This window comes from Prionailurus viverrinus, chromosome C1, assembly GCF_022837055.1.
Source record: "Prionailurus viverrinus isolate Anna chromosome C1, UM_Priviv_1.0, whole genome shotgun sequence".
In the NCBI taxonomy this organism is placed as follows: Eukaryota; Metazoa; Chordata; class Mammalia; order Carnivora; family Felidae; genus Prionailurus; species Prionailurus viverrinus.
Window position 1 is genome coordinate 62,184,013 of NC_062568.1, and position 288,358 is coordinate 62,472,370.

The 288,358-nt window shown below is 37.7% G+C and overlaps 1 protein-coding gene and 1 non-coding gene across 2 annotated transcripts; one reads left to right on the top strand and one right to left on the bottom strand.

Moving 5' to 3' along the window:
- Positions 1-37,979: 37,979 nt before the first annotated feature.
- CSRNP3 (cysteine and serine rich nuclear protein 3) lies at positions 37,980-223,628 on the bottom strand. The gene is made up of 6 exons (XM_047873097.1): positions 223,580-223,628; positions 194,402-194,490; positions 113,950-114,120; positions 55,980-56,239; positions 41,424-41,720; positions 37,980-39,041 (listed from the first exon to the last, which is right to left on the bottom strand). Exons 2-6 carry the CDS (start codon positions 194,412-194,414, stop codon positions 37,980-37,982), a joined length of 1,803 nt encoding a protein of 600 aa, XP_047729053.1. The 5' UTR covers positions 194,415-194,490; positions 223,580-223,628.
- Positions 198,405-198,489, top strand: TRNAQ-UUG (transfer RNA glutamine (anticodon UUG)). Its single transcript has one exon. It is a non-coding gene; the product is annotated as a tRNA-Gln (tRNA).
- Positions 223,629-288,358: the final 64,730 nt, after the last annotated feature.

Genomic DNA, 288,358 nt, shown 5'->3' on the forward strand with positions numbered 1-288,358 from the left:
AGACCTGATGTCTGCCCCCAACCCACCGCTGGGGCCACAGTCAGACTGGTGTGTGCCTTCTCTTCCCCTCTCCTAGGGGCGGGATTCACTGTGGGGTGGTGTGGCCCGTCTGGGCTACTTGCACCCTGCCAGGCTTGTGATGCTGGGGATCTGGCGTATTAGCTGGGGTGGGTAGGCAAGGTGCACAGGGGCAGGAGGGGCAGGCTTAGCTCGCTTCTCCTTAGGTGATCCACTTCAGGAGGGGCCCTGTGGCAGCGGGAGGGCGTCAGATCTGCTGCCAGAAGTTTGGCTCTGCAGAAGCACAGAGTTGGGTGTTTGCGTGGAGGGAGCAAGTTCCCTGGCAGGAACTGGTTCCCTTTGGGATTTTGGCTGGGGGATGGGCGGGGGAGATGGCGCTGGCGAGCGCCTTTGTTCCCTGCCAAATTGACCTCTGTTCTCTGGGGGCTCAGCAGCTCTCCCTCCCTTTGTCCTCCAGCCTTCCCGCTTTCCGAGCAGAGCTGCTAACTTATGTCCTCCCAGACGCTAAGTAGTGCTTGCTGTCGGAACACAGTCCGCCCAGCCCCTCCGCTTTTGCAAGCCAGACTCGGGGGCTCTGCTTGGCCGGTGAGCCGCCCCTCCGCCCCAGCTCCCTCCCGCCAGTCTGTGGAGTGTGCACCGCCTCGCCGCCCTTCCTACCCTCTTCCGTGGGCCTCTCGTCTGCGCTTGGCTCCGGCGACTCTGTTCTGCTAATCCTCTGGTGTTTTTCTGGGTTATTTAGGCAGGTGTAGGTGGAATCTAAGTGATCAGCAGGATGCGCGGTGAGCCCAGCGTCCTCCTACGCCGCCATCTTGCCTAATCTCCCTTGACTCTTGATCTCAGGGTTGTGAGTTCCAGCCCCACCTTCGGAGCAGGGGTTACTTAAAAGTAAAATCTTGGGCACCTGGGTGGCTCAGTCGGTTGAGCATCTTTGGCTCGGGTCATAATCTCGTGGTTCGTGAGTTTGAGCCCCATGTCGGGCTCTGTGCTGACAGCTCAGAGCCTGGAGCCTGCTTCGGATTCTTTGTCTCCCTCTCTCACTCTGCACCGCCCCCCCCCCATGCTCTGTCTCTCTCTCAAGAGTAAATAAACATTTTTTTAAAATGGCTATGTGTATGATAAATATGAACATACTTCCACTAAAACCATCATATTGTGAACATTCTCATTGGTTTTTGCCTCTTAGGTCAAACTATTATATTTTTAATTCCTGTACTGTACAGAGTTGGATATCATATTCATGTTTTCTTACAGCAACAAGTTTTAGCTTGTTTTAGAAAATTAACTTTTTATCAAGATATAATTTATATACGGTAAAATACATAAATCTTAAGGATTTGGTTTGACGAGTTTTGACTTCTAGATATCTTCGCAACCACGCCCCCAAACTATAGAATATTTCCATCCCACGAGAAAGTGCCACTGTGCCTCCTCCCACTTAAACTTTCAGTGCAGGAAACAACCACTTTCTGATTGCTCTCAGCATGAATGAATTTTGATTTTCCTTCACTTAATATAAATGAGATTGTAAATTATATGTCCTTTTGTGTCCATTTTTTGTTGTTCATTATAATGTTTTTAAGATTCATCCATGAAGTTTTGTGTCTTTTAGTTGCTGAGTAATATACCATGTATGCCCACACTACAATTTGTTTATTCATCTTCCACTGATGGACAATTGTCTTCCAAGTTTTAGGCTACTTTGAGCAAGAGTGCTATAAACATTCAAGTATGAGTCTTTCTGTAAAGGTATGGTTTTACTTCTTAGGTAGACACCTAAGAACAGATTCATAGAATTGTTGAATGTTTGAAAGATACTGCCCAATGTTTGCTTTTTTAATGTTTGTGATATTTTACATTTCCACCAGCACATGAGAGTTCTACATCCTCACCAATTTGGTATTTTCAGTCTCTGCTTTTCAGCATTCTAATGAGTATAGAATGGAATCTTTTATATATATATATATATATATATATATATATATATATGAAATTTATTGACCAATTGGTTTCCATACAACACCCAGTGCTCATCCCAAAAAGTGCCCTCCTCAATACCCATCACCCACCCTCCCCTCCCTCCCACCCCCCATCAACCCTCAGTTTGTTCTCAGTTTTTAACAGTCTCTTATGCTTTGGCTGTCTCCCACTCTAACCTCTTTTTTTTTTTTTTTCCTTTCCCTCCCCCATGGATTCCTGTTAAGTTTCTCAGGATCCACATAAGAGTGAAACCATATGGTATCTGTCTTTCTCTGTATGGCTTATTTCACTTAGCATCACACTCTCCAGTTCCATCCATGTTGCTACAAAAGGCCATATTTCATTTTTTCTCATTGCCACGTAGTACTCCATTGTGTATATAAACCACAATTTCTTTATCCATTCTTCAGTTGATGGACATTTAGGCTCTTTCCATAATTTGGCTATTGTTGAGAGTGCTGCTATGAACATTGGGGTACAAGTGGCCCTATGCATCAGTACTCCTGTATCCCTTGGATAAATTCCTAGCAGTGCTATTGCTGGGTCATAGGGTAGGTCTATTTTTAATTTTCTGAGGAACCTCCACACTGCTTTCCAGAGTGGCTGCACCAGTTTGCATTCCCACCAACAGTGCAAGAGGGTTTCCGTTTCTCCACATCCTCTCCAGCATCTATAGTCTCCTGATTTGTTCATTTTGGCCACTCTGACTGGCGTGAGGTGATACCTGAGTGTGGTTTTGATTTGTATTTCCCTGATAAGGAGCAACGCTGAACATCTTTTCATGTGCCTGTTGGCCATCCGGATGTCTTCTTTAGGAAGTGTCTATTCATGTTTTCTGCCCATTTCTTCACTGGATTATTTGTTTTTCGGGTGTGGAGTTTGGTGAGCTCTTTATAGATTTTAGATACTAGCCCTTTGTCCGATATGTCATTTGCAAATATCTTTTCCCATTCCGTTGGTTGCCTTTTAGTTTTGTTGGTTGTTTCCTTTGCTGTGCAGAAGCTTTTTATCTTCATAAGGTCCCAGTAATTCACTTTTGCTTTTAATTCCCTTGCCTTTGGGGATGTGTCGAGTAAGAGATTGCTACGGCTGAGGTCAGAGAGGTCTGTTCCTGCTTTCTCCTCTAAGGTTTTGATGGTTTCCTGTCTCACATTTAGGTCCTTTATCCATTTTGAGTTTATTTTTGTGAATGGTGTGAGAAAGTGGTCTAGTTTCAACCTTCTGCATGTTGCTGTCCAGTTCTCCCAGCACCATTTGTTAAAGAGGCTGTCTTTTTTCCATTGGATGTTCTTTCCTGCTTTGTCAAAGATGAGTTGGCCATACATTTGTGGGTCTAGTTCTGGGGTTTCTATTCTATTCCATTGGTCTATGTGTCTGTTTTTGTGCCATAGAATGGAATCTTAAGGTGGTTTTTATTGTTATTTCTCTGATGAGTAATGAACATCTTTTCAAGTCCATATTGAATGATCACATATCTTTTTCGTAAAGTGTTTTCGGTTTCTGTGCATTTTATTGAATAGATTTCTTTATTATTGATTTGTAGAAGATCCTTATATATTATGAATACAAGTCCTTTGTTAGACATATGTAGTGTATTTTCTTCCAGTCTGAAGTTTGACTAGTTTCTTAATGATATGTTTTAATGTACAGAACTTATTTTTTTAAATTTTTTTAAGTGTTTGTTTATTTTTGAGAGACAAAGTGCGAGCAGAGGAGGGGCAGAGAGGGAGACACAGAATCTGAAGCAGGCTATGAGTTCTAAGCTGTCAGCACAGAGTCTGATGGGGGCTCGAACTCTGGGACTATGAGATCATGACCTGAGCTGAAGTCGGATGCTTAACCAACTGAGCCACTCAGGTGTCCCTAGAACTTATTTTTGATGAAGTGTAATTTATCACATTTTGTGTTCAGTACTTTTTACATTCTAAGAAATCTTTGTCTGCTTCAAGGATGTGAAGCTATAGTTCTGTATTTCTTCTAGATACTTTACTGTTCTAGATTTTATTTTGGGTGAATCTTGAAATAATTTTATATACGGAGTGACATGGAGGTCAAGATTTATTTAATTTTCCATAAAGATATCTAGTTGTTCCACTACCATTTGTGAACTTTCTTTCTCAAAAGAATTGCTCTGGTGCCCTCATTGAAAATGAATGTGCTCTGTGTATGTGTCTATTTCTAGACTCTGTTTTATTGGTCTACATGTCTTTCCTGGCAATACAACACTATCTTGATTATTGTAGTTCTATAGTAGGTTTTGAAATCCTGTGGAATAAATTGCTCAACTTTATTATTCCTTTTCAAGATTGTTTTTACTATTCCAGATTCTTTGTATTTATTTTGTTCCCTGGACTTGTTTTAGTTCTGTTTTGAAATATTTAATTTGCCAGTATTTTGTTAGAGATTTTATGTCTGGGTTCAGGAAAGATATTGTTTTGGAAATTTCTTGTAATGGCTTTGTCGTTTGTTATCTGGTTTTCACTAGTCTCATGAAACCGGGAAGTTGTTTTCTCCTCCTTTGTTTTCTGAAAGATATATTATGGACCCAAGCTAGGATCACCCACTGCATTTAGTTCTCATATTTCTTTAGTCTCCTTTAGTCTGAAGCAGTTCCACAGTCTTTCCCTGACTTTCACGTAGTTCACAGTTTTAGAGTATAAAGAATGTCCATCAGTCTAAGGCATTGTGATATTTCCCAACAGGGCAAGACTCAGGCCATTCATTCTTATCAGGAATAGCAGAGAGATGATACTGTCCTTACGGTATTACATCAGCAGCCCTTCCGTGTTGGTCTTTCCTACCACTGGAGATGTTAACCTTGGTAACCCATTCAAGTTGGTATCCGCCAGATTCCTAAACAATGAGGTCATTATTTTCCCCTTTGTGGGTGGGCTTTAAGAGATACTCCAAGACTATGCAAATGCATAATTCTTTATCTTTAACATCCACTGATGACTCCACTCTGACCCATGTCATCATTCCTTCTACAATACTTGGTTGTTATTATACTGAAAGAAAAGCTTTCCCTTCTTATTCAGTCCTTCATTCTGGCCTGATGGATTTTTTGCCTCATTCAGTGGGTTATAATCTGATTACTATCATTATTTATCCTGATGCTCTGATTGTCCCAGATTTGGCCATTGAAGTCTCTTCAAGCAACTTCCTATGATGTTGTTAGCATGTCCCCATCATTCTTTAAGCACTTCTGTGTTTTCTGACTCATTTTGTACTTTCTGTGCCCTGCCTTGGAATCAACCATTTCTCCATGGAACTTGAAGGTTCCTTTGTGTGGAGGCATATAGAAACCAATATCTGGGTGCTCGGTGGGCTCATTACTGCTAGGGTATTATTACTTCTTGGCCCTCTTGGAAGACAGAGATAGGTTTATATTTCTGTATTATTTAATTATATATCTGCCCACACATCTTTATCTATTATTGTATATCTATCTCTCAGTTTCAGTCCAATACCTTAGCCTTCTCCATTTCCATTTCTATTAACCCATTCTGTGACCAGGAGAAGCGTGGCTCCCATTAACTTCAATGTATTTCCTGATTAGCTCAATCTCCCTACAGGTGAGCAGTATCCTGACTATGCCATCACCCTTCTCTGCCTCTGGTCCCATCATCATCTGTTTCTGATCAAATTTTATCTTTTCACTGTAATTGAGAATAGAAGAAATATAGTGAATACATTTTAAAAAGCACAAGTCATTAAGGACAGTTTGATAGTTTTGTAAACATTCTGTGTATAAAAAAATTGGGAAAACATTTGCAACATGTGTATCCGTTTCCTATTGCAGCTGTAACAAATTACTATAAACTTGGTGATTTAGAACAACACAAATTTATTGCCTTACAGTTCAAGAAATTTGAAATGGGTCTCACTGAGCAAAAGTCAAGCTGTTGGCCGGGCTCTGTTCCTTCTGGAAGCTCTAGGAAAGAATCTATTTCCTTGCCTTTTCCAGCCTCTAGAGGCTCTCCACATTCTTTGGTTTGTGAATCCATTCCTTCATCATCAAAGGAAGCAGTGTAGCATTTTCAAATCTCTCTTTGACTCTGATCCCTCCTTTGTCTCTCTCTTCCACTTTTAAGACTCCTTATGATTACATTGAGTCCACTGGATAATCCAGGATTATCTCCGTGTTTTAAGGTCAGTTGATTAGGAAAATTAGTTCCACCTGCAACCTTAATTCCTTTTTGACATATAATATATTCAGAGGTTGTAGGATACTAGGAGGTGAACATTTTTGGGAGACCATTTTCCTGCCTACCACAATAGAAGATGGACATAAGGTTGACATATTTATATAAGTAACTCTTAGAAATCAGTAAAAATAATAATGCTCTATCAGAAAACTTAACAAAGAATATTCATAAGTAGTTAATAAAAGAAAAAGTAGAAATAGTTCAAAACTTTTCAAAAGTTTAATTACACCAGTAATTAAAGAAATGGAAATTACAGAAAATATAGAAGACAAGTTTTCACTAATCAAATTGGCAGAATTTTTTTTTTTTTTAAATTATGGTTAGTGTCTGGGAACAAAGAGAGAAGGACACTCAAGACATTGCTGATGGAAATTCAAAGTGGCATAACCTTTCTGGATGGCAGTTCAGCAATATATATTAATGGCCTTAAAATTTTGCAAACCATTTGACTAAACAATTTTATTTGTCCTAGAATAAAAAGAAAGGTATTTGTAACATATTTTATTATAAGAATATTCATCAGTTTTGTTTAACGAAAGATTGGAAAAATATAAATGCTTACTGGAAGGAAGTTGCTTGAATAAATTTTGATGTATCTATATCACAAAATAGTCTATTTGTGTTTAAGTTTTATAAATAACATTCCTGGTATAAAAATAATGAAAAATATTTTATGTCTTTAAAATCATGGCTAGGCCCTTCTCAAATCCAATACCCTCTCAATAAAAACACCTGCTTTTCTGAATTTTGTGTTTATTTTTCCTTGGGTTTTATTGTGATTTTACTACACGTGTATAAATTAATATATGCACATTAAATATTACTGTTTTAGAAGTGCATTTATTGAGATGAGAAGAGACCCAGGATATACTGAATGAAAAAAGTCTGTATAAAAAAACAGCGTATTCAGGGGCACCTGGGTGGCTCAGTCAGGTGTCCGATTTCAGCTCAGGTCATGATCTCACAGTTCATGGGTTCAAGCCCCTCATCGGGCTCTGTGCTGACAGCTCAGAGCCTGGAACTGCTTCGGATTCTGTGTCTCCCTCTCTCTCTTCCCTTCCCCCACTCACACTCTGTCTCTGTCTCTCTCTCTCTCAAAAATAAAGACTAAAAAAAAATAAAAATAAAAAAAACCAGCATATTCAGGATGATCTAAGTTTTTTTGTGAGAAAAAGATATATTAAATCTGGAAGGATATATAGCAATGTAACATGGTTAATTCTGGGGGATAGGTAATATCTGATAATCTGGATGTATCATTTTTACTGATATTTTGTAGCTTAGTTAAAACAGTAAAGGTACTTATCATCATCATATAGTTTGAAAAGATTCTTTAAAGATTTTTTTTTTTTAATGTTTAGCTATCATTGAGACAGAGAGAGAGAGAGACAAAGGATGCAAAGCAGGCCCGCACCAACAGTAGAGAGCCTGATGTGGGGCTCAGACTCACGAACTGCGAGATCATGACCTGAGCTGAAGTCAGACACTTAATTGACCAAGCCACCCAGGCGCCCTTAGAAAACATTATTTAAAAGGTGGTAACATTCTTAATACTTTGTTCGCCAACTGTTCACCTCTTAACTATGAAAGGGAAACAGTCTCTAGCTGTGCTATAAAAATAAATTACAAGCAGATGGGTAAATCAGATTTTAATTTGTTTAGTGCTTAATACACATGTGTTTGGTTTTAGGGATAAATGGAGAAAAACATTTCCCAGCACTTTTATTTCACGTGCATCACTGTGGCAAAGTCTCCTTACCTGTGCCAATGGCACACTAACTGAAGTATCTGCCTGAGATGTGACATGCCTGAAGCCAGGAGAAGGCAAGGAGAATTCACAGTGCGGGCGTCAGGGAAGATTCACTGGAAGACAGGACTGTGAGCCACACTTGGAAAAACAACTTAGACATAGCCAGGCTGACTGCCCTTCAGCTTCCCACCTGCAATCTGCAATTCTTTGGATGGGGTGAAAGAGGGTGACCTTTCACCGACTCTTGGGAGCAGGGAGTGGGCCATGGTGAACTCAGAAGCAGAGAAAGCAGAGCTGACCACGATCCTGGCCTATCAACGGCAGACCTCCAACTCCAGACTCACACCCAAGTGCCCGAACTTTGGCCGTCCCACCTTCCTGACCTTTCCTCCGCTTCCCTCTTAAGGACTTTTGTAAACTCCCAGGGAAACGGTTACCTCAGAATGTGGGAGGACAGGGACGTGGTTGGGGAGGGACACACGAGGGGTGTTGAAGGCACATTTCTGTTTCTGAAGGGGGGGTGCACAGGTGTTCATTTTACTATTGGTCTTGAAAATGAAGATTTCTATTTTTATATGGTTTTGCGTGTACATGAATCTTCTCATAGTTAAAAAGAACTAAGGTTCGGTGAAACAAGGAGTATGAGGTTGCCGAGGAGGTAAAGGGGGCCGTGAAGGGGGACATACACGTCGCAGAGATAATTTGCTTTGCTGACCATTATTTCATTCGTATTTTCTCTAAAGTGGCCTTGTCTCTAGTTTATCATTGAGCATGAATGATAAATATTTGTTTTTCTGTGTTATAGATTTTGCTAAGGGGGCGCCTGGGTGACTCAGTTGGTTACAGGTCTCATTCTCGATTCCAACTCAGGTCGTGATCTCGTGGTTTTTGAGTTCGAGCCTTGCACTGGGCCCTGCCCTGGTAGTATGAAGCCTGCTTGGGATTCTCTCCCTCTCTCTCTCTTAAAATAAATAAAAACTTAAAAAAAAAAGAGGTTTTGCTAAATATAATGCTTTATGAATTGGATGTGGCACTCACAATACTTTAGAAGAGCCTGCCGAATATGAAGGCTGAAGAGCCAAAGCATCGAGCATTGACCAAATGCAGCATAAAAGGATCTGCCTTATGCACCAGCCAGAGAGCAAGTGCATTTAATGGAGTTACAAGAGAACCATGGGAATTGTGTATTTATATAAAGTAGAGTTCAAAGGGAGTTGTCACTGCTTCAGCGAAGAAAGGTTTTGTGGAGGGGGCAGGATGGCTGGAGCCATGTGATAGAAGCAAGAGAGTTTGAACTGGAGGGAAGAAAATGTTTCAGGCTTTGAATTCTTTCTGGTCCTGTTGCTATTTTGACTCTGATGGCTCAGGAGCTGCCCGCATGGTGATCACCTCAGGCCTGCTGTGGATTGTCCAGGAATGCGCCACTGTGGCTTCCACCTCCTCTCTGGCAGTCCTTTTCCCAAACCACAAAACCCAAATGAATGTGTTTTTCTTCTAAATGGGCATGGCTTTGAATACGAAACCAAAATTTCTGGTTCGAGAAGAGTCAACATTTTGATGGCATTTATATTTCTGGTCTTTATTTTTCAAGCGGAGCGGCAAAGATACGCTCTCCTCCTCCATCTGTGCTGACATCTTTTTATAGTTAACTCAAAAGTGGACACCACAGTGCTCATCATGCTTGTCACCCATTCGTGTCTGCTTGTTATTTTAGATCGGATTCTCTCAGCGATGGAAGCGTGCCTGCCCCTTGGCATTTAACTTCACTTTGTGATAGGAGAAGAGAAAGAGTTAGCAAAGGCCTTCTGAGTCAAGGCTTGGGAAAAATGATTTCAGTATCGTCTCCCCATCTCTATCTTCTGTTTCCTCTTTTATGCTCTTGTCCCTCCCTTTCCATTGTCCTTCCTCCTCCCGCATGTCCTAGGCTCGTCTTGTTCTTCCACTCTAGCAAAAGGTTTGACATTTGGAAAGACTCTGATAAGTTCTTCACTCCCACCCTGTTATTTATGACAGGACAATTTTGCCCACAGGATGAAGGACATAATTATAAGGAGAAGTTTAAACCGTTGTTTAAAATTGGCCCCAATGAAGGAGGAAACTTATTTTATTTTGATAGAAATTTTATCCAATCATGGTAGAGGTGAGATGGAATTGTTTTTATATTCCCCATGTAGAACATGACATTATAAAATTACATGGGGGCACCTGGGTGACTCAGTCGGTTAAGCCTGTGACTTCAGCTCAGGTCATGGTGTCGCGGACTTCAGCTCAGGTCATGGTGTCGCGGTTCACAATTTTGAGCCCCGCATTGAGCTCTGTGCTGACAGCTCAAAGCCTGGAGCCTGCTTCGGATTCTGTCCCCGTCTCTCTCTGCCCCTCCCCTGCTCATGCTCTCTCCAATCTCTCTCTCAAGAATAAACAAACATTAAAAAGAATTAAGAAAAAATAAAATCATATGAAGAGAGTACAAAGCCAAATAATGCAGGAAAATTATTATAACGTCATGTTAGTTAATTAGCAAAACTAGTATGCTATTTTACTGATTTTGTGATGTTTATGATATTTGTCAGCCCCTCAAAGTTTGCTTATTTGTTGAGGTTGAAATTCCGTTTGTAGATATTTACCTTTGGACTCTATGCTCATAATTTTATGTTTGTTTTCATAACAAGAAACCCTTAAATTTTAAAATCTTCAGCCTCCACAACACTTAGATCTGTTCTTGGCCCTCAAGAAAATGTGCAATTGCAAATGTGAAAGATGGGCAATAAATGAAGGAAGTTTGTTTCTGTATCAGCACAGGAAGAGAATATGCAGCTTCTCTTAGGCTGTGTTTCTGATGCCTCTGGTTCCGCTTTTTAACCTTCCATTTTCTATTTCCTGCTCTTGTGTGGATCCATTTTTCCAAACAGGCAAGTGTATGTTACACTTATTCTTCTTAGAGCATCAGCCACTCTCCTAATTCAGAACTGTGCTTTTTGATTTCCTGGAAACCCGCCCAGTGGGCATTGCCCCTGTGTACACATTTGATATAGTGCTTCCACGAACTGATGTTTAGTAAATATTTAATAGGGTGTGCTCAACTGAATTAGGTCAGCAGCTACGGTGGGAGGGGAATGGCATCTTTTTAAAATACTGGAACAGCTTTTGTTGTCGAAAAGTGTTAGACAGTCTTCCCCTGACAGGGAAGACAGTAGTTACTGCCCTCTTTCTTTTGAGGGACTCTGGAAGCTGCTCCAAATATCCTGAGATATTCCAGTCAAAAGAAGCTTGAGTCTAATGCTGATCTGAAAGCCTAGGGAGAGAGGTATTATAACCCTCCAGCCCATGTACCTCAGAGGGTTTGGAGACTCACCCAGCACGCAGATTGGGTCCAAATCACTGTGAAACATTGAGAGATTTGGTGGTGAAGGGGCATCATTTCTGCAACTTACACTCAAACTTTTCTGGGGCATGGAATGGGGAATGTTTGAAAGATACAGCCAAGACAGTAAAATTTAACATGTGGGAGATCTGGGTGAAAGGAACATGGGAATTTTTAGTAACACTCTTGAAACTTTTCTATATATGTGAAATTATGTGAAAATTAAAAGTTAAAAGAAAACCACTACAACGTACTAAAAACAGAACAAAATAAGAAAATAACAGTGAATCTCCATTTCGACTCTACTTCTTAGCATGATGAAAACGCTGTGGCACAAACAATTTGAATAAAAGATCGTCTCCATCTCTCTTTGCCTGGTATATTATGAAAAGCTGGGTGTTACTAAGATTTTCTTAACTTAAATTATTTTAAGTGCCACCTATTTAAGGGAATTGGGACTATGTGTGAATGAAAGAGACTCGAGTGTTTTAAGACTCCATGGACAACTTCACATTTCCAACAGCATAGATACCACAAGCAGTAGCACCCCTCAAGTGTTTTTGAAAAGTGAGTTAAAATTAGGGGCCCTTGGGGGCACCTGGGTGGTTCAATCAGTTGCTCATCCGGCTTTGGCTCAGGTCATGATCTCACGGTTGGTGAGCCTCACGTCGGGCTCCGTGCTGACAGCTCAGAGCCTGGAGCCTGCTTTGGATTCTGTGTCTCCCTCTCCCTCTGCCCTCCCTCCCCCCACTCGCACTCTGTCTCTCAAAAAGAAATAAAACAATAAAAAAATTTTTAAAACTTGAGTCTCTTGCATTCCTGCCTATAGCTTAATTCCTTTGTTGTTACTGTTTCTGCTCTTCCCTGTTTGTATTGCCTAATATTCCATAAATTATATATATTGTATGTATCTTGGATGACAACCTCCATAAAACAAGCTACGTTCCATTGAGGTGGTAAAAGAGATGGTATGAAATCAAGATTTTTCTGCTGAACTGAGCTGGGATTTTGGCACTGGGCTGGAGGTGCAAGGTGTGTGTTTGCTAAGCAGGGGAGAACCTTGACTGGGTTAGGGCTGACCTTCCTGTGGTACAACTCTGAGGACACTGCAGACCAGTGAAGGTGGGCGCAGAAAAGGCAATGAAAGACGTAGAAACATTTTCGTCATGGTAATCCCCACATTCAGACAAGAGGAGGAAACACATTTTCCCTTTGTTTCCCCTTTTCGTGCCTCTTTGTATTTTCTTCATTCTCTCCATGACCTTCTATTTCCAGAACTTAAGATAAGTCTATTTGAACTGTAATTCTGCTATGTTATTTCAAAGAGGTATTTAATTTGCTGCAAAAGTCTAAGAGTACATTAACTATTTGCACCATTTACTACATCTCTTAAAAGATACTTATGTGACAGGCAGTGCCTGGGTGGCTCAGTCTGTTAAGCATCCAACTTCGGCTCAGGTTATGATCTCAAGGTTAGTGAGTTTGAGCCCCGGATCCTCTCTCTCTCTCTCTGCCCTTCCCCTGTTTGTGTGCTCACTCTCTCTCCCTCTCTCTCTCTCAAAAATAAATAAACATTAAAAAAATACTTATGGGGGCGCCTGGGTGGCGCAGTCGGTTAAGCGTCCGACTTCAGCCAGGTCACGATCTCGCGGTCCGGGAGTTCCAGCCCCGCGTCCGGCTCTGGGCTGATGGCTCAGAGCCTGGAGCCTGTTTCCGATTCTGTGTCTCCCTCTCTCTCTGCCCCTCCCCCGCTCATGCTCTGTCTCTCTCTGTCCCCAAAATAAATAAACGTTGAAAAAAAAAATTAAAAAAAAAATACTTCTGTAGTTCTAAGCAACTAATTTAGGGGTAACGTTGGGAACAAAGATTGTAAACTAAGAAATGTAAAAAGTAAACTTTTGAATTAAAACAACTTACAGTTTTGCACATACTCTGTGAGCTATGGAAGAGAAACCTTATCTTGGCTGGGAATTGGGAGTCTTGAGTTTCATGTCCCATTGCCAACAGCCTTTGACTGAGGGTGTCCCCAGCAAATCTTTGCTTTCACTGTGCTTGATACAATAGGTCTTTAGGAGCCCATTTTTAGTCTTGTCCAGTGTTTAGTCTGGATAAAAGTTTCTATTCAATTATTTAGGAGCATTTCCATCCCAGTAAAGACACCTGCATTCTGGCTATCTTTAATTTTCAACTTTGAGCTTTATTAGTTTTTCTGGGAAAGAAATAAGAGACAGAGAATCAATTTTATTTTATTTTATTTTATTTTATTTTATTTTATTTTTTTAGATTTTTAAAAATATTTGTTTTTGAGAGACAGAGTGCTAGTGGAGGAGGGGGCAGAGAGAGAGGAAGACACAGAATCTGAAGCAGGCTCCAGGCTCTGAGTTGTCAGCACAGAGCCCAGTGAGGGACCTGAACTCACAAACTGGAAGATCATGACCTGAGCTGAAGTTGGATGTTTAACCAACTAAGCCACGCAGGCATCCCTAGAATCAATTTTGTTTCTTTTTTTTTTTTTTACATTTATTTATTTTGGAGAGAGAGAGAGAGGCAGAGTGTGAGCAGGGGAGGGGCAGAGAGAGAGGGAGACACAGAATCCAAAGTAGCTTCCAGGCTCTGAGCTGTCAGCACAGAGCCCGACATGGGGCTTGAACTCATGAACCATGAGATCATGACCTGAATCAAAGTCAGATGCTTAACTGACTGAGCCACACTCAGGTGCCCCGCTAGAATCACTTTTCTATCTCAGCCAATCACCAGGATCCTTGAGGAGCTTGTTAAGGCATAGATCATCAGGTCCCTACCTGAAGGTCTGGAGTAGACCTTCACTGGCTGCTATCCAAATACATGATGAACCATATTTTGTTTTCCTAATGTCCTTTCTTTCAATAACCCTTTACCTAATTTCTCTCCCTCCAACCTACCATAACAAAGTTGTAGATGAAACAAACATTTAAAGAGAGGAAAGCAGGTAACATTTACTATTGTAAGAAATGCAGTGCTAGATGAAATATTGTTTTCAATCCTCAAAACTCTTCTATAAGATTGTATTATTATCCCCATTTTGCCAACAATGGGAAAGGGCTCAGATAAGTTCAGATCTCAGATAAGCTCAGATCATCTTGCCCAAAGTTCTTCTGATGGTGAGCTAGGATTTGAATTTAGATGAATGTGACTGCTGGAAATGCTGCTACACTTCTGTTTTCTAGGGAGCGTTATACATCCACACCCTATCTTCTCTCTCTGTGGTAGCAATGAAACAAAAGCATATGATAAGCTTGAAATTATGTAAGAACTAAACATGAAATATTCACTATGCTTTATATACCAGAGCGGGAAGAATGAAAACATCTAACTTTTTTTTGTCCTGGTTAACTTTAAAGTGTAGTTCACTACATTCATTGAGTTAAATTAGTTTCTAGAATGTGGAATTAGTTCTGATAATTACTATTGAGCATGCTTGTAGTTTGCTAGATTTTCTCAAAAACAGAAAACAGAATAAAATAAGGAAGCCATCCAGGTAAAACAGAGAGGGAGGCAAACCATAAGAGACTCTTTAGAGAACAAACTGAGGGTTGCTAGAGGGGTGATGGGTGGCAGGATGGGCTAAATGGATGATGGACATTAAGGAGGGCACTTGTTGGGATGAGCACTGGGTGTTGTATGTAAGTGATGAATCTAAATTCTACTCCTAAAATCATTATTACCCTATATGTTAACTAATTTGGATTTAAATAAAAAATAATTATAAGAAAAGCCATCTAAATACTGATATTGGGGGACCTAACAATCCCTCTGGAAAGTTCCTGAAAAATATGAAACGAAGGTACAGAGTAATGCAATTAGAAAGTGCGTGCCATGGATCAAATGGTCAAACAAGGACTCTCAAAGATCCGAATGGCAAGAAGGAGGTAGCCATTCAACCATCCCTCCAAACTTCTTTTGAGCTAGGAGGATGTTTTCTCCACTTATTTCTTGGTGCTAATTTAGATTGCTGTGAGGGAGGGGACGGCTGTAGTGGGACTGGTGACCTGAAACACACAGATGAATCTATGAAAAGTAGAAGGATGCTGGCTAGTGCCTGGGAGGTGGAGTCCAAATTCTAGACTCTTATATTACTCTAAGAGACTCTGTTCTCCACAATGAAAAAGACAAAGGGATGCCTGGGTGGCTCAGTGGGTTAAGTGTCCAACTTCAGCTCAGGTCATGATCTCACAGTTCTTGAGTTCAAGCCCTGCATCATCAGGCTCTCTGCTGTCAGCGTAGAGCCTGCTTCTGATCATCTGTCCCTCTCTCTCTCTCTCTGCCTCTCCCTTGCTCACACTGTCTCAAAAATAAGCTTAAAAAAAATTAAAAAGATAACCCAACTAAAAATAGGCAAAAAAATTCAACAGACATTTCTGTAAAGATATACAAATGGGCAATAAAACACAAGTAAAAAGTTTCAGCATCATTATCTATTAGGGAAATGCCAATCAGAACCACAATGAGTGGCTCCTGGGTGGCTCAGTCGGTTAAGCGTCTGACTTTGGCTCAGGTCATGATGTCGCGGTCTGTGAGTTCGAGCCCTGGGTCGGACCCTGTGCTGATAGCTCAGAGCCTGGAGCCTGCTTCGGATTCTGTGTTTCCCTCTCTCTGCCCCTCCCCTGTTCATGCTTTGTCTCTTTCTCTCTGTCAAAAATAAGTAAACATTAAAAAAAAACCCCACAATAAGATACCACTGCCTACCCACCAGAAAGGCTGCAATTAAAATAAAAAAGGAAAATAACAAGGGTTGGAAAAGATGTGGAGAAATTGGAATCTGTATATATTGCTGGTGAGAATGTAAAATGGTGTGGTCACCAAAGCAGTATGAAACGGTTTGACCATACCTCAAAAAGTTATACATATATTTTCATATGATCCAACAATTCTACTCCTAGGCATATACCCAATAGAATTGAAAACATATTTTCACACACTAAAAGTAGTAACATTATAGTAACATTATTCATATTACCTAATAAGTGGAGGCAACCCAAATATCCATCAGCTGATGAATGGATTGAAAGAATGTGGTATATCCATATAGGAGAATATTATTCAGTCATAACAAGAAATGATATTCTGATATATTTATGGATGGACCTTAAAAACAGTAAGCTTAGTAAAGCAAGCCAGCTGCAAAGACCTCTTATTGGCTGATTTAATTTACATGAACTAGGCAAATCCATAGAGAGATAAAATCGATTAGTGGTTGTCAGGGGCTGGGGAAGGGCTGGGAAGCAAGGAGAATGGGGAATGTCTTTTCATGGTTAAAGTGTCTATTCATCTTTTGGGGGTAATGAAAATGTCCCAGAAGGAGTGGTGATGGTTGTACAAGTCTGTAAATATATTAGAAATGACTTTGAAATGGTGAAGTTTATGGTATGTGAATTATGTCTCAATAAGATGTATATTTAGAAAGGCTGTGTTACTCCCCTGGTAGGTAAAAGTTGAGGTTGCCATCTATAAATTCAAGTTACTGGGAAGACTGTAATTGTTGAACCAGGAAGATGTCTATTTCCACTAACAAAACAAGTAATTCAAGTTTGTTATTTATTATTATTTGTTATTATTTATTATTTATTAAAAAGCCATTGAGTCAGTTAAATATAATTCATAAAAAAGTGGAACTTGAAAATCGAGGTGCTCGACTTGGATTAAAGGTCTTTAGTCAACCATTCCTGCCGCACTGTTACTTAAGGGAGTATCTGCAAGCCCAGAGTCAATCAGATCATCACGCTGCAGAATAAATAGATTAACTGGGGATTCTTCATCCTGTTCTCTAAAGAGCAGCTGCAACTACACCAAAGAGGTTAAAGGTCAGTGCTCATCTGATGCTCGGGGATAGCTCGGGAGACGCAGGACTGATGCTGAATGAACCTTAATGTTTAAGAATGCAAGGACTTAAGGAAGAGGGAAGTCTAAACATACAGGGAGTAAAACTCAAATTATGCTGCTTATTCAGGGGGAAAAATGTGTCTACTAGTTTGCTTGTCCATAGGGGTAAGGATAGAGGAATAATAGGAATATGTGGGCTAGATTGAGGACACCCTGAATGCTAGGACAAAGTAGAACCAAACTAAGAGAATTCCACTTTTATCCTGGACTTTCCCTAAATGCCTGAGTGAAGTTGAGTAATTTACTGCACTCTTTGTGTTCTAGGTTCCTTTTCATTATAGGAAAAGAGGCATTGAAGTTGATTTATCTAGAAAGTGTTTTATTTGGGTTAATGTTGCATTTCATGTATTAGTTTCCTATTACTGCTGTATCAAATTACCATAGACTTAGTGGCTTACAGCAACAAAAATTTATTATTTTACAGTTCTAGAGATCAGAAGTCTAAAATCAAGATGCTGGCAGAGCAGCATTTCTCCTGGAGTCTTCAAGAGATGATCTGAGATCTGTTCCCTTGCCTTTCCAGCTTCTAGAGACTGTCTATATTCTAAGGCTTGCGGCTCCTTCTTCCATCGTCAAAGGACATCACTGCAACCACTGGTCTCACTGTCACACCTCCTTTTTTGGCTTTGATTCTCCTGCATCCCTCTGATTAGGGCCTTTGGATGACATTGGTGCCACGTGGATAACCAGGATTATCTTCCCACCTAAAGATCCTTAACCTCATTACATACATCTGCAAAGATCCTTTTGTCATTTAAGCTAATTTATTTGCAGGTTCTGAGGATTACAATAGGGACATCTCTGGAGGACCATTATTGAGACTATCATGATCACCTGTAACAGTTTACCAGAATCTCTAAAATACACAGATTTCAAATGGGCTCCTTTCTACACCTCCAGGAGTGGGGCCCAGGAATATGCATTTTGAACAAGACTCTCCAAGTTTATGAATCACTGCTGTGAGAAATCCATGTCACTGAGGAGTTTTGAGGACAGTAGGAGAGTGAAATCAGTAAAACAGCATTTTAATATAAACTTTGAGCTCTTTAAATCATGTGAGAGTTGTGTGTAGGGCTACTGAATGTTTGTGTACAGTTGCTTTGTGTGTGTGTGTGTGTGTGTGTGTGTGTGTGAATTGCACAGAACTTGGGTCAAAGAAAAACAAAAGGCAGTTGGTTTAGGTGTGATAGTATGGGCAAGCCTGCTTTTCTAGTCTATGAGCTACCCTAGTTATTAAACTCCTTGACTCCTTGAGAGAATCCTGCTTCAGAATACCTGCATTCCTATGGCATTACCTGCCAGCTGGGAAGCCTTTCAAACCCTGCAGCAAACTGAAAATAGACATGCACTGCTACAGCACCAGGCACACAGAAAGGAATTCAGAACGAAGCTGGTATGTCCTTCCTTCTTCCACCAGGTAATTACTCTCTTTCCACTACTTTCCTTCCCGTTTTGCATGTGACAGAGGCTTCTGAGCCTCAAGGCTGAGAATGAAAAAGTCCTCGCTTCATGGGTAGTCAGTGGTCAGAAGAAGCTTGTTTGCGTGAGATGTGTTTCCCATCTTAACTCGATCGTTTCCTCCAGCGTTGAGTCCACAAAACGAAACATATCGACCAAGATACCAAGGGGCTTTCTCCTGGAGGCAGGTGCATGATCTAGCAGGTGGCTCAAAGAGAGCCAGGTTTCTGCCGAGTCCACATCTGACACATCAGTTCTCAGCCCCACCTGCACATTGGAACCATTTGAGCTTCTTGAAACAAATTACCCTTGGGACCTATTCCTCCTGGAGATTCTGATTTAATTGGTTTGAGAAGGATCCCTGGCATCAGTATCTTTTAAAACTCTCCAAATAGTTTTTTTTTTTTTTACATTTTTTATTTATTTTTGGGACAGAGAGAGACAGAGCATGAACGGGGGAGGGGCAGAGAGAGAGGGAGACACAGAATCGGAAACAGGCTCCAGGCTCTGAGCCATCAGCCCAGAGCCCGACGCGGGGCTCGAACCCACGGACCGTGAGATCGTGACCTGGCTGAAGTCGGACACTTAACCGACTGCGCCACCCAGGCGCCCCGACTCTCCAAATAGTTCTAATGTGAGGCCAGGTTTGAAAGCCACTGGATAAGGGCATCATAGATGAGTCCAGGTTAGGAAGTGTCTGAAAAATTAGTCATTATCATGTTTTTAAAAAAGGAGTACAGACAAGAATTCTACATTTCGTTATATTCAAAGTTCACTCAATATGTTAAATACATGGCACTTGCCTCAATGATAAGAATTAAAAGGGATGTTAGACCTATTCTAATGAGATTTTGTAGGAAGATGTTGGGCTTTGGAGACAGACAGACTCGGGTTTGAATGACTTTTGGTTCTTTCAATTACTAACAAGGAAATGTAAATCACTTAACCCTCCTAAGCTTCAATTTCCTCCGCTGTATAATGTACATAATTCCTAATTTATGAATTTGTTTAAAGGAATAAAGGAGACTTAAAGCCTCTGTCATATTATTAAACACACAGTAAATATTATTGTCTTCTTTTTCATACAGAGAAGGACTTTTTAGGCCCAAAACCCTTTGCTGTGTGTCTTTTCTTTAATGATTAATTGTTTTTAACATTTATTCATTTTTTGAGAGACACAGGGGAGGGGGGAGGGGCAGAGAGAGAGAGGGAGTCACAGAATCTGAGGCAGGCTCCAGGCTTGGAGCCGTCAGCACAGAGCCCGACAGTGAGTTCGGGGCTCGAACTCACAAACCACGAGATCGTGACCTGAGAGGAAGTCGGATGCTTAACCAACTGAGCCACCCAGGCGCCCCTGCTGTGTGTATTTTCTAAGTAATACAGTCAACTAGCATAAAATCTGGGGCTAGAACCGATGACTTCTAGTTAGAATCTGGTTCTTTTGCAGAATCACAGTAATGTGGCCAATATGTTATTTAGAAACAGTAACATCTTTCCCCTTAAGGGTTGCTTCTAGATGATGATTACCTGTAATGGCCCAAATCATCATGTCTCCTTTCGCTCCTCTTTCTTTAGCCGTATAATTAAATTTATAAGAGGTGGTTAGTGCAGGCCAAGGCATACCTTATGTGGCAATAACAATAATATGCTTTAGAGCAGATAATAAACATGCTAGTTCAAACAAGGGGAACCTGCTGAGGATGATTCCTCCCTGGCCAGACGACTCACCGGGCTTAAATATGATTCTAGAACTGTATTGTTCAATAAAACAGTCCTAGCCGCATGTAGCTATTTAAATTAAAACAAAAAGGAATTAGATTAAGTAAATCTAAAAATGTACTCAGTTGAACTGTCCACGCTTACAATGCTGACTAGCTGTATGTGACCAGTGGCTACCGCACTGAACAGCATGGATGCGGAACATTTCCATCATCACAGAAAGTTCTATTGGTCAGTGCTGTGTCAGAGGCCTGATTTGTTTCTTTGGATTTTCCACTGTATCTGAATTTATGAGTTTCCCTATTAATAACTGTTACTTTCAGAGCAATAAAGTGAGAAAAAAATAAGCTGAGAGGAAGAGCACAGGAAGAAGGGGAAAATAGTTTGTCTTTCTAAACTGACATCTGGCAAGTGACAGTTCGAGCAAGAATAAAGTGTCCCCTAGGTTAGTGAGCAGAAACACCCTGGCCAAAGAGTTCATTATACTGATTCTGAAAGGCTGGGGATAGTGCACTGTCTGACACAAAGGTCTGGCAGCCAGCGTGCCTACTGGGCTCCCAGTGGGTTCCCGCGGCAGCTGTCACCATGGTAACGCTCAAGATTGAGGTGGGAGCCCTCAAACGGCTGCTCTCACGCAGTAGCCCCACTCCCCACATCCATCCTGAGTGGCCCTAACCACAGTCTAATTAATCACTGCGAAATCCCGAGAGAGCTCTATGTAAGCACAATTTATTGCAGTAAAAAGTAAGACTCAGAAAGAAATTCAGATGTTAAACCTAATCAGCAAATACAACGTTAGGCCTCTTGCTGTTAACCAAAAAAAGAGAAAAAAAAATCAAAATATAAAGTTCCTTGTTTAGTGATGTTATTGCTAGTTATTGGTTATCGGTGCTGTTCACCAATTTCTGTTCTTCCCAGCACGTAGTAGGAGGCATTATCCAACCCCCTCCCCGCCTCCTTTTTTTTTTTTTTTATAATTAACGCATCTTTGTTGGGAATCAGGTGAGACAATAGGAAGTAAAATGCAATTCTAGGTTCTGTCCGTTAGATTTATTTTGACCAGTGCAATGGTAATGGAAGTGACGTGTGTGACTTCTAGCTAGAAACCTTCAAGAAGCAGAGTGTGGTCAGCTACAGTTCCTCCCCGTACAGGCAATGTTTCAGATGGTGAAATTTTCACCAGTCTCCATGCCAGAGTGAGGACAACTTGGAGCGGAGCACCTCGCCCGTTTAAGATGGACCTGAAGTGAGACCAGGTTTTAAACCGTTGAGATTTAGAGGTTTATTTGCTCTCAACACAGCATCACGTCGAATCCTTTAACTAATACAATGGATGTACTAAAGTCAAAATAAAGAAAAATAAAACTGAAAGAGTGGATAATCTGATGAGAATGAACAATTCAATGTAAACTTAATTTTAGGATATCTTCATCTATTGTAGGATCAGTTTATTTTTTTTTTTTTTTTTTTTTTTTTAATTTTTTTTTCAAAGTTTATTTATTTTTGGGACAGAGAGAGACAGAGGATGAACAGGGGAAGGGCAGAGAGAGAGGGAGACACAGAATCAGAAACAGGCTCCAGGCTCCGAGCCATCAGCCCAGAGCCCGACGCGGGGCTCGAACTCACGGACCGCAAGATCGTGACCTGGCTGAAGTCGGACGCTTAACCGACTGCGCCACCCAGGCGCCCCAATCAGTTTAAATAAAATAATCAGTTTAATGGTGTTTTTTTTTTTCTTTCCTTCATACCAGTATCTTTTGTCTTGCAAGCAAGATTTATTCGTCTTGTCTTAGATCAATGCAAAAAATTAGCCCTGGACTAGTGACTGAATTGGTTTTCTCAAACTTCTTAATGCCAAATGCACATAAAAACATTTGGTGATACCTATATATAGGTTGTTTTTAAAAATTTTAATTAAATATTTGTTCTTTTATTTAACCTAATAGCCACATGCATAAACTATGGGAAAGGTAGGGGATATATATTTAGTATATTATCTGACATTTTAAATATTACTCCGGGGAGGGGGGGAATCCTGGGGAACAATTTGGAAGACATATATTTTATTTTCGTTATGTTACAGACACTGGTGTTTAACTTTACTAGTTAGCTCATCAGCGTTTCATCATAATTGATTCTGAATGACATGGATGTTAAAAAAAAAAAGCCCAATAGATTTTTAAAGATTTAAAATTTGTCACAATTAAAGCTCTATGCCAAACAAGTTTTTTAACAATGAAATTCAAGACAGCTTTGAACAATGCCAGCCTCCTTATTGTGTCTCCCCAGGAAAGCAGCTCACTTAGACACATCAATTCTGATGTGTGTGTGTGTGTGTGTGTGTGTGTGTGTATGAGTGTGCTTGTGTGTATATCTCATCTATCACCTCAAAATAGTTTTAAAACTTAGATGTGGTACAGAAGTTTAACAAATTAAAAGGTTTAAAGCAGTCATATTATTTTATAATCATAAATCCTAACACTGAACTTTTTAAACACCCACTGAAGATAAATAAATGTAAATTCCGTGGCTGAGATTTCCTTTCGTTTACCTTGATACTCAGAAAATAAAATCTACTTTAGCAGCATTTAAAAAATGTTTTTTTATTATTATTATTTTTAATGCAGGCAACTTAGAAGTTAAGCAGGAGGCGTCCGTGCGGTATGTCCTTCCACTCACCTTCCGAATCTAAGACGTTCTGCTAGTTGGCCAGTAAGGGGAGCCATCACAAAGTAATTACAGACACATGCCAACCATTTCTCCTAGAATTCAAGTTTGTGAGGGTTTTTTTCGAATGCGTATCTTGCTCTTCAGTGAATTTTCTAGGTCATCGCTGACCATGCTGGCGAAGCGGCAGGCCACCAACGCCGCAGAAAAGCTCAGATGCTGTGCTGTTTCTTTGGAATCTCTCTTTCCCCAGGTCCCATGCTGTTAGAAAAAGCTTCTATTACATAGGATCCAGGCCAAAGGCTGTGATCTGAGTCCTGCTGATGCTCTAATGTCTGCCCCTGCTCAGGTCTCTTTATTAACTCCTCTCACCCCTCCAATAATAAATGGAAATTACATGTTTCTTTCAAGTCCACCTACCCACTCCTTTCAGGAAAAGCCATTTGTTCCCATGCACCTGGAGCTAATTCTCACTTCCTGCATCTTATCCACTGAACCAACCCTCTGCCCAGCCGCCTCCTCCCAGACTCCCCTAGATGTCATTTTACCCCTTCTGGAGGTCTGAGCTGGTGAGTTTGGGGGCTTGCCCAAAATGAAAGAATTCGAGCATTGAGTTCCCCATGGTATGGTATTGCTGAGTATTGTTTCAGACACCTAAAGACATGAGGGCAAGCGTTTGAGTGTGGCACCTAGCCAAGCATAGTTGTTTCAAGAAAAGTCAATAATGCGTATTACAAACATGTTTTGGTGACCAAACACAGCCTCCCAGCTATAGGTCTCCTCTAGAAAAGTGAGGCAATTATCTCAATCAGTCAAGTGAAAAGGTCTATTTATGCTTCAATTCTCTGGCTAATTCAGGCAAAAGTAAAATTTTCATCTGAATGATCTCAGTAATTGGCTTGCTGCTTTGCTTTACCAGTGAGAACTTGACAAAGAAGCAGGGTACTGACAGGGTGGTGGTAATCATAGGGAACTTGGGCATAGAAAACATCTATGAGAAAGTACATTACTGGAGATTTTGTTGGGAAATTCCAACAAAGATAGCTCCTAACCGTAGGGATGGTAAATATATGTATTCATTTTTTTTAAGTTTATTTATTTTAAGAGAGATAGAGACAGCACAAGTGGGGGAGAGGCAGAGAGAAATGGAGAGAGAGAATCCCAAGCAGCTGGAAGCGAGGCTCAAACTCAGGAAACTGAGATCACACCCTGAGCTGAAACCAAGAGTTGGATGCTTAACACACTGAGCTACCCAGGCTCCCTTATGTGTTCGTTTTTTAAATCTAAGTTCAGATTTTACATTGATCTCTTAACTGCTACATGTCTTCTTTTCCTTCTTCTTCTTCTTCTTCTTCTTCTATGTGATGGGCATGGAGATTTACCACACAAAGTCATATCAGGGCTGACTTATCTCTCTTTTGGGGATGACCTTAGCTGCAGAGAGATGCCTTGCTCAAAAGCACGCTCTACCTGAGGTACTCACATCCAATGACTGATCATGGCAGGGACATAAAGATCTAACATTTTGGGCTCATTACAGAACAACTCCAGTGAGTGATATAGGTTCCGGAGCTCCCTGTGAGTTGGGCTGAGGCTTTGTCAGACCTGCGTCACCGTTCAACATATCCCTCTGTTCAACTGCTTTTCATCCTTGCTCCCACAGGTGTTCATACCTAATAAATATCCTGCATGTCAATCTCCATTTTAGAGTCAGCTTCTAGAAAACTCAATCTGACATTTGGTACCAGGAATGGTCCAAAAAATCAGTTAATAAGATGGAGTTTTGGAGTTGCACTTACCCCTTGGCTGGTAATGTAGATTCCTTAACTGACGCTATATGGAGCATAGACATTTCCTGACCTAAAGTAGTAGGCCAATGGGGATGACAGAATGTAAAACAATAGAGGATAGGTGGTGACAGATAAGTGCTAAAAGCAAGGAGGATGCAATTATCATAATGAGCAACAGAGTTAGACTAGCAGCCGAGGGATCCTGACCCACAGAGAGTTATGGAAACAGTTAATAGAAATTGGTATACCTACAAAGTCGATGGGCAACCAACAGGGGATCTTTTCAGTTTATATCAAGGTATAGCTTCCTTTCACAGGGTGAAAGCGGAAGTGGACCCATTTAACATGACCCGTTGGGGAAAACTGCGCTTTCTACCCTACCATTCTATAGGGTCTGACAGATTGAAGATCCTGTTCTCAGGGCACACTTCTATTAGGGGGCTAAAGATTCCCATAGTACTTAAGCTCCTGTTGCTGCCTGGGCATTTTGGACAGGGAGAAGAATCACCATCTTGGTAGAGGTAACTGACCTTGATCATCAGGAGGAGGTAGGGAAGATGTTCTACAATGGGAACCAGAAGGAATAACCATTTAGATGCCTCTTGGGTCTGGGTCATACCACTAGGTAAGCCACCGAGACCAGAAGAAGTGGTTGCTGAAGCTGAAGAGAATGTAGAATTTATAGTGAAAGATGGAGATGATGAGTATCAGTTCTGGTTCTAAGACCGGCTAGAGTGGCAGGGCCTGTAGTTTATTCCACTAACCAAACTCTTCTAAGTTTTCCAGAATCCTGGAAGACCTGCTTACTGAAGTTTAAATGAAGCAGTGGATCTGAGAGATGGAATGTGGAAGACATAGAGCTATGCCAGCTTCAAGGGTTTCTCTTCAAAGAAGGACTTTCCCAGCTTCTGAGAGTGCTCCTCTACTATAGAGTTCCAAGTCACCCCACAGCACACCTTTTCTGGGGTGGACTATACCCAGTGACTGATTGCAACTCTCTGTAATGGTCCAGTCATTTTCAGCCCACCAGGCTCATAAGAACCACTTATGCTCTGTAGCAACCCAGTGAGGGTAGCTGGGCTGGGGCTTTGTCGGGTCTGCATCATAGCTTGATTTCTCCCTCTTCCTGATCTGCTTCCTGCCCCTAGCTCCCACAAGTATTGCTCCCTAATAAACACATGGCTTGCTAACCTCCATCTCAGCATCCATTTCTGGAGAACACAACCTGCAACACCTCTGAAATGTTCCGTCCTCTCCATCATCCTCTTTTTTCTCTATATATACAGGTTTCCCCCACTCTCTGAAAGTTCTACGTCATTTCTGTGAAAGACCTATACTAGTATGTTTTTGATAACCAAGAGAACTCTGAAGAGGTATTTGATTTTATGAAATGGCAATTACTTCTTCATGTCCTGCCATTCCAGCTTATGAAAGGTTTCATGGGAATGCTCTACTTTCAGATAGCAGGGGAAACCTGTATTCTCCTCTAAACAAACACTCATTCACCAATCTTATATCTTTATTTAAGCTCTGGACTCCTATTTCCTTCTGTCATTTGTTATGTTCATTAAGTATTCCAGGATCAATGCAACATCCAAGATGAACACGTCTTCCTTCTTGCTAACTTCTGTAAATGATATATCTATGCTCTTAGATCTTTTCCGTTACTTCACCTACAGTATTTAAACTCATAATCTTGTTGTTACTCTTACTCTCTCACACCTAAATAGGCTTTGAAATAACTGACCTTTTCTTCGCCATAATCACCAAACTTCTATACTCGTTTGTCTAGAGGGACCCTGTCTGTCTTGTGCACCATTGCTCCCTCATTCTCTAGTACTGGGTTCTAGACAGAGTAGGTCCTCAACAACTATTTTTTAAAGAATAGTAACTGCAATCACTACAGAGATTTTTACTCTGGCATTCCCATCTTCCCAAACCAACTATGTACTGCAACCACTCTGATTCCATGATGTTTTTAGATTTTCTTATTTCCCTAAGGATACAAGTCAGATTCTTTGGACTGGTCCTTAGAGCTTTGCAGTATCTGAATTGATTCTCATCTGATTGCTCATTTGTTCCAAAGGTAAATCGTCTGTTCTTAGCAATGTCCCTCTGCTCAGCACAGAAGGGGGTGACTTGGTCCTGACTCAGACTGAACCATAAAGTAGAATCTGGAATGTCTCTTACAGGCTTAAATCTTCCCTCCCCTTGAATCTAACTCCTTCTCCTCTCTTTCAGCCAGCCATCTTCCCCTCATCGGAACTCTTATAAATGCACCCTTCATTATTGTACTGCAAATATATCAGGAAACATTTTAAGTATCTATTATGTTCCAGGCACTAAACTGAAAGCCAAAGATACGGCGAGTAGAGACAAATTTTCTGTTCTCAAGGAGTCCTGTAGAGGGAGTAGGTACATAAATGAGTGCAGTGGGACTTGAAAGGAAATGTCTGCATTGGGTATAAAATAGCAGGTAATCCAGTCTCAGAATCAACAGAAAGGAAGACACATTTGAGTTTTCTCTTGAAAAACAAGCAGACGGTCATTAGAATTATGCTGTCAGGATAGGGCTGTGGGGTGTATGTTCTGGACAAAAAGGGCGTGCTGAACAGAGGCAGTGGTGAAAAATAGAGTAGCAGACAAGGTCTAAGCAGTCTGTCTTGTGGGCAGAGGAAGGGTTGAGAAGCAAAGAGAGTTTGATGGGGGTACCTGGTGGCTCAGTCAGTGCGGAGACTGCTCAGGATCCTCTCTCTCCTCTCTCTGCCCCTCCCCTGCTCACATTTTCTTTTTTGTTCTCTCTCTCTCAAAATAAATGAACAGGCAATAAAGAGAGAGAGAATTTGATGAGCAAAAAGGGTGGAAATGTTTGTTGTACCCAGATCTCAAGCGACCTTGTGTTCACAGAGAGTTTGGATTTTATCTGGTGGCAGTGAGGAAGGACGATCACAGGAGATTAAAGGAGCAACACGATCAAATTTGAGCTTGTATGATGTTCATACAATCACGTATTATTATTTCACTTCCAAAAATATAAATCTAGTGTCCAGAAGTAAGAAAACAAGTTGTTTGAGGACTGTGACTTGCATACAATAGACAAGGAAGGTCCCATTTTCTCTTCGTTCTATTGCCAATAGAAGGTTACCTTAATTCAGCATTACCAAACAGGTAGCATTTATATGCACCTATGTGTACACAAATAGCCTAAACACCAAATCAGACAGATTCTGCTTTAAGCAAAGTGAAACAAAACTACTACAAACAGGTATATTACAGGATGCTACTTACAGGAGACTGGATTTGTCTTTGTCAAAACGTCCTCCCAAATTTCATTTGTTTACACATCATTACTTGATGAAGAAGCTGAATAGTTGAGGAGGAAAAATGTTGTTTGTGTGTCTCCACTTAGGGATCAATCAAATAAAAAGTTAACACATCTTTGAGATGATAATAATGTAATAGGCCATTCACAGGAACTGGTTTCACACAACCTTCGAGACTGTATCTGTTACACAGAGGGAGGTATTATGTGTTTTGTGACAGCTCAGTATGAAAGAACAAAGGGCTTACATGACATGTAAAAGAATGCAACAGTAGATACAACTTAGAAACCGGTTTTACTCTGCTGCAAACAAATGGACAAGATATTGTACAATATATAATAAAAAGTACAGCATAATACAAGTGCCACTAATAAAAGAAACTTAAGGATAAGACTTAAAAATGCTTATTTGTGATATATATATATATATACACACTGCAATAAAAAGCCACAATAAATACACGAATTTCCATGTCATTCATAATAAATACTGAAAATATAAATACAGAAGACTACATCTAATATGAATAAATTATTACAACATAAGGTCCAGGTTAAGTTCTGTTGAATATTATTGTAGCTTATTTAATATACCCTTTGGCATCTTTGATGTTATAACTTATACACAAGAGAAATCAATCTAGAAACTGTGTGACACACAATATGACGTTTTAGTGTAAAGTGATTGTATGTATGAACTGTTGTTTGATTTTTTTCCCTTTCAACCTTTCTAAGTGATTAAATTGGACATAACAGTAATAAAATGTCTATTGAAATACTGTTGAAGTTGAGTAAAAGTCGTAACAGAAATCAACTAAAAGATAAAACCAGTCACAATGTCAAAAAATATGTTACAGTGAGTTTACCTCACTGAGTTTTTAAATTGTTTTTTTGTCAGCAAAAAAAAAAAAAAAAAAAAAACAAACCAAAAAACACTCTCAAAAGACTTCCCTTGTGTAAAGACCATTCCCAATGTCCGAATGGTTCAACACAGACTGAAGGATAACACTCAAGTCCTTTGGATTATTTGATCTACCATTACATTCAGCTCACTCGATTTCACCAGAATTTGCAAATGTTCCAAATTTCTATGGCAGCTGGAAAGTGGAGACACAGTTGACATCTACGACTATGATCAAGATCAAGATACTGCAAAAGGTGCCATTTGTCTACGCAACCAATCATACATATATATTTTAAATGGGGAAAATGCATTTTTGACCAATGTCAAATGACCTTTTCCTATCAAATTGATATACCCTGTGACACTGAGGGAAACACATTGAAATAACAAAGTGCCATTTTCTGCATTAACAGGCATTAACCAGTACATATGTATTAATAGTTCTATCTTAAGAGGCTATTACACCAGAAATGCAATAAACTAAAATGAAAGCAGATCAACTTTACTAAGACACAATAAAGGCTGAGGTTCTTAGGAACAGAGTTGTAATCTACAGGTTTTTAATTTTTTAAACTATGTCTGTACTGTAAATGTCTAGCATTTATTTTACATCAAACACTTTTGAAACATGTTTCACAAACTACGCCTCAGACTTATTTCCATAGAGGTGTCTAGAGTCAATTAAAACATGGGCCAAATTATTCAACATTCTTTACATAAACATTCTATAGCTTTTTTTTTTAAAGCAAAAAGGGTTATTTCCCCTAGTAGTATTTGTGGGGAACAACCACACTGATGTGGCTGTCATTTCACAAGAGCATCCGAGTTGGGGAGATAAGCAGCTGTATCTGGATTGAAAAAAATCCCATGGAGAAAAGAAACATTGGTTTCAGGAGTGCTCCTCATCTTCCAGTTAGTTCGGACTCTGAGTTGGAAACAACTCTGAGCAAACAGAAGATGCTCTGAAAGCTGCAGTGCTTGGGTGCTTGGGTCAAGTGATGTAATCAGGAAAAAAAAAAAACAAAACACCCTCCTCCCAGACTCCTCCCTTCGATTTCAGGCCTTGTCAAGGTGACAAATTTTTAATTCAGAATTCTGCTGATCCCTGAGAAGGCAGGCAACTATTGTTTAAATAGCACGGGGACAAAGGCTGGGATCAAATGGTGGCTGAGTAATTCTCTGGAGGCATTTTATTCCACAGCAGACTCTCCAAAACTAGTCACATCTTCCCCAGAAGGAGTGGAAAAGCTTGAGATTCTCATTTGTCATTTTAGGGTAAAGAAAGATCAACAAGAAGGTACTTATTTAGAAGCAAAAAGGTAGAAAATGCTCACTTATGTAATTGTAACTTCTCAGAAAATTAAGCAGGTCAAGTCATTTGGTCCTAACTCTGATGTCTGTCACTGGGGATCTGAAATAGTCATTTTCTTGACATTATGTCCTGACATTACAGCAATGGTGAACACAGATAAGATAAAAATAAAATAAAAATGAAAAACAATGACTGTCATATTTGTTGGAGGCAGGTTAGATTATTGAGCATTGTCTCAATACTCATATGTGTAGTTTTTAAAAATCTGATTTCTTAGGAGACTTATGGAGTCATCAAATACAATAATCATCAAAGTAAGGGGAAACCCAATGTCCTTTGAGTCTGCCAGTACAATGGCCCAAATCACCACAACTGTTGCCAGGTGCCTAGCCCACAAAGACTGGCCAAGATATTTTCTTATTGTGAGAAAAACCTAAGAGAACTGGATTGTGTTGCCAAGGAAACCGCTTTCCCTAGAGATGTTAAGAATAGATGGGTATCTATCCTGTTGGGCATGCCTGAATGACAGTCCTCCCTGGAGAGAGATGGATGAGCCAGATGACCTCAGGAGATCTCTTCTAGTCTCAGGACTATAAAATTTGAAGAATACACAAGAATCTCAAACTTTTCATTATTCAGACGCAGTTGGCCATTGTGAGTATCCTTGAAAAGATTAAACTAGTTTAAGATACCCATTTAACATGACTAGTCCCTAATGAATCAAGATTCAGACCATAACCTTTGGCAGTGGAGGCTATTTGATTATGGTACAAAAGAATTCACTGTGCCAACTACTAAAATGTAAAATCTATCAAGTTCAGATATTATTTGGGTATCATTACATCATCCGAGGATCAACACTTAATTAAAAAAATAATAACCTCAGGCAATTCATTTCTTAGGTTTTGATATTTAGGTTTTCCCTCTTTAGGGGAATTCAGATTTTGATTTTATTTTATTCCTTCTTTTTCTTTTATATTTAAATAAAATTTCAAAGTGGCATATAGATCTTTGAATTTGTTTTAAAGATGGGTGGCTTTCTTTGCAGCTAAGAAGAAAAGCTTGGTGACCGACATAAAAAGGAGAAGCAAAACAAAATTGGATAAATTATGTTAAAGTTGAAAAATTCTACCTAGTTTTTAATAGGTTTCCCATGTAGAGACAACAGCAAAACCATTTTTGGTGGCCACATCCCTGACAAGGGTGTTTGTGGTCTTACCTAGCATGGCTAGGTAAGACTTGATAAAGATCTCTGGTGACAGAAGCTCCTGGATAATTTTTAAAGAGATATTTTCTAAATCAGTTTCCTTCCAAATACTCATTGATAAATAACTTTTAAGATCCTCCCAAGTCAGATAAAAAGATTAGGAGAAAGCCAAAAGCAGAAGGAAAGGGATAGCTAACAAAAAAGTTATTCCAAAATTACAACTAGAGGCATTCAAACAGGTCACATGAATTAACTTAGACACAGGCAAGGCAAATTTCTACCATAAATTTGTCTTTTCCTAAATCCTTTGAATCAATATACATTATCTTAGAATATTTAAATGGCCTCATACATGTCACTAAAATGAGAGTTATTGAACTGATTTGATGATCACTATGGTAGTGAGTAATCCAAAGAAAGGAATGACATCATTAGCACATTCAACGCAAATATTGCCCAAAATAAATTCTGTCATATTCTCTTGAAACTTTAGTTCTGCCAGAAACTTATGAGATAAAATAAAATGACACACTAGAGTTGGCTTTTCTTGAATTACAAGCAAGTATAAAGTATCAAAGAAGAAACAATTTTACCCTGTATATATTTATCACGAGTGAAAGAAAGTAGTCAACGATATGACTTAAATTTTTGAAATTACTTCATTTTCCATGAAAGCTACATGTACCTGTATTTACTAAAACTCCAGGCTATATGTTAATTAGATTACAGTAATTGCATATAAAGAATGAACTGTCTTAGGCTTTGAATCTGATCGTATTCACCTTCCTGCCTCCAATTATTCTGTCTCAATTACCACCGTCAGGCAGCGCCAAGTTAGATAGACTGACCCCAAGACCACTCCACCAGGCAAAACCCAGGTCATACCAACTTTTGAATTTGAATTTCTGATAAGAAAGAAAACAAACGAACCCCCTCCCCCACTTTCACTGGTTGGTTGGAAGGGGGTCTCATGGTCTAGTATGAAAGCTGAGAGCAGTTGAAGTGAAACTTAGAAGTGACTATTTTAAAAAGTCACATTAAATATGCAGATTTGACAGGTAAAATATGAAAGAGCTCTTTTATTTCCATATTCATCACTTTTGACAATAGTCTGTCAGTCATTTTAATATAAAATGTGTCTAAATCTTAAAAATAGTTTCTTTAGCATATTACAGCTCAGTGCTTTTATTTTTTAAAGCAAGCATCAAATGATTTTTAGATAGGAAGACGTAATCGATGAGGTTGGTGGACAGCCCACATGAACACCAACTGGCCTCTGAGTTTCCACATTGTCACTGTCCCTTCTAGGTTTCAGGTTGCCATCTGCCATCTAGTTTTCTGGTTAAAATTCTAGCTGTTCAGCTTTGCTGAAACTTTATGGTTCCTGGGAGACACTACCACTTATTTATTATGCTTATATTCCATTCTCATCCCGCCCTGACACTTTCATAATTTTAGTGGGCTTTTAAATTCCTGATATTCAGTTAAATTAAGTCAATTAAATTCTTTAATGGTACAGAAAACATCTGTTGAGCAGTGGTATTTGTGCAAAGCTGTGGTATTTGGCTTAGGCATATGAGTTACTTGAGCACAAGTTAGCAGATCTCAGAAAGAATAATGTAATCAGAAGTTGCAAATTTGTGTTAGAACTAAGAGTGATTAAGGCTTTAAACTTTCCATGTTGGTTGTGGTAAGAATACATAGTTCTGGTTTCAAATTACAGTCAAGTCTTGCCTTTGAAAGCAAGAAGGTACTTCCCACTCAAGGTTGGTATTTTATACACTGACTACAGTAATGACTCTTCTGTGAGAGAATAAGGAACAGATGTCGTTTTTAGTCATATTTGGAGAAATGGACGGCTTCATGGTACCTTTTTGAAAAGTAGTCTCTGACTTCTGAGAATGTCCACTTTCCACCTGCTGGCGATGGTTTTGTAACCCCAGCTACAAGTGAGGTGGGTTGAATGACCTCTCTTTTCTACAGGCTATATAAGGCAATGCCTTTGGAATTTGGAACTATGGTTTTGCTAATTTTTTAAGCTGTATATAAATAGAAGTAAAAGTGATTGTGTTCCACATCATTGTCTCAAAGTTTTCCTGAAATATTTCCTGGTTTATGTATGAGTCAACCAGCTCTTGAAACTATCTGGTAGGAGTTTGCTAGTATAAATTTAGCCTCACTTATACAGACCTAACACTGAAGAAGCAATTAGTTGAAAATCTCTTTTTCATTCGATTCAGTTCTTCTAGCTGAGTCTAATTCAGAAATTTCGGATAGGGGAAGAGGAAAAAAGATCATCCAGTGAGTTGCATTAATTTAGGAAAAAGAAGTATCCTTTTAGTTACAGTTTGCACACAATGAGACAAGAATTGATTTCACTTTTTCTAAGATCACATTATAAAAGCACACGTTAAAAGAATTACAGTGAGGCTTGATTATTTCATGCCACTCCTCTTTGTCATCATGATCTCTTAGAATGTGGAGTGTTTTACCTCCTCTTTTTACCACTTAGAACACTTCTTCTAACAGTCAGCATTCTATAAATATTTGTTGAAAGACAGAGTTGATACTTAGTAAATTCTAAGTATTAAGACCAAAGGATTATAAATTTGTGCAATATCAGAAGTTTAATCAAAGAGCCAATGATGTATCAAACTTATAGGGAATAAATCATGATGTACTTTCCTGTTTAATGATAACCCAACCAGAATTTTGCCTACAAGTCACCTGTTAGAGTGCAAAAATATAAAGAACCACTTATCATCTCTTTGCTTCTTGATTGTTTTGTGGCCAATGTTTCTATAACTCCTAGTTTTTTTTGGGGGGGGGAAGGGTTATTGCTGGGCCATATATGTTTGTGAAGATCTTATGACTCTAATAAATATTAATTTCACATTTCATATGTGGCTGGAGCACTGGGAAAATATAGTTTTATCACAAAGAAAAGACTAATTTTTGAAAAGTATCTATATTACCCAACTAACAAAAGACACGAACAAATTTTAGTTATGTCTTAATAATCAAGGACTAAGGGATGGGGGGTGGGGAATTTAGGTTAATCTCTTTCAGTGATTCTTTCTCCCAAAGGAAACCTAGGATGACAAAGGAAATGCAAGCTGCTCCAGCCACTTGATTTGCACATCAATCTGGCCAGGATTATAACTGGGATTTAAGCCCTAATAAAAAGTATAGGGCTGATGCTAAAACAACAGGACCAAAGCACGAAGCTTTGCCATTGGCAGGGAACAACTAAAAAGCTGTGTGTCAAAAAAAAAGACAATAATTTGGTTAGATATACTACGGGGGAAATACAACAGCTGAAGGTCAGGTGTCATTGTGTCTTAGTATAAAGATCTTAAGTATCCCAACTGGCTGCATCTAGCTTGATCCCCATTTTAAAAAGCTTAGAAAAAACGGCAGCGCTCTCCTGGCATGTGGGCAGTTTTTGTTGAATAGAAGGGCTATTAATGGAAAAAAAAAGTCAGATGGAACACTGTGCTCTCTCAGCTTTTCTGGGAAAGGAAGTAACAATGAAACGATTCCATCATTAGTATTATATGCAACTTTGACCCAACATTTTCAAACTATAGCTTTACAAATCATCCTCTTTTCTAGACCTTATTTTTAGATCATAAAACCCAATCAGATTCTAGGGTGGGAAAAACATACAGTATTCATTACTGGCCATTGCCTAAAATCTCTCATTCTCCAGTGTGTGATATACATCTAGTGTGTGTTTGTGTAAGTGTGTGTATGTGCGTGTGTGCGTGTGCATTTGTGTTATAAGGGAGTGTTTTAATAGGTAATTTGTGTATGTAGTTTGTGGGAGATGTTTAGGGGTTAGGTTATACATATATGTGAATCTGGAATGGAATTCATGCTTGGAAGGTTAATCCTTCTGTGCACAGTTACTTTCAACCCCAAATGGAAAAAATAGGGAGAGAGCTCTGATTTTTTTATTTGTCCGTTTCAAGGTTAAGCATCCTTTTGGAAATGAAGCTACAAAACAGAGACCTAGCCAAACATAAGCAAGTAGGCGTCGACCTTCCAGTGAATATAAAGCTGGACTAAATTAAATATCTATCCTTTCAGAAACTGGATTGACATTCTACCCTTCACCTTTGCCCCACCCAGAGTCACTTTTTCCCCATTCTGCCACAGTCTGTGTTCCAAGAAGCTGACTGCTTCACGGGTAAATCCTTCGAGGGCTTGTAGGGTCCAGCAAATACAGCACGTGTGATTTTTTTTTCACATGCCTACATGAAGAACAATAGCCTTTTGTCATTTTTCTTTGGGCCGGTGCTCTTTAGATTGTATTGGTAAAGGAAACAATTTTGGAAATCAAGCACTAAAAAGTGTAACTTTGTAGACAACATGAGATACACTACCGAGATCGGAGCTAAACTCAAACTGATTAGCCCAAAGGCTTATCATTCAAAAGGAACATCCCTGCCCTCATTACTGCTACTTCCGTAGGGACAAACCCAAAGTTCCTTTAATGTTAGTATGAACGGTTATAAATTTGGCCCTGTGGTGGGGGAGAGAAAGGGCAGGAGCCAACTGCACATTGGAAGAGCTACCAAGTAAACATGTTTTCCCCAAATCAAGTTTTAGTAGAAACTTTTCCATTGGAGGACTTTCTCTAGATCAAACATTTTTAAGTTCAATTAAATAAAATAGTAATTTTTAAGGAATCGAGATCTACAATATATTTATATCCCTATTTCTAAACATCTAAATCTAAAAGACATAAGAATTAGCGATGCAGTCACTGAATAGCAAGGCATGTCCACATTTCAAAGAGGCAGAAAATGTGAAACGGTGTAACAACAGAAGGTCAAAAATATGAAACGGATTTAGCATAGTCATATTGCATTGGGAAAAAAAAAAAGGTAGAACACACTAGTTAGTTACCTAAATTAATGTACAGGAAAACGGGATCTTAGAAGTCCTCCGACGAACCAAGTGCAGATAACCTAAAGGTGGGGAGTGCATGTTTTATTTCTATCTGTCCCCTTTAATAAGAGAACGTGAGGTAATTAGGAAGTATTCAATGCATTCTGGACTGTTCTGCTAATTGTCCCAGGCAAGAGAAATCAAAATGCTTCAGAAAAGTAAGGCCTAGTTGAGTATTTGGGTCGAGGCCCCCCCTTCAATCGGCTAGTCACTAAAAGGAAATCTCCTTACATACTCATTTTGTAGAGATGGATTGATCACGCTGTAGAAAAGGCTGGTTGCTGAGGATGTGTCTCTTCCATGTTTCCTCTGCCTCCTCTGCTTTTACCGAGTTAGGTCTTCAGAGTGGCGAAGGAAAATAGGTCATTTTCCCTTCATAAAGTTATCATTGGATGATTCCTCTATATTAATTCTATGAACCTTATAATAGTTTACAGATTTAAAAAAATTTTTTCTAAATTTTTCATCTCAAAGAGTTCTCAGTCCCCACCCCTCACAAGGTACCATGAAGGGGCACTAAAGTGCATTTTGATGTAGGGGAGTAGAGTTTAAAGGTGCTGTGTCCAAGCTAAGAACCAAGATGATGCTGTTTTAAAAAGAAAGGCAATTCCTTCTACCTCCATCTCTGGAGTCAACTGAGGGAGGGCAGTGAACTAGACCCTCACCAGAGGATTGTCCTAACTCTTAACTTTAGAGAAAACTGTGTAAGGACCTGCACATATAGACTCATTTATTTGTCCAAAATAGCAAAAATAGGCCTATTTCACCCTTAAGAAAGTATTTGCAAATCTGATCAGTCATGATCATAAAAACGTGAATGGATTCCAGATGCAATCCATGTGGGCATGCTCAGTGGTGCTAACTATGCATCTTCAGCTTAAAAGAACATGCTGCTGTTCAGTTTCATCAAAACATGACTCCTAACTACCATAAATAAAATACACATGGAACGATTAACTCTTTTTCTTACAGTAATTACTTTTACATTAAAAAGTCACCGTCATCTTCAGATTTATCGAAAATTAGGACTCTAAATCTTATTATTTCCCAGTCTTAGTCAACAATCTTGCACAGGCCCGATAATCCAGAACTTGAAGCTCTGATCTACACAGCTTGGCAGGTTTCACACAGTTTGACAGGTAGGCAACTGTGAGATATGCTTTTTTTTTTTTTTTTTAATTAGCATTTTCTATCAAAACAGTCTGAAATCTTTTAAAATCCTCATAGAGACTGTATTTGTGCAAAGCCACAGGCGTGTGGCCGGAAAGGAGAAAACAAAATACAGTCTGGAAGATTCACCACAGTCCAGGTTTTCTTGGTCCTCAGTTTAAACAACCATGGGCCCAGGAAATCCAATTAAATACAGTGCTTTTAAATAAGAGAAGAGTTGGTCCTAGAATAATTTACGCTACTAAACAGGGACGGTCTCCACCACGGGTGATTTGATGCACTCTTCGTGCAATCTGCTTTTCTCCGCCAGGCTCAAAGAACTTTCAGCGGGGTGCTCGGCAATGTGACTGTCACCATTCAGTGTAGAGACAAACCCTTCCTGGGAGGGGCCTTTCAAGTACGAGTGAAATTCCACCTGGGGATGACTGGACCTGTGCTCGGGATACAAGCTACTGCAGGGCACGCCGCCGTCACTCTCCGCAGACGAGCAGCACACGATGACCGAGGGGTTGGTGGCGGGGTAGTGGGAGGGGCCGTAGGCCTCTTCCGCTTGCCGGGCATAGTCCACAAATTGCTCCGGGGTCATGGTGTAAGGCACCAGCGACAGGGTACCGTTCTTAACAGGATCTCTTTCGGCATAGCTGTCGGAGATCTGGTTAGGAGTTCCTGGAATGTGGCTGTCTATTTGGTAATACAGGGTCGACGAGTTGGCATAAAAAGAAGCGTTTTTCGCGTGGCTCTCGTGAACCGCCGTGCCGTCGGAATAGCAGAGGACGGAAGGAAGAGGCACGACTTCCGCATGGGTCCCCAAACCTTCCACGAAGCTGTCCCCTTTCTCGTCGTCATCATCGTCGTCGTCGTCGTCCTCCTCCTCTTCCTCCTCCTCCTCCTCCTCCTCGTCTGACTCGCTGGGGGCCAAGCTCTGTGTGCTGGAGTCGGTGACGCCGCTGCAGAAGCTGCTGCCGTCCTCCTCCTCCTCCTCCTCCTCTCCCTGGCAGTCTAGCTCCTCGGCCGACTGCAGGTGCAGCACTGCGGCCTGGGGCTCGGTTTCAATCTCAAAGTTGTCCGCGATGGAATACTCCACGGAGTGCGCGACGGGGCCCATGGAGCTACTGGGAGCGCTTATCTCACCGTGGCAGCCGTTCAGCGCGGGGATTTGCTGCTCTCGGTTTTTCTCCAGTTCAAGTTTCATTATTGTGTGCAAAAAGTGAGTCCGGACACGGATAGGATTAAATTCAATTCTACCTGCTGTGTTACTACATCCTTCTTTAGTGCAGCCACATGGGAAAGACATTCGATCCACCTTGGAAGGAAGAACACAGATTAGCCCCACGGAACTCTTACAAGCCAAATAAAAATCCGGTACCTCCGGGCAACCCCTTCGAATCTGGGATTGCTTAATCCCACTTGTGCCGGAACCAATGACAATGAGAACCAATGACAATGAGACTGCAAAGAGACTTTGCAAAGGGGAAGTGAAGACTTCAAACGTAACAGTTAACCTATAGCTTTAAAACCTATATTCAAGATACAAATGTGCTATGGCTGTTTAAATGTGGAGTTTTAGTTCATTGACCCAGCCCGTGCTTCCTTCTTTCTCCATTCTTCCCTCCCCTCCTCCCCTCCCTTCTCTCCATCCTATTATTTTTGCTCCCATTTTTTCCAAGTCCATTCTTTCCCCCAAGCTCCCTTCACTTCTACTGCAGGCCGGCTCACATGCCCAGTTTAAACTACACAAACTTACCCCCCTGCATCCCCACCTGCTATTTTTAATCATCTAAATTATATGACATTTTCCATACTAGCCTCCTCCCCCCCTTTTGCTTATTATAAAATGAACTCTTTTGCCTGCGGTGTCCAGATTGACACCACTTAGTATCATGCAGCCTGATAATTCGTTCTCATTGGTTTTTCTTCTCATTTGTTTGGATCCTTGGTACATGGTGCACGAATGTGTACTGCAGGGGTGTGACAGTCACGCACATTTATGACTGTGACTAGTGGACCCATGCATTTAGGTCCTGTATTTCCCCCACTCCTCCCCACTCCAGTAGACTATAAGCTTCTTGAGGGAAAGGGATATTCACGTAATCAATATCCCAGAATGAGAGACACTGGACTCTGCCGCCTAAGTGTTTGCGTTCAGCGAGCGTCACTGGACCGAACTCCTCAGTCACGTGATAGGCGGAGTTATCAGCAATCCAAGGGCACTCCCAAGATATTACCAATTAACCTATATGCAGATCAGAGCACAGGCACCCAGAAGAATTTGCCCTGCTTTCCCCTTCTCCACGTGCAGGGAATCTCCTTTACTACAGAGGAGAAGGCAGGCTCCAGCAGTCATCCTGGATTCAGTAAAAACTAGAGGCAGAGGTCAGAGCCAGATTCTATAGCTTTTTCTTACTCATGAATTTCTTCTCTATTAATCCACCTTAAGCAACTGTTTAGCTGATGACAACTATCCTCTCTTTTTGCCTGCCAGAGTGGCTGTTCTTATCAAAAAAGCCAAGTTTCCTCGTAAAATAAAGACAACTAACTAATCATGGGGCATCGATGGTATAGATGTATGGGAACTTGAGAATCTAGTCCAGGGGTTGGTAAAGTCTTCTTTTGCATCTTTTCTTTTCTCTTCTTTTCTTTTCTTTTTTCTTTCCTTTCCGTTCCCTTTTCCTTTCCTTTCCTCTCCTCTCCTTTTCTTTCCTTCCTTCCCTCCCTTCCCTTCCTCTTTCCCTCCTTTCTTCCTTTCCTTTTTTCCTTTCTTGTCTCCTTCCTTCCTTCTTTCCTCCCTCCCTCTTTCCTTCTTTCCTTCCTTCCTTCCTCTCTCCCATTCTTTCCCCCTTCCTTCCATTCTTTTCTTTCTCTTTCTTTCTTTCCTTTCCTTCCTTCCTTTCTTTCTTCTTTCTTTCTTTCTTTCTTCTCTTTCTTTCTCTCTCTCTCCCTCTTTCTTTCTCTTCCCCCTTTTTAATAAAGGGCGAGAATAAATTATCTTAGGCTTTGTGGGCCATAAAGTGTCTCTGGCAACTATTCACTGTTGCTGTAAACACATGAAAACAGTCATGGACAACACCAAAACAAACAAAGAAACACAAAGTGACCAGGCTTCACTAAAATGTTACTTATACAAACAGGTGTGGCAGGCCCGATTTGGCCTGTGAACTATAGTTTGCCAAACTCTGATCTAGTCCAGTCCTTTCACTAGAGACGAGGAAACCGAGCCCAGAAAGTTTACCTGACTTGGCAATTTCACAAAGCTGGCAAAAAGCAGAGCCAGGAGTAGAACTCCGTTTTCTTAAGTCCCAGTCTTGTAATTTTTCCACCAATATATGCCACCTCTCACCTACCACCATTTGATACCCCATAGTTGGATCAGAAAATACAAACTCAAATGTCAGACATGTCACGATCTGAGTGCTTGTGAAAACCCACAATAAGCTTAGTGCAATAAATGAATCCAGGAGGAAATAATTCTGATCGACTTAGCTACGGTCGATCTCACATTGTATTTTACACGTGTCAGCATCTTATGTATACCCATAAATGTCCCTGAATTAGTTTTTCTCCCTTGAACCATATGTCTTGCCTTGTGGCAAAGTTTTTTTCTATATGTGAGAAACTTCATTGTCTGTCATATGGGGGGTGGTGTATAATGTCCCATCTTTGGAGTCCTTGAAATCCAAGTCCTTACCTGGCACTTAATGCCTGCCAGGCTGCAGGTACACGTTTCTGGATCACAGAACACTCGGCAGTCACAGCCACAGTCCTCCCTCGATAGACGGATGGCGCGCAGCTCATGCTTTTCTTCCACATCAATCTTTTTCACCCCAGAGGCCCGCAGCAGTGCTCTCCGTTTTTTTGTTGGCAGGGGTTGTAGAAAGAAGTACTCATCTACCTCCGTGTTGTCTAAATCAATATCATCATCAGAAATGTCATCCACTGTAAGAGTGCTAGCTTCTTCAGATTCCACTGTGCCATTCTTGGTCATCTAGAAATACAAAGCAGCAAATAGACTTAGCATCGGCAGGGGCTCAACTCCCTACTTTTACACTTGATAAGAATAAAACTATTATAATTCTTTTAATGTTTACTTATTTTTGAGAGACAAAGAGTGCGAGCAGCAGAAGGGGCAGAGAGAGAGGGAGACACAGAATAAGAAGAAGGCTCCAGGCTCTGAGCTGTCAGCACAGAGCCCGAGGCAGGGTTCAAGCCCACGCACCATGAGATCATGACCTGAGCCGAAGTCGGACGCTTAACCGACCGAGCCACCCAGGTGCCCCAAGAATAAAACTAGTATAAAACATCATGTCTCCATAATCCATAAATGTTTGTGGGTCATATTATTTCCTTTTATTTTTCTCTTTAGAGAAGTCACAGGAAAGAAAAAGGAAGACATCCAAATGATAGGCTTTTAAATGTACTGGTAACAAAAGACTTAATTGGAACTCTTAACCTCCTAATGTAAGGAGCTATAGTTGTTAGAGTTTTTAGCCAGTGTGATGTGAAAAAGACCAAAGGTTACAGAGGCTCATCAGTGAAAGCTATCTTTAGACTCGGTTCGTGATGGACAGCTCTGATGGTGGAATAAATGTGTCCTGTTCAGAGGTGATAGCATCTTAGTGGAAGCCACTGCCACCTAAATCAGCAAACATGTCCTTGAAATAACGACTCTGTCTTTTGGGCGCCAGCAAAACCATGAACTAGGAAATAACACTGTGCTGCACTGTGCTATTGGGATTCCAAACATGGTCACTCTACAGAACATTCCAAGAATGAGGGCTTGATATGAAGTCATCAGTCAGGTTAGCATGCTATCCAAAAGACAAGGAGCAGAGGGCAGTGCCGGCAGGCTCTCGCCAACGGGCAACTGAAACAATAAACTTGGCCCTCAAAGGAGTTCATGTGAACCCATGCCCAAAGCAATACCTTCTGCATCATAGCTCATGTGGACAGCTATGTCCCCTATACCCATAACTATTCTGCTTCTATTAGTATGTCCGTTCTAAATGAATTTCATCCATCAGTAAACCCTGAATCAGTATTTCACTTCTCACTGTTATATCAGCACACTGAGATTCCTTCATAAAGAAGCACTTAGAGACGTTTTTCTCTGAATAGGAGCAAGAAACATATCCTGAGAAGCAGCACAGGAATAAACGTAGAAGTTCTGTAAGGGCTTATTCTAAATATAGAGGCTATTTTGATTCTTTAATTTTTAAATTTGTTACTTCATAAACTTCATTAATTGTAATCATCACCATGCTATTCTTTATCTTAACAACAGTTCATTTATTACACAGTTAAAATACTCTGGTGACATCAGACATCATTCTCTTGTCTTCATAGGAAAAAGTCCAACGTTTAGATAAAAATATTTATTATTGACCCAAAATCACAAACCAGAAAACTCTGAATACAATAAAACATTGGTTGGTGAGCATAATTCATTCTGGAAACATGCTTATAATACAAAGCACTTGATAACAAAGCGAACTTCAAGAACCATTGGCTCAGGTGTGGTCATGTGATGTTCAGCGTCACGTACTATTCGTATTGCAAGACATGCCTCATTCATCAAGTTAAGATTTATTAAAAATGTCTGCTCGTCTTGCACAACATTTGTAGAACAAGTTACTCTAAAACAGGTAGAAGACTGGTCTTTGCCCTCAAGAAGAGGAAACACCCCAGTAGCAAGTATGTATTAAAGTCTATTACAGTGGGTCTCTAAACTGTGTTTTCAAAAGCCACTAATTATATTTTTCTGAATAATTCAGAGCTTAAATCTGTGTTCTTGCAAAGATGGGCCTCCCCCTTTATTGGGTTTTGTTTCTCAGTGTGATCTGCAATGCATTTCCTTTGTTGGCATTTCTTTATGTATGTCTTGGTTAAGCTGTTTCCATGTTTCTGTAATGTCCTGTACTAGGATGCTACTCTGATTGATTGCTATTATCATTTTTGTTAATTCTTATTTGCTAACAGAAACAGCTTTCTTCTGTGAAGATCTGATTTTCTGGGAGATTCAAATGCGTAATTACCTAGCACATACTCAATCTTCTGTGTTAGGCAAAGCTGTATTAACAAACAGGAGGCATTACTTTTCCCATCTTGTCACCTTTGTGTCATTTAGATTTGTTTTCACTAATTCTTGGCCTATGTGAAACTTATCAAGATTTGACTCCACAGCCCATGGAGAACACCCAGGACTTGGTTAATGTGACTCATTTAATATTTCCTTCCTATTTAATCTCTGTGTTCTTAAATTATGCTCCCTTGTGTAAGTGGTTAACATCAAAAAATAATGAAAACACTTTCATTTTATATCAACAGAGTTTGATTTTTTAAAAATATAAATGGCTGCTAACATATCAATGAAAACTGTTCAGGGAACATGAATTACCAGTTGGAATCTAAAAATTTTTAAAAATCAAACTATAGATGATGATTACTCCAAATAGAAGTGCTCTTAGAAATATGATCTGTGTCTCTTATTCCTATATATTTAAACTACAATGAAGAATTTCATTTCAAGATAAAAATTCAATTAAGAATCTAAAACCTCTTCACATAGAGCTACATACTGTTTTCACTTTTGTTGAGGAACCCACAGGGGCCCTAATCCAGATTTCAAAATACCATTTTTTTTATTAAAAATTTTTTTCTTAATGTTTATTTACTTTTAAGAGAGAGAAAGACAAAGTATGAGCGGGGGAGGGGCAGAGAGAGAGGGAGACACAGAATCCGAAGCAGGGTCCAGGCTCCGAGCTGTCAGCACAGAGCTGGACGCCGGGCTCGAACTCAAGGACCGTGAGATCATGACCTGAGTCAAAGCCGGACGTTTAACTGACTGAGCCACCCAGGCGTCCCTCAAAATATCATTTTAATGTTGAAGTGATCTGGCAAGGTTTTCTCCTCACCTCCCCACTATCATCTCTGCCATTTCTTTTCAAAATTTTTAATGTTTATTTATTTTTGAGAGAGAGAGGAAGAGAGACAGAGTGTGAGTGGGGGACGGGCAGAGAGAGAGGGAGACACAGAATCTGAAGCAGGCTCCAGGTTCTGAGCTGTCAGCACAGAGCCCAACGTGGGGCTCGAACTCACAAACTGTAAGATCATGACCTGGGCCAAACTTGGATGCTTAACCAACTGAGCCAGCCAGGTGCCCATCTCTGCCATTTCTAATGAAGATTGGAAATACTCAAGTTCATCCTAGTCAGTTGCCTTCTCTCCCCTTCCTCACAGTTTCTGGTGTGGTATGTAGTCATTGAGAGATACTCTGCTTCCCCAGCCCCTCTTGCACTCTTATTCATTTGCTCCTTTAAAACCCAGGCCAAACCTACTGAGTTTAAATGCTCTTTAAAATTCATATATTACAGTGGCACTAGGGTGGCTCAACAGTTAAGTGACTGACTCTTGATTTCAGCTCAGGGCATGATGTCATGGTTAGTGAGGTTGGGCCCCATGTTGGGCGCATGTGAACAGCACAGAGCCTGCTTGGGATTCTCTCTCTTCCTCTCTCTCTGTCCCTCCCCCACTCGTGCTTGCTCACTCACTCTCTCTCTCAAAATGAATAAATAAACTTAAAAAAACCCGAATAAGTTCTGGAGATATAATGTACAGCATGATGACTGTGGCTCACAAAACTGTGCTACACACTTGAAAGTTGCTGAGAGTACATTTGAAATGTTCCCATCATGAAAAAGAAATGGTAATTATGGGATATGATGGAAATATCAGTTAATGCTGGTTGAACAGCATTGTTCATTGAAACTATTGAACAACAATAGCTTCAAAGGTGTGAGATGGGACAGAGCATGGTCCTTTTATTGGCCTGCAAATTATCCAGATGAGCGAATTTGTACAGGATCACTTCCTGTCTTGGTCCATAAGCAAAGAAAAAAAGTAAATAAACTGTAGGCATCTAGAGAATAGCTCCTGTATTCTCCTGGCTTTGTCACTTTAGAGGTGATAAGTAAGACTTAACTCATGATTTGATTAAATGATCTTTACCTTATTTTAGATTTATCCTACATTTGTGTGCATTTCTTTGTATGATATTAGAAGAATCTCAAGGCCAAGGGCTTGGGTGTGTGAGTGTGTGTTTGCTTGCTTTGTTCCAAGAAGGATAATTAAAATGAGACTTAAATCTTGAGTCACCATGTAACTTGTCCAGACTCATTCTACAGTTGTAAGGACTATAACTTTCTTTAAAGAGACAGAATTTAAACATATCAATTTTACAAAGCTGTCTGATTTGTACTGATAAATATGAACAAATAGTTCCCAAAGCCCAGTAGAGTAAAACCCTTGACCATCTAAATACACATACAGGATGGGATACATAACTGTCAGAATCAGTAGAATGAATCTCAGACTGCTTTAGGTCAAGTACAGGAAAAGGGGGGCTCAAGTGAAAGCCAGCATTCAATTCCCTACCTTTTTTTTTTTTGTCATGTCATGTAGTGAATGAATTCCACCATAAATTCCAGTGAGATGAAATTTTGGGTGGATTAAGTTCCTGAAAAAACTAATTCAACGCAAAGTGAATATGGAGAGGGAAATAGTACTGAAAATGTGGATTGACCAAAATGCTAAAAACAAAACAAAACCCCACAAAAATGAAAACACTTCCTTTTAGCAGTTAAAAGGTGCTTTTAGTAAGAAAGAATTATTACAAAGTTATTAACACATGTAAAAATGACAGTGGAAAGAAATAAGGTGAAAAAAAAATTCAATTCCGTAAACACTGATTACTGCCTATTATAGTGATGATAATGATGTTGAGTATGACCAACACAACCATATAATGAAAACCAGTCATTGGGCTCCATACTTTATATAGATTATCTCACCTAATTTTTACAACAATTTTATGAAGTATTTTTTTTTAATAGTTGAGAAAGCTGAAGCCTTGAGAAGATAATTTGACAGAGTCTAGCTTATTAGTGATTGTATTGAGAATCAAACTCAGGTCTATTTGACCTCAAAGGAAAAGCCAGGCTTTCAAGACAGTTTAGAGTAAACATTCTTCGAGGAATAGTGAAATCTTATACAGAAGGGAAAAAAAGATATGGTTGCAGCCACGTTCCAAGAGCCGACCTCAGTGCTGTGGCATAGCAGACGAAAGAGCAGTACAAGCTTCCTTAGATTTAGCTCATTCAGCAATGAAAAATATGATTCAGACACAGAGAATAAGAGCTCAGAAAAGAAGAAAACAGGAAACAAGCTGAAACTATGGCATTTCTTTTGGGTACCTATTTTGTGAGCATGTGGTGGTGAACTTTCTTTTCTTTTTTCAAGTTTATTTATTCATTTCGAGAGAGACAGAGCAAGCAGGAGAGGGAAAGAGAGAGGGGGAGAGGGAGAATCCCAAGCAGGCTCCACACTGCCAGCACAGAGCCTGACACAGGGCTTGAACTCATGAAATGTGAGATCATGACCTGAGCCCAAACCGAGTCAGATGCTTAACCAACTGAGCTAACCAGCCCCTGCTCCTTAGTGGCAGACTTTCTAATGGAAATGCCAGCAGAAGCAACTAACATATCAGTCTTGATTATCTCAGCTGACTTTTAATTCATTAACTCTGGCCTGAATTTAATCAGCATAGTATGCTGCCCAATTTTGTATTAATATATTATTTTTGGTGATTAGTTTCATGTGTATCTCCCCCATCACAATGTGCACACAATGAGAAGAGAGACCAAGTCTGTCTTGTTCACCACTGTACCCCAAGCACTTTGTTAACTGCAGTTCCACGGTAATTGATAAAGAAATATTTTTGAATGAATGAATGAATGAATGCTTAATCATTATGCTACACTGCCAGCCATTGTACTAGGTGTCAGGATTTACAGATGTATGAGAGTTCTGCCATCTAGAGCTTCCAGCCTGGTGGAGAGATGATCATGCAATAAATAAGATAGTGTGGGAAGGGCAACAAAATACATGTGCAAGTTACAGAAGTAGCAGGGAGGAGGAAATGATAGACAAATGAAAAGGAAGGGTAGATACAAAGGCACAAAGAAGAATTATTTAGCTCCTATTCTGATTCCATAGTCTCTATCAAGGAGAAAACCTTCAAACCAGAAGGGAGATCAGATATGCTAGCAAGGATTTAACATATAAAAAAGAGATGGGGGGCTCCTGGGTGGCTCAGTTGGTTGAGTGTCTGAATCTTGGTTTTCAGCTCAGGTCATGATCCCAGGGTTGTGGGATCGAGCCCCACATAGGGCTCTCTGCTGAGAATGGAACCTGCTTAAGATTCTCTCTCTTCCTCTGCCCTTCTCCTCTGCTCATGCTTTCTCCCTCTCTCTAAAATAAAATAAAATAAAATAAAATAAAATAAAATAAAAGAAGGGGAGACAGTGAGATAGTTCTCAGCTGTTTTATGTAAGCATGCCCAGGTCCAGGCCATTCATGCTATGGAGAAATGAAAAAGCTTAAAGCTATGGTTGCTCAGTCTAATATGTGTGAAGAGCTATGGGGAAAGGAAACAAAAGATGATCAAAATGGGAGTGAATTGTTAAAAAAAAAGCTAATTCTAGATAATATTCTAGAAAGGATTATTTAAACAGATGGTTTCTGTACATCTGAAGAAAGAGAGCAGTGCAGTGACTACCAGGGTCATCGCTTGGGTTCACTAACGAGAGAATGTCCATTTGTCAAATTAAACTCCATTCAAAATCTGAAGCTATAAAATAGATGAAAGCTGGAGTGAGATACAGAGTCCTGACCCCATAGAACCCAGCTGGAAAACCACTGATCTCGTTTTGGGTTTCTTGGACAAAGTTTTTTATGTTTTATACATGGAAGGACAAAATGTGAACTCATTAATAAGAGGTGAACTCATTAATAATGGTTAGATACATGAATTTTTAGTTATCTGAGAAGTTGGAAATGTCTCTAATAACAGTGATGCTTAGCTCTTTTGGACACCAGTGAGGCTGGGAATGAGGGATGTGCCACATATACCAACAAGTTTCAGGTGGAGGTCATTGTGGCATGAAGGGGAAACTCCCTCCTTTCCTCTTGAGGATCACTACTCTGAGAGAATACCCTGAACTGGACTTTGTCTTGTTAAATATAATTTTTAAGTCATATCTTTTTTTAAATTTTATTATTTTATTTTTTAAAATTTACATCCAAATTAGTTAGCATATAGTGAAACAATGATTTCAGGAGTAGATTCCTTAATGCCCTTTACCCATTTAGCCTACGCTGCCTCCCACAACTCCTCCCGTAACCCTCAGTTTGTTCTCCATATTTATGAGTCTCTTACGCTTTGTCCCCCTCCCTGTTTTTATATTATTTTTGTTTCCCTTCCCTTATGTTCATCAAGTGAAGTCATATGATATTCGTCTTTCTCTGGGTAATTTCACTTAGCACGATACCCTCCAGTTCCACCCACCTAGTTGCAAATGGCAAGATTTCATTCTTTTTGATTGCCGAGTAATACTCCATTGTATATATATACCACATCTTCTTTATCCACTCATCCATCGATGGGCATTTGGGCTCTTTCCATACTTTGGCTATTGTTGATAGTGCTGCTATAAACAGGGGGGTGCATATGTCCCTTTGAAACAGCACACCTTTGGATGCCTAGTAGTGCAATTGCTGGGTTGTAGGGTAGTTCTATTTTTAGTTTTTTGAGGAACCTCCATACTGTTTTCCAGAGTGGCTGCACCAGCTTGCATTCCCATTAAGTCATATCTTGAATGAAGACTATGGGGTAGGCTTATCACATTTGAGTGTGACAAGATGAAGTTTATTCACATTAAAGAACAAACTTCATTGATCACAGGTCATGTTCAGCACTAAAGAGAATTCTTGCCCTGGAGATGTATAAAGTTTTGATTTACAGGATGAAGCTGAATTGATTTACCTGGGCTTTGTTTGTCTGCTTGCTTTTTGTTGCTCTTTTATTTACTATCAGTTTAATATGAACAAACAAATTGATCAAGGTCTAAAAAGCTACTGTATCTTTTAGTGTATTCTCAGGGATAGGGCATCCCTAACTTGGGAGAGGATATTATAACATATTCCTATGCACCAGATAGATCCTGTCTGGAGTACAATGTCCAGATCAAGTACCATATTTTGAGGTAGACATTAACAAACAGCATTATATCCAGGAGAACTTAACCGAGCTGATAAAAGGTCTGAAATCCATGCCCTAGGAGGATTAGTAGAAAGAACTAAGGATGTTTAATCCTATAGAACTGAAACACAAGGAGCCCACATAGCCTACTGTCAGACATTTGCATATTCATCACTACTGCTTTCAAACACTTGGAGTTTAGAGAACAGGGACAGGATTTATTCTGTGTGCCTGGAGGGCAGAATTAGGGTCAAAAGATAGAATTAGATGGGAGCATACTGGTCAATGTAAAGAAGAACTTTCTAACAATTATAGCTGGATAAATAGAATTGGTTATCTCAAAAAGCAGTGTGCTCTGGGCACCAAAGATGTGGAGTAAGTGGCTTTGTACTGGACATATATTTGATAGAAAGAATTTTTGGTTTTGCGGTATGAGTTGGGTAGACAACCTAGTCACTAATTCTCTGGCAAACTAAAGAGAAATATTCATGTTATTTTGATATTCAGTCAAATCCTATAGTATAATTCTTCTGCTCATTAGTTGCTAACAGCAGGTGGCAAATTGGAACCAATTTAATTATGCCCTCAAAGAACCAAGAAGATTTGATTATTGTCTCAGCCTATAAGAAATTCAACAACCTGGATTCACAATGTGTCTGTGGTTTATGTACCACCACAAAAATCACCAGAAAGGAGGATAATATCAACATACAAGACACATAAACTTTCATATGTTCCATTATCCCCCTTTCTGGTTTAGATCAACATTGCTTCTTCTAGTGGTGGCTATTAACCCAAATGAATCCAGCAGTGTGCTGGTAGATATTTAACAATGATGTCTCTGGGAAAAAAAAAAGTTCTAATATGTTGTGATTGTCAAGTCCCATGGTGTAAATAGTCTCATCATGGCTGATTTTAAACTACTATTGGGAAGATATATGCACAATACACCTCAGTGAGCAACTTTTGTGGCTCTAGCGCACCACTGGATGCATTCCATAGTTTGATAAGGAGAATCTGTTAAATCGATTACTCCTGAACCAGAGGATCAATGTGTATTGCACAAGAAGAATATAAAGATTTGATTACATATGCTTAATTGTTCCATTAAAGTTAAAATATCAGCAGTATTTTAAAAGAACATACTCTTTAATGTATTGCATTTGCCCAGAGCTGAAGCCCAGTCTGTCAGTCTCCATCACTTTGATTAGGTATATTTTTTCTGTACTTGTTAAAATAGGTTGTGCACATGACACAACAGGTGTTTGGCAGGTATCAAAGTTTTTCATTTGGTGTTGGAGCAGGGCTCCATTTAAGGATACATTCTGGAAGCACTGGCACTAAGTATGCTCTTGAGCAAGTTCTACGGAGTCTAACAGTGAAGTTCCATAAGGATAAATGGAGTTAAAATATACCATGGCCAGCAGACCCTGACTCATCTAATAGAGAACTATAGAACCAGGATGTGGTTAAAGACATATCCAAAAATTTAGAAACTATAGACTTGAGATAATAGCCTATGTCAACCATTTCTTACAACCCCCCAATCCTTTACATCTTCTAGAGCATGTAGGATATTTACCTAGAGGTTAGTAAATCATGAGATTGTTGAAGGGATATGAGGAACAAGGCTGGAGGTGAAGGGGGGAGAATTATGTTGCATGGGTAAGTCACTAAGTGAATAAAGCACAGCCTTAAATATGAGATCTGGGATGAAGAAAATTTAAATAGTTTTAAAAGGTTGATTATTAAAGGAAGTTATCAACTGGCAACTTTTTTTTTTTCTTTTTTAAGAAAGAGAGCATACAACCAAGCATTACTCAAGGAACACATGACTGAAAAATTGAGAAAAGTATATAACCCTTGGAAGTAACTGGAAATGGTACCAGAGTGGCGATAGGCCTTTGATCTTAGAAAGGAGAAAAAGAACAAGGTTGGAAAAACATTGAGAAAGAGAAGCCAGTCAAAGCTGTGAAAGCTAAATTAAATTTCCTAGAACAAGGTAGTAGAATCCAGTAAGATATAACCCAGAGGCAATTGGAATGCCAAGGCTCTTTGAAACATAAATGGCTGCCTAATGCATTTTACAGATACATGTGAAATGGGAATAAAGGCTAATGTAATTGTTCAACAATGTGGTGCAGATGATGAAATATAAGCACTTAATTTGGAAGAGTACAGTATTAACGTGACTGCCTTGATTACTGTGAAGAGTATGACATGTTTGAATGGGCTTGACAGGGAAGACGGACTATTCTCTGCAATGCAGAAATCTCAAACTAGTTATTTCTTCTAGGAACAACCATTTTATTCAATCAGCTTTGTGTATTGATGGTTTTTTGACAATGTTTTGAGCACCACCACCACCACCAAAAAAGACGCTTGAATCCCCAAACAGAACTGGATGTGTTCTACAAATCTAATTGCATATATTATTTCCCAACGTGTCTAATTTATAATTTGATTAAGAGATGGATTACTAAATAAGAATCAGTTTTACAAGGAAAAACTAAATTCCTATTCTTATTCTGCTTCCAAAATATTTATTATAAGAGAACATCAAGAAGTATGTAGTGAGTGTTTCTGTTTACTGATCTTTCACTATTAAGGCCCCATTGGAAGAGGTGTCATTGCATTAGTGGGTTCTCTGTTTGGAACCTAGAGAAACACCCTGTAAAGACATGAGGCACAGTGGAGGGAGAACTTCTCATTACTGTTCTAGGCTGTTGGTTCTCAAATAAGGAAAAGGGATACTACCCAGTTCCAGGTCCAATGAGTTTCCTGTGGTGTTTTATCTGGTCTCCATGGAGAGAACCTTGGGAAATGTTTATCTTGTCAGATGGGCCTTTTCTGTCCTCACTCAATAGCTAGCTTGCTGCTCCTCACAGAGAACCACCTCCAGTCAAAGCCAGAGTTGAAGTTTGTCTTTAACAATCCTTACTTTCCTTTTTCAGTCCTTCTCTGTGCCAGGGACCTTCCTGCTACCCCAAAATAATGGAATCAACTTAGCTACACTTATTTTGTTACTTACCTTAGAGGTATTAATATTTCAAGACAAAATGTTACATTAGAAGTGAAATTCCAAGTACCAAAGTGAAATTTTTGGATAGTTAATGTTTTTGGATAGCTAATTTTAGATTTGGGATAGCGAAACCTTAGGTAAATATAGTTGATGATATTTTAAAAATCATAAAACTTAATATACTAGAGGAATTATAATTAAAGTATACAACTGTTTCTCCATTCAGTCTTCTCAGATTTTTTTTTAGCAAACTAGTCCACATTACTATAGTCTTTTATTAGGTTCATGTGATATGGTTCTGAGTTTCTAAATATTTTCAGTACAATGAAGCTACGATGAGATCGCCTTAGAATCCCATTATCTTTTTGCTTGGTATTCATCTGAAAGGAGCAATGACATCCAAATATCTTCTTTTTATATCTTCACCAAAAGGGAAATCTGCATGTTTTCACTTACCAGTGACAAACCTTGGCTTGCCATAACACCCACTCGAATGACTGCCTCTCCAACTTCCAACACTAAGAACAATAAAAAAGAAATATGGGGGTGCCTGGGTGCTCAGTCAGTTAAGTGCCTGACTCTTGATTTTGGGTCAGGTCATGATCTCATGGTTTGTGGGTTCAAGCCCTGCACTGGGCTCCACACTGGCAGTGTGGAGCCTGTTTAGGATTCTTTCTTTCTCACTCTCTCTCTTGGTCCCACCCTTGCTCTGTCTCTCTCTCAAAATAAATAAATAAACTTAAAAAAAAATTAAAAAATGAATAAATAGTGGGATGCTTTTTCTTCTTCTTCTTCTTCTTCTTTTCTTCTTCAGCTTAGTAAAGAAAACAGCATAAAAGCAGCTGAATATAAATTATAATATCTGAATAAATTACTGCCTTATATGGAAGGTTCCTGTGGGTGTGTGGCTCTTCCTAACATTCATCACAGGTATAATGTGCCTCAAAGTTCACCATAATAAATCTTTTGGTTCTCAGAATTATAGTCGCCCAGCTGTTAAAAACCACTTCACACAGTACCAAACTCTAGAAAGGTATGACTCCCTATAGGTACAGAGATTGTCTTTCCCAATGCCTAGAGGGGGTGATCAATTAATTTTAGAATAGGAAGTAACAGGATAATATAACTGATTTTCTATTGAGTGAGTCATTGTTTAACATCATTGTGCTTCTTTTTCTTCAGTACACATGGCCTCATAATTTACCTATCCCGCTGGGTCTTTGTTAAGATTAAATTAAATAATGTTTATAGAATGCCTGGGAAATAAAAATCACTTAATGAATGGCAGCCATTAGTATTGTTTGAGTTTAGAGAATGACTTTGTTCTTTGAGGAGGGTGTAGAGTTGGTTTGCAGTAGGTTAGAAAGGCAGAGGGTGGATTTCAGAGGAAAATTTAGAATTATTATTAAATTAAGCTATATGCAAAGCAATCATGAAAAACAACAATAATAGCAGATTGCTACCAAAAAAGATCCTAAGGGACTTTCAGTGAAACTTGTCAAAAATACCATCAAAGGAAATAGAGACATACTCTAGGCTAGGGTTGTGTCTAGGTTAATTTGAACAACTGCCTTCTTATACAATTGGGAACAAGGCAGATATACACACTGCAGAATACATAAAAACAAGGTATTTTAAAACACACAGCACACCTCTGCGCCTGGAAGCTAAAGGTACAGGTAACGCAGGTGTGCTTATGGTCTTCAGCTATTTAACAAGAGGCTCTTTATGTTAAGTATCCTGGATTACCTAAAAAAGATTTCCTTTGTCATTAGATAATGATGAGAGAGCATTTCCTATATATTGATAGGCTGATGGATCAGCACATATTTAAAGATTGTCTTGGTTGATGAAAGACAGTTTCTGAACTATGTTTCTCTCCACTTCATCTCTAATGTGGCCTGGACACCTCTTTGACATCTCTTTAATGACCCAAAAGCCTCTCAAAAATCAGTATGTCCCAAAATAATCTCATTATTTACCTCTTCCCTTCTGATCCCAGCCCCAACCTGCTCCTCTTCCCGGATTCCTTGCCATACCCTCGTCATAGAGAAAGGTACTATTACCCACAACCTGTTCAGTTTTGTAAGCCAGAAATTTAGGAATCATTCTTGACTGTACCCCTCTTTTCCTTTCAAATCCAGTCTGTCATCAGGAACTGTTGATTTTACTTCCCAAATTTCTCCCTCTATCCATTTCTCTTCATCTTTCCCACCATCAGTCTAGCTAATCTATCAACATCTCTCCTGAACTACTGTGATAGCCTCTTAAATGGTCTCTGTATGTTCCCCTACCAACATGGCAACCCTTAACCCCAAACTATACTCGCATCACAGCACGAACCAGATCTTATTATTCTACCACTCTGTACACTGACCCACGCTTAAAACTCTTGGATGACTTTTGATGTTCTTAGTATGAAGAGAAAAAAAAAATGCCTTAGCATGATCTACAAAGCCCTGTCCTGCCTTCTTCATGTATAATCTACTTCATGAATAATCTATTGTTTTTGTCTCTGCTCCAGCCACACTAGCCTTTGTGTGCTCACTGTGCTTCCTCTGGCACAAGGCAGTTCTGGCTCTTCCTGCTGCCTGGACCACTCTTGCCAACCCTTTGGCCTAGTTATCTGTTCAGATTTCAGTTCAGTTGTCACTTCCTTGAAGAAACCTTCCTTGACCTCTGGACCATATCAGTTCCCTGTTACTACTTTCAGGACCCCTTGCAACTCTCCTTTATAGCTTTTAGTGAAGCTGTGAGTTTATTTTGTTTACATGATTGATGTTTTTCTTTCCTATTAATATGGAAGTTCCAGGAGATAAGGGACCACATCTATTTTTGAGACCATTTGGCCCCAACCCCAGTAGAGGGTGCATGACCTAGTAGCACACAATAACAAATATTTATTGAATGAATAAATAAATGATGTCAGGTAAGTTTTCCACATTGTTTGCAGTGAAGACACTTTACTGTTTTTTGCATAAAAGGAAAAAAAAAGCCTTAGCAGGCAGTCTGTTGTGTAAAATGTCCAGTTTGGTCAATGAATATAAATATGAAAATGGTTAATTCAACAAAATCAAGGTAAGGTTATAAGGTTTTGCAAAAAGTGAGTTCCTAATGATTTTTTTTACCTTTAGTTTCAAAGAGTTCAGTTTTTCCTCCCTGAGGTGTTCTCTCAACATCTCCCGGTGGAGCCTCTCCTGTTCTCTTGCAAATTCACCAAGAGTGTACTGGCGCACACTGTTATGGCGGCTGGACATGCCCAGGGTGCTACCCCCTTGACTGGGCACGCTCGTGAAGCCTTGCCTCCTGGTGAAGTAGTACACGGTGACACAGCTAAAATGCACATTCTTTGTCCTTAGCCGCTTCTCCCTTTTGAGGATGGAGGAAGCTGAAAGAGAAAGAAACAGTTCAGTGAACACCTAGGGCAGCAGTCTTCAGATGAGGTGAAGAATTAAAAAATGCCATTTGATGCTATTGAATCTATTGTCAACCCTTTCTGGCTGGGAGACACTAAAAATGTTCTATCTGAGAGCTGGCACAGATTTCTATTTCCTTTCTTAAATTTTCCTCCAGCTATAGTGGAGTAGACTTTTAAGTCCTCTATAATGGTAGTCTAAGCAAACTTTCAGGAAAGTTGCCAATAGTCTGTGAGTCAGTGGCAGAATTTAATTTATTTCCCCTAGCATCTTAAGTTTGGATTTTGTGGTTCTTCACATGAGTTGCATCATACTATAATCAGAAAAGACATACTACAAACTCCTATATTTTGGATATTGTTTTGATATTGAGGGCACTTGGCAAAAAAATGTCTGTGAATTTTAGAAAATTTTAAAAAGCAATAAAAACCTTACAAAAAAGGTTTACTGGCACTATTAAGACATTTTCACAACCTAAATTTAACAAAGTTTTCATCTGATAAGAACCCTACTAACTAGCATTACAGACAGTAGGATTTTAATATAAGTGTACATTGAGACAATTGAAAATGGCTATGAAATACATTAGAATCTTTATTATTAGTTGGGGACATCAAGATGCATTAAGCATCATGGAAGTTTGAGATATATACCATAGTTGAGAAAAAGAGAGGCACATATTATAAACATGAACTTTTTAGAGTTAGAAGACATGCTAGACATCATCTCACCCCGTCTTTCTATTTTATAAAGTAACCCAGACTTGCAGAATTTGAGTTTTTTTCAATGTACGTAGTTAGTGGAAAAGGTAAACTTAAACCAGCAATTCCCCAATCTGGTGCCATATTATATGATATTTCTCCATTGCAGAAAGAAAAGTACACTGAATTGAGGAGAAAAATATAGAATCATGCTCTTATGGATCATTTCAGCTACTCCCCTACCAATATGTTGAAGTTCTAACGCTCAACACCCCAGGTTACACAGGTGATTTTTACACAGGTGATCGAGTTGAGGTAAGGTCATTAGGGTGGGTGTCAATGCAGTACAACTGGTGTCCATATAAAAAGGGAGAATTTAAACACACATACATGGAGGGATGATGTAAAGAGACAAAGGGAGAAGTCCATGTGAAGGTGGATACAAAGATTAGGAGTATACTGCAAAAAGCCGAGATGCCTTGGGCTACTAGAAGCTGGAAATGCAAGGAAAGCTACGGTTTTCAGAGAGAGCATGGTTCTGCTAACACGCTGATTTCAATCTAGTCTCCAGAATGGTGAGACAAGAAATTTCTGTTGTCCTAAGCCACTGAGTTAGCGGAACTTTGTTTCAGCAGCCTTAGGAAACTAATATGCATGCTCAGGTAGACAAACAGACAGAAACAATGCACTGAGCAAAAATCCTTGGATAGCCACCAGTAATATAAGCTAACATTTATGGAGTGCTTCCCATGAATTATCTCATTTTATCCTTACAACTCCTTGGGTTGATATTACCTGTGTCTCCATTTGAGGAAACCAAGTCACCAAGGGTTAATAACATTGCCAAAGTCATATAAGGAGAAGTGAAGCTGGAATTTATTATTCCAAGGTCCAGGGAGTTGAACAAGGCTGAGTCTTGGTGTCATACTACTTCTGGTAGATGTCAACTGCTGCTGCTTTCAAAGATGATTTTGACTTGGAAGGTTGCATAAGCAATGAAAGAAAAGGGACTACAATATCACTTTGCATTTAAGAATCTTCTTCCAAAAGGGTTCAAGTTCCTTTGCCTCATACCCTCCAACCCCCTTAAAACATTCAAACCAAATGCAGAGAGGCTGTTATGATTAATCACATTTCACGAATTGACTTATTCAATAAATATAAACAAAGGGCCTACTACGTGCCAGGCACTTTCCAGATGATTGGATATATTGGTGAAAAAAACCCACATGGTGATTCCTGCCCACACGGAACTTCCATTTCCAGTGATGAGAAACTCAGACAGAATAACAGACTGAGAAGTTTATAGAGTAAGAGAAATAATGACATTTGGGCAAGAATTTCATCTTCCCAACTTCCCCCTCTTCTCTACTGTTCTACTTCTCCACCGGAGACTGCCAGAAAGCAAATACTTTCAAACATGTACACAATTTTCCCATTTATTTATGTACATGTTCACTGCACATATTTGTACTCCTGCCAGCAGAGACAATTTTCAACTTTGATTTAGAAGCTCTGATCTGCTTCATAACGGTATGTTTAAATCATCTCAAAACAGGGAAGAATTTGTCAAAATGTAAAAGATTACCCTAGAAAGAAAAATTCAGCAACCTGCCTAGTAATCTGCCACCCTATCTGACAGGCTCATCTGTCACCACCTTACAGCAGGCAAGAGCCTCTGGTTTTGGGTGATAGCCTTTAACCTTTTTCACTTTTGTTATTATTAAATGATGCCCTGAGACATTATCTTTCAAGGCCATGAATTTACAGATTAAAAAAAAAAGGTTTTAATGAACTCTTTAAAATAATTATTATAAACATCTCTGGTGATTTTATTACTAATCTTTAAAATATAATTCATGGTAGTCTAGACAAATTTCATTTTTAACATTTATTTAGACTTTTAGATTATAAGGATTCTCCAGTCTTCTGGATGGATCTATTGTGATATGAATCTACCATTTCCTAAAAAGCCAGATTACTTTTTTCCAAAAAGACAATTTTCTAAGGCTTCCAGGATAACAATAGTGGCAGGTTGTAGAGTCCCTTCACCTGGGCTCTTGGCTTTGCTAACATTGTCAAAGTGTGTTAGGATTGGATTGGTGTCAGTTCCTATCCATGGGGGTTTATAATTCAAACCTGTGCTTATCCTTTTTCTAGAATTTGCATATTATAAATAGCACCGTAAAAATAATGATCGAAACACCTATGGATATATTTAAAAGAAAGGCTTTGAAATACTATAAGATCAGCCTCCTGGGAGATATTTTAAATGTAGCTTTCCTGGATATAGGAGCCACCCACGTCTCTCTTCTGATGATTGAATTGGAGCACTAGAATGGGCCTTTATGGGCTATCTCCTGCCTCCAGGCTCCAATTTGACTAACATCACAAAATGAAGTCATAAAAAAAGAGTGTGTGTTCTTCAAGCCTGGGACAAACAGGCCAAATTCACTCAGCACATCTGCCTTAGGGAATCTGAAACCTCCCTCATATGCCTACCTAGTAATTTGTGCCCTTTGCAGAATGACTGAACTCTACTTTGTGTCTCTACAGAGTCCAGAATTCACTTTACCACTGTGAGGTCAAGAGTGAATAAAAAAGGGAGAAGGTGTCTTTCATTACTGCTTTGAAAAATAATTAGTCTATTTTCATACACACTAATTTTTTTGGTGTCTTTAAACTTGTTTCCTTTTATCCTATTCACAGTTACCACCCTGAAGCTCAGCGTCTAAATGCAACAGTACTCTGTGTGCTGCACAAGACCCAGCTCCTGAGAACACCACTACGGTTCCCACCAGGGTATGCTGGTTACTGTACAACGATCACATATAATGGAGATGATATTGATCTTGGTAAGCTAAAGGAATAAACAGCACAGAGTGACTGATGTTAGCTATCTGCAGAAGCTATCTTTCCTAAAGTAATGTTTTGGAAATGAATGGAGAAGAGAATTGGAGAATTGCCTAATTCACAATTCCAGGATGAGAATGTAAGTAGATAAAATAAAATAATCTGTACCATAAATCATATAAAGAGTCCATGAACAGAGTGGATTAAAAATGGAAGCCAAAACTAATAAGTTTTGATCAATATATCAAGGTATCACAACTGAATCAAATTAAGCTCTAAGAAAATTCAACTGAATTTGCTTCATTTCCACACTTATAAATGAACCTGTTCATACAAATTGGAATACACCTTCAGATCAACAAGAGTATCTAGTTGACTCATTAATTTTATTTCTTGCTGAAAATAATCAAATTTGTTTCAGATTTATAAGTCAGTCATTTCTGAATGTGGTTAGATGTGTTATTCCATCTGAGATTGCCTTCTATGCATGTAAGAAATCATCACGTGTCTGGGCCTGAAAAATTGAAGACCAGATCTTAGACTACTGATTCCACTATTGGGCAGCCACTCTGGAACTAATGTTTGTTTGTTTTTTGTTAATTTTTTAAAATGTTTATTTATTTTTGAGAGAGAGACAGAGAGACAGAGAGACAGAGAGAGACACAGAGAGAGACAGTATGAGCAGGGAAGGGGCAGAGAAAGAGGGAGACAACAAAATCTGATGAAGGCTCCAGGCTCTCAGCTGTCAGTGCAGAGCCCGACACAGGGCTGAACTCACCAACTGCGAGATCATGACCTGGGCTGAAGCTGGATGCTTAAATGACTGAGCCACCCAGGCACCCATGGAACTAATGTTTGAACAGCAAACTAGTTACCCTCACAAGGCACTTGTTCTTTGTAGTGTCAACAACTATCAGCAAAGCCCTGGTATAGCCAGAAATGCAGAGAGCAATAAACAGAATTATATTTTCTGGCACTAAATTTAGTACACAGAAGTTGAGAGTTTGTGGTCCAGTCTGTGGAAAATATTAATTCTACCATTTGGGTCTAAATTCAATAATATACTTCTCTCTCCTATGCACTATTCCCAGAAGGAAAATACCAGATGATCTGTAAGTCTATATATTGTGTTTATTTTTCATTTATTTGGGGAGAATTTAGCCTAAGCAAAATGAGATTACTGAAATTAACTTGTTTAGCTGGTAAGTCCTGGGCAAGAAAAACTCCCATTTTTAGAAACATACACAGCAAACTAATCAGGGATTCTGAAAGTATGCATATTGCTTCTTACCTCTTGAGGAACAAATCAAGATCAAATCAGTTATGAAGTCATGAAACCTAGCTTACAAACAGAAAAATCGGTCTCATCAGAAATATTTTATATAAAAAATTATCCTAATGGCTTAGATATTAAATCAATTTCCAATGGTTAAAGTTATTAAGATTACAAAAAATATGTCCTTAACCTTTACAAGTGACTTCTGTAAATGTTCTGTGATCATATTCTCCTGTACTTTACAGCTTGACATGATTGTCCAGGTTGGCCTTTCTTGATCAGGTGTCAACCACATGGTCTCAGACCCTAAACCACAAGAGTGAAAATGAATCCAACAGCCAAGGAATATAGGAGTAGTTTCTTTGAAAGTGAAGCCTGTTTTGCTATTAAAAGCAATCCTTCCTTCTTCTAATTCTACCCTTTTATTCTTTTAAGTTACATCCTCAAGTTTTCCGAATATACTTGCCTTAGTCATATCTTTCATCATTAAAAAAAACTTTTTAAAATGTTTATTTATTTTAGAGAGAGACAGAGAGTGGGCAGGGGAGGGGCAGAGAGAGGGGGAGACACAGAATCTGAAGCAGCATCCAGGTTCTGAGCTGTCAGCACAGAGCCTGAAAGGGGCTCGAACCCACGAACCATGAGATCATGACCTGAGCTGAAGTCAGACGTTAACTGACTGAGCCACCCAGGTGCCCCATATCTTTCAATTTTTTGCTCAAGTAATGTACTTAGGGCAGTAGTAAATCATTCAAGTGGGAGAAACTCCAAAAGATTGATAATAAGGAAATACCGTGTGGCATGAGTGAATGAGAGGCAAAATGAAAGTAAAGACTAATTGGGGATATTTTCTTTCCAACCATGAACAGAATCCAAATTACCTCGAGTATGGGATGTAAAGTGATCTATTATCTACGGCCAAATGAGTGTTACATTATTGTATATTCAGTACGTTATTTTATACTCAGTTTTGAAGGGTATAACACACACACACACACACACACACACACACACAGAGTTATAAACAAAATAGAGAGACTCTCCCAAACACTGGACAGGCAATACTGGGATACACCCAATATTTTGGAACTGAAGTGCTTTGCATTTCCAAAGAAGTAATCAGAACTGAGACAGAGTCAGGAAATGTAAGAAAATATCAGAATTCTCCAAAGAGACAGCAAATCATGGTTTTTTTCCTCCCCATTTTATTACTGCCCTTTTACTATGAAATAGCATTCAAAGACAAAAATCAAGGAAAAATAGCTGCCACTTACAGTGATGCTTGTGATGTCAAATCCAAGTTTGTATCTGGCTCCCTACAGAGTGGATGATAGCTCTAAATGCTTTTCAAATTATAGCACATCTCTCTCCTTAGGCTCTAAATGTCACTCTTCCCCATCGCAAACCAACCAAACAATCCATGTGCTAATAAAGGGACAAGGAGACCACACCATATAAAATATGATAGACATACATAAAAATCAGTCATCATTCTGATTTCAGTCCTTCTGTAGAGAAGGAAAAGCTTTAAAATTCTTAGGCAAGATTAGGTAGTTTAATCATTTAGCTGCACAAATTTTCATTCTAATATTAAGTTGGAAATATTTGCAGTGCATTGCCCTCGAGACTAATAATGTCTTTTGTGAATTGCAGCTTCTAAGTTAAAAAATTCAAGATGACACCCTTTTGTTTAAGTCACCAGTTTGCAAAAACAAAACAAAACCAAAAACCCTCTCATATAAGACTGTAAGAAGTTAAGTATTCTGTCAAGATTTATCCAAATACTGCATATGCATTTAAACAAATAAAAAAATCAGCAAAAATAGAAATAATATAAAAAGATGACCCTTGGGGCTGGATGACTAAAGCTTTGTTTTGGATCATGAACATGCATGTCACGTCGTCGTCCATTCAGTCTGTCAGCTACGTCCACACAAGCAAACGAGAGAGCTGCACAGAGGGGACAAGCTTTCTCCTGAACCTCTCCAGACAGCTACAACCCAGGCTGCTGAGACGCTGCAAGCTGGCTTTGACATTACAGAGGTGCTTTAACAGCATAATCATCCATTTGCAATTCTCAGCATAGAAAAAATGTAAGATTTACCACCCAAGATTCTGATGTGAATTTAGGATGCCACATATGAAAACTGTGTCTGGGTATAAACTTTGACCTCCCAGCTTTGATGTCATTGATAATTAAAATGATTAACTAACAAAGAGTGATCATTTTTCAGAACTAGCTATTTTTTATGCACACATTTCCATTTTATTAAAGATATCCCCTATGCTTTCCCCCTAATTCTTCTGAATAAAAAAAAGGAAGAAATCATTTGTTCTAATATATGTTGGATATAAGGAATAAATACTATATTTTAAAGTTATAAAATTGAAATTGAAAAATTGAAGGGTCAAAAATTTTAAAAAGAAATCATGTTCTCTTTTATACATAATCTTTTTTTATGTTCTATTTATTTTTGAGAGAGAGAGAGAGAAAGAGAGAGAACAAGCAGAGGAGGGTAGAGAGAGAGACACACACAAAAGCTGAAGCAGGCTCCAACCTGTCAGCACAGAGCCCAATGTGGGGCTTGAACCCACAAACTGGGAGACCATGACCTAGCTGAAGTCAGAGGCTTAACCGACTGAGCCACCCAGGTGCCCCTCTTTTACATATAGTCTTAATATATAGTTGACTTAACGCCCCCCTTGCATTAATTTGACATTGTACTGCAAATGTGTTATGACTGCAGAGTGCCCCAGCCATCAACAGAAAGCGCGACTGATATGGGGGATGGTGAGTTGCCAAATTAGAACATATTTAGATTAAACTAGAGATTAAATAATACCACTTACTTGGGAATGCAAGCTGGTGCAGCCACTCTGGAAAACAGTATGGAGGTTCCTCAAAAAACGAAAAATAGAACTACCCTATGACCCAGGAATTGCACTACTTGGCATTTATCCATGGGATATCCACAGGTGTGCTGTTTCGAAGGGACATATGCACCCCCCTGTTTATAGCAGCACTATCAACAATAGCCAAAGTATGGAAAGAGCCCAAATGTCCGTCAATGGATCAGTGGATAAAGAAGATGTGGTATGTATATATACCACATACATACATGTGGTATGTATGTGTGTATATACACACACACACACACACACAATCAAAAAGAATGAAATCTTGCCATTTGCAACTACGTCGGTGGAACTGGAGGGTATTGTGCTAAGTGAAATTAGTCGGTCAGAGAAAGACGAATATCATATGACTTTACTCATATGAGGACTTTAAGAGACAAAACAGATGAACATAAGGGAAGGGAAACGAAAATAATATAAAAACAGGGAGGGGGACAAAGCATACGAGACTCATAAATATGGAGAACAAACAGGGTTAATGGAGGGGTTGTGGGAGGGGGATGGGCTAAATGGGTAAGGGGCACTAAGGAATCTACTCCTGAAATCATTGCTGCACTATATGCTAATTTGGATGTAAATTAAAAGAAATAAAATTAAATTACAAAAAATACCACTGAGTGATAGACTGATTTTCATTCTAATTTTCCTTTTTCATCAAGTTAATCCCTCAAATTTACAGTAACTCATATCATGAATTTTGTTGCTTCAATTCTCTGTTGGACAAACAGTTTTTCTTCTGGTTCAACTTTGTTGTTATGGAGTACATCACTTAAATAAAATTTATAAATTCAAATCCATGCGTAACATATGTGAAACACAATGGGATATGAAAGTGTTTGCTAAATCTAGGCCCTGTATTCTGCTCAGTTTTGCCCAAAGCAGATTGGAAATTGGGAATATTTTTCCCCCTGGTCCAGAAACTCATTTAGTCATCTGACATTACTGGTAAGAACAATTTTTTATAGAATTTTCATCAAATTAATTCTTTTCTCTTTTCATCCTATGTACTTTTCTTTAGATAATATTAAAATTTTCCAAGGAATCTTGAAGATTTCTACAGAGTCAATGTTAACATTCACACATGGAGAATGTGGAACATATATTGTTACTCAGGTATTTATTTGTCTTCTTTTTAAAGAGTATTTCTTTATTGTAAGCATATTATGTTACTAATGAATTACAGAAAACATTATTATCCTGTCCCTGGACCTGGAAAATAATATTTAAGAAAAAAAAAATTTGCAGCCGCTCTGGAAAGCAGTGTGGAGGTTCCTCAGAAAATTAAAAATAGACCTACCCTATGACCCAGCAATAGCACTGCTAGGAATTTATCCAAGGGATACAGGAGTACTGATGCATAGGGCCACTTGTACCCCAATGTTCATAGCAGCACTCTCAACAATAGCCAAATTATGGAAAGAGCCTAAATGTCCATCAACTGATGAATGGATAAAGAAATTGTGGTTTATATACACAATGGAATATTACATGGCAATGAGAAAAAATGAAATATGGCCTTTTGTAGCAACGTGGATGGAACTGGAGAGTGTGATGCTAAGTGAAATAAGCCATACAGAGAAAGACAGATACCATATGGTTTCACTCTTATGTGGATCCTGAGAAACTTAACAGGAACCCATGGGGGAGGGGAAGGAAAAAAAAAAAAAGAGGTTAGAATGGGAGAGAGCCAAAGCATAAGAGACTGTTAAAAACTGAGAACAAACTGAGGGTTGATGGGGGGTGGGAGGGAGGAGAGGGTGGGTGATGGGTATTGAGGAGGGCACCTTTTGGGATGAGCACTGGGTGTTGTATGGAAACCAATTTGTCAATAAATTTCATAAACAACAACAACAACAAAAAAGGAAAGTTCAGAGATATACTTAAATGTAAAAAAAAAAAAAGAAAAAAAAATTTAAATAAAGTAATCAATTAAAAATATGTATTCTAATAATTGCTAAAATCCATTGTACATATTACATCCATGAGTGTCTCAGTTCCATTAATATTTTCAGAATTATGTTATCTCCCTCATAGGAATATTACCAGGAATAATTACCTTTGTAAAAAGCCTTAAGAATCACAGATGGAAAACATTACATATGCAGGGTACTATCTTGGTGATGCTGTTAAACCAAATAAAAAGCATGTTCCTTTATTATCAGTGAGAAAATAAGGACTGCCTACTTCCCAGCTTGTTTCCTTAATTTCTCATACGTGCAATTAAACCCTAAAACTTCATGCTTAAGAAACACATTTCACTACTACTAAAGTAACAGTCATTTCCAAAATATATAAATTTACACTCCCATTTCATTAAAATCTCAACATGGATACCATCTTAAGACCAAACTGTTTCTTATTGGGAAAAAAAGGTACTCGTTACTACACATAAATAATCGTAGTTCTGGCTGCAGTCCAAGATGTAAGCACTTTCCTCTGCTGTCTCAGCAATTCTCCTGATGTCAAAGACACATTAAAATAAATGGGAACCATATGGCTCTGCAGAATACCCGTACTTTTACAACGGAGAGGGCAATGCAATTCATTACCACCATCGGAGAAATATTTTGGGGACATGGAATATCTCAATGCAAAATAAAGCTGCATGAGGCAGGCCATTTGATTAAAATTCTCACACAATGACAGAGGAGACATTTGCTGTTCTTTAGCTCTGCTAACCTGTTTCTCTGCTCTTTACGTTTTTTCAAAACGACCATGAGCCTCTCCTGTTGGAAGAATTAAACGGCACTTTCCACCTGCTCAGGGACTTTCCCACACAGTATTTCATCTGGTCAAATAATATAGTCCTATAAAGCCTAATATATGATGGTAATCCAGGTCAGAACATCACTTAACAATAACAAAAAACAAAACAAAGCCGTCAAAAATAAGAGCAACAAAACTTTTCTAAGATCCAGTCATTCTGGAGAGCAACACTGGATCAAAGATTATACACTGAACTTTGACCTCTGCCAGGAAGGATAAAATCTGGAAGCATTAAAAAAAAAATATGTTACTCTAAAAAGCCTTTACTATATTTATCTCAAATAGAAATCCAAATCATTGAGAAACATAAAAGGAAGAAATTCATCAGTGCTGTATTACTGGCTCCATATGTCAGAAATCTAAGTTTAAAAAAGAGATGTAGGACTTTAGAATTGGGATGAAAGATGAGGTTGGGAAGGCAGTGGGAGGAGGCAGCTGGGGTTACTGAGGTGCCTTCTGTTTCTTGGAAGTCAGTGAGTGATTTGAGATGGTAAATATCAAAAAACAAAGCAAAACAAAACAAAAAAACCCAAAAAACTTTTAACTATGATTTTTTTTCCATAAATGTACCTTTAAAAATAATTTTAAAGTTCATTTATTTTTTTTTGAGACAGAGACAGCATGAGTTGGGGAGGGGCAGAGAGAGAGGGAGACCGAGAATCCCAAGCAGGCTCTATACCGTCAGTGCAGAGTCTGACGTGGGGCTTGAAACCACAAAACCAGGAGATCACAACCTGAGCCAAAACCAAAAGTCGGACACTTAATCAACTGAGCCACCCAGGCACCCCTATAAATGTACATATTTTTTGATTGAGAATATGCTTTTTTAAATATTGCCCTTATTGTTTTAACATTTTTTTTAAAACTATGAATTCTGCACAATGTCTGACATAGAATTACTACCCAATATCTAATAGAAAAATAAAAATGTCTACTCCAGATAGCCTTTCATAGACCCTCTAGAATGAGGTTGAGGAGGTGAGTGCTCTGTCTACACATCTCCAGGTCATCCCTGCCTTGGTGATACCATGAGTGTGGGTTTCTACTTCATTACCAGCTTAGCATCTAGGATACAAGGATCATATCTTACTCCCTGGGGAACTCTCAGTACACAACACACAGCTGGGCACCTAGACCTAGGACTTAGTTGATAAGTGTTTGTTTAACAAATTAGATGGATGAATAACTGAACTCTGGGCTAAGTAAATATTTACATTTCTTAAATATATTTTCCTTAATTTTAAATGGTAAGATGACATTTAACAGCTTTCCCCTGAAGCTTCAGGGTCAATACATATTCCTCCCTCTCTTCCTCCCTTCCTCCCTCCCTCCCTCCCTCCCTCCCTCCCTTCCTGCTAGTCACTTTATTTTCTCAGGGTACTTTTCAGTGAACAAATTTATGTATTGCAAAGAGGACACATTGCCCTTATAACTTGAGGGTACACATAACTTTTGTATTAGAAACCATTTGAAATATGCTATATTTTACATATCAGAAGATCTAACCTAACAAACCAACCCTGGCATCATAATAAACTTCTAAACAATCCATCAAGAATGAGCTTGTAAGTCCAATTCTAAAAAGCAAGTAGCTGGTAGGGGGAAGAGTTACCTGAATATTATAAAATGATTTTGAAAGAGAAATCCTGCTGATAAAATACTAATTAGTATTGACCTCCAGCAAAAATGTGACTGAAATTCCTGCCTTTAGCAGTCCATCAGTGACAGATCTACAAAATGATTCTATCTCTTAGTATTTAAATTGTCATCTTTGCCTTAGAGCAGTGACTGTCCTATAAAAATAAAGTCATGTTGCTCAAGATTTATTAAATTCCTATGAAATTTTATAATATATTGGCATGTTGTAAGACAGATAATTTTTCTCTTTTTGGTGGTAGTGGTGATGAGACAAAAGCTAAAAAAGGCCCAGTTGATGGCTTCCTGAGACAAGGAGCAGAAATAAGCAAGAAGAATTCTAAAATTTTATTAAAATGTAAGAGCAAGACAGAACTGAAGCCAGGCACGCTAGAACAGAAGTGGAATGAGGGTATAGATTTTTCACGTGTGGGACTGATTTTACCCGAAAGCTAAAGAGTTATCCTGTTGATGTTTCACAGATGGGGGACAAAAGACACGAGACTATTGGGTCTGAAATACACTTTACTGTTCACAGCACAACAAACAACATAAGCATCATGTTTCTGTTGGTGTTCTGTGTCCCCCAAATTGTCCCCAGGAGCAATACACAAGGATCACAGAAATGCCACACATAGTAGGTCTGCATTGTACCAAAGGCCTACTGAGCTTGGGAACCCACTGGTTTTTAGCATTCAGTAAGCAATCTTGTTCTTTGTCCCAGGAGGAGACATAACCCCACCCCTCAAGGTTGCTTCCTACAAACATTGAGAAATAGCCCATGTAAAGAGCAGTGCATTCTTGGCATCCTCAGAAAGGCAAGTAGGAATGCAAAATCCTATGGAGGAGTGTCTCTGAACAGAATTTGCATTTATTTTGCTTATTCATATATCTCAAACACCTGGAACAGGGTCTGGCATACAGTAGATATTCAACACCAAGCTGTTTAATGAATGAGTGGGACTTATTGATAGGCTTCTACTCTTATTAAACACTGTAATTCTTGTGAGATGATCATTTCACAGGCATGTATATTGTAACTATCACTTAGTATGGGAAAGCATATGGATAACACATCAAGAAACAATCTTCCCTGCAAAGTGTCTATGAACTAAAGAGTTTCCTAAAGAATGGTAAATGAGGTATTTCGATTCTTATGAAGTATAGCATTTTCCCTCTAGATCTCTTCATAGCTCACAGATACTTCCCTTTGCAAACCTCTTGCCAAAGGAGAGAATCAGTCCAAAGATCTTTAGAAGGATTCTGGCAGCTTCCAGGAGTGGTATCAGCTACAACGTTACTATCACACCTATGTGGCTTGTAGGGAAATATATACATTCTTAGCTATCTCCTGGATGCATAGCAGTCCCAAAGGATTTATGTTGTCCTTTTCTTTGCTACTTTTGTGACACATGGGCTATTTGTTACAAGAAGTATTTTTTTTTTCCAAAGTCAAATGTAATCTTGGGTTTGGACTATATAAAGAAGGAAAAAATAAAGAGGTTTCTTCTCCCTCTACATTTTAGGAGTTTGTATTTCTTGGGATGGAAGAAAAATAAATGAACAGAATCATGAGCATACTGCATTTTATAAAGGCAGGATTCAACCTCTTCTACCTTTACAGGGCATTACTTCTCAATGATTTATTTGTTTTTTCATCTGGAGCAAACTCAAATTCCAAAACTTGGTCCTTAGCATTCTCCACTAACCAGTTCCTCGGACCTTGTTCTCACGTACATACGGTCTTCATTGCCTCTGAGTCCAATATTTAAGTGACTAACACCAGCAAAATAGTCATCACTGACCCCGTCAGAGACCAGTGCACTCACCAAAGGGGCACCTGGAGTTTCGAGTTGGAAAAAGTGAGAAGTAGAATCAATTGAAGTCAGACCCTGCCTTGGCCCCCAGACTTCGGCCTTTGATGAAGGATTCAGTAAGGATAACACAGGATGTTTTTTGAGTGTGTGAATAATCTTGGGAGAGTTAAGGAACTACTATTATTCCCAGATGGTAATGGATATAATTAATTTCCTCAACAGCTACCCTTTTTTCTTTAGTAAGTCACTGGAATTGAGAATGACCGGAGGAGGCCGTAGGTGGCTTTGAACAAAGAATTCTTTGGGGAGGGGAGGTGCAGCAATCCAGGGGTGCCCCAGGGCAGCTCAGGGGTACTGGGAAAAGATAAAAGAGGACTTGGGGAATCTGCGGTCTAGTTTAAAACTGCATGAAATTCATTACTATAGCAATGTAATTTTCATAATGTATACATAAAATAAGGATGTTGGTATACACGCCAATTGAACTGATAGAACTGTGTGACCACAAAAGTTTGGAAAACTACTAATGCACAAGAGGTGAAACTAAGAGACAAACGTGGATACTTTTAAAGTATTGCATCTATCTGTGAAATTTTATTTGTATGTTTGTCATGTGCCAAACATTTTTCTCATTCCTTTGTAAGTAATAATTCACTGAATCCTCAAATGAATGCAATCACAGTTTGAATGGGTAGAACTGTACCAACTTTATAAATGAAACTGAGGTCCAGAGAGGTGAAGTCAGCTCCCAAAACTCCACAGCTGGTAGCAGAGCAGCCTGATTTGAATGCAGACGGTGTCAGTCCATACATAGCTCAAGTTGTTAATCTTGACGATATACTGCCTCCCTTTCTTAGTTCTAGAATGGACTAATAATACTCTTATTTCTTGTATCTCATGAACACCTGCTCCCAGAACCCAGACAAAAATCTAGAATTATAGCAATGAAAATCTAGCTGCATTATTAAGAGAACAGGAAAAGAGAAAGCAAGTCGCCCATGCCTTAGAAGCAGTTGGAAGCAGCATAAGCAGTAAACCATTGTGAGCGTCTGTCGTTTTATTACCAGAGTGCTAGTGACCTGGAGCCATAAATCCTAAAGACACAGGCTTTGGAATCAGACACACCAGTAGGTTCACTGCCACTTTAGGTCAGTTGCTTAACCCCTGTCTCCTTGTCTGGAATCTCCTAGGACTATTGTGAAGAAGTTGAGTTTATAAACATGAACTTTGCTGCCAAAGCATTTAGTTCAAACCTGGGTCTGCCATTTACTTGTTGTGTGACCTTGGACAAGTTATTTACTCTTTCTATGCCTCATGTTATAAAATGGTTTTAGGGGGCGCCTGGGTGGCTCAGTCGGTTAAGCGTCCGACTTCAGCTCAGGCCATGATCTCACGGACCGTGAGTTCGAGCCCCGCGTCGGGCTCTGGGCTGATGGCTCAGAGCCTGGAGCCTGCTTCCGGTTCTGTGTCTCCTTCTCTCTCTGCCCCTCCCCCGTTCATGCTCTGTCTCTCTCTGTCTCAAAAATAAATAAACGTTAAAAAAAGTTTTTAAATGGTTTTAGTAATAATACCTACTACACAGTGTTGTTACAAGAATTATAAATTAATATTTATAAAGTGTTAAACAATGCTTGGTGCATAGTACTCTATAAGTGTTAATTAAAAATAAAGAAATCAATAAATCATTCACATAATTTGAATTCACATAAATCATTTATATAAAGCAGTAGAGTGTCTGAAACAGAACGATCAATATGTGTAAACTATTTATTGGCAGAGACTAGTCCCACATGAAAGGCTTTACAATAAGAGGCTTTACAATAAAAATGTTTTATTCTGTACTTTAAATGTACAACATTCTGGGGTGCCTGGGTGGCTCAGTTGGTTAAGCATCCAACTTTGGCTCAGGTCATGATCTCACACTCCGTGAGTTCGAGCCCCGTGTCAGACTCTGTGCTGACAGCTCAGAGCTTTGGATTCTGTGTCTCCCTCTCTCTCTGTCCCTCCCCTGCTCATGCTCTGTCTCTGTCTCAAAAATAAATAAAAACATTAAAAAAAATTTTTAATAAATAAATAAATGTACAACATTCTGGACTTTAACAACTTTTTTGGGGGGTGTCCTTGCATTCATTTTTGGTGCATTTTGGGTATTGAGTATCCAACATATATATCTGATAGATAATTGACATACACATATAGGGACTTTTTGAAAATCCTAGGGTTATAACTGTGAATAAGGGATAACATGTACCCCTAAGAGACAGTTAGCCTGAGGAGGATATGTTAATATTGATTTTGTGGAGAAGAAAATGGAGGCTGGGAGTGGTTCTCACCAAGGTCACAACCTGGTGAGACTCACATTCGTCTCAGTCTGCCTTCACCTGCTTTCATGTTCCTGCCCTTTCCATTTCCCCGTGGGCTATTTCTCCTCAGTTGTCAGCATGTTGACTTTCCCAGTCTCCGTTTTGCACTTTCCTTGCTGTGGGTATAGCAATTCCTGCCTTATTTCAAAATTATAGGATTTAAAGGACACTTCCTTTTACTTGTTCCCTTTACAGTGAATTGATTTATATTTATCAGTCCATTCATTCATTTCTTTACTCACCCATGTTTGTCACCATTTACTTGTGGCCAGACTACTAAGATCTAAAGATAACAGGCAATCCTCACTGTTCATGGACTCCATATTTGTACATTTGCCTACCTGCTAAAACTGATTTGTTAAATAACCCCCAGATCAATATTCGCAGCACTTTCCTGGTCATTCACGGACATGCCCAGAACAGTGAAAAATTTAGCCTCACATTCCCAGCTGAGGCCAAACAAAGTGACTACCTGCCTTCTTGTTTTAGCTCTCCTGGCATAAAAAGCATCCTTTATGCAGTATGTTTACTGTCACATTATTTGCACTTTTGGGCTTTTATTGGTCATTTTGCTGTTTTAAAATGGACCCAAAGTGTAGTGCTTGCTGCCTAGTGTTCTCAAGTGTGGGAAGGCTGTGATGTGTCTTACTGAGAAAACAGATGTGTTATGTTAGATAAGTTTGTTCAAGCATGAGTCACAGCGCTTTTGGCATGAGTAAAAAACGCTAATCAATCAGCAATATATATTAAATAAGGTGCCTTCAAGAAAGAAATACACTAAACAAGGTATGTATTGATCAGTGGGTGAAAACATTATGACCAGAAGCTCCCAGAAACCTGACCCTATATTCCTCCTAGGAGCAGTGGTTCAGTATTTAGTAATTTTGGGTTCACTGCAAACTTACAGAACATAAGTACCATGAATAGTTAAGAATCAGCTGTATGTGCTTTTTCTCTCCTCGTAAGCCATTTTTCTAACGATTGATTGATGAGTCAAGTCAATAAACAGAAAGGTGACATAAAATGATATCCAAGTGCTTAAAAAATGTAAAGTGCTCAGCTGCACTAATAATCAAAAAATAAAAATAAAAACAATAACAACATTAAAGTTTCTCCCATCTAATTAGTAAATAATACAAAATTATAATCATGTTAAATTGTGGTAATAGTACAAAGAGATGAGTACTTTTTTATACCACTATACAACATTTTCAGAAAGCAATTTCTCAATGTATGCTAAGAACCTTAGAAAATCTTCATCTTTTTTGAATACAAATAATTCTGAATCTAGGAACAAGCCTTAAGGATATAATCAGTACTGGAGTGCCTGGGTGGCTCAGTCAGTTAAGCGTCTGACATCAGCTCAGGTCATGATCTCAGGGTTTGTGGGTTCAAGCCCCACATCAGGCTCACTGCTATCAGTGCAGAGCCTGCTTGGGATCCTCTGTCCTCCTCTTTCTCTGTCCCTCCTCCGCTCACTCATGCTCTCTCTCAAAAATAAATACACATTAAAAAAAAGAAGATTGGGGAAAAATACCGGAACCTTTAAAAAAGAGGATATAATTAGTGCTGGGGCGCCTGGGTGGCTCAGTTGGTTAAGCGGCAGACTTCGGCTCAGGTCATGATCTCACCATTTGTGGGTTCAAGCCCCATGTCGGGCTCTGTGCTGATAGCTCGGAGCCTGGAGCCTGTTTCAGATTCTGTGTCTCCCTCTCTCTCTCTCTCTCTGCCCTTCCCCTGCTCATGCTCTTTCTCTCTCAAAAATAAATAAAATATTAAAAAAAAGGATATAATCAGTGCTTTAGAAAATTATATATATCCAAGCATGTCCATCATTAATTTATAATAATAATGACAACCTGAAAACCATCTAAATGCCTGACATTGTAGAAATGGTTGAGTAAGATGAGGCTCTATCTATATGAAGACATATTTTTATAGCCAATAAAAGTAATAAGATTTTGCAGATATTTTTTAACAATACTAGACGATGCTTGCTATCATGTCTAGTAAAAAAATAGATTAGAAAAAAATGCTGAACAATATGTAGCCACTATATAATACACAAAGGAAATATTAGGGCAGTATACCAAAATGCAATACTGGTTGTTTCAGAGTGATAGGATTATACATTATTTTTATTTTTATTTTCTTAATATGAAATTTACTGTCAAATTGGTTTCCATACAACACCCAGTGCTCATCCCAACAGGTGCCCTCCTCAATGCCCATCACCCACCCTCCTCTCCCTCCCACCCCCCATCAACCCTCAGTTTGCTCTCAGTTTTTAACAGTCTCTTACGCTTTGGCTCCCTCCCTCTCTTTTTTGTTTTTCCTTCCCCTCCCCCATGGTCTTCTGTTAAGTTTCTCAAGATCCACATAAGAGTGAAAACATATGGTATCTGTCTTTCTCTGTACGACTTATTTCACTTAGCATACACTCTCCAGTTCCATCCATGTTGCTACAAAGGGCCATATTGCATTCTTTCTCATTGTCAAGTAGTATTCCATTGTGTATATAAACCACAATTTCTTTATCCATTCATCAGTTGATGGACATTTAGGCTCTTTCCATAATTTGGCTATTGTTGAAACTGCTGCTATAAACATTGGGGTACAAGTGTCCCTATGCATCAGCACTCCTGTATCCCTTGGGTAAATTCTTAGCAGTGCTATTGCTGGGTCATAGGGTAGATCTATTTTTAATTTTTTGAGGGACCTCCACACTGGTTTCCGGAGTGGCTGCACCAGTTTGCATTCCCACCAACAGTGCAAGAGGGTTCCCGTTTCTCCACATCCTCTCCAGCATCTATAGTCTCCTGATTTGTTCATTTTGGCCACTCTGACCAGCGTGAGGTGATATCTGAGTGTGGTTTTGATTTGTATTTCCCTGATGATGAGTGACATTGAGCATCTTTTCATGTGCCTGTTGGCCATCTGGATGTCTTCTTTAGAGAAGTGTCTATTCATATTTTCTGCCCATTTCTTCACTGGATTATTTGTTTTTTGGGTGTGGAGTTTGGTGAGTTCTTTATAGATTTTGGATACTAGCCCTTTGTCCAATATACCATTTGCAAATATCTTTTCCCATTCCATCAGTTGCCTTTTAGTTTTGTTGATTGTTTCCTTTGCAGTGCTATACATGTATTTTTAAATCTTCTTTATATCGTTTTTAATTTTCCAACTTTTATAAAATTAACATGACAAAGAGCAGATAATTTTTTTCCATTTTGTATTTTGAGAAACACTTCTATAGCTTTCTGAACATAAGACAATGAAATTGTTTAATACATCCATGAAGTGGTAATAGTAAAAATGACTCATCTTATACCCTAGCACTTATGACCATATGTTTTCCATTTTCAAACTTTCATTAAACATAGGTACAAGTCCTGATATACAGAATTCCATAAATGTGTTCAGGAGCCTAAATCACTCTATAATGGTTATGAACCATTGTGTGTCATTCCTTGCCTGTCGCATCATGACCAACTGTAAGTAGTAATTCTGAGCCAATGAGAATGAGCCTGGAAATACATTAATAGCTCCATCTCCATTACCATTACCATACCAGGTATACTAATTAGTCTATTCTTTTTCTCAAGGCACACTCACATTGATCGGATAGTGGCATTTCTGCCAAATGTGTATATAAAGACCCAGACAGTTTGAAGAGGGCAAGAGCCAAGAGCCCTAGTGTCTTTTACCTCCTTCCTCCTACTCAACACTTGGTCTTGTTCTTTAATTCCAAGCTATCTTATGAGTTCCTGCTATAGCTTTATCAAATCATCCTAAAATCATAGCTTTGTGACCTGCCTAGTTCTTTGATCCAGCAATACTCTCTGTCATACTTTTTTCCACCATATCAGTCAGACATTTTCTCTAACAATTAAAAAACAAACAAACAGAAAATTTGCCTAGATCAGAACTGAATATGCCATAATACCTGTGGTACTGTGAATAGGATTGCCAGTTGTCTTACATGGGGGTCAACCCTACTGCCAGTGACTGCTCTCAGTCCCTATCCACCGATATCTCTGTGTGCTCTGCTCCAGCACTGATAAAAGCCAAAAGCATTTTAGGCTAATGAGTTAGCTAATGCTTAATGTCCTACTTTTTAAGAAACTAGTAAAAGTGTAGCAGTATTAGCATGATGGAATTTGAGAATGGGTGGGAAAATAGTCACAGAGTCTAAGTTTCCTAGAATTTAAATATGCATGTGATTTACATATACAGATATCACATATTTATGTCTTACAGGGATATATCCATTTATGATAAGTATATCTGGTTGATTTGCTAACTTGGTTCTAGTGAAGCCAAGGTTATACATGATGATAGCGGTCACCTGCCTGTCTTGCACATCAGTGCTATTAGTTATGAAAACTTAATGGGAGAGACGTATTTGAATAACACAAAAACATCAACATTACTGGGAAAGCATCTTAAGACATGTGTCTTATCAAATGAATTAGAATAATTTTCCTCATACACAGATCTCTAAAAACACACAGATTACCTTCCTATGTTATTTACTTTTTCAAAGAGTTCCTCACCTTTACACTTCAAATTTATGCATCCAATTATGCATGTATGCATTCATATTTAGCCATTCACTGAATAAATATCTATTAAGTGCCTATAACCCAAGCAATTCCTAGGTGGCTTCTGCATAAATTGTCAATAAGCTTACATATGAGCTTGTCACTGGCCACAGCTGATAAGAACAAGTAAGTTCACCTGACCCAACAGAAGACATTGTTTCTCTCCATGTTAACAGCAATTCTATTAAAACAATATCATATGTTTACATAGATTCAGAGAACAGAATAAAACAAAACACAAGTTTTTTTTTTTAATTTTACCCTTAAGTCTGCTATTTGCCATGTTGTGTTTGGCTATGTGAGTTTGGGAGCAGAAGCTGCAGGGGGAGAAACTGCTTTGCCTAATGGAAATAGATGCCTTGTAGCTCTCAGGGTAGCAATTTGGGAGGGAAAACAGAATGGATATGGAGTGAGGAAGAGCAGTGTCAGGGAGGTGGAGGAAGGATTCTACAGAAGCACATTAATTCTGGTCTGCGATCCTGGTTAGCTGCACTGGGCCATGACCACAACACCTAGATGATTACATCATCTAACATAAAATCTAGACCCGTGCAGAGTAGTCTTACAGTTAGGTAAGATACTGTGTGTAAACAAGACAATAGTGTCTCATGTGTAAATTACATACAAATAAGATTAGGTATTTAAAATAGGTATTTGTCCTGTGTGTACGAACAGTCTATGATGCCATGTTCTTACCTGAGCACAAATTACTAACTTGCCCTTTCTCACTTGCTCTCTTTCTTTTTGCCTCACCAAACACCAACTCCCTTATTAAAGCAGCCGATTATCCCAGAGAGCAAAGTCTCGAATGTGCCTCTGAGAGCGAGTTTCTGAACACTCCGGAATTTAAAGTTTCCACTTAAAAATTCCTTCTTTTCCTGGGAGGAAAACGGAGGCAAGCTTTTGTCAACCAAGATGTCCCGTGTGGCGTTGGGGTATGTTTTTGATATTCATGGAAAGAAAAGAATGAGTCTCTCCAGTTCTGCCCACTCCTCTCCACTCTGATCACAGTAAGACTTTTAAACAGAAAAGAAGAGGATGACTTCACAGGCGCCCCAGTGGCCCCGCCTGGCCGCACTGCTCTGGCAGCTCTCACTGATCCCATGTGCTGCCACACGGCTTCTGGGTTGTACAGTAATTCACAGGGGGAGAGCAGTCAGCTCGCTCTGCTGAGAACCCGGAGACAGTACCTCCAGGCGGCTCCTCCCACAGCTCCAGCTTAAGTGCCTGGACAGCTCTCTTCAGGATGCAGGGGCTGAATTCAAAAGCCTGCTGGGCCTAGAACACATGGGGACTGTAAGCACTCGGGGCAAACCAAGATGAACAAGACACAGCTCTGGATGAGATTACCATAAGGAACACAGAAGCACAGCAAGGCAACCATAAAAGGTGTTAGAATGGCTTTTGTCCACAGGTTGTGTTACCTTTCCACACCCTAGAATGCAATCATTGTCACCTAACAGGTAGCATGCTCCTGTTGTGAGCTAGGAGTATGCTCCACTAGCCTTTATGTTCTCAGCACCTAGCACAAGACCTAGCATACTTCCTCATGAAATCTATGTTTTTACTCACAGAGGCCTTCTTTAACTTCCCTGGGGAGGAGAGCCGTCTACCCAACCTTTCCTCCATTCCTTCCACTCATTCATTTCCTTTCCTTCTTTTTATTTTTTTGTCAGTCCATATCCCTGTTTGATGTTATGTATCTGTCAACTATCCATCTTGACCATCAATATATATGCTTTGCTGGGATGAGGTCTTTGTCAGTCTTACCACTGTTATCTTTGGTGGGTGGTTTGCTGAAGAGGGTCTGTTTATACTTCGGTTACTAGTTAAATGAACAGATATTTACTGAGTACCTACTATGTGTCAGGCATTATTCTCAGCACTGAGGAAATGAACAAAGGAGTAAAACACAAGACCGGGTATTCAAGAGAAAATAGGTGAACAGGCCAGTCTGGTTTTAAATTTAAGTCTTGTTACCAGGAGACTGGTATTTTATTCTGTACTCAGTGGGGAGGCTTGGAAAGCTTGTGAGCTAGGGGATTGAAGTGATTATGTGGAAAACAAAGGCATGTGAATGTTGAATAAAGCAAGACTGAGAGAGCTACAAATCTCAGAAGGGATTGCTTTCTTTCTATCTTTTTTTTTTTTAATTAAAAATACTGAATATTTCCCATGCAGATTCATAAGAAATCCTAGAAAAATAGTAAGATCAAAATATTATTGATGGCAGAAATTGAGGCTTTATGATAGGCCATTGCATTCTCTCTTAAAGACAGAGTCTCAGAATCTGCTGGCTCCAGGATGTTAGTACTCCTATTCCAACAGTTACAGGTGATTTAAATGACAGAAGGAAACAATAAAGGACAGTCCTGGCTGCCTTCCATTGAAGGATACTATTGCATTATCGGTCCTCTGGAGTAGGGCATCCCTAGGTTTAAGTCACTTGATGGTTAACTGACTGGGATGAATGCTTTAAGAGACATTAAACAAGCTGAACCACAGTAATCAGCATCTGGCTCACTCAGGTGGCCCTTTTCCTAAGTTTAAGGTGATAGGAACATTAACATTAAATATGACAGAAAAATGTTCAAATATTACAAAATATATCAAAAAAGGGAAGGACACTAACATTTTTCACATGCCTACCACAGTGCAAAGCATTTTTCAAGTTTTATCTCATTTATTCTTGGTGCAGCCCTACAAATGAGATAAAGGATTTTGCAGATAGGAAGTGGAAATTGACAGCTGGTAAGTCACTTAGCTTAGTTGTTGTTCAATCAATCCTGAGAATGCAAAGTTCTGATAAAAACAGTAGCAAAATAAAGGTGTGGGTGAATCATGGGGTGTGTCCTAATTATATGTGTTGGAAATATTCCATGAAAAAATATTCATTTAATCCAAGGCTTTTCTTTATGAATCAAAATGAGATATTCTGATGAAGAATTTATTAAACTATAAATGATTTAGGGGTGCCTGGGAGGCTCAGTTAAGTGTCCAGCTCTTGATTTTGGCTCAGGTCATGATCTCATGGTTTGTGAATTCAAGCCCTGCTTCAGTCTCTGCACTGTGGAACCTGCATGGGATTCTCTCTTTCCTTCTCTTTCTGCCGTTCCTTCGTTCTCTTTCTCTCTCACACAAAATAAATAAATAAACTTAAAAAAAATGATTTAGATTTCTTGAGTTTTATTATTTTTATTTTTAAATGTTTTATTTATTTTTGAGAGAGAGAGAGAGAAAGAGAGAGAGAGAGGGAGAGAGGGGTGGGGGGATAGAGAATCCCAAGCGGGCTCTGCACTGACAACAGCCCAATGCAGGGCTCAAACTCACGAACTATGAGATCATGACCTGAGGAGCCAAAGTCAGATGCTCAACCAACCAAGACACTCAGGTGCCTCTGATATAGATTTTTAAAATGTAGATGTAAGGCTCTAAAGTCCTAATGCAGGGATAGACTGTTCATGAAGGGAGAGAGAACACTTGATTTCTTTTACTTTTTTTTTCTTAAAAGGGTGACAGATTTGTGACATTGATAAGAAAATAAAAAAAGAACATTTCTTCACTAAATTCAGAATACCTACGCTGTATTCTAAGCACTCATTAAATGTTTTATGGTTTTCTATTACCATGAGTGCAATGATGGTCATATTTCATTTTGTTTCTGGGCCTGGCTACTTAGCACAGAAATTGTGAAAATACTACAAACAAGTCTTGAGTGAATGCTTTAAATTAAAAAAAAAAATTAATATTTATTTATTTTTGAGAGAGAGAGCGTGAATTGGGGAGAGGCAGAGAGAGAGAGGGAGACACAGAATCCAAAGCAGGCTCCAGGCTCTGAGCTGTCAGCTGAGAGCCCAATGTGGGGCTTGAACTCATGAACCAAGAGATCATGACCTGAACTGAAGTCAAACACTTAACCGACTGAGCCACCCAGGTGCCCCTTGGGTCAACACTTTAAATGCCAATAGTAGTTGAACTCATCCTTTTGAAACAGGTTCATACACATTTTATTGCAGGTGTCAACAAACTTATTCTGTAAAGAGCCAGATAGTAAACATTTTGGTTTTGTGGGCCCTTCAGTCTCTTGTAACTATTCAACTCTGCCATTATAGTGCAAGACCAGCCAGAGACAATATGCAATATGTACATGAATGAGCATAGTTGTATTCTAATACAACTTTACTTATAAAGCATGATGACAGGATGGGTTTGGCTTGCAAGGATTGTAGTCTTACTGAACTCTAATTTATGAAACAGTTCATTTCTCTAAAAATATCACTTAAACACAATGATATACTCTGGTTGTCTAATAACTGATTTGTGTACTTTATCTGTTTCCTCTTCTGCTAGACTGAGGTCTTTTGGGGCATGGAGTCCCTCTTGCTTTTCTTTCATATCCCTAATACATTAAGGGCAGGATAGCTGGGCAGTGGCAAAGGGCTTCTAGAGGGGCCATCCATCATGGGTTACAGAAATATCACTGGAATAAATAAAAGGTATGTGCCAGTAAAAGTGGATTTCCGCAGAATGCTAGCAACTTATAAATTGGTCTTGTTCCCACCAAAGTTAACAGCTCCCTCGAGTGAGAACATAAAAAGACTTCACTGGCATCACTAATCTCTGTTGAGGATACACATGGCACGGGCACCAGCCGCTCCTTGCACAGCAGGCAGAATCACGTTCCTGCACAGATACTGCCCCCAGCCTGAGTCAGGTGCCTCAAGTCGCAGTCACTGGAAACTGAAATTCTGAAAGTGCAAGATGCATGGCATAACTGCTGTTTACCAGGAACGTGTGATTTATTTTATCATTTAAATTTAAAACCCTCTTATGTGCCTCCTCAGAAGTTATCTGGTTCAGAAAATTGCAATAGCAAGGCAATTACAATTAAGTTATAATGTTACATAATGTTTAGTGCAGGTAATAAATCTTTCATTTTGAACATAATGAAAAAGGTACACAAATAATTGAAAACCCTGGCCCTAATAAGAAAATGTTGAACAAATAATTAGCCTCCCTGGGGCATTCATATATCTCTGTATATCCCTGGGTAGGCTTTTAATAAATGTTTGTTGAGTGAATGCATGCAATAAGGTCTTTGCTCCACCAGCTCTGAAGAACTGAAGGGCTGACTTTGAACATGTTGAATATAAGCAATTTTATGATATGAGAAATAAAAAGAAATAAAAAAGATTTCTGATAAAATCCCCATGAGGGATAGCTATACAAGGTCAGTATTTCCTCAAATGGTGTTAAGGATCACGATGAGTGAGAGATATATTCACGTACAGAGTAAATATTAAATGTCTATTTTGTCTGTCATCTGTTATCTGGGAAAGAAGGAGATGCAATGAGAGACCCTGGAGATCCAGGCTGGAGAGTTATTGGTGTCCAGCTGGGAGGAGTAAAGTTCCAGGATAGGCTCTCATGGGTACCTAAAATGTATCCACCACTCACTAGAGTTAATGCCCTGTGGAGGTTGGGGGGTTGGGATGGGGTAACAGACAGGAAAAAATATGGTGGATTTCAAAATGATGAAGGAGAAGGTGGGAAAGGCAATAAAGGAGGGTGAATAAACAGTTGGAGGAAGGAAGTCAGATTTAGGTGTAGAAGAAATAAGAATCACAATTATAAATGCTGTCTTAGAAAATGAAAAGACCAATTCAAAATATATATGCATGCTTTTAGGATTAATGCATTGTTCACTAAGAATAGTAGAATTTAATTTTTCAGGCAGAAAAGGAGACAAAAAGGAGCTTTTTTTATTTCTTCAAATATCAAAGAATAGGCACCCTTGGGTGGTTTGCCCTAGGTCTTATTTTAGTCTACATACAGAAACGATGATTAAGCTTTTGTAGAGTCTGTTGAGATTCTTTGAAAGCGAGCTTGTTTTAAACAATCAAATTCACCTGACTACAAAAGCAAACGCTGCAACCTTTCTTTTAAGTGGTTGAGAACTGAACCACAGGAAATCAGCTTGGGGTCCTCTAGATCTGAGAGAAGGAATGGTTTGCTGAATGCTGCAGGCAGGGCATCCAGGGATAAAAGAGGAAATCAATGAAAGGTAGAATGCAAAATGAAGATAAATAAAGATGAAAACTTTTAAAGGGGGATAAAAGAGGGTGGTAGAATACAACTAATGCTGGGGTGCTGCTTTAGGTTTTCACAAACCGTAATTTGATGGTTCTGGAGTTTACTGTTCACTAATCTGAAACAAACACATCCAGAGATATCTTCATTTGTCACTTGGTTGAATATTTCATGAGGAATGCCAAAGGGAGAACATGACACTCTGCATCTGATTCTAGCCTCTCTCCTGACTTGACAGGCCACCCAACGACCTTGGACAAGTCACATATCTGCGGTGCTTTGGCTGCTTCACAGAGATGGGGAGATCACATGTGCACTCCGGAATTCATAGCTTTTAGAAGGGAAAATCATGGGAGCTTTCTTAATGTGTGTGAATGAGATGCATGAACCAGGAGATAGTAAGTACAGAAAGACATTGGAAAGTGGTGGCACACTGCTAAGCCAAGAGGACAAGAGAAGTAGAGTAGGGGGTGAAGGGCATATAATGGTGTCTCAAGAATAAAGGAGGTCTGAAAGAAGAGTACGTTTGTGGTTGGGAGTGGGGACATATCTAGAGCATAGCCCCCTGGACTGATTGGTAATGCGAGTCTACGACCCAAGAATGGGAGTAACCGCCAGGAGATCCAGGGTAGGGCTCACTAATAAATGATACCAGAATAGAGTTGCGGGAAATTTTGAAGCAATTCCATTGAATAGGCTGAGGTTAAAAACTACCCATTCTCTTTAGGAGAATTATTTAGGAATTCAACAATGGCTCCAAGAGGATCTGTAACTCAGTTAGTTGGCTTTAGCAAGCATTGTAAGACATCAGGTTCTAGTGCAATTTGCTGGGGCATGTGTAATAGGGCAGTGGAGACAGGTCTACAGAAGATGGGGTCCAAGTAGCAGCTGTTTATTGGCTGTGTACTTGATGGGGAGGGGGTGGAATTTCATAGCCTCTCAGATCGTAGTTTTGTATCCAAGGAGGAACAAGTATCATTCCCTGACCATGTCCCTGGGTGGTGAGGATCAAATAAAGATACTGTATTCAATCGCATTTACTCGTGGGAGGGTCAATATTTGTGAAAACTAAGTAAGGTCATGTGACAAGAGGAAGAAAGTGTTACTTACTGGAAAAATTTTTTTAATGTTTATTTTTGACAGAGAGAGAGAGAGAGAGAGAGAGAGAGAGCATGAGTGGGGGAAGGGCAGAGAGAGAGAAAGAATCTGAAACAGGCTCTAGGCTCCGAGCTGTCAGCACAGAGCCCGATGTGGGGTTTGAACTCGCAGACAGTGGGATCATGATCTGAGCCGAAGTTGGACGCTCAACCGACTGAGCCACCCAGGCACCCCTGGAAAGTTTCCTTTTAAGTGGAAAGTAGTTATAACTAATAAAGGAGGGCACCAAAAACAAAGTTTGTGTGTGGTTCCAATAATCACTGCAATGTGAAGGGAGAAGAGGGGTTCCAAAGAGAATATCAGTGCATTCATTTTTAAAGGAGGCAGAGAGGGGCACCTGGGTTGTTCAATCAGTTAAGCGGCCAACTTTGGCTCAGGTCATGATCTCATGGCTCGTAAGTTTGAGCCCCGTGTCGGGTTCTGTGCTGACAGCTCAGAGCCTGGAGCCTGCAGCCTGCGTAGGATTCTGTGTCTACCCCTCTCTCTGCCCCTCCCCCACTATCACTCTCTCTCTCTCTCTCTCTCTCTCTCTCTCTCTCTCTCAAAAATAAACATTAGAAAAATATTTTTTAAAAAAAGGAGGCAGAGAAAGCTATTTCAAAGAGATTGCCACAAATCACTTCTCAATAAGGCTAGGCTATGCCTACTTCAAGGGGCCAGAATGAAAGAGAACAGAACTCAAGAACACTACTTGTGGCTATACTGGGAAAAGCAGCTAGTGCAAAAGGGTTTGCAGGAGAAATGGCAAGGGACTTCAGGTAATGGGAAGAAAAACAAACTAGCTCAATATACACAATGGGGAAATCAAGAAAATGCAAGGAAAATTATTGCAGCTGCTGAAGAGAGGAGATTGGTGGGCTTGCATCAGAGGTGAAGGTCTTCTCAGGCCTGGTGTAGAGGGAGAATATCAAGCGGGAACATCAAACCCAGTTAAATGGTTCCCACAAGATCTCAGTGCCATCGAATATTGGGCCCGAAGAAGACTGATTAACAGAAGAGCTGGGGTAACCAGCAGGAGCTAAAAGAGAACAGTGAGATAGGAGGTGAAGGAGTTCAAAGGAAGCCCTAAAGAAATAACCTCCTCTAAAGTGCATGAAAGCATAAAGCCACACACAAAAAAAAACACATGTATCTCACAAGGACGAAGGAGGCCAGTGACAAGGCTGCATGATGGTGAAGGAAGTGCAACTACAGAAGGGAAAAAGAATCTGTTCATTGCATTGGTGGGAAACGGGATGGAATTGAGGGTGTGGAGTGGGGATTTTCTTTGGTTGGAGACTATTATAAGTAAATTTACCTGTGGGAGAGAATGGTGCACACTCTGGTGAAGCCACTTGGCCACTGGGTATAAAGAAGAGACAGCAGCAGGATGGAAGTTGCCAGAACATAAGTGGCAGCAGCAGGCACCTTGGGCTAACTTGTTTGAAGGGTGGTAAAAGACCCTGCATGTCATAGCAATGAGGCAAAACAGTAGGGTTTTTTAAAATGTTTTATTTATTTGTTTTGAGAGAGAGAGAAAGAGAGAGAGAGAACAAGCAGGTAGGGGCACAGAAAGAGGGAGAGAGAATCTCAAGCAGGCTAGGAGATATCAGCATAGAGCCCAATGTGGGGCTGGATCTCACAAACTGTGAGATCTGAGCCAAGTCAAGAGATGTTTAACCAAATGAGCCACCCAAGAGCCCCAAAACAATAGGTTTTTAAATGTGTTCAGCTCTCAAATGTGCTTTGGACAAGGAAATATTAAGGGTTAGTAATACATTGAAACTTTGAAGGGAGAAAGAAGATATTCATGTGCCTGAAATATACCAATCTATGTACTGTGAGGAGTCACTTAATTGTTACAAGCTTTTGAGTCAGTTACTATTAAATTCAGCCTTTAGGATTTTGCACTTTTCCTTTTGCCTAGAATATTCTTATCCCAGATGTCCATGTGGCTACCCCCTTACTTTGCATTTCTGCTCAAGTTTCACCTTCTTGGAGAAGCCTTTACTTATCCTTTCTTTCCTTGTCTTATTTTTCTTTAGAGAACTTACAACTACGTGATACATATACTTATTATGCCTCTCCACTAACACCTTGGTTCTTTGAGAACAGAGTAGCATTGGTCTTATTCACTGCCATACTCTAAATGCCTAGAACAGTAGCTGGCACGAAAGAGGTGCTCAGTAAATATTTATTGAACGAAAGAATGGATCACTGATCCCATTTTACAGGTGAGAAGACGAACTCAGAAGTTTCACGATTTGCCTAGGATACAACCAAAATGATGGGGTCAGGATTTGAAATCGGATCTTTTGGACTGTCACATTGTTTTAATTATTCTGCATGATCTCTCTAAAAGCAGACAAATGTGGGACGCCTGGGTGGCTCAGCCCGTGGAACGTCCAGCTTTGGCTCAGGTCATGATCTCACAGTTCGTGACTTCGAGCCCCGCGTCGGGCTCTGTGCTGACAGCTCAGAGCCTGGAGCCTGCTTCAGATTCTGTCTCCCTCTCTCACTGCTCCTCCCCGCTCATGCTCTCTCTCTCTCTCTCTCCTTGAAAAATAATTAAAAACATTTAAAAGAAAACTAAAAAAAACAACAGACAAATGTGTCTGAAGGGCAGTGTAACATAGTGTTGGCTTCACAGTCACAATGGGATTTCGATCCTGGCTTAGCCACTATTTGTTTTCCCACCTTCTTGAGACTTCATAACTGCTCTCTGTTTCCTCTTTGTAAAATGGAGAATATTTCCCCCATCGGGTTGTGGAGATTAACAAGTATAACATCTGGCACCTAAGAGAATCCTAGTGAATGGTAGGTGAGACCACTGGAGTGGACAGAATAAATAAAGGAATGAGGTGTTAGGGAAAAGGAGGAAATATGGAGAGGCAGGGGAAGGAAAGGTGAGAACTTTGGCTTTCTAAAGTATATTTGGCTTTCCTCGGGGCTGTAGGATGAACAGAAGGCTTCTTAGTTAAGAGAAGAAAACCTAGGCAGCTTTTGTGAAGAGAAAGGACATCTAGGCAGAAATTTATAAGGTGCCAGTTTAACAATGGATGAGAGTAGTTGGCCAGCAAGAGACTCTGTAGATACCATGGTACCTCTAAATGGAGAAACACTTACAAAGTTGTACTTAGGTAGGATGAGTAAGTCCAGAGAGCTAATGGACAGCATGATGATTCTAGTCAATAACACTGTATCATAAACTGGAAATTTACTAAGAGAGTAGATTTCAGGCGCTCTCACCCAACCCCACACAAACGATAACAACGTGGAGATGAATGTTAATTAGCTTGACTTAGTCATCGTTATATACTTCAAATGTATACATTTTTTATTAAAAAAAATAGTCATCAAACACATTTCGTGATCCTTCATGGTAAATGAAGAAAATCAAGCCTAAACTAGGCTTTTTAATTTTTTAAATTAAAAAAAATATTCTTTGAAATATATATATTGAATTGTACACTGTCAAAATGTTGATTTTGTGTGTTTCACCTCAAAGGAAAAAATTCAAGGAGAAAAAAGTGGATGAACCCACAGAACATTTGTAGTAATTTAAATCCCCGAAAGTGAGGAAATTGTAAGCTCACATCAAAGGAAAAAAAAAAAAGACTGACTTTGGAGAAGGTTTTAGTAAGAAAAAAGGACCAGCCTAATGGAAGCCCTCTGTGGTGATTCTATACAGCAGGCACTGAGGCCTTTGTTCCTTCCCCCAGGAGGCCCCATGGCACCAGGGTAGGGCGTACATATTCAGAATCCAAACCTGGGCCTGTGTTTTGATAGAGATTATTTTACCCTTTAGCTTCCGAATATACATGAAAAAGTTGAAATAAAATTAAGATTCCTCTATTAAAAAGTCTTTTATTAAAAATTATGTAAATTAAGAACTACAGTCCTTCTTTCCCCCACAAAAATTACAGGATGGTTTTCCTGAATCTTCATTAGGATCCACGATGAAAGAAGACACAAAGTAAGTGAGCAGGACTAACAGGACAGGGTAGCTGGGACTCTGTTGTTACTGTATGTACAGGCTGGGGCAGCAAGAGGAAAGTCCAGAGAAAAATGAAGCTGACAGACTTCCTGAGCCACTGGGGCAAGATGAGCCAGAAGAAGCCAGGCAAGGAGACAGCTGCTTTTGTGGAGAGAAGGAGACACACAAGAGTCACCCCACTTGAGAGTGCTCTAAAAGGGAAGAGGAGGGCATCAGAAAAAGTAATGGCAGGGGACAAAAAACTTAAGACAACAGCCATCGAGAAGTGGAATCCAAGCGTCAGAAGTGGGAATTCAGGAGGGAGGGAAAGAGTCCATGAGTGACTTCACACCCTCAAAATATCTGAGGGCTGAAGTCTCTGCAGTAGAAACACATCAAAGCACCAATAAGTGTAAAGGTAGTAAAGGGCCTGATTATATCAAAAGGCATGGGGATCTTCAGGGAGGTGGAACACCAATGGATTTAAAGACAGGAGGTCTGAGCTGGAGAAGAAAGTAGAATGTCCGAGTATACCCTGGCACTGGTAGGTCTTTCTCTAATATCTTGACTTCTTCTTTAGTCACACCATTTTAAGCTAGTCACCCAGCTTCCCTGGCACATAAGTGGGGTCATGAAGTGACTAGATTGTGACCCATATCCATGAGTAACTTCTGGGTCTTGTTCTAAAGGAAGTGTTTTTTCCCCCAGCTTTTTCCTTACCCTCTCCTCACCGGCAGGAAAATGAACATGGTAGCAGGTGACCAAATAGCAACCTTAAACACAAGATGGAAACTGTGCATTAAGTATGGTAAATCAATAGGATAGAAGTAACCTGAGTGCCCAAAAACAGGGAGCTGCCATATGGCAGTAGGCTGTCTATGATTAGACCCTTATGTTTTGAGAGAAATAAACTTCCATTTTGTTTAAGGGACATAATAAGCTTGAGCACAAGCTATATTCTACAATGTAGCTAAAATGACTATAATTTTGTTACAGCAGCCAAACAAATAATACATAGATACCAAAGAAAAAGCTATTTAAATATATGTCTCTCTTTAATATATTATTTTTTTAAGTACATATTTTGACTCTTACAAAAAAAAGTACAGACCCAGAACTAATCCCTCTAGAGATCTTTAAAGCCAAATAAGAATTAAGGAGGATTTGCTGGACAATAACATGGTGGAAGAAATACACACGTAAAAGGAGGGAAATGGGCTGCTAGAATTTAAAGTATTCATTTGCAAGGAAGAACTTTTAAAATTCAATTACAGACATTCTCTTTTCTGAGTGCCTCAGTAACTTCGTAAGTCATTTTTTTAAGGTGGAAAATACAGCAGAAATGTAGTAGGATGTTTATTAGAAAGGAAAGAAAGAAACAAAAACAGATGAACATAGGGGAAAGGAAGGAAAAATAAAATAAGATAAAAACAGAAAGAGGGGTAAACCATAAGAGCCTCTTAAAGACAGAGGACAAACTGAGGGTTGCTAGAGGGAAAGTGGATGGGGGGATGGGCTAAATGGGTGATGGGCATTAAGGAGGGCACTTTTGGGATGAGCACTGGGTGTGTTACATGTGAGTGATGAATCACTAAATTCTACTCCTGAAACTAATACTATACTATATGTTAAACAACTTGAATTTAAATTAAAAAAAAAGGGGGGGGCACATTTCAAAAGAGAATAAAACACCAGCACAAGGAGGGAAGTTCTGCCTTCCTTTTAGGATTTGTAAGAGTAGGGGAACATGTTCAATGATCTGAAGAAAATTCTCTAAGTAGTAAAGCCAAAGGTTCTGATGGGCAAAATAAACATTCTCATCTGTAGACACATTCAATATCACACATAAATAGAAATACCAAGTGGGAAGTCAGAATATCAAGTGGGAAAGCAAGGGATAGATGGGGCCAAAATAGGGGAAGCAAGACAATGTGTGTGAGGTGTGTGTGTATGTACACACACAGGTAAGTAGAGCAAATATAGAGAGACTGTTTAAGATACATTGATTTTTTTTTCTTTTTTTTAAAATATAATTTATTGTCAGATTGGCTAACATACAGTTTGTACAGTAGCTAAAAGTAGCGCTCTTGGTTTTGAGGGTAGAATCCCTATGGTTCATCGCTACCCCACACCCCATGATTTGTTTTCAACAAGAAAAGACAGAGAGGGACAATGATGAGAACTTGTACTGAATTCACATTCACACAGAAATAATATGATTTGTAACTAAATGAGACAAAAAGGTCAAACATCCCCTCATCTGTAACACCTTCTTGGTCCATATCCCTTTTAAACAGTAACACTCTGCTTCAGTGCTGCTTCACAGACTTGCCCTTATTTCCACAGACTCATTTTACGCTCTACTGAAAACTGTCTGCACTTCCTTTCCCATCAGTGAAACTAGGAGTTCCTTAAGGGCCAGGCCATGTTTTGTCCCTTTGTGTCTTCCATTCTCATAAAATGGAAGGATACCGGCAGAAGATTGTGGCTGCTGGGAGGACAGTGAGATGAAAAGCCAGACAAGAAAGCCGGAGTTGGCGTCAAGGGTATTTCAAAAACAGGACTGAGGGAGGCAAGCAGGACACAAAAAAATAATATTTTGGTAGGACGCCTGCAGTAGAAGCTGCCAAGAACACCTGTGGTCGGACAAGACTCGGCCTAACACCCAGGAGGGCTATAGTGACCCAAGACCGCTTACCAAGAACTAGGATTTCTTTACTTTGGCTTCTGATTTCCAGCCTAAGATGTATCATAATGTGACCCTACCTTTATGTTCTTTTACAATGAGGAAAGAAATTAAAATAAGGTTAAGAAAAGCGAGGTGACTATGCAGTGGCCATTTCTCTTATAAGTGTAAATTTGAAGAAGAGCATATATATATATATATATATACATATATATATATACACACACACAATATTTTATTATATTAAGTATATTAATCATAATAAATAATACGTGTTTATTATCATATATAATCCTATCTCACATACACAAACATGGGGTATGGTAAACAAAATTTGAGGCACTTCAATCCATAGGCAGTATTGACATTTCAGTTGTAGAAAGGAATTAAAATGTAATATCCTTCATTTTAAAAAAATGTTTATTTATTTATTTTGAGAGAGAGAGAATGTGAGGGGGGTGGTTAGAGAGGGAAGGAGAGAGAGAATCCCAAGCAGGCTCCGTGCTGTCAGTGCAGAGCCTGACATGGGGCTCAACCTAATGAACCGTGAGATCATGACCTGAGCCAAAATCAAGAGCCGGATACTTAACCGACTGAGCCCCCAGGAGCCCCTGCAATATCCTTCAGGTAGGTTCCTTCCATGAAAATATGGAAGCATCCGCTGAGTGAGGATGCACCTTATAAAAACCAAATGTGAGATTTCAGCCACTGCAATTATGGGATTTCAATACTCACACTACTCACGATGGGCTTATATTACAGAATACGAAGGAAAATCAGTCGCAATTTATCAAGGGCATGCTTACAATTTTTCACAAATTCTATGGTAATATTTAAAAGCTTTTCTGCTTTATTAACCTAGATGATTCTTAAAATAAACATCTATGTAATGTTAATCTGAACAAAGTAATTTTATAGGAAGTGACAGAGACATCTATGAGATACTAGTAAGTGTTGAATGGTCTACTTTATGAACTCCATTGGACATATCCTTACTTCTGAATAAATCATACTTTAACATCTAGAGCAGTGGTTTTTCAATTTTTTCAAGACTGAGGCTCCCTTTTACTATCAAAATCACAACTGCCCCATTATCTTTTAATAGAGAAATACATGAAAAGAAAAGCCACTTTGGACTTGTAATTATGGTAACTGAATGTTTTATTTAACTGTATGTAATAGCATCTGCATAGATTTCCAAAAAAAATTAGAAAATTAAAAATATTTATTCACTTCACAGATGTTTCATTTTTTTCTTTTTTTTTAAAAAAGATCAGATACCTTAGATAAGTTTTAGAAGGTTTATATAGGCATAAACTCTGTCTGGATCAAATTGATCAAAAAGAAAAACTGTACAAATATAAATTGTTTAAATGCTTTATCCTGTAACATTTATAGAAAACCATATTATTAGTAATTTTTAACCATAAAGGTGCCTTTGACTTTTAAAAATTTTTTGCAGTAAAATATTTTTGCTTATGTGATTTACAGTTGACCCTTAAACAACAGTGAAACTGCACAGGTCCACTTACACATTGATTTTTTAAAAATAAATACAGTACTTTAAATATATTTTCTTTTATGGTTTTAATAACTTATTTTCTCTATTTTATTGTAATAATACCGAATATAATATATATAACAGAAAATACATGTTAATCAACTATATGTTATCAGTAAAGCTTTCAGTCAACAGAAGGCTATCAGTAATTAAGTTTTGGGGGAGTCAACAGTTACATGTGAGGACTGACAAGGGGTCAACACCCTTAACCTTCATATTGTTCAAGGGTCAACTGTATAAAATTTCTAGAAATAGGAGAGGAAAAAAAGTTTGGATTTCCTTTGGGTGCCCCCTTCAGATATATGCCTTTCATTTGAGAATTTTCTTTGAATTTCAATCCTTACTCTTATAGGTTCTTCATCCAACCAGAGTAGTAAGTTTAGCCTAATTAATAATTAAATGAGTGATTTCCCTATTAAGTTTAAAAGAACTCTTTAAACTCTTTATCTTTGGAATCTGAATCCTCCTAACTTAGGTGGTTGTATAACAATTCAGTGTCTTTATCAGATTGAGCTAGTGGGGAAATACCCTAGGTCAAAATTACCTATAGTAGGACAAGCCGACAAATAAAATCTAGGCTATAAGGCAAGAATTTCTGAGCCTCCAACTCTTTTCTTTTTGATAATGCTTTGCGCATTGCAAGTGCAGAACTTTATAACTGATTTAAAAAGATAACGTGTCCTCTCTCTCTCTAGTATGTTCTCTTGATATTTCTGATGCTTTCTCGATTTTCCTAGCGGCTCTGAGGTACCATATGGGTGGGGGGATCACATGCGGCCACCAACAACCCAACTCACCAAGAAGCACTGTTAGCTCGCTAGGGTCACTACTAATGTAATGAAATTACTGTGTTAGTAAAAAAGAGTGAATGTGATCCCATACTGGTAATCTTCAGATTACAATTTGAGTCAAAAGAAGTTTAGATAAGAAGAAAAAGATATCATGGGATTTTTAATTTCACAACTCAATAAATAGAAAATTAGGAGATCAAAGAGGGGATTTTCCTAATAAATCTCTCACCTACTCTGTATTCTGCTAGGAACAATCTCAGGTAAAATGATAAATTAGGGGGGTGCCTGGGTGGCTCAGTCGGTTAAGCATCCGACTTCGGCTCAGGTCATGATCTCACGGTCTGTGAGTTCGAGCTCCGCATCGGGCTCTGTGCTGACAGCTCAGAGCCTGGAGCCTGTTTCGGATTCTGTGTCTCCCTCTCTCTGACCCTCCCCCATTCATGCTCTGTCTCTCTCTGTCTCAAAAATAAATAAACGTTAAAAAAAAATTTAAAAAAAATGATAAATTAGAAGAGATTTGGCTTTAGTTTTTTTTATTGTTATTTTTCTTGACTTTATTGTAGTTCTATAATTCAGATACACAGAATACTACCGGGACCCCATACACCTTCTATTAAAAACAAAGTCACTCTTGCTACCTTGGGTGTGATTGATAGCTTTGTGACTGTAACGCCCTAATGTTAACGATCCCAAAAGAAAGAAAGGGAAAAGTGGGTCTAAATGACAAGAGATGCATTCCTAACATGTAATAGCACTTTTGAATAGCCTCCCAACCTCACACCATATAAATAACAATATTCATAAGGATAATCTTGCTATACACTTCTTTTTCCAATTTGTAATACATTACCACATCATTCTTTAGGCCCAACTCAAAATTTGTTTCCCCTTTATAATTAACCTCAGAGGGTTTCACATCCCTGTGATGGCTGTTATTTCTGGCACTCCATAATCCTTCCACATATATAATTTGCTCTGTATGGACAGGGGAAAGATGTGAATGGATATCAAATATTTCAGGTACACCATTATAAAAATGGTATACTCGGTGTAAATGGCAATTTATTTGGTTTTGGTTCATACTGTCTTCCTGCTGCTATTGTTTCTCAATAGCAAAGGTGCCTAACTTTGTGAATTTCATAGAGTTCAATTAATGACAGAACCATTTGGGTGTTAGTTAATGTTAGCTAATGGTCATGACAATGAAAGCTATGTTAATAAAATAAGACACTACAACCTGTTGGGATGAGCACTGGGTATTGTATGGAAACCAATTTGACAATAAACTTAATATTAAAAAAAATACACTTCAATTTCCAAGAAAGAATAAAAGACCCTCATAGTTTTTCAAGCAACTGCTGGAAGACAGCACAGCGAAAAGACCGGTCACATCTGTGTTGAAAAGTCATAGATGGAATATATTTGTTGGTATATCCTTTGTGACTGTGGTCTGTATACAAAGATCATGGAGCACCACACATTTTGTACTGTTTTTTTTTCTGTTACTGTGATACATTTTCATCTACTTATTTATCCTCTAGCCAGTTTCTATAGTATTGAAGAGTAGACATTGTAGCTATCTGATCTTAATTAGGGTTTAACCTCCACAGTGGAAGAGAATGAAGCTGATCCAGTGGTCAGTCTGGGATTAAGCTTGATATTAACATTCAAATTCTAACTAACTGAGCTAACTGACCACAAATCAGACAAATGCTTATAGCAAAAGAGGACTGGAAACAGAAACATAAAAGAGAAGTTGGAATTAAAAAAAAGTACTTAAATGCAAAATATCTATGAACTATCACCCAAATTCTTTTTTTCATTTCACTGTAATGAATAGCATCTAATTATTTTTTCTCCCAAATTCTTATAGTTTTAAGAATTTTTAATGAGTTAATATTTATAAAAGTTGACAAAATATCATTTTATCAGTTAAAAAACACCAAAATTATATACCCAGGGTATTCAAAAGAATAAAAGTGCAGAAAAATTTAAAAACACAAAAATTCTCGTGAGTTCACATATGATCAAAGTGAACCCAGTGGTATTCCGGTAAATCAACTGGCTCCCCACAAAATGCACATATTTATTATAAATTTTACTTACATAAAGAATGCATAGCTCATGATTTACAAATAATAATAAAATGTAAACATTCTTTATTATAATTCTATTTAATATTTTGGTTCTCATGGAATCAAATGTCAATTGATTTTTGCTTAATTTATGTGTCCATCACCAACCTCTTGTGGCAATTGACAGATATGTGTAGTTTAGATATAAATATTGGTTGACATTTTCATTTAAGTAAATGAGTGAAAGGAAAACAAAGCATTGAAGGCATATTAAAATAATTCATTCATTAATAACATGAATGACTTCTTTGCTAGGTGAGATCATTTTTGACTATTAGAAGAATATTTTTGGGACACCTGGGTGGCTCGGTCAGTTAAACGTCCAACTTCAGCTCAGGTCATGATCTCACAGTTCAGGAGTTCAAGCCCTGTGTCAGGCTCTGTACTGACAGCTCAGAGCCTGGAGCCTGCTTTAGAGTCTGTGTCTCCCTTCTCTCTGCCCCTCCCCTGCTTGCACTCTTTTTTTCTCTCAAAAATAAATAAACATTAAAAAAAATTTTTTAAAGAATATGTTTTCATCTCTTTATGCTATGTACAGTGCAAAAGCTATAAAAATGACATAATTTTAATTTGTACTAACATTTTTTCTCATTGCTTTCTTAATTCTACACAATCTACAAAACAATAAATTGATCATTCTGATGTGTGGTGTTCACCAATTTCCATGGTGCAAATACCCGTACCATGGCTGAAAAATTAAATTAATATAATTTTATGTTAATATAATTTTTATGGAAATGACTCAAAGTACAAAATACGTACCGACAAAAGCAAAAAAAGCTATTTGATTATGTAAAATAACCTTTTTGGAATTAAAAAAAAATTGTTTTGATGGTTATAACTGATATTTTCACGTATATATCCTTAAACCTTTGAAGAAAAGAATGCAGGTCATATAGTACTCTTATTCTTCCTTACATATGCATAATTCTTTCATTCAGAAATTCTAAGATAATTAATTTTGCTACTCTATACAAAACACAACTTTGAAAAATTGGAGAACTAATTGATTACCAAGAATAACAGCAAAAATAATGTTTTTAAGAAATGCAAATAGCATTTAATAATTTGGAAAGCATCTTGTGGTTTTACAAATATTTCCTAGACAATATAGAGGTGATTGTTATCTAAAAGAGTTAAAGGCAAGAACAAATAAAGAGTTAAAGGCAAGAGCAAACACGTTAAATTATGGAAGTTTTTACTTTTAGGCAATACATAAAAGCTGTACCACAAAGACTTTTTAATTAAATAATTTGAATGATTTTATTTTATACTTAGAAAATTAAACCACACCCACATAGGTTTCTACAAGCGTTAAACTGCAAATTTCTAAAAGCAATTAAGAACTTCATACCAGAGATTAAAAGTTTTCATTGACTAGGTCCTTTGAGACTTCCATAAGGAGGTGTTTTTAAGAGTTCCAACACCAGAGTGAAGCTGGCCATGGTCTGAATCTGGTTCCACCCCTTACTAACAGTAAGATCTTAGAAAAGTCACTAACCTTCTCTGAACTCCCATTTTATCATCTGTAAAATTAGGATTAAAAGTAATACCTATTTCAGGGGCACCTGGGTGGCAAAGTTGTCCGACTTTGGCTCACGTCATAATCTCGAGGTTCTGAGTTCGACCCCATATGGGGCTCTGTGCTGACAGCTTGGAGCCTGGAGCCTGCTTTGGATTCAGTGTCTCTCTCTCTCTCTGCCCCTCCCCCACTCACGCTGTGTCTCTCTCCCTCTCTCAAAAATAAACATTAAAAAATTAAAAAATAATAATACCCATTTCCTAGGATTGCTGTGGCAATTACATGTGTTAATGCAGGTAAAGTGTAGTAATAAATATTTTTTAAACCTCACATTTCTTTTACCATTTGAAAAGAAACCCACCCTTCTTAGGAGTTTGCAACAGATTTGGTGTCTTAACTGAAAACTTTGAGAGATGCTAACTGGAACGAAACAATTGGTATTATAATGCATATGTTTATTTACCAGCCATGTACTTGCTATCTATGCTGTGTGCTTCAGCAAGCACAGCCCTCGTCCCCCACAATCTTTCTGTTGAGTACCCTTTCCCCTCCCTAATCCTGTTTTCTGAGTATATAAGTACACATCTTCAATCCAATTGACCACATTATCTTCTCTCCCTCTCCCTTCCTCCCTCCCTCCTTTCTTCCCTCTACTTGACTTTTAAGTCTCAAGTTACTACCCATTTCTTCTAGTAAGTTCTCCTGGATAACTGTTATAGAAAATTTTCCAGAGATACCTGTGCCAACACTTATTTCTCTGTCCTGATATTTACGCAAAACTCATGCTTTATTGATGTTTCGACGGTGCCCAGAGTTTAGGAGGGTAAGTCCAAAAGACATCGAACACTTGCTGTGACTATTTCCCATAAATCTTACCCCGGAGTACAGTCATAAAAGCTCTCACATGTTTCCATTAGGATGGTCTACAGAAGAGCTCTGCAAATGGCTGATGCTAATGAGCCCATAGATGTTTTTAAAACCTGATGTGGTCAATCAAAGGGGAGGCGGCTGCCAAGACATCCCCTCCTCTGCAGCTGCAAAGCACTTCCCGCAGGAAAGTGGCCTGGCTGGGAGGTGCCACAAGGCCTGTCTTACCCCCTCAGTCATAACAATGTCAGCGCCTCTTCATCCATGCTCCTTCACTCAGAAAAGAAAATACCATTCAGAAAGAGACTAAGTGGTTCAACTTCAGAAAATTCTAAGAGGACAAAGCTCTATCAACCAAGGCATTTGAATACAAAGATTTATGATACCAGTGCAAAAAGCCGTATGCAGGAAAAGAGTTAGTAAGCAAATACAGCGTATTATCTTTGAGCTCAACCCATGCACTATTTATTGAGATTCTCTCATTTAAAAATGGAATCTATGTGCTATTTGATTAATTAGCAGAGGACTTTACTGTATTTTCTGAATTAGATGTAAACTGATAGGAGATGTTTTCAGAAGTCTGAAAAGTGATGCAAGAATGAGAAAGACTGATAATGCTGTTTTCAACATTAATTATAGGAAACAATAGTATAAATTACAGGATTCAAAGTCAAAATGATGCAAAGATGAAAAGCTTATTAGCTTTGTGATTCTGGGTACCTACTTAAAATCAGTGACGGATGCTTCATAGGTTGTGCTAATTAAGAGAAACACATAAAATGTAAGTGCAATTCCTAGCACGGAATGTGTAAAGAAAGTTCAATAAATGCCAGTTATTACTGCTATGATTATTATTCTGAATTCTTACAATTTTTTAAGACTCATGCTGCCAAGAATGGTGAGTATACTCTGAAAATTCTACCTTCTGCAGCAGCTATGATAAAATCTCATGTCACTTGAATAATGTTCCACTACCTGGACGAGGGGTAGCAAACAGGTAGTAAACTGAATGTAACTTTAAGAAGAATTTCACTGGATTAGATAGGTTTATTATTATTATTATTATTATTATTACTATTATTAAATATAAAACCTTTTAGGAAGGAATACTCTAGGTCCACCATGCCCTATTGTCATACACTTGGCTGCTTTCTCAGAGTTCTAGGGCTTGACTGGATCTGAAGATATTTGGATTTGCATCTGTAATCTGGATCTTTCCAGTCTTCTCTCCCACTCTATCAGAAACATAACTGTAATATGTCTCTTTCCTCTGGAGACCTACTCTCTCTACAGGTAGTCTTCCAGAATAATTATTTTTTTTTATGATTTTTTTAAAATTTTTAAGTAATCTCTATACCCAACGGGGGCTTGAACTCACAACCCCAAGATCAAGAGTCACATGCTCTACCAACTGAACCAGCCAGGCGGCCCTACCAGAATAATTATTAATAAAATTTGTGTTGTCCCTCACTGGAAACATCATCACCATAGCTAATACTTTTGGGCATTTACTAAATATCAAGTACAGTATAAAGCAATTTGCCTATATTCACTCATTTCAGTCACCATCAAGTTTACAATAGGGTAGTATTTTTTTCTATTGCTATTTATAGATGAGGAAGTCAAATATCAGAGATAATACATTACCTGCCTCTGAGTAGAGAATCTTTGATGAGAATCTAGGCAGTTTCAGTCCAGACATTACATTTTAAACTACTAGATAGACCACATATATGTAGATTTAATAGTCATCCCAATGGGATTACATTAATGACAACATTTTCAGTCATATGGTAGAAGATATTTTAGGACAGAAATTCCTCTCAAAATATACTGCCTTATGCTTGACAAGTAAGGTTGACCTCACCAATTTTTAAAACACAATTAGCACAACAATGAGACAAATGTGGATATTCAGTTATAAATAACATTTCATGATATCAAATGACTATGCATTTAAAAAATATTCCAGATAAATCATTGCTGCTAATGCTTCATCCTTTTGTGAATTTCTTCAGAAATTTTCAGTTACATTATTCTTTTATATTAATGAGACGTTCCAAAGTGTCCACTTATACATTTCAGCTAAGTACAGCTTTGAAAATAAGTTTTAAAAATCATTAGGTACGTGAATATTCTATTTATTTCTCCAATATTTCTCTGTCAATAGACCAACATTTACAACATCTTACTCTAAATATCATCATTTATTTTCACTCAGTCTTATATTGTTGTTTTTTAAGTTTTATTTATTTATTTTGAGAGAGAGAGAGAGAGAGAGCACATGAGCACGTGCTTATGCAAGTGGGGGAGGAGGGGGGAGAGAGAGAGAGAGAGAGAGAGAGAGAGAGAGAGAGAGAGAATCCCAAGCAGGCTCTGCACTGTCAGCACAGAGCCCAACACAGGGCTCAAACTCACAAACTGTGAAATCATGACCTAAGCTGAAATCAAGAGTTGGACGTTTAACCAACAGTCCTATTATTATTAATCAAAAATCTGCCTGTTCAACAAGTAGTTTTAATGCACTATACTTTAAGTATATTATCTACTTAATCAAGACACCCCCAAACAAAACCAATTAAAATAACTCACGACTTTCATTTCCTTATGTGGAAACTACAAGCTAAAATCACCAAATGGAACATTCTATTGTGTATATGTGTGTGCATGTATGTGTGTGTATATATATATATATATATACATATATATATATATATTCTAATGGACACAAGCATAAACACTGAAAACACACAGATATCCTCAAATATAATATAAATAACTCAAGCAAGGAGGACTACCAGTAGCATGTTATATTTGGATGGAATTTATGCAAATTACCATACTTTGAATATCAATCTATTCTCACATTTTCCAAATGAAGAAACAGGTTAAATGGTTAAACCACAGTCAGAGTTACTTGTAATAGAACTAAAACTACACTGAAGATCTTATAGCTCCTTGGTTGTGGCTTTTCCACTTAAAACACACTGGAGAAATTTGCAATGCAGTCCCATTTTCACAAATTCAACTGAAGTACTAGGGAAAAGAAATCATAGCAAACTTAAATATTTCTCTTTCACAATGGCTCCCAAACACAAGCAACTACTTCACTGATGATCAACTAAAGAGACAATATTCTACCTTAACACCATAGTGGGGAGAAAGGTCTTGTGGGATGTACTATATATCCTGCAACAGTTTACAGTGAATTTTAAAAGCACAAGAAGCAGTTTCCAATGGTGATTTTTGTAAACATCACTGTGCATCCTAGAGCCCAACATCTGGGGAAGATGCTGCTCCCTACATTTTAGGACTTGGGCACTGAATGTGTATGAAAGGATTTCAGAAGAATATTTGGCAATATCACTTGGCAATCATTGTGGACAAGATGAAGAATCTCCATGAACAGATTAAATTTAGTTCTAGTTAATGAACAAATTTGGCCTGGAAGTTTTTAATGTGCTAGGGGATCTTCTGCCTTTTTTTTTTTAATGTTTATTTATTTTTAAGAGAGACACAGAACATGAATGGGGGAGGGGCAGAGAGAGAGGGAGACACAAAATCCGAAGCAGGCTCTAGGTTCCGGGCACAAAGCCTGATGTGGGGTTCAAACTCACAAACCCTGAGATCATGACCTGAGCTGAAGTTGGACATTTAACCAATTGAGCCACTCAGGTGCCCCCATTCTGCCTTTTTCTATCAGGAATACAATGTTAAACAAAACAGATTCCCAAATATAAACAAATACAAAAACATACAAGTATATACAAATCCACTATAAAATAGATCCAAATTGTGATACATACTGAGGAAAAAAAAAAGGGTACTGAGAAAGAAAATAAAGGGGAAGAGAATAGTGGGGTAATCCAGGGACTTTTATCTCAAGTGAAAAATATGTAAAACTTGCTAAAAATTATAAAATACTTCAACCTTCCAAAAATAATATGTATTTACTATCCATATTTAATGGATGTTAATATTTTACCATATTGACTTCAGCTTGTTACTTTTACAATATAAGCAAAGTGAGAAAGTACAGTAAGCCCCCACCACCCATTCTTCTACTCTTCATCTCTACAGGTATCTTCACAATGTCATGTATCATCCTTTCCTATGTATATTTTTACTTCAATAAAATACAGTGTCGTTCGATGTGTTTTGATTACATACGTGTATCATATAGAGCTTTGCAATTTGTGTATTTCACTCAACAGTGCATACATGTAAACTTGACTATTCAGTTCAATCTGTTATCCATTTTATCATCATATGAGCAAACTACAGTTATCCAATCCTATACTGGCCCACAGTTAATCTTTCTTTTAACTTTCAATACTGGGTTTTCTAGGTAATTGAGTCATCTGACACTCACAGTGGCATTATGAGGGTTCCTGCTTCAGCACAGGTTTGTCAATACATGATGTTGCCAAACTTTAAAATTTTGCCAATCTGGGGCTCCTGGGTGTTTCAGTCGGTTAAGCATCTGATTTCGGCTCAGGTCATGATCTTACGGTTCGTGAGTTTGAGCCCTGCATCGGGCTCCGTGCTGACAGCTCAGAGCCTGGAGCCTGTTTCAGATTCTGTGTCTCCCTCTCTCTCTGTCCCTCCCCTGTTCACACTGTCTCTGTCTCAAAAATAAATAAATATTTTTTAAAATTTAAAATTTTGCCAGTCTGATGATATGATACATGTGAAATGGTGTCTTTTTGCAATTTTAATTTCCCTACTTACTAACAGAGTTGAACATCTGTTCATATTTGTATCAGCCTTTTCTCTGTGTATTATCTGTTCATATTCTATAACTTTTTTATTACATTGGCTCTTTATTTTTGTAAGAGTTCTTTTTATATTCAAATACTATTTTCTTGTCAGTTAATTAATTGCAAATATTTTTTCTAGTATGCAGCTCATCTTTTCACTTTCTTGATGCTGTATTTGATCATATAAACAAGTTTAATGTACCCAAATGTATTTTCTTATGCTTTGTCTTTTTTGCATCATATCTGACATAAAGATATTTTCCTATATTTTTTTCTTCAAGTTTTATAGTTCTGATTTGTTTTTTTTTTTTTACATTTACATACTTAGTTCACTGGGAATTAATTTTCATGTATGGTATGAGGTAGGGACCTAATTTTATCTTTTTTAATGTGGCTGGCCAGTTGTTAAAAGGTCATTATTAGAACAGTCCCTCCTTTTCCAACTCAGTCTCCTCTGTCACATACCAAGTTGCCATTAAATATGAGTCTGTTTCTAAGCTCTCTTTTATTCCATGTGTCATCTGTCTGAGCTAATTTTATGTGTTTTAACTATTTTAGCATTTGAAGTATTGAAATCTGTAATGGTAAGCATGCCTTCCCTTTTCCTTATTCTTTTTCAAAATTTTTTTAGCCCTGACCCTTCCACAGAAGTTTTAGGATAAGCTGAATAGTTTTAAAATGCATTATGTAAATTTTTAATTTTATAAAATACAGAATAATATATATATTTTTCAGCCTCATTTTCTGTCTCTCTTTCTCTTTTTGCTGCGTTATTTGAAAGTAACTCCAAGATATCTATTATTTTTCCTGTAAAATGTCCACATACATCTCTAAGAGATGAGGACTTTGGGCCTGCATATGTTGGATGGGTGATCAGGGACAGTTCCAGAAAAGCGCTGGCATTTAAGCTGAACCTGAAATCTAAAGAGTCAATCAATCATGCACAGACTGTTCCAGACATGATCTTAGGGCAAGAAAGGTTTGTTATGTTACACCTGACACTAATATTACACTGCATGTTAACTAACAGGAATTTAAATAAAAACTTAAAAAAAGAAAACTGAGTCAAGATCGATGTGGCTGAATTTTTTGAGATGGAGGGAAGAAGGAGAGGGGAGGTTGGGGAGGAGGGCAAAGGCTCAATCATGGAGCTGTACAGGGTTTTGGAGGCCATAGTAATGAGTACATCTGAAAGCAACTTAAGGATTTAAGGAAAGTGGAGATCCAATATACTCCTGCACAGAGATAAGACTGAGACTCCAACAAGAGAGGAGGCAGAAAACAGCTGGAGGGCTCCTGCAGGGGTCCAGGAGAGAGATGAAAGATGGATGTCCTTGGCTGGCAACACAAATGGAGGTAAGTGGACAGATTTGAGACACGTTTATAGAACACATGACTGTGCTAGGAAAAGCAAATAAGGAAACAAAACCAGAATTCTCAATACGTTGGAATAAAGAGCTACGCTTAATGGTACCATTTATTATGGCTAAACCTGAGGTCCTGATGCTGAATTTAAAGCAAACCAAACCAAACTAAATGAACTGTATTTATATAATGTTAGTGGTCTGACTTGGTAATCCCTTTTTTGCTTAGTTGATTCAAAGGATGGTGAAGGTGAAAGCAACTTGGATTCCCTCAAGTGTGCTGTACAGCTACTGCATAAATAGCTGCACAGCATCCAATTAAACAGCGATGTTTCTGCCTAGGAAAGCTATATATAAGCAAATGAAACCAGAAAGGTACATGCTGGGAATACAGAATTACAGTGGGGCCCTATTTAAAACACAGCTCGCCATTAGATGTATTTGGACATAATAACTGTTATATCAGAATCCTGATATATCACAATGATACCCATCAAAATCATAAATTACACAGTTAGCTTGTAAATCTGTCTGTATTTCCACTGATGTCCATGCCCTTATAAAGTCCTACAATAAATGCATTCTTTTTTTGTTTGTATGGTTTAGTTGTACTAAAACAAGACAACGCTTTGCAAAGCTAACTGTCATTTATCAAGTATGTAACAGTAATTGTACCTGCACCAGTATAAGTCCTAAGAAGAACACACGTTTCAGCTCTGTAAATCTCCAGAAAAGATAAGGTGTGTGTACAAATAACTACAATGTAAGACAGAATACAGTCAGTGTTGGAGACATGCTTTAGTGTTATTAGACTATGAGTTTCTACAGAAGCTGAATCATGTCTCATTTACTTTTATATTTCTGGCTCCTAGGACTAGTGCAATGAATAGCAAAGAGTACATGCTTAATAAGTGTCTATTCATTCATCCATTTATCTAAATATTTATTAAGTGCTTACTGGAAGTTAGGCGTACAGAGACCTGTTCCTGACTTTGATGAGCTTACACTCATTCCTTCCAAACCCATTTTGAGTGCCCCGCTTGAAGGGAGAAGGATATATATGGAGGCAGGGTCCTCAATGACAAGAAGGAGCTGCTGTGTATGAGGGAGAAGGTGGCATGACTTTAGTCTGACACACTCAGTGCTGTGAAATGGGAGAGAAGACCAGGGGCACTGAGCAGGATGGTAGTAGGGCAATAATGAGCAGCTGAATCGGAAAACACAGTGTTTGTCATTTTCTTCAAAACTTCTTTAAAGTTTTTACATATTTGGGGGCACCTGGGTGGCTCAGTCAGTTAACCTTCCGGCTTCAGCTCAGTTCATGATCTTGAAGTTTCTGGGTTTGAACCCCGTGTCGGGTTCTGTAATGACAGCTCAGAGCCTGGAGCCTGCTTCAGGTTCTGTGTTTACCTCTCTCTCTCTCTCTCTCTCTCTCTCTGCCTCTCCCCTGCTCTCACTCTGTCTCTCTCTCTCATAAATAAACACTTAAAATTTTTAAAAATAAATAAATAAATAAGTTTTCACGTATTTGAATAAAAAGGAAATATGGAGTGAAGAATATGGGAGGAAAATGGTTAAAAGTCCTGGCCTCCAAATTAAAAAAACAAAACAAAACAAAACAAAACAAAAAACAACCAAATAATGAAGTAAATGGTAAAGGGTAGAAAGATATGTAAAAACAAGAGGTGGGTGCTTTATTGGGGAAAACAAGAGGATGAGGTAAAAAAAAAAAAAAGGAGTTGGGGAGGAAGGACATGGAAGGAAAAGGGGTTGTGGTCTGAGTGTGGAACACTGAAATTTGATTGGTGGTAGAGCTGTTCTAATTTGTAACAATATTCTGGATGAGGCTGTGGACGTAAACAGCTGACTGAAATGGAGGTAAAGGACATAAATAGAATAGAAATAAAGACTTCAGAATAGAGGTGGTCAAGGAAATATGAGGCTAATGGTTGGATAGAAAACCACTGCCAAAGTTTTGAATGTTGGTGAAGCACCAAAAGACTTAGTAAAGAGCAGGGTAAAATGAGAGACGTGGTAACGTTTTCACAGAGAAAGAAGTATTTGATGTGAACATTAAAGCAGGTACAGAACTTCATAGAGATTGGGAGGCAGAGAAGACATTTCAGCCTGAAGGACTATCTAAATGCCAGAGGAGGCAGCAATGGTTAACTATCTCTGATTCATCATACTGGATCTCTCAGATCTCTCAGATGAAATGATCTGAAAACAACTCCACTGTATTGGAATTGAACTTTACAGTGCATTCCTATGAGTATTTTCTAAATGGACCACTAACTCATATCTATCTTCCTACACTCCAAATTCTCCCAACTACTTAACTTTCATATCCCCAACCAACTAAATACCTACAGATTCAACTGCTCTATGTCTGGTGTTTGGATGGGGACACTGACCTCGTATAAGCACATCTGCAACTGGTTCCAGGTCTGATCTTCCAAGGCCATGCTAAAAGGTTCTTCTTCAACATAAGGGGATGCAGAGGGTCTGGAGATCTCTTATTTTAACAGTAGCTTTGCAGAGGTGTCTTGACCTATGCTGCTTATTTTTTCTTACTTGGTCTCAGCTCTAACTTAAGATGCTATTTTGACCCTTGTTCTTCGAATCATATTATCACAGAGTAGACAGGAGATTTTGAGGGTCACGTGACCCTACCTCCTGCTTAATCAAAGACTTCCCTTGATACACCTGTGTTAGGTTTCTGCCTGAACACTCCTCTATTGTTTGAAAAATCAAAGATTCAGGGATAGATTGCTACATTTATCTATGGGATAGTAAGTTCTCAAAGTAAACCACAGTGCTGGATAGACATGATCTGCTCCTGTATCGTAAGTTGTACTTAGTACTTGTAGTCTATTATTTTGTCACGTCTGAAAGCACTTAACTCAGAGCCTGTAACATAAGATATACTCTATTTGTTGAAACTGAGACTAAATTTTCAATGCATTTTAACTGCTAGGTTAAGAGAATAGGTTACTTCTAGTACAAAGTTTCATGTCAAAATCTGTTGTCTGTGGATTCTTCATCTCAAACCTCTTTAAGAAATGTGCAGTCAGTGGGAGGGAAGAGACACTGGAGAAACAGGCTGACTTGGGTGCACATGGTAGCATATGTATGTCCTGTGTATTCAGAGAGAAAAGGGAGAAAAGTAAGAAAAGAAAGAGGGAGGGAGGGAGGGAAACAGATTATAATCTCAGCCCTTGGGTAAATTAGGAATACATCTCTGAATGGTGATTTCTACTTTTAGAATATAGTTACAATAATAGCTTCTAATCAGACAACAATTCTTGGATAGAAATGAACTCAAGAATGTGAAAGTGTTTTTTAAATGAGAAAATCGCAACCCTATGTAAAACGTCTACTACCTGCTTTCATAAGTAGCTTAGAAGATCTATCCTTTTACCTCTTGATATTTTCACTTCCTAAATACTGTACATGTATTTGTAGAAACACTGTTTCGGGAAAAATAATGTGTTCCTTTCGGGAGGATGTTTCATCACATAGCTTCTCATTACCCGTGTGAAGTGCCAAGAACCTTGAAAGGGCAGGAAAAAAATCATTCCTCTCTAGCTTCTCTGCAGCTTTCCTTTCGACAGTGCTCAAGTACAGGCTGATTGGCTATGGAGCCACAGGGATTTGATGAAACAAAGTGTTCCACAGCAATACAGAATCCAGATGCTTCTATCTCAAGGGAAGTACACGATGTGACCTTGGTTGATCGCTGGTAAGCATGCTAGTTGCCTAGCAAAACTCAGAAGTCCATGAAAAGAGGCCTAATTTCCTTATTGATTTATATTTTGAAGCTTTTATTGGTATAATGTGATGTGCTACAAATTGAATATCTAAGAAAGCTTAGAATAGCATGGAATTTTTTACTACTACAGCTGCTGACACATACCAATCTTATCAATGCCTGTATTTGTAATGATAACAAAATGTTGTTACACAATATGTTAATCCCTGCAAAGTACTGAGTACATGGGATATTTTTAATTTGAAAGATGAGCTCATGATGGTGAGATTTAAATAACCACATTACAAAAAATCTCAATGTGAAACTAAATTTGGTTTCCTAATGCCACACAAATTTGATAGTCATCAAAAATCATTCTTTACTCTAAGACAGGTTTTTTCTGAAAGTAGAGACGTATATTAAAGAAACAGGATTCACCACTAATAATATTCCTAAAAGTTTAGATCCACAGATTTACATGCAGATAAGACCACTGCTGATAAGTACATATTTTAATCTAGATGAAAAAAGAAATAAAACATATTTTAAAAATTTGCATATCAATTTTAGGACTAGTGAATAATCTGAAATACATTTCTAGAAACAAGAAACCCTTTTAACTACCCCTTTCACATTAGTTAATATGCCCAAGTCTTTCATACAGTAAATATTCTAGGCAGAATTTTTATCTCTTGATTCTTTGCTTTTCCTCCTATTCTTCTCCCTCTCCATAATAAAAATATGGTAAACTAAGCAGACTACTAAATGACAAGGGCATTTTTTAATTAAATCAATTAAATTTCTAAAAATTGTGAAAAATCTCTGCCAGGTTTCATTTAATACAGTTAAATCAGCAATTTAGTAAACAAACACATTGCCAGCCACCACAGATAATAAACAATGAGCTGAAACATTTTGATAAGTTTTTGGACATCATAAAACATGTCTATTTTCTTCAATAGAAAAATCACTTTGATTACACATAACTTATTAAAGCCTTTACAAGTTAGCGAAGAAACTGGATGATTTAGCGGATCACGCCATTTCAATCAATCTGCTGTCCACATACATAAATACAATTTGAATGACAGTCATCATTTTAGGTTAAGTTTAAGATTTATTGGTTGAGGGAGACATAAAATATCAACAGAAATGAAAATTAATAAATACGAAAATTCATTCATCTTTTTAATACCTCAAAAAATCAAATCATTTTCAGTGCTAAGGTGCCATACCATTTCTTGCCTTTATGACAACAGAAGTAAAATTTTGTGTTCTGGTTTCTTTCTTTCTCTCTTTCTTTCTTGAGAGAGGGTTCAAGTGAGCTAGGAGCAGAGAGAGAGAGAGAGAGAGAGAGAGGGAGAGAGAGAGAGAGAATCCCACGAGAGGCAGAGAGAGACAGAGAGAAATGGGGCTCACCCGAAGCAAGGCTCGAGCTCACCCGATGTGGGGCTTACTCACGAACTGTGAGATCATGACCTGAGCTGAAGTCAGATGCTTAACAGACTGAGCCACTCAGGCACCCATGTTTTTCTTAATTTTATCTCATGAGCATTTTATATACTGTCAGAAGATCTTCACAACTATTATGAAAATAATTGTGTAAGTCATCATAATTTAATGGATCATTTCCCTGCTCTTAGACATGTTACTTTTCTCTTCCCCACCTCCTACTCCCATTTTTCGATACTACCACTAACCACCAACATTTTCATTGATGTAGTTTTCCCCTCATTTTTGATGTTTCTCCCTTCAGGTAAATTATCTGAAGTACAGACTCATAGATATGAATATTATTATGGCTCTTATATTTCCCAAGTGCTTTCTAAATTTCACTACCATCAAGATAAAAAGCTTCTGCACAGCAAAGGAAACAATCAACAAAACTAAAAGGCAACCAACGGAATGGGAAAAGATATTTGCAAATGATATATCGGACAAAGGGCTGGTATCCAAAATCTATAAAGAGCTCACCAAACTCCACACCCAAAAAACAAATAACCCAGTGAAGAAAATGGGCAGAAAACATGAATAGACACTTCTCTAAGGCAGACAACCAGATGGCCAACAGGCACATGAAAAGATGCTCAACATCACTCCTCATCAAGGAAATACAAATCAAAACCACACTCAGATATCACCTCACGCCAGTCAGAGAGGCCAAAATGAACAAATCAGGAGACTATAGATGCTGGAGAGGATGTGGAGAAACGGGAACCCTCTTGCACTGTTGGTGGGAATGCAAACTGGTGCAGCCACTCTGGAAAACAGTGTGGAGGTTCCTCAAAAAATTAAAAATAGACCTACCCTATGACCCAGGAACAGCACTGCTAGGAATTTACCCAAGGGATACAGGAGCACAGATGCATAGGGGCACTTGTATCCCAATGTTTATAGCAGCACTTTCAACAATAGCCAAATTATGGAAAGAGCCTAAATGTCCATCAACTGATGAATGGATAAAGAAATTGTGGTTTATATACACAATGGAGTACTACATGGCAATGAGAAAGAACGAAATATGGCCCTTTGTAGCAACGTGGATGGAACTGGAGAGTGTGATGCTAAGTGAAATAAGCCATACAGAGAAAGACAGATACCATATGCTTTCACTCTTATGTGGATCCTGAGAAACTTAACAGAAACCCATCGGGGAGGGGAAGGGAAAAAAACCCCAAAAAACAAAGAGGTTAGAGTGGGAGAGAGCCAAAGCATAAGAGACTCTTAAAAACTTAGAACAAACTGAGGGTTGATGGGGGGTGGGCGGGAGGGAAGGGGAGGTGATGGGTATTGAAGAGGGCATCTTTTGGGATGAGCACTGGGTATTGTATGGAAACCAATTTGACAATAAATTTCATATATTAAAATAAATAAATAAATAAATAAATAAATAAATAAATTTATTTCACTACCATCAGTAGCAATGTATGTACCTATGATTTATACAGTGACTTTCACCAGCACTTAGGTATCAGCAGTTTTTACTGGAGAGGAGTGCTAATCTCATGGAGATAAAATTTCTGTGATTTCATACTAACAGAATCTCATTAGTATTATTTTAATCTGCATTATTATTACTATTGTTACATGCTTTAAAATTTTGCTAATCATATTTCCTATTGTGTGGATTGCCTCTGGAGGTTATCTAAAAGATTCATATGTGTTTTTTTAATTAAATATAATAAATAATATATTTAATATCAGTATTTTGCAATGTGACTTTTTTTGTTACTTCAAAACTTGGGTAATGATCCCATGTCTGACAAATAAACAATATCCCCAAAATTTGATTTTTTTTTTATCTATTTAATCCACCTGGAATGTATTTTGGCATGTGTTGTGAGATGTGTATCTAAATTACTTCTATTTCAAACTCTAACACCATCACCATTTATTACATACTTCTTCCCTTTCCCATTGCTCTATAAGGCTCTATTCTTTTTTTTTTTTAATGTTTTTACTTATTTTGAGAGAGACAGAGCATATACTTTTGAGATGTGGGGGAGGGAGAGAGAGAGAGGGAGAGGGAGAATCCCAAGCAGGCTCTGTGTTGTCTGCATAGAACCTGACGTGGGTCTCAATCTCACAGTGAGAGATCATGACCTGAGCCAAAATCAAGAGTTGGACACTCAATTGACTGAGTCACCCAGGCACCCCTGTAAAACTGTATTCTTACACATTAAACTCTTATATATAACATGCTGAGACTTTCTATACTTTCCTAGATCTAGCACACTATCAAAAAAGTTAAATTAATAATTTTCTACTATGATTTGATATCTGGAATGGCTTTTCAACATTTATACTGTCTTTTTAAAAATATACCTTTATTCTCATTAGCTTATTTTCCCAAATAGATTTTTATCATTCTATCACCTTCTAAGAAAATCCAATTGAGGCTTTTGAGACTATACTAATATTTATAAATTAATATGGAAAGCTTTAATAACTTTATTTATCTTTATATCTGGAAACATAACCTACCTCTTTACTAACTCAAAATAAACAACATTTATTTTTTATTCTTTATTTTATAGAAAGACAGTGCATGCAAGCAGGGGAGCAGGGCAAAGGGAAAAAGAGAGAGAGAGAATCTCAAGCAGTCTTCATGCTCAGCGTGGAGCTTGACTTAGGGTTCGATCCCACAACCCTGGGATCATGACCTGAGCCAATGTCCCGATGTCAAGAGTCAGATGCTCAAACAACTGAGCCACCCAAGCGCCCCACAATAAACAATATTTTAAAGATATGTCCAATACTATATAATTAAAGGGCAGTATGAGATAATGGAAAAAATGAAGACTATGGAGTGAGGTACACACATACACACATATATATCTAAGATCAAATCCTGTGTGACCTTGGGCAAGATGTTTAGCCTCTCTGAGCCTTACATATTTCCTCTATAAACTGAAGGTAGTGGTACTTCTAGAATGGATGGAAAGAGTAGGGATAATGTATATCCCTACATTGGAGCTGTATAGCTCCAAAGCTATTAAAGCATTTATATACCCTATAAATATTAGCTATGATCATAATTTTCAATATAAAATGTGTTTAGTAATAAGATTTTACAAAGTTCTTTCATGTGTATTATCTCACTTGTTCTGTTGATCTTCACAAAACTCTACTGGATGATGATAATGATGTTATTACCACTGTTAATACTAAGACCTAATACGTACACATGTATCTTCTTTTAAATCAAAAACACAAGCTCATTTCATATCATCATGACATATATAAATGTATTTGTAGATTATTTATATTACACAATTACCTTGTCCCTGAATACTTTATGATTTTTTTGTTGTGATAATTATAATTGCCCTTTCTTTATATTTTCTATTAGCTTTGCTTGTTTAAAGGAATGCTTTTGATTTTAGTTTGTTTCATGCTCAACAGTTTTATTGAGATCTTTATTCCCTTTAAAATTATTGTTTATTCTTTTGGTTTTCTGGGTTTTCACATTTCCAAATTATATTCCATGTTATAGGATTGCATATTAATAAAATCAGCCACTTAACTGAAAAATGGAAAAACTAAGACTAGTTATCTCTCATGGTATCATGATATAGTAAAATCTTCCTGTTGGAAAATAACTTTAAGAAGATCATTTAGGTATTACTAGCCAGTTTTTTTTAGCTTGCAGATTGTATTAAGAATTTTCTGGGGGCTCTGAGCCTGAGTGTCTCTGTCGGTTAAGTGTCTAATTTCGGCTCAGGTCGTGATCTCATAGCTCGTGAGTTCAAGCCCCGCATGGGGGGGCTCTGTGCTGACAGCTCAGAACCTGAAGCCTGCTTTGGCTAACACACAGTGTGACAGAAAGAGGAATCAATGAGAAGGCATACATCTCTATTTTTTCTTTGTGGGCTTTAAATATTATTCTTGGGGATAAAGAATAAAGGAATGAGTAGAAAGAAGTATAAACCGCATGCACTTACATACTTGGGAGAGTTTTGTACCCTTCTTGTCTCTTATTGCAGGGTGGCACGTTCTTTCTCATTATAACTTAGATTTCCCACTCCCAAATACATCTATTTTTTCCCGCCCCAGAATATCATTTCAGCTTTGGGAGGATAAATTTCTGTGTCTGGACTTGTCTTTCCCCAAATCTTCTCAGTAGGGTGCTCCCTTTTAAAATTAATAATAATGAAATACAATTTTGCGGGCGCCTGGGTGGCTCTGTTAGGCGGCTGTCCTCGGCTCAGGTCACGATCTCAGGGTTCGTGGGTTTGAGTCCCACATTGGGCTCTGCACTGTCAGCGCAGATCCTCTGCCTCCCTCTCTCTGCCCCACCCCTGCTCTCTCCCTCTCTCATTCTCTCTCAAAAATAAACAAACATTTAAAAAATTGAAAAAAATACCATTTTTTCATTGAATCAGTTGGTTAACACTATCAAAATAATCCACTCCCAAAAGCAATCCAAATAAAAGAATCTACTGATACTTCAAAAATGCTTCTTTTTTTACTCAATCATGTTTTGCTTTTAAATCAATTACAAGGACAAAACAAAACTAGTAATAAAGGTTCAAAACAATGACCAAGATGATACAATTATTTTCACTGCAGAGCCAGACAATTAGCTTCAGGTATGGTTTCCGTACTCACGGGGAAAATGATTAGAAGTGGATGGATTGACACTGTCCCCACTGTCAGCACTCTCGCTGCTGGAAACTTCATCATCTGATTCCCGCACAGAGGAGCAGGGTGAAGAGCCGTCAACTTCTTCAAACTTCCTCTTTAAAATTCCACTCATAGCTGCAGCGCTGTCACATGTACCTGTAACAGGAACAGGAGCAATGAAGCATTGAAATATTTGACCGCTAGATGTGTAGCCAAGGTCTCCAGAGTCATTTTTATGTGTTTTTTTTTTTTTATACATGAGCTGAGTCTTTCCTTGAAAGGATCACTAAGCAGTTTTTTTTTTAATATTTTCAAATTAACAAAAATTAAAATTAAAATTAACAAAATTGAATCAACAAATTCAAATTAACAAAAATTAAAATTAAAATTAAATACGAGCAATTGACCATTTGGTTACCAACATGTATCATTTTTTAAAGACACAGCTTATTTTAATATAATTTCTCTATTCCTTTTTGTTGGCAAATTGAGAAAATCTACCTGAGTCCATGAAATCCTGTAATGAAAAAAGTGTCAATATCCCCCAAAGTCTTAAATGATTATTGCCTTACATAAAATTCATCCAGAAGAAACACAGATAAGTATGTAAAAACCTCATACTCAAGTTTTAAAATGCAAGAGCCTAATTAGCTGAACACAACAAAGCATATGAAATCGGTTCTAAATTTTAGGTAGTTTCCATTTCAATACTGCAATTAGATGAAATGTGTTCCCATGATACCTGGTTACCAAAGCTGTTTCCACTGTTTCAGAAACTTCCTAAGGCTATTTACCTGGGAAACAGCCTTTAGTGGGCAGGGGGAAAGGTGGGGGTAGTTTCTCCTAAATGCTTTCTCTAGGATGAATGGGCTTTCCTCTCTCCTTGGGCTGCCCTTTCTCCACCTTCCCCATTTACCTTGACATATGCACAGTCAGCTAAAGAGCATAAACTTTCCTTGCAGTGTAAGGATATTTCGGGGAATAACCTATATATAAATTAGCTTAGATATGTATGTACATGGTCTTCCATTGCTAAATTAGGTTAACTTAGCTAAAAGTATTACTAAGTTGATTTCATGCATTCCAACTTCTATCTCATTTACGTCAGCTAATTTTAAGTCTCATTTGAGTTCGTGAAACCGTTATCTCCTTTTCCTGCCAGAGTGAAGCCATCAGTCCTGTTGATCAAGAGAAAGCAAGACCCTTGAAACTATTCTAGATACTGCCCTCAGACATCTCTGAAGTCACCCCTTCTCTGTGAAGATCACACAGCAAGGCAGCAGGCCCAGGTCCCCTCAGCTGAGCCAGCTCTCTCGAAAAGTCTAATTCTGTAGTTTTTAAAGTGGGTTACTTGGATTAGCAGAATCAGCATCACTGGGGAGGGCCACTGGCCCCACTTCAGATCTACTGAATCAGACACTTCCAGGAGGTAGTGCCTGGCACTCTGTGTACTCATATCGGAGGACCACTTGTCTAATTTCTAGTCTGCTCTCCAGCAGCTCCCTTCCTTGGGGGTGTCCACTTCCTAGTCCTAGAGAGTGACAAAACCCAGTACTTAAAACCTAGTCAAAATCTCTTCTTTGGCCATCTTTGTGTGTTTTCTAGTAAAATTAAATATAGTATTAAATGTCTCATAAGGATTTATCATTAATTTCAATATTTTCCATTCATCTGAGTACATGTTGAGTTACTGGTATGTATATGCTTGACTCCTTGGGTGGAGTGGGTGACACAAAAGGGAGGAGAACATGTTCCCTGCCCTCAAGGAGCAAACACCCACTATGCGGCTCCATCAAACTGAGAGTACTCCCAAATTCATGTTCTACTGCCTTGTTTTACTAAACCACGTCTTTTACATGACTTATATTAACAATGGAGAGAACAGACGCCATAAGAAGATATTGCACTGTCCACTCTTCTGAGAATAAAATCTCTATCCTGACTCTGATTTTACCACTATTCAAATTAGCATATTATTTTCTCTATCTTAAAGAGTGTGAAATGCATAAAATGTGCATGCATATTGCAGATCTGAGCAGGGCAAGAGAACAAAAGATATTTTAAGTAAAGTTCTTGAAATAAAAGTAGGACAGGATATAAATTTTAAAATGGTTCACTTCAAACAAGATGCAAAGTAATTCATGAGGGAGAGCCTCCAAGACACAAAGTAATATAAGATGGAAACCCATGTTTAAAAAGTACGTTCTTATAATAAGATAGTGCAATGGGAACAGTTACAAACCATATCCGTAAGTTCCCTCTGTTCCCAACTTCCTTAGGAAAGGCAGATTTCTCAAGAACCGAAGACATTCAATTGCACCACAGACAACAATGTTTCAATATGGTAAAGTGGTACTTGGTACTCTTCCTTGTTTGCTTCCTCAAGAATAAGAGGGGAACTTTTTGGAGGGATGACAAGGAAATTGAAAAGTCTCTTTTTCTTTTTGTTATTGTATTTTGGGACTGGCAAGCAATGGAGTTGAAGGTTAGATACAATTTCTGTCTACATCTTTAAGGCTGAAAGAACCTGAGCTAGACCCAGCTCAAAGGAAAGAAGGAACTGACGCTTTAGGTTGGGGTTAGTATATAAGCTAGAAATTAAAAATTCAAATAATTACAGGGGCACCTGGATGGCTCAGTCAGTTAAGTGTCCGGCTCTTGATTTTAGCTGAGGTCACAATCCCTAGGTCATGAGTTCGAGGCCAACTTCAGGCTCTGTGCTGGCATTGCGGAGCCTGCTTGAGATTCTCTCTCTCTCTCTGCCTCTCACCCACCTGTCTCTCACAAAATAAAGAAATAAACTTAAAAAAATTCAAATTATTACAGAAGTGCTTAACCTTAGCATATACATATGATACTGGTTAAGTGCTGATTGCTTGTGCAGCAAACAAGCATAATACTTGTCTAGTTGCACTGCCTTTAAAAAATATTATGTGAGTGTAATAAGAGGTCATGACAAATCATGAGGCCAAATGACCCATCGCTTAAAGGAATGTAACCCTTCATTTAAACCCAACAGTGGAGTGGTAAAAAGATCATGTGGTTTTCTTCTACATCGTCTACACTATCTCACTGGGGAAGAGAAGAATATGAGAATTTAGAGGGAAGGCCCTGTTAATAGAGAAGTTGTATATACCTGGTTTGCTTGTGTCCTGTATTGATTCAGAATTTGAGGACAATATGTGGCTAGTTAGGTACAGATGCTATAGGGAGTACAACGAATGCCTGTCTTACGGCTGCCACAGTTCCTTAAATATCCACTTATCATATTTTTGTTTCTAAAGATGAGGCATAATTAAACTTCATGGATGTGAAGCCAATGAAAAAGTGGTCAACATTTCAAATTGGCTTTATATAGCATCAAAGCCCAGGGAACAGAAGATAAATCTGGACAGGCATTAATCTGTTCTAAATGTGAGAAGCTGAAAATCTAAGCCTCAATAACAGCCATTTTAACACAGCTACTGTTTTCCAATTCATGAAACATATGCTAGTCAAGAGCATCACCATTTCTCATTTGGACTAGGACAAGAGCCTCCTAATTACTCTCTCTCATCCACTACTGTTTGCTTTAGATGTGTTTTCCAGGTTGCAGGCAGAATGATAAATCTAAAATGCAAATCTGATCATGTGAGTCTATAGCTTAAAACTCTTAAGTGGCTTTGGATTGCCTTAGGATGAGTTCAAAATCCTCAAAATGGCTTATAAAGTCCTTAACAATCTACTTTACCTAACCTCTTCATCTTCATTTTGAGCCATTGCCTTGTTGCCAGTATTTTAGCTCTAATAATCTTTCAGTTTCTCCAACCTGCCATTTCTCTCTGGCTTCCAGGCCTTTTGATATATTGTTCCTTCTGATCCCCTTTTTAATTCTTTTCCCATAGCAATTACCATCTTCTAAATCCATGTTATTTATTTATATATTTCGATGTTTATTATCTATCGCTTTCATCCCCTGCTACAAGATACAAGGGCAAGGATCTTTGTTTTCTTTACTGAGTGCCAATGGTTTAGAACAGTGTCTTATATATTATAGATGCTCAATAAATATTTGTTGATGAATGCATAGAACCCTTCCATTTCTATACTTTAATTACTTATCAGTGTCTGTTTTCTCTGCGAGACTGAAAGCTCCATGAAGCAGAAATCAAGTTCATCTCATTCACCACTCTCTCTTTCCTCACTAACAAAATATCTGGCATTTTTGATTGGATGAGAATCAAAATGAAAGATGAAATTGACCTCAAAACGTCATACATTTTTTTTTGCTTGCAAGCAGCCCAAAAGCAAATTCTAGCTAACTTAAGCACAAAGACATCTGTTGGAAAAATACTGAACTAGTTCATGCAATCTAAGATAGAGCTGAAATCCAAAATTAAAGGAATGCAGGAGTAAGGACAGCTTCTAAGGTTATGACTGTAGAAATTCCTTATCTTTTTTCTAGAGCACCACTGTTACCAGGTTTAAGTCCAGCAACTTCTCTCTATGTCTCACAGTTCAAGTTTAGTGTTCCAAGGAGTGAGTAATGTTTTCGCCCATCCTGGGTGAGGGGTCAGCCCTTTGATCACTCAACTACATGGCCGGAAGGCAAAGAGCCACCCAATTAGGTACTACTCCAGAGAATCTTACTCAGAGGCCTCAATAAGTTCAACTGTACTTCAAAGCCAATATTTTCTTCTTGTCTAACACTGATTTATCCTAATTTTTTCATTCATTAATAGAGTCCATGAATTCACCACTTGGACAGCTTCCCCTTTCTCTGTACCCTCGTGCCTTTTCTATTGCCAAATTAATAACCACTTCATTATAAAACTCCAATAAGCATCTTGTGATCTTGGATCTCTGCTATTCTTCACTAACATATACTATTGCTCTCAACTTTTTATTAGATATAACCATTGTTCAGAAGTGTTAGAGCACATTTAATGAAAAAGTAGTAGAGAGCTACAAATGTTTTCAAATCTCTACACACACACACACACACGCACACACACACACACACAAATACTGATGAACTACACTAGATGTTCTATGGTTACAAGTGCAATTCTTTTGTTTAATGTATTTCTGGAAAAATATCAGAAGACAGAAGGATGTAGACTGAAGTAAGTGGGAGAGCTTCACTAAGAATGCCAAATCAAGACGCTGGACGAAAATGTACATTTTAATGCATTTGGAAGAATGACTGAAGCTAACTTGGGTATTTGCTGGAATTATGTTCATATCACTCTCTTCTGACAACGTAAAAATTTCGTAGCTTTCATAGGTAACTCGTTTAGTTCTTACTATCCCACTTCTATTCACCTAATGTTTAACCCTGTTTTCATTTTTCATTCTGTCCTTATTTCATAATGCTTTGTTATGTGCTGTAAGGAAATTACCACAGAAAATATGCCTTAAGAATATCATCAATCCCAAATTCTGATGAGCAAGTTATCTGATTTGCAGAACCACTTTGGGGTTGCCAGATTTAGCAAATAAAAATATAGGACACCCAGTTAAATTTGAATTTTAGATAAAAGATGAAATCACCTTCAAGATATATTTGTATTTATTATTTGTAGTTTATCTGAAATGTAAATTTAATTGAGTATCCACAATTTCTTCTGACAACCCTAAGGGGTGTGTTCTCAGCTCTGGAGGAGAAAGAAGAATGACTAGAATGTAACAAAAACATCTACATACGAAATGCCACCTACTGGGGCACCTGGATGGCTCTGTAGGTAGAGCATGCAGCTCTTTTTTTTTCTTTAAAGTTTATTTATTTATTTTGAGAGAGACAGAGAGAGAGAGAGAGAGAGAGAAAGAGAGAGAGAGAGAAAGCAGGAGAGGGGCAGAACGAGGGAGACAAAGAATCCCAAACAGGCCACAGAGCCCAATATGGGGCTCGCTTCCATGAAGCGTGAGATCATGACCTGAGCAGAGGTCAAGAGTTAAAGAGCATGCAACTCTTGATCTCAGGGTCATGAGTTCATGTCCCACGTTGGGTGTAAGCCTTAAAAAAAAAAAAAAGAAGAAAGAAAGAAATACCACCTACCACCTGGAGCTACATTATCTGAATATTCCTGTCCTTTACCAAACAGATGAAACTGAATAAATAAAACCTGAAAGGTAATTAGGGTGAATCATGAGTTTAACAAATAATTAAAGAAAGGTGAGGGGGTGAGTACTGGTTAATAGATTAAGGGCAGGCCAGACCTATCACTGGTGCGGGAAGAAGTGAATTTAAAAGGAAGTAATTCTGGCATGGCAAGAATTTCCTTCTATGAGAATGAGGAGATCTTTTTAGTGAAATGCTATCTCCTCCCTGGCTTGGTGGAAAAAAAAAAAAGATGAGCTGTGAGTTTGTGGTTCATCTGACCTGGTAATTCTTTATTCCATGGAGACTGCCGAGACCAGAAGCCTTCCATGGTACTCCCTTAGGAAAAAAGGGATACATCTAGAACCCTTCTGTTCACTTTCTTGTGGGGGCCTGGGTTTGTCCTTTGCATTGCTGCCTTGCTAGTTTTGTAGTTAAGCAAAGTGAGAGTCCTCTTTAACTGCAAGGGTCATTAACAAAGACACTTTCACCTTGGTGACGTGACATACATCAAATGGCACATTCCCCTGCATTACATGCCATGGAGGACATCTCTCCATGACTTCTCAAAAAACAAAATAATTTATTTTATGACCTCATCAAATTCTTCCAACAAGCACAAAAAGCTAAGAAACTATGATAAAATTCTACTCCAAGGACTTTGCTAAGACGAGGCTGCTTGCTTCCATCAGCAGTGGGCCTCAGGCCCAGGAAACACCAGTGTCAGGATTAAGTTGCATGGAAAGAAAAGCTTACTTTTCTTTACTTTCACTCAGAATGGAAAGCAATTTTGATGCTTCTTCTGGTTGCTTCACCAAATTCAAATGAAGAGCTGAGCAGCACTGCAAACAGGTTGACGAAAATACTGGTGTGTGGCTCATCTGTGATAGCAGGTGGGAAAAGCCTAACTGGCAAAAGCAAAATTATTCACAATGTCACACTTTATCAGCCAGATTGTTACTGGGCCAGATAGAGGATGAAGAGGACAGTTGCTCAATTGATGGCGTATAGGTCTTATTCCAATACCTAAGAAAGCAAAGCTTAGCTAAAAAAAAAAAAATCATACTGTGTTATTTTGAATCCTTGGGTGCAATATCTTTAATTATCCAGATGTGTTCCTAACTATTGGGATACAATTTTAATCAACTTAGTTTGTATTAAATCCTTTTCATCCCCAATTATTTTTTTATTTTTTTTTCAACGTTTATTTTTATTTTTGGGATAGAGACAGAGCATGAACGGGGGAGGGGCAGAGAGACAGGGAGACACAGAATCGGAAACAGGCTCCAGGCTCTGAGCCATCAGCCCAGAGCCTGACGCGGGGCTCGAACTCACGAAGCACGAGATCGTGACCTGGCTGAAGTCGGACGCTTAACCGACTGCGCCACCCAGGCGCCCCATCCCAATTATTTTTTTAAACCATGATGTTGAGTAATTTGTTATGTTTGGCCCTAACACTGACATTACTACTGCCCTGACACTATTCTGTTAATCAAGCACAGACTATAGACTAAAGTCTTTGCTAAATGAGATAATCATTATTTGAAGAAGTTGGCATCAGATGCTACGCCTTTAAACACTCATCGCTCCACACGTTCTCAGAATGCTTATGCATTTCTCTTATTAAAAAAGAAAAGAGGGGATATCTTTTTCCACAATACTAGGGCCATTTCTGCTTTAACCCATTTGGCAAGAAACTGACATATCCGCCTCCAAGAGGATAGGGATTTGGCAAGGATTTCGCAAGGTAAAATCCTGCAAGGTGTTTCCACGGGGCACCACCAATGTGAAAAATGCTGCTGGTGGCTTGCCAATGTGACAAGCGCAAGTTGGCCAAATACACCTCTTGCCCAGGTGCCTGTTTAAGCCAAGAACCCTGGGGGCACTCCTGTCTAATGAATATTTTTGTTGGAGAAATGATTGCAGGGTTCCCCAATTATGTATGAGTTCCTTGTGCCAGAGTTGCCTGTGACCTTGAGTTAAAGGTCTGAGTTACTTTATGTGCTTTGGATCTCAAAATTTTTGCAGCTTGCTGATCTGCAGCTTGAGAATCTTATGAAAGAAATGAATGCTTTCCACAGAAAAAAGGGCAAATAAGTACAAATGCATGCCATCTATCCACGGACTCCCTGGTCAAGAGCCTCCACTCTGGTGATTTATCCCACTTCCTCAGCTTGGGTGGATATTCAGAACCTGGAGAAATGATTTCTTATGGACACATTAGTTCAAAGTATCAAAGAAGCTTAAGAATCTGTTGTCTCTTGTTCCTTTTACCACCAGGGTCATCCACTTCCTAGAGAAGGGGTCTTTCCAACTTCTTTGGTGTCTTCTACTCTCAGGGAGACATTCCATAACAATTTTAGGGGTTCCTTCACTGTTTTCTTGGCTACCACCTACTACTCTAAAACAACTACCCCAAACTGACCTCCTCTATAACTCTGTATCTTGGTGGATGATTCTGGGTTGCAGTACACTCTCCCCAAAACAGTGTCTGTCTTTCCTAAAAGGTAGCTGGAGTGCCTTGATCCATTTATAATACTGGTCAGCTTTTAGTGAGCACCGACCATGGGCTAGGCTCTTTGTACCTATACTCTGTAATCTGTTTCCCAATCCTCCAAGGTTATTTTAACAAAAGAAAGCAAGCTTTCAGAAATCTAGATCATTTTCCCAAAAGACCTCACCCAAACTTTCCCTTAAAAATATTCCCTGACCAGCACCCCACTGGGTTAAGTGATCTCTCTGTATTTCACAGCTCCCAGTGCTTATCACTCTTTATCATAATTGCTGGCTTGCCTGCCATTTTCTCACACTTGACTGTAAGGTTCCTCATGGATTGAAGATGTACTCCAGTGCTTGCTCAGTAAATGAATGGCCATCAATTTGGAGTCTAATCCTGGATGAGCTACTAACGAGTGGCCTAATTTTAAGTAAGAGGATTACCTCCTTGGGTCTCAATTTCCACTTCTGTCAAAATAAGGGGCAGACATAACTAGTGAGAATGGCTCTAATGCAATGCATTCCCCACTACCTGGTCATAAAAGCCATAAAAGCTTGGTCATATGACTCTATCTGGCAGGGGGGCCCCAAGAAGTTTTCCAGGTTACCTGCCATTGAGATTAGTTACCATCCATATAAGAAAGACAGAACTTGGTTTTTAACCCCTCTTAACCCTAAGCATTGTTCATTAGTTGGTATTTGGCAACATGGCATACTAGAATACATGTGAACTAGAAGCCAAAAGTCCTTTCCTCCAGGATGTTCTTTTAGTTAGCAAGAGCAGACACAACTAACCAAGAACATGATAAGGCTTTTAAAACTGTTGAAAACTGATCAAGTGCTCATTGTAAGCCTATTTTTCTTACTCTAACAAAAGTGCCAATGAAAAATTTATTTTATGTGCTTGCTATTAAGGCTAAAGAACAGTGCTTAGCCTAATTCCTTTGGCGAATAGCAATACTTACGCATTCAGGGAAAAAAAGACCTCACATACTTAGAAGAATTTAGAATTATTACTGCAACACTGAGAGATAACATTTTTTTTCCTCCTTAGCACTTAAGAAGTTTCTCTTCAGTCTTTTAGAAAGCTTCTGATTAAATAATAAAGTAGACTAGCGAGTGTAGATCAAAGGGTATTTAAGGGATATGATATCCTTTTCTTCCAGAAGAATCATAAGAATAGTCCAAAGGGAAAGGAACTTTGAAAACATTTTCCCCATAAAGTACTCTAAAGTGGACATCAGAGTAAAATATGGCCAAGCTTTGAGACCATACCCATCTAAGCACTGGGATCCTGCCAAAGACACTGTGCAAAAAATAGAGGAGATTTTTAAAATTAGAATAAGTGGAAAAAAGTACTTTGGACATGCTTTAAAATGAATCACCACCTTAAGGCAAGATATAGATTTTACTACCTGAGGTAGAGAACGAGTTATTCAGCCTCCAGAGCACACTGCATTATAGAGCAATTAGTAAAAATAATATAGACTGTAAGATTAAATACCTGGGTTTTCAAGTCTCAGCGAAGGTTCTACTGGCACAGATGAAAACTGGTTCAAAATGGAAATAAGTCACATCAAATTCATACAATGTTCTAAAATTTGGAAACTCACTATTTAGAGAAGTTTCACCATTCAAACAAGTTTGACAAAAGCAGAGTCATGATACTCTTTCCCATCAATTATCCAACATTTGTTATCAATGTATATTTATCAAAAAGCACTTCTGGGTGTGCTACTATTAAAATAACTTTTTTTAATTAAATTTTTTTTAATTTAAATTTTATTTTTTAAAGAGAGAATGCACATGTGCAAGAGAGAAAGAGAGGGAGGAGGAGATGGAGAGACAGAGGGAATCCCAACGAGACTCCACGTTCAGTGTGGAGCCCGACTTGGGACTCGATATCACGACCCTGTGATCATGACCTGAGCCGAAATCAAGAGTTGGACACTCAATCAACTGAGCCACCAGGTTGCCCCAACTATTAAAATAATTTTAAGTAAAAAGTGTCGATATATTTTTTAAGTTTCTTTTGAAAAATTCTTGTGACTATATCAGTTGACACAGTATTTCTTCTTTTTAAGATTTATTTTTGTGAGAAAGAGAGGAGAAAAAGTGCACATGCATGCACGTGATTGGGGAGGGGCTGAGAGAGAGTGAGACAGAAAATCCCAAGCAGGCTCCACAATGTCAGCACAGAGCCCAATGTGGAGCTTGATCTCACAAACCATGAGATAATGACCTGAGCCAAAATCAAGAGTCAGAATACAGTATTTCTAAACATCATTATGATACAGAGGAACTTTAAAACAGCAAATCTGTGACACGGAGATTGTTTCATGATTCAGAGAAATAGCATCTTTACCACATGAGTTGGAATCAGACTATGCTGCAAAACAGCATTGGATCTGCAAACATTTCTTGGGCATCTACTGTGTGCCAGGCTCCCTCTATAATTGAAAAGTTCATAGTCTATGGATGAGACAGGAACTCTGGATGGAGCAGAGATGAATAACTATACCTTGGTCATATAAAGTCAACATGGGAATGGGAAAAAGTAGAGCAAAGGCACATTGATGAAAATTTTTAAAGCAATAAAGGATATAAAATGAGAGCTTATAAAAGTACATACTGTCACAACATATGTGAGGATCTTTGTGGAGACTGTGCTTCCAGTTGGAAAAATTCAAGGTATCTATGAAGCCACATATAGTTTGAACTTTGATGGCTATGGTGACTGCCTTCTCTACTTGCCACATCTCAATAGAAGATGGTACGAGGGAGGTATGACTTTCAATAAATTCCTCATGGGTTTCTATTTTTGGAAAACACGTCTTTCCCTCATCTGCCGAAATCTAAGATGTTTCATCAAGAGTCTCTGTAACTACAGGTTTGAGCTGAACGTGTCTTATCGGCACCAGGGAATCAACTCCTATGGGTTGAAAAATCATAATATTAGCTAACATTTATAATGTTATTATGTGCTGGGCATGCATTGTGCAATTTCATTCCCATAAAAACCACAGAGATGATCATCCCACGTTGCAGATGAAGATGAGGCTTACAGATTTCAAGTGTCATATCCAAGGGCACATGGATTGTAATTGACAGACCATGTCCTGGAAGTGACACAGGGTTGGAATTTAAACCTTACTTCCCAACCACTAACCTGTTCAGCTTCTTCACATTCCACGACATACTTTGAACTCACATACCCAAGAAACTACATAATAAAGGCATTTACCTATCAAGAAAACAACAGAATATTTTCCTGGCTGTTTAGTTGTTCCTAAATTGCCCTAAATTTATAAGGCATTATTATATTAAACAAAATTACCCAGGTTTGTTGAAGTACTTCTCAGGTTCTTTGAAATACTAATGGTATTCTTCAAAAGAAGACCAGAATATGAAGCTTTCCCCCAATACTTTGTACTAGTTCTTATTCTTACAGAGTATCTTTTGACACTAAGTTTATGGAACCAACATTCCTTCACATCATCAAAGCTCTTCAGAGTGTATGAGAACACCTATTGATCTAATGGAAATAAGTAACTCCAAAGTGTCTGAGAATAGTTAACATTCAAAAAAACTTGTTTCACATGGACTGAAAGATATACTATATAAAAATACAAAGCTTCTTGTCATCAACAGCTGTGGCCACTTTAGAATGAATGAATGTCTTGCGTGCCAACATTGTTGGTCAAGAAACCAGTTTCTGGCATAGTGCTATTTGTAGTTATTTTGCTTTCTCTGAGAGACTGCAGATAATAAGATGTAAATACTAATACCTTGTGAATCCACTTGAACTTCCATTTAGCTATAGCTTTACTCAGCATGACTACAGATAAAGATAGCGGCAATTATTGGAGCTTAATGAACATTTTTAAATATAAGTACCAAGGTCTCCCTTCTACTTGTTCATTTTGAAATCATTGTTTATTTTCAGGGATATCATTTAATTGTAAGATTTCTCCTCAAATCTCAGCCGCAGTTGTTCTTTGTTACAGTCAGAACCTGATGAGTTGTCTTGAATAGAACTGTTTTTCCTTCTCCTGTAAAAGGATGTCACAGCACAAGAGCACTGCAGTGTTTTTTTTTTTATAATAAACTTGTAAACTAAGAACCTGGCCTGGGAGCATGGTACTAGCTTCCTTGTTATCTTAACATATACATTGTATTAGTGAATTTTCAAAAACATGAAGATTGATGGCTCAGTTGTGTTAACTTTTTTCGTATGTTACTGGGGAAAATGTAAAGTATGTGTGTCACGCACGCACACACAACACATTTCTGCACCAATACATGGATTCATAAGCTTGCATTGAGATAAAAGATTGTTCAAGTAGCAACTCTTCCTAGCTAGCATGGTGGTGGGAGGTGGTGAATCTCAGAGCCCCAGGATTTGAGAATGAAATAGACCATAACCTCCAAAATTGGCAAGAATAGGTATAGGACAACAATTTTTATTCAAATGCCACACAAAAAAATTGGTCTGTGTGTTTCCTTTGGTATATCTGTTGGAGATTCCTCATTTCCCTATTAGGCAAAGTATTTCAAATTCTTGCTAATGGTATAACATGCCAGATTCTCATGGTAGCAACAAGAACTGGAGTTCAAACATGATTTTCAATATCCTGAAGATAAGAAAAATTAAGATAAATGTTATTTATTTTTTATGTTCCTATACTTACTATACTGTGTATGTGCAGGTATCAGAAGTTCAATACATAGGAAAAGTACGGAGTGATGTTTACCTCCCTCTCTTTGCCCACCAAAGTCCAAAAGATTTAGGATTTAATGTAAAACCAAGTTCATAAACTTGATTTTTAAATTGTTCTCAGATAAAGAGCAATTATTAACTATATTAGAAAATAATAAGTAGTAACATGGGAAAAGAGTAAAATTATAAAAAGCATATAAAATTTATAAAAAGGATATACAATTGTATACCAAAAGCATATGATGGCAATGCCATTTGGTGTTGGGGGACAGTTGGGGAGCAGTTTTAAAGTCCAATATAATGAGGGAATAATGATTCTTATACCATGAAGAAAATAATGATATGTACTATATGTTGCTTCCATGAAAGCAATGACTATTTTTAAGATAACTGGCTATTAAAGTTATAAACTTCACTTATTTGGAAAATTGGTTTATTTAGGACAGATTATTTCTCAACTGTTCTAGACAAAGTATTACTATAGCATTGCTATGTTTCTAGTAATATAGAATAAAAATAAGTCTTTAAAATCACTTCACAACCTTATTATACTTTTCAGTAAAATTAATACAATTCTATTTAAATTCCAGAATAGGTCGCTAAAAGTGCAATCATTTTGATTGTGTCCTAAGAAATGCCAGGTTAGGGGCGCCTGGGTGGCTCAGTCGGTTAAGCGGCCGACTTCGGCTCAGGTCATGATCTTGCAGTCCGTGAGTTCGAGCCCCGCGTCGGGCTCTGTGCTGACCGCTCAGAGCCTGGAGCCTGTTTCAGATTCTGTGTCTCCCTCTTTCTGACCCTCCCCCGTTCATGCTCTGTCTCTCTCTGTCTCAAAAATAAAATAAACGTTAAAAAAAAAATTAAAAAAAAAAAAAAGAAGAAATGCCAGGTTAAAATATAGAAAGAAATGTCATTGTTTTGAATACGCATTTATTTTGAGCATTCTTCTTCTATATGTTATAAGTCATTTTGTTCTTGTTTCTATTTTACAGGCACCGGAAGTTCAGGAGAAGGACATATACGGTGATAATACAACTTAAAACCTAGACATGTGATTTTGAGATCACAACAGTTATTTGTAGATTTTAGACTATGTTCCATACTGCTAGACTGAGTAAAGCATATTTGCCCTAAAATCTTTTCCAAGCTTACAATATGGTCTCTAGTTTTGAGTGATGACAAAGACAGACTGGTAATCAGAATGCAGGAAATTAATTTTTGAAAAATCATTAAAGATTCCTTTGAAATTTGATATAACACCGCTTCTTCAAGTACACCAACTGCATATCCTCCAATGATTGGGTTTTACATCGCTCTATTTACTCTTTTACTTTACAAATTCAATTTGAGCTGTATTTACATGAATACATTTTTTCCATATATATTTAAATATCCAGTCCATGAACTTACTGTGTACATGCTGCTGAGATTTGTATGGAAGTAGTGTGGTTCCAGCTAATGCAAAAAAGACTTCAAAGTTTTGACTGAATTTGCATAGAGACATAAATTATCCAGGATATTCAAAGCCATAAATTTGCTGCAGGACATATATAGCTCTCTGGTGGCTTACGGAAGCACAATTCTCTTTATTTCACATTTATCTATTACCAGGTTTTCTCCAACCTTCATAGGGTCTCCTTTTTGGCCCACAGCATTTTTATTTCTATATTCAGAATGTGCTAACTGGCAATGGTTGCATTGAAAAGTTACCAGTATTAGACTGCCTAAATGAATCTTCAGCTGGGTTCTTTCCTCCTCACTGTGTGCTGTCTAAACACACATAGGTTAGTAGATAACAAATTATGGACATGACCTGAGTGAGGTAAAAGGAAAATAAAAAATTTTTGTTTCAAAACTATTGGATTAAATATGATTGACCACAAGAAAAATTTTATTTGGCTGTATAACTAGGTAATACATATCATAGATGTGATATGTGACATATGTAAAATGTATCTATACATATCTACTTCATAATATGTAATTTTATATATATGTGTGTGTGTGTGTGTGTGTGTGCGCGCGCACGTGTGTGTGTGTGTAAAATAAAAGTCTACAAATGTGCTGTTTGTACCAGAGGACAGCATATTCCATTTGACATAAGAAGGTGATTATTTAAAAGATATCCCCTTTAGCTGCAGTCATTACTGAAAGTTTCAAAACAGAAAGAGTTTAGAAGCAAATGGCAGTTTTTGCATTTTTAAAAAACTCACACAAGACATGAATTCCATCTCCTAAATTAATGTCAGGATCCAGGATAAATGTCATAATGTCCCCACAAAGTGATAAAGGGTGGGAATCTGGCCCTAAATGACTAACACAAGGTGATTTCATAAATATTTGAAGTGTCCTCTACTGTTTTAAATGGCTATCCTCCTGTTCTGGTCCACCCTCTACCCACCCCACTCTCTGTTTTAAAATAAAAGATATTGTTGCCAAACTACTAAGCCTTAATCATTATAATAAAATGAACGCCCTCTTTTCAGTGCAAAGAAAGTAATTAAGTTTATCTAAATATGTATTAGCTCTTTGTATGTAAGCTTCATAGAATTCATTTAAAAATCTTATGCAAATAAAAAAGCATAAAGCAGTAATTTCATGACTAAACATTATTTTGTCTCTTCATCTTTCCAACATAAATTTTCATACACATACAACCTGTAATATAGACAGATGCACACTTGATGCAAATTAGAATAACATTTTTCCCTATCAACATTTTAACTGCCGAATTGATACATTTAAAATTTTTAATGATGTGGATAAACATAGTCTGATCATGCTGCTTTAATTAAGTTTATTTAAAAATACATTTTGGGAATAAAAAAGCAATATGAGCAATATAAGTGAGTACACATTTGTTTGGTACAGGTCAGACTTTACTATGATGTAATCACACATTCTACAAGAGTGTGATCTTTAGTGCATGGAAAAAGGAGACTTTTGTCCTGCCTATGACATTTATAAGAATCACTTTACAACCCAGACTTAACTGAAAGACAAAGTCATAGGAAGTTGAACATGCTGAGTTCAAAATAGCGTTGTCTAAAAAGTCCCAAAGAAAATGAGTAATAACTAGAAAAATGAAAGAAGCATTTCCAAACTATAACCCCTAAATAAGAAATGCTTTCTTTGATACAGTTCTTAGCAATAAAATATAGAATGAAGATGATTAACACTGAAACCCTCTGTATAATGAGATGAAATACAACTTATTAAAACTGTCCTTATGACGTTTTGTGGGATATGAACAAAGAATTCCATCATTTAATTACAGATACCTCACAAGAATCTTAGGCTATGAACCCAGTTCTAATTTAAAATACAATTTTTTGAAAAATGTGAAAATGCTGCAAAAGTTTTAAGTCCTGATATTTATTTACCTAGATGTTTCAGCCCAGATATCTCTCTGCTATCAAAAACTTTCCAAAACAAAACAATTATTTAGAATCCCCAATTCAATTTTTTCCTTATGTGAAATTATTCCATTGGAACAAAACACCCATGTTTCAAATTGGAAAAAAAAAAAACACTAGAAGATTTAATAAACTAGTTAAGAGAAGCTGAAAACCAAGAACATCCTGCCAATTTCCACAATGACTAAAATAGCCAGTCCTCCTCAGTGTCTTTTATAGAAATAAAATTAGGCGCATCACGAAATCCGTCACCGTACCTGCGTGCACTTTAAAGGACTACGGCACACACGCTGTAACATCTTCACTCTGAGAAATAAAGCACACTTCATTTAACTGCTGCAAAACACTGCTGCAGAGAAGCCCAGTGCATTTTTTTTTTCCGGCCAACTGATCCAGCTTTCCACCAGCCCCGTGACCTTTGAACTCCCTTCTGCACCCCCCACCCCCTCGCTTCTGCAGTCAAAGCCTCAGAGCTGGTCTCATTTGCATAAGGCTCAGGCAGCCCTCCAGCAACTGGAACGGAATGCTGGGTAAGGAAGTGTGGAACTGCAGCTCCGCCAGAATACCTGAATCACCGGAGGGATGGAACAGGCGATGGGGAGTGGGCACGGACTTCTCTGGGCTGCCAGCATCACCGACCCCGTGTCTATTAATGGATAAGTGTTTTTAACTCTTTGTTTTAGAGTCCTGCTTTCTCCCCCACCCCACCAAAGGGAGCTGTCAGCAGCAACTATGGTAACCAAGGAAACCCAAATAGTCAAATACTTCATTTAAATACATGTGGAAAACCAATTTAAAAATTTCATTAACTTCTCTTGTTTTTGAAACATAGCTATTTTTCCCCCCATCGGCATACATATCGCATGCATAATCAGGGACATAGGGTATTTTGTGTTGTTGTGGTGGTGGTTTAAACAGCATTTTACAAGCATAAATATATTTTAGTTACTATACAGATACATGAAGTCACTGTAGTAATTCTATAAAATGTTAACATGAGCCCTAGTGTCTTAAAGACCATCATCCTAAGCGGTGTCCAAGAAATTAATTGTTAAGAATTTAGGTCCCAAGATGCTTTTAAAACAATACAGCAGTAAAAATGTAGAGCAAAGTTAAACTATGTGTTTAAATTCAAGGATTCATGTAGCAGTAATGCTTGTCTGTCTTTGGCAAAGATGTTCAGTGTTGTGCTATTATTTGCTAGAGTTATTTCTTCCCTTGTCTGCCTACACACAGCAATCTCTCTCTTTAAAACATAAACTTCTCTATTGCTCATAAGCCTAAGAAGTGGTTATTTTCTAGATACAGAAGGTCATGTGTGTACATATTTTTATAAATATACATGAGGGTACATGTTCTTTCCTAAATGGTGAATAAATGGAAATATGCATCATCACAAAATTAATCCATTCTTCTTTTGAAAATTAAGCTAATTTGTTTTTGTCCATTAGGGAGTGAATAATATCTAGAAAATAAAAGGTTTTATGAAGTATTTTCCACCTACCAAAAGAAATATAAAATGAAAAATAAAAGGCACACAACAGATTAATATAAATATATATTACTATAGTTAAATATAAAATGCATTGTTCTAGTAGTAGCATTCTTAACACTTCAAAATTTCCTTATTTAGAAAATTTTCATTTAAATAATTAAATATGCCAAACCTTCCTCTTTCAGTGTACAGAAAGACATCCATAAAATCTTAATGATATATCATCAATTTATAAGACATGTAAACTGTTGCAGTGCAGGATTTTTTTAACACTGGACAAATAAATTTGAAGCTTTTTATTTGAGCTATTTATTAGTAGAACTCTGGTTTATATTATTTCTGCATATATAGAAGATTAGAAATTATTGGATGCATTTTTTCTTACCCATAAATTTTTAAATAGGATAAATAACTTTTCAGTTTACTATAATCATAGGAACATTTCTCTACCACATCTGACTACAGCAACGATTTAATCACATTGGGTCAATTCAAGTGCATCCTTCATATTACACACTGCAAATATCTTGCAAAGTTTTTGTTTAAGGGAAAACACGCATTAGCCCATCCTAATTTAAATCCAATCAAACACAAGGAAGTGTTGGGAGTAATTTATAAAATCACTGACCTGTTCAAATAGCTGTATGTAGTCTTAGTCCTTGCATTCTCTATTCATTAGCATCCAAAATAAATTGATTATCATTTTATAATATGTGTCAGCATCACCGAAGGCACTGTTCTTCCTGGTTCAGTGGAATCTTCTTAAATTTGCCAGCCCTGTGTTTTATTGCTGGTACCGTATGCTTTATTGTTCAGCGACAAGAGCTTCACTCTGCACAAAGACTCATTACCTACTGCTTGCTGCACGGCATCAGCCTCACTGAGGCTGCCTATATGTGATCACATGGGAGTTTTGTCTGAGAAAGCCAGGCATGCCACTGACTTCACTGTGTCTATGGATATTTTTATCAGCTGAGGTCTGCTAGGAGGAAGGAATAACAGATTATGAAGCTGCTCTAAGTCATTAATGCAGCCCGACTTATGGAAATCCTTTCACAAGATTTTTTTTTTTATTATTATTATGGAAAACGTTTGAGCAGGCATTCAAAAGAAGTTAACTAGATTTTATTTTAATAAGAGGCTGAATAATAATTTAAGGAAAAGGAACTAGAAAAAAGCAGTTTTCTACCTTCTGCTTTCTGAAAGTACTTTTGTACAAATGTTATTAAAGAGCCTTGCTCAACTGAATGATTTGACAGTCTGTTTTAACCTTTCAGTTGCTGGTGTTTCTTTTCTTGGAGGTGGTTATTTTCGAAAAGGATGAGTGGCTGTTTCCCTCAAAATCTCCTCAATGAAAATCTCAATCACTAATAGATACTATATATGAATAAAAATAGAGTATTCTAATTACTTTTGATAAAGTAGATAAGAGGGTTGAGTCTGTTATTGATGTATATAAATGAAGTAGGTGATTAATTTATCTTCTCAAAAGATGACACATTCTTAGAACAGCTGACTTAAAAGAACAATGAAGATTTCAATTTAAAGATCTAAAGGACATGTGGTTCATATTAATTCTTAAAATCGCAGTAACTTATTTTAGACAGCTAACCTCAATAAAGCATATGGTTTACCTTATCTGATTTCAGTGTTAACAAGTAGTTTCAGAGCTGACTACTCAACATTTACAGGAATTTTCTGCTGTGTAGATATTCGATTAATATATATTAACATAAATATGTGTATGTATATACACACACATGTACATACACATATATAGAACACCTTTCTAAAAATGTTTTTTAAATAATGAAATAATTACCTAAAATTATTTCTTAACATTTGAAAATGGATTGTGGATTTCCAAATGAAAGAGCTATTTAATTATTGGAACTTGATGAAAAAAATTGATTTCTTATCTCTTTAATAATCTGTCTAAATTGAATTGATAATTGAAAGCTTGTCACTTGTTAATCTCAGTTGAAATTTTATGACAAATACATGCAAAGTGCAACAAAGAGCACAGAAGGAAAAGTCAGAAGCGCCATAAATGAAGACCAGAAAATAAATTTTCTGTATAGTTAGACATACGGTACATTTTAAAAGTGTTTGTAAGTAAAACAGTAATCTTAAAAATTACAAACGTATGTATCTGCTCAAGCCTTCCACCAATAAGAAATTGTTTTCTGGAAACAATTATAACTTACAATTTTTTGTGTCAACTGAATTCTTTAAAACTAATTTTAAGCCAGAATAGTAAGTATAGCTAAATAGTCCAGTCCTTAAATACAATGACCTAACATCATTCTTTACAATATTTTTTTGTTGGGTTAGCACTGATTTAGAATGTTTTAGGTCTTAAATAAATGCCTTTTGGTGGGCTTTTCTTAACATTGAAAAATATTCAGATATGTTTTAAATGCCACCATTTTAGTGCATTTGTTCCAAAATGCTCATGTTCATTTTTTCCTCTGCACACAAGATCTATGCTAAAGCTACAAAACCTTGGGGCATTAAAACAAAAAGGGAAACAGAGTGTTCTTGTATTACAGTGTACCTCTAGGTATTTAAATATATATCCATTGTAGCTAATATCTTTGATGATGTCATCATGTTAATGTACAAGGAAATAAACAAAAGGCAGCCATTTTTCTTTTACTGCATCACTTCAAAAACAGTGAAATAAAATGGTTGCCAAATGGAAGGAAAGAATCAGCAGAAAACTAAATTACTTCCAAATCTTGGGAGAGGGAGGGCAAGGGATGTGAAATTGGAAATAAAAACTACATGTATGTGAAGTTTATCTGAGTGTATGTAAAGAAATAATTTACAATAAGCAAAATAAATAAATAAATAAATAAGTAAATACATACAAGGAATATAGAAATAGCTAGTAATTAAAACAAATACCAGTAAAATAATGAGTCTCCCATGGAAAGACTATAGTCTATAAATGTAATACATTAAATGTAAAAGCCTATTAAATCTATTAATATTAAAAATGATCTTTAAAGGTAGACAACAGAGCTAGAAAAATCTAGAAAAGGACAGAATGATCATGAAATAGTAATTATCTTTCCAAGTCTGCTACTGCCTTAAATGACGTTGGTCATTTGGTGAAATATTCTAACATCTTATGCTTTAGTTTTTAAGTCTGCAAAAGAGGAACAGAAGAGTCTTTGGAAAGCATGTCATGGAGATATATAGCAATATTTTTATAGTTCAATTCTCTAAATTGGTTTTAACCAAGCAGTGTCAACTAGTATTAGTAAAATGAAAAAAGATGATGTAAAATCTTAATGACTGTTTAAAAGAATTTTAAACACATCCTAAAAGCAGAGACAAACAGGACTGTTGGAAGCACGAGGTGATTTTTTTTTCTAATACATGCAGAAAAAAAATAGAAATAAATTTAGTAGCTGATATGAAACAATACTTATAAAATTGTCTCAGGATGAGAACAAATTACAAAATATACCCATCTTTCCAATCAAAATTCTGGAAGTCTCTTGTCTGTAACATAACAAGAGAATTGCAGCAGAGCATTTGAATTCTCACATTACACAATGAACAATGGTGCCTCTGCTTATAGAACAGTTTCACCAGCCAAGAATTCTTAAAATTTGAAATTAGCAGAGAAACACAAGATCACGACTTAAAGAAGAAAATTCCATCCAAGATTAAAAAGATGTTTTAACTTGCTTTGTTATGCTAAAAACTGAATTAAAAAAGATGTTTTGATTCTTACTACTGACTCTTAAAAGCTTGGTTTTTCTATAATGAGAAAGAAGCATCATAGAATTATTTTGTTTGCCCTCCCCGCTTTTCTACAAAATAACCAAAGCTTATCAAAGTAAGTCAAAATATGTGCTATCCAGCTCATGCTAAATGGATGATCGTTTGAACATTCTACTGTACGGAGGAAGATAGAGGAGAGTTACTTATACCATCACCTGTTTCTCCTGGAACTGTATTAATTGGCATATATACCAGCACCTTCTGTTGGATTTATCCTTGATCAGGCTGGATTTTCTTGCTACATTTCATCCTCTTTTACAACACATTCAGAGAAGTCAGAGAAGTCAATAAGTTATCCATGTCAGCCTCAAAATCCAGGACTAATTCAATTCAATTCAACAAACATTTATTGAGAGGTTACCATGTACCAAGCTTTGAAACAGTTGTTAAGGATATAAAAAATGAAATATACACTGTTCCCCAGAAGATTGTAGTCTCTCTAGCTAATAAATAAATAAGTAAATAAATAAAAAATAAAAATAAATTACTGACCAAGTTATGGGAGGGTAGTAGAGACATGTTTTTTAAGGTTTGAATATTTTATTCACTTAGCATGCATTTTATGTACAATCAGCACAATTTCTGTATTTTCAGTATTGTTTCCTAAAATCAGAAAATCATTACTGTAATTAAAAGCCATTTATCAAATACACGCACACACACACACACACACACACAGGCTACAAAGTCTATGCTATAATTCTCATCAAGAGGTTGAATCTAATTTCCCTCATCTTTATTCTAAGCTAGTCTCAATCATTTGCTTAAACAATAGAGGCTACAAAATTGGTGTTTTGGAATGTCCAAGGTTAGGTGCCTAAGAATTGTTGTCATTTATACTTGAGCCTCTTGGAACACTCTCTCTAGGAGCCTTGACTGCCACATAAGAGGATTGACTACCATAAGACCACCATGGTGAAGCCACATATAGGTCAACAATCCCAACTGAGCCCAGCATTTAGCCATTCCTGATACCTGACACATGTATAACGTGCAGTCTTAGACCAACAAAACCTATCCATCCACCAACTGGACACCAAAAAGTGATCCTAGCTGCCAGTATATGGAAAAGAATCACTTAGCTGAGCTTTTCACAAATTCTTGCCCTGTGGAATGCATATGATACAATAAATGCGGGTAAAAAAAGTCTTGTCCTGTGGAATGCATATGATACAATAAAATTGCTGCTGTTTTACACCACTAAGTGTTGTGGTAGTTATTTGCCAATTACTAAGTGGAACATATTGACGTGGATGACAGAGACAACACAATAAACCTAAAAGTACACGAAACTATAATCTGATACACATATTCAGTGAAATCAATGAATTTCACTCAATAAAATGAATGCAGTTAATGGGTATATTAAAAGGAAATACAACTTGGGAGGGTGGAAAAAGAGAAGCAAAAACATTCAAGCAGTGTTCAAAGCAAAGAAAGACGGAGATATCTGAGAAGATTGTACTGCAGGAAGGGGGTTTCTGAACTGATAGGAAAGAAAGTGCTTAACTGGCCAAGAGAAAAGGAATTCCCATTTGCAAAAGGGTACTTTGGGAAAAGCCCAGAAACAAGAGCTAAAGCTTTACTAACTATGAGAGGAACTCTGAAGAAGTTTGGATGACAGGCAAGTGACGGGAAGTTGCAAGAGAAAAAGGAAATCTAATGATCTTTCTTGGAGTGCTCTGAAGCTTGAAATGAGGAGATTTTTGGAACATTGATGCTGAGAAGTCACCAAGGCATAAAAAGGGAGGTATGGTCAAAGTGATAAAGAAGGCAACTCTGACAGTTCGGGAGTGGCTAGACCATGGGGCCCTGAGGCCACAACAGGGAGCTTGATGAAGAGGAGATAGAAGAAATGATGAGCATCTGAACTAAAGGGATTGGGTGAGATGAGCAGAAAGGAATTCATCAAAAAGAAAGAAGGACTTTAAAATTGATTGGATGAACCAGTCTGATCTTTTCTAGCTTTAAAAGTCAATGTTTCTATGAATCAGTTACCAATTATATATGACAAGTAGAGAGCATTAAACTAGTTTTGTCAGGCAGATTTAGTAATTTCATAGGTATTTTAACTTGTTGGCCTCAGTTTGTCAACTTTCAGATGTTGAAAAGAAATTGTTCATATCAAATATTATTAATGTTGTGTTTGAGGGGCTGCAAAAGACTGAAAAAACAGGACCTTCCCTAAATAAAGTACGTAGAGGATAGCACTTATATTTCTTCCTGTTGTCTGATTCCTAAGTTAGGAAAACAATGTCAGGAAAAGATAAAGATGTCCTAGTTCTTTAAAGATTAAAAAAAAAGGTAATTTTGGATGACGTAAACTAAAACACCACACGCACACGCGCACGCGCGCACACATGCACGGACACACACACACACACACACACACACACACACACACACCCCATATTACCTATCAAAGTAGACAAGCCTGTTGGGAGTTCTATATTTTTGAATCTTCATTCTATCTGGCTATTAGGCTACCAGAGTAGCAGATGTTAAGTGGCCAGTGAATGGCCACTCAGAATGATGCAGGTTAAATGGTAGGAATAGTTCTATAATTGCTGCTCCTGCACATACAATATGCACATAAATCATTGGAACACAGCTGCAAAGAAGTCTTTATGCAAAGTGACCCAGAGAAGAAAGTATCCAGATTTCCCCCTAACCTTCAGTCTTTTTATCACCACAAAGGCATTAAAAAAGAGCATCTATCAAGAGAAAAGGGTAAATGAAGCAAACCTCCTCCCTGAGAACACAAAGAATACATTTATTTCTTAGTAACCATCAAAGTTAATTACAATGATTTCTTCTTATGCTGAATTAGATGTCTAACCTGGGACAAAAAATATGGAGTCAAACAGCATATGCAAAAATCAGACATGAGCTGAGCGGGTAAAAAAAGAAAAAAAGAATAATTTAATAGGATCAGTGCCTTTTCCAAGTCAATGAAAAGGTTGCATCATAGCTAAAAGGGCTATTTGGGGGTCAAGGCCCCCCAAAAAGTTTCTTATATTTTATGTCATCAATGCAAGTCTATAAATACTTGGTTAATAGACTGAATCTACTTTGACTTGTCTAAGAAACAGCTTTGGCATATTTTTTACCCGTGTTCGTTTGTTCATTTGTTCATTCACTCATTCACTCACTCATACATTTTTTCATTTCACATTCACTGAGTACTATTTGCTCAGAACTTGGTTCACTGCTTTGATAGGTTAAAGAGATGAATAAGTCACAGTATACAAAGTGGCTCTCCATCTAGAGGTAGAAACAGATATAACGAGTTATAGCATAATGGGATATGTTCTATAAATGAAGAATATATAAGAACATCAAGACGAGAGTGAATAATACTATATAAAAATAACGAATAGTTATCAAGACTTACTAAGACTGAAGTGCTTTACTATATACGTATTAATTAACTCATATAACCATTGCAAAAGCCTATGAAATTTCCACTTTTACCATCTCTATTGAGACATCTCAATTTCATAGATGAGACAACTGAGATGAGACTGGCTAAGTGACTTGCCAATGTGGTGATCAGTATGCAAACCCAGGCAGTATGGCTTTAATGCTGTGGGGCTCCACTGAGAACATGTTACCTAAGGTAGTAGTCATGTGGTCTGCACAGAAGGGGTGACGTGGGAAATAAATCTTAAGGGACGAGTAGGAGTCCTTTTGTGGAAAAGGAGAAGTATATTCTAGGCAGAAGAGCTAGAATATGTAGATTCTGAGGCATAACTAATACATTTATGAAAGAAACTAAAAATTTCATTGTGAGAATGGTAAGGTTATTTGATCTTCATGGGATTGTGCATTTGGGATGCTGGGATATTTGGAACTCATCTTGGAGTCAGTTTGTACTCACAGGAGAGGTTTAAGTGGCTTGATTGTGATTTATTAGGTAACACTGGAGAATGAATTAGACAGAGGGCCTAGAAGAGGGGAGACCCAATGAGACTGCTGAAATATCCCAGAAAAAAGTTACAAAGCTCTGAGTTACATCCCTGGGAACTGAGAGGAAAGATATTGAGGAAGTAAATCAGCAGATATTTAGCCTGGAAGTGAGGGAGAACCCTGAATCTGGGAATTTTAATTTAGGAGACAGCATGGATGAGGACACCAGTAGCCACAGTTAGAAATATCAGAAAAAGCTTAGATGTGGAGCCATTTAATAGTGAACATGGAAGGCCTACCACACACCAGGCCAAGAGTATAAGGTTTTAAGGATACAAAGATGCCAATTTGGCCCTTCTGTGCTCAATGCCTGGTAGAGTTGCTCACAGACAAAATCTGTTACCCGGATACACATTTCCCTCCATCACAGATAACTTGTAAGACTATAGAATTTCTCTCAGTGGCCCGATTAAAGGTTAAAAAAAGAACAAAGAGGGGCGCCTGGGTGGCGCAGTCGGTTAAGCGTCCGACTTCAGCCAGGTCACGATCTCGCGGTCCGTGAGTTCGAGGCCCGCGTCGGGCTCTGGGCTGATGGCTCAGAGCCTGGAGCCTGTTTCCGATTCTGTGTCTCCCTCTCTCTCTGCCCCTCCCCCGTTCATGCTCTGTCTCTCCCTGTCCCAAAAATAAATAAACGTTGAAAAAAAAAAAAAATTAAAAAAAAAAAAAAAAAAGAACAAAGAGTGACTTTTCCACAATAAAATTTCAAATCTGAAATACCACCGATTGAACTTAATTGTGGTGCTCACGTAATATAAAAAAGCTATAAAAAAGTGTTCTGCACAGATTAAAATCATGATCCAGATCACAAAGTCCACCTCCATGCTTTCTATTAATCATACAACATGAAGAAATACAAGAAACAAATTAGATTTCTCCTTTAGGCAAATGTTTTAATGAGCTTAATCCCGTGGCTTGCTATTAATGCTAGTGACTGGCTTCTTTGAAATGAGGCATGCATTTTCTTTCTTGTTCATACAGTCAGCTTCTTATTTAGTATTCATTATTCATGTCTATTTTTATCAAAGAGCACGAGTACATGAAACCATGATCCAAGCATGTTTGGCTCTAATTTTTATCTGTGGAGGGAAGAAAATTATACACTCTTATTATACTGGTATATATGATCGGTGTGTACATACGGGGTCTTAGTACATACATGTTCCTTCGTATTAGAAAGTGGTGCTGTTTAATTTGGGTGGTCAGGCTAAAGGACAGACATTTTTTTTCACACCTATCTTAGTGTCGAATATCAACACATTGCAGGAAAAAAAAAAGCCACTGGCCTTGTAAATAAACGAGTAAAAACAAGTTTTGATCCCAGTCTCAATAAACTCCATCTAGATATTCTAAGAGTTTCTCATGTGAATAGCAAACCATGTGGGATTAAGAATAGAGAAAAGTGTAAACACACTTTATTTGAATATTAGAATCCCTGATAACTTTAGCTGACAACCATGGATACTGCAGCAATTGCCACTCTTCAGAGGCCATAGCATGACTGGGATCTTTGCCTCTTTAATTACTGATGGTTATCTATGGAACATGCAATTATGATGGCTGAGAAAAAAAACTGAGCATCATATTGCTACTGTTTTCCTGCTGCTCACAGTGAGGTGACTTTAACCTTGTCTGTATATGTTTGATACATTGTATTTATACAGTGTTTCTTTGACCTAGGAAGCTGATGGCTACGTTACTCCATTTCTCCATTACTCTAATTTACTATGTTCTGTGGCCACTATGGAAACAGGTAGCAGCCATAAATTTATGGTTTAATGCACTACAAAGAGAACAAGGCTTTTAAATACAAAGATATTTCAAGAGACCACACTTAGAATGATTAAAACTTGAAATCATTTAAATATGCTTAATATATGATTATTAATAGAGTGTTATATGAGACAGCCATTAAAATCAGAATCATTATGACTGTATAAAAACAACAAAAAGGGGCGCCTGGGTGGCTCAGTTGGTTAAGCGGCCGACTTCGGCTCAGGTCATGATCTCACAGCCCATGGGTTCGAGCCCCGCGTCGGGCTCTGTGCTGACAGCTCAGAGCCTGGAGGCTGTTTCAGATTCTGTGTCTCCCTCTTTCTGACCCTCCCCCGTTCATGCTCTGTCTCTCTCTGTCTCAAAAATAAATAAATGTTAAAAAAAAATTAAAACAACAACAAAAATGTTTACAAAATAGTAGTTTACGAAAAAATTTACCAGAAATACTAACAAACATTATTATGACTAATATGTATGAAAGACTAGAGAGGAATTAATCGTCTTTTTTTTTTTTTTAAGTTTCTTTCTTTTGAGAAAGCGAGAGAGAGCACGAGCAGGAGAGGAGCGGAGAGAGAGGGAGAGACAGAGAATCCCAAGCAGGCTCTGCACGGTCAGTGTGAAGAGCCCGAGGAGGGGCTAGAACTCACAAACCGTGAGATTATGACTTGAGCTGAAATCAAGAGTCAAACACTCAACTGACTGAGCCACTCAGGTACCTCAGGAATTAAAGGTCTTAAGAGTATGCATGACTGCAAAGCAATACATACACGTTGATCTCAAGATTTTAAATATACAAGCATAAAGTAATTAGAAAAATAGAATCAAAATCATAAAAATAGTTCTTTCTTGGGCTTTAGGTAATAGGTGATTCTGATTTTCAATTCTGACTTTCTAAATATTTCACAATTATTCTTCTCCCTGTTGCTAATAATACAATGTAAAATTCAATACTATTACAATTGTTATTATACTGAAATTAATTGTGCTAGAATTCATTTAATAATAAGAAAAACATTTAAAAATAAGAAGACTGTTCAAATGATTTCACCTGCTGTAAGTGTAAGCTTTTAGATATCAGGGAAATTGAACTCTGTCTCCGTATCCTAACCTTAGGCTGAATTTGGCACATGATGGCATCCTGACTACAAGGTTCCCTTAAAGACATGATTGCTTTTGAATGAAGAACAAATATCTTCTCAACACTTTCTTTAAGCAACCACACAATATGTTGTTTTTCTGAATTCACTGCCGAGGCACTACCAGCAAGTTCACCTGTCTACTCCCACTCTCTTTCTAAGTGGCAATGGACCCAAGGGGTGACTGCAGGTGGTGCAATAAAGTGTCAGTGAGTAACCCTACTTCTGACTCAACTGCTGAGCCCCACATTATGGTGAATTATTTTACTTGCCCAGAGGAGAGAGATTATATTTAAAAAAAATTTTTTAATGTTTGTTTATTTCTGAGACAGAGAGAGACAGAGTTTGAGTGGGGGAGGGACAGAGAGAGAGGGAAACACAGAATCAGAAGCAGGCTCCAGGCTCTGAGCTGTCAGCACAGAGCCCGACGCGGGGCTCGAACTCACGAGCTGCGAGATCATGACCTGAGCTGAAGTCGGACGCCTAACTGACTGAGCCACCCAGGCACCCCGAGAGAGATTATATTTTAACAAAAATAGTAAGGGCGCTAGAGGGATGTGATACATATTTAAAATAGAGAAAGATTTTGAGAGTTAAAAAAAAAATCTATAGCTGGGCACTATGTAGTTCCAGTAGAAATTTAGCAATAGAAAAAGCTGAAGGCCTGCAGTGAAACACTGAATTGGGAAAATATTAGTGTCTTCCTACTAAGCCTGTTTGTTTGGAGAGTGCCTGCAATGCGAAAGTCAAGCAACTGAACTCCTGCTTTGTTGCTCTCCCGGAGACAAGTGATACTGAGACATCTGAACCTAAAACACATTGTCAGTGAATTTTGGTAGAGTTATTAATTGTACATTGGAAGGAACCAGCCATAATACAGACTGAGAGTGTTTCCCAGGCAACCATGTGAGGGACTACTTTCATTCTGTATTGATCAATAAATCTTTGGCTATAAATGGGAGAGTCTGGATTTTACACTTTCCTCTTCCCTTCATCAGGTGAACTCTGAGTCCCTCTTAGAGACTCAGCTCAAAAGTGCCATCCTTTTAAGCCTACCTCCATATTCTTTGCACATGGTGGAGAAAGAGGCCATTCCTTTCTGTCTCTCTTCCATGTTTATTACTCTCCTATACATTTTATAACACCATACTATATTAATGTTGTTTGCATTCTAGAAAGATACCAATAAGCTGGGATCTAAAAGTTAAAGGCTCTGTCATACTCCTATTTATATCCGTAGAGCCTACTGCAAGCCTTTCACGTTAGAGATGTTCAGTGTTGTTGAACAAGTCTTTGTGAAATTGTTTTTAGAATATAAAGTGTATGCAGGCCTTTAGAAAGCTGTCTTTAGAATGTCTGATAGTGCTGGTAACATGAAGGCTGTTATTCAGAGGACAGAATTATTGTTTAACATCAGTTTGCAGTTTGTGTTTTTGGAGCTTATCTTAAAAAAAAAAAAAGATGACAAGCTGAAGGTCTTGCACACCTTTCCTCCCCCACCCCGTACAACAGAGTTAGGAAAATTGGATCAGACAGGATACCCTGCATTTTATCTCCTCTTGTAGCCCATTCCACAACTGGTAACACATTTTCAACTTTGTTAAAAATTTCTCCCACTGATAAAACTTCTTGAGCCTTTTTCTCAAAGGCCAATCATCATTACTATTCCTTTTGCCAATAATTTTTCTCCCTTCCCCTTTTTTCCTTAAAACATGAAAAGATGTGCTTCACACTTACTTTGCACACACTTAATTACCTAACATAGTCTCTTTGAAGTCAGGTAGATTTCTTTTGGAGTACAGATATGTGGACATCAAGAGATATTACGGCTTTGTTAATGGGCCTTCACAAATATTTTCATATTTTGGATCAACACATCTGCCAAACGTAAGCCATTTTAAGAATACTATTTCTGTCCAGAGTCTTTCTGTCAATTGATGGCATGTGTTAAATACAACTATATAAGACAGACTAAAATGTCCATATGTGAATATTACTTATAGAAGAGCTTTTAATTTATATTCATTCAGCATTAATTTCACTGGACTTCAACAGTCATTAACATAAGAAATACTTCTTCAGACATTGATTGATAATGAGAATTCCCTATCCCCCATCGAACCTACAACAGATGGACCAGAAAGAAAAAGGGCTTACAAAGTAGAAATTCCTTACTAAGTTTTTGTCTATCACAGCTGTCTATTCTTTCCTCTTCAGGCAAGGGACATACTGTGCTGTAGAAAATGGTAAGATTTCAATTTAGTTACGGAGAATTTCACGGGACAAAAGAGATTTTAATGTGGCCTATATTGCACCAATTTTATAAACATTGGCATTAAATTTGTAGAAGAGAGAGCAAATGTAATTTTATAATATTTGCAGAGAAAATAAAATCCCAATGAACAGTCCATTTTTGGATTCAGTGACTATATTGCCAAAATTGAAATGGCTTTTTGTAGAATATCAAGAACACAGAACAAACAGAAAAATTATTATTGAATTGGAAAAGTAAGAAATTATTCTTGGAGAGGAAGAAGAAAGATCTCAACCATTCTCTCTTTATAAGTCCAATTTCATATGCCTTTTTAGGGGTTTTTGCTGCCTAACTTGAATTTATTCAGCCTTTTTATGGACTTGAATCTTCTCCTGAGATGTTTTAAACAGTTTTTTTCGTCCTTAAATAGCCCCGCAGAATAGAAAGATCACTTGTAACTTTGTAACTTTATCCCCTTTTACTGACAGGAAAAGTAAGGCATAAATATTTCAAGTGGCCATTTTCTTAGCTTAGAGTAATGCTTTTTTTCACTCAAGTACTCTGGCTTTTTATTATTTAACTGCAGAAATGTATTCGACAAGTGATAGTCCTTAGTACTAATATAAGGAATTAAAGTATTTCCTTATATATATTAGATGAACGGATTGTGTTTAAAGGGATCTTTTTGGTCTCTTGAATGTTTAAGCCACAGTGAACCAAACCACATCATGAACACTAGTGAAACAGTTTAGCGATTAAAGACAGATCACTAAGGGACTAGATCTGCAAGCCAAGTACATAAGGGACAACATGTGGTTTACCATACAGACCTGCATTTCATATCTGATTGAGTAGTCAAATTATACATAATATTTTGAATTTTGCTTTTAGACAGTACTTTACCACCTGATTACTGTATTGCTTTCTTTCCTGTGAAAAACAGAATGACTTGAGTAACTCAAGCTCCGTTTTGTAGTAAATGCGGCAATATTGCAGTCAGGCTTCCACTGGTTTGGTGGACAGTCAGCGGAGATGGGAAGGCAGTGGAGCACAGTCACAATCACTCAGTGAGAACCACAAGGCTTAAGGGTAGAGGGAAAAGATAGCATAAATCTCGGCTTGGCTACAGAGTAACATGACAGAAGAGGACACAGGAAAAGGGAGAGATAAGCATCGTTCACCAGTGTTTATGAAAAGTATGGTCCAGGAGGTGCTAACAAGGGACTGTAACTATCTAGTACTCTTACTACATGGTTCAAGACCATGGGTTATTTTCAAAATGGCTTTACAGCAGTCACTGAGCAATTTCCTCTGTCTCTGGAAATAGTATATCTATACTATTTAAATTTGGTATTACTATTCAAAAAATATTTTCAGAAAAAAATTCCATTCCTTCCACCACTTAACAAGGGGGGAATTTCCAGGTAAAATAATAAAAGGGTTTGTGAGCTTCCTAAATAATTGGACCTGTCACCTTTAGTCCTTAGATTAAGGATAAATAAAAACTGGTCTGTTCATTTTTTACATACAGAGTAGTCCCATAACACAGGACAAATAGGACAGTAGAAAGATGACTTAAAAACACAAATTTAATATTATTCCTATTAATTCTTACATAAATCTTAATTTAGTTATATCCCCTTAAATTCTATTGTGTCAAAGCTAAATGGTGGCAATAGGACCTGATTTTCCTCACTAGTACAACTATCAGTTCTATTTTACATCCCTTTTATTTACTCGTGGATGACTCTGGGATACTTTCCAAAGAATAGTCTACTAATAAATTATGTTTAGTTCCTTTTTTTTAAAAAAGTCAGCTTTCCAACACTTATCTGGGTCTAATGCATTTAAATGTTGTTCAGTTAAAAAGCCTAAAATAAGATACTTAGAAAAAAGCATGTTCAACTGACGACCATTTCCTGTTTTTCCTGGCCTTTATCTATGAGGAGTTTAATATTATTTAGAACAAGTGATCTTAACGGTACACCTCTATCAGTAGAAACTAACAGTTGACAGACCGTGTTTTTATTGCTGTTTCTCTCCCCTTCACAGACCAAGCACTGCTTTTTTTCTGGTACCAGAGTGATTTATTGAAGAAAGTGGCAGAGAAGCAAAAGTTCACATATCTTAAAAAATAATGCAATTAGAAAGAAGAAACTAACACTCCTGTATTCCAATTCCCATATAAATTAACAGGCAAAATGTTTTGCTTTCTTTTTCTTTACACATTTTCTTCATTCTCTCTCCTAACAGCTTCTGACCCATCACATGCCTGTAAGTTGGTGTTATACTATAGATGAGTTAGTTTGTAGATCACAGGCTGTGGTATGGGAGTATGAAAATGCGCTCATTACTCTTAGGTTGCATGCATAGATACATTTTCTGTCTTTGAGCACTACAATGCTGTCATCAGTCACTTCAGAGTATTCCTTTCAGCAGTTTCTGCCTTCCTAGAAGATTAATGATAAGGACGATCATGGCAGGATGAATAGCATTATAGGTCACCACATGTATAACTCCCTTTGGAGATGCAAAGATTTATTGAAGGGACTGAAGAACATTAGATAACTGAGTGCTTGAAAAATTAATTTCTGCATTCACAATAGATTAATAGGTAAAATCAGAGACTTTCACATACATGCTGCTATTTTTTTAATGTGGTGTTATTAATCCATTAAGTTGTAATTGACATATAACATCGTGTAAGTTTAAGGTGTACAAGAGTGTTGGTTTGATATATTTATATATGGCAATGATTACCACTGTCATGCTGTTATTTTTTAAGTGAACAAGAGAGACCTGGTGGTTTGGGTGATTGGAGTGAATATATGTATATTCATGTGAACGCGTGTGCGTGTGTGTGTGTGTGCGCGCACGCACGCACATGTATATTTAGGTCATAATAAAACTTAAGCTCAAGCTGGTCATCTGGACTGCTTTCGTGCTTTCAGATAACTCTTCATTAGCAACTACAAATTTAAGTACTTTTCAGGTTCAGGCTGGCAATATATTTGTATGAGCAGGTGTGAGACTGTGAATGAGTAGTGTATAGCCAAGGGTGTTAAAATTCAAACTCTTAAAACTCAGCGTGCTGGCTAAATAAAATAAGGGTTGCCACATATTCTACTCTGTAATAATTTTTCTCCCTTAACTTTTCAACTCTCCTGTAGTTCTTTTTTTTTTTAAGACCATTAGTAGCTTAATAAATACTATTTGTATAGTTTTATTCTCAAAACCCCTTAGTGATACATGGAACTCTTCAGGTTGAAAAAAAGGGGGAAAACAGGACAATTTTAATAAGAATATTAACTCTCTGACTATATTGCCTCCATTTAGCGAACTGGAAATTAACTAAATAAGAAGCCAGCTTCCATTCTCTTCGCACCTCTAAACATAACATCAAACTTTAATAAATGTGGGCCCAGATAGTAAGAGAATTAAATGCAAGGCCCTAAGGGCAGAGGTTTCTAGGAATGTGCTTATAATAGAGTTTCACCTGGGATTCAATTAAATATTTAGTGAGAGTGGCTGAAAGGAAGGCTCTGTGCTGAAAGCCGTGGGGGAGACGGATGAACACGACACAGTTTTTGTCCTCCAGAATGTCATGGTCGACGGCAGCCAAAACATTTAACTTAGAGTGTGTGGGTGGATGTGGTGGGGGGCGCCCTCCTCTTTCTCCTCTAGCTACAAACCTGTTTATATTTGCACAATTCTATCACACCTTCCCTCTTTCCTAGGATCAAGTTATCTTTTCTCCTGTTTGAGGCCAATACCTCTATGTGTGCCTTGATCCCTACTTCCTCTCTTTTCTCGGAAATTGTACTATAAATCAGTAGTCAACAAGTCTTCTCTGTAATAGACTAGATAGTAAATATTTTAGGCTTTTGCCAGACATATGGTTGCTGTCACAATGACTCAACTCTGTTGTTGTGATGGGAAAGCAGCTGTAGACAATATGCAAACAAATGGATGCGTCCATGTTCCAATAAAACTTTATATATGGACATCAAAATCTGAATTTCATAAAATTGTTATGTGCTGTGAAATGTTCTTCTTCTTATTTTTTTTAATCACTAAAAAGCCCTTCTTTGTTTGAGGGCCATATATAAAGAGCTAGTGGCCAAATTTGGCCCTCAGCCTTAATTTGCTGACCTCTGCTATAAGAGATCGCCATTCTTTTTTTCTACTCTCTTCTCTTTAGCCTATAACTGAGAGAATATTAAAAATATTTAAAAAGAGAATATTAAAAACATTTAGCAGGGACTCTGGGCACTGACTAACTACTCTGGATTCTGACCACTCAGAATAGACAAACCAGCAATCCAGATCTGGGACCAGCCATAAAAAACTAGTGGGTAATCTTGGTGTAAATATCAGCCCAGATCATAGGCTTCTCATCTCATTCAAAGAAAAACCCAAAACTCTTCTTGCCTTGCTGTCTTGATATTGCCCCACTTCTCTCTTCTCTATACCCAGTATTTTTGAAAATTATTCTAATTTAAAATCTCTCATCTAGTGGTTAATAAGGCATCTGCTCCCACCATTCCTTTAAAACTGACTTTTCCAGAAGAACTTTCCCCTTATCTTTTCCCCTTTTAAAAATACTCTATTTCCGGGGCGCCTGGGTGGCGCAGTCGGTTAAGCCTCCGACTTCAGCCAGGTCATGGTCTCGCGGTCCGTGAGTTCGAGCCCCGCGTCAGGCTCTGGGCTGATGGCTTGGAGCCTGGAGCCTGTTTCCGATTCTGTGTCTCCCTCTCTCTCTGCCCCTCCCCCATTCATGCTCTGTCTCTCTCTGTCCCAAAAATTAAAAAAAAAAATACTCTATTTCCAGGGCACCTGGGTGGCTCAGTCAGTTAAGCCTCTGACCTCCGCTCATGTCATGATCTCACGTTTGTGAGTTCAAGCCCCGCATCAGGCTCTGTGCTGACAGCTCAGAGCCTGGAGCCTGCTTCAGATTCTGTGTCTCCCTCTCTCTCTGCCCCTCCCCCACTCACATTCTGTCTCTCTCTCTCTCCTTCTCAAAATAAAAATAAACATTAAAAAATACTCTTTCCATCACTTGCATTAAATTCCTCTAGTTATCTGCCACCTCTCTGACTTGAGGTGGTTTTTTTTTATGTTTATTTATTTTTGAGAGAGAGAGAGAGAGTATGAGCAGGGGAGGGAGAGAGAGAGAGGGAGACACAGAATCTGAAGCAGGCTCTGGGCTCCAAGCTGCCGCCACAGAGCCCTACGTGGGACTCAAACTCACGGACTGCGAGATCATGACCTGAGCCAAAGTCAGATGACCAACCGACTGAGCCACCCAGGTGCCCCTAAAAAAATATTTTTATGTTTATTTTATTTTTGAGAGAGAGAGAGAGGGTGAAAGACAGAGAGAGAGAGAGAGAGAGAGAGAGAGACGTGTGTGTGTGTGTGTGTGTGTGTGTGTGTGAGAGAGAGAGAGAGAGAGATCAGGGCAGGGGCAGAGAGAAGGAGACAGAGGATCCAAAGCAGGTTCTTCACTGACAGCAGAAAACCTGATGCAGGGCTCCAACTCATGAACGATGAGATCATGATTTGAGCCGAAGTCAGATGCTTAACTGACTGAGCCACCCAGGTGCCCCCCACCAATCTGACTTTTGATTCTTGACTGCCATGGTAGGTTCCCCTCCATCCAGCCCTCTCTCCTGCAATCCTTCCCACGCAGTATTCCCCAGCATTTCTGACTCACTGCTTCCTGTACCCTGTTCTTGGCTTGACAGTCAGACCCATTCTCACGGTTTGATTTCTACTTTTATGTAGGTGACCTTCCTGTCTACATTTCTGATTTTGACATCTCGTTGGATAGTTAGACTCATTTCACCACTTGGATTTTCCTGAGGTGTCTTAAAGGCAGTGTGTCCAACAATGAACCTGTACCATTACCACCAGACATCTTTCTCTTACATCCTGTGTCTTAGCCCAGTAACACCACCCCTGCCGCTAAAGTCAAGAAACTTGGAATCATCCTCAATGCTTTCCTGCTCTCACTCCTAGTTCTACTTATTTAGATACTAAGAATAACTGACTTTCCCTCCAAATGTATCATCCTTCTGCCTCTTCAGCAGCATCCCTATTGCTGCTGTCCTACGTCAGGACTTTTTTGCTGAACAGGACTATTTCACTAGTTTAGTTACTGGTCCCCCCCTTCACACTGCCACCAGGGGGGCAATCTAAACCAAATGTAATCAAAGAACTCCCCTGATGAACTCCTAAGTGACTCACTGTCAGGATTCTTAGCATGGCACCAAGACTCCATTACCTGGACTCTGCTTCCTGCCTCAGTCTTATCTTCTATCAAAATTTGTGCGTGCATGTGTATGGGTGTGTTAATTATTATCCCTTAGGAATAGGTAACTGAACATAAAAATGCAACTATATACCTCGTGTCTTTGTACGTGCTATTCTTATCACCTGAAATATCTCTTCTTTCCTTCATCTACCTAATAATGCCCACTCATCTATTAAGATTCAGCTTCTGAATTTGTGAAACTAGTCTAAGACCTTTCCTCATTGTTTCCATTTCATTTACCAAATTGTATTGGAACTACAACCTCTCTCTTCTGTAACCGTCACCATTATTGAGTAAACAAGGTATGGTTTGTCATCACCACCCCAGCTTCTCCTCCAGTATCTGGTAATCAGGCCTAGGTGAAGAACACTTGGCAAGCCCTGGGAGTTAGACTGCCTGGGTTCCAATCCCAGGAGCAAGCGCACTTGCTCTTTGGTTTCGAGCTTATACTGTGAGGCCTCATATTTAAACTGGAAACTGAATTCACTCTTGAAAAAAATACTTATTAAACATATACTATGGGGGTCCCTGGGTGGCTCAGTCAGTTATGTGTCTGACTCTTGACTTAGGCTCAGGTCATGATCTCATGGTCGTAGGACTGAGCCCCACATTGGGCTCCCTGCTGGGAGTAGAGCCTGCTTAGGGTTCTCTGTCTCCCTCTATCTCTCAAAACAAAACAAAATAAAACAAACAAACCAACAACATATGGAATGCCTGGGTGACTCAGTTGGTTAAGCATCCGACTCCTGATTGTGGCTCAGGTCATGATCTCATGGTTTGTGAATTCAAGCCCCACTTGTATTAGTGCAGGTAACAAAAGAGACAAAAAAAATAAGTAGTAAAAAGAAAATGACTAAATAAAATATACAGTATATTATATAGCGGTAAGTGTACAAGGGATGGGGAATAAAGTGAAATGTAGAAAGTGGTTGGCAAATTTTAAATGGAACAATTAGAGAAAGCCTCACTCAGAAGTGATATTTGAGGTAAGACCTGAAGGAAGTGAGGAAGTGAGTCATGAGAATAGTTGGGGTGAAGAGAATACCAGAAAGAAATAGTAACTGCAAAGGCTCTGGCATGCTCCAGGAGTAACATGGAAGCAAAATGTTGGAGAACAGTAAGCAAGGGAGGGAGGAGATGGAGGGGATAAGACCAGAGATTTGAGCAAGGTGATCAGGGAATAAGAACAGCAGGAGACAGTACTATCATTTGTAGCCCATTCTAAGACTTTGATTTTCACTCTGTGTGAAATAGAGAGTCACTGGAGGGTCTTCAACAGAGGAGTGAAAGATCTGATTAAGGTTAAAGATGACTCTGGTTGCTGTGTTGAAAATATACTGCAGCAGAGTAAAGGTTGAAAGATGGACTAGTTAGGAGACCACTGCTGTTATCCGGATGAAGGATGGTGGTGGCTTGGATCAGGTGAAGATGGTTTATTCTGAATATATTTTAGTGTAGAGTCAAAAGGATTTGCTGGATGTTGAATGAGGGAAAAGAGAGGAGACACCTTGACTCTAAGGATTCTTGCTTGTATTGTTTCAAGGAGGGTGTTAGCACTTTGTGCTGGGAAAGCCTGCAATAGTTTTCCAAAGGATGGGGCAGAACAGGAGTTCAGTTCAGCCAAATTAACTTTGAGATGTCCATTATATATTCAGGTGGAGTTGTCAAATGTGTAGGTCTATCTATCTATCTATCTATCGGAGATAAAGGTCATGGAAGGATTTTAAGCTAAAGATAAAAATTTTCCATTCAACAAATATTTAAAGCCTCTAGACTATAAACAGAGAAGAGACATACTCTGAGGACTGAGTCCCACACACTTCAATGTCTAGTGATCAGGGAATGAGGAAGAGGAAGAACCAGCAGAGGAAACTGACAAGAGCCAGCAAAGCTGGTAAGAGGAAACCAGGAAAGTATGGTTTCTTGGCAGCAAAATAAAGAAGATTTTTAAAAAATAGGGCAAGGTGCAGGAGAGAGTGATCACTTCTCTCAAAAGCTACTGATGAGCAAAATAAATGAAAGACTTAGAATTTACAATTAGATTTAGAAACATGGAGGGCAATGTGACCTTGACAAGCAGTTTTGATAAAGTGGTAGGGGCAATGCCTGACCAAAAAGTGTAAATAAGAGTTTTGCTAAGTGGGTGGATAGAAATGAGGCAGTAGGTAGAAGGAAATGTAGAAAAAAAAGAGACTTTTCACTTTATTTATATGCTCATAGAGATGATATTGTAGAAGAAGATACTGATAATATATATATTAAATCAGACAGGGGTATCTACGGAGAAATATCTTTCGGTAAGCAATAAGGAATGAGATCTAGTGGCTAAGTTAAGAATAGAATTCTGTTCTTGAAGAGAAACATAAATACGTCATCCATAATTGACAAATAGAAAGTAGAGATAACCATGGTAGGGGGGGACCTATGAAAGTTCTCTTCTGCTTCAATTTTTTCTGTGAAACAGGAAACAAGATCATAAGCTGATCTTTAAGATCATGGGGGAGGTATTAAAGTTTTGTCATAGGAAGAGAGAATCCGTAGGGTGGCTGAGTTGGTTAAGCATCCGACTCTTGATTTTGGCTCAGGTCATGATCTCACGGTTCGTGCGATGGAGCCCTACATTGCTCTGTGTTGACAGCAGAGTGCCTGCTTGGGATTCTTCTCCTCTCTCTGCCCCTCTCCTGCTCCTGCTGTCTTTCTCTTTCTGTCAAAAATAAATAAACCTTAAAAAAAGAAGAAGAAGAGAGAATCTGGATAGGGAGGGACTAGACAGACCTGGAAAATAAGAGGATTAGTGGCTACAAACAAGGCTCAGGTGAAATTAGTAGTTATGAATTTAAATAGGAATAAATCATAATAGTTGCACTTTTTTTTTCTAGTCATGCTCATTTTTTTCTCTAGTCATGTTCAGCTGGAAATAAATATGAAACCGGCAGAATGTTAGATTGAACTTGGACTGGGGTCATGCCAGCAAGAGAGGTGGGCGAAGGGACTTGAGGGTAATGAGTTGAGTTACAATGATGGACCATGGAATCTACTGTAGTTCAGGAGGAAAGGAAGACATGAGTGGAAAGGTGGTGGGATCAATGCATGGTAGGTCTTAGTAGGGCTGAAGAATTACAAGAATCAGATCACTAGAAGTAAGGAGCTTCTCTAAAGATAGGAATTAGTGGTTGAAGAATGGGCTACTTGAGATTGAGATCATGGAAGGAATGGGATTATTGGTTATAAAAAGTTGTATGGTTTGTACACAGAAGGAAAGTAAAAGATGACACTACTGGAAAAGGTAGTCATAAAGCTACTACTGGAAAGATCATCTAGGTGGATATTCACATAACCAAGAATTATGAAGGTGTGATGGGAGAGACAAGTGCTACAATCTCAGGGAAGGCAGGAGTGACACAGGGCCTGTGGATGACTGTGTAGGAAGATAATGATAGTATGTACCTTTCAGGTTGTTGCAGATTAAAGGAGATATGAATATAGAATGACTTAACAGGGGGGCACCTGGGTGGCTCAGCTGGGTAAGCGTTCAACTCTTGATTTCAGCTCAGGTCATAATCTCATGGTTCATGAGATCGAGCCCCACATTGTTGGGCTCTGCACTGACAGTGTGGGGCCTGCTTGGGATTCTCTCTCTCCCTCTCTATTTGCCCCTCCCCCATTTGTGTGTGCTCTCTTTCTCTCTCTCTCTCAAATAAATAAACATTAAAAAATAAATAAAGTGACCAACAGAGTACCCAGTCCATAGTACCCAGTCCATAGTGAAAAGTACCAACTTTTACTCTCCTCCCGTGTCCATAGCTGACAATTACGCTGCCAATACCAGAACATGACTCATCTTAACACTGAATGACAGGATGAGCTTTGTGTTGCAATGGATGTTTGGTGTTCTCTCCAGATTACTGATCAAGACAGCTGTAGGGGTCTGGAGTAGGGGGTGGGCTTGAGAGCACCACAAAGTGAAATTCCTGTGATGAGACAATTTTAGTATATAATATACTTGAATTAACAAGGAAGTCCATGTAATTATGATTTACCCACTTACAGCAAACTAATAGCCCTTTTCTCTTTTAATTAAATTTTCCTTGAGTGACCCTGCCCAACATGCTTATAAATGAAAGATGTGGGCAAGCCCAATGATCAGAAATTTTATGTGAGAACACTGGCCTTCCCAGCAAAGTGATTTTTCCATACTTCAGAGGACAGTATTTTTCATAAAGTCTTCATAAACCAAGGATGTGGGCTCTCTTATTGCTTTGTCATCATGCCATGAGAATTAATAGGCTAGACTCTTCATTAGAAATAAACATGATTGCTTTTTCACATTTTTTTGTATTTATTGAATGTCCATATTTTTTAGTGACTCTTAATGTGCTCTTGAAGATTTCCCTCTGTGTATCTGGCTCACTTGAAGACAGGTTGGCATTGTAGCCTAAACTCGTAGGGAGTTCTGAGCTGTTCTTTTTGGAATTCTCTGAATATTCCTGTTTTCCTACCAGATCCAGAGTGGTAGCCCAGCACTTTATGACATAGCCATAGTTTATAAATCAGCACTTTAGTAAGCATACTTTTTACTTTGTTATGAAGTGCTACAAGTTAGATTCCACTGGAAATACAATTTTGTTCTGCTCCCAGCTTTCTATTTTAGCAATGAACAGCTAGAATTAGAAAGAAATAGTTATTATCAAGATCTGCAGGGGCTTTTGAAACTGACTTCTGCCATTGCTGGATACACAGGAGAATTTTTAATGTGTAATTTCTCCATTTCCTCTTGTGATTTAGTATTTAGGGACCACAGAGAAAGAAAAAGATGAGGGGCAGACAGACAAACAGCAGGAGTTTCCACGATTCTGGAGGAGACTAAAAGATGTTTGGGGAAATCGTTAAAGCACTACATTAAAATGTTAAGGCACTATGAAAATAAGGTGTGAAGGATACTTCATTTTCTCTTGGTAGGATCTTTGAAGATGTCTGTTTCAATATTCTTTTACAGAGTTTATACTGGGTGGGGACAACACATAGCAGTATGTCTATCCTAAGGCTCTGAGTGGAGATGGACTGATGAGGGGTATTAGCTTGATCTAGCAAGTGTGAAACAATAGCTTTAACACTCCGTGTGGGAATGTCCTTGGGATTCTGTTTAAAGCTCAGGCAGATGTGGAATCAAAGAATGGCAGCCCAGGAAGGTCCTGTAAAAGCTCTCTAGCTCTGAAAACAAATGACAGAAAATGGTAAGGAAAAGTAGACCTGGAAGAGTGACTTGAGAGGTAAAGGAAAATAAGTTGTTTTCAGGAGATGAGGTGGAAATAGCAAGATTATGTGATAACAGCAAAAATGCAAAGAACCTGTGTTTGAGGAAAAGCTGACCACTGCCCATTTTATCAAACAGCTGTTCTTGGCAGAGCCCCGAATCTAGTGCAGAACAACTGACGAGAAAACCTTTTTTTACCTATAGAGTGATGGTGGCGTCCTAAGACAGTCAGTGAACGAGTGCTGGGGACAGGGAGAGAGTAGAACAGGTAGGAATGGCGACGATTCAGAATGGGTTGGACCAGGTTTCTTCAGTGAAAGTGTATCTACCTTAATGTATATAGAGAAACTTAAAAGAATGTGTGCCTTGACAGTGATCTAGAAAATGAGGATGGATGAATCTTCATTTGTACTCAGCAAATGAAGCTATTTTTGGTTTGTTCTGTTGTCAACAGGAACAATGTAAGCACATTTTAGTTCACATTTATGTGAAACATAAAGCAAGTTAGAATGGCTAGAATTTATCTGTCCCAGGAAGACAATGGCTCTTAGCTAATTCTAAACTGTTGGCACTTAATTGAGCTGTTAATACCATCCCCACTCAATTCAAAATAAATTGTCCACTCTGTTCCCCTTGATTTTCTTTGTCCCACAGGACCACATCATAATTCATCCACAAGCTCACTGATATATTAAATTGTTGTTCAAGATAGGCTCTTATTTACAATAACATTCTACAATATCAAAGTAACATTTTGCCTTCTTTCAGTTGGCATGCATTTCTTTCTTTCTCTTTTCTGTTTTTGTTCATGCGTTGCCAGTGACATTTGAATGATTGGTGGGTTTTTTATTAATGTCTTTGTTTTTGCCCTCAAATCATGAACAATGATCAGCATAGTCTGGGAAGAATGTTTATCATTTTACTACATGTTGAATTCCTTGCCAAGGCTAAGGTCATTGAGCCAGATCTTAAGAATGCTCACGGTTCTACATGTAATAACAGTTTAATTGCTAAAGACTTGATATGTTTCCCATTCTAAAATGTTAGGATTCTTCAGTGAGGAGCCACAGACTACAGGAAAACCATGGGCTGGGCTGATCATTTTTTTACTCCACACATTTCCAAGGTCATTTTGATGATTATCTCAAGACATCAATACAAATGTGAAAAGATACATCATCTGTACCATATGGACTACAGAAAAACTGGCCTCCTTCAGGCGGCCATAATGATGAATCTTCATTGTACTCTAGAGCCTGTGTGGCCTTGTAGGGGGTTTTAATGTGTAGCCTCTATCTCGTTGTCAGGCTAGATTGTGTCACACTCCCCACCCCTTTGATTCTTCCCAATTTGAGTGCTAGTGAAGAGATGTGTCTTTCAGCAATTTTGTGAAGATTTAAATGGAATAACATAGAAGAAAAATGTAACAGCTCATTCAGAATAATAATGTTATGTGTAACTGAGAACTACCACATTAAGCTTTAATTAAGGTTGAGTAAGTAAGTAGGGTGTATTTCTTAAGGAAATCAAATAATTGACTAAAACCCTAGCACTATCTATGTTAGAGAGGTCAAGTTCTCTATTCACCTAGTTTCATAAGCAAACAATTGCTATTAACTTGGATTAGTGGACTAGAGATGTAATTTTTTTCTTTTTCTTTGTTTACTGTTCACTTATTTATTTTTGGGAGAGAGAGAGAGAGAGAGAGCTAGCGTAAGCAGGGGAGGGGCAGAAAGAGAGGGAGACACAGAATCCAAAGCAGGCTGCAAGCTCTGAGCTGTCAGCACAGAGCCTGACACAGGGTTTGAATTCATGAACTGTGAGATCATGACCTAAGTCAAAGTCATCATGATGCTCAACTGAGTGACCCAGGTGCCCCTAGAGACTTAAATTTTCTTTTTTAAAAAATTTTTTTAACGTTTATTTTTGAAACAGAGAGAGACAGAGCATGAACGGGGGAGGGTCAGAGAGAGGGAGACACAGAATTTGAAACAGGCTCCAGGCTCTGAGCTGTCAGCACAGAGCCCGACGCGGGGCTCGAACTCACGGACCGTGAGATCATGACCTGAGCTGAAGTCGGCCGCTCAACCGACTGAGCCACCCAGGCGCCCCAGGAGACTTAAACTTTCAAATTGGTCATGTAAGTTTAAATTTCATTTACTATCTTGACTTTCAACTCTCCCAATTAAATGAATAGATTTTAGTTTTGAGTCTTGGAAATCCTATCATATTTTCACACTGAAAAAAAATGACAATCATTTCTGGTCCTAGCCAGATTTAATAGGGTTCTAAGATGTAGACTTCACAACAATTCAGCCTCTATGGGCACAGATTATAAATGAAATATTTTCACAATAGGAAACACCAGCTCCAAGTTATTCTTTCAACACCTTTCAGGCAATCTCAATATAGCTAAGAGTAGTTTAAGTAGCCAGAGTCAAAAAATCAAGAATGCAAAAGGTAGTTTCCCTTAAGTAAGCCATAAAAGTCTTTACTAAAAAAAAAACAAAATCATAGACATTACCTCAGTAAAACAATTTTTTAAAAGTTAAAAGGATAGGAAAGTAAGCAGAGGGAAAATATTTTTAAAAGCGAATTCCCTTTTTATTTAGACTGGAACTGAAATTCCTAAAGGAGTAGATTTGAAAAATGTCACAAACATGGATCGTATTAATTGTTGACATCATTCTGGCCAAACCTTTTATTTAAAGATTGCCCTGTCCAGAATAGATTCTTCATAGAAATATTAAGATTATCATGATTAAATACATCACTCTAATGTCAATAAACACAACAACAACAACAACAAAACCAGAGGCTACTTATAAGTTTTATGTGCTTACTCATATTTATGCATCTCTTCATTTTCAGGACATAATGATTTCAAAACAGTTTAGACTCCCTTTGCTTGAAAATAATAAATGTTATGACCTGGTAAAAGTCTAACATTTTACGACACAATACTTAAAAAGAAATCTTCTTTGCCATCTTTGTGACGACAGATTTTGGGTTATGAATGAATGAAGTGAAAATAACATTTTTTTTCCTGTATAAATCTAGTTATAAGATAAACACAGTTATACAGAGTAGTTTGGAAAATTCAAAGTCAAATCAAATTTATTGGGCACTTTCCCTTGTGTCGGGCAGTACTGTCATCTAATTTGCAGAGTATCTTGGAGAGGTATGTGTTACTAATCTCATTTTACAACCGAGGAGGAATGAAGCAGTTTTTAATGCTGTAAATGGCACAAATGGAACTCCAATCATGTCTTCAAACCCCAAGGCTGTAGATTATCCATGAAACTTTAGGAAAAGCAAAATTCTGGATTAGTTATTGCCAGTGAATATTTTGAGGGAATTTCTACCTCATTCTTGCTTATGTAGGCTTCCTATAGCAGTCTGGATGCCAAAATAAGGCAGCTTTAAGGGAAGTAATTTAGCAAACCAAAAAAATTATCAAGGGCAGGGCAGAGCAGGAACTTCTGAGTTCCACCTTACACTTCTCTACGTATTTGCATGCTTTACCATGAGCGTATGTTATTCTCACAACAAAACAAAATAAATTAAAATTTAAAAGAATACTTCAGATTTCAAAACAATACGTGTAATCTTTTGTCACTTCTGTAAAATGGTATATTACAAAACCATGTTAAGTATATATATGTATGTTAACCCAAATGTTAGTGGTGGTTACCCCTGTTTTTGTTTTAAGTGGTTTTAACATTTTTCATAATAGTATTCTTAATAGTTGGCTGCACACCTAGATCTTTTTTTTTCTTATCATTATCATAATTTACTTTTATAGTCAATAAAAATTCTACAAAAATAAATAATTTCCATTTAGAAAATAATGACCTTGACATATATACTGTTATTTTCTGGGTGGAATTTGGGTACCCTCTGGAATATTTCAATAAAAACTAAAAGGAGAAATCATTGAGAAGCTGGGCATATTTTTAATTCTATGGAGGTATTTAATAGAAAAAAGAAATACCTTTCATACATATATGAAAGGAAGCTCAACCTCTCTACTAACCAGGAAAATGCAAATTAAAACTCAGACACCAGTAAAACACACACACACACACACACCCCAGATTGCCAGATTTTAAGTCCAATAATATCCAGTGTTACCAAAGGGCTATGATAGCAGGATTTTGCCTATATGGTTAAGGAGACAGTTGTTTTGTTCGGTAATTTGGCAATATCTGTCCAAAATTTCTAATGCCAAAACCGTTTTTAAATTTTATTTTATTTATTTTGAGAGAGAGGATGCCTGTGGGGGAGGAGCAGAGAAAGAGGGAAGAGAGAGAATCTCAAGCAGGCTCTGTGCTCAATTTTAAGAACTGTGAGATTGTGACCTGAACTGGAATCAAGAGTCAGACAGACACTTAACCGACTGAGACACCCATGTGCCCCTGCCCGAACTTTTAGATTAGCAATTTTACGTCTAGGAACATATTCTTTGGAAATACATAGGTGCTTGTTGTAGCACTATTTGTATTTGTATTTGTGAAATTGTGAAAAGTCTCAAATGTCTTTCCATACAGAAGTAGTTAAATGAGTAACGACACATTCACAATATGATAGACTCTGCAGGTATTAATATGAATGTGGTTCACCAATATGTTCCAAAGAAAAGAACATCAAGGTAGCATTTTTTAACTGTCCACAGACAGGTTTAAGAGGATACATGGACAGCACTGACTGTGCTTACCAATTACAAGGGGAGTAAATCAGAAGGAGATACAAGGAAGCGTTCACCTGTTGCTTCATATATATTTAATATTATTTGAAAATACGTTTACAGTGCTTATGAATGTACCTCAAATTAAAAAACAAGCAGAACACAGCTAAAACTGACTTAAATTCTGTTCTTTTTTCTCAGTCCGTTGGAATTCCACCTTGGAAAAAAGCACAAGTAATTCACTTTCTGCTTTGTAGTTTTCCAGGGCTCCAAATTATGGATGGGTTGCAATACTGTAAACTTCTTCTCTTCCCCCACCTCCCCTTGGGTAATAAAGATAGGTACATGTTATAAACCACAATCTAGCTACACATTATGTTATTTGAGGACGATTCTTTGAACTCATTCAAATGTGCTTTTACAGATCTTTAAAGGCTAATAGTTTAAGATATTCTTTAGGCCAAGATAAAACTGCTAGAAAACAGTTCTGAATTTTTGTGGTGAAAAAACTGTTTAGAATAAATCTGATTTGAAGAAAACATTGCATTGGGCATTTGGGTAATATTTTTATGCAGAGTACCTGCATTACAATGGACAGATCTGTGAAGTAGCGGATTGAGTGAAAGAAGCAGGGAGTCAGGCAGATAAAGGATAAGTTCTGGTCTTCCACTTCACATTGTGATTTTAGGCAGGTTACTTAACATCTGTGAGCCTCAGTTTCCTCGTCTGTAAAGTGGGGCTGATTATATATTTTACTACATAAATGTAAATCCTTACCCCATTATTGGCATCCAATGTATATTATTTAAATTTGGTTCAGAATTACACAGTATTTAGCAAATCACCCAAGGTAGACTATCAAATAATGCATTTCACTTTAAATCATCAATGATTGATTCCTGGGTCCATTTATCTTTTTAAGATTAATAATATTCATTCTTTAATTTAAAAAGTAATAAATGTTAATTAGGTTGATTTTAAGAAATACAGGTAAAAGAGGAAAAAAATAAAATATCTCCTTCATCTAGTCAACTGGAAAATATTTATTAAGTGCCTATTTAATGTGCCAGGACCCATGCTAGGCACCAGACACATAGATAAAACAGATTTGACCACTATCTTCATGGCCATTGTTTAAGAATGTTTAAGAATTAATGTTTAAGAATTAATTAAAAAATTAAAAACCTAGAAAAAAAGTGACAACAACCCCAGATACCTATCTATGCACTCCCAACCTTCACTCTGAATCTTGGACTCCTTGGACTATTTAGAAGAACACCCTGACATGCAGTGTCAACGTACATTAAAATCTCTTCAGTATCTTCCTTTTCTTTATGCACTAGGTCTCATCCCATCTTGCTTGTTTAAGGACACTGAGGCAGTAATTATTTCCTTCTCCCATGTCATTAATTTCTCACTCTCAATTGGATCATTTTCATATAAATATGCTGTTATTTCTTTCAATAAAAAAATAATAACAACTTTCTCCTGACACCATTTCCCTTCCAGTTACTGTCCTTTCTTTGATCCTTAAAAAAATTTTTTTTAACATTTATTTTTGAGAGACAGAGAGAGACAGAGCATGAGCAGGGGAGGGGCAGAGAGAGAGGGAGACACAGAATCAGAAGCAGGCTCCAGGCTCCCAGCTGTCAGCACAGAGCCCGACTCAGGGCTTGAACTCATGGACTGTGAGATCATGACCTGAGCCAAAGTCAGATGTTTAAGAGACTGAGTCACCCAGGCACCCTAGCTTCCTTTGCTCCTTTTTGTGACAAAACTCCTTGAAATAATTATCAATGCACACACTAAGTCTTCTCTACCCATTCTCTCTTAAACTCTTTCAAATTGGGCTTGAATTCCACCAGCACACTAAAATTGCCCTTATCAAGGCCATCAGTAGTCTCCATGATTGTTACATGCAATGGCCAGTTCTCAATCTGCCTTTTACTTGACCCATCAGAAGCAATTAACAAAACCAATCACTTCCTTCTCATTGATGCCCACTCTTCACTTGTGACCCATGGAGCCACATCTTTTGGGTTTTCTCTTGCTTTACTGGTTAGTCTTTCTCAGTTTCCTTTGGTGGTAGTGCTTTTCTCTTCTTATCTTAATTAAACTGGAGAGGATCAGGTCTCAAAACTTGGCTCTTTTTAAAAAAATTATATTTACTGCTTTGTGATCTCATGCTTCTTCATGATTTTACATATCCTCTATATTCTGAAGATTCCCAAACCTATAAATTCTGTCCAGATGGCTGTCCTCTCTGCCTGGAACACCAATGCCCAGGTAACCCTTGGTTACCCCCTCCACTTCTTTCCATTTTTTTGCCTCTCAGTAAAATCTGAACTGTCTACTTTATTTAATCTGTATTTAAGATTCCATTTCCCCAGTTCTATTTTTTTCCATGTCACTTTCTAACATACTATATGATATTCTATATTTTATACAAATAGAATATATTATTTTATATAATATATATACACATGATATGTATATGTATACATATACCATAGTATTGTATTAGTTGCTAATTTTCTTTCTTCTTTCACTAGAAAAAAACTCCTGGAAGGCAAATATTTTGCTCTCTTTTGTGTTCAAGGTCCTAAAATAGTACCTTGCACATAGTAGAAGCTCCATCAATATATATTGAATGAATGATTTAAAACCACTGATTTTATTGCAAGTTAAAAATAAGCTAATGGGACACCTGGGTGGCTCAGTCAGTTAAGCATCCGACTTCAGCTCGATCTCACAGTATGTGGGCTTGAGCCCCACATTGGGCTCTGTGCTGACAGCTCAGTGCCTGGAGCCTGCTTCAGATTCTGTGTCTCCCTCTCTCTCTCTGCCCCTGCCCCCACTCATGCTCTGTCTCTCTGTCTCTCAAAAATAAATAAACATTAAAAAATTTTTAAATAATCCAAGTCCCGCTGCTTAAAAAAAATTATTTAATTTGAGAGAGAGAGTGTGCACGTGTGTGTCAGGGAGGGGTAGAGAGAGGGGTGGGGTAGAGCGAGAATTCCAAGCAGACTCCATGCTGCCAGCACAGAGCCCAACGCAGGGCTTGAACTCACGAACCGTGAGATCATGACCTGAGCTCAAATCAAGGGTCAGACACCCAACAGACTGAGTCACCCAGGCACCCCTATATTCCTACTATTTAAATCAACTTTAACTTCCTTAGAACATCAACAGAATCCTGAATAAAATGAAAATAATTGAATTTGATGGTTAAGAAGTGTGTCCCTTCTCCAGGTAAATCAACCTTTTTTTTTTTAATTAATAGAAAATAATACATTTGACCTTTTATAGCTATAACTAAATGAAACTGAAAATCTGGTAATAATTGCATTTCCAGGGGTGCCTGGCTGGCTTGGTTGGTAGAGTATGTGATTCTTATCTCAAAGTCATGAGTTCAAGCCCCATGTTGGGCATAGAGTCTACTTGAAAAAAAATAGTAATTGCATATCCAGTTTCAAATTCTGATTAAAATATAACATCAGTGTTTACAAGATCTTAGGTAAATAATTTCAACTAATTTTTACCTCTGTCTTTAGTAGTGTAGTTTAAGTTGTAAGTTTAAGTTCTGAGTGTAGTTTAAGTTGTAAGCCTTTTGCAACAAGCATTTTCTTCTATGAATTAAAAAAAGCTGGCCAATTAGATAAAACTTTCATTAATGAAAAGAGTAACAATATAAGAACCTAGGAAGACCTCGGAGACAAGGACAGGTCTGCCCTGCAGTCCAGGTTGATGTCTGGCATAGTCAGGGAAGATGGAGGAGACAACCGGGTCTAGTGAAGGGAGAAGAAAATCCCAGAGCCTCAAATTAAATGTGAGCCAACTGATGTTTCAGCTCTTCCAGAAAGCCAGATAAATGTCACCCTCAGCTTACCCAGGAGAGGACACAGCCACACAACATATTTCAATGGCTAATAAGACCCAACTGGGGGCGCCTGGGTGGCGCAGTCGGTTAAGCGTCCGACTTCAGCCAGGTCACGATCTCGCGGTCCGTGAGTTCGAGCCCCGCGTCAGGCTCTGGGCTGATGGCTCAGAGCCTGGAGCCTGTTTCCGATTCTGTGTCTCCCTCTCTCTCTGCCCCTCCCCCGTTCATGCTCTGTCTCTCTCTGTTCCAAAAATAAATAAACGTTGAAAAAAAAAAAAAAAAAAAAAAAAAACCCAACTGGTTGTTCGATCTGTGTCAGAGGAGTTTGAGAGTCCACTGCTGTGGACTGAAGCACAGATTCCTGACAAGTTTAGAAAACTATCATTCAGGGGAGCCTGGGTGGCTCAGTCGGTGAAGCAGCCAACTCTTGGTTTCGGCTCACATCATGATCTCACAGTTTTGTAAATTCGAGTCCCATGTTGGGCTCTGTGCTGGCAGCGTGGAGCCTGCTTAGGATTCTTTCTCGCCCTGTCTGTCTCTCTCTCTGCCCCTTCCCCTCTTGCACTGTCTCTGTCTCTCTCAAGATAAATAAATAAAACTTAAAAAAATTAGGGGCCCCTGGGTCACTCAATCAGTTAAGCATCTGACTTCCACTCAGGTCATGATCTCACAGCTTGTGAGTTCAAGCCTGTGTCACACTCTGTGCTAAGAACTCAGAGCCCGAAGCTTACTTCAGAGTCTGTCTTTGTCTCTCTGCCCCTCCCCCATTCTCTCTCTCTCTCTCTCTCTCAAATATAAATAAACTTTAAAAAGAAATTAAAAAAAAAAGAAACAAAACCGTCATTCAGATTTACTTCTGAATATTCCATAAAAACTTGTCACTATCTTAAAAAGTATGACTATTTCTAAATAATGACTATTTCAACATAAAAATCTATTACTAACAGAGAATACCACAATCATTTGCAATTAGAATATGCAAGATAAATTTTGTCCATTGATTTGGCATTTTTTATTCAATGTCTTAAAATTCATTTCTAGGAATTTATGCAGAGAGAACAATCATGTATGTATTTAAAGATTTAACTCTAAGGATCATTATGAATAGTAGGAAAATATAAACAACCTCACTGTTTAGAACATAGTATAATATGTATTAGTGTAGTATAGTATAATATGATACACCTATACAGTGTGATTTTATCAGCCATTAAAATTATGAAAAGAGGTTCATAATGTACTGACAACTGAAAAAAGCAGCTAATGTTATATTATGAATTGTTTGAGTCTTTTCATTTAAGTATTAGATGTTTATATACATATATACACATATCTATTATATTTCACTATATATATTCACAACATATATACAAACAAAAATTTGTGGGTATGGTCTTCTTTTTTTTAATGTTGATTTATTTTGGAGAGAGAGAGAGGGAGAGAGAGAGAGAGAGAGAGAGCACAAGTGGGAGAGGGACAGAGAGGGAGACACAGAGTCTGATGCAGGCTCCAGGCTTTGAGCTGTCCACACAGAGCCTGACGCAGGGCTGGAACTCATGAGCTGTGAGATCATGACCAGAGACGAAACCAGTGCTTGACTGACTGAGCCACCCAGGCACCCCTCCCCCCCCTTTTTTTAAGAAAGTTCATCTAATTCTCAAAGGCCTGGTTGTCAACACTTGTAGTTTTTTCATGTCATTAACTTATACAGAACAATCCCATCAGTGATAGTCTGAAATAGGCAAACTAATTTTCCAAAGGAAGGAGTAGAATATTAGGATTGTTAGGGTGAAGTATCAAAAGTTATGGAAAAGAATGGGCAATGTGAAAAATAGTCTTTGACAACTTTAATCATGGCCCCAAGGCTGTGATAGCTGTATTTCAAAACTGTCTGCAAGGACTGTAGTAAACAGATTTTCAAGTTCTAGATTTGGCCAAGACTTTGGACAAATCACTTGACCACACAAAGTCTCAGGTTCCTCATTGGTAAGAAGACAGTTTTGCCCTCGACCTATGTGACCTTGATTTTATGATACTGTATGGACATCTTGAAAAAAAATCTGTACAGGGGAATAATTGACTGTCTACTCCACTAGTGTGGCGAATATGAGCATTTACCCTAGACCTGGGGATTGGGGACACTTGTACCTTCACTGAGTGCGCCATGGAGGGATGGAAAAAACTGCTTACATTGTTTATGACCCATGTACTAAGAGTAGAGAGAGCTGCTGAGGGGCATGAGATCTGTCATGGCCACATGTGAGCTCAGCAGCCATTGTATCAATATCCATGGTCTCTGTAGGCATAGATGACCTAACTCATCTTTGTGCCTCATGGTGTGTGTCAGCTGGGCTAGATGCCCATGGTGCTCTAGATCTGTGAGGAGAAGAATCTGTGCCATAAAATGGGCAGAAATGTTCAGTGGGAGGTACCACCCAGTATGTGGTAGGCAGACCTCCAATATTAAGGTCATCTTGAAGTACCTAAAGACAAACAAGAGAGGCCTTAAGACAACCTGCATAATGTTCATGAGTCACTGAGAGCCCAAATTCTAGAAGTTATGTGAAAAGTCATCGGGTAGAGAATAAGGCAAAAGGACCCCTCCTTTATAAACTCCTATAATCTCCAAAATGTGCATTACACAATAAGTAAAAGAACCTGACAGTCCTTTCTCACTGTCCCAAAAATCCATGGGGTAGAAAGCATGTGATTATCTACCAGACAATGAGGTAGAGAGAGGCCAGAAGCTCTAGATAGGGATTGAACTAGTATTTGAACTCTGAGCAGTAACTTACCCTTCAGATGGATATTCAAGCAGAAGAGGTTGATTGTTTGATGGACTATACAATACTCCAAATTCAAGCAGTCAGGGCAATATAAGAGGTTATTCTTTGACATTTTCTTTGGAAAGGCACACTTTTCAGGGAAAACCCCGCCATATAAAAATACTTGGCTTCTTAACATATATGCAAAATGTTCCTGTGATACTATTTCTAGATGCATAAATTACACAGATATCTAGAAACTATGTTAAAGATAAATACAGAAGGACTACCAAACTACCAAGCATGGAAAATGGATTGTCTCTTCCAGGAAGGACCAGGCATCTAAGTTGTCCCTCTGATTTACTAGAATCCAGAGTTCAGGTTTAGAGATTTAGACTAATTAGGTAATTCAGAATACAGCAAGAATCCTGTAGGGACAAGCCAGCAGGGATTCCTGTGGAAAACAAAGAACTAGTGCAATAAAACTAGAAAGATCAACGAGGTGTCTTGTGCAATACATGGGGAAAGTCTGCATGTCTCCAGAGCTAGTGAGCAAAGAATGGTACGGAGAAACTGACTTCACTATTAAGCATTCAAAGGAGGTAAGGAAGAGTCTGCCTTGCCTAGAGGTAGAGCAAAGGACAAGGTTATAGGTATTAATTATGGATCCCATAAAATTGAGATAATTTTAAGTGCAAAAAATAAAGACTTTGTAGGTGTTGAGTAAAAAACTTCCAAATGGATGAGATAAACTTTATAAGCTTCTGTCTCAGAGAGAGTATCAGCTTATCCAATATTGTTTACACTAGTGGAAACGTTAAACACTAGGCTACAAACTAAAATTAAAACACTACCAGTACACCGAATTTAACAATAAAGACAGGGAGTAATTTGCCAAAGGAAGCCACTGAAGCAAATAATATAAACAAGTTCAACAGCCTATTCAATGCATTTTAGAGCAAAAGGAGAGGGAGCACTGGTTGCCTGCCAACACCTTGCCTCAGTGCAACAATGCACTCTTCTCTCTAGGAATAGTAATAGGTTAGAGGTTTGGGCTAGAGAGGATTGTAATTTCATGTTGTTTTATTGGGGATGGACTACAGGTCAATTACTTCCGGCGTTTCATCCTTCGGGTTTATTGGCGTATTACCAGCAACTCTGGAGATCTCAAGTTCAAGGATGAGGCTTCACCTGCAAATATATTCTGATTTCTAGAACCTTTGGTTTTAGGTCTAAGTTTGGTTTTTGTTTTTGTTTTTTTACAATTTGTACCAATATAGTCACTAACAGACACTCTCAACCAAGAATTAATCTCAAATAAAAATAAAATCTCTTACATATTACATTATTTTTTTTTAAATTTGTGCCATTTAAAAAAGTTGATTTATTTATTCTGAGAGAGGAGATAGGGAGAGAGAAAGAGAATCCCAGGTAAGCTCCACACTGTCAGTGCAGAGCCTGATGCAGGGCTTGAACTCACAAACCATGAAATCATGACCTACTCCAAAGTCCAAAGTTTAACTGACTGAGCCACCCAGGAGCCCCGATGCCATTTTGATATCAACAATTACTGTTATTGCCTACTTCTTTCTTATTGCTAACCATGTCTCTAACAGGGAACCACTGGGAGTGCAATATAAATCCACATTACTCCAAACAAGAAGGTTATATAAAGAAAGTTGTGGAATATAAATTCAAAAATCATCATCAAAATGCATTTATTAAACATCTTGTTATACATTAGGTCTATAAGTCACTGTAATTTATAGAATAGAGCAAAGTATTTGTCCTCTTGTGTTTTTTTTTAATGTTTATTTTTGACAGAGAGAGAGAGAGAGAGAGAGAGAGAGAGAGCATGAGCGGGGGAGGGGCAGAGACACACACACACACACACACACACACACACACACACAGAATCTGAAGTAGGCTCCAGGCTCCGAGCTGTCAGTACAGAGCCTGACGTGGGGCTCAAACCCACAACCTGTGAGATCATGACCTGAGCCAAAGTCAGACACTTAACCGACTGACCCACCCAGGCGCCCCTGTCCTCTTGGAGTTCCTAATCAAAGACCTCTAGAAGGAGCTATGTAAAAATGCTTAAAATACACAAGCATCAGGAAAAATAATTAAATAATGGACAAATAGGTGAAGCTTTTATATAATGTCAGGTAAAATGTCAGCTTACTTAGGAGGGAGGGGAAAAGTGGGTATGTACATTTCTAGGAAGAAAATCAAGTAGGTTAGCTATGGAAATTCATTTTTGTTTTTTTAAGTTTATTTATTTTCAGAAAAAGAGCAGGCAGGAGGGGGGCAGAGAGAGAGGGAGACAGAGAATTCCAAGCAGGGTCTGTACTGACAGCACAGATGGGGGGCTCAAACTCATGAACTGTGAGATCATGACCTGAGCCAAAACCAAGAGTTGGATGCTTAACTGACTGAGCCACCCAGGTGCGCCTTGGAAATTCTATCTTAGTTGAGCAGCGTGAAGGAAAAAGCAATTTCTTGTCTTTTCCTGCTTCTCTATCAGGGGAGACAAGTTGGACTTAACATGAAACCTCAGAGTAAAACCAGTGTATGTTGATCTATTGGTTTTACTGAAAACACTTTGGAGAAAATGCTTTAAGTAATGTATTAAAATGAATGTAAATATGCCATGGAATTGAATGCAAAGTGTTGCATGAATTTTAAAGAAAAAGGACAAGACTAAAAAAAAACTTAAGCCTGTCAGGGTTTAACATTTCACTTTCTCAACCTGCTACCGCATGATAGCTCATGTTTGCTATAGTCCCTCATTAAGAAAAGTTCTTTAACGAATGTGGGGAAAACCCCAAATATATTTGGGGTGATTTTAAAGTAAGAAGCGCTGTAAGTGTTGTACATAGCAGTTTTTGCTATTTGAGAATTTGCTAAGGCAGGTACCTAGCAATGTGACAGATGCTAGATCCTTCATAAATGAGGAGTATGTCCCTAAAATAGTACTCACAAGTATATTGTCACATTCCAGAAAATATGTCAAGACTCCATGCAAAGGGAAGCCATTTCATTATTCTTTAATTAAGAGGAAGGGGACACCTCAACTGAAGCAAAGGAATGGAATATCTGTTTCTATTTCTGGACACTATTGTGAAAAACGTGGAGGAAATGTCAAGGCAAGATACTAAGGAAGAATGCCATTGAAAATGGCAACGATCCATTTCAAAAGCAATTCCAGAAAATGGTTCTTTAAAGCTACATGGAAATCATGCAAGTCTGGACATGCCCCTCCTTCCTCAAAGTTCTAGAGGAACAGAGAGAATGGATGTGCAGGTAGTAGGTAAGTGGTTGAGAGCACAAAGATAATTACTCTGTGAAGAATGTGGGAAAGTGGAGGCAGTTAATATGATCTTCAAAGAAGCAAGAATACTAGAGACAGGGATGGAGGTATCGCTGGAAATTAGAATCCCAGAGTCTCAAAATGGCCTGCCCCACTTTTCTCCTACTGGTTTGGGGGAAATAGCACAATTAGAGGCAGAATGGTATATACTGATAATAATAAAAGAAATTGCACAATGCACCCTGGGAATCCCAAATAAGAAGAGCTTAATTAAGTAGATTTCTCTCAAGGGTATTTGTATTTACAGACATTGCTATCGTATCAGATTGAAGATTTTCCCCCTTTAAGGAATTGTAGCCACAATTGAACTACAGGGGTCACTGCTGGAGCACTTGGTCCTTGCTAATAATGCTAAAGACAGAGGCTGACTCTGTCCTCCTCCTCGATCCTCAAACATTTCTAGTTTTGCTTTTCTTACCCCTCCTTAGGAGCCAAAGGGAAAAAAGCTCACTAGCCAAGGCAGAAGTTATTTCTTCTTCACATACGATTCTCAACACCTGCACGCATGGTAGATAATGAGTGTTTTCTGAATTGAACAAATCAAAAAGAAAAATGGAAGACAAACAGCAGTTCTAGGTCAAAACAATTAAGGCGAGGGAAGGAAACTCTAAGATCAATAAGAAAAGAAGAAAATGGAAAAGGGAGGGTGGAGAAAAGGAAAAGCAAGAGGAAGAAGGAAGTACTAAGAATGCACAGAGAAGGAAGTTTTGAGTGTGTAGGATAATGATGTTCTTTTGAGGTACCATGAATGCAATGTAAATATATATATATATATATATATATATATATTACAAGCTCATTGAGAGGAGGTGTTACATTCTGTATGAATGCTAATAATTCATAACAAATGAGTCTAAAGTTAGCACTATTTTCCCCACTTATATTTATAATACAGACAGAAAATATTAATTGGTGACGATAAAAACTATTTCCTTCAGCTACTCATAACACAACATTGATGTAATAGAGCAGTTAAATAAGATTCATTATACACTGGGATCCAGGGATATTCTCTTTTGGAAAATTCAAGGTGAAGTTTCTGGCATTAAGTGCCTTTGGTCTCCTGTTTTTCAGTCTCTGAATATCCTTGCTGTATAGGCAACAAATCCCTAAAGCCCAGTATTCACCAAGTCAGAATCTGTAAACCCACCGGCACTCAGTACGTGGTTACTTCTCCCCCCTTTCTTTGTCCCTCTTCCACAAATACGAAAAAGCAGCTTGGAATTGAATGTGTCAGTTAACAGTCAGGTTTGTTATCCACTGTCCTTCTTTCCTGACATTTGAAGAAGTCAATTTATCTTCTGTCCTGGGCAGCAGAGACGATAGAGCGATGTGAAAACTAGATGTATGAACCTCAATGGATAGTCCTTTTGGAGGGTGCATTGAGACAGAGAGGAAAGGGAAAGGCAGCTTCCTGTTTGATTGTTCACTTTATATATCCTGTTTTCAATTTCCCTTAGGGACTGCCATATATCTGATACAATATGGAAATAATAGCTGTACCCAGTGCGACAACGTATAGTCTTATGGCAGATCTTAATGCATATTATTTACTCATTTATTTAATTAAAAACGTAATTTAAAATCTTGTTCTCCTATGATATAACATTTAATGTGTCTAAAACTAACAAACATGAAAGAATTGCATATAGTGGCTCATGATCACTTTTGGAAGGATGAGCAGATACTGCCAGAACCTGTGTTTACATCAGTGTCTTTATGACAGAATCAGAGCTCAAACAATCTTATACACATATACACATTTCTGCTCACTATATTGATTAGAAGGGCTTGATACATGGTTTTTTAAAGTTTATATATATATACATATATATATATATATAGATAGATAGATAGAGAGAGAGAGAGAGAGAGAGAGAGAATCCCAAGCAGGCTTTGTGCCACACAGAACCTGACACAGGGTTTCATCTCACAAACTGTGAGATCATGACCTGAGCCAAAACCAAGAGCTGGATGCTTAATTTACCCATAGAGACTCCCAGGCGCCCCGACACACGTTTAACCTTACATATTCTAGGAATTTTAAGAGTAATTTCATAAAGGCAAGATCAAGAAATGCCTAGAAAAATATGTTAAGTCTTAAAGACAGTTATCTATTTGTCACCTGACAGAACCAATACTTTCAATCATAAAGTATGGTTTTCATGTGGTCATTGGATATTGGCATGTTCACTGATGGGTAGAATCGCATGAAAACTATATTCAGCTTTAATTTATAGCAACACTGAAGAAACTTTAGTCATTGACTCTTAGGAAAGGAGTAAAGAGAATACCCAGATGCATTTTGAAGAAATCTGCTTAAACATGGTTAATAATAAATAGATAAGAGTTATTTGAGGTCAAATGAATTGGCATTTTAAAACTTTGAGGCTTCCTGTCTTGAACTAACAATATTAAAACAACAACAACAGCAAAACTACTACCATTTGACAAGCAGCTAGAATATATGACACTTTGTGTTTAAACTGACATTCTCAGAAAGACTGTATTGACATATTTGTTTAAGATTTATTGAAAATAAATTTTGGAAGCTTATTACTGGCATACAAATGTGCATATACCTTAGAGTTCAAAACCAGATTGTCTTTTCTCTGTGTAGTGTTAACCTAAAAAATGCATTTTGAAGTAAAACCAGGGATCTATGGAAGAAATGAATCTCTGATTTTACATGCAAACTTCTTGTGGGCATTTTTCTGAGGAGTCATGCGAGACAGAAATGTTCAAATGTTACCAATTCTGATGATGCCTGGAATAACTAAATACACCATTAAATCAACTGTGTAAATATATATCATTCTGTCAGCTTCTCATATGGGTTTTATAACATTAGGCTCACCACGCTTAATTCAATGCCTTTCATCTGGTGGGTTCTCAGTATGTGTTTGCTGTTGATAATGACGACAATAGTCCAAGCCATGATCTCATTTTCCAGACTCTGATCCCCTCTTTCTTTTCAAGTTCCTCTCTAGGCCAGCAAGGTTTTAATTTTCCCTCATCATGGCAATAAACCTGTCAGTGAGATCAGGTCAGACATAAAATTTTCCAAGGCTAGCATACAAATTCCTCTTCCTGCATGCAAGCTTGCCTCACTCTTGATTCTACCTTGATGACTGGAAGGTCATATTGTATGTCATCTGTCCATTTTTAGACCAAATGGTTTACAAGGACAGGGCACCTAAATTTTGTAGTTTATTTTGCAACTACTGCCTAGTTCATGATTAAGTCAGAGATGACAAATTTTTCTCCTCAACAGTAGGAGGATTACCCTTTTTCTTCCTTTCCAAAACAGGTTATTACAGAATTTTAAAGTGTGAGTCAGGCAAAGAAATATCTAAAGCACTTAGAATCGAGCTGGTCTCCAGCACAACACTTTTAATGAAGCTCCAAACATGTTTCTCTTCTTATGTCTATGAAAAATATGTCTCTAAATATTTAATGTTTTTCTTCTTCCTAAGAATGAGTTAAAATTTAACAACTTACCTGTATTTCTAAAAATGCATTTGATTCATTTAAATAAGAAGACAAAAAGTAACAAAATCTGGTAAACATAACCCAAGGATTGTTTACAATTTGAACCATATTATATACCATTATTCTTATTGTATAAATAGCCAAGCTCTGCCACAGGCTTGGTTTTGGTTGTTTATTTATATTAAAAAAATTTTTTTGTAACATTTATTTATTATTGAGAGACAGAGAGACAGAGCATGAGCAGGGGAGGGGCCGAGAGACGGGGAGACACAGAATCCGAAGCAGGCTCCAGACTCTGAGCTGTCAGTATAGAACCCGATGCTGGGCTTGAACTCACCAACTGCAAGATCATGACCTGAAGTCGGACGCTTAATCGATGGAGCCACCCAGGTGCCCCAATTTTTATATATATTTTTAAGTTTATTTATTTTGAGAGAGAGAAAGAGAGCACAAGTGGAGAAGGGGCAAGGGGGGGTTGCGGAGAGAGAATCCCAAGCAGGCTCCATACTGCCAGCATGGACCCCAATGTGGGGCTTGAACCCGGGAACTGTGAGATCATGACCTGAACTGAAATCAAGAGTCGGCTGCTTAATCGACTGAGCCACCTGGGTGCCCCTTGTTTTTGTTAAAGTAGGTTTCACACCCAGTGGGGCCCAACACAGGACTTGAACTCACGATGCTGAAATTAAGATCTAAACTGAGATCAGGAGTTGACCCATTGAACCAGGCAAGGGTCCCATCTGCCACAGGTTTAAATATAGGAAAATAATTTGTGTATCTGATAATTTTTTATAGAAAATTTCAGTTTGGGATTCTAAAGTTTAGATTTTAATTATGTGTCTTATTTGCTTGCTTTACTAATTTAAGTATTACAGAACTATGGGTATAGAATATAAGAAGTCTATTAAAATTCCACCCACCCTGTCAAAGATAGCTACCATTATTGGTTTGGTAAATATTAGCAATATACTAATGCATCATTGTTTTAATATGAGATCATTTTTCATAGAAATATGAAAATATTTTGCCACTTTTTAATTAATGTTTACTCAAAATCTTTTCATTTCAATGTATATTAAGACTGCCTGATTCTTTTACTAAAGAGCTCTCTAATATTTCATTATATGGACTTACTCTAATTATTAAACTAATACCTTATTGACAGGTATTTGGAAGGTTTCCGATTTTTAATTTCATCAATGTATGAGTGAATATCCTTTATGCACTCATAAGAGTGTTTCTGTACAGTAACTTCAGAGAGATAGAAGACTTGAAGGAATTAATGCTTTAGTAAATACTGTGTTGTAAAGCACTGTAAAAAATTTACATGTCTACCAATAATATGTAACACATTTGTCAGTGTTTTTGAAAACACATATTAACAATTTTTTAAAGCTAAGACAAACTCAGATGACTTCAGGGCCACACAGATAACGAAGTATGTGAAATGGCACAGAGTAAGAAAAGAGGAAGTCATGGAAACTCAGCAAATGTAACTGGGGACGGGGGGGGGGGGGGGACCTATAATGGCCAAACAAAATAAATCTTTATTCAGCCCTTGTCTTTTTTTTTTTTTAATTTTTTTTTTCAACGTTTATTTATTTTGGGGACAGAGAGAGACAGAGCATGAACGGGGGAGGGGCAGAGAGAGAGGGAGACACAGAATCGGAAACAGGCTCCAGGCTCTGAGCCATCAGCCCAGAGCCTGACGCGGGGCTCGAACTCACGGACCGCGAGATCATGACCTGGCTGAAGTTGGACGCCTAACCAACTGCGCCACCCAGGCACCCCAATTCAGCCCTTGTCTTAATGGAATACACCTCATTTTGATTCTTTAAATTTTAAAGCAAGACCTTCCTTGACTAGAGAAAGTAGTATAATCTTTGATGAGATCATTAATTTTACTATATACATTTTAACCTTATTTTCTTTCTTTATATTTTTCCTCAAATTTTATAGTTATGAGAAGAACTATTCTCCCCTAGATTTAGGATTTATTGTATCTTGTATTGATTTTATCAACAAAATATTTTATGGTAGATATGTTGAAAACAATAAAAAAATATGATCTTATACTTTGCTCGTTCATAAGCACAATTTTCTAACTTTTGCAAGTTGGTATAAAATCTTTAACTTTAAATATAAGATTATTTTAATACATATATTATTCACATATCAGGAATAGAAGAAAAGAAAATACACCACTTGTTCTGAATATAAGCAATATCCTGCTAAGATTGATATTTAACCTCATAAAACATCCTTGGGAAGAAAAAAGAAATCCCATTATTTTAGCTTGACAAAAAACAGAAGAGGAAAATTCTAGTTTCTTTTTGATAATGGTGGTTATCCTGTGGTCTGGGAGAAAGGGTGAAGGCCATAGAGAAAATTGGCTCTGTTCTCATTTTTCTAGTCCCACTGCATCAATAAACTTCGGCAAGTTTCAACACAGAGCACAGAATGTAAGCATGAAGCAGCTTGGCCTCTCTTAGCACTTTGTTATGCCCTTTACCCTGATGAGACTGTCAAGTAGAGAGAGCCAAGTAAAGGATTCCCATTGCTACAGGATGCATCAAAAAAAAAAAAAAAAAAAAAAAGAAAAAAAAAAAGAAAAGAAAAAAAAAAAAAGAAAAAGATTTCAAAGCAGAATGTTCCTCAGTCTGTCAGTCTGACATGAGGATGATGATGATTAAAGAGAGTTTGGAAATGAGTCAGTAGTAATTCTAATTGTACTTTTGTATTTTGGGCTGTTATTTATGCCATATTTCTTTCTTTAGACCTGAAAAATAAAAGACCTAGAGATAAAATAAAGCATAAAATTACAGCCATTTTCTCAACACTTCCAATTTATATTTAAGAAAAAAGGTAAAGCTGCCATAGTCTGCTGGGTGTAAAAGAAATTGTTATATGATACTGACAACTGGAAATAAAACCTGTGTTTAAAACTGTTCCTTAACTGTTTGTGCTCAAAATATATATTATCCTCTTTTAAATTTTTAATGTTTATTTATTTTTGAGACAGAGAGAGACAGAGCATGAGCAGGGGAGGGGCAGAGAGAGAGGGAGACACAGAATCTGAAGCAGGCTCCAGGCTCTGAGCTGTCAGCACAGAGCCTGACGTGGGGCTCGAACTCACGAACCATAAGTTCATGACCTGAGCCGAAGTCGGACGCTTAACCGACTGAGCCACCCAGGCGCCCCAATCCTCTTTTAAAAATCATTTTGGAAAATAAAAAGAACTTTAAAACTAAAGGATTTTTTTAGGTGTTCTGAAATAGATTCCATCTGTTAGTTTTATTTTTTCTAATACATGAGGCCATATGAGAACTATCTCATACCATAAATTCATTTCTTTTGATTCTTAAAGGTAATCATGAGTGGGATAAAAATAACATTGCTTCAGAGAAACTATGCCTTAGAATAGGACAGAATCTTTGAAGAGTAACACAAAGTTTTAGATGCTTATTTTGGGCTTGATGTTAAAAACTTAAATAATTAAATTAGAATCTGTTCTGCTTAAAATAAAGGAGGGGGCAGGAAAACATAGAGCTTCAGTATTGTATAGGAAAAAAAAATCCATGAGGGCTTCCAAATTCATCATGTTCATAAAATGTTTCTTGAAAACTAATCAGAAGAGAAAAATTTGTTTCCAACATCTTATGTTATATTTAGATATATACTTTCAAATTTACCCTGGAAACAACACCAAAACACAGCCTGTAAATAGTTTATTCATTCATTTATGTATCCATTTGTCCTTATACAAACCGCAAAGTTGACTTTTCATTCTATTGCTCCTACACTTGTTGCCTGGAATTATGTATAACTAGAACTCTAATTTATTAAAATTAACAGAGTCATTCACTATAAGATAATCAAATTTATTTGAGTGGAATTCTCTGTGGTTTAGACTTTGGGTTCTTCTATCAGATTAGTATTGGAACTGATTGGCAGATATCTCCCTGCATACATAAATATTGTATAAATTAGGCAGCTCCTTGTAAAAGAATTTTAAAGGACTTGAGTTCTGAGCTTGTAGAGTTGGGGTCAACAAACATACTCTATTCTCAAAATTTCATTTGCTTTAAAAATGTATACTCCCTTTGGTAAATCCCCATAGATCTTCTCGTCTTTAACACTGTTGTATTTTAGCTACTTTTGAAAAACTGTAAGCATGTATGTATCTGTTAAAACTTTATATTACTCATGATTTAAAAAATATTTGCAATCATGAAAGTTACTTTAACATGGACTTTTTCCTCTGTTGCTTTCTATTTTCTCTTTTAAGTTCCCTCTAGCTCTCATACATGTCAAATGCAGGAAATGAGACAATTTTCCACCTTAAACCAAATTAAAAAAATTTTTTTTAATGTTTATTTACTTTTGAGAGAGAGAGACAGAGGCGTGAGTAGGGGAGGGGCAGACAGAGGGAGACACAGAATCTCAAGCAGGTTCCAGGTCCTGAGCTGTCAGCACAGAGCTCAATGTGTGGTTCGAACTCACGGACTGGGAGATCATGACCTGAGCCGAAGTCGGATGCTCAGTCGCGTGACTGAGCCACCCAAGCACCCCAAACCAAATTTTAAATAACTTTACTACTAACTTTAGAAATGTGGGGGCGCCTGGGTGGCGCAGTCGGTTAAGCGTCCGACTTCAGCCAGGTCACGATCTCGCGGTCCGTGAGTTCGAGCCCCGCGTCAGGCTCTGGGCTGATGGCTCAGAGCCTGGAGCCTGTTTCCGATTCTGTGTCTCCTTCTCTCTCTGCCCCTCCCCCGTTCATGCTCTGTCTCTCTCTGTCCCCAAAATAAATAAACGTTGAAAAAAAAATTAAAAAAAAAAAAAGAAATGTGGATAAAAGCTTGCTAAAATGTTAATTTCAGTAAAGTTCAACAGAGAGTGTATATGTGCCCAACGTTTTGCTATATGCTCTGGATAAATAAGATGTATTCCTTGCCCTTGAGAAGCTTCAGAACAATGGTCTTCAAGCATTTTAAATCATACATCTCCACTAGTAAAACAAAAAAAAGTTTCTGCATGTATGGTTCTCCTATATACGTACATATGCATGTATATGTATTTACATGTAATATAATATATTACTGTAAAAATATATTATCTAAACTATATGAATGTTTAGACATAGAAGTTAGAAATGATAAAGAAAGATAAATACAGATACAACTATTTTTACTTTGCTTCTCAACAGATCTTCTTGCTTACCCCATAGGTTATATGCATTAGAATTTGGAGCTCACTGGTCTTGAGGGGAGAATAACATGTAAATAAATAATTTGAATAAAGTGGTCAATTATCTGATAGACATTAATACAAGGCACTAGAACACGGAAATACTTCATGGAAGAGTCACTAGATCTAAGCCTTTCTGTATAAAGAGGAGATAGTGATGCAAAGAAAAGGGAGAAGGGGATGCCTTGGCTGGCTCAGCTGGTACAGCTTGGACTCTTGATCTCAGGGTCCTGAGCTGGAGCCCCAGTTAAGCCCTACATTGGGTATAGAGCTTAATTTTTTTTTTAAGTGGAGGAGAAGAGGGTGGAAAGAAGAGCATTCCAGCCAGAATAAGCATCTACATAAAGGCATAGGGTCACCTCCTGAAACATGGAGGTGACCATGAAAAAGTTCAGGACTGATGAAATGTAGAACCCACGTTGAGCATGGTGAGCAAAGATACTGAGGAAGCAGAAGCCAGGTAACAGACACAAATAGCTTGGATCCTATCAAAGTATGGGAAATCTTTGAAGAGATTTAAGAGGGTGACTGAAGGTCATGGTCAGATACTTGTTTCAGATTGCACCTCTGGGCAGCTGTATTGAGAATGGATGGGAAGAGACACAAACGGAATCAGGGATACTCATCAGTAAACTACCACAGATGAGATGAAGAGTAACACAAAGCAGGGCAATGCAGCTCTCACAAGGGGATGAGAAGTAGCACACGGAAAAAACTCTGTAGAATTCAATCGTGGTTTTCTGGAAGTGGCTGGTGAGTGAAAAGGAATAATCTTAGTTACTCTGCAGTTTCCTGACGTAGATGACTGGCTATTTTTAACTGAGATGGTGAACACAGTAGCAGGAAAGATTTGGGGCAAGGAGGAGATACGCAGATTCTTCTTTAAGATTTACATAAAAATCATAAACATTTGGGGTGCCTGGGTGGCTCAGTCAGTTAAGCGACTAACTTCGGCTCAGGTCATGATCTCACGGTTCTTGAGTTCAAGCCCCACATCGGGTTCTGTGCTGACAGCTCAGAGCCTGGAGCCTGCTTCAGATTCTGTGTCTCCCTCTCTCTCTCTGCCACTCTTCTGCCCACACTCTGTCTCTGTCTTTCTTTCAAAAATAAATAAACATTAAAATTTTTAAAAATTATAAACAAAATTATAGTAATGAATTAAAAAAGAACAAATTAGTTACTTTACTTTTGAAAGGAAATTTTTGTATTTCAAACAATATTTATAATATTTACACAAAATATTTGTAAATCATTTGGTTTAAGTTCTCCCAGTCTTTTATTTACTTTAATGCTCCTTTGTGTATATATAATTATTATCTCTGCTTTTTTATGTCTATTTTTCTCATCTAACATATCCTAACAAATGTCATATTTAATGACATTTCTCTTATAAATGAAATTTTAGTAGCTGTGTAATCTTCTGGATGTACCACAAGTTTTTAAAAAACTCTAATATTGGATGTGTATGTTATTTTCAATATTTCAAATAATTATATAGAATTATATGATATATTTCCATTTGTCTAGAAATCTACTGGTTGTTTAAGATACAAAAGCATAAGCATATGGAAGTTCCTTCACATATTTTGCTACTAACCTATTTCCATCAATAGTATATGAAACTATATGCAATAAAAAATCTTGCTCATTTGATAGATATAATATTACAACATTTTATTCCCATTTCTTTGGGTACTTTTTTTAACGTTTATTTATTTTTGAGACAGAGAGAGACCGAGCATGAGGAGGGGAGGGTCAGAGAGAAGGAGACACAGAATCCGAAGCAGGCTCCAGGCTCTGAGCTGTCAGCACAGAGCCCGACGCGGGGCTCAAACTCACGAACTGTGAGATCATGACCTGAGCCGAAGTCGGATGCTTAATAGACTGAGCCACCCAGGTGCCCCTGAGTACTGTTGAAGATGAACTTTTTAATATGTTTATTAGCTCTTTATATTTCTTTTTTATATAAGTTGTTTCATTTCTTTTAGCCCATATTTTCACTGGAGTCTTATTGATGATTTTATTAATTTGTGAATGTCCTTCAATAATAAAAGTAATCACCCCTCACTGTCATCTATGAAATAATGTTTTAAGTAGTTGCCTATTTATCTTTTTATGTAGCTTATGATTTTCTATCCCTTCATATTCCCTATTTGGAATTATCTTTTTTTTATAATAATATGTATTTTGAGGAAATTTGGAGACTACCAAAAAACACCAAGAAGACAATAAATTAAATCTACACTTAACCACCCCAATATAACTAGTTTTATTATATACACATATGCATTTATATAATCATCCTTTGATCCATGCATAAATGGCATCACTGGGAGAGCTGTTTTATAGCCTCCTTTTTCACTTATTAATACATTTCAGATAGTCTGCCAATAATAAAATATGCTATAGAAACACTTATTTTAACGACCTCAGAATATTATTTTGAGTGGATATGTAATAATTTATTTAAATCATTCATTTTTTTCCAGACATGCAGAGGTTTCTCATGTTCATTATGTTAAATATTATGTCAGTAAACATCTTTGTATACATAGCTCTGTGTTCCTAATTGACTATTTCAATAAGGTTTTTAAATAGTTAGAATCCCTAGGTCAAAGAGTATATAAAAAGTAAGGTCTTTTAATACATAGTAACAAATTACCTTCTAGAAAATTTAAACCAACTTACCTATGCATCCCTATAGTATGACATGGTTCATTTCTCCACATCTTCACCAATACTGGATATAATGATGATAACTACACATTTGTGTGCTTCCAATGTGCCAGGTTCTATATCTACTTTACTGGCAAAGTGTCTGAACATTAGAAAGTTTAAAGTTTATTTAAATCTTCACAAATAATTGGAGAATAAACTCAAGGTTCAGTATGATCTTAAAAACGATGCTTTCTGTCAGTACGCTAGACTATTTCCCAAAGTTTTATATGTTTAAATGAGCATTATTTATCAAGTATCTTTGATTACTAGTTATGTTGAACATTTTATTTTCAGTTGAGGGGTCACCAGAAGTTCTTTTGCAAAAAGTTCCCTCAAGATCTTGCCAATCATCCTAAGGAAGTTTATACTTTCTCAGCAATATCCAGCAACTCTCTATATTTTATTTTATTTTATTTTATTTTTATTTTTTTTTCAACGTTTATTTATTTTGGGGACAGAGAGAGACAGAGCATGAATGGGCAAGGGGCAGAGAGAGAGGGAGACACAGATTCGGAAACAGGCTCCAGGCTCTGAGCCATCAGCCCAGAGCCCGACGCGGGGCTCGAACTCACGGACCGCGAGATCGTGACCTGGCTGAAGTCGGACGCTTAACCGACTGCGCCACCCAGGCGCCCCTCTCTATATTTTAATAATATTGACCATTTGTACTTACATATGCTGTGAATATTGTAAGTGTCTTTCCTTATGTAAGTTGAATTTGGAGCATTTTCTAATATATAGCTATGAATTTTCCAATTAATTTTTTTGTAGATATCAACAATCTGATTGTAAAATTTATAGGGCAAGGCAAAGTGGTTAGAATACCAAAGCAATTTTGAAATAGAAGAGGATGCATACTATCTGATCTGAAGACTTACTATAAAGCTACAGTAATCAAGACAATGTGATAATGGGAAAACATATAAATACATATATCAGTGGGACGAATAGAGAGGTTAGAAAGAGACCTAAACAAATATGACTGCTTTCTGACAAAAATACAGAGGCAATTTAATAGGGAAAAGACGTTCTTTTTTTTAAATGGTGAGGGAACAGTTGAATGTCCATATGGAATTACTGAACCTCAATTGTTTACATTATACAAAAATTTTCTCAAAATTAAATCATATACCTAAATGTAAAACATGAAATTATAAAATATTTAGAAGAACAGGTCAAAATCCTTGTGACCTTAGGCTAGACAAAGAGTTTATTGACATAACACCAAACCATAATACATAAAAGAAAAAAATTGATAATTATGACTTCATAAAAGTGGAAAACCCCCCTACTCTGTGAAAAACATTAAATTATACAAAGAACAAGCCACAGAAGGGGAAAAGTTTGCAAATTTCACATTTCCCAAGATTTGCATCCAAAATATTTATAAAGAACTCTCAAAACTCAACAATAGAAAGCAACTCAGTAAAAAATAGAGCAAAACAAAATATACAAAGAGTTTTTAAAACTTAACAAAAAAGGAAGAAAAAGCAATTAAAAAATGGCCAAGGACCTGCACAGACACCTCACTCACCAAAGAAGATACACAGATGACAAATGAGAATATGAAAAGATGTTCCATATCACATGTCATCAGGGAAATACAAATTAAAACAAGATACTATTAACACCCATTAGATAGCCAAAATCCAAAACACTGACAACACCAAATGCTGGAGAGAAAGTGGAGCCAGAGGAATTCTCATTCATTGCTGATGGGAATGCAAAATGGTATAGGAACTTCAATGAGTTTGGTGGGTTCCTATAAAAAAACTAAACCTACTCTCACCATGACTTAGCGATTGCACTTCTTGGTATTTACCCAAAGAGATGAAAACTTATGGTCCAAGTAAAATTGTGCACATGAATGTTTCTAGAAGCTTTATTCATAATTGCCAAAATTCAGAAGCAACCAAGATGTCCTTAAGTAGGTGAATGAATAAAGTGTGATAAATCTAGACAATTTAAATATTCTTTAGTGCTATGAAGAAATGGGTTATCAAGCCACAAAACGACATGGAGAAAACTTGAATGCATGTTATTAAGTGAAAGAAGCCAATCTGAGAAGTAAGTCTACATACTATATGATTCCAACTATATGACATTCTTTTTTTTTAATGTTTATTTAGTTTTAAGACACACAGAGAGAGTGCAAGTTGGGGAAGGGACAGAGGATTTGAAGCAGGTTCTGTGCTGACAGAAGAGAGCTGGATGTGGGCTTGAACTCACAAATTGTGAAATCATGACCTAAGCCGAAGTCAGACGTTTAACCAACTGAGCCACCCAGGCACCCCAAGACATTCTTTTTTTTAATGTTTATTTATTTATTTTTTGAGAGAGGTTGACAGAACCCAAGCAGGGGAGGGGCAGAGATGGAGGGAGAGAGAAATCCCAAACAGGCCCTGTAATGATAGTGCAGGGTTCGAACCCACAAGTGAGATCATGACCTAAGCCAAAACCAAGAATCAGGTTCTCAACTGAATGGGCCACCCAGGTGCCCCTAACTATAAGACATTCTGAAAAGGGCAAAACTATGGAGACAGTAAAAAAAAAAAAAAATAGTGGTTGCCAGGGGCTGGGAAGGAAGGATAAATAGATAGAACACAAACTATTTTTTAGGATAGTAAAAATATTCTGTATGATACTATAATGATGGAAACATGTCATTATACATTTGTCCAAACCCATAGAATATAAAACACCAAGAATGAAATGTAATGTAAACTATGAACTTTGAGTGATTATAATGTGTTAGTGTAGGTTCATCAGTTATAATAAATGTATCACTCTGGGAGGGGATATAAATAATGGAGGAGGCTATGCACATGTCGGGGCAGGGAATATATGTGAAATTTCTATACTTTCTTCTCAGCTTTGTTGTGAATCTAAAAAGAACTGCTCTAAAAAATAGTCCTTTTGAAAATGTTGGACAAAACATTTCAAAATATTTGAACAAACACTTCACAAATGTATAGGTGTGAATATTCACAAGGAAAGTTGTTCAATATTATTATTCATTATGGGCATTAAAATTAAAAACTGCAATGACAATTAGAATGGCAAAAAAAAAATAACAACTGACAATACCAAATGCTGGTGAAAGTGTGAAAAAGTGTGAATGCTCATTCATTATAGGTGGGAATGCAAGATGGTAAAAGCCATTCTGGAAAACAGCTTTACAGTGTCTTAGAAAGTTAAACTTATACTTAACACATGATACACAATTTCATTAGGGCATTTACCCAAGATAAATGAAAACAGTTTTTCACAAAAATTTCTACTGGGATGCTTATTGCAGCTTTATTCAGAACACCAAGAACTAAACAACCTAAGTGTCCTTCATTGAGTGATTGGATAAACAGACTGTGGTACATACAGACAATGGAATACTACTTAGCAATAATGAGGAGCAAACTATTGACACACATAAGAGCATCAATGAATTACAGATGCATTATTCTCAATGCAAAAGGCCAGATGCGAAAGACTACATTCTGTATGTTTCTATTGATTTGATATTCTGGAAAAGGCAAAACTACAGTGACACAGAGCAGGTCAGTTGCCAGGGACTGGAGGAGGTAGGGGGGAGCTGACAAGGGGCAGCTCAAGGGAATTTGGAAAGTGATGGAACTGTTCTGTGTCTTGATTGTGGTAAAGGTTACACAGCTTTGTGCAATTGTCAAGCTCGTGAAACTATAACCGAGAAGAGTGAATGTTACTGTTTATAAATATAAAAATGAATAAATGACTTCTCACTTTTTATTTTGCATTATTTATGCAAATGGTCAATATTATTAAAATATAGAGTTGTTAGATATCACTGAGAAAATATAAACTTCATTAGGATGATTGGAAAGCTCTTGTGGGAACTTCTTACAGAAAAAAACTTGTAGTGACCTCTTTCCTGAACCAAAGTCACATAAATTCTTGAAAGCTATTGAATTTATTCAATGTTAAATGATGTTTTAAGTGTTGAAAATATTTAAAGTAATTTAAAATACTTTAAAATAATATTTTATTTTAATTTGTTTAATGTTTATTTATTTTTGAGAGAGAACGCAAGCATGTGTGTTCATGTGCATGAACGGAGGAGGGACAAAGAGAGAGGGTGAAAGAGGATCCGAAACGCTCTGTCTGCACTGAGAGCCGACAGACTGATGTGGGACTCGAACTCCCAAATAGTGAGATCACCACCTGAGCCTAAGTAAGACGCTTAACTGACTGAGCTACCCAGGGACCCCTAAAATAATATTTTAAATATTTTAAATCCTTATCTACAATTTACCTAATATTGTATGTATAGATCACACCATAGTTTTCCCCATATAGTTAAAACATTGTGCTAGTATCTTCTATTCAGTAAGCCATTGTCTGTCTCTGCTTCATTCCCCCTCTCCTATTTGAAATGCCTTCTCTAGCAGACACTAATTAATTATGTATACTTGGGAGCATTAATAGTCTTTCATTGGGGAACCTCCCAATTGACTTCTTTGTTGCATTTTATGATTGCATGTATAAATTGACAGGTTTTAGACTTTCTATTCCATTCCATTGCTCTGATGATTGGTTTTTGTGTGTGTCCTTGTTAGGCATTGATATCCTATATACGTGTGTGTGTAATATGTAATTCTGTCGCCTAATCAAGTAAAGGTTGTAGTCATTGTCATTGTAATTAAAGTCATAAGAGTGGTTTGGCTTGATCAGGGACAGCAGGGAGGACAGATGAACAATAAGGTGAGCACTGTCATTTGAGCACAAGTAAAATGTCAAGAACTTTTATGGGTGTGTGTTATTTGCCCTCTACATTGTTTATTGTTTTTAATTACCTGATTTCATTCATTTATATTACCTATGGCCACCTATCAGTATTTGAGTTTGTGATTCACTTTGTGATTCACCTTGTGAAGGAACAGAGGAAGGAGAACCTGCCTTTACAAAAGGGTCTACAAGGTGTGAGGCAAACCAAGAGGGAGGGGTGTTACAACAGTCCAGGGAGTGGAAGAAGAAAAATGAAGTTAACAGTGTCAAATACCCCTGGGAGAGCCAGTCAAGATACGGGCTGCCGGGTCATCTGTGCCTTTAGAGAGAGCATGCTCTGTTAAATGGGGTTAGAAATCAGATCGCACTGTGCTGAGGAGTGACTGGATCTTAGAAATTGGAGATAATGAATGTAGACTGCTGTATGGAGACTTTGAATGGGTTGGGGAGGAGAGAAATTGGATAGTAGGGCTGGTGAAATCTGGTGAAGAGAGATCAGTTTGCTTTTGTTTGCTGATTAACTTTTTTTTGGATAGAAGTTTGAAGAATGTATACAGGTTGAAAGAAAAGAGTGAACAAAGAAGAAAAAATTGAAGATAAAGTACAAAAAGGAAATAACTAATGGCCAAAGCATCAGTGAATAGGGAATAAAATCAAACACAGGCTGTGCCTTGAATAGCAAGGATTCCTGATCCTTTAAGAATGGAGAAAAGAAAGAATGTTGATACATGTAGCTGTTTGATGCTGGAGGGAATGGCAAGGATGCACAAGTAGTTTCCACACAATGACCTCAATTTTCTTGTTAAAATAGCAGGTGCACCAAGAATGAAGGGGAGAGATTGTATGGCCTGAGTGGGGCGATAAACTTTTGAAATAGTGTCTGACCATGGTCATAGGGAAAGGATTAGTGGATGCTATTGAGGAACTAACTCAGATTAGAAAACCATAAATCTGCAGAGTGGGTCATTTGCTCCTGTAGTACTCATGTGCCTGGGTATAAGGGAGGGTTCACTATACTTTGGATTCAAGGCTGCAGGTACCATGTAAGAAAGGACAGGCTGTAGAAATGTAGAGAGTAAGCTGCTGGTGTCCAAGCTCAATTTCAAGCAAGACTTGGTGAATATGGAAAGATCCAAGTCTGACTGAATTCAAAGAAAAAGAAGTGAAAAGAAAAGGGTTTATTTATAACCTCACTCCTGACTTAATCTTGTTTTTACTTTATTTTTTCCTTTCCCTATTTTTTTATTTGTTTTACATTCAATCATTATTTCATAAGACACATTTTAGATACAAAGCCAGGTATAAGCAAATAAAAGGAAACTAAAAACACTCCGATGGTCAGAGGTGAGTCTCACTTTAATACGAGAAGCTGGAATTTAAAGTGTCTCCATTGAGCTTTAATTGAGAACAAGATGTTGAAGATGGTTAGGAGGCTTTGTGGTTGATATGGAGTGGTTATCTATTGAGATTGTGGAGGTTAGGGTTTGATAAGTGGTTCTCATCTTGGGATAATTTTGTACCAAGGGGACACTAGGCAATGTCTAGAGACAGTTCTGGTTTTTCCAAAGCGGGGTGTGTGTGTGTGTGTGTGTGTGTGTGTGTGTGTGTGTAATACTCCGGATGTCTAGTGCCAGGGGTGCTACTGAACATTTTATAATGCATGAAATAGCACCCAAAGCGAAGAATTATCTGATCCAACTGTTAGTATTGCTGAGGCTGAGAAACCTGGGATAGTTGAACTACTTGTAAGAATGATGGAAGAATGAGAATGGTAGTAGATATCTGGAGAACCATTGAAAAAAGGTGGAGGGGCGCCTGGGTGGCCCAGTTGGTTAAGCGTTCGACTTCAGCCAGGTCACAATCTCGCGGTCCGGGAGTTCGAGCCCCGCGTCGGGCTCTGGGCTGATGGCTCGGAGCCTGGAGCCTGCTTCCGATTCTGTGTCTCCCTCTCTCTCTGCCCCTCCCCCGTTCATGCTCTGTCTCTCTCTGTCCCAAAAATAAATAAACGTTGAAAAAAAAAAAAAAGAAAAGAAAAAAGGTGGAGAAGGAGGACCCACCCAGGGCATGGGCATGCCAGATGATGGGAGATTCAAAGATGTACATTTGTGGGTGGCAGTTTGTGAGAAAATGGAGGAGTCAGTCCATGGGGAACTGGATTTGGGGTACAAATTTGTAAAGGATTCCTGGCTTAAACTCTTGTAAAGCAAATACAGGGAGAATGAAAGCAAGGGATTTTTATAAGAAAGCATATGCTATTTTCCACTTGCTTTTGAAGTCGCATTTCAGTTACCCTTAAATAAAAGACTTTATAGCTCTTTCCTTTGAAGTTTCCAGATAAACGCAATGAAGATTAATACTGGTTTGAAGGAATAGATCTCTGACATGGGGACGTTACATGAGAAGTCCTTGTTTTCTCCATAATCTTCCATGGTTCTTGCATTTCTCATGTTTTCTTTTCTTTTGGTTTTCCCAAAACAGATAATACCAGTTACCTCTTCAGGTCAAACTCATAGAGCTGACTGTCTCTTCTGTCTACACCACATGTAAGAGGTACTCTCTGTTTTGGTTTAATTAAAATAGACCTTCTAAACAATTGTGACCTTCACTACATCATTTCTTTAGTACTACACTACTGAACATTTATTTCCTTTACATGATACACCATTTACAATCCCTGCCTTTTGGAATATTGAAGGAGTTGGAATATTTGATAGGTTCTGAGACCTCCTAATCTATTTTTTATTTGGATGGCTAGATATTCTTTTCACACTGACTTAATAACACTGAAAAAGAATTGATTTAACTTATTTTTCTGCATATCAAATTGGCTAAACCTTTCAATTCTGTACAGGAAAGTCAATACTGAATGGCTTTTAAGATAATATCAATGTATGTGATGCATTCACCTATAGTTCAGATGGATTGCAAACAGGTCATCTGGGCCATACACACTTCCAGATTCCTGTGCTCTGCACTTACTATTTCATAATGTTTCATAGAAAATTCCAAACAGATTACCATCAAATGAAAGTTGATGGCTCACTTGTTGAAGATCACAAATAGACTAATTTATTTTAATTTCCAAACCTCATATATCTTCTAATAAATCAGATGTACAAAGGAAGACATGTGTCTTTTAAAAAATTAGTACTACTTGGGGCGCCTGGGTGCCTCAGTCAGTTAAGTGTCCGATTTCAGCTCTGGTCATGATCTCACGGTCCGTGAGTTCAAGCCCCACTCGGGGCTCTGTGCTAACAGCTCGGAGCCTGGAGCCTGCTTCAGATTCTGTGTCTCCCTCTCTCTCTGCCCCTCCCCTGTTCATGCTCTGTCTCTGTCTCAAAAATAAATAAACATTAAAAAAATTTTAAAACAAATAAAAGTAAATAAAAATATGCTATACATTCAGAAAAAAATGAAAAGATTAAAAATTAGTACTACAGGAATGAGAAGGTATTTAAATAACTCCCCTCCATCTTCAGTCTCAGTACTTAGAGCTCTCCTAAAATGATAATAAGACTAATGATAGAAGAACAAAGACAACGATATAGAACTTTCTAGCACCATGTGTCATCTATATGTATTATCATAGAGATCTGTAACTACTTTAGGTTCATAATATTTATTCAATTCAAAAAAGGGATTAACTTTCTCCCCTACACAGATGAACAGTTACAGCTTTTAGCACTTTAGTAAGTGATTGGACTAATCCACATTCAATTGCATGCTTCTTGCAAACATTTTGACGTTTTATGTACAAGTAGTAAGTATATTATCATTTTAAAAATATATCTTCTCTTTCTGGTGAAATTAAGAAAGACACATACTAGTTATTTTACATATATCAACAACATTTACCTTAACAAATGATGATTTAGAAAACTTACCAGCAGGTGTTATAGTTCATCATATTCGTTTTTAATTGGCACTATTTGGGCAAAGGTAGTATCTATCTCTCTTGTTTATGCAGTACTAAGTCATTAGGCTTATTTAAAAATGCCACCCTTCTAGGGGCGCCTGGGTGGCTCAGTCGGTTGGGCATCTGACTTCGGCTCAGGTCACAATCTTGCAGCTTGTGAGTTCGCGCCCCGTGACAGGCTCTATTGCGGGCAGCTCAGAGCCTGGAGCCTGCTTCTGATTCTGTCTCCCTATCTCTCTGCTCCTCCCTTATTCACTCTCTCTCTCTCTCTCTCTCTCTCTCTCAGAAATTAATAAACATTAAAAAAAAAATTTTTTTAATGCCACCCCTCTATATTCTACATTCTCTTTCCTGTTTTCTTTTTCTCCATAGCACTCGGACCATCTAACATAATATATAATTAACTTTGGTTTTTATTGCTTATATGTTATTACCCTCTAGAATGTAATTTCCACTATGGTGAGAATATTGGTGTGTTTTATTCATTGCTGTTCCTCCCATGCACATCTTAGGCACCTGATACATACTTGCTGAGGAGCGCCTGGGTAGCTGTTGGTTAAGTGTACAACTCTTGATTTTGGCTCCGGTCATGATCTCATGATTGACGAGATGGAGCCCCGTGTAGGGCTCCGTGAGGACAGCGCAGAGCCTGCTTAGGATTTTCTCTCTCTGCCCCTCCCCCGCGCATGCACACTCCTGCACTCTCAAAATAAATAAACTTTTTTTTTAACATTTATTTATTTTTGAGAGACACAGAGAGGCAGAGTATGAGCATGGGAGGGGCAGAGAGAGAGGGAGACACAGAATTCAAAGCAGGCTGCAGGCTCCGAGCTGTCAGCACAGAGCCTGAGGCAGGCCTGAACTCACAAACCGTGAGATCATGACCTGAGCCGAAGTCAGACGCTCAACTGACTGAGCCACCCAGGCGCCCCTCAAAATAAATAAAGTTTAAAAAAAATACTTACTTGTTGAATGGTTGTGGTTGTTACATAAATCAATCTAATGGCAAATCTAATGGCACCATTAAGAAAGAGATTATCTTCACTGACTTTTCAAAAAACAATTTTACTATTTTTAATTACTTGATTTGCTTTAATTTCTTCACATATCACCTTTTTAAAAGCTTTTCATGAGAAGCACAGTACTGTGCAATTCTATTTCAAGCAGTCTGGACTCCCACACCACTGCAAATTCTTTACTCATCTAGCTACTATTTGCATATGGATCCCTCAGAGGTTTATAGCATTCAATCCTTTTCTAACCTACATGGCTTTCTGGGTCATTGGGGAAATGATTTAGCTCTCTGGTGAGCTTAATAAAGAAGTCAAATGTACTGGAATAAATAAAAAACTACCAAGTAGGCAATGCTCACCTTTGTTCTTTTCATAGGTGTTTGCATGACTACTTTCTACAACATTAAATTTGCAGTTGTGGCAAAAAAGTGACTTCTGTCTTAAAATTCAATATTACTTGTGTTGTACTTGAAGAGATACTTTAACAAAAGGTCAGTTGGGTGTGGGTTGTAATAGAGCAACAACACTTCCATTGGTATAAACTCTCGCCATGCTAGACCAATAAAAGCCATAATGTGAAAATATGAATAATCCCCCAAATAATTCTCAGTGCACTTTAGGATTCATTACATGGTCTTTTAAATCTGGCTTGTCTTTTTACATACCTACTGCTTGCGTTAATAATAAAATTAATTTCTGAGTAACATATTGGTCGGGCACTTCTTGAAAACAGGAACCACATCTTATCTTGAAACAACCAAAGCACTTAGCCCATTGCCTTGCATGTGGTAAGTCCTAAATGAATTTTGAATGAATATATCCTTGGATGGGTGAGGAAAAGATGTAGAAGTTGAAGACAAGACTGACCAAGGAAATCAAAATAAAAGATCATCAATACTTTTTCATTTTAAATTATGAATATTTGATATTGGGTCTTACCAAATAAAGAAGGCAGAAATCATCTACTTTCTCAAGCTATCCCATGAGAATAAACTATTTCAACCTACATTGTAATTCAAACTTCTAAATGAAGATTTTTACATTAGTTTATTATTATAATAAGCTGTTTTGTTTTTTTCTTTTCCAGACATAGGACTCTAAACAACATAGAAAAGGTCCTCAACTATCTTTCTGCTCATTCATATGAACTGTCATTTTATTGAGCCCATATTTTCCAACAAAAGGATAATTTGTTTCACTGTACTTTGGGAAAGTCAGGGAATGAGATTCAAAGAATTGTAGCAGGATTGATGATTAGCTATCTTTCTAAACTATTTGTATATATGCATACATGTTGCAACCAAAGATACAAAATAAATGAAAAGTTTGCAAAGTAGGTGTGCATGCTTTATCAAATCAGAAATAAAATTTTATAAGGATGCCTAGGGGCACCTGGGTGGCTCAGTCGGTTAAGCGTCTGACTTCCGCTCAGGTAATGATCTCGCAGTTTGTGAGTTCGAGCCCTGAGTCTGGCTCTGTGCTTACAGCTCGGAGCCTGGAGCCTGCTTCGGATTCTGTGTCTCCCCATCTCTCTGTCTCTCCCATGCTCATGCTCTGTCTCTCAATAATAAACATTAAAAAAACTTATAAGGATGCCTATATTTTTATGTTAATAGTGCTACCCTTTATAAAAGCGAAGCAAATTTTAATAACCAATGATTTTCTCCTGAAACAATATTTTCTTTTAACCATCCCCAATTGAACTAAACAATATATTTCTGGTATAAATGTTTTTTTTTTAATTTTGAAGAGATCTTGTTAAAATATGTATTTTAAGTAAACATGTGTCCTTATTATCCAATTACACATTAGCAACAACTTGCAACAGTTACATAGTTATATTTCAGATCTGTAAAAGCATGTAAATAATAATGTAGGAACTGCTAACCTTGAGATCTCATGAACTCCAGTATCTTCCTGAAGACTCTATGCTTCTGAAAACATCATTTCAGTCAGTTGATATCTCCTTATTTTTTCCTTAAAAAAGAAAACATGTCTCAATATGTCACATAAGGTTATATTTTCAACCTTGGTATAATATACACATGGTATAAATATAATGTGACACAGGAAAATCAATAGGAATCGTGGAATATAAACAAGGCATTAAATACAGAACTAAATGATCAGACTGTATATAATTTAGCAGAAAGAATATCCATCCTAGAATAAGAAATTAGCAAATTTCTAATCAATGAACACATATTACTATGGGAATGAAGTTAAGGAAATTCCATCTTATTAATCAGCATTACACTAGATTTTAATAACTTTCCAGTCTCCAGGAGTTTCATTATCTTAAAGACAAACAAAAATCCAGAAAAAACAACCAAAATATCATAGCTAAATCAATGATAACAATCAGGATAAATATTTATTATGTTTTTTGATTTGCTTAAAGGAAACTATTTAATTGTAAAATTATATCAAACATTAATATGTCCTGGTTTTAAGATACCTTACTTAGGCTTTTAAGAAAAATCTTGTTTTTAAAATTAGAGTGCCATAAATTAAAATGATTAGTGCAATAATTTTAAAAGGTGACAACATCCTCACAACAATTATATCCTCGAATTTTCTCAAACTAAAATGTATATAATCACTTTTTCTAAGGAATGAATGAAATTTCCATTCTTTTTTATTTGTCATATACAAATATAAAAGTTTTCCTTAGAGATGAGATAGAGAAATTTGTGAAGTGTGGTTAATGTATTATTTCCACAGTAGCCAGAAGTGAACACAGACCATAACCAATAATAATATGTAGTATATAAAACCTGTAAATGGGTTACTTGAATGAAGAAATAGCCTGAGTAAAGAACATAGGCTGTTTTGTTCATACAAGCTTAAAACATCAAAATCTTTAAGGAAAAAAAATGCCTCAGGAACATTGTACATCTGGAAGCCTCTTTCTACCTTTAAACATTGTGTATATTTACACAGAAATGCATGGATACATGGATTTAGAACAGACTAGAGTATCTGTGGTACTCATAAGTTTTATCAAATTACGGTTAGAATTATAGAGCTAACTAGAGGGGCACCTGGGTGGCTCAGTCAGTTGAGCATCTGACTCTTGATTTCAACTCAGGTCACAATCTCACATTTCATGAGATGGAGCTCCACATCAGGCTCTTGAGCTGTCAGCAAGGAGGTTGCTTGGGATTCTCTCTCCTGCTCTCTCTGCCCCTCCCCCATTCATTTGCTCACACTCTCTCTCTCACAATAAACATTTACAAAAAAAAAAAAAAGGAAGAATTATAGAGCACATTAGAGGTTATTGAGTCACTTTGGTTAGCAGAAGAATTTGAGAAATTTTGGGAAGATTGATTCAAAATTCAATTTTAAGTATAATTTTAAGTATCTTAAACTCCGTTGAGAACATTATACCCTCAAATGATGACATACTAAAGACCACTGAAACAATTATTTCTATCACCTGTTGCACTCATTTTGAGGTATATTTCAGAATATAACTTCTTCTGTTTTCTCTGTTAATGATAAATACATATCCTAAGATTGCAGGTCAAGCAAATATACTAACAGATCTCTACCTGCTTATAATCTGTCCAACGAATTAAAACTTTAAAAATTATTTGCAATTAAAACAAAATAATAAAAATAAATAGATGCTGAGTTGACTATGTCTATAAATGTCATGCATAATCTCAACTCAAACTTTCTGGTTAATGAAGATGAATTCATATTATTTAAATGTCACTTTTAACTATTAAGGTATGGTTTAAAATTTTATCCTAAAAACAAAAAGTGTTTGTTGTTATAAAAAAAAAAGTAAGGAAATTGCTCTCTAGTTCAGTCTCCCTATTTTATACATACAAAAATTGATTGCTATATATTTGATATGCAGCTAAATCTGTAGGAAGAGATTAAGTATTTTGGGGCCACTGATTGTTAAAATTGAAATTGAAAACATAATTGTCTTTTATAACCAAATAAATAAAAGACTTTTCATAGGCATTTAAGTAGTCTATTGAAAAAAACAAAAGTATCTAAATTTACATACCTATAATTACCCTGTAATTTAGACAGAGGCCAAAGGACCCTTGGTAATGGAAAAAAGGAACCCAAACTCTGACCTGTTTGAAAATCAAGTATATAAACATATATTTGATGGACAGGATTGACCCTAACTGAGACCAGTCAAGCCCTGGGAGGAGTCCATCATAAAGCAAGAATAATTCTGGAAGAGAAAGTCATATTCAAAGCAAAGTTCCAAGATTGGACACCTGAGGATCAGTGCTACTTCTGGGTACAATGTGCAGTAGTTGATGCTGGAAACCATTTCAACCTAGCACCCTATTTCTGGAGATTTGACCTGGGGACATGGGCTGTGTGAGACTGTGTAAGGAAATGTGTGTGCACTTATGCGAGAGAGAATTTAAAGAGTTGTGCTAAGATCTGTGGATCAATAGCACTCACTCTGAGACCCAGTCAACTTTGTAAAGAAAAAATATCTAGGTAATATATCTCAGGAAGATCTAGGGGCTCTTATTCTTCCTCTGCAAGCCCCTCTGGGCACATCAGTGGTGGTCTACACAAGATTTGTGGGCACTGTCATTTTCCAGGATTCCAGGAATTCTGTGTCTATGAAGTAATCATGACCTGAGTTGGATACTCCTAGCATAGCCTGTTATTATACCAGTACTTGAATGGGATCCCAGTTCTATGGGTGACCTGAGCTATGACAAGTGATACCTGGGACTGATTTGTGGACAAAAAGAACCATCCCAGACACTAAGAAAAATAGTCAAGGTGAGTGAAATTTATGGAAGACTAGGAACATGTATACTACTGGAAATGCAACATTATTTGCCGTCATCAATTCTTTGTGGCATTCATCTAAAGAACCCCAGTTTATGATTTTAATTACAATAAAAAATAACAGTGGCATAAATCTATGTTATCATTTAGAATTGTGCACCTAACATTTATGGTTCATATCTGGTGTTTTCTAATATCTGAGGTTCAATTAAGAAACGCCCTGAGAAATACAAATCAAAACCACAATGAGATACCACCTCAAACCTGTCACAATGGCTAAAATTAACAACTCAGGAAGCAAGAGATGTTCATGAGGATGTGGAGAAAGGGGAGCCCTTTTGCACTGTTGATGGGAATATAAACTGTTGCAGCCACTCTGGAAAACAATATGTAGGTTCCTCAAAAAATTAAAAATGAAATTACCCTATGACCCAGCAATTGTGTATTAGGAATTTATCCAAAGGATACAAAAATGCTGATTTGAAGGGGCACATGCACCCTAATGTTTATAGCAGCACTATCAACAACAGCCAAATTATGGAAAGAACCTAAATGTCCATCAACTGATGAATGGATTAAGAAGATGTAGTATATATGGGGCAGCTGGATGGCTCAGTCAGTTGGGCATCTGATTTAGGCTCAAGTCATAATCTCATGGCTGGTGTTTGAGCCCTGTGTCAGGCTCGAGCCCCATGTAGGGCTCTGTGCTGACAGCTCAGAGCCTGAACCCTGTTTCAGATTCTGTGTCTCCCTCTCTCTCTCTGCCCCTACCTTGCTCACGCTCTGTCTCTCTCTCTCTAAAAAATAAATAAACATTTAAAAATATATAAAAAAAAGGGCACCTGGGTGGCTCAGTTGGTTGAGCGACCGACTTCGGCTCAGGTCATGATCTCACAGTTTGTGAGTTCGAGCCCTGCATCGGGCTCTGTGCTGATAGCTCAGAGCCTGGAGCCTGCTTCAGATTCTGTGTCTCCCCCTCTCTCTGCCCCTCCCCCACTCATGCTCTGTGTGTATGTGTGTGTCTCTCTCTCAATAATAAGTAAATGTTAAAAAAAATCTTTTTAAATCAAAAAAATAAAAATATATTCAAAAAAGGAGATGTCAGGGGCGCCTGGGTGGCTCAGTCGGTTGAGCGTCTGACTTTGGCTCAGGTCATGATCTCACGGTCCGTGAGTTCGAGCCTCACGTCGGGCTCTGTGCTGACAGCTCAGAGCCTGGAGCCTGTTTCAGATTCTGTGTCTCCCTCTCTCTGACCCTCCCCCGTTCATGCTCTGTCTCTCTCTGTCTCAAAAATAAGTAAATATTAAAAAAAAAAGGAGACGTCATATATATATGTGTGTGTGTGTGTGTGTGTGTGTATATATATATATATATATATATATATATATATATATATATAATACTACTCGGTGATAAAAAATAATGAAATCTTACCACTTGCCAACACTGTGGATGGAACTAGAGGGTATTGTGCTAAGCAAAGTCAGTCAGTCAGAGAAAGACAGATATGATATGATTTCATGCATATGTGCAATTTGAGAAACTCAACAGATGAACATAGGGGAAGGGAAGGAAAAACAAGATAAAAACAGAGAGGGAGGCAAACCATAACAGACTCTTAAATACAGAGAACAAACCGAGGGTTGCTGGAGGGGAGGCGGGTGGAGGATCCATTAAATGGGTGATGGGTATTAAGGAGGGCACTTTTCAGGATGAGCACTGAGTGTCATATGTAAGATGAATCACTGGATTCTACTCTTGAAGCCAAGACTACACTGTAGGCTACCTAACTTGAATTTAAATTAAGAAGAAAAAAAAGAAATTCTCTGAAACCCAGTTTTTCACTTTTAGAAATTCCTACAGTATTGCAGAGCTAGAGGGAATGATGAATATCACCTCTCCTTGTTTCAAGTTCCTTGGCTTCCTGGTTGCCTATGGACATTACTGCAAACCACCCTCCAAATCCTAGCGGCCAATTGGAGTGGCAAGGGTCAAGGCACTCTCCCATGTTTGCCAACATTTTCTCTAAAGGGCATCATTGGTAGGTCAGAGGCACAAAGCTCTTGTTGACATGTTTTAGTCAATAGTCATGCTAGATTTCACTGAGGTTACTGAAGGTCACATCGCAGTGATAGCCTTGACCGAGCTATAAGATCAGCTTGTGTTATTTTTAATGGGTGATTCATTGATTAACTATAAGGAAATATAACTTAAGACACTCTTATCTTGTTCCTGTGCTAAAAAAACAAAACAACCTAGTATCTCTTGCATGCGATGAGCACTGAGTGTCATATGTAAGTGATGAATCACTAAATTCTACTCCTGAAACTAATATTACACTATATGTCACTGACTAAAATTTAAATTAGAACTTGAAATATTAAAAAAATCTTTTGCAGATGCTGAGTTTTTGAGAATAAAGTTGTTCGTCTCAGAATCACAGAATTTGAGACTCCCAAGCCAGTCATTTCTGCATGTCTGGAAGCCTGGCTCATTTCAGTTTCAGAATGTCAAAAGGAAATGTCCATTTGTGAACACAAGTAAAGAAATGTGAATTTGCTGTTCACTGTTTCTAAGGTGATAAAAATACTTTTAAGTTCAGTGCAATAGTTTAATTGCATTTGCAACTGCATCTTAAAATATGGTATTGCATTATTAATACGCCCTCATCCAGTAAAGCATCATTCTCTCTGAAGGACAGCTCCCTGACAGGAACAAAGGACGTAGGGCAAAAGCATCTAGCAGGAAAGACCAATCCACCATGTAAAGTTTGATGCTATTTTTCTAAAAGAAAAAAAAACACACTGACAGTCATATTGATTCTATTTAGACTTATTTCTTAAGTATCAATATCACTCTAATTTTGTACCTTCACACACACTTAAGTGCAGTTATCAAAATATATGCAGTATCTACTCACTAAACATCAAAGAATGAATTTCCATGTTTTCCTAACATGTGTTGAACTGTAATAAAGTAGTATCACATGACCAAAAAAGTTTTCTAAAACGATGATAGCACTTATTCATTCTATTTCAGTAAAGTGGACAAGAGTTATCAAAACAAATTAAATCAGTTCTAATGAGGCTATTTATGTATCAGGTATTCACCATGGGATTCTTCCACTCAATCAGCTGTGCTCAAAGGTTTACAAACAATTGTCTAAAATTGCTCAGATAGATCTCTAACACATGGCAAAAGACATAACTATAATTGTGGGAAATTTGCAAGAATTACAAGAAAATCTAGGTGAAAATTCAGGGAAAAATTTTTAAACCTAAAGAGGTATATAATATTCTAAAAAAATTTTAAATTAATGAGATTGACCAAAAAAGTGGTACAAACTTGATTAGAGCGAGTAAAAGGGATTAAAAAGGTGTTTCAGGCTCTAGGATCACAAGAGTACTTAGGATCAGTGGGTCACAGGGAAGCCTTAAAGAACCTTTATAACAAGGTATGGTATATGTACTCACCTCCAAGACTTTTCTCTCTTTCTACAAATCAGCATGAAAAAAAAATCACTTGGTTAAATTCAGCTCTCTTCCTACTACGACTCTACCCTCATAGCTGAACAGATAATCATGACTAGAGAAAATGTAGGATGTTGAATCACTGGCATAACTATTGATATATGACCACAGACTTCAAGTGGTCCTCAGTAACACCTGACATTCTTTATCACATTCCCCTTATTAATTCACCCTTTACCCCTATGACACCACTAACAAAAGCACCTTTGCTTCTTTGTAACTCTCCAACATTTCTTTCCATCTCCTCTCTCTCAGTTTATGGTAACAGCTTCTGAGAAAATTGGAAGAACAGTGATTCAATTTCCTCTTTTTTAAAAAACGTTTTTATTTATTTTTGAGAGAAAGAGCACACACACACAAACGGGGAAGGGGCAGAGAGAGAGGGGAATAGAGGATCCAAAGCAGGCTCTGAGCTGACAGCAGCAAGCCTGACACAGAGCTTGAACTTAGGAACCGTGAGATTAGGACCTGAGCCAAAGTCAGACGCTCAACTGACTGAGGCATGCAAGTGCCCCTCAATTTCCTCTCTTATCCATATCTTGTATACCTTTGATATTTGTGCCCATATAGTCAGTCTTCGATGCTGTCATAATGGAGAAACTTCTTTCTCCCACCTAAGATAAATCCCTTCTCTTAGATTCCATTTCCTCTCACTCAGTTTTAGGTCTTTGCTACTTGAATTATTTCCTCTTGCTCCTGCACCACTATTCCTCCTCACCCCCCATTTTACTGAGTTATCCCCATCTGTCTGCAAATATGTTGCAATGTCTCCAAACTTAAAAATCGCTTTTATTCAACACAGTACTGGAAGTCCTAGCCACAGCAATCAGAAAACAAAAAGAAAGAAGAAGGCATCCAAATTGGCAAGGAAGAAGTAAAACTTTCACTATTTGCAAATGACATGATACTGTATATAGGAAACCCAAAAGACTCTACCAAAAAACTACTAGAACTGATAAATGAATTAAATAAAGTTGTAGGATAAAAAAACAATGTACAGAAATCTGTTCCATTTCTATCTACTAATAATGAAGCAGCAGGAAGAGAAATAAGGAAACAATCTCAGGGTGCCTGGGTGGCTCAGTTGATTAAGCGTCCCACTTTGGCTCAGGTCATGATCTTGTGGGTAATGGGTTTGAGCCCCGCATCAAGCTCTGTGCTGACAGCTCAGAGCCTGGAGCCTGCTTCAGGATTCTGTGTCTCCCTAATTCTCTGCCGCTCCCCCTCTCACGTTCTGTCTGTCTCTGCCTCTAAAAAAAAATACATGTTAAAAAAAAATCTCATTTACAGTTGCATCAAAAATAAAATACCTAGGAATAAACATAACCAAAGAAAAGAAAGGCCCATACTCTGAAAACTATAAAACACTGATGAAAAGGGGCTCCTGGGTGGCTCAGTCACTTAAGCCTCTGACTTTGGCTCAGGTCATGATCTCACAGTTTATGAATTCGAGCCCCACATTGGGCTCTGCGCTGACAGCTCAGAGTTCAGAGCCTGGAGTCTGCTTCAGATTCTGTGTCTCCCTCTCTCTCTCTACCCTTCCCCCACTTGCTTGCACTCTGTCTCTCTCTCTCTCTCTCTCTCTCTCTCTCTCTCTCTCAAAAACAAATAAACATTTAAAAAAAGTAATAATAGGGGCGCCTGGGTGGCGCAGTCGGTTAAGCGTCCGACTTCAGCCAGGTCACGATCTCGCGGTCCGTGAGTTCGAGCCCCGCGTCGGGCTCTGGGCTGATGGCTCGGAGCCTGGAGCCTGTTTCCAATTCTGTGTCTCCCTCTCTCTCTGCCCCTTCCCCGTTCATGCTCTGTCTCTCTCTGTCCCAAAAATAAATAAAAAAATGTTAAAAAAAAAAAAGTAATAATAAAACACTGATGAAAAAAATTGAAGACAACACAAAGAAATGGAAAGACATTCCATGCTCATGGGTTGGGAGAACAAATATTGTTAAAATGTCTATACTACCCAAAGCAATCTACAGATATAATGCAATCCCTATCAAAATAACAACAGCAGTTTTCACAGAACTAGAACAAAAAAATCCTAAAATTTATATGGAAACACAAAGGACCCAAAATAGCCAAAGCAATCTTGGAAAAGAAAACAAAATTGGAGACATCACAATTCCAGACTTCAAGTTATATTACAAAGCTGTAGTAATCAAAACAGTATGGTACTGGCACAAAAAATAGACACATAGATCAAAGGAACAGAATACAAAACCCAGAAATAAACTCACAATTATATGGTCATTTAATCTTCAACAAAGGAGGAGAGAATATACAATGGAAAAAAGACAGACTCTTCAACAAATGGTGCTGGGAAAACTGGACAGCTACATGCAAAAGAAGGAAACTGGGCCACTTTTTTAAACTATACACACAAATAAGCTCAAAGTGTATTAAAGACATAAATGTGAGACCTGAAACCATAAAAATCCTAGAATAGAGCACAGGCAGTACTTTCTCTGACATCAGCCATAGCACCATTTTTCTAGATACAAGGCAAGGGAAATAAAAGCAAAAATAAACTATTGGGAGTACATCAAAATAAAATGCTCTGCACATCAAAGGAAGCAATCAAGAAAACTAAAAGGCAACCTACCAAATGGGAGAAGATACTTGCAAATGACATATTCAAAAAAGGGTTAATACCCAAAGTATATAAAAAATGGATACAACTCAATACCCACACTCCCCCAAAACAACCCACTTAAAAATGAGTAGAAGACATGAACAGACATTTCTTCAAAGAAGACATACAGATGGCCAACAGACACAGGGAAAGATGTTCAATATCATTCATCATCAGGGAAATGCAAATGAAAACCACAATTAGATATCATCTCATGCCTATCAGAATGGCTACACTCAAAAACACAAGAAACAACATGTGTTGGTGAGGATGTGGAGAAAAAGAAACCCTCATGAAGTGGTAGGAATGAAAAGTGGTATAGCCACTGTGAAAAATAATACGGAGTTTCCTCAAAAAGTTAAAAAGAGAACTACCTTACAATCCAGTAATCCCACTGCAGGGTATTTACCTCTCAAAATACAAAAACAGTAATTTGAAAGGATACATGCACCCCTGTGTTTATAACAGCATTACTTACAATAGCCAAATTAATGAAGCAGCCCAAGTGTCCATCAATAGATGAATGGATAAAGAAGATGTGGTATATATACACAACAGAATATTATTCAACCATAGGAAGGAATGAAATCTTGCCATATGCAGCAACATGGATGGAGTTAGAGAGTATTATGCCAAGTGAAGTAAGTCAGTCAGAAAAAGACAAATACCATATGTCTCACTCATATGTGGAATTTATGAAACAAAACAAATGAGCAAAAGAAAAAAGAGAGAGAGAGAAACCAAGAAATAGACTCTCTCTCTCTCTCGTTTTTTTTTTTTCTTAAGTAGGCTTCACACCCAGCACAGAGCTCAAAGCAGGCTTTGAACTCATGACCCTGAGATCAAGGCCAGAGCTGAGATCAAGAGTTGGACACTCAACCAACTAAGCCACCCTGGCACCCCAACAGACTCTTAATTGTATAGAACAGATGGTTACCAGAGGAGAAGTGGTTGGGGAGATGGGTGAAATAGGTGATGATGATTAAAGAGTACATTTATTATGATAAGTACTGAATAATGTATAGCATTGTTGAATCACTACATTGTACATCTGAAACTGATATAGCAGTGTATGTTAACTATACTGGAATTAAAATTAAAAATTTAATTAAAAAATTCCTTTACATCAGTTCTCTATCTCATCACCTTATTTCTCAACTCCATTTCTAAACTTAAAAAACTTGTTTGTTTGTTTGTTTTTTAATTTTAGAGAGAGAGAGGGAGAGCAAGAGCAGGGGAGAGGGGGAGAAAGAAAGAGAGAGAGAGAGAGAGAGAGAGAGAGAGAGAGAGAGAATCTCAAGCAAGCTCCATGCTTAGTGTGGAGCTGGACACGGGTCTCAATCCCACAACCGTGGGATCATAACCTGAACTGAAATCAAGAGTTGGACACTCATGCATCTCTCTCTGCCCCTCCTTTGCTCATGCTCTGTCTCTCTCTTTCTCTCAAAAATAAATAAGCATTAAAAAACTTTTTAATTAAAAAAAAAGATTTGGATACTCAAACAACTGAGCAACCCAGGCAGCCCTCTCAACTCCATTTTTTAATTAAATATTTATTTATTTATTTATTTATTTATTTATTTATTTATAATTTTTTTTTAAGTTCATTTATTTTGAGGAAGTGTGTGTGCACACATGCACAAGCGGGAGAGGGACAGAGAGAGGAAGAGATAGACTCCTAAGCAGGCTCCATGATCCATGCAGAGCCTGACATGGGGCTTGAACTCAGAGCCAAGAGATCATGACCTGGGCTGAGATCAAGAGTCGGCTGCTTAACTGACTGAGCCACAGAGGTGCCCCTCAACTCCATTTTATAGCACCTTCTCCAGAGAGGGTATTCTCCATTCCTCAGATGCTATTCTATATTGAACTCCTCCAAATTAGGCTTCGTTTTTATAACTCCACTGAAATAGTACTTATCAAGGTCAGCAGTGAACTTGGATATTGCCAAACAAAATGGTAAATTTTCTCTCAAGAGAGTTTGACTTAAATAATCACTTTCCCTTTTTTTTTACTTGGCTTCTAGGATACCATACACGAAGTAGGCTTGTCTTCTACCTCATTTGCTGTCCGTTCTTCTTTTTTTAAATGTTTTTCTATTTTTGAGAGAGAGAGGTAGAGAGAGGATCCAAAACAGGCTCTGTGCTGATATCAGACAATCCAATATGGGGCTCAAACCCACAAATTGCAAGATCATGACCTGAGCCAAAGTTAGATGCTTAACCAACTGAGCCACCCAGGTACCCCAACTTGGTGCCCTTTCTTAACCTCCTTGCTTAATTTCTTCCATTCTTTCTGAGATCTAAATCCTTTAGTAGACTAAGGTCTGAGACTTCTTCGCTGAGTCTTTCTTACAAAAACAGCCCTCTTCTCTGGGCTGTACATTCTTATATCTACTGTCTATTCCACAGCTCCACTTGAATGGCTAATACGCTTTTGAAAGTTAACATGTTAGTATAATAGTAATAATAATAAAATGAAAGAAAGGAAGAAAGGAAGGAAGCAAGGAAGGAAGGAAGGAAAAAAGAAAGGAGGAAGAAAGGGAGGGACAGAGGGAGGGAGAAAGAGACGGAGAAGAAGAAAGAAAACAGACTCCAGGCTTCCTCCTCCTACTCTAGTCTTTCCTGTTCCAGTAAATGGCATCAGTGTTTCCCCAATAACTCATATGAAAACCATAGCTCCTTAAGAAATGGCTGATTCTAGGGGCACCTGGGTGGCACAGTCAGTTAAGCATCCAACTCTTGGTTTTGTCTCAGGTCATGATCTCTTGGTTCGTGACACTGAGCCCTGTGTCCAGCTCTGTGCTGACAGTGTGGAGCCAGCTTGGGATTCTCTTTGTCTCTCTCTGCTCCTCCCCTGCTAGCTCTCTCTCTCTCTCTCTCTCTCTCTCTCAAAACAAACAAACATCTTTTAAAAAGGAGCCTAACATTAAAAAAAAAAAAGAAAGAAAGAAATGGCTGACTCTAGGATCAGGGCAGGGTAAACACAAAATGAACCTGAAGCATTTAATAGTGATGGAAAGCAAGGAGGGGAAAGAAAAAATAGGCATAGGACATTAGAATCAACTTGAAAGAACTCTCAATGGAATAATTTAAGCAAAAAAAAATTTAATTACAGTATTAGACTATAACCCAAAGAATAAAATGAATATCAGTCTACACAGATATAAACAAATGACTGCATCAGTAAGTAACTAGGGTAGAAGAAACAAATCTTTCTTACAAATATTCCAGAAAATATATGTAGATACTTCTCCCCTTCGGGAAGTAGAGCTCGATCACCAATCCCACCTTATGTGTGAACTGTATTTAGTAATACCACAGTTATGTAAGATGCTAACACTGGGGGAAGCTGACCAAAGGGTTTATGGGAACTAATTCTGTGCTATTATTACAACTTTTCCATAAATATAAAATTATTCCAAAATACAAAGCTTAGTTTAAAAGCCTAGGAATTATTCATGTTTATCTCTTTTTCTTAAACCTCACATCTAAACATCAGTTCTCCCATCAGCTCTACCTTTAAGATTTATCCTGAATCTGACCACTTCTCACCAAGTCCACATCTCCCATTTCCAACACCTGACAATAACCTGGTCTCTGCCTTCTCTTCATTACCCATCCACACAAGTGTCAAGCTCTTTGCTGACATTTTACGTTTGCTCTTTGTTCCTTCTAGAAGCCTCCTCCCACTCCAGATATTACATGGCCCACTTCGTCACTTCATCAAACCTCTATCAAAATAGCATCTCCTTAGAGAAACTTTTTATGACCATCTTATTTAAAATAGCCACCCTACTTCTATACCCCAAACTTGCCTTATTTTTCTTCACCATACACTTGTGTCATCATATTCTTCACTTATTAGTTTTCTTGACTAATAATACAAATAAACATCATTAAAGCAAGGACTCTATCTTTTTGAATAAATAAATTAACCCCTATTGCTCAGGACTTCTGGGGAAAAGTATAATCACATCCAAAGCTGGTAGAGTATGAGTTTTGCTGCCTTTCTTGAAAAAGCAATATGCCAGTATGCTAATATCTATTACATCAGATATTCCTACTATTAGGGATCTATCCCCAAAAAAGTAAAACACCAGGGGTGGCTGGGTGGCTCAGTCAGTTGAACTTCACCTCAGGTCATGATCTCATTGTTCATGGGTTCAAGCCCCGTATTGGGCTCTCTCCTGTCAGCTCAGAGCCCACTTCAGATCCCCTGACCGTCTCTCTCTCACTCTCTCTTTCTGCCCCTACCCCCCATACACATGCTCTCTCTCTCCAAAATAAATTAACATTAAAAAAAGTAAAGTACCAGTACATAAGGCTTTTTTTTTTAATGAAAAGGTATTGCAGCCTTGCTCATAGTAGCATAAAAACTGAGTTGAAACAAATGGACAAAATGGAAATTTTGATGAAAATGTGATGTTTCCATAACTTGAAATATTTTGCAATCATTAAAAAGGATAAAATAGAGCTATGACAATTACGTTGGGGAATTTCCACAAGGTATTGCTCAATGAAAAAATCAAGATGAAGAAAAATGAATATAATATGATCCATCTTTGACAAAAGAAACTTCTATGAGAGTGTGTTTATCTATGATTATTTGATATTGAAAAAAATGAAAGGATATAAACAGGTCAACAAGAATTACGTATAGGAGCAAGAGATATAATGAAGAACACAGAGGAAGAAAAGAGAAAAACCAAGCAAAACAAAAAGAAAAGAAAAAAAAGAAAGAGGGAGAGTGGGAGGGAAAGAAGTCGGGGTAAGAAAGAGAGGGAAAGAGCTCAAAATAAGATTGTATTTCAATTAAATTACTCGTGGATTATCTTGAAATCAGGAAATATCATTAAAAATAATTTAACAATAATTGATAGAACAATGTATAAAATTGAATATGTACTATGTACACGAATATTTAGGGCAATATAAATTTTAATATAAAAAAGTGAGAATAACTTAAAAAAACAATTGGCAAGAGAATTCATGAATATATGGGGTAAACTTATGCTGTGAAATACTATGAAGAAAGAAAAAAAGAGAAAAAGAGGAAGAAGGAAGGAAGGAAAGGAAGGAAGAAGGAAGGAAGGAATTAAATTCTGTGAAATGATAATTATGACTTCACATAAAAATGCATGTGTGTTTACATTAAAGAGAATCATTCGGGAAATCAATTCTGAGGCATAGAATGGATTTTGGATACTGGGCCCCCAATTTTTTCTAGCAGAAAATAACTTTTAAATATAAAATTGATTGCAGGTCTCCTTAATCTGGAGAGAATATAGGGAATTGCTGCTAGAATTGATCAGATTCCCAAGAAATGCATAAATTCTTACAGATGGTCCTGGGAACACAGCTAAACTGCAGTCTATGCTCGTCGGTGTACTTTCAGTGTACTGCAGAAAATAGAAATCAAACCAAAAAAAAAAAAAAAAAGAAAAGCAATATCCACAGACAGGGATAAAAGAGGAAGAACTTTACAGAAATTGTGCATTCAACTTTCAGTTGTTGAGGCAGCCTGTGGTATCTACCTTGGTTGTTATGATATGGGCATTTTCCCTCATGGAAACCACACAGTTGCTGTTCCACAGGGTAGGAACACCCAAATAAAGTCTTGAATGGTTGCTGGGGCTGTCCTGACCACTTGCATTCTCTTAAAGAATAATGAGGAACAAATCAGAGACATTCTGTTATAAAAGAATATGTCCTTATCTTCTCTGCCACAGTAAGATGTAAGGAGCCTCACAAATATCCCCCTGTAGAAAATTCCTGGCACCTAGTATTTAGTAAATGTTTATGTAGTTTCTCCATATTTCAGATATATTGCATGTTGTGGTGGGTAGAAATGGGGTATAGATAGTCATGGAATTAATTTGGTCACAAACTGGTCCACAAACTGGTCTGCTTATAACACTATATTGTTACACATCATGCCAATGTCAAATATAAAGGGTGAATAAAGGAGAGAGAGATTCATTCTGGATACTATACAAGGGAATTTTGTTACAGAAGTCTATCTGTTAATAGCTTTCATGATAGATGAGTGTATAATAAAGTGATTTTACGAGAAGGTGAATATGAATGAACCCTGAGTGAAGACTTTTTTTTTTAAATCTGAGTAGAGAAATGCACATTCAATACAAGTCAAGGGAGAAACATTAGTGGAGTGATGATGTAATATAAAGTGCATGGGCTCTGGAGTACCAAAACAACAACAACAACAACAACAAAAACAAAAAACAGAATTTGCCATCTTAAAAATTTTTTTTAGTCTTTATTTATTTATTTTTTTTTTTTGAGACAGAGAGAGAGACAGAGTGCAAGCAGCGGAGGAACAGAGAGAGAGGGAGACACAGAGTCCAAAGCAGGCTCCAGGCTCTGACCTGTCAGCACAGAGCCCGACGTGGGGCTCGAACTCACGAACTGCGAGTTCGTGACCTGCGCGAAAGTCGGACGCTTAACTGACTGAGCCACCCAGGTGCCCCCAGAATTTGACATCTTGCAATGTTTTCATCATCTTACTTCTGTGACTTTGGGCAAATTACTTAATATCAGTTTCTTTAACTGTTAAATGGACATATAATCTCTGATTTTATGTTTTTCAGTAAAGATAAGTCATTTAAAACAACGTGATTCAAGCAGATCTTTAATATATTATTAGTTCTCTTTATTAACCAGAAAAAGGGTAACCTAACATCATTTCTCAGTCTTGTTTTTACCTTATTTTTCCTTTCCCCTAATATTCTCATTTATTTTATATTTACTCACTATTTTTTAACAAAAAGGGGCAGAATTTTGATAGAGTATTTATAGATTTAAAAAGCAATTAACATGAATATTCCCACTGTTCACTATTTATTGTGTGGGGTTGTTTTAAAAAAATTAACTTAGGTTTTCATATTCATTAACTATGGTATCAAATGGCTATGATATGATAGCCATTATCATTGGTGGCCCAACATACTTTATTTTTTTGCCTTCTATTTTTTTCTGGTAACATATTCCACGTGAATAGGTAAATGAACAAGACCTAGTCAATCAAAGAACTTTATTCTTTGGCCACAGTGATTGAGTGAAAGGCATCTGACACAGGCTAGGGTTATTGGTCAGGGTCCAGCTCAGAAATAGAGGCAATGATAGGTGGCCCAATGGAAGGAATTTCATATGGTGAACTGGCTATAAAGATTTTCTAAGAGCTGAAATGCTAAACAAAACAGAGAAAAGAAAGGAACTCAGAATACAGTAATAGTAAGAAGCTGACACTCCTCAGCTGGAGGCACAAAGGAAGGATTGGTGTCACCAGAGCTCCAAACCTGGTGCTACCTCGTGGGAGCTAGGTACGTGGGAAGGCTGCTGCATGGAGTCTGGGACCACAGAAGCAGGGCCATTACAGCAAGGATCAGAGCTATGGTGGAGATGCAGTAACCACTGCAAGTACGACCTGAAGCATCGATGAGCGGGTGGGAATCCTCTGGTTTATCCCTTCATCTTGCCCTCCATTGTCCCACCAGTGCCCCTTATTTGCTGAGTCCATCTGGCAATCAGTGGGCAAGGTGTAATTTTCAGAGGAAGGGCAGACCAGATCTGAACACAAATGGGCACATAATTGACACATTAAGACAATCCTCACAAAGTCACAAGACATTACACCACCTAAGTTGTTGGAGCCAGGGATGGAAGTGATTGCTCCTTGCTTTCAAGAATGTAGTGCTACAGGGGCACCTGGGTGGCTCAGTCGGTTGACTCTTGATTTTGGCTCAGGCGTGATCTCACAGTTCATGGTTTTGAGCCCCATGTTGGACTCTGTTGATAGCATGGAGCCTGTGTTGACAGTGTGGAGCCTCTTTGTCCCTCTTCCACTAGTGCTCTCTCTCTCAAAACAAACGAACGAACGAATGAATGAATGAATGAATAAATAAAATTGAAAAAAAAGAATATAGTGCAGGCAGATATATTCCACAGATTAGGGAAACCCTTAACTCAAAATGCAGGAGGAGAAAATCAGGCCTTCTCCTTATGAGAAGAGAACCAAGTCATAGCGGGCGGGGAGAACACTGAGGTTGCCATTTGAGCCACAGATCCATTTTGCCTGGTATGGCCATGAACTAAGAGGTCTTTTTTTTTTTCGTTTAAACTAGATTATGTTGGGCTTTTTAACTTTGCAGTAGAAAGTCTTGACCAATATAACTGTGACCATTAACTGAATATTTTAAAGAGGCTTGAAGACAAAATGCCAAGTATTACCAGTAAAAAAAAAAAAAAAATTAAAAAATAAAAGAAATTAAAGATGGATATAGTTATGTGTTACCAGTAAGAGAAATTAAATGAACGTGGTTATGTTGACAGGTCTTGGTTGACTACAATACTGAAGGTACTGAAGGAATTCTCTCTCCTTTTATCTTAAATAAGTTATTTAAATACAAAAAAAAAAAAGGAATCTGAAAAGGTAATTTTTCCCAGTGTCCTATGACAGAGGAGCCAGTTGATTTCTTTGATTCATGCCTGGTAATCAGACTACAAAAGGAATGCAGATCAATGCCAGATGGAGGCTATCAAAACAAAAACTGGCCACAAAGAAACAAAAATGTATTTAAAGTTAATCTGCAGCTACAATATGTAAGATGCTGAACTAGCAGTTTCATTTTCTTTTATCCCACCTCAACAATTCAAAAAGAATTTTTTTAATAATGTAAGTGAATGATATATCCTTTAACTCATTTGCAGAAAAGGTAAAGAAGGCCCAATCAACCACCATATCTATTTATTTGTGCTGAACACTATTGTTTCTAGCTTTTGCTGTACTTTATCTTTTTTACATTTTTTAAAATCTTTTTTACTGCTCCTCAATTAAGTGGAAAATAGAAATTAATGGGTTTTGCTTTATAGAACAGAAATCCTTGGAATCCTAAAGGTGGTTAGCAGTTTGTTTGTTTTGACTACCTAGAACAGAGAGTTAGATCTTACTTGCCAGTATTTTTGTTTGAAGAATATACTACAGCAACCACCACCCTCAAAATCTGTTTCCAATGATGCATCCTCTTCTAGATCAAAGTTTCTCAGATATCAGAATTAGTTTTTCTCCATTCTACATAATTTACACAATAAAAATTTTTCTACCATTTGCTTCTTATTATCATTTGTGTGTGTGTGTGTGTGTGTGTGTGTCTGATATTGAAGTCTATTTTGAACTATTTTATTTATTTTTTATACCCTTTGACTAACATCTCCCCATTTCCCCCCACCCTCTAACATCTGGTGACCCCCAATGAGCTGTGTGTGTGTTGTGCTTTTCTTTTTTCTTTTTTTAAGAGTTCACATATAAGTGAAATCATACAGTTTTTCCCTGACTTATTGCACTTAGCATAACCCTCAAGCTCCACCCATGCTACCACAAATGGCAGGATTTTCCTCTTTCTTGCCTGACTTATATTTCATTTTATATTTTGATAGATAAACAGAGATAAATAGATGGATATCTTACATTTCTTTATCCATTCATTCATCAATGGACACTTAGGTTGCTTCCATGTCATGGCTATTATAAATATGCTTCCATGAACATGGGAGTGTAGATATCTCTTTAACAGAGTGATTTCATTTCCTTTGGATAGTTACTCTGATGCAGGATTGCTGGGTCATGTGGTAGTTCTACTTCTGGTTTTTTGAGGATCTTCCATAATGTCTTTCATAGTGGCTGCACCAGTTTACATTTCCACCAACAGTGCACAAGTATTCCCTTTGCTCTACAACCTTACCGATATTTGTTATCTTTTGTCTTCTTTATGATAGCCATTCCAACAAGCGTGAGATGATGTCATTATTCCTTTAATTTGCATTTCCCCAATAATTAGTAATGTTAATTGCCTTTTCATGTATTTTTGGCCATCTATATATCTTCTTGGAAAAATTCTATCCAGGTCCTTTGTCTATTTTTTTGTTGGATTGTTTTGTTGTTGTTGTTACTGAGTTGCCTAAGTTCCTTATATATTTTGGATGTTAATCCCTTATCAGATATAAGGTTTGCAAATATTTCCTTCATTCCATAGGTGACCCTAGTTTTGTGGATTGTTTCATTTGCTGTGCAAAACCTTTTTAGTTCGATGTAGTCCCAGTGGATTTTTGCCTTATTCCTTGTGCTTTTAATGTCACATCTGAAAACTTGTTGCCAAGTTTGATGTCAAAGGGATTTCCCTTATGTTTTTTCCAGGAGTTTTATGGTTTCAGGTCCTTAATCCATTGAAGTCATTAATCTGTTTCAGGTTAATTTTTGTGAATGGTGAATGATAGGGGTCTGGTTTTATTCTTTTGTATGTGAATATTCAGTTTTCAAAACACCATCTACTGGTTTCATTTTTAATTGAACATTAAGAGAATGCAGTATTTTAATTGTAACTCTGCCAATATCTGTCTAGAGGCCTGTTGTCATTTTTGTCTTTTATGAAATTTTTGTCACCAAGAAAAGCAGGATTACAATTTTTTTTTCTTTCAGATAGGGCTGGTGTATTCTTGGTTATCAAAATACTCATAGTTTGGGGACTCTGAAATGGTAAATATTCATGTATGTAAAAAAAGCATGATACATAACTGCATGATCTTAATTACATTAATCTTAGTTGTGTAAATACACAAATGGGACCTAGAAGTAAAACTAAACTGCTTGTGATTATGGATGATTTTGTTCTTTGCTTCTTGTGATTTTCTTTTATGCACATTTTAATTTTTAAAAAATAAATTTTTTAAGACCTAAAACAAAACAAAACAAACAAAAAAACACCATTTACTGAAGAGACTATCCTTTCTCCATTGAATATTTTGGTCCCTTTGTGAAATATTAGTTAACCATAATCATGAGTTTATTTTGGGGGTCTCTATTCTGTTTCACTGATCCATGTGTCTGTTTTTATGTAAGTACTAAACTGCTTTAATTACTATAGCTTTGTAATATAGTTTGAAATCAGAAAGAGTGTTGCCTTCAGCTTTGTTCGTTCTCAACGAAACTTTTTTCCAATGAAAATGGATTTTAAATTAACCACGAACATTTCTAAGGGCCCTTTAATGCATACACATTGCTAAACTAAATTTGCTCCTCCTGTGAGATTAAATTGCTTTATGATGTAAGAGAGTCAAAGGCAATAATAATTTTATATTTGGAAAACTATTTTCCAGTTCATAGTATTAGAAAAGAAAAAATAGGATTGTTTTGATACATAGTAATGAGGAATTTGATGTAACTTTATAGCGATTATTAATCAAAAACTCTTAGCAGCAGGATACCTCCTTCATGCAGGATAAAGAATATCCTATGGCCAAATTAAAGGTATAACCTTGAAAGCATTTTCATTAAAAAAAATGTCTCTTTAGTACCAAAAATAATCTCTTACAGCATATATAAAAAAAGTCTCATTCTTAATAGGCACAAAAATATTTTAAAAATTTAGGAACTCAGCAAGGAAAATGCATGGCAAGAAGAAAAGCACAAATTTTTACTGTGGGCAATGTGGTAAAGATGTTAATCTTCCTTGTGAATCAAATTAACCTACAAATTTAATGTAATTCCCATGAAATAGCAGTGGTTTGTTTGGTAACTTGACAATATTGTTTTAAAATTCAAATAACGATCACGTGAAAATAGCTTATAGAGAGCCTTTAAAGAGTACGGTAGTGTATTGTGTTTCTGTTCCAGTTAAGGAAAATTGGGAACTCTTATGTGAGATAATAAAACTTACTACAGAGTCATAATATAACACTATTGTTGGTTTCAGAATAACCATTCAGATCATGAAACAGAAAGGAAATTACAGACACTGATCCTATGTCTATAAGAATTTGGTTCAAGATAAGAACAAAATTTCATATTAATAGAAAATATATTATTCAGTATATGATTTTAGGAAAACTGGAAAATTATCTATTTCACACAACATGCCAAAATAATTTTCAATTGGTCTAAAGATTTAAATATATAATAGAAATTTATGAAAATTCTATAAGAAATTATTTGTGTGTGCAATTAATCTTGGGTGCAGAGAAGTTCTAAGCATTTCCTAAAGGCCAAATGCATGACACATTTGACCACATAAACATATTTCCAAGGCAAACATTAACAGAGTTAAAAGACAAATGGCAAAATAGGAAAGACATTATTGCTCACTAAATAATCCTTAATGTTATAAAATGATGAAAGAGAAATCACCACTCTAAAAAACCCCAAATAGACCATTTATATACACACAAAAAGGTAAATATATGACTAGCTAGCTTCCTAGTATTCAGAGAAATTCAAGTTAAAACAGCAGTAGAATATCAGTTTTTACTTATCAAATTGGACAAGGCCTGTGTGTGTGTATACACACATTATCTATGAACACACACATACATACAATCACAGAATACCTAGTTAATTTGGCAAGATGTTGGGTCATAGGAACTCAATTACTTAAAGTGGGCAAATAAATTGGTAAATCTTTCTGGAGGGCAATTAAAATGAAACCCTTTGAATTATAATCTTTAGGGATTTATCCTAAGATTTATCTACAAGCATGTCATGACAGCTGTTATTATATCAGTGAAAAATCTAGAAAGCTATTAGAATGAATGAACACAAATCTTATTAGGCTAAAATATATGAAAATAAATTGAGAAAATATGTAGATAGTGTGAAGATTGAGGAATATATAAATAACAAAAATTACTCATTATTTTACTATCCAGAGAAAATGTGTCTTGTTTTTCTATATTTCTATAGAAAATATGTGCTTGCCTTTTTACCTCTAGATCTTATTATATACCTAATACATATGACTTTATAAATGAAAATTGAAAATGTAATATAATATTTTAAACTTCTTAATTAATGTGAATATATTTTTATGTCAATAGATACATTTGTTCAACTGTTTTTATTGGCCACATGGTAATCCACTGTATGGGTTTTCCATAGATTGTTTAACCAATTGTGTGGTGTATAGATTCTGTAAAATTTTTTACCATAAAAAATTACTGCAAAAGTCATCCATAAAGCTAAAATATTTATACATTCAGCTTTTGAAAGTAATGAATAAATGTTAAATGTATTGATTCAAAATATCTCAATGTTCTAACCTTAGAATTTCTGACTTAACATAAAGGTTGGTAAAGCTATGCAGGGGGCTTAGAGAGTGATTTCACTGGCAATACTGTGTTAATGAATTTCATGAACATTTGGTATAAAAGCATTTTTTTCCTATAAGTATGCACCTGTTGAAGGTAACTTCAATTGTATCCAACAATCTTAATTTTTATATAGTTAATTAGCCCATTTAAGTCTATTCATGTCATGTTTAAGATGACAAATCATTTGATCAGTTAAGCATATTCTTTCTCAATATAAGTCATGAACATGCCAATCAAAAATAAATTTATTTAGGACCTAACATTATGAGAATGAAATAAAATAATTTGTTTAAAGCATCTATCACAATGCCTAGCAAATTATAAAATGTTCAATAATGCTTGTCATGATTATTACCGTTAAGCACTATGGGGCAAATACAGGATGCAGCCCTTACAATCAAGGAGTTTAAAATAATTGTAATGATAAATTGCAACCATTTTCCATATTGTGGCTACAAAGCTTGTGAATTCTTAAAAAAAAAAAGAAGAAGAAGAAAGGTATTCTGTTGAAAATAACAATATTTATTTAAGCTGCATTTATCCTTTTTGGATTCATTCATTTTTAAATTGAAATGTAAAAAAGTAAAAAAAAAAACTTTTATTTACTTCATACTGAGGAGAATTTTTAAGTATATGTGCTTCTTTATTAGTGCCCATATATTACTTAAGTTTATGCCTTAGATCTTCTTTTGCAGCTTAACTTTATGCATATTTAAAAAAATCTAGGTCAAATGTATGGTATATATGTCTTATGTAGCCATGATCTTAGCATAGCATTTAATTTTAGTGTTGACTAATGACCATTATAATTGTCAGCATAATGTTAATTATTATGGAGGTAAAAAATTCTTTTTTTTAAAGTTTATTTATTTATTTTGAGAGAGACAGTGCACATGCAAGCAGGGAAGGGGCAAAGAGAGAGAGAATCCCAAGCAGGTTCTGCACCCTCAGCACAGAGGCTGATACAGGGCTTGAACTCACAAAAGGCGAGATCATGACCTGAGCAGAAATCAAGAGTCAGATGCTTAAATGATGAGGCCACCCAAGAACCTTAAAATGTGTGTGTATCTGGAAATGTATATAAATCTAAAATATGTACTACTCTCTCCAAGCTAAAATGAGGGTTGTCATAGAAACAGCAAACAGCAAAAAGTCTGATCAGACATAAGAAGATCGTGGACAATATCTTTGAAGAAACTGTGAAATAGGACAGGCTATATTAGAAAAAGTAACTATGTTTAAAATTAATCATCATTATTTCTTCCAAACCAAGTTTCTCAGGGATAGCACTAAATACTGCAAACCCTGGAATTGTTAAGATTTAAATTATGTAGGTTTTTTTAAATGTAAAAGATGTAAGCATTAGAGCATATTAAAGATGAAATATATTAAGTATTCTTCAATATGAATATTTAAAAGTAATTTTATTAATATGATTTCGTACTAAATATGTACATTTTTTTATCTCACAACAGATCCATTATCATCCAAGCTTGGTATAAAAATATATAGTATTAAATGCATTTCGGGTCTTCACAATATCACAGTTAATGACACTCACTATTGCATTTCATTCAGAAACATCTATTGCTTTCAGTACTCTGTCTAGCAATCTTCACTAGCTTTCATGATGCTTTGTAAACTGTTTTAATAAAGTTTGCTTTTTGGGGGTCTTTTTGTCATGCTAATTAAGACCACTGCAGCTATCCATTAAGGATCTTAAAGTGATTTAATAGTTCATTATGTAAATCAAGTTTCATAACAGTTCATTCAAAGTCCTAGAATTGTAAATTACATAAATCAATCTTTATTACTATTCTATTAAAATATTTGTGAGATAAGATAAAAACAAATGCAAAAAACTGAGCATCAATTTCAGTTTTAATTCATTATACTTTCCTACCTGAAAATTAAATATCATTTAAAAAATCTCTTTCTAGTTTTTATGTGCTGGCCTTTGAAAATGAAGTATTTATCTTTTGTTATATTTGTTATGATTGTTCATTCTTCATTACGTGTAAAAACTATACTTTTAACCCTAATCCAACTGTCAAATGAATTCAGTAAACTTGAGACATTTAACTATTCTAGTTCATGCCAGATCACTGTAGCTGAACATATAAGACATATGCTACAACAATTCTGTGGCCCTAAAACATTCCCAGTTTACTCCCAAATTCCTCAGACAAAAAAAAAAAAGGAACATTTTCAGAGTACAAATATGTACTTTCCAGAGTGAAATGGTTAAATACCACAGCCAATTCAGAAATAGCACCAACTGTTTCCTTTTTTTTTTTTTTTTTTTTTTTAGCAGGACCAGATTTAATTCTTTTCTGCATTCACATGCACACAAATACACTTCCCTCGAGCTGTCAGAAAGCATCAGATTGCCTAATCTGCATGATGAATTTTAAAATCTTTTGAGAAACACAAGGACATTTGCTTCAGGCACTATGATTTCATCGTCACCATCATAAACAACAAGTATAAAGCCAGTCAACCTCTGGTATTCAAACCAAAGCCAAAAGATTATGGGACTTAGAAGCGGTTGGTAGGATTTTAATCACCTAAATTTCACTTGGATCCATTTTTGAAGTCATGACATTGTGCAACTGGGCAATCATCTATTTATTGTCTATGACTATTCCTACGTGACCCCAAAATAAGGATGTAGTTCTTATTAAAAGGTTTGTAAAAAATGCAAATACTCTATGAAATATTTGTAAAGAAATTACATTAGCAGATGAAAATATTCTGATCGTTAATGTGAAGACAGGGTCTCTAATATTTAATAGCAACTATAATTCTTGTACTTTTATGAAATACAGCTACAATATCAATTCCACCTATAGACATCCTGAGTAAATAACAGATGTGGGAAATCGGAAGAGTTTCTATGATATATTTTGGATCCCATGCTAATAGGACTTTATCACTTGAATAATGTGAGAAATAGTACCATTAATACCACTAGAACTACCCACATTGACTTTTTAATGGTAGCTAACTGAGAGTTAAAACCACAAACAATAAGTGTTGTTTTTCTAGATTCACTGTGATATTGATATAAAAAAAATTTATTTCAAATTCAGACCAATTGTGCTTTTAAGATTAAAGCCAAATTTAAGTTTCCCAGGGCTTAAAACAAACAAGCAAATATAAAAGCCAATTCTGTACCTAGGCAGCAAAATGGAATATAATTACTGCATTCAGTCAGAAGCTGTGACTAAGTGAGTCTAATCGAAATGCAAGGTAAGTGCATTTCTGAAGTCTTGAATTATTGAACAAGTAATGTAGGGTCCTGGAGTTCAAGGGATAGAAAGATATCATTATCTTTTTTTTTTTTCCCAGGGAGTCCAGGATGCCCATTCACCCCTCTGGCAAAAGTGGAATGTACAAAGGCTTTTACTTTTAAAGTAAATGAAACAACCCTGTATTTGTTAGCTGCTGTTAAAGATGCACACTGCATACCTCATCTCATCTTCTTTTCATTGTAACGTTTTCACATTATCACAAGCAGCATTATGTCACCAAGACGAACCAATTTCCTTCATGTAAATGTAAAACAACATGTTTGCTGTAAGATATTTCCATCAATGTCAGTGATGTACAAGGTAAGTCTCAACAGTCTGCCCTGTCACTTACTTACAGAAAGGGGAAGGGAAAGTGTTCATTCACAGTCAAATTGAATTCTCTGTCCACTATTTCTTTTGCTCATTGAATGTATTCATAACTCATCACTGGCACTATATTATTACATCCAGAAGATACTAACTTTCACCACAACACTAACTGAAAAAAAAGAAAAAAAAAGGCAAGAGGTGATGAAATGCTAAACACCTTTACCGAAAGGTAGGCTCATTCTATTTCTAAGAGGAGCTGGCACAGAAGGTACAGCCAATGTCTCTCTGTTGATTAGATGGGTCCCTCGATCTAGTCAGTGATATAAAAGATCCATCGGAGAGCAGCACAGTCTAGTAGAAAGGTAGACTCTGAGGATCTACCATAAAGTCCTATAGCAATAGTGACATTTAGATCCTTGTCTTGTTACTCTCGCTGGGCCTCAGTCTCCACATATTTAAAATAAGAAACACAGTCTAGATGTTCTTAAAGGCCTTACTAGTACTAACACTCTTTGAATTCAAATTGAGGGTTGACTCTACTATTGTTTTTGTCTTATACTGTTACATAGTGTTAAATTCTCTCAAAAAAATTAAAATGGGTTTTCTTCCTCAATTTGCCCGGCTTTATGAAATAATTAGTAAAGTCTCATATTGATGATTAGGGTAAGAGCAGCTCACAATAATAGGAAATCATCCATAGGTAACATTTTCCAACCATTTTTCCTTACTCTCCTCCCCACTGTTTATCTCAAATCATGGTGCTGATCACACATTCAATTACAAGTTGTTCAATGATGCATATCACTTCCTTACAGAGTAGTATCAGCAAACGTTTCCCTCAAAACCCCTGAAAATTTACTAAGAAAAGGACATTAACAACAGTGCTGGAAGAAGGCTAATGAAACTTTGAATCTACTCTTTATCAGCCTGACTTCTCCTCTGTGCACACTGGACACCTCTTCCTCCACAGACTCTTGTGATGGTTATAAAACAGAAAAGTTGCGAACAGATGTCAAAATAGCTATCAAATAGTTTATTTGATCAAAATAAAACCACTCTCCATTCAAACTTTTACCCTTCAGGGTGTTCAGGTACTTATAACAAGTGTCTAGCCTATAATTTTTCAAACTCCTCTAAGCCACCAGAACATCACTTTCATCTGGAAAGCATCTTGAGCCACAATTGTGAGACCTGATGGTGTTTAAATGAACATTATAGGTACTTTGTGAACTCACAAGCTATAGAAATCGATGGGTATCTTGCATAGAGAGTCCTACAATTGATTTTTCCAGGAGAGAGTCAATTTGTAACTTTAGGAGAGACACAGACACCAGGGAGGTTGAAAGCATGCTGAAGGTTTAAAAAAAAACAGCACTGGCATGTGGAAATTGCTGCACTGGATGAGGTGGTATCTCAAAGAAATAGAGTCTAGATTGATGATGTTTTTTAGGAGTGGCTAAAGGGAAAAAGTTGAAACATTCTAGGCAGCTCCTGTGGCATTCCGGGCTTAGAGAAGGAGAGCTCTCCAAGGTACACAGGCAAGGTGCTTAATAGGGTCCCTGAGGGTCTTGAAATTAAATATATACTAAAGATAAAGATATCCAGTAGATGCATTCTCTCTGGCTTTTAAAGTTGTCTGAAATTACGAAAAAAAATTATGTATTTCATACTTGAAATTTGCCAAGAGAATAGATCCCAAGTGTTCTCACCACCACCAACAACAAAAAATGTAACTATGTAAGGTGACAGAATGTTAATTAGCTTGATTGTGGTCATCATTTCATAATGCATACATATATCATGACATCATGTTGTAAACTTTAAATAGGTGCAATGTTTATTGTCAAAAAAAGACAATTATTGCAAAAAAGAGAGAGAGAATTATCTAAATTGAATCCATTCATTCAATAAAGGAGTCTAAGTATCATTCAATGCTCAGCACTTTTCTAGGCACTGTGGGTGACAGCAAGGGGGTGTGCCATCCACAAGGGCTACAGTCGCTTAGAGGAAGGGGGGAAAGGCTTTAGATAAATCACAAACAAACCGATCCACCCAAAACCCACTGATTAACAATAACCTTTCCATGTAACTAAAGAATCTCATTCTCAAAACAACTATTATGTTATCCCTTCTTCTAAGTGTTTCTTTATCTCCTCCTTACTTTTTATACTTCCCACAAGTTCATAATAGTGGTACGTTAGTCAAGAAATAAATAATACAAAGACTAAACAATCTTATAAAATTATACCTACTTTTATTCTAAATGCTTCTAACAATGATGAGAGAGAATTCATAAATATCAAACAAAACTTTGAATTCTTGGGAGTAGAGGAAAGAGGGTAAAAATGGAATTTCAGGGGTCATAGAGCCACACTGCAAGATCATCAGTGTGAATATTAAAAGGTTGTTTTGATAAGTTAAAAATCCCCAAACCCACACGCCTCAGAAAAATAATACTAAAAAAGCTATTACGGAAAAAAACCCTTCTCTTTTGTATTGGATAATTTTTAGCTTTACGTATGGAATGGTGCTTTAAAAGGAAGTTTATACCCATCATCCTATGGGACTTTATTTGACCTTGTTTAGTTTTGCTTTGTATGATTAACTTCTAAAACTAATTTAGAGATCCCTCTTTCCCTAATGACTGGGATTGAAGGCACACAGAGATGTTGGAAAGATTCACCTAATCCAAAATCAATCAATGTGTACCAGTTATAGGGAAGGCAGTTTGAAATGGCTAGAATTTTAAGTTAGAACATACTACATACCATACCAAATGATGCTGTTCACATTAACTACTTAGGAAAGGTATACGCGTGCGGAAAGCTGCACTTACTGTAGTGCATGAATCTGGCCTCAAGTTTGAGGTTTACTAGTATTCCAAGAACAATAGTAGCTGATGGCTTTCAGGGCTTTGATTTCAGAGCAGCATTCTTTTAAAAACAAACATCATTTTCTCACGTAGGAAATACATGTGTTGTACTCAATACTGCTGATTCCACAACTCATTGACCAGTATTATTAGAATTTCAAAAGAGCTCAACTGATCAGATTTTGAAATGGATTTGAGATGGATTTCCGAAAGCTGAAGGTGCATACGAGATCATTTTCAATTGCTTACCTTCAATCGGACGCGTTTCTGCCTCTCATACCTACTCCATAGAGATGAACAGAAGGATACCATTGAGATTTAATTAAACAAAATGATATCACATTTTACAAATAAGTCTGATATGATGAAAAACTTGGAGCAGATAAAAGGCAGTGGATAAAGATAGAAACTCCAGGAATCGACCATACAACACACTTTAGAGTACAGCCTGAAATATGGCTTCGGATACTCACCAGTGAAAAGATTACAAGTGGACAGATTGACACTATCAACACTGTCAGCACCGTCACAGCTAAAAACTTCATCATCTGATTCCTGCACAGAGCAGCAGGGTGAAGAGCCGTCAATTTCTTCCAACTTCCCCTTTAAAATTCCACTCATAGCTGCAGCGCTGTCACATGTACCTGTAACAGGAACGGGAACAACAGAGCGTTGAAACATTTGACCACTGCATGGTCCAAGTCTCCAAATCTGTTTTTGAGGCTGCAATTTTTTGACCCACATCGACCACATCATCATATCCGTGCAGAAATTATTCTTTCCGTAACGTTTGAAAGCACTGAAAACAATTCTACCCTGATGCATTGTTATTTGCATTCTCTCTTTTGACTAAGGTATTTTATATGAAAAAATCAAATTTAAGAATGTGGAATCAGAGTACTGCAAAGGAAATATGGTTCAGTGTTTTGAAACGTCAAAACAGGAGTCAATTACACTTATTTGATTTGTTCTAGTAAATCGTGTACTGTCATTGACAGAGCCAGAGTTCAGAACAAAACAGATCACTCACTTGCATGCTGTCATACCCAGAGCATACTGATTAGGGCATGTCTATCTTGCTTGGGATTTCTTTTTTTCTCAGGTACAAAGGCATCTACTTTCCTGGGGCTCTTTGTCCGTCAAAAATCAAATTGGTTGCTAGGAATGACTATACCTGCAGAATTCAGATGCCTTATCATGTTTCCAGTCAATTCAGCATAGCTACAGGGAATATTTGAGTCCTATGCCAATGAAGCTGGCTGAATAGATCGTATGCAGGGTAAACCACAGTCTCTAAATCTTTTACTGGATAAAATATTAATTTGAGTCTCCTTACTCTCTGTATCAAGATGGCCAGTGAAAGACAGTCAGAGGTAGCCGGGTGCATTTAAAAATTTTGTTAATGCCAATTTAGACAAGTCAGTAAACCTCTGAGAATAATAATTTCTTCATAGTTACAGAGTAAGTGTTAAGATGATCAGTGGCTGCAAACACAAATCCCGCCAGTGGCAGGGAACCTCGGTGAGTAAAGAGGGTCAGATGTAATAAAATCATGAAGTCACCTCAGTCCTCTTTTTTGTCTACTGTTGTTTGTAACAAAGGTATCAAGAAATGCTCCTCTACCCTACTGAGACAGGGAAACTAAGAGAATCCATGAAAAACTACTTTTTTTGTTGTTGTTGTTCCTTTTCCTGCTTTTATTCTTGCTAAGACTTCTACCTACACCTTATACATGCCTTATAGAACAGATAATGTATGTCCTACTTACAAAGGTCAAGGAGTTAATAATTTCTTTGGAGTCTTCCAGCATGATAGATAACATCTAAGGAGTGACTGGGCAGGGTTGTCCAAGACCACTGACTCACTAAGACACGTGGCTCCGGGGCATAAGTCACTCACGGAGGATATCTCACTAGTTTTTGTTCCCAATGCCTGAGAAGACATGTGTACCCGACTACAATCCTCAGTAAAGACCCCAGACCGCAAGCAAAGATGAGACTCACTCTCCTTTCCAAGTCTCCTGGATGCTCTGTCCATATCTACACTCTCTTTACATCTTCAATAAACTGATCTCTCTTCCTCTTGGCTCACATTGGATTTCTATCTTGTGCAAAGCCAAGGGCCCTCTTGGCTCCTTCTGAGGGGCCCCTCTGGATTTTCAGACCTGGCTAGTTTGCATCACTATGATAGCATAGGCACCCTAATAAATGGTCTCACAGCCAAGGAGAGAGCCAGTAGTAAGTAGTATAAACTGTGGTGAAGTAGAGATGCACATGCAGGCCAAAGGGGGCAGCTGCTACTCAGGTCGATGTCATTTCCCCACGCTTTCCCAGTTTCAGCTGCTCTAAAACCTGGCCAACACCCCCATTTGCATTCAGAAGCAGTCCTTCGCACCATTAGGTTTTACGTTCCCCATCCCCCTTTCCCTTATTAATCTTGTTTATAAAATTAAAGGAGCAATTTTTAGATTACATTGTAATTTAGAGCCCAACTTGGACTTTGGCTCTACAATAAGGACAAAGGATGGTCGGATATGTGACTCCAAAGGGCCAACAGACAAAGAAATCAAAACCTCTCTTTTCCAATCACCCAGCACAATACCCGAAATGCCTTTGCTAGAAAATATCAGCTGGAGGAACAAACTGATTTTATAAGACGCTGCACAATATATGCTACCAAGGAAAGGTAATATGTTAAGCCATTATACCTCAGGATGGCACTCCTATCTATGCCTTTTGGTAATACAGAACAAGTCTAACTAGAGTGACTTTCTTAAAAAGGTAGTAACCTTGGGTCCTTGTGCCTCTCACTGACCTCGTAGTCTCCTTCTGTTGCAGTAGTGACATTTCCTTGGGATGTACTTGTTCCAAGTCCTGCTCACTGGCTTCCTCTGTTTCTGTATTTTCTGATTCCTCATATCCCCAGCTGGCACATGGCTTTGGCTTTGACAGATCTGCTTCTACTTCATTGTATCCTGCAAGTCTCAACTCTGAATACTAATTGACTCATTCTGTCCATTATACCTAAATGCTAATTGTTGAGAAAGTGAATCCGAGTGCCCTCATTTAGTCATTCACGCCATTCTATAGAAATGAGATTTGTTTGGGGTGCACTGGGTGGCTTAGTCAGTTAAACAGCCAACTCTTGACTTCGGTTCAGGTCATGTTCTCACAGTTCATGGGTTTGAGACCCACATCGGACTCTGCACTGACAGTATGCAGCCTGCTTGGGATTCTCTCTCTCCCTCTCTGCCTCTCCCTCGCTCGTGCTCTTGCTCTTGCTCTCTCTCGCTGTCAAAAATAAACTTAAAAAAAAAAACAAGAAATGAGATTCGTTTCCTTTCTGCCCTTAGTTTAGAGGTTAATTATTTATCTAGTAAACGTCTGTTGAGCTTCTATCAGGAACTAGTGACTATCTTATCATTAAAATGATAAAGTAACAATACAGGAAAAAAATTCTTTTCTCTAATGGTGTTTCTTTACCGGGTGTTGTTGGAGAAAGGAGTAGACACATAATAAACAGATAAACAAATTAAATATATACTATGTCATATGGAGATCAATGTTATGGAGAAAAATAAACAGTTAAGTGATATAGTGATTACAAGGTCAGCCAATTGAGAACATTTCATTTTTAATTGATTGGAGAGCTAATGTCACAGTGGGGAAGCACCAATGAAGACTCGGAGGTGATAAGGAGGCCAGCCATTTTGACATGCAGTGGAAAAGCAGTCCAGGCCAAAAAAATGGTGTGTGGCCAGGTCTTGGGCTGGGCGCAGTGAGCAATCAGGTTAGACAGGTATTGGGGCTAGACTGCGTAGCACCTGTGAGGGCTTCAGCTATTACTCTACATATGATGGAGGCCACCACAGGGCTTAAGTCATGGAGTGACAAGATCGGACTTATATTTTTAAAGGTGTACTCATTAGCCTGTTATTTCATAAGAAAACACAGCTCCATGGTAGAGGAAGAGCATGGGAAAAGGGAAAGGTCTGAAATTAAGGAACACACCTAGAGAGGACTTAGTGACTCAGATGAACAGGTAAAGTCAGAAAACCTGACCAGTCAGAGGGCTGGAAAGGTCATAGTTTCTTTTGGGGGCGAGGGAAGAATTTAGAAAAAAGTTAGAAGGGGAGGGGAGTCAAAGTGCTTCCCAAAACAAAATGGTTACTTAATTTTTTCCCTATAACTACCTCTGTCTCTAGATTTACCAATTATTTTATGACAGTGAAGGCCATCTTATCTGCCAGGTTTCAAATAGGACCAACTCAGATACATTGGTCCCACTTTGTGATGTTGTTTGTAAGCGTTCATTTATTACAAAAAGGAATATTTCTTTTAGTTTGGCAGAGAAGATGGAATAAATCGATGATTACCAATATGCATGGGAAAACGGAGACAAAAAGTTAATAACTATTTTATTCACCATCCTCTCTAAAGTCGCTTATTCAAAATTTTTAAAAAGTCAAACATACAACTACTACCTGCTACCTCAGGGATTATAGGACTCTGGCTCTGTTTGAAAGTCAGGCAGACTCCAGCTAAAAATGTCACTTGGTGACCTAATATAACCATTCATTATTTGGTTGAAGTGACTCTCTTATCTTCAAGTGACTTACAGAGGTTTTAGAAGAATTGCAGAAAAGCTCCTAAAGACTAAAAGCTGTTGATGGATTTTTTTTTTAATGTTGATATACTCTATTAGTTACAGGAAACTATATGGAAATTTTTCCTTAACTGATATGAAATCTATAAAAATAATTGTGTGGATCATATTTATGCTTCTAGTCCTCTTGGCCCTGAACAGTCTTGGACAAAATCATTAAAGAGAGATTGGACCAGATGACTAGATAGCTGAGGAAGCACAAAGAAAGGGTGGGGAAAATGTCCCAAAGCACAACAGACCCTTGTTGAGAGAGATTTCATCCTACAGATTGCGTTTGTCAATCTGATTCCACTGGAGTGTGCTCTGTTGTAGTACTAAAACTGCAATGCTACAATTATTACCATGACAACAGATGATGCAGGAGAAGCTACATTGTGAGAGATGAAGATCCACACCTCCCCCCCACCCCCGCCCCATTCAGATCTCTGTAGTAAGAGGTGGGAAGGAAGACCAAAGAAAAGTTATTGTGTGTGTCCTTGGATGAGTTTTTCCATCCACATAGTTAAGTGGAAGCAGTCCTAAACAATATTAAGTCACCCTATGACACAGAATACTGTTTTAAGAGTATATGGCTGGCTGGAAGAAAATGTTAGCAAACAGGAACGTATGGATGACTTAATTTACATTTTCAAGCATCAAAAAGATTATGCTATTTCTTGTGTATTTGTTAGAAGTCAAAAGTTTCATAATTCTACTTCAGGGCCCCCTAAAAAAATGATCTTGAGTTTCCTAGGTCCAAAAAAATAAAGTTTTCTTAGTCTTTTCTTTCTTTCTTTCTTTCTTTTTCTTTTTTCTTTCTTTCTTTCTCTCTCTCTCTTTCTTTCTCCCTCTCTCTTTCTTTCTTTTTTTCTTTCTTTCTTCTTGATCTACCTAATGGAATACTATACTATTACTTATCCTGTACCTAATAATTCCTTTTGAGAAGTACATAAAATAATATAACATTCTTAATACTACTTCTAATATGAAAATAGTTATTTGTATATCTGTCAAATGCTCAGATTTTGAATTAAAATATTTACAACAACGTTTTAATACTTTTATATAAACCCAGACATGCAAAAGGCAAGAGATGATTAGTAATTAAGAGAAGAAAATTGTAAGTTATTAATTTTTATGTTAAATTTATGATGTAATAAGAAGTAACTGAGCCAAGAAAGATCACTAAAAGAATGTAAAGGAAAATATAATTTGCCATTTTGAGGTCAGAACTACTATGAGTGATGGGTACATTGATCTTTCTACAAATGGAAATTATTTTTTTTAAATAATAGATTAGAACTTATATGGATCTCCCCTAAAAACTTAAATATTTGTTTTTATTAGGCAAGTTTTACAGAACAAAATACCCAAGGCTGATTTTTTTTTATTAGGTAACTATAATACCAGACAGCACAAATATCTAAATAGTAAACTTCCATAACCACACAAATGTGTTTTTATATTCTTTTTATTTCCCCTACAATAAAGATACTTACTATAGAGCTAGGATACAACCGTGGGCTCAGGTTGATTACCAAAAACTAGAACAGGAGTGGGACAGATAGTTGGACCTAGGGATGGAAGCAGAATAAAAATGAAAGCATGGTCCTGGGAACATGGACAGAAAGTAGGGCAAGTGAATAGAGTCTGAGAAGGATAGAGGGAAATCCCTAAAGGAGAAATGGACAATTAAGGGACTTGAGACATCTGAGCATTGATTTTTATCAAGGATTTAGTTGCAGAGAACGAGAGGTAGTGGGAACTACCCCGGGTTATAGAGTCTGGAGAAATGCTAGTTCCAAAGATTATGGAATTTGGTACCTCCCCCTTTGGGTTGAGAGGGAACTGGGAAGAATTTCTTTAATCTGAATTCGTGGTGATAATCTGGATCCTCAATTAAAAACACATCTGTTACTTTGAAATTAAGATCTGAGAGGCTGGAGCTGGAAAAAGCTTAGGAGAAAAAAGCAATCTGCGTGTTGTTACTGTTAACCACTAATTTGCCTTCAGGTACAGGGAAACAGTGAAATGTACTGCAGAGGATTTACATTAGGCTAATTATTTAAATTTCCAGAGGATATTTTTAAAAACTGAGAGTCCTAGGAACCATTAGGAATCATGGTATGATGAAACGAGGGAAGCCCGTTGCTTTAAAATTTGGTGTCACCATTTCCTAAATAGGAATTTTTCAGCAAGTTACTTAATTTCTCTGAGCCAACATTTTCCCACCTGTAAAGCAGGGTTAGTAGCTGTTGTGTAGTGTTAGAATGTGCCCTATATGTGCTTTCCTAATAATTGTTAACTTCTACATCCTCCATTGCTATGTATTATGTATTGCAGATGTCTTTCATTATAGCTGAAACAAAACCAAAGCCCTTCTCTAAAATCTTGGCTGAGAGGGTAATTTAGCCAGTTTAATATAAAGCAGGGTGATACATTAGGAATGAAGGACTAGACCATACTATTTGCATTTTGAGTCATTGAATGAAATGTCGACAGCACAGACGCAGGCGCTCGCGCGCGCACACACACACACACACACACACACACACACAAATTGAGAGGAGATGATGCTAAGTCTTCTCTTGAGGATGCTCTTGTGGTTCTGATAGTTGGGCATGGCCAGACACTGTCAGGGTGGTCCACTCCTCATCAAGTGACCCTGTCTTGCCAAAAGCCTAATTCACACTCTAGGAAGGATGCTGGGTCTCCCCAAGAAGTCTCTAGAAGCCTAGTCTTACCTACAGCAATCTGAGGAGACTGGTCAGGGCATATTCCCTCCCTTGTCAAGTGACCATGTCTTGCCAAAAGGTCACTTAAAACTCCAGGAAAGAGTATGAGTTGAGTAACACCATATATACACTTTTGTAACCTATAATTTCTCCACTTATAACATGAGGATGTTCCTTCTCATTCAATATTTTTCAAAAACTGTGTGTTTTTGTTTTATTTTATTTTTATTTTTGTGCTTCAGGCTACATAGCATTTCATTTAATACCTATGTCATAATAGTTAACTAAAACTCTAAAGGAAGGTGCTTGGTTTCTCTTTAAGTGTCTATTATTATAAATCAAGTACAATTAACATTTCTTTCACATACCTTTGTGTATATCTCTGATTATATCTTTAGGATAAAGTCCTGGAAGGGGAAGTCCTGAGCTTTCAATACACATTGCCAAATCACCTGGCAGAAAGGTTCTACCAGTTTGTTTCTTTAATGGTGCGTTGGGATATCATTTTACCACACCATTGCCATAACTGTGGCATTGCTATTTTTAAAAATTTCTGTGAGTTTTTCAGATGCTCCTTAAGAATAAGAGCTCAAACCTTTAGTGTTTACCACATGCCAGGCACTATTTTAGCATTTTACATATGTATTACACTGGATTCTAAGGCAGCATCTCTATTCCCCTAGTGTGCATGCCTTGTATACCCCCAGGATTGCAAATATGGGGAGATATCACTCCTGTGACTATGTTCACATTATAAGGTAAAGGGATTTTGCATATGTAATTAAGGTCCCATATCAGTGACCTGATAAGAGATTATCTAGGTGGGCCTGACCTGATCACATGAATCCTTTAAATCTAGAGGTGAGAAATTAAGGTGAGAAGGATTCACAGCAAGAGATTCTCTGTAGCTGATTTGAAGACAGGAGTCCTGTGACATAGATTGTGTGCAGCCTCTAGGAGCTGGGAGCAGCTTCAGCCACAGCAAGCAGAAAACAGGGAAACAGTCCTATAACCACAAGAAGCTGAATTCTGCCAAAAAGAATGAGCTGGGAGGTAGATTCCCCACCCTCCCCCACCCCCCACCCCCAATTACCAGACAATAACTCAGCCAAACTGACACCTTGGTTTCCACAGAGTGAGATCCTAAGCAAAGAACTTAGCCACACAGTGCAGGGCTTCTGACCTATATTCTAATAAATGGGCATGGTTTTAAGTTGCTAAATTTGTGGTAATCTGTTACACAGCAACAAAAAATTAATACAATATATATAATCTCGTTTAATCTTCCTTGCACACATATGAAATAGGCATTATTATTAACATTTTCCAAAGAAAAACTAAAGCATAGAGAAAGGAGGTGACTAGGCAAAGGTTGGAGAGCTAATTAGTCTTAGAAGCAGCACTCAAACTTAGGCATTGGACACTTGGGCACCATATTTTTCATTACCATACTCTTTCTGGTCTGTTGATGGCGTCTTACTGCTTGAAATTGGTTTTCCCCAAATATCTGTGTTAGAACTACCTTTTTGCATTTCTTCCCATTTTCAATGGGTTTCTGTGTGTTTGTGTTGTGCGTATTTGTCTAAGTTACTTAACATTCTTTTTCCCAGTAAAGTATATACATTGTTTGTGTTTACAGACATTTTATTATAGCTATAAGAAGCACACTCTGGTTTGTGATTTTTGGTATTTTTACATTACCTTTACAGAAGAAATTGGTCATGAACACTTTGGACACCTATGTGCCTTCTTAGAATTTAAATCAGAATTCTTTGAGATTTCTTCATAATTGTCCTATTTTTTTCTTGATTAATAAATTGCTTTTCTTTTAAATAAATAGATCATAATAATGTTGTCGAGTCCTTACTTTGTGCCAGAAACTAAATTCTGTGAATGTGTTATCTCATTTGTACTTACAATGATTCTGATATAAGTATTATTGTTTCCTTGTTATCATTGAGCAACATGAAGCTTAGAATGTACATTTCTTATGTACATTGGACATAATGCTCCTTTGTGACAGTGAATATTTTGAAACATCAGTACACATGCTACTTTGTAAAAAATTTAAAAACAAGGCATAGGTGGAAAAAAAGAATATAAAATTTGAATACATTACTTTTATGAAAAATATGTAATTCATGGAGTACTTTTGGAAGTATTTTTGTATTGGAAACATTGGAACTATTCTCATATTGAAAAAATTATTAAAATATATACCATATTTTAGCCTTCAAGTTAGAGATTCTTTTTTTTTTTTAATTTTTTTTTTCAACGTTTATTTATTTTTGGGACAGAGAGAGACAGAGCATGAACGGGGGAGGGGCAGAGAGAGAGGGAGACACAGAATCGGAAACAGGCTCCAGGCTCTGAGCCCTCAGCCCAGAGCCTGACGCGGGGCTCGAACTCACGGACCGCGAGATCGTGACCTGGCTGAAGTCGGACGCTTAACCAACTGCGCCACCCAGGCGCCCCAAGTTAGAGATTCTTCAAGAGATTATAGATGTACATCTGTCTTAAAAATGATTAATGTAGCATATACCAAACTTGATCCATAACATTTTAGTGGATGAAGTTTTGTGTTGGAAAGGGGATTTATGACCAAATAAGTCTTAAAAATTCTTAATACTATATATTCTTTTTGGAGAACCTCACTGCACATTAATAAAGGTATCCAGAAATTGGTATTGTTTAAATTTTGTCCAGATTCTTACAAATTTATGTAAGCATAGAATATTGGGAGGGGCACCTGGGTGGTGGCTCGGTCAGTTGAGCATCTGACTTCAGCTCAGGTCACAATGTTGCCGTTCGTGGGTTCAAGCTCGGAGTGGAGCTCTGCACTAATAGTGTGCAGCCTGCTTGGGATTCTCTGTCTCCCTCTCTCTCTGCCCCTCCCCCACTTGTACTTTCTCTCTCTGTCAAAATAAAGAAGTACACTTAGAAGAAAAGAATACTTTTTCATGGAATATTCAGTAACTCAGAACTTCGAAAAATGCCTTACCGGTTTGATATTTTGAAAGTCCTATCATTGCTATTCATTAATGATTCTAGGATTTGTTTTCACAATTATGAAAACATAGAAAAACACCATCTCATACAATACTAACTTAACTAGCTGATGTCCAATGATTTCATTTCAGTTAATATGGAAAAGTGGAAAAACTTGCCAATCTAGCGGAATTGTGTGGGTTTTTTAATCCTTTAAATGAAGAATAATACTTAGGAAGCCATTAAAAACCCTGGGTATTATTTGGCTCCATTCTTCCATTCCTGACTTCTATTCAGCTTGTAAACAGAAAAGGATGACTAACAATAACATTAATAACTAAAATTACACACAATTCCATACTATGTTCCAAATTCTGTAGTGAAGTGTTCAGTATACGTCTATCAATCTTTACAGCATCACCCAGGTTGACAACTGAATTTCACAGAAAGGGAAACAGAGGCTCAGATAGCTTAAGTCAGTTGCCCAAATTACAGAGGCAATAAGATGGTATAGCTCAGAGCTGAACTACAGTCTGCCTGACTGGCATCCCATCTGCCTGATGGCATCCCATCAATTATTATGCTGTACTAACTAAAAAAAAAAAAAAACAAAAACAAAAACTAATAGGCAAGCCAAAGTTAAAATACCCCATTAGCTCAAAGTATGCATTTCTGGAAACAGGCATGCTGACTGGCTGATTAAATCACTTACTTAGAGCATAAACATGTACACCACAGTATAGTTCCCACATAAATGTGCACAGTAATGGTATATTAGGAATCACTCTTTCTCTTCAGACTCCCAGACATCACATCAGAGCATAACATACTTTTTTTTCTTTTTGGTCAGTTCTACCTGGATGTGGTAGACTGTGGGACTTCCATTGGTGCTATATTATCTGCCTACCTTTACCTTGAGACATATTAAAATGGATATATGAACTCTCAGCATGCAACCTTGATTTCTTGGTAGCTGATTCAGGATTGTCATTTGCCAAGCATTATGGCTTACAATTGTTCACCAGAACACAATATAAATGCAGAAAAGTGCGCCCAGAGCACAAGAAAAATATTGCTGAACAACTTAACTCAAGAGAGTGAAGAATAATTGACTAAGAGTCTATGTATGAGAGCACTCAGATTGCAATAAAATACATATTACTACATTTTCTTACACAGATATTATTTAATGCTTTTATATTAATACAAATATAATTATGTTAAAATTAATTATGCTATAATTAATGTTAATTTACAACTAATCCATTCATTTAATAAGTGATAATCTCTCTGTGTGTGTATCAAAACACAGCAACGGTATAATGAAACAGCACAGTGCAGGGAGTCAAGAGATGTGACGTATATGCAGATGAAATCTCTTGTCAAAGTAGGAGAGCTCAAAGGAGTTTGTACAAATACGTAATTTTGCATGGCTTAACAACATTTACGTGACATGGACGTTGTTACATTGAAAAGCATTAACAGAGCAGCACCTGGAAAGAAGGGACTGCCTCAGAATGGAAGGGGCCTCTGTCACTGGGAGAGTATAAGACAAGGGCAAGATGACTATCTGACACAATTATTCTTATTCAACCAGCAAACAACTGATTATACTATTGTTTATACTACATGTTGTCGACAAAGGACACGCCTGCCACCAAGAATTATAGTTAACATAGTTGAATAAAAGCTCATAGAGAAGTCAAAAAAGTGCCTGTCACGACCACACTGAAGCTGGGGCAGGAAGGGTGGGACAAGCCTGAGGTAATTCTGGGCTGTTTTTATTGACTGCACGTAAGTTGTATGGAGATTTCTGAATATAGAAGCTTAAAATGGCAGTCCCCAAGCTCAGTTTCCCATGTGACACTGAGCCCTAGAGGACTTTGGTCCACAGCACAGGAGCGTTCACTTGGGACCCCTTGCTGATTTAGTTACCATATTGGGCAAACAATCTAAAACTTGAAGTATGAGTTTTACGAGCTACCAGAAAGGAATTTGGAGAAAGCAAAAGAATAATTTTGTGTAGAATGTTTGAAAATCTTTTCTCGAGTGTTTCTGGCTTAATATGCTGACAGCATCACACCCAGTATCACCTGGGTAATGACTGATGACAGATATTGATTTTCCGCGGTTGGCCTAACGCGGGATAGGAAAGGAAATCTTTGTAAATGCATTCAGGAGTCCTGTTTGGGAAATTATTTGTTTCATTCATTAAATATATTGCGATATATCCACAACATGACAGCAACCAATTGTATCAACAGTTACTAGAAAACAAAACTAAGACTCATTTTTTACCCTGACAGCAAGCTCACAAGAAGTCAAGGAGACTATGACGGTAAGTCAAAGACATCAGTAAAAGGATACCAGAGGCAGGTCTAAAGTGGAGAGTTCTGTGCAACTGTAAAACTCTGGCCACACCATGCTTTTTTGCCTTCTTCCAAAGTCCTCCTAAAAGCATCCTTTTATTGCATCCAGTATTTAATGCATTATATCCAATATTGAATACAAACACATAGTGATTAGCTGTTGTTATTTTGCATAAGCAAATGCTCAGTTTCTTACTAAAAAATCACCATGGGAATCCCTCTCTGTGCCTTTCTTTCTAGATAGGTAAAATGAACAATCCAGGAAGAAACCATCTCTACAAGCCAGTCAGTCCCATGTTTCCAGGGTAACAGAAGACTAAAATGTTCAAAGGGAATACATGAAAATCAATAAGTATTTGCTAAAGGACTTCATAGTCAATATTCTTTGAAGATACAAAAAGATTCGCATAATTACTACTTTTCCCTGGTAGTTGGTGGGTTTTGTACAAATGGGCACGCGAATCAGGAGAAACATAGAAATGTATGTGCACTGGGGCGCCTGGGTGGCCCAGTTGGTTGAGCACCCCACTCTTGATTTAGGCTCAGGTCATGGTCTCATGGTTCATGGGCAGAGCCTGCTTGGGATTCTCGGTCTCCCTCTTTCTCTGCCCCTCTCCCCACTCTCTTTCTCAAAAATAAACATTTTTTTGAAACCAATTTGACAATAAACTTCATATATTGAAAAAATAAATAAACATTTTTTTAACATAAAAAGAAAAAAGAAATATGTGTATCACCTTTTGTTGTTGTATTAGAAGATAGTGTGTTAAGCTCTTGATCTGACTAAAAGTACAAAGACTTTGGAAATAAATCACGTAAATTCTATTCACTTCTTAGCCGTGAGATTAGCAAGAATAGCAAGGTTGCACTCCTGTCAAGTGGTTTTCTGGCTAAAATATTATTCTTAGAATTAGGATTGACATTTATCAAGGTCCTCAACTGAATACTTAAAAAGTTATGTTGAGTCTGTATTCTCAGAGTATGCACATTCAGCAATTTTGGGGTCAAACTATTTAGTCTATTATAACAGCTGAGATCTGAACAATTGGGAAATCAAATGATCTGACAACTGATTCATCGAGTCTGTGAAACATCCAACTGTGATCATTAACTGGAGAATCAAATCCATTTCCTGCTTTTTGATTTACAAAGTGGTAATTAAAGAGTAATGATGCTGTTTGGGACCAACCCCCTTTCTATACCTATATAAGCCCTATCTTATACTATCAAGTATTAAATATGTACTAAGTCAAAAACAACTTCTGATCAATAACATTTTTGAATTATGGCCTACCAGAGTACAAATGCTAAGGCAATTTTTCATTTGCTTGAATTACCTGGGTACATAGCACAATCCGAACATTGTGAAACCAGACCCAAGCTTTCTTACCCCGGTGTAACTTCCATTTCTTTTAAATCCCATCCTTCCATTCCCAGCAGTGTGGGGTTATTTGCCAAACTAGCATATTTCCATTATGGTTGTAAAGTTGTCTGCCTACATACATTATAGGGGAAGCTTTTAATATTTCATTTTCCTGAATACATTTTGTGAGACTTAAGAGACCCATGTAAACTTACCTACGAATCTGGCAAGCTACTTTTAGCAAATAAAGAACCATCGAGCAGTAAAGAGGCATTACTAACAAACTGTATTTTAAAATCATCTGCAGCTGAGAGTCAGCCTGTACAATGCATTATTCTCAGGAACCTGACACACACTTAATTTTGATCGTGCCTAAAATAAGGGTTATTTGCCCAGGTTGCATAATCCATCTGATTTGTTAGTGTGTTCTTTAATGTCATCTGTCTTTATGCTGAAAGAGCTGCCATTGAAGTGCTTTGCTCACGTTAATTGATGAAAACTAAGTGCTTCCCATCACCCTAACTCTTTTTGAAAAATAATGTTCTGACATACCAAATTAATTTAAGTAATGTATTGGCTAGATATTAAATATATTAAAATATAGTTCAAGCATGTGGCACTTTATTTGCTACATCGCTAACAATAAATCTAAAAGACTGAGGTTAATAATGGAAATAAACTATTATATGTCAAAAACATTTAAATGAGAGGGAAAAGAGAGTTAGGAATCTCACCTGAATTATAACAGAATAATAGGAGAGATAGAAAAGCTTTATGATGATTTTTCTCTCTCACCAATTAGCTGAGAGAAAAAAATTTATAATGAAAATATTTATATTTATATATTTATTTCTGAAAATGTTTTAATTTAGGAAATTGCTTAGGGTGAAATATGATGATAGTTGTGTTTTTATTTCTTATTTTTAAAAAAAGGCACACAGAATGAAATTTTATTTCCAAATAAAGCAAAAGTCTTCAAGTAAAACAAAAAGAATATATTTCTATTTATAATAATTCTTTTTAAATTTCAAATACATTATGTTAATAATATTAAAACAGCTTTAGGTTGTTGTATCTATTTTGTATATATTAGATTTTGTATATATTAGATTACAAAGGTAAGGAAATGACAGCATTATAGAAACAGTATGGACATTAAGTTTAAAAATGTCCTAATCTGTCAAAATATGAATTTAATCCTGTTCACTATCCATAGCCTGAACATTTATCTCAAGCTTTTCTTTTTATGATTAAAATGACTGATGCATTAAAATATGTTTCTTAATTTTATTGTCTCATTCAGTGTGCAACTAACCAGTACGAACATGAAGAGAAAAAGGAAAGTATTATGCAAAGGGAACACACACAACATAGAACATAGAAAGAACTATATTTGAATCTTAAAAACGCTCTAAAGGAAAAACAAATGGTCTTGCTTTTGCCATTTCTCACAGAACAGCCTTACATGGTTTTCATTTGCCTTGTTTCATCCTTCACTTGGACAGGAAGCCCTTAACTGTTTTCTTTCATGCTTTTTTTTTCCTCTCCTGCCTCCACTCCAGCAAGCGCGCGCGCGCACACACCCCCAACACACACCCGCCTCCCCGCCCCCGCCCCCGCCCCCGCCCCTCTTTTTCGTGTAGTCTCTGCAGTGAAAGCTACCATAGTTATCTCATGGAGTCTTCGCATGCAGACGCCTCATGCAGACGTCTGCCAGTGCATGATAGGAAATGCTGATTGAGAAAGGGTTTATCTACTTTTCATCCAAAATATGTGAGCCATTAAGGAAATTATAAAAAGCAGCAACAATATACTCTGGTTTTATTCAGAACCTTTCCCTTAGCGATTATTAAAAGGATGATATTTTTAGCCAAAGAAAGCAAAATGCATCTGCAGCAGCTGGTTTCCAAGGAAACAGAATAATTTAAAACCATGTGGAACTCTGCTCTCTAATTTTCATCAATTCCCCTTCATTCCTGGAGGTAGCTTTACTCAGAATTTATAATTTCCAAAAAATATAACTGCCTTGATTTATTTTTTTCTAACACGTTTTGGGAGGTGACTGTCCGGTCTCCTAGATCACCTTAAATTACAACCTAGGAATAGATTAATTTCTACCTTCATTTTGTTTTAAAAACCAAGATCAGAAGATTCCATCAATAATTAGAAACATGGCAACATCACAGTACCTTATAATGATGTTTGAAATCCAGAAATAGTTCAAAACAAACCAGGCAAGTGTATTTGCTTGGGTCAATATGACATAAGTATGTGAACATACTATCAGCTTTATTTAGTACGTTTAGGAAATTTAAGATAGTTCTCCATTCATTTAGGTAATCTTTCCTGATATTCAGTAATTTTTCTCCCTCTCTTTTTTTTTAATTTTGCAAGAACTGTTATGTTTTTGTCTTTCACTCAAAAACAAAATCCATTCTCAAATGAAAAGAAAAAGCAAAAACAAGATAAAGAAATTCTTAGATATTATATATATTCATTCCTATTAGTTTGTGATTCAAAGGAAGTATTTAAAAATATTTGAATGCATCATTTACACCAGTGAAAGACTTTTATTTTATTATAATCAACAAGTATTAATTATCCATGTGCCCAAGTCAGTAGTAATATTTCTTAAAAGCTCAGTTTTAATGAGGTTCCCCCTCCCTTAATTGACCCATATTTATGAATTAAAATAACTATAAAATTAAATGACTTGTAGTAAAATTATTTTTCTTTTTACTGTAAGTGTGTCATTTAGTCTACATATTTAGAACTCTAGCTTATTTTCCCTAAGGGAAAATAAAAGGCAATATTAAGAGATACAAGCAAATCTTAACTTCTGAGCTGTTAAAAAAAATGATTGCCCTAGTGATATCACCAACAATATAAATGCTGCAAAGGAACCCTTATCTAGATATATCTGATTGATAAATGAAACTGCCAATGAAATTTGCCTATTAAGATGCTATTTTTTTACAGAAATGCTTAATCCTTCAGAAACAGGTTTCTGAGCTTTTAAAATGAAAATGGCCCTATGCATGTTGACAAACAGAGTTGTTTATCACATAAGCTTACAATTTACTAAATAAAATGACACAACCACTCAAAATCATGAGATTTATCAAGAGGAGTAAGTTAAATAAAAGAGCTTAAAAGCACACAAATCATTCATTCTAAAGTAGTGCTTAAAGAGTCTACAACCTGCAAAAATTATTTTCCTAGACCACTTACTGTATTGTTAATATTGAAAGACACCACATGAAATTTTATGTCGTATATTCAGAGAAAACTCCATTTTCCCAGAACCTGTGGAATTTACCGGGCTGTCCTCATCCTTCCTTTCATTCCCAATCACATAAACTTGAATAAAGCAAAAAAGACACACGGTGACTCATTTTCTCTATTAATTTCGCTTCAATAACACTTTCCTGGAAAGTTATCCAGGGTTAAGACATGCCTCTGGGGTTTTTAATCAGCTAGTGGTGTTGCAGAGAGAAGAAACAGCTCAGCCAAAGCTCCCTTAAACAATGAATGGGACACACTTTCGGGAAATGTCTGCAGAATAATGTTCGTATCATAAAATTGTCTCAATAGGCACTGAGAAGCATTCTAGTTTGAAGAAAAAGATTTTTTTTTTCCTTTTTTGCTCTTACCTGTAAATATGGTTTCTGTACTTCAGCTCCGTCAGAGCAGACTGAAGAGTTCACGCCTCCCTCGTCGATCCATCAGGCAGCAGCCGACCAATAACAAAGCCAGATCCTGGCTTCTCAGGCTCCTGCTCCTGCTCTGCTTCCATCCCAGGTTTCCTCCCACCCCCACTCTCTTAGAGGGCAAATCTTTGCAGCTGGGAGAGAGGAAGGGAGTGGAGAAAAGGAATATGAAGAGGAAAGGAATAAAGAGACGAAAGATATTTCAAAGAATAGCTGCAAACTATTAAAAAAAAAATATATATATATATATATGTGCGGATGAAGTCAGCTGAAGTAAAATGTCTTGCTTTGGATTTAGGAAAATAGGGTTAATCAGTGTCTCAACCACCTGAAATCAAAGCAAAAGACTCAGGATAAAACCTAGGTAAATTGCCTATCTTTTCAGCTCCCACTGATTTTTCTCTGGGGGGAAAAATTATCTCTTCGTTGTACATTTTGATATGTAGATAGAGGAGGTTGAGACTGAATATCGAGATAACATTATGCATATGTAGTTTGCAAAGAGATAAAATTAAAATGAATCAAGACCCTTTAGGCTGATATAAATGCAAATGTATTTGCATTTCAACCTCTGGCACTGTTTCCATTTAAAACCAGTTGCAGAGTCTAATCAGTATGAAAAACATATTTCATCCTGAGAATTAAAATATTTAAATATTGCAAAGTTATGTGGTTTGCATTACTTTAGATTCCTTAAAAGCTGACATCAATTTGCCTTTGTGAATAATGGAGCTTGTTAAAGATTAAAAAGGGATCAGCCACTTAGTTGCCTGTCTCAAAGTGACTAATTGAACTCCAATTTTATTCTCATAACCTTCGGCAAAATCATTTCACTTTTGAACTAAGAGCATGATGTGTATAAAAGGACAACCGAGGAAAGCATCAAGTTAGAATTCTTTCAGGCAACAAAGCAAATTCACCCACAGCCTTAAAGAGGTCAGGTTGGGACTAACAAAGAATTGAAACTCTACACAGATTTTATACAAGAGAATATAAACCAGGGTTCCTTAAGATAAAAAGTGTTATTGATTGAGCTTCTGCTAGTAAAGTTGGCCTGAAAAAGTTTACTTGGGGAGGTATAAATTAAACAATAGATGTTTTCTCCACCTCGTGGTATGTATTGTCTACCTGAGATATTATAGGTTTTGGTATTTGATTTCTTTTTTTTTTTTTAATTTTTTTTTTTAACGTTTATTTATTTTTGGGACAGAGAGAGACAGAGCATGAACGGGGGAGGGGCAGAGAGAGAGGGAGACACAGAATTGGAAACAGGCTCCAAGCCATCAGCCCAGAGCCTGACGCGGGGCTCGAACTCACGGACCGCGAGATGGTGACCTGGCTGAAGTCGGACGCTTAACCGACTGCGCCACCCAGGCGCCCCGGTATTCGATTTCTTAAATCAGTAATGTATCCTCACGGAAATAAGACCATAGGGAAGAAAAAGGAAAAGAAGTGGAAAGAAAGTATTCTTTATCTCTGAGAGTAACTGGCATGGGAACAAATCATTGGTAATCCAGAAATAACGGGTTGGGGGTACCGAAAGGGTTTGGGGTATCAGTCTTTTTAGCGGGGAGTGGCTGGTAACTTGACCCGAAACTGACTTTAGATAGAAGTGCACTGATTTCACTTTGTGTGTGCAGTTATTTCGAGTAGATTTGGGGGGCTCTACTAGAAATAAAGAGAAGGTTACACTATATTCCCACCTAACGCTACTCTACTGTGGAAAATGCGTTCAAAGCCTCTGTGTTCCTATTGCTAGGAATTGCTGGAGGAATTCCTAAGGCAGCATTTTTTTAAAGTGAGGGCTGGGGGCTGTCTATATCAGAATCATTGCTGAGAGCCTCATTCAAAAGGCGGAGCTGTGGGCCTCATTCCAGATTTAAGGAATCAGCATTTGAGGAATTTGTGACTCAGCATTTTTAGCAAACTCTCCCCGGGTGATTTTTATGCCAACTGTGCTGTAGGTAGCAATCCCCAGGAGTCAGGTATTCCTTGGACACAAACTCTAACCAGGTTTCATCATTATTTCAGGGGAAGAAAAAGAGGTTGGGTGGGGGAGGGAGGTTAATAAGTTTAGCTCTGACATTTTGAATTTTTTGAATATCCAGATTGAAATATTAAGTAGCCAGCTGATATGATGGATAGGTCTGGAGTGTAGGTGTGATTTGGAAATCATCTAGGGCATGGGTAAAGAAAGCCCTGAGAGTGGATGAGTGCCCTTACGTCAATGCTTCTCAAAATTGTGGCCCCAAACTCCTTTAACAGGATTAAAAATGCAGACTAATGGCCTCCACCCCAAACCCACTGAATCAGAATCTCTGGAGTGAAGTTTAGGAAGCACCATTTCTAATAAATTTCCCGGCTAACATTCTTTGTGCACTGAAGTTAGAGACCCATCACCCTAGAAAGAGAAGTAGATGGAGAATGAAAGTCTGGGGTATACTTACATTTAGGAACAGAGTAAGTGGAATGAAGAAAAGATTATGAGAAAAACAGTTAGCCAGGAGGAGAACCAAGAGAGTGGTCTAGCAAAATCCAAAGGAGTAAAGAATTTTTGGAAAGATGGCCTATCAAAGGGTAGGGTCTTTCTAGTGCCTTGCTATACAAAGTGCAGTTTAGGGGGTGCTATACAAAGTGCAGCACCTGGGTGGCTCAGTCGATTGAGTGTCCAACTCTTGCTTTTAGTTCAGGTCATAAACACAGTGTCATGGGATCAAGCCCTGTGTCGGGCTTCACACTGAGTGTGGAGCCTGCCTAAAATTCTCTCTCTCTCTCTCTCTCTCTCTCTCTCTCTGCTCCTCTCCCCAGTTCGCATGCTCTCTCTCTTTCTCTCAAGAAAAAAGAAACAAAAACAAAAAAACAAAGAACAAAGAACAACAACAAAAAAAACAAAGACAAAAATCAAAACAAACAAACAAAAGTGCAGTTTACTGAAGTCACTTCAGGCATCCCCTGGAGTCCGTTTTCATGAAGAATCACAGGCCCCATCCAGGTAAATTGAATCAGAATCTTCATTTTAATAAGATCTCCAGAGGAGTGGTATGCACATTTAAGTTTTATTCTTTATTCATTTATTTTTTTGTCATTGAAATATATTTGACATATATGGTGTAAATTTAAGGTGTACAACATGTTAATTTGATACATTGTATGTAATATGATTGTCATTGTAGTGATAATTGGCACCTCTATCATGATACATGGTTATCCTTTCTTTTTAGTAGTTGGAATAATGAAGTTCTAGTCTCTTAGCAAGTTTGATGATTATAATACATAGCGTTGTCTATGTTGCACTATACATTATGTCTCTAGGGCTTATTTACCATTTGTTGTACATTTGTACCCTTAAACAACATCTGTCCTCCCCCGCCACCCTGCCCCCCCCCACCCCCTGGTAACCACAATTTTCTCAGATTTTACAAGTTTGGCTTTTTTTTTTTTTTAACATTTTATTTATTTTTGAGACAGGGAGAGACAGAGCATGAACAGGGGAGGGTCAGAGAGAGGGAGACACAGAATCTGAAACAGGCTCCAGGCTCTGAGCTGTCAGCACAGAGCCCTACACGGGGCTCGAACCCACGGACCGTGAGATCATGACCTGAGCCGAAGTTGGCCGCTTAACCGACTGAGCCACCCAGGCACCCCATGGCTTTTTTTTTTTTTTGATTCCACATATAAGTAATACCACACAGTACTTGCCCTTCTCTGACTTAAGTTTTTCGCAGCACTGTTGTCTCCCATTGAATTTGACTTTTAGTTCTTGGTGGCATTGCAAGTAAGCAGTTTCAGTGGAGCGGTTGGGGCCAGAGGCAGATTGAAGTGGTTTTTAAGAATGAATGGGAGATAAAAAAAATGAAGACAAGTACAGTGCTTACACAACCAGAACAAGGATCTTCTAGCACACTGATCACCAGGCTGTCTCAATTCAAAGAAGCTGGATATGAACAGTGGCATAAAGTGCCCTAGCCTGCTGATGCACGTCTCTGCCTTGACCACTCCTCTGACAGAAGTGATAAGAGTAGCAGAGGCTGACGGTGAGAGAGGAGACACTTTCCTAAGGAATAGTGACAGTTGGACTCTTGATCACCACAGGAGCTCAGCTACACATGGCCAAGAGCAAAGGTAACAGACCTTCCAAGACTAGTCTGTGTGACTTTCAAAATCCTTCATGACAAGGCGATATTACAAAATCTCTAAAGGTTAAATACCATTATTAAATAATTTAAGAATTCTTAAAAACCTGGAAAATAAAGATAACCCAAAGGAATAAAAGAATTGCCAGTCTTTAAGGAAGTCTCAGAATTAGAGTGGGTTGTAACAGGAAGGGACTTCAATATTTTATATATTAACAGGGTGAAGCTTCCTCCAGTTGAGCTATAGAGCTAAGGCTTCAGGATAATACAAATGACCACTGAGGAAATAGATGAGGCTTGGCACTCCAAATGATTAAATAAAAATTATTCATGCTTAACTGGCTAAAGAGATTATCTTAATAGAACGTATATTTTTGAAAGTCAAGGTCTTGCCAAGTGAATGGAATTGGGACCACCGTGAGGAGCCAAAGTCCAGAGGCACCCAAAATGACACCACCCAGAAGCAAAGAGAACTCTGCAAGGAACCAAACTGTCAGAGTTAAAAGACTTCAAATAAATGAAGTGTAAGCTGAAGGATCAATGGAACTATTTCACATCTCTGGTCTCATAAGCATGTGAAGTGTTAAAAAAGATATGTAGAAAATTATTTTTTTATTCCAACTTCACTGAGGAAGTCATAAAAGGATTTCTAAATTGCTTTTTGAAACTGAGATTGAGAAATATCAAATTAAAAGATGTTAAATACTAAGACTCAAAAAAAAAAAAAAAAGGAGTACTAAGACTCCTTAGTAAACAGACCAGCAGGACTTCTTGGCAAACACCCAAATGTTTGTAAGAACTCAAGGATAAAATTTGGTGCAACTGGCCAAAGTATTTTGCATATCACTGTAAGTTGCCTGGGTGCCAGGAGACTAGTAGACCATCAAAATTTTCTACCCATGTGAGAAGACCATGATAACCATCGGACAGTAAGAGACGCTCAATGATATTTAATAAAATCACTTAGGGTTCAATACAACTTAATAAGAATCTCTTCATTAGTTGCTTGTAGAAGATTAATGATGTAATTCTAAAAGTGTAAATTCACAAATATGTATTAAGTATTTTATGTGAAAAATACTGTTCTTGATATTAAAGCACTACCGTAAACAAAACCAAGACTCTGATTTTATGAAATTTCCATTCTAATGGAGGCAAATTACATCTCATATATACACATATGATCTATACTATATAACTGGAGTGCTGAATCAAGCAATGTGTAGACACTCAAAATAAACAGCAGATGTGCTTCCTACCCTTGAGATGCATCCCAGAAGAATGCATAACAGAGGATTATGGACTACAGCAATAACTAGAATAACTAGAGCAAACGTGAGAATGTATGATTGTGAGGAAAAAAAATGTGTCTTAAGATCTCTTGGTTAAAACGTTTAAAGAGTATAAATCTTTGGAGGGGTGCCTGGGTGGCTCAGTTGGCTAAGCATCCAGCTTCGACTCTGGTCATGATCTCGGGTCCATGAGTTCAAGCCCCACATTGGGCTCTGTGCTGACAGCTTGGAGCTTGGAGCCTGGAGTCTGCTTTGGATTCTCTCTCTCTCTCTCTCTCTCTCTCTCTCTCTTTCTCTCTCTCTGTCTGCTCCTCCCTCACTCAAGCTCTGTCTCTCTCAAAAAATAAATAAACATTAAAATTTTTAAAAAAGAGTATAAATTTTTATGTGGGTAAGGGCAATTGTTAAAAATTGCTTTCAAAACTATCAAAAGTATGACATTTAAGTTAGAAAAGGATTATGGAAAACTGTGTATCAAGAATATTCTTAGTGAGGAGATGCTGTGGATAACAATAAAATTGATAACATAGTTTCCACAGGGTTTCATACTGAAAACAGCTGCAAATAGGGTTGTTAATCTTGCAGTAATTAAGCAATATTAATACAATTCTTGAGGAACAGTAAAATATCCAAGTGTTCTGATTATATTTATATTTCCTGGAGAGTGCCATAATAAATAAATGAGAATAAGCTATAGAGAACTTTACAGGTCAGCATGAAGGAACAATAAAGTAGTAGGTGGTTTTAATTAGGGGTAGATTAAAGTTATAACTTAAGGACAAGTAATTTAAACTTCAAAATATGATGGTGTCTGAACATCATTTATAACTCAGGGAAAGATGATCACTTTGGTGCCTAAAGACTTATTTCTTGTTGTCTACACTTGAAATACCATAGTAATTACTGGTTATCACATTTCAAGAAAGACATAGAATTAGAAAATATCTAGACAAAGGCAAGTCAAGTGACCACTGGAATTATGGGTTTTCAAATGATTTTGGCCATGAGATTTGGATGATTTGAAACTAGTACAAAAGTGGAAGAAAAGACATAATCCAAGTCTTTAAAATATTGATGATTGTGGATAATGTCAACAGAGATTTCTTTACCAGATTATAGGCCGTTTGATCACCTGGAAGAGAGATCATTTCATGATCAATATAAACAAGTAATTATTTCCACTTCCTCTCCCCCCAAATACTCCACATCTGAATTACCCAACATCGATGGGAAATGCAGTGATTCATTGGACTGCTTTTAAAATAATTTAAGGTTTTTCTTTTTTTTTTTAAGATTTTTTTAACGTTTATTTATTTTTGAGACAGAGAGCGACAGAGCATGAATGGGGGAGGGTCAGAGAGAGAGGGAGACACAGAATCTGAAACGGGCTCCAGGCTCTGACCTGTCAGCACAGAGCCTGAGGCGGGGCTCGAACTCACGGACTGCGAGATCATGACCTGAGCCGAAGTTGGACGCCCAACCAACTGAGCCACCCAGGCGCCCCTTAAGGTTTTTCTTTAAGAATTCTAAAACATGGATGAATTGTATTTAATATTTAAATATACAGCACATAGCCCAGGAAGTGGCAAATAATAAGTGTTCAAAAGAGTGGAAAGATAACAGATGAACATAGGGGAAGAGAAGGGAAAATAAGATAAAACCAAAGAGGGAGGCATACCATCAAATACAGAGAACAAACTGAGGGTTGTTGGGGGTGGGGCTGGGCTAAATGGGTGATGGACATTAAAGAGGGCATTTGTCAGGATGAGTACTGGGTGTTATGTGTAAGTGATGAGTCACTGAGTTCTACTCCTGAAGCCAAGACTACGCTGTATGTTAACTAACTTGAGAATAAAATATAAATAAAAATAAAAACTATTTGTTTAAAAAAATTCACAGCAAGAATGAGAGTGGAGTTTGGAGAACACGTAGAGAAAAAGAAAGGAAACAAAAAGAAAAGAAAGAGCACAAGAACACATACAGGCACAAATCAGAACCGTATGGATAAACTGATCTTGTCTTAACTTTGGCTACCCTTTAGCATTATATAAAAAAAGAATTTCAAACTCTATGAGCAATGCCAACTTCTGGAACAAGGAGGTGAGATATAGATCCTAGAAATAAACAAGAAGTAACAGCCTTGTGAACCAGACTGAAACTGCTACTCTCCTTGGGTATTCATCTAGCTAATGATTCTCTGTCCAGAATATTCAGAGATGAATAAAAGTAGAGGAAAGCAAAATAGTGCCAAACTCCTTAATAGGAAACAATTTGGCAGGTGATAGAGAGAGAGAGCCCAACTAACACGGAAACATGCAAAGCATCTCTAAGATGCCTGCTGATTTCTGGTTAGGTATCAGAGCCAAGAAGTTGAAAGGAAGCTTGCATTTACGGCTGGTGAAGAGTACAGAGAAAGCCTTTACTAAAGTGTGAGTTGGCTTTCCCCCAAACATTACATTACCCTTGAATGGAAAATTGATCGGATGACATATGGTGATAACATCTGCCACCCATGGATAAAGCCGTAGTGCCATGTGGGTGGTAATGGAAGCTGTAATAGTGAGGGTGGAGAATTTAATGACAGTATGTAACACTGAGGAAAGTAACAGCAATCTGAAAGAAAGGAACAATTTGTGTAAATCTTTACGATGGGTACTTCAGGACTATACATCCTGTTCTGTAGTCATCTCAGAGGGAATGATAGAAATGAAAGGTGCTTTGTCATTTTATTACCTCCAAGTTGATCTCAGCCACAACCCCTAGGGAAGCATTTCTCCTTTAGCGTCATGCATAGGCACACTTTCCTTATCAGTGAATAGATATTTATTACCAATCTGAGATGATCATAGCAGGAAATTGTAGCAAGTCAGGGCTATTTATATTAAAGATAAAAATGAGGGCAAACACATTACTTCCTAGAATTTCTAAAACATATTATTTACATATGAGTTTCCAGTAAGTAAATGAAAACTAGCAAAATAATAATGTTTTATAAGTGAAATATTTAAGTCCATTTGTTTTGTCCTACTCATACAGGGAGAAAATAAATGGTATCCTCAGCTGCATACTGCAAACAGAAGAGTTTTATTTGTAAAACAGCAAAAGGATCACAGAAAATCTTGCCATGGTCATACAATAACATGAAATTTGGCCAAAATTTCCTGTGGAATTCAAAATTTTGAAATGTCAGCAGGCATACTGATAGACACTGGCAGTAAAAATTTTTCAGGTGAATCTTCTTTTTCTCAAAATGTCCTTCAAAACCGAGAATCCTAACACAATTTTTAAAAGTGTTCTTGATTGGTTCAAAGGTAGTTCTCAGTTTCTGTAAATTTCAAAAAAAAAAATAACTTTTGATTCTCCTCTCTCTTAAAGTAAAGGAAAGCAGCGGCTGATCTACTCTGACACCCAGTAGACCCTAAACTTACTTCTTAAAGCAATCCAGGGAGGGTAATTGGCTAGGGCCAATTTTTTCATCCAGTGAAAAAAATTTTTTTTAAGTTTTTTATTTATTGAGAGATGGAGAGACAGAGAGACAGAGAGAGGGGGAGGAAGAGAGAATCCCAAGCAGGCTCTTCACTGTTAGTACCAAGCCTGACATGGGGCTTGAACTCACAAACCATGAGATCACGATCTGAGCCGAAATCAAGAGTTGAACACTTAACCAACTAGCCACTCAGGAGCCTCTCATCCAGTTTAAATTTTTTGATCCAGTTTAAATCAGTCCAGTCGAAATCACTGCATTCCCTTACCACTCACACACGCACAGTTCTGAAGTCTTTGCACCGTTCTAGTTTTTCTTCCTAGCTCCATTCGCAAGAACAAAAATGACATCAAGATTTTAAGTTCTAATCTCCCCAAAGCAGATGCTGTGAAGTGATTATTATTATTGTTATTATTATTATTATTTTATAAATATCAGTTTTCAGTCGTGAACTTCTTTGAAGCAAAGGATTAAGAATAAACTCGTAAGCTTACAAAAGGATAAAAATGAATAGGGTAATGTTATGTGATATTTTTCTCATCTAAGTGTTTGATATGAAGCAATTGATTGGTGACAGGCATACACAATAAAATGTCTCAGCGACCTACCTGTGTGGGTTTCAGGAAAACTTCTTCTGAACTAAAACATATATACTTTCTTTGAGAGGAATAAGAAGTTAATATGTTTGAAAGCCTATAATATAAAAGAACTGTAGTAGAGAAATAGCAGAAAAATCAGAAAAAGATTAACTGCTTTCTAGTTGTGAAGATAAAAACACACCTTAAAATTATGGCAAGTCTACATGCCAAGTACTATTTTATAATTCAAGGACCGCAGACACAAAAGTGTGTATTTTTTATAACATACATGATAAACATTTGGGACCTAAACTAGAAAACAAATCCCTGTTTCTCATCTCAGATTTTCAGAATCAAACTCTTGGCATCTTTGGCCCAAGAAATCTGTATTCTTATAAGGTAATGTACATTATATTTTTAAGCATCTTATTAAAGATAATTTCAAATAGATACAAAATTAAGAATAGTTTCTGAAATAACTCCAATTTATCCATCACCCAGATTCAACAATAAACTCATAACTAGTACTGTGTCATTCATTTACCTATCCACTTCTTCAGGAAACACCTAGGTTAGCAAACTATAGGTGGTGGGTCTGTTGAGGGTTTAGGCTGGGCTGTATTTATGGACAAGGATTGCAAAGACGGGAATGTCCACCTGAAATCTAAGCAATAAGTTCATTGGCTTGAGAATTGGGATTCTTGGTGGATGTTCACTGGACAAAGATGTCTTGATCTTTTGTGAATCAGGCACTTGTGGGAAACTGGTCTCAGTTCTTAAATTCCTTTCTTCTAAGGGCACATGCATGAGATTCTCCATTTCACTTCCTCTGGTTCCATTTTAGATTTAAATCTTTTCCCAATACTGTAGTAAAGAGGAGGAAAAAAAATTTTCATCTACCCTCTGCATTCTTGGCTGAGACCCCTGTAACAACTGACAGATTAACATAAGAAAAACAAGCAGAGGTTGATTAATATGTATCCCTCATTTACAATAAGAGGTTCTCAGGTTAAAATGAATACTACCCAAGGTGGTCTAAATACTGTCTTCAGCTAAAGATGAAAGAAAGTTCTCCAGGGGTGCCTGGGTGGCTCAGTCGGTTAAGTGTCCAACTCTTGATTTTGGCTCAGGTCATAATCTCACGGTTTGTGAAATCGAGCCCCCCACCCACACCCCCTGCATTGGGCTCTGTGCTGACAGTGCAGAGTCTGCTTGGGATTCTCTCTCACCCTCTCTCTCTCTGCCCCTCCCCACCCTCAAAATAAATGAATAAACTTTTTTTTTTTAAAGAAGTTTCACAATCTAGAACCTGGGTTAAGTAGATATCATACTGAACCAGTCTCTTAGTCCTAAGAATAGATCAGTTAAACAGTTGTGTCTCATTTAGGAAATGGTGATGTAGGTGAGCTCCCAAAGTTAGGTTTATATAGTGGGAGCAATCAGTTATCTAATAGGAGGCATTTACATGGAAGCAAAAGGAAAAAGAAAAACAAAAGTTAGCAATTTGAGTAGACTGTAAACCCGATTTGAGTCTGGAGGGCAGTCAGTTGAGATTTCTCCATGACAGGCTTGAAGCATCTTGTGCAGTTTGAATGTCTCTGGTGATGTCATCAGGTATTCTGGTGAACTTTCTGAGTGGCCCACACAGCAACAGGCAGGAGGCTTGTCCATACATGATCTGTTCTGGTGATTTCTCTTAAGTTTATGATGAGCCGTCCAACTTCAGCTTGCAGGGGTTTGGGAAAAGGATGACTTTTGTTCTTAGTTATTCTAGGTCAGAAGGGTAGGAGACAATCGGAAATGTTAGTTTAGAGAGTTGTAGCCAGATGTTTGAGGAAACTAAAAGAGTTCAGGATCCAGTCCAGCTTACAGATGTGATAACAAAACCTTTTCAAAGACAAAACACAGGACTAGAATCTGATATCCTCAGTGCGATAGTTTTCCGTTGAAACATAATTTTTCTATCTACAGTCACCCCTATTTCTATCAACGATAATCACAGTAAGACTAATTTGTTTGCAAAATAAATCCAATCTCATTAAACTTGGCCTGATTACTTACACGAGTGCAGCAAGAATGGTGATGACCATATATGTGCTTCTTAAGTCTGCTTTGCTGCAACTATTCATAAGAAATCTCAGACTGGATTTTTTTTTTAACTTTTTTTTTTTTTTTTTTTTTTTTTTTTTTTTTTTTAGACAGGGAGAGACAGAGCATGAACAGGGGAGGGTCAGAGAGAGGGAGACACAGAATCTGAAAAAAGCTCCAGGCTCTGAGCTGTCAGCACAGAGCCCGACACGGGGCTCGAACTCACGGACCGCGAGATCATGACCTGAGCCAAAGTCGGCCGCTTAACCGACTGAGCGACCCAGCGCCCCTTAGACTGGATTTTTAAGAATCTCACAGCTAGGGAGCCAAGCCAGAGACTTGCCATGAGTTTCCACCTATAATACCTATAGATTTGGGTGAATTCCTCTCTTCTTAAGGTCCCTAAATATCCTGAGGTTCCTGAAAACCCTGAGAGCAAGAGACCAGGAGGGTTGTTTGTTTTGTTTTGTTTTGTTTTGTTTTGTTTTGTTTGAAAGGGGCTTTATTGTCTGGACCTAGGCTCCTTAAAACTGGTCAGATCTGATTCTACACACATCACTCTCAAATAGGATTCTGGTGAAAACTTGGTAACATAACTAACTTTTCCAAATGTGTCTTGTTGCAAGGAAAACAGATCCTTGTTGAACTTTTGCAAATAATGATACTGTCATGAAAACGAGGCTACTCAATTAGTTTCTAGTTTTGCTGACTGTATCTTCACAGGGCTATTTAACATGTTCCTCTGGTATTTGGATCTAGAGTTTTGATCACCTGAAGCTTTTACTTCTTAGGTTATGTGTGTACCTTCTATCAGTAAAAGCATGAATTGGGTTTGTCTTTTTTGTTTGTTTTGTTTTTGATATTAGGTATTCGTAATTATAACAGATCTGTTGGGTTTTTTTGGAAGCTGAAAATTAGTGACAATCTAATCCTATCATTCCCTTCACATTTAATAAATGGGATTGAGAAACTTCAATTTTTATTCTGAGTTAAAACTTCATATGCACAAGGCAGAATAACTCCATTTTTCCTCTTTATCATTTTTCAAAATAATGACATAGAATAGATTAAAGATTATATATGTGCAGTTTTGCCAGAATTTAACAAATTCCCTTTTTAAGGAGTTTCTGCCATTCTGTGTAACCATCAGAATCATGCAGTGTTAGTGTTTATTTTGCCGCAGCCTCACTGAGGAAGTATTTTGTAAAGCTTTTGAAATTTTGTCAATCAGATTGGCAATAAATGAGGTGTAGGATTTTTGAATACAGAATTTATGACACATGATTAGATCTAGTGTAACTTGGTATTTCCCAGAAAGAGGTGAGATACTTGCTGGATTTTAAACAAAAGGGGATGGAGAGTGTTATTGTTTCCGCAATAGAGTTTGGGAGGTACGTTCAAAGGCAGACGTTAGAAGACGTTAATAGTAAGAAATGACAAGAGATAGGCTTAGCAAACTCTAAAAAGCAAAATCCCCTAGGCGCTTCTAAAACTCTTCCTATTAAATCAACTGTTTTCTTTTTTCTTTTTTCCTTAAAAAGAGTATTGTTGGGGCGCCTGGGTGGCGCAGTCGGTTAGGCGTCCGACTTCAGCCAGGTCACGATCTCGCGGTCCGGGAGTTCGAGCCCCGCGTCAGGCTCTGGGCTGATGGCTCAGAGCCTGGAGCCTGTTTCCGATTCTGTGTCTCCCTCTGTCTCTGCCCCTCCCCCATTCGTGCTCTGTCTCTCTCTGTCCCAAAAATAAATAAACGTTGAAAAAAAAAAAAAAAAAAAAAAAAAGGAGTATTGTTCTCCTTAGAAAGAAGAAATGGAGGGGAGTGGATCTTGGGTTTGGGGGTGAAGAACATTTTTTCTAGGCTATCGAAATAAAGAAGCAGAAGTAAAGGAATTCAAGGTAGTTTCTGAACAGCTGTGGGTGTGGGGGGCTTCTTTGGACTCAGCCACATGACTGGTGTTGCAACTGGTGACTGGGTATAAATAGATGAAGTTTCAGGTCATTATCAATCTCTGAGACCTTCATCTGATAGGGATCTCAGACTAACCTCTTGATCTTCTTTGTTTTTGACCTGCTCATCTGGCTCAAATAGCGGCAAAAGAAACCTTTATGCTGCCTCTTTTAGGACTTTCTTTAAGGTTACCCAAATGGTCATGCTGAGCATGGGCATTTTAGAAGATCCTTAGTTCTTATGTTTATTTTTGAGAAAGAGAGAGAGAGAGAGAGAGAGAGCAGGAGAGAGGCAGAGAGCAAGGGAGACAGAGAATCTGAAGCAGCCTCCATGCTGTCAGCACAAACCTGATGTGGGGCTTGAGCCCACGAACTGTAAGATCATGACCTGAGCCAAGGTCAGATGCTCAGCGACTGAGCCACCCAGGTGCCCCCAGGAGATCTTGAGTTCTAGATCCCTTCCTTTTAGCATTCCCTTCACCTCCACTGGGAGGGACTGGATACAATAAATCTGCCTAGAGTTGTATAAGAGACAACACTCCTCATTTTTCTTTCTTCATGTTTCTATCTGCATCTTCTTCCAACCAAAACAGGATCTTGGATTGGAAATTCTGAGAGTTCCTCTGGAAAACCTGATTACAAAATCTTTTTTTCTTCAGCCTGCCAAGGCACACATTTCGTGAGCTTTCTAGATAATTGGGCCTGAGAAATAACTTTTTGGCAAAGAGTAAATTGGTCTCGGGCCAATACTGGGTCTCTAGGAAAGATTGCTTAAAAAGGAAATTCCAAGAAAGTTATGATGTGGGAGTGGTCAGTGACCAAATAGGCATGTTTGCCTTTTATACGCCATTACCAGCATAGAAAAATATGTATTTTTCCACAGATGAAAACACTATTGTGTCATGGTTTACTCCTGTTTTAAGGCTTGAGGCTCAGATAATGGAGGGAGGAAGAAAGCCCCATTCCATTTTCGTGAGATGTTGCCCAGTGCACTCCATCCTGTACTTTCAACTCTGATGTGTGAAGCAAACATTCATAGCCAGACAACTCCCCAGTTACCACACAGGTGCAGCTGCTGAACACAGCACTATTGCAACTAGCTTTGACAGCAGCCATTTGTGCTTGAAAAAATGTCTAATTTTTTGCTTCCCTCAGATGGTTTCACACTCCTGTAGCAAGCGGGGGCTTTTCTTATAACATGCATTTTGGGTCAGGCTACACCCATTTTTGGGAACCCACCAACACAAATGTTAATGATATGCAGATCTGGCCTTTCTTAAGATGGCATTGCATCAGCCAAATTCCATTTCCTGGGGAGGTTGCTAAGACAATTCATAAATCTTGCCAAATTTCATTAATGTGCTGAGTAGACCCGATGTTATCGTATGGGTGTTTATCAGGAGCCAAATCTCTGTACATACATATTGATCATCTCTTTTTTGTGTTTTTCCTGACTACTGATTTCCATAAAAAATAGGAAGTTTAAGGAGTCTCAACAATGTGCGTTCCCTTTGAACAATATCTATCACAATATTTTTATGTGGTTTCTCACATGAAAGTCAAATAACTTACCATTCTCAAGAGACAGTCTTATGGTTTAACGCAGACTCTAACTCCGCTGTTGGTCATAGGTCTTCTGTTACTATAGGTCATAAAAAAGTACCTCAGTGAAAAGTAGATTTGTTTTCAAAAGTTGGCAAACTAGACACTTCCATCTTTATGTCTCACAAGCTGTATACCTGTCTTGCCTTATCACCAGCCGTGGCTTCGTTCACTTTCTGGAATTCTAAGTTCATCATAATTTTCTAATTATGCAATACTCTCTCATTTGCATATATTCATAAATTTCATTTCCTCTGCTCTCTTCCAGACCAGACACTCTGTTCTCTTCAGACCAGACACTGCCTGGTCTGAAGCCCTTCCTATTTCTTTCTGGAAGTCTTTGAAGGTGGAGAGGTGGTAGTGTCTCTTTGCCCTCTACCCCTCTCTGCTACAGACATGGGGTTATTATGTGGTAACTGTTTGCTTCATGCCTGACTCATACAATGTAGGTATATATGGTTCTCAAATATTTTTTGAATTGGCCCACTGAAAGTAAAGACTTTTGGAGCATCTGGATGACTCAGTCAGTTAAGCATCTGACCAGCTCAGGTCATGATCTTATGGTTCTTGAGTTCAAGCCCTGCATGGGCTCTCTGCTTCGAATCCTCTGTCCCCTCCCTCTCTGCTCCCCACAGCCACTCTCCCTCTCTCTCTCTCTCTCTCTCTCTCAAAAATAAATAAAATAAAAACATTAAAAAAATAAAGAAAATGAGGACTTTTGGTAAAATATATTCCACTTATGCCCCATATGCCAAAGCAGGAAAAATAATACCTAATGATAACAATACAGCTCCTCCTCATTAGAAAGCTTTGAGGGTGGAATTTTGCATATATTATCTATAGAAATATGGACAGGCATCATCATATTTGTTATGGACTGAAAGTTTCTGTGCTGCACCCTCCCCCCCCCCCATTTGAGTGTTAAAATTCTAATTTCCAATGTGGTGATATTAGGAAATGGGACCTTTGGGAGGTGACTCGGTCATAAGGGTAGAGATCTCATGAATGGGACTAATTTCTTTATAAAAGAAACCCCAGGATCTCTCTTGTGCCTTGTACCATGTAAGGACACGGCGAGAAGATGGCCTTCTATGAACCAAGAAACAAGATCTTACCAGATGCCAAATCTTGCACCTTTATCTTACATTTCTCAGTCTCCTGTGTCAGAGAAATTTCTTTTGTTAAAAGAAACAAAGAAATTTCATTTGTTTATAAGCCATCCAGTCTATAGTATTGTTATAAGCTGCCCATATGGATTAAGACAACATTTATACTGTAATATATACTAATCTTGAGGGAATATTTCAAAAATTATAAACCAAAATATTATTGAGTCAAACACATACCAGGTAGATGGGATTAGCCAAAAATTTTATGACCAACTAAGTAGGTAATGAAAATAAGCTAAAAGTAATTAAAATTTTAAAGTAATAAATAACTTCAAGTAAAGACCTCAGAAAACTCAAGACATACTTATAGCAAAATGTTCTTGAAAAAAATTGAAGAAATTTCAATTATGTCTTTGTGTTTATGTTTGTAGAATAGGTTTGCAAAATTCCCAAGGGATTTGAGGTAAATAGAACTTTTAGAACCTTAAAATCACTGAATGGATTCACAAAGCTCTTAGGAAAAAGACAATCATTCCCGACATTTCCTGTATTGTCCAGCACAGTCCGGCCTCGAATGTTTCACTCTGTTCATGCCATTCTATCCCTTGCCAGAGCTGTCCCAGCCTCTTTGGATTTCCCTTAATTCTACCATACTTCTCTGCTTCCTGACCTAGCTCTTCATCTGTGGATGCTTTCTCTCACCTCCGGTCCCTTTCCTATTACATTCATCAACTTAATGCTTGCTTACACTTCAGAAAGCAGCTCAAATCTACATTTGTCTCGCGCTGTCAGATTCTATCATGTTCCCCGTTTGTAGTGTTGTTCTAATGTCCTGTATTTGCACTTCCGAGTACATGTTACCATTTGTGTTTATATATTTGTGTGATGATTTCGTTAGTATCTGTTTCCTTAACCAGACTATAAGTTGCATGAGGTCAAGCAAGTATTTGATTTGCCCACCATTCAATCCCCAACATCTAGTACAATGCAGTTAAAAGCATGGATCCAGAGCCAGAGCTTTGACTCCAGTCCTGGTTTAGATCGTGTAAACCTCTCTAAGCCTTGGTTTCTTCTTTTGTATAATTCAATCAGTAATCATACCTTCTTTGTAGGGTTGTTTTTGTGCTTAAAGAGACAATATTTATAACATATATATGCTTATTACAATGCATGTAACAATTATAAATAAATACTAGATATTTTAAAAATAAATATTTGATGAAAGAATAATAAAGCATTAATATAGATTTTTCTGTACATATTAGTAATGTACTGATTTTAGTTTATAAATACTGAATTTTAGGAACCCTTAGTAATTCAGTTTTGAGTTTGTAATTTAACCCTTAGGTGTGTATAAAAGGGAAAGTCCATGGAAGTTTCTATCATCTTTCCATCAAATGGAAGAAATAGTTTAGCACATCACGTACCCCTGAAAGCCCCCTGAGGGCGGCAGTTTTATTCATCATGGAATCTCCATTGTTTAGCGCTCTGGCAGAAGTGTAAAAAGATGTTGCAAAATATAACTGAATAAATAATGCTACTCCATGTCTATTTACAGTTGGGTTCAAGACCAAACATCTAGTTTTATTCTTATCAGTTGATCTCAATTTATAAGGCATGGATAACTTGTTCAATGGGGGTAAGTAGGTGACTCAATTATTCAACTGACTACTTTACTAAATGTGAAATAAGTCCTAAACTTTGAAATGATGCAACAGAGTCTAAATGCTTCCATTCTTTTCTGACAAAATTCAAAGGCAGGCAGAAACTACTAACCCTCATGAATCAGATGCAATCAACGTCAAATTGAATTTAAGGCATATGTTGAATATACCATAGTCTGAATAAAAACTTTCTCTTTCCAGAAGTGACAGTAAACACACCTAATAGGAAGAATCTAATAAAAGAAATGGACACTTAACACAAGTAGTAGCTGGTGCATATTAAGCCCTCCATAAATATCCACGGAGTGAAGGAACAGGATGTGTTTATTTTGACTTCTCTTTTCAGTGTTTAGGTCTTGATGTTACAGCAGTAGTGAACAGTAAAACAGCTGGAGCCCCACAATTTGCACAGTATCCAAGGTAAAAGCAGGCGTGTTTAGCACAGAAAGCATAGATGAAAGTCACCACCGACCAGCTTCTTCTGGAAACATTCAGACAAGCCCACCTTGGGGGAAAAAGAAAGAAAGAAAAGAAAGAAAGGAAGAAAGAAAGAAAATGGCATTAGAAGAGCAGGCCTTGCAAATAGAGATTAACAAATTCCCACCTAGCTGGGGCTTTTCTCTTATTATTTTTACAAGGTGGAGAAATTTTGAGAAACAAAGAACTGGATTTCCTGTATATAAAGTCAGGTACAGGTACACACACACACACACACACACACACACGCACACACACACACACACACACACACACACACACACAAAGCACACACATTTGTCTCTACGCTAAGTCCAGATCAGTGGTGTTTTCTTTTTAGTAATATGCCTGAGGAAAAAAAAACATTCTTTTTCACTTTTAATTTTTTAATGTTTATTTCTTTTTAGAGAGAGAGAGAGAAAGAGACAGAACGTGACAGAGCATGGGCAGGGGAGGGGCAGAGAGAGAGAGAGACAGAGACAGAGACAGAATCGGAAGCAGGCTCCAGGCTCCCAACTGTCAGCACAGAGCCTGATGCAGGGCTCCAATGCATGAACTGTGAGATCATGTCTTGAGCTGAAGTCATCAGAGGCTTAACCAACTAAGCCATCCAGGTGTCCCCCCAAAAAACCATTTCTGGTAGGGGTGCCTGGGTGGCTCAGTTGGTTAAGCGGCCGACTTCGGCTCAGGTCATGATCTCGCGGTCCGTGGGTTCGAGCCCCGCGTCGGGCTCTGTGCTGACAGCTCAGAGCCTGGAGCCTTCTTCAGATTCTGTGTCTCCCTCTCTCTGACCCTCCCCTGTTCATGCTCTGTCTCTCCCTGTCTCAAAAATAAAACATTAAAAAAAAAACACCATTTCTGGTAAAGGTAATGCAAAGGATCAATATAATATTCCTTGAACACAATATCCTCTTGGGGAAACTATTTTTTTTTTTTTTTAATTTTTTTTTTTTTTTCAACGTTTATTTATTTTTGGGACAGAGAGAGACAGAGCATGAACAGGGGAGGGGCAGAGAGAGAGGGAGACACAGAATCGGAAACAGGCTCCAGGCTCTGAGCCATCAGCCCAGAGCCTGACGCGGGGCTCGAACTCACGGACCGCGAGATCGTGACCTGGCTGAAGTCGGACGCTTAACCGACTGCGCCACCCAGGCGCCCCGGGGAAACTATTTTAAAAGGTGTGTATATACTAGTGAGAAAGGGTAGAATTTTTTCTTGCTGTACTTCTTCAGTTTGTAGGTAGGTGCACACAAAGCTATGAAGCTTGACCAGGCTAGACAATCAAAGCAACCTCTTTCCTATAGCATAGGAAACCTCTTTCAAGCTATTATGGAAAGGATGTGGCAGGCGGGCTGTCGAGAACATCACCTCATTATTTTCTCTCAAAACCCAGTGTACTTCATAAGCACGTAGAAAATATGAACATAAACTGAAATGATATATTCATAACACAACAGGACTTATTTCATGATGGTCTTAATGACTTCATTGTTTGCCAGGTAGGAATGGATTCAAAAGAGAGGGGAAACAAGAAAGAAACATCAGAGGTAGACAAAAATTGTAAGGATGTCTAGTGCTTAGAGTAAACAGATCAAGAGCATATTGAGAAAAGTCACAGGTATATAACAACAGCAAACATGGTTTACTCATAATCGTGCAGTCCAATAAAATATGGTTTAGTACAGAGTTAAACATGTATTATTTGCTCATATACTCAACTGATGTGAGAAATCAAGAATTTTATTTCTGAAAAAAGGACAGATCCATTTAAATAATAAAAAACAAACTCTTGGTACTTTTATGAACCAGGAGCTTTAAAAGTATGATCTTATTTAATTCCAGTGACACTTCGTGGTAGGTATCATGACCTTTAATTTACAGGTAGGAAAATGAGATCAGAGAAGTTAAAGAAATTGTCTGAATTAACTCAGTAAGGACTTTGAACACAGGAACATCTGGTTCTCCAGAATATATCACTAACATCTTTCAAAAACCTTGAAATCTCGTCTCTTGCCAGTAAAGGACATACACACAATATTTTGGACATAGAACCTGTCCACTGATTTCTCCCCAAAGTCAGACAAGAAACCTGTGTCATATTAGTCTTCCTGAGAGTGAATACTCATATCAAACAAGCCATCATTTTTCTTCCTCAGAATGGAAAAATTGGTGTTAACCTTAAAAAAAAAATTGCCAGTTAGGGGTGCCTGAGTGGCTCAGTCGGTTAAGCCTCTGACTTCAACTCAGGTCATGATCTAACCTTTGTAGGTTCGAGCCCCACATCAGGCTCTATGCTGACAGCTCAGAGCCTGGAGCCTGCTTCAGATTCTCCTTCTCTCTCTCTGCCCCTTTCCCGCTCACACTCTGTCTCTTCTCTCAAAATAAATAAACGTTAAAAAAATTTTTTTTTTAAATGCCAGTTATTTTACCAACAAAAGTGAGTTTATTTGGGAACAGCAGAGAATTGCAATCCTGGACAACCAAGCTATAACAAAAACCACAGACAAGTCCGCAGAACAAAAGAGAGGAATGCTATTTTGTAGAAGAAAGGGGGAAGTTGCGAGGGCTGTTATAAGCAAAAACTCCATTGGAGTAAACTGGGAGTTCAAAATATAGTGGCTTTTCATTGGCTGAGCTGTGACTGTCCCTCATTGGCTGGGCTGTTGCCAGGGAGGAAGGGAAGAGTGGGAGTGAGGGGGGTGGGGGAGCAAAGTAGTATCCAAGCCAAAGTTCCCTCTCTTCCTATTATATTTGCAATTGATGAGGAATAGTAGGGCATGAGAACTTCCACTGCTGAACCTCCCCACTTCATTCTAGTGAGGTTTCCCTTTAATAATTTAAACAGTAGTAATACAGATTTTTATATTGAGTACTTGGATAAAGGTGGCTTACTCTCAGATTTTTTAAAGTCTGAACAATTTCTTCAAAGAAAAATTTTAAAATGGTTTAAGTAAGATTTGGTGATGTCATAAATATTAATATAAAACACGAGAAAGATACATTCAGGCTCACATCCTTTTTTTTCAACATAAGGGACTTAGAGGGATCTCAAGCATATGGTATTAACGTTTAATTATTATAGAATTGATTAATAAATAATAAAATGCTATTATGCGACTGAAGTGATGTATATTCACAGTACAAATGTATTGATTGACATGGAAAGAATTCATAATAGGCACTTTATGAACCAACTTTTTAGCGTGTATATAGAAAGAATTCTATATATTTGATATATATCAAAGTCTTTATCATTTTATTTCTGGAGGTAAGGTCATGTCATGAAGGCTTTTTTTATTTTCTTTTGCATATTTGCATTTTCAAATTTCTATGTAATAAATATGCACTATATAAAATTACATGGTAGGTTAACATAGTATATCCTTGTTCAAATGTCAAAACTTCACGGACATCAAAAACTCTTTGGTTAAAGCCAAAAGTTACTTTTATGACTTAGAATAATTTTCAACACAAAGATATTCCACCAATTTATGTTGGGGAGAAATAAGAGTTCTTTGCCAGGAAACAGAAGGCCCCTTTCTTGCTAGTGTGTTCTGTGAGAAAAACATTAATCCTGGCTAAGTGTGGGGTGACATCTAGTGAACTGTTTCTGTAGATGATTGCCGGGTTATCTCCTCTATGGCTCCCTCTCCTGCCTCTTTTCTTTCAGTACATAGCCCTTCATATCTGTCCTTTTCAAAGCATACATATTTCTCCAATATAGAGAAGGCAATATTTGAGTCATGTGTAGGCATAAACGAGATTTCTCATTTTGTGCACCTTGGCAAGAGAGAGCTGTTTAGTTTGCCATGTAAATAACACATGCTCTTTTCTCTGAAAAACAAAGACTGGATTTCAGGCTTTGGATTATGATTCACCTAGCTTTTCATCTGTTAGTAGTTAATAAGATGACTCCGAATTTGCTAAGGCGTAGGACAAGCAGGAAGTCAGTATTTACAGTCAGTCAACAGGTCACAGACCAACTCTTCCTTCACCAAAAAGCTGGAGTTCCTTCACCAACATCTATCCCTATGGGGTGCCAATAGAGGCAAAACTTAATCCTTTGGTTTGAGACAAATAAGTTAGTTATCAGTACTGAAGTTCAAGACCAAGTAATAGCACTTGTAACTCAATGCTAAACTATATATTACTGAGATGGAATCTACTGTTTGAAGTCAGGATTGGTCCTAAAGGACAGAGTAGACAGTGGCCAAGTGGCCTTGGCAATAGGGAAAAATACTGTAGGAGGGGTTGACACATGAAATATACGGTCCTTTCTAATAATTTTACATAATTTAGTTTAGTCACTCTCCATATTAACTAAAAAAAAATGATCAGGATGCCAGTTAAAAGTTGCCCATGGGTATAAATTATTGATATAAGTTTGGGATCATGGCTTTTCTTGGTTTTAAGGGGAACTTTTTACATCACAAACACTCCTGGCCAACCATAAGCAGAGATTTAAGCAAGCACTGGATATTTTGTGGTTATCATTCTTGTACTAAAAAACTTTGAGATCCACTAAGTTCGGAGGGCCGGATGGGGAAGGGAAGTGGTGGGAGAACAAAGGGTTGGAGCCACATGACAAAGCTTGCTAGTCACCCTACAGAGGAAATTATTATTTAATTATCAATTTTGCCCTAAAACATGAGGTTGGCTAGAGATCCTTTACCCTGGCAATCAGATTTTAGTCAAAAACATCAAGGAGTAGAATAAACAGCTTGCACACTTACACAAAAATAAAGACAGTAAAGTGGCATACTCAAAAATCCACAGCATTATGAATATTGAATAAAATTGCCTTAAAGCAAATTTGTTACCAGTATTTACTCATTAAACTAGTAAAAGCACTAAAAGTCCATTGGTGACAGGTTAAGGTAAAAAGGTACGCTTATATATTTTAAGTGACATTGTAATTGGTTCAAATTTTCTTCAGAGCTATTTGTGACAAAAACTATATAATGGTTTCTTTCCTTTGACCTAGTAATTTCACTTTGGGGAATATACTCCTAGAAAATAATCTAAAAGCAAACAAGTATTTTGTTCCAACCTTTTCATACAAAGCTGTTATGAAAGGGAATATTTGAAAATAACTCAACTGTCCAACAATAAATGATTATCCAAGGAAACTGGTTTTTAATGCCATGAAATACTAGCTGGCCTGTTAAGTTGTATGGACTATGTTAATACAGGCCCATATTGATAGTAAATAACTGAGTGAAGTGGAAAAAACATCCATTTGTGAAACCTGATTAGAGTCATATAAATATATAGGCCTGTACATGAAGGGCCATCAGAAGAGACTCTGAAGTGAGGGAGGGAGTGAATTCAGATTTATTGATATATTAAGGACCTCTGTGTCCCAATATCTTTACACAATTTATCTCTTTTAATCTCAGATCAATCTTGTGAGACAGATACTATTTATCTAATTTCTACTCAAAACCAAGTACTTGCCCATGATCTCAGGGCTGGATAAGGGACAGGTTAGAATTTGAACCCTGTCTGTAATTCCAAACTCCATGACTTTCCAGTTCATCATATTGAATGTTTCCTGAAGTTCTTTTTTAAAAACACCAGTCTTGGGTGCCTGGGTGGGTAAGCATTCGACTTTGGCTCAAGTCATGATCTCACAGTTTTTGAGTTTGAGCCCTATCAGGATCTGTGCTGATAGTGCACTTGAACTCTGTCTCTGTCTCTGTCTCTCTGTCTCTGTCTCTCTCTCTCTGTCTCTGAAAAGTAAACATTAAAAACAACCAAAAACCACACCAGTCTCATCACATGCTCCTTCAGAATGAATTGATTGGTTGAATAGTTTTGAAATTGTATAAAACTATATCTTTCTTTTTTTTAATATGAAATTTATTGTCAGATTGGTTTCATTACAACACCCAGTGCTCTTCCCAACAGGTGCCCTCCTCAATAACCCTCACCCACCCTTCCCTCCCTCCCACCCCCCATCTTTCTAATGTTAACTGGCAAAACTTTTGAAATCTTAAAGTAACTAAGCCAGCTTACACTTATTTAAGACAGCATTTCCCAGTCCAGTAAATCCTGTGTGTTTACATGCATATGTGTTTACATGCATATGTAAATATATATGGCAACTTTTAACAAACCACAAAACCCAAGATCTGCCCAACATAGTTTGGCAAATGTGGATTTAAAGTTTTGTGCTCACTAGGCATATTTTTTGAGGTTAAATATTAAAGCTTCAAGTTTTAAAATTAAAACTTAAAGTATTAAGCTTAAAGTGTTAACATTTATAAAAGTTATCTCTACTGTATAAACCTCTATCTGAAATCACTCAGAGAATTAAATGTAAATTAGGGAATTGCTTAGAACTAAATGCAAATATACATATATATATATCCATATCCATATCCATATTTTCTCTCCTCCTTAAAATAAGTGGCACCTCTTTAAATATTGGTACAGAAAATCACCATGGGATCCTTGAAGTTTGTCTCCCCTGGAGGAAAAATCTCATGGAAATTTGTCCTGGTTATTCTATAGATAAGATAATAAGAATTTTGATGTTACTGGGTCACAATTTTAGCTATCAGAATGGCCATTGAAGTGGCCAGAGGAAGTTGACGAGGAGGGTTCTGAGTCCGTGACTGACCCAGCACTCTGAAAAGTGATTTGTGTTGGTGAATTTAAATAAATGAACACTAAGAGCTATAACTCTGTGGGGTCAACTCCAGTCCAGAATGAAGGCCTCACCACTGAGTGTGATTCAGGGGACTAATATTTTCCCCAACACCTTATTTCAAGGCCTGTGGCAATGGCCACAGTAGAGGATTTGGCCTCCCTCTGTGACCTAACCTTTGTGTTCCAGAATTGCTTTGACAATCAGTCAGTTCTTAAACCATCACAAGCATTATAAATAGATGCCTGGGGTATGTGGTTAACTTCATAACCTTTACCAACCTCTCATGACTCCATAACTCCTTGTATTACAAATACAACATGAGACCAAGACAGATTTGTCGCTCCTCTCTAGATACTGATGCTGGGTATCCTGGGACACATGACAGGGATGGGTGTAAGGATTCAGAGGAGGATTTGTCTTACTTCTAGACCCATCACTATTTCTACCATGTGTTATTCCCAATACGTGGAGATAGATTGGCACGAGATTTATGTGTGCCCAGCTTCCATATTAATTCAGAATTCTTTGTTGGACACTGGTATTTTTTAAGTTTCCCAGATGATCTGAGGAATCTGGTCTGAGAATCACTGATGTAGAAAGTCATCTTTAGTTCAGATTTCAAGGGTGCCTTGTAATGTACTTTGTGATTTAGGCCTCCCTTTATCTTTGCAGTCATATTCTTATCTTCAGATTTCAGCCATTTCTGGTCTAGTTGATCCTGTTTCCAATCTTGTATAGTTTGTGGAACAAGGAGCAATGCATGTTGGACCTCATTTGAATATAAAATCTCATCAGCGGCAAACATTTTATCTAAGGAGATAGAAACCTTACTTCTTACCAGAATGGTCTGTTTGATATCACCAAAGATCTACAGGAAGTTTCTTGAGTATATAGGGAAAGAGAACTTTAAGCAGAAAACAAAATACAATGTAATAATATAAATGCAGAGAAAGAGATCATTCTTGGAATTTTAGGAAAGAATTTTCTTTTTCTCTAAATTACAAGTAACCTTTAAATCAAAATAATAAAGTAGTAGAAGTAATATAGAATATGCAAATTTCCTCCCATTAGCAAAACTCTAACTGAAATTCAGAGATTGTTATGTTTTACTGCCAAAAGAGTTTGGAGTTACTAAAAAATTGCAATGAATACAAATTAAACAATATTGAGGCCACTCAGGTATCACCTCACGCCAGTCAGAGTGGCCAAAATGAACAAATCAGGAGACTATAGATGCTGGAGAGGATGTGGAGAAACGGGAACCCTCTTGCACTGTTGGTGGGAATGCAAATTGGTGCAGCCGCTCTGGAAAGCAGTGTGGAGGTTCCTCAGAAAATTAAAAATAGACCTACCCTATGACCCAGAAATAGCACTGCTAGGAATTTATCCAAGGGATACAGGAGTACTGATGCATAGGGCCACTTGTACCCCAATGTTCATAGCAGCACTCTCAACAATAGCCAAATTATGGAAAGAGCCTAAATGTCCATCAACTGATGAATGGATAAAGAAATTGTGGTTTATATACACAATGGAATATTACGTGGCAATGAGAAAAAATGAAATATGGCCTTTTGTAGCAACGTGGATGGAACTGGAGAGTGTGATGCTAAGTGAAATAAGCCATACAGAGAAAGACAGATACCATATGGTTTCACTCTTATGTGGATCCTGAGAAACGTAACAGGAACCCATGGGGGAGGGGAAGGGAAAAAAAAAAAAAGAGGTTAGAATGGGAGAGAGCCAAAGCATAAGAGACTGTTAAAAACTGAGAACAAACTGAGGGTTGATGGGGGGTGGGAGGGAGGAGAGGGTGGGTGATGGGTATTGAGGAGGGCACCTTTTGGGATGAGCACTGGGTGTTGTATGGAAACCAATTTGTCAATAAATTTCATAAAAAAAAATAAAATAAACAATATTGAGGCATCTGGGTGGTTCAGTCAGTTAAGCATTCTACTCTTGATTTTGGCTCAGGTCATGATCCCAAGGTCCTGGGATCAAGTCCTGCAACAGGCACCACACTGAGTGTGGAGCCTGCTTAAGATTCTCCCTCTCAGTCTCTCCTTTGCCCCTCTCTCTAGCTTGCACTCTCTCTCTACAATAACAAAATAATAATAAAAGCAAATTAAACAATATTACCCTATGTTCCTCTCAGATGTTGGACCACATCACCTATTCAAACAAAGTGTTGTTTCTACTTTCTGATCCACAAAACAAATAACTTCTTGTTTTCATGATTAAAGATATAAAGTGGTTTCCAGATACTCCATTCCCACAAAGGATATACTGGCAAACGTCCTTCTTGATGTAAGGAAATATCTTCATCAAGTCACCAACATCTATGATTGAAGAGCACTGGAGGTTTTGTCTAAGATCCAAGATGGTTTTACGTCAGTCTGAACTTAAGTTTCCTCATCTATGAAATGAGAATATAGTGTAGCCATTGTGGAAACCTGGCAGCTCATGGCCTAATTTTGGCCTGAACATACCTTTTACTTGACAGGCAGTACTTTTTTTTTTTTTTAATGCATGTATCAGTTACCAACATTTAAAAATTGGGATGTTTACATAAAAATCCATTTTTTTTTATTTTTTGGAAAAAATTGGTAGTTGGCCTACATTCTCACTTAGCAATAATTAGCTGGAGCTCTGTCTTTACTTCTCCCCATTTAGATGGGGCTTATTCTCTGAGATATCACAGTCCCTAGCAAACCCTCCTCACCTCCTGTGGCACTGCCTGGCTCCAGGAGCATTAAAGATTGTAATCTGTGACCTGGTCTCTTCCAGGTCTGAAATCGTATGATTCTCCTTTTTCTTAAGCACAAACACACAGAGCAGGACAGGATGAGAGGTGAGTGGAAAGGGGTAGAACAGGATGGGGTAAGAGGGGAACTCTGAGGTTCCTTTGAGTGTGGATGTATAATTTCTCTTGGATAAATAAACCTACTCCCTTCAAAAATTTGATCCACAATTTCAGAGGTGGTAAAGGGTGAGAAATACATACAAACATCACTGTCATATTTACCAAGGGATATGGAACTGAGAGAATGTCTAGATAGAAAAGTAGCTACTATTGGGGTGCCTGGGTGGCTCAGTCGGTTAAGTGTCCGACTTCAGCCCAGGTCGTGATCTCGTGGTCCGTGAGTTCGAGCTCCACGTCGGGCTCTGTGCTGACTGCTCAGAGCCTGGAGCCTGTTTCAGATTCTGTGTCTCCCTCTCTCTGACCCTCCCCCGTTCATGCTCTGTCTCTCTCTATCTCAAAAATAAATAAATGTTAAAAAAAATTAAAAAAAAAAGAAAAGTAGCTACTGAATTTCATTTCTGTTATTTTAAAACTTAGGTTTTTTTCAGATTATAAAATCATTTATGTTTACTTCAGAATATTTGGAAAATTAAAAAATGTATAAAGCAGTACCAGATTAACATTCATTTAAGTCAAATATACAAGGGGCTAAAATATTTTTATTTCATTGATTATAACAAGAATTTATTGAGCACCTATATGTGTGTTAGGTACTACAAGGGAGGCAAAGACAAGCCAAAGCGATAATACTGAACTTCAGGAAGCACATAATCTAGACGGAGGAAATAGTACAAGTTACATACTACTAATAAGGAAAAAGACCTAAATACAATATTTTCAAAGTCTGTATTTCAGAGAAACTTGCCAGTGAAAGAATATAAAGAATTTTATATCATCTAAGGCAAAGAATCATTTTCCAATTTTCACTAGTTACACCAAATAATGCAATTCCAAAAATTAAAGAATGGACTAAAACAAAACTGTTATCAGTGTAATGCATATACATGATTATACTTAATCAAAATTATTCCAAGACAAAAATATTAAACTATTGCAAAAAAAAAAAGTAGAAAATGAAGCCTGTCCCCAACCACTGCTGTAGTACAAGAAATAGAGTTCAATTTCACAGTTACTGGATGAACATTACACTTTGACCCAGACTTCATGGGACCTAGTACTGAAAGTAATTACCATAACTTAAAATACCTCTGTTTGAAAGATGTTCATTCTGATATAGGTCATAAACCAAGCAGAACATGATTTCAGTATGTTATGAATAATACTTGAGAGAACAATTACCATGTCCAGACATATACTGGTAGAGAAAAAAAACTTTCTCGATTTAATTTGAAAATGATAATTGGCTCATTTTTCAAAGGGCCTTAATTCTGAAAGTGTTTTACTATAGCCTTTTTGTATATGTAAAACCTAATGATACCCTAGATAACAAGTTCCCAGATGAAATTACAAACAATTAGATGCTACATATATCGCTTTCAAGTCTACAATGTTATTAATTATCATTGTTTTGCAAATTTCTACTTGCTTTCATTTTTATAGTAAGCGACTGAGGGCAAAATAGGCTCAAAATGAGTGTAAAACAGAAAATATGAATCACCAAAATTTTTGGCTATTTTTCTTTACAATCATTTCCCCCTACATGTAAAATATGGCTTATAATAACAACAAAATATTTCCCTCAGCTTTTCATAGTCTCAAAGACTGGTATGCTTACCACAGTGTCTTTATTTGTCTAGAAAATTTAGTGGAAACGGTGTACTGACCACTGGATAAAGCATATACAATAAATGTGATCCTTCAAATTTACTGCTGATTTATCAAATGTACAGTTGTCAACTAATCCATTTCTTTGATGGATCAACATTTCCATTACTAAGAGAAAACGTACACCTCTGAGCTGTATACTATTCTCTGCAGACCAAAAAATGGGGTTGCCATGGCAACTGCAAACCGTGGAAAGTCTGTCATGACCCAGTAACTGTATAATGGAAAACATCTGCTGGGAAATCACGGCCTGGCACAAGGTTTTCAGGAGGAAGTATTTGTGGGAATTTAACCTTAAAAGATTTCCTCGACCCTGATCTCAGACTCCCCCAATGCAAATATATAAAATGGTGCGACTCTTGCCAACATCTGCAGCACACAACATAAAGGGAAACACAGAGGGAAAACATGATGCTTCATTCGTTGCCAATAATACAGCTTTTAAGGAGTTATTTCTTCAAAATCAAATTGTATATCATAAAGTACCCCCCCCCACACACACACCTGCAAAAAAAAAAAAAAGAAGAAGAAAAAGAAAAGAAAGAAAGAAAAGGACAAGTAATTTTCATTATTTGGCCTCAACCAGTGATCTTAAACATGAATGTGTATTGGAATTGCATGCAAGGCTTGTTAAAACTTAGACTGCTAAGCCCCTTGCCCAAAGTTTCTGATTTAGTAGAATGGGGTGGGGCCTGAGACTTTGTACTTCTAAAGTTCCCAGGTGATGCTGTTGCTTTTGAACCTGGATCTGCATTTTAAGAACCACAGAACCCCAGAAAGCTCTAGAAGCTTGTTCGCAAAAAGAATTTTGAGAAGAATAAGAAAAATGTCAGTTCTTATTACGAAGCCCACTTCAACGATATAACCGCTGAGGTTTCTATACCTGGTCCTGCGTGAGAAAGCACTTAAAAAATATAAAATTCCAGGTCTTACCCGTCGAGATCTGGTTTTAGTTTGTCTTGGATAGAATCCAGTGTGTAGGTATTTTTAACAAGCATCCCAGTTGATTCTGATGTAAGCTCCTTACTCTACTTTGTTTGGTTTACTGATTGGAGGCAAGTTGTCACTTTGGGGTATATCACAATCACCTGTAAGGCTTGTTTTAAAACTTTAATCATTGCCTCAGCTACTCAGATTCAGTAGCTCTGGATAGGACTCAGGAATTGAAATTCTATCAACCACAACCAGAACTTGGTGAAGTGACCACAAACATCAATCTTCTAAATGAGCTGTTTGAGACATCTATCAAAGATGGGGGCAAACTAGTAGAACTCTTCTAATTTTTAAACTGATTTTTTTTTTTAAATCTGAACACTAAGAAAGACACTAAGCTTAACACATACTCTGGCTCTCCCAATGAATCCTGGGCAGTCATGATCACCTACTGCAGGAGGAAAGATGGGCCTTTAACATGGAGGAGGGGTTGATAGCAATATTCTGTCTGGTTCATGTATTATTACAACACAGAGCAGTTCACTGGGACTCATTTAGGTGGACTTATGGATTTTTCCCCCTTGTTTTCACTGACCTCAGCCTTCAGAAAATGGACTAGTGGCTTAAAAAGAATTACAATTGATTGAAGACATTATAACTGATGCAACCACAAGTAAGCTACCTGGAATGGCACAGCTCACGCATTTCCTGCTCTTAGTGCAAGCTGTTTCCCAATCTAATGAAGAAGAATAATCTAAGATCCAAGAAGTTGATCAATGAAAAGAAAATAACTCTTTTTTTCAAGAAATGCAGACTGTGGATAGAGCATATTGAAAATGAATGTTTCCATTATTGTATAATTTTGTTGCTAAAAATCTGCACACTTAAAAACATGGAATCCAAATATTCTACTTTGATTAACAATCTTCAAAAAGGAAGGGCCTCTGGCTGTCTCAGTCAGTAGAACCTGCGACTCTTGATCTCAGGATCCTAAGTTAAAGACCCACATTACTTAAAAAATAAAATATTGGGGCACCTGTGTGGTTCAGTCAGTTAAGCATCCAACTTCGGCTCAGGTCATGATCTCGTGGTCCATGAGTTCGAGCCCCGCGTCGGGCTCTGTGCTGACAGCTCAGAGCCTGGAGCCTGTTTCAGATTCTGTGTCTCCCTCTCTGGCCCTCCCCCGTTCATGCTCTGTCTCTCTCTCTCTCTCAAAAATAAATAAACGTTAAAAAATTTTTTTTAAAATAAAAAAATATATTGAAAAAAGAGCTTACTTTAAAAAACATTTTCTTTTCTTTTTTTAATGTTTATTTATTTTTAAGAGAGAGAGAGAGAGAGAGTGAGAAGGGGGAGGTGCAGAGAGAGAGGGAGACACAGAATCTGAGGCAGACTCCAGGCTCTGAGCTGTCAGCACAGAGCCCAATGCGGGGCTTGAACCCACAAACCGTGAGATCATGACCTGAGCTGAATTCAGATGTTCAACCGACTGAGTCGCCCAGCCGCCTCTAGAAAACATTTTCAGAAGGGTTTTGGTAGGTTTTGAATGATTGTTCAAAGATATAATTTCTTACATAAGTTTTCTATAGTTTTGACATACAGATCTTTTACATCTTTGGTTAGGTTTATTCCTAGGTATTTTATGGTTCTCAGTGCAATTGTAAATGGCATTGATTTCTTGATTTCTCTTTCTGTTGCTTCATTATTGATGTATAGAAATGCACTGTTGGTGGGAATGCAAACTGGTGCAGCCGCTCTGGAAAACAGCATGGAGGTTCCTCAAAAAATTAAAAATAGAAGTACCCTACAACCCAGCAATAGTACTATTTATCCAAATTTATCCAAAGGATACAGGAGTGCTGATGCATAGGGGCACATGTTCCCGATGTGTATAGCAGTGCTTTCAACAATAGCCAAATCATGGAAGGAGCCCAAATGTCCATCAACTGATGAATGGATAAAGATGTGGTTTATACATACAATGGAATACTCCTTGGCAATGAGAATGAAATCCTGTCATTTGCAACAACATGGATGAAACTGGAGGGTATTATGCTAAATGAAATAAGTCAGTGAGAGAAAGACATATCATATGCTTTCACTCATATATAGAACTTGAGAAACTTAACAGAAGACCATGGGGAAAGGGAAGGTGAAAAAATAGTTTCAGAGATGGAGGCACCCATAATAGACTCTTTTTTTTTAAATTTTTTTAAATGTTTGTTTATTTATTTATTTATTTATTTATTTATTTATTTATTTATTTTAACGTTTATTTATTTGAGGCACCCATAATAGACTCTTTTTTTTTAATTTTTTTAAATGTTTGTTTGTTTATTTATTTATTTATTTTAACGTTTATTTATTTTTGAGACAGAGAGACAGAGCATGAACGGGGGAGGGTCAGAGAGAGGGAGACACAGAATCTGAAACAGGCTCCAGGCTCTGAGCTGTCAGCACAGAGCCCGACGGGGGGCTTGAACTCACGGACCGCGAGATCATGACCCAAGCCGAAGTCAGACGCTCAACCGACTGAGCCACCCAGGCTCCCCTTTAATGTTTATTTTTGAAGGAGAAAGAGACAGAGTGTGAGTGGGGGGTAGGCAGGGAGAGAGGGAGACACAGAATCTGAAGCAGGCTCCAAGCTCTGGAGAGGCAACTCATAAGAGACTCTTTTTTTTTTTAAAATTTTTTTTTAATGTTTATTTATTTTTAAGAGGAGAGACAGAGTGTGGGTTTAGGGCGGGAGGTGCAGAGAGAGAGGGAGACACAGAGTCTAAAGCAGGCTCCAGGCTCTGAGCTGTCAGCACTGAGCCCGACGCGGGGCTCGAACCCACGAACTGCGAGATCATGACCTGAGCCGAAGTCAGACGCTCAACCGACTGAGCCACCCAGGTGCCCCAAGAGACTTAAATACAGAGAACAAATGGAGCGTTGATGAGAGTGGGGGCAGGGGAGAGGGGAAAATGGGTGATGGGCACTGAGGAGGGCACTTGTTGGGATGAGCACTGGGTGTTGTTTATAAGCCATACATCATGGGAAACTACCCCCTGAAACCAAGAGCATGCTGTATACACTGTATGTTAGCTAACTTGACAACGAATTATATTTTTTTAAATGATATAATTAACACTTGATTATTTTACAACAAGAAAAACTGATAGAATCAAGGGAAGATTAAAATTTTCTTGAATTTCAGCAAAAATCTTTAGTGGATAACATAGAAAAATGAGTAGAATGATTTGGTAAGCAAATTCGAAAAACAGACATTTTTTTCCATTTGAATCTGCATCTTTTTTTTTTTTTTTTTTTTTTTTTGGTCAGTCAAGATGAGCTTTTAAACCCAAATATCTTAGTAAACCGAATTTGAACCCAGACCTACAAATTTCTATATTACAAAGTGCTAGGCCAGAATGTTTTTATAAATGATGCATGTTAAATATTAATTTTATCCCCTGGAACATAATGTGTATTGTTTATTTTTAAAGAAAAAATATTTTGTTCCTTTTTAAGTTAAAATGGTTGTTAAAATAATGCTTATGTTATCCCAGTTTTTTATTTTTTATTTTAATTATTATTTTTCAAAGCTTGCTTATTTATATTGTTTGTTTTTTTAATTTTTTTTAACATTTATTCATTTTTGAGAGACAGAGCGTGTGAATGGGGGAGGGGCAGAGAGAGAGGGAGACACAGAATCTGAAGCAGGCTCCAGGCTCTGAAGAGGCAACTCATAAGAGACTCTTTTTTTTTTTAATTTTAATTTTTTTAATGTTTATTTATTTTAAAGAGAGAGAGACAGAGTGTGAGTTTGGGGGGCGGGGGGAGGGGAGGTGCAGAGAGAGAGGGAGACACAGAATCTGAAGCAGGCTCCAGGCTCTGAGCTGTCAGCACGGAGCGGATCCGGGGGCTCAAGCTCAAGGAGTGCGAGATCATGAAGTCGTTCACTTAACGGACTGAGCCACCCAGGCGCCCCATATTTATTTATTTTGAAAGAGAAAGAGAATGAGCAGGGGAGGGGCAGAAGGAGAGGGAGACAGAGGATCCAAAGTGGGCTCTGTGCTGACAGCACAGAGCCTGATTCGGGGCTTAAACTCACTTATCGTGAGATCATGACTTGAGCCTAAGCCCCTGATGCTTAACCAACCCAGCTACAGTCACCCCTCAATTCATTAAAAAAAATCCTACTGTCATCTTTGTAATATAAGACTATAGGAGTATATTTCTTTATAACACATAAACAAATAAATATATGCATACTGGAGATATGTGCTTGAAAATATCTTATTGATTTGTGTATGTAAATTAAAAAGTTCAGAGATCCAGCTTTTGAAAAACTCAATTACAGAATATACTTTCCTTAGAGATCTAGTCAATAATAAAGTCGACATCCTTTCTGTTCTCATCTATAAATTAGGGGTATGTACCCACTAATGATCATCACATGGATATTAACTATGTGAGTATTATAAGCATTGTGTAATGCTACTTGTTATAGATGTTAAAAACTTTTATAATTACTAAATAATTATTGGGCTAAACTAACTGAAATTTACCATTCCTTTAGTGGATAAAGAGTGTTTACAATCAGAAAAGGTTATGGCATTATAGTTGAGTGCATGTTAGTCCGAATCTTGAAATTGAAAGTCACAGAAATTAATATTATAGCTAAATTATATTAACCATCATTGAGGAATCTGTGAAAGAGTCACCAATAAAAAAAATCACAAAATTTGCTTTTCTATCATACACTGTATATAGACTTTGGGCAAAAAAAAAAAAGTATAAGTAAATACTTTTTAAATGGTTACAAAAGGTAATGGAATGTACACTCTAGTTGGAGAGGTAAGATACAAAGCTTTACCTATACATCTTTTTACTTGAAGGGAAAGAGTGTCACACAACTAGGTCTTTGACAGTTTCCTTTCCAGATGCTCCTGCTTACTGTGGGTAGTGAGCGAATTTCTCATGACTGCAAACATGCAACCAGCACTGTTAGTAGAGAGATGCTTTATTGAGAGTTTATGTCATAATTAGCAGAAAGGAACTTCAGTACCTGCTTTGCATGCGCTTATTAGTTTTCCATTGCTATGTAACAAATTACCACAGATTTAGCAGCTTAATATTAACGATATCCATTTATTATCTCAGTTTTTGTAGGTCCCAAGCTCATTACTGTATATTCTCTGTTCAGGGCCTGCAAAGCTGCAATCGAGGTGTCAGTCAGAGGCCAGAGTCTTATCTGAGCCTCACAAATCTCCTCTTCCAAGCTTATGTGGTTTGGGTAGAATTCATTTCCTTGTAGTTGTAGAACTCAGGGTGGCTCATTCTTTATGGCCAGAAGGAAAATGGCTCTCTTAGACTTCACGTCCTTTTAAAGGGCTCCCCTTGATTAGACCAGATCCAGACATGATAATCTTCCTTTTTATTAACTCAGTGCCAACTGATCAGTACCATAATTGCCAGAGTGCTAACCTATCATATTCATTGGTCCTGGTGTACACATCCCCCAAATCTCCTCCCCTTAATTGTTAGGGCACTTTTTGGATGTGTACATCCAAAAATTACTTAAGGGGAGGGGAAGGTATACACCAGGATGCTGTAATATTGGAGACCATCCTAGAATTCTGCCCTCCACAGCAGGCTTTGATTCAATCCTTAGTCACCAGGTTTTTCAGAAGAAATACCAATTTATTCACACATTCTTTGGCTTATATTCAGTATTATTCTTTCATCTAGGCACTGCATTCAAGGGATTGTTTCTTGTTTATAGTCTATAACTCAAGTTTAAAATAACTTTGGTCTATAAGAGATTCAATTAGTTTTTCACTCAAAAAACCAAATGTTACACTTCTTAGCAGAGAAGCTTTAATGAAAATTAAGTCATAAAACTGAAAGGGTTTTTTTTTTAATTTAAGTTTACTTATTTATTTTTGAGAGAGAGATAGTAGATTTGGGGCAGAGAGGGGGGAGGGGGAGTATCCCAAGCAGGCTCCACACTGTCAGCTCAGAGCCTGATGCCAGTCTCGAACTCACGAACTGCGAGATCGCGACCTGAGTTGAAATCACGAGTCAGATACTTAACCCATGGGGTCACCCAGGTGCCCCCAAACTGACAGTTTTTGAATGGTCTGAGGCAGACTTTCACTCTTGGCTGTTTAGTGTAATGAGCTAAAGTCTAAAGTGAACCTCTGGGGGTCAGGAAGTTCCAAGGTACACGCTTGGAGTCAAATCCTTCCCCTTCCCCTCACCTCCAGCAGCTGGTAACTACTGCTCTCCTTTCTGTTTTTATAATTTTGCCTTTTAGAGAATTTTGTACAAATAGAGCCATATAGTAGATAGTCCTTCTGTCTCAGGCTTCCTTTATTTAGCATCATGATAATGAGACTCATCCATATTGTTGCCTGTATTTGTAGTTTATTCTCTTATTGCTGAGGAGTATTTCGTTCCACGGATATACCACAATTTGTTTATCCATTCACCAGTTGTGGAAATTTAAGTTGCTTTCTTTCGGGGGCTATCAGGAATAAAGCTCCAACGAATGTTCACAAGTAAGTGAAAATACCTAGTAATGGAATCTGGGCTATATGGTAAGAGTATATATTTAAACTCATAAGAAACTCCCATTCTGCTTTCCAAATCATTTTGCATACCCAAATGCAACAGGGTCTGAGAATGCCTCATTATCCACACCAACACTTGATATTGTCAGGCTTTCCAAGTCATTTTGGGTTTAAATCTCCTATATGCTACTAGTTTCGTTTGTTCAAAGTGTCTTTTCCTAGACAGATACCATATGTTTTCACTCTTATGTGGATCCTGAGAAAGTTAACAGAAGACCATGGGGGAGGGAAAGGAAAAAAAAAAAAAAAGATATTAGAGAGGGAGGGAGCCAAACCATAAGAGACTCTTAAAAACTGAGAACAAACTGAGGGTTGATGGGGGGTGGGAGGGAGGGGGAGTGTGGGTGATGGGCATTGAGGAGGGCACCTGTTGGGATGAGCACTGGGTGTTGTATGGAAACGAATTTGACAATAAATTTCATATTTAAAAAAAAGTGTCTTTTCCTTTATTCCTCATTTCCTTCCTTATTTCATTTTAGTTTAGTTTATTTCTTTTGAGAGAGAGGGGAGGGAGAGAGAGGGAGAGAAGGAGCAGGGGAGGGGCAGAGAGAAAGGGAGAGAGAAGCTATCTCAAGCCCGCTCTGTGCTCTGTGCTGAGACCAATGCAGGGCTCAAACTCAAGTCCCTGGGCTCATGATCTGAGTGGAAATCAAGAGTCCTTTCACTTAACTGAACTGAGCCACCTCTTCCTTCTTTTGGCTTGAATATTTTCATGACTTTGTTTTATCTCCATTGTTGGCTTATTAGTAATACCTTATTATTTTATATTTAAGAAGTTTCTAGGGATAAAATATACTTCTTTAATGGCATACATTTTATAAGTGATATTATACCATTTTATATTTAGTATAAAATGTTAGTTTATTTCCATTTCTCTCTTTGTGCTATTGTTATAAAATATTTTACTTGTACCGGGGCGCCTGGGTGGCGCAGTCGGTTAAGCGTCTGACTTCAGCCAGGTCACGATCTCGCGGTCTGTGAGTTCGAGCCCCGCGTCAGGCTCTGGGCTGATGGCTCGGAGCCTGGAGCCTGTTTCCGATTCTGTGTCTCCCTCTCTCTCTGCCCCTCCCCCGTTCATGCTCTGTCTCTCTCTGTCCCAAAAATAAATAAACGTTGGAAAAAAAAAATAAAAAAAAAATATTTTACTTGTACCTATGCTTAAACCCTTCAGTGTATTATGATTTTTGCATTAAATAGTTGAGTATCTTCTAAAGAACTTAAAAATACCTTTTTATATTTACCCAGATATTTACCATTTCTGGTGCTACTCATTTTTTTCCTAAGGATTTATATTTCTCTCTGATATAATTTTCCTTCTGCTTTCACAAACTCACCTCAACATTCCTTGTACTAAAGGTTTATTGGTGATGAATTCTCTAAGCTTTTGTTTGTCTAAGGTTGTTATTTCACCTTTATTTTTGGAAAACAGTTTTGCTGGATACAGAATTCTAGAATAAAAGGTTTTTGTTTTTGTTTCTGTTTTTAAGTATTTAAAGATACTACTCTAGGGGAGCCTGAGTGGCTCTGTCGGTTAAGCGTCCGACTTTGGCTCAAGTCATGATCTCGTGGTCCATGGGTTGGGAGCCCCGCGTTGGCTCCTGTGCTGACAGCTCGGAGCCTGGAACCTGCTTTGGATTCTGTCTCCATCTCTCTCTACCCCTCGCCCCGCTCCTTCTCTCTCTCTCTCTCTCTCTCTCTCTCTCTCTCTCTCCCCCTCAAAAATAAACATTAAACAAATTAAAAACATAAAATAAAGATACTGCTCTATTGTGCTTCTGACCAGTTCACCATTATTCTTTCTTTCTTTGTTTTTTGTCCTTCGTATTCAGTCTGCCTTTTTTCTCTGGCTATTTTCAAGACTGTCTTTTTAGGACTTGATCTTCAACAATTGGATTATGATATGCCTTAATACAGTTTTCTTTAGTTTCACTCTGCTTGAGGTTATTAAGCTTCTTTGAACTATTAATTATAAATTTTATCAAACATGGAAATTTTCAGCCATTATATCCTCAATATGTTTTCTGGTCCTCCTACTTTCCTTCTGGAACACCAATTATACAGAAATGTGGCCAGTTGATGTTGTTCCACAGGTCACTCATTCTTTCTTTCTTTTTTTTTCAATCTCTATGCCCTCTTTATCTGCGACCAGAGCTCCAGTCAGCCAGTCCCTGGCACCATGTAAACACTGGGAGTGTTGACTTGCTGCTTCTCTGACCGTGTTGACAGAGTAGCAGATAAAACTTCTCCACAGAAAAAATAATTATAAAATCTATTCACAGAGAGAAATAAGACTGAGAGACAGAGAAAGCACGTTCTCTGAACCCTTGATTTTTTTTTCACATCCTGTATTCAGTTCCTTCTGAAGCTTTATACATTCTTGTCTTTGGAGTGATAGGCTCAATTCTTGCTCACATTTTTGTACTCGGTTGTGAGAAATGCCCAGATCTTTATAATAAATCAACTTTATTTTGCTTAAGCTAGCTAAATTTAGTTTTCAACAAAAATTCCAAGGCGAGTTTTTTCCTCTGTTTCAGCGTGGAAAATTTTGTTGAAAATGAATTATATATGGAACCCCAACATGTAAAGAAACAAAAATGGAGGTGCTCCAGTGTTATAGGCATTGAAGGGCTCTCTGAAGATCCAATTACTTGCATCCCTTCCCCTCCACCATGGCACCTAATCTACTCCACATAACTCTAGGACTTCCTGGAACACAATTTGATTACCACTGTCCTATAGGATTATTCTTGCTATTCACATTTTCTGTATATATTTTTTGTCTTCTCATATCTTTGTTTTAGCCCATGCTGTTCCTTGGTTCTGGAATGTTCCTTTCCTTAAACTTTTTTTACCTACTGTGCTTTGGCGGCTCCTCAGGGTCGATGTTGCTTAAATGGCCAAACATTCTGAAGGTCTTCCTTAATCATTCTTATAAGGAGAGAAATGAGGACAAGCCACAATTTGGTGCTGCTTAAATATATTTTCCCGTTTTTAATTTAATTTTAAAAGGTTTGAAAAACACTCATCTCATTCCCCAGACAGATATGAACCAAAATAAGCCCAGATAGATGAAGCCTAATCTTTGTCATACTTTCTGAACAAAAGGAAACAATCATATGTTTATTTCAATATTTGGAGTGAAAACTTAGAGAACAATGTTAATTTTGTATATTTACAAAGATATTGTCTGACTTTAATGCTCTGAAAATTTTGCTTGAAGTTCTTACTCTATCACCCTGATAAGGGAAGGGGAATGAAATCAGTATTGAATAAACACTGTATACAAGCCAATTTGTTAGATTTAACTTTCAGAACTCTTTACGATATAATGCACAGTCAGCTTTTTAAATTTTTTCAGTTGTCACCTTGTGAAGTCAGGATTCAATTGATGGTACTTATTAAATGAGACAGACAATGAATAAAAATAAAACAGCATATTAGTGTGTTTTTATGTTTACTACAAGTGTCCTTTTTCAAGAACATAGGTAGGTGCCTCATGCTAGTGTTTATTGTGAGAAGGAATTAAACAAAGTCTTGATTTATAGTAAGAACAGCTTCTTCCTAAAGGAGGTTTAATAAATCACACACGTCGAGTATAAATCAACACAGCTCTTCAAGTAAGAGTATCTTGTATGTGATGGCAATTCTGTGGTTGTTAGGTAATAGGTACCTAAGTTTCTACCGCAGCCTTTACCTTTCTTTTGTCATTCAGCTATCAGAAATACTAAAATGGATGGCACAGTATCCTCTGTGATAACAGTTAGAGAGACTATGCAATCGTGTAGAAAAGTACACAATAAAATAAAATACCTGCAGACTTTGCATAATATAGCATAATGGCCAAATGGTAAGATGTGTATTTAAATAGTAATAACCAGATTAATATAAATGCCCCACCTTTTATAAAAATATATTTAAGAATGACATTCATTTTGTGCTGCCACCAACAGTAAACGCTAAAGCATTCCACATCCCTGATACATCAACTTTCCAACCTGGGTGCAGGTGTCAGGTATGCTTGCCAAATATTAAAGATTAGGGAGACGGTATCATTAGTAGTGTTGCCAAGTACAGAATTATGTTTTGTATTGGGAGACAAGTACAATAGGTATAGTCCTTTCTCCAAGAGCTCGTAACATAAAACATTCAATTTGAGAAGACAAAACTATGAGATAAGTGTGGCGATCCAACATAATTTCACCATGACGCTAACACAGACTTAAGGTAGTAGTTTATTCGAAAGCTCAGTTTTTAAACATAAGTTGTTTAGTTTTTACCATATTAAGTGCGCATGAAAAAGAAATCTAAGAATGGGCCTTAGAAAGCCTGTAAATAACTTGAAATTTCTTGCAAAATATTTTGGGGGAGAGGGGAAGTGTGTACATTTTACTGGGGAGAAGGTATATGGCTTTCATCAGACTTTCCATTGGTCTATAAGCCCCCAAAAGTTTAGAGCTGTTAATATCAAAATTCAGGTTATTCTTTTGTTGTTAAAGGGAAGTATTGCTGTTTTTGTGTAATGTTGACATAACACAAGTCTGCTGAAATAAAATTTAATGATATGGATTCAGGTGTAGCTCTTTGTTTAGGATAATATTATTCAGAATTTAGAAGATATCTTACAGTTATCCTCAACAATCTGATTAAAATCAGAAGATACTTGCCCAATGGTCTTTAGGGGCCACAAAGGTATTAAACACATGTAAAATGAGTGACATAAACATAGAGGACACTACAGAGTGGTAGAAATGATGTAAAACCAGACAGTGTATGCCTCTCTTAAAGGTATTCAAATCCAGTTTCTTTTTTTCTTTTTTAAATTTCTTTAAAATACTTATTTATTCTTGAGAGAGAGAAAGAGTGTGAGTGGAGGAGGGGCAGAGAGAGAGGGAAACACAGAATCCGAAGTAGGCTCCAGGCTCCCAGCTGTCAGCACAGAGCCCGACTTGGGGCTCAAACTCACGAACCACAAGATCATGACCTGAGCCAAAGTCAGACACTTAACCGACTGAGCCACCCAGGCGCCCCCACTGTGTTTCTTTTAATACCATGGCACAGAGGAAAGTGCCAGCTAAATAAAACACCAGTTTGTGACCCACGAATGGTTAAAGAATCACTATTGGTTGTTCATAGCAGCGCTATCGACAATAGCCAAAGTATGGAAAGAGCCCAAATGTCCATTGATGGATGAATGGATAAATAAGATGTGGTATATACATACAATGGAGTATTACTCAGCCATCAAAAAGAATGAATTCTTGCCATTTGCAACTATGTGGATGGAATTAGAAGGTATTATGCTAAATGAAATTAGAGAAAGACAAATATATGACTTCACTCATATGAGGAACTTAAGATACAAAACATGAACATAAGGGAGGGAAGCAAAAATAATATAAAAACAAGAAGGGGGACAAAACATAAGAGACTCTTAAATACAGAGAACAAACTGAGGGTTGTTAGAAGGGTTATGGGTGGGGGGATGGGCTAAATGGGTAAGGGGCATTAAGAAAGACACTTGTTGGGAGGAGCACTGGGTCATCCATAACTCAGCCGGTTATACATAGGGGGTGAATCACTGGAATCTACTCCTGAAATCATTTTTGTACTATATGCTAACTAACTTGGATATGAATTAAAAAGGAAAGAAAGAAAGAAAGAAAGAAAGAAAGAAAGAGAAAGAAAAGAAGGAAGGAAGGAAGGAAGGAAGGAAGGAAGGAAGGAAGAAAAAAGAACCACTATTGGTGATAAATGTAAATGCACCACTGATGTCTACGACACTACTATATGCTTCATATGGTTTTACTGATTATGCAGAGTGAATTCATCTCATATTTGCTGAACTTTTTATTAAATAAATAAGTGTATAGTGGTTAAATCATTCTAGTTCTGGTCTGGGTATTCCACCATTTTAATACTAATTTTGATTGCATCAAATTTGATAAAATGAAACACTGTTGGCAAGCCAAAAAACTTTACCCTGCTATGTTCAGTGTTTGAAGGCCTCTAATTAAACTGACAAATGACAGATTAGCAAGAGAAAAAAAAAACAGATTTAATTATATATGTATCTGGGAGTTCACAAAGAAAGGTGAGTCAGGGGGGTGGTTGAATTTGGGGTGTACATCCCATCTTAATTGGGGATGGGGAAGGGCAGAGTGACACTTTTGGAAGAACAAATGATTTCTTAGAGGAGGGTAAAAGGGCACTTATGGAAAAACAAATGACTTTTTGAAAGATAAATGGGCTTTTAGGAAAACAGATGCGAGATATGATAGTTTTATAACGTCTGCTTGGGTGTGTAGACTTCGGGTCTCTAAGAAGATAGGATTAGAGTTGCCCTTGGTCATGGTTGGGGATTTATGACAGTTGACTTCTCTTAGGAGGTTGTGCTTTTAGGCAGATAAGGGATTTTAGGAACTCAAATGCCTTTGGCCTAAAATAATTTTTATGCACAGTGGCTTATTCTGGAGCCCTTCAATATGAAGCAGCATACGATGAATATATGAAAAAAAAGAAAAAAAAATGACTGTTTCCACTGTGAAAAGTAAGCATCTGAGGCTTCCTAGATCATTTGTACTAGACTCTTATTGAACTCCATATTTTTGCTAAGCGTAGTGAGTTAGAACCACAAGTCACCGGTATAATAAGCTTCGAAAAAACACCTTAGGGAAAAAACAAAAACAAACCCAATTCTGAGTTGCTAAATCACAGACTACCAATAGGTGAGCTGAAATAGAACAATTATAGTAAACCAATGGCTTATCCTTTTACTCCTTAAAGATCAGAGACTTTAAAATGTTTTTCTGAACTCACATGACTTTATCACCAACAGCAATTTACTAGTTTCATTTTAACTAATACTATTGCTAAAAAGCCGAATCTGAGCAGACTATTCTGGATTCTAATAGGTTAAACAAACTTTCTTCAAGAGCACACACTTAAAAAATAAAATTTGTGAGGCGCCCAGGTCCTTGGTTGGTTAAGCGTTCGGGTCCTGATTCCGGCTTAGGTCATGATATCACAGTTCATGAGTTCCTGAGATCAAGCTCTGTGTTGGGTTCTGTGCTGACAATGCTTGTGCTTGTGTGCTCTCTCTCCCCCTCTCTCTCAAAAATAAATAAACATTTTCAAAAAAATAAAATTTGTTCTACTTTTCACTGACAATACAACAAACATCGGATGTTTTAGAGCCAACCACTCACACCTTCTATAAGCATCTTTCCCCTGGAGCTTATATTCTCCCTCATCCTTCCCAGAACTCCCTTTCCTCTTAACTGACCTTCCTCCTCCCACCCCCCTCCCTCAGCCCCAGGGATTGTTTTCCTTTCCAGGAATATCTCTGTTACTCCTCAGCAGAAGTTTAGCATTACAAAGCACTGAAAGATCAGAGATATGAGGGCAGCTGCTCTGAAGACCCCCAAAATGGGAGAAATGGATGGATGTGATTTTCAAGAAGCGAGACCACCTCTTTTCAATCACTAACAAAGAGCTTACAAATCTCCTGGAGACTTTGTAAAATAAATGCCAATTTGGGGACCGAGACCTGATATTTCTGCATTTATGACAAGTCGTCGGTGACGCTAATGCTGCTGGTCCAAGAATCACAGTTTGCTTGGTGGCAAGGAGTTGGACCGTCCTGTTTATTAATGCACTTTTTCCTTGAAGGTTCTGAAAAACACTCAAGAATTAAGCTGCTTTCCATTATTTTTCTTGCTGCTCTATTATTCTTAAAAAACATTTTTTTTTTAATGTTTATTTTTGAGAGACAGAGCATGAGCAGGGAAGGGCAGAGAGAGAAGGAGACACAGAATCTGAAACAGGCTCCAGGCTCTGAGTGGTCAGCACAGAGCTGGACACAGGGCTCGAAATCACGAACCGCAAAATCATGACCTGAGTTGAAGTCAGACGGTTAACCAACTGAGCCACTCAGGAGCCCCGACTACTTTATTATTCTTTGCATTTATTCAAGGTTACCGAGTTTTATACAGCATTTATGAAATCTACAGTTTCTCTTAGGTGATAATGTTGTACTAGGGCATGAATCACGATGTATTTGTATGATAATCAGAAGATAAGACAGCTTTGCCTGATTCCTGCAATGGGATAGTAATTCGGCATTTTTAAAACAACAACAACAATCCCGAATATCATTTGTTAAACATTTACTCTGTTACAGACACTCTACCAGGTCTTGGGGGCTCAAAGTTGACAATTACATCACCCTTACTGGTGAAGATCTAAAATTCATTGTGCTAAGTGCTCTAGTAGGGTATGCATAAATGACAGGGGAAACTGATGGAAAAACAGCCTGCATCTGGGGAACAGTAAGAGGCCATTGGGAAGAGGTAAAACTGAGGTAAGGCTTGAAGGATGGGCCAGGCTTACCCTTCAGAAGGGGGGATAGCATGTGCTGTGCAGAGAAAATGGCATGCACAAAAGTGTGGAAGCCCTTGCCCTTGCAGCAGACTTTTGATGGGTGGGTGTTATGTTCTTTACCTGACAAGTTCGCCCCTGAACAAATGCAATTAGCTTTGCCATTGCTATATTATTTATAGCAACAAATAATTGAAATAAGAAGCAGTTATTTCTGTTTTTAAAAAATTAGTTGAAAAGCAAGTGGATATTAACTTTTTTATAATTACTCTCTGCACGGTCTTTTAAATGAAGCTTTGTAAAAGAAAAAAAAAACATAAAAGAATGTAGTTTGCATCTGTGCATGGCTCACTGATGAGGAAGCTTCTAGAGCATGCATCAGAAGAAGCAGCTTCAATTACTTTCAGGCACAAGACTCGTTTCCCTATGGAATTAGAGACAATCACTTTTGACTATAATTTTTACGATATCTCCATGTGCAGGGTAAGCCTTTTAAGCAACCAGCTTTATACAGTCTGTCTTTTTTTTTTTTCTATCACCCAAAGTAACTGATAGGCATTTATTAGGGGAACACTATAAAAAAACAGTGCAGTGCAAGCTAACATTACATTCATTTGCTTGTTATACACATATTTATTTTGCAGTATTTTATGCTGAGCACTTTTCTAGGCTTTGGGAGTAAAATGACAAACCGGTAAAATGACAAATCCCTAAGAAGCTTACATTCTACTGGAATTACCACCAAGCAATAGGGGAACTCTATCTAATAAGTGTTTCTCAAAGTGTGATCCATGGCCCTTTGGGGGGTTCCCAGGAAACTTGCAGAGAGACCATGGGGTCAAAACTTCACAACACTAAGACATCTGCTTTCCCCGCCCCCCCGCCATTGTTGACATTTGCATAGATGGTGCAGAAGCAATGATGGCTCCAACTGCAGGTGTCCTGGCACAAATACCAGCAATGGTACTAACTGTTCTGCATTTCTAGTCATTGTATTCTTGCTGCCACATACTTTCAGGGGGAAAACAGAAAAGGCCGGTTGCACTCAAGAATGTACTTAACGAAGCAGTAAAAATTGATTCTATTAAATCTTGACCCTTGGGTAAATATTTTTGGACTAGTCTGTGTGAATAGAAAAAGATGGATGTAGGACTTCAGTAAGATGGGAGAACTATCTTTCACCTTCCCATGAAGAAAGAAAAAGAGAAAGAAAGAAAGAAAGAAAGAGAGAGAGAGAGAGAGAGAGAGAGGAAGAGACAACACAATTAGCAATCCATGAATTAAAATAGCCCTAGGAGGCGCACCTGTGTGGCTCAGTGGGTTAAGCATCCGACTTCAGTTCAGGTCATGATCTTACGGGTCAGTTCGGTTCATGAGTTTGAGCCGGGTGTGGGGCTTTGTGCTGACAGCTCAGAGCCTGGAGCCTGCTTCAGATTCTGTGTCTCCCTCTCTCTCTGCCCCTCCTCCACTCGCTCGCGCTCTCTCTCTCAAAAATAAATAAAAACATTAAAAATAATTAAAAATAAAATAAAAAAGAGCCCTCGGAGGGCTCAAGATTCAAATCAACCTACAGGAAAAAAAAAAAAAAACAGTAAAGCAAAAAAAAAAAAAAAAAAAGACTAACCACACAGAAGGGATTGGCGGGCGATAGCATAGCCAAGATATTCCCAGAAGGCTAGAAACAGAGAAGGGTGGGGCTATCACTACTACTGTCAGTATCAGTATCAGCTGTGAGGCTGGTACCACCCACGTCCCCAGTGACCTCATCACTGTCGCAGACACCTGGGGCGCGAGACGCTGCTGTGTGCCTTCTTGGGAAGGAGCTACTGTTGTGTCATCTTGGGACCAGGCCAGCAGACCCCCTACCCCCAACCCCACATAGGCGTTGGACCCCAGAACT

Coding starts and splice junctions, on each gene's coding strand:
- CSRNP3 (XM_047873097.1), bottom strand. Junction 56,240..113,949: donor CACTTCTAATCATTTTCCCC/GTGAGTACGGAA, acceptor TTTCTCTTTCAG/CTTCCTCCATCCTCAAAAGG. Junction 41,721..55,979: donor TGAACTCTTTGAAACTAAAG/GTAAAAAAAATC, acceptor TTGTATTTCTAG/ATGACCAAGAATGGCACAGT.